Genomic DNA, 288358 nt, shown 5'->3' on the forward strand with positions numbered 1-288358 from the left:
AGGCTGATGTGCTTCTTTTCATTATTACTAATCTTTATTGTTAACCATATTAATGAGAAATGTGATATATATGTAAAATCCATAGGCTTATTTAATTCAGTTTTGTTCTATAATGTTGTAATTGTTTTTTTCTACACACACACACACACACTACATGTACACATGGACGCTCTTTTCAAACAGAAGCTTGTAACACACATGATATCTGCCACATCATATAATGACTACTACAAATGACAAATTATATATAATTTTATTTCAAATAAAGGGAAAATGAAAAGTGAGTTTAATCCAAGCAGCTCTAATTTCGCGGTGTTGCCATTTAAACATGTTAATTACAAAAACAAAACGTTCCTTGTACTGTCTCTGGAAAAATCAACAGTGATTGATCAGCCTTTATTTATATACAGTATTGTAGACGTTATTACCTAGGCGAAATATAGGCTACAGTATAGCCCCTGCATGGTTGTCCATCAGATGCCTGTCAAAGTTGAGTTCGTTACTATAGCAACAGTAAAACTGTCATGTTGTTATAATGAGAAAACAAACTTTCGTTATGTCGAGATAACGAGAAAAATAAGTCGTTATAACGAGAAAACGAACTTCATTATGTCGAGATAACGAGAAAAATAAGTCGTTATAACGAGAAAATGACTTTCGTTATGTCGAGATAATGAGAAAATTAAGTCGTTATAACAAGAAAACAAAAAGAAAAGAAAAATTATAATGCATGGCCGCTTAGAACTTCCGTAATTTTTAGTAAATTAAACCATTAATTTCTGTTAACAAAGCCTTTTGAATATCTTTGATATTTTGTTAAATAATATATATAATTATTGCCGCACCCAATTGTGCTGCAATGCTGATTTTTTTTTATATATAATGAAAATAACTGTGAAATTAGAATATTATTGTAAAAATTATATTGTATGAATCTTTTAACAATCACCATATTATTTAAATGTTTTGAATAACTTTTAAACAATACTTTTTTATTTCTAGAATGTGCATCAGGATCTCTGGTATGAAGCGTATACACAGAAAAGTTTATTTTTACTACTTTTGAAATTATTTTTATGTAAAGGTGTTTCTTTAACATTTTGTGATTCATTAAAAATAATCAAGCATAATTTTCTTATGTTTCTCTTGACATCACAAAAACATGCATGCTGTTTATTATTTTTATTAATACTTTAATTATTATACTACATGATGAACAAGATCAAAATGGGACTCAAACATCTATGAAGTATATCAAAAAATAAAACTTTAAAAAAACTATTTAAACAATGCCATTCTCATCACAAAAATGATGCATTTGAAACAGGTTCATGTAAATTCGTTTTTTTTGCACATCCCTATCATCTAACAAAGATAAACAGCGTAGCCCTTTGTGTAATAAGTTACAGAAAACAGACCAACTTAAATAATAAAATACACTTACTGGTTGTGGTCCATAAACAACGCCTTCTCCAGACAAAGAGGGAACTGCTCCATCTTTCAAGAATAATCTTTGTGCAAATCCGGCATTAAACTGATTGAGATTGAGGAAGCTGTTCTCAGCAAAATGTGATGCACAGTTTTACATGTGGATTATAATTTTCGGGAACAGAGTTAAACATAAATTGTAACCATTGATCTCTAAGTACAGGGTCCCTGGGAAGGTGTTACAGTCAGCTCAAAACTGCAACAAAAATGACGAAAACCAAACCAAAAACGTATAATGAAGAATATTTTTTATTACATAATTCTAGGGGTTTACATTTAAAACTAACACAATTTAATTTCTGACGACAGATCCACAAACAACGCGCGATCAAGCGGCAGCATGGGATGATGTCACTTCCCACGTGCCTCGACCCACGTCTCAGAGGCACTTTTATTCATACGTCCCGATCTATAACAGGTGTTGTTCATTACGCCATCACCTAGAAGAAATCACAAGAGAAAACAAAAAACCCACACACCCTTACACCATAACACCTCCCCCTTTAAGATAGAGGATCCTTGTAAAGGACCTATATTAAATCAGAAAAAATAAGGGTTACAATGCACCAGATGTTCTCAAAATGGCCTCACTTGTAACTGGAACCACGGCAACTCTCGGCACCTACAAAAACAAGTCAGTCACAGTCATACAAGTTTTTAAATCAGGGTATCCAGATTCTCACATGGAGCCCGAGACAAGGCATCAGCCAACACATTCTCGACACCCCTTATGTGTCGAATCTCTAATGGATAAGGCTGCAGAAAAAGAGACCAGCGTATAAGGCGCTGATTTGGGCTCTGCAAAGAATGTAAAAAGGTAAGTGGATTGTGGTCTGAAAACACCACAATCGGAAAAGTGCCACTTGTCAAATAAACTTAAAAAAACTGCAAAGCCCAGATCAATGCCAATGCCTCCTTTTCAATAGTAGAATAATGCAACTGGTGAGCCTTAAACTTCCTGGAGAAATAACAAACTGGTCTTTCTATTCCATGTTCATCAGTTTGTAATAAGACAGCTCCGGCCCCAACTTGACTGGCATCAACCTGAATCTGGAATGGGTATCCAATCCGAGGCGCAGCCAAAACAGGTGCCGTACTAAGCAACAGTTTGACATTGTCAAATGCTTGTTTACATTGCAAGGACCACTCAAATTTCACACTCTTCTTCAATAAATCGGTCAGGGGGGCTACCACTGAAGAAAAATTTGAACAAAAACTCCTGTAATAGCCCACCATTCCCAAAAACCGCATAAGCTCTCGTTTTGTATTTGGTGGCGGAAAATTATCTATTGCCAGTACCTTAGCTCGCACAGGACGTACATTTCCCTGCCCAACTACTTTCCCCAAATAAGTCACAGTCGCCTTGGCCAACTCACACTTGGCCAAGTTGACTGTGAGCTTAGCTTCAGCTAATCGCTCAAAAAGTGCTCGAATACGTACAATGTGTTGTTCCCATGAATCACTATACACAACCACATCATCTAAGTAAACAGCACATCCATCCAAACCAGAAGTTACACGGTTCATTAAGCGTTGGAAAGTAGCTGGTGCATTTCGAAGGCCAAAACTCATTACTGAATAAGAATATAGTCCAGAAGGAGTAATAAATGAAGCAATCTCCTGTGCATGAGTGGTTAAAGGCACTTGCCAATATCCTTTGAGTAAATCAAATTTACTAACATACAGAGCAGAGCCAACCGCATCTACACAATCTTCCATCCTGGGCAAAGGGAACGAATCTGGTTTTGTAATATTGTTAAGCTTCCGATAGTCAGTACAGAATCGGTACGTACCATCTGGCTTTCCCACCAATAAACAAGGTGATGCCCAACTTGAAAAGGAAGGTTTAGCGATGTTATTCTCAATCATGTATTTTATTTCAGACTCAAGATGGCACTGTTTTTCCAAAGAAACCCGATAAAAATGCTGGCGTATTGGCTTGGCGTCACCAACATCTATATCATGTTCTATCACATTAGTACGCGAAGGAGAATCTGAAAATAACATAGGAAAATCTGAAATTAAAGAAGACAATTCATCTCTCTGCTTAAAAGGCAAGTGTTTAACAAACTCATCCAGTTTCTTTAAGGTTTCAGAATTGTTAAGCCGAGGCTGTAAAATACCATCCTCGGGTACCTTAACATCCTCAGCCATTTCAGTCACAGAAGATGCTATGGCCACAGCAGCTGGAGCCCTCTCGGACTCACTAAAACGAGAGTAAAAAGGTTTTAACAATTTTACATGGCACAGCTGTGAATGTCGCTTCCGCTCAGGAGTTGAAATCAAATAATTCTGCTCTGAAACTTGACGTACAACTGTATAGGGACCCAAAAACTTTGCACAAAATGGAGAGGTAGGAAGAGGCAACACAGCTAACACCTGGTCACCTGGACAAAACACACGAGACTCTGTGTTCCTATCAAACAACCGCTTCATCTTCTTTTGCTTATTCAGCAAATTTTCTTTAGCCATTTGACCAGCCAAAAATAACCGACGCCTGAAACCCTCTACATATTGTAGCAAACCCTGAGGTGGGTCAGATACTTCCTTTAATCCATCATGAAGTAAAGCCAATGGTCCACGCACTTTATGACCAAAGACTAACTGGTTGGGACTAAAACCCAAACTATCCTGAACCACCTCACGAGCTGCCAACATTAACCAGGGCAACCCCTCCTCCCAATCACCCTTTAACTCCACACAATAAGCCCGCAGCAACGACTTCAAAGTTTGGTGGAAGCGTTCCAAAGCCCCTTGACTTTGTGGATGGTAAGCACTAGACTGATTTTGCTTCACACCAAGTTGCTGCAACACTTCCTTAAACATATGCGAAGTAAAATTGGATCCCTGGTCACTTTGAATAACTCTTGGAATCCCAAACACAGAAATAAACTGTGTCATAGCTTTAACAATAGCACGGGTAGTGATTGAACGAAGCGGATAGGCAGCTGGATATCTAGTGTTCTGGCACATTACAGTAAGAAGATATACACTTCCTGACTTAGATGGAGATAATGGACCCACACAGTCTATAATCAGATGTTGAAACGGTGTATCAATTACAGGTATGGGATATAACGGTGCCGGTTTAAGGCACTGATTTGGCTTCCCCGTAAGCTGACAGGTTGAACAGGTTTTAATAAACCTCCTTACATCTTTCTTTAACTGTGGCCAATAAAAATAACGCAACAAATGATTGTACGTTTTATTAACCCCAAGATGCCCCACAACATCTCCATGTGCCCAACGCAACACAGTATCTCGAAGAGACATTGGCACAACAACCTGTTCATAAGGCTCGCCTATGGGTACTTCCCTACCAGATAGCCATTTTCTTAACAGAAGATCATCCTCAACAAAACAACCACTCATTGCACTCTCTACCTCTTCCGGAGCTAGCACTTCAGAAAACATTTCTTTCAGACTGGGGTCCTCCCTTTGTGCCACCACCAACTCCTGACGAGAGACTGTAGGGAAAAGAAGAGAAAGATTCGGAAACACTTTCCTTCTATCCCTAATCTGTCTAGGTTCCTTATCCTGATTTTCAACAACAATTTTACTCATTGCCCGAGTAACAGCACACGTTACGAACACATCAGGAAACTGTTTATCAACATCCACCTGTTCAAGTGAAGGAGAATCTGTTACAATAGGTGGGGGTGGTACATCCCTCCATACTCGACCTCCAGCCAAATTATTTCCCAAGATTACAGCAATGCCCTCCACTGGTAAAGAGGGTCGCACACCTACTACAACTTGACCAGTAATCAATTCAGATTCAAGTACCATAGTGTGCAAAGGTACAGACAACACTTGTAAACCAATTCCTTTTATCAATACCTCACTCCCAGTACTGGAACTCTCTGAAAATGGTAATACGGACTCCAAAATAAAGGTCTCTGAAGCACCAGTATCCCTAAGGATTTTAACTGGAATTTTCTCATCACTCCCAACCAGAGACACAGAACCATCAGTAATAAAAGGAGCATAACTCAACTTTTCATCACTACACAACACCAAATTACCTTGAGCAGTATTTACATCAACCCCCTCAACTACCTTAGTAACCGAGGAAGCAGCAAGAGCAGGTTTTAGATCAGATTTAGTACGGTTCATTTTTGCCTTAAGGGCTGGACAATCTTTTTTCCAATGTCCCTTATTTAAGCAATAAGCACACTGATCACTCTTGTCACCAAAAGCTCTTAACTTTTTCTCAGCTTTTACATTAGCAGGCAAAGGTGGAACCTCCACTGAAACATTGTCCACAGAGCTATTTGGACGACGCCAATTAGCTCTTTTTACATCTTTATGGGTCAACACATATTCATCGGCTAACACAGCAGCAGCCTCTGCACTCTGAACGTTTCGCTCTGTTAAATAAACAGACAAATTTTCTGGCAAAGTATTTCTAAACTGTTCCAACAACAACAATTCAAAGAGAATCAAAATCCTCTACCTGTGAGCCTGAGCGCCAACGATCAAATTGAATCCTTAGCTCCCTTGCAAATTCAGTAAATGTTTGTTGTGCCCCTTTTCTTAAAGCTCGAAATCGTTGCCTATAGGCCTCTGGAACCAACTCATAGGCTTTTAGCACGGTTTCTTTCACTTTACTATAAATCTGACTGTCCCTAACATTAAGAGTGGAATACGCTCTTTGGGCTTTACCATAAAACACACATTGTAACAGAAGCGTCTGCTCAGAATCCTCCCACCCCATAAGACCTGCCAACCGCTCAAATAAATTAAAGTATCCAAATCATCATCATCGAATTTTGGCATCAATTTAAGAGCACGAGCCACATCAAAAGCTTTTGGAGTTGAACCGTGGTTTCCCAATCTACCCTCTCTAATCAGAGCAAACCTCTGAGCCTCCACATCCAACCTACGCAATTCAACTTCCTGACTCATTTTATTTTTTTCCATCTCCAAGAGCAACAACTGTTTCTGTTGTTCAAATGTAAGTGATGTAACGGTCCCTTCAGGAAATTTCTTTTTAGTCTGTTCCTGATCACCTATAAGAGGTAAAGGGCTTCCTAATTCACAAGTCAAAATGCCTAATTTTACCAGAGCAGCCTTAATGATCAGCCCCAGTCCTTCCTTTAGACTTTTGTCTTTAGTGGTAAGGGGAATTTTAAACTTGTCTGCGACCTCTAATAGCTGTTTTATATAAAGCTGACTAAAGCTCTCCTCAGAAGGATGTTCAAAAAACTCCGTCAATTCTAAACTCATTGTGAGACAAAAAAAAAAACAATATTTACAAACTCAAACTTCTCACATTTAGTGACGTTTCCCACCTACCTAACAATACTACCTCAACCCTAGACTTCGTACTTCAGCCAAGAGCTAAGTGACTTTAAGAACTAGTTAATTATAGACCAATCTCGAATCTCCCTTTTCTGTCCAAGATACTAGAAAAGGTGGTATCCTCACAATTATATTCCTTCTTAGAGAAAAATGGTATATGTGAGGATTTCCAGTCAGGATTTAGACCGTATCATAGTACTGAAACTGCTCTCCTTAGAGTTACAAATGATCTGCTCTTATCATCTGATCGTGGGTGTATCTCTCTATTAGTTTTATTGGATCTTAGTGCTGCGTTTGACACAATTGACCACAACATTCTTTTGCATAGACTTGAACACTTTGTTGGCATCAGTGGAAGTGCATTAGCATGGTTTAAATCGTACTTATATGACCGCCATCAGTTCGTAGCAGTGAATGAAGATGTATCATATCGATCACAAGTGCAGTATGGAGTACCTCAAGGCTCAGTTCTAGGGCCGCTACTCTTCACGCTTTATATGTTACCCTTGGGAGATATCATCAGGAAACATGGTGTTAGCTTTCACTGTTATGCTGATGATACGCAGCTCTATATTTCCTCGCAGCCCGGTGAAACACACCAATTTGAAAAACTAATGGAATGCATAGTCGATATAAAAAATTGGATGACGAGTAATTTCTTACTGCTAAATTCAGAAAAAACAGAGGTGTTAATCATAGGGCCTAAAAACTCTACTTGTAATAACCTAGAACACTGTCTAAGACTTGATGGTTGCTCTGTCAATTCTTCGTCATCAGTTAGGAACCTAGGTGTGCTACTTGATCGCAATATTTCCTTAGAAAGCCACGTTTCTAGCATTTGTAAAACTGCATTTTTCCATCTCAAAAATATATCTAAATTACGGCCTATGCTCTCAATGTCAAATGCAGAAATGTTAATCCATGCATTTATGACTTCAAGGTTAGACTACTGTAATGCTTTATTGGGTGGTTGTTCTGCACGCTTGGTAAACAAACTACAGCTAGTCCAAAATGCAGCAGCAAGAGTTCTTACTAGAACCAGGAAGTATGACCATATTAGCCCGGTCCTGTCCACACTGCACTGGCTCCCTATCAAACATCGTATAGATTTTAAAATATTGCTTATTACTTATAAAGCCCTGAATGGTTTAGCACCTCAGTATTTGAATGAGCTCCTTTTACATTATACTCCTCTACGTCCGCTACGTTCTCAAAACTCAGGCAATTTGATAATACCTAGAATATCAAAATCAACTGCGGGCGGCAGATCCTTTTCCTATTTGGCGCCTAAACTCTGGAATAACCTACCTAACATTGTTCGGGAGGCAGACACACTCTTGCAGTTTAAATCTAGATTAAAGACCCATCTCTTTAACCTGGCATACACATAACATACTAATATGCTTTTAATATCCAAATCCGTTAAAGGATTTTTAGGCTGCATTAATTAGATAAACTGGAACCGGAACACTTCACATAACACCGTACTTTCTACATCATTAGAAGAATGGCATCTACGCTAATATTTGTCTGTTTCTCTCTTGTTCCGAGGTCACCGTGGCCACGAGATCCAGTCTGTGTCCAGATCAGAGGGTCACTGCAGTCACCCGGATCCAGTACGTATCCAGACCAGATGGTGGATCAGCACCTAGAAAGGACCTCTACTGCCCTGAAAGACAGCGGAGACCAGGACAACTAGAGCCCCAGATACAGATCCCCTGTAAAGACCTTGTCTCAGAGGAGCACCAGGACAAGACCACAGGAAACAGATGATTCTTCTGCACAATCTGACTTTGCTGCAGCCTGGAATTGAACTACTGGTTTCGTCTGGTCAGAGGAGAACTGGCCCCCCAACTGAGCCTGGTTTCTCCCAAGGTTTTTTTCTCCATTCTGTCACCGATGGAGTTTCGGTTCCTTGCCGCTGTCGCCTCTGGCTTGCTTAGTTGGGGTCACTTCATCTACAGCGATATCGTTGACTTGATTGCAAATTAAAACAGACACTATTTCAACTGAACAGAGATGACATCAATGAATTCAATGATGAACTGCCTTTAACTATCATTTTGCATTATTGAGACACTGTTTTCCAAATGAATGTTGTTCAGTGCTTTGGCGCAATGTATTTTGTTTAAAGCACTATATAAATAAAGGTGATTGATTTAAGCACTCTAATACCGTCAGCGCCGACCTCTCTCGGACAAACCAAAGAGAGACAACATCTGCGGCAGTGCCCTCAGCCCAGCGTCAGCACAAAAATAACAAACTAAAATAATAAAGGGTCAACGCAAGCGTTGCTTCAGCCTAACCAGGAAAAGTCACAAATGTGAGAAGTAAACTAACACCTAACCTTGCGCTTTTCACAAAGTCCTCGTGGAACTTACAATTATCAACTGCTGATACCAGACTACACAAAAACGCTTGAGCAAAACACCTCAACCGCATAAATCAGTTTCCAAACAAATGTTAAAGTGTTTACTCACCCATCGCCATATCCTTTTCCTTTAAAAGTGGGAAAAAAAACAAAAAAACTCACAAACTGGCAAAAGCATCAAACTACACAAAGATCTGTCGGCAGCTTCGCGTGCAAACAGCTTAACTGCTGATAACGCAAAACAGGTGTTTCCAATTACTAACTGCTTTACAACACAAATCCAAACAAACGCACAGCTGATTTAACTCATCTATGCGAATGCGAATGCAAATTAATATAATAATATTTTCCTCTTAAAAAAAAAACAGAAAAGGATGAGTCCCCATTTTGTTACGGTCAGCTCAAAACTGCAACAAAAATGACGAAAACCAAACCAAAAACGTATAATGAAGAATATTTTTTATTACATAATTCTAGGGGTTTACATTTAAAACTAACACATCAATTTAATTTCTGACGACAGATCCACAAACAACGCGCGATCAAGCGGCAGCATGGGATGATGTCACTTCCCACGTGCCTCGACCCACGTCTCAGAGGCACTTTTATTCATACGTCCCGATCTATAACAGGTGTTGTTCATTACGCCATCACCTAGAAGAAATCACAAGAGAAAACAAAAGACCCACACACCCTTACACCATAACAGAAGGCCAAACAAAGGTAATTGGACTCCGAGATGAAAATAAAAGCGTTTTGACGACATCGCCACAAACACAAACGCAACTCTTCTTCTTCTCCGTCAGAGCGCAACAAAACCACGCCCCCTTTTTTGTGTATTGCTATGGGCTGAGGTTAGTCAAAAAACTGTTTTAGTGACGTTATTAATGCAGGAACTAGAGGGATGTAGTCCAAACGGGTCGTTCGTTGTAGGCGAATTCTGTTAAATAAAATATCTCGCTTGGCATTGAACTTCGAGCTTTAGAATTTTACAGATATTATTTATCCTCTAACAACAACATTACACACTAACTAAAGTTTAAAACATGGGATCACGAAGAACGGGACCTTTAATAGTTAGTAAGGTAGTTGTTAATTTAGGTATGGGGTAGGATTAACCCTTGTGCATTGTTCAAATTCACAACCCTTTCATTATGTTCGGGATGAAAACATCCACTCAATTAAACTGCTATAAAAATGTGTCAGATTCATATTTTTTCTCTTTTTTTTTGCATAAATATGTTAATGAACTTCAGTCCTGATCAAAACTACCAAATGTTTTTTTAAAAATCTTTAAAATTGCCAAGTTCATAAATGATGTCACTGATTTGGGGGAAAAACACAAAATGACTTATTTTCAATATAAAAGTAATTGTGGCTGGATTTTTTTACTTTATATAAGAGTCTTGGGCATGTCAAAGATTAGTAGCAACATTGGCTTTGATGCATTTTTAGTCTTTGTGCAGCATTAGATTTACATTTTTTCTACCTAATTTGTTGTTGGTGGCTGTTTTTGCCCCATTGACTTCCATTATAATGACATTTTTGAATTGCAAAGCCATGACACCATATAATCATGCATTATTGATTTCTTGTGGTTTTCCCTTTTGGGAAGAGGTAAAATTTGTTATTTTTTACAGTTGATCACTAGTTGGGACAATTAATCCTTTAGATGGGCCTGTGCAAAAAAAAAAAAAAAAAAAAAAAAGCTTAGTTTCTGACTTGTATATGAAGCTATACAGAGTATAACTGCAAATTATATATTGTGTGTATATACAAAGCATTTTCCCAAAATATTGGTCAAAATAAGATTTGTCACCAAAAATCATTCCATTAACTCAAACACAAAGAAAGTTGTGGCCAAAATAAGACCCAACTTTACCCCCTAGTGGACGAAAACGTCCCCAACAACGCATAAAGGGTTCAGAGATCTAAAATACCGTCATGCAGATTAAGTCATGTGTATGTACTTTATAAGTACTTATAAACAGCCAATATGCTAGTAATATGCATGCAAAAAATTAATAGTCAGAATTGGTCCTTAAAATAAAGTGTTACCATAGATTAAAATTTTTAAATGAATGTGATTAAAACAACATTCTGAATTTATGTGATGAACTACAGCTGTTTATTGGTGAACTTGAACTTGAGCAGAAATTACTTCATACATCCTGTAAAAATCACTGTGTCATTTGATTAAATGTAGCTAACTGAAAACAGCTTACAAATGACACTTGGTCTGATATCTTTTATTTATTTTTTATAATTATTATATATCTTTGAGGCCAGAATTACTTTAGGAAGGGCCTTAGGAATCCCTTATCTTTATCTCCCTAACTCTCTATCTTACACACTCAATTAGATTTTCTTTTAAAGAAACCAATTGGTAAAGACCTATAATCTTCATAGTCACACCCTAGCAAAAAGATCCTTCGGATGAGACGTTAAACCGAGGTCCTGACTCTCTGTGGTCATTAAAAATCCCAGGATGTCTTTCGAAAAGAGTAGAGGTGTGACCTCGGCATCCTGGCTAAATTCGCCCATTGGCCTCTGACCATCATGGCCTCCTAACAATCCCAATATCTGCTGATTGGCTTCATCACTCTGTCTCCTCTCCACCAGTAAGCTGGTGTGTGGTGGGCGTTCTGGCGCAATATGGCTGCCGTCGCATCATCCAGGTGGATGCTGCACACTGGTGGTGGATGAGGAGATACCCCCTGTCTATGTAAAGCGCTTTGAGTGCCTAGAAAAGCGCTATATAAATGTAAGGAATTATTATTATTATTATGAAAGGAATATCTTTAGATTAGAGGGTGACACAGGAGTGGATTTTCAAACTTCTCCCATCTCGTCATTAACTTCTTCATCTGAAGCTTGTGTCCGGAGCATGGCAGGCAGCTAGAGGATGCAGTGTCTCGTTCCCTACTCAGTGAATCATGGTTACATTCGTAACCTGAGACGCTCCCTTTAAAGGGAACTTCGAACTGCGTCCCCTAGGGGTCGCTATGGGGAACAATATACCCATGCCGCCATGCTGAGGGGAGTGCAGGTCAGAATCACGGTGAACACTAAAGTACCAACTATACTATTTCCATGGGAGTTGCCCCTGGGACATTTAGATGGCTGTCTGTGACAGTACCCCTTACAGCCAAAGGCCTAAGCTACATACCCAACTTAATCATTAGGGCCTCTGCCCAGGGTAGAGCTGAAGGCTTGGAATCAGGAAAGATTCATTTAAAGGGATACGGCTAAGAACCTAGCATTTTATACCAAGTCTTGCCTGTCACACAGGGGCTACCGCTTGCTTTCTCCTAAGCTTGCTGAAGGAGCTGTCTCAACAGATCCCTAGTAATAACACCCTGTTTAGATGGGTATTCAAGGATACATAGGTGGAGTGGAGCCCAAGATGAACGGGGCTTTTACCAACTCAAGAAAGAGCACGAAGCAACCAAGCGAAGCCCTCGCCATATAGGATTTTAGAAAGAACGCAGGATACTAGCATGCGAACTTACCACGGTGTGCATTTCAGAAAGTGTGCAAAGACTTCACGTGCACACTTACCAAAGAATGAATTTTCAAATATTGTTCTAAGGAGGGGCTCTCGTGGCACTCTGATAGAGCAGCTCATAGATGAAATGGCGCATCTCAAAACAGTATGTTTGAGAGTCATCAACTCGATCTGTGTAAATAATACTGGAGCGCTCTGAGGAAAAAACAAAGAACTCAGTCTCATCCTCTATCCAGCTCTCTTAGCAGATCAGTTTGATATGCTTGAAGTCCCACCATCGTGTATAATAAAGCCACAGTCTGACCTGTATATATACATTATATATGTAAATTATTAAAAGACTGGTTACTGTTCAATCTCTTCTAAGGTGTTCTGGATCCAGACTGGAGCTTGTGTATATCCTAGGGATGTAATTCCCGTGGCAAAACAGAGAAACAAATACAGACATAATTAGCATAGCTGCTGTTCCAACAAAGTAAAATTAATTAGTTTAACCCAAGCTAAAGAATAAAAATGTGCATTTGATCTGATGCAACTGCAGTCACAATTTAAGAGAAGCATTATGCAAATGCTTGGCGAAAGAGATGGGTTTTTAATCTATTTAATCTATTCCAGGGTTTGGGAGCCAAATGTGAGAAAGTTCTACCTCCTTTAGAGGACTTTGCTAGGAACTACCAAAAGTCCAGTGTTTTGAGACCTTAGGGTGCGTGATGGATTTTAACGTGGTATAAGGCTAATTAGGTATGCAGGAGCTAAACCATTTAGGGCCTTATAGGTAAGTAATGATAATTTGTAACTGATACGGAACTTAATAGGTAGCCAGTGCAGAGACTGTAGAAATGGGGTAATATGATCATATTTTCTTGACCTTGTCAGGACTCTAGTATAGAATTACATTTGTTTCAATAATAATGAACCAAACTTTATAAAACTGAACGTAACTTTTTCAGAAACTATCAAAAATATGCCATTACAAAAGAAGAAAAACACTATGAAAATGAAAAAAATGAACTCAGTCGCACAAATTTAACATGCTCTTCAAATATGTTTCATTTTTTGTTAAGGTTTTTCAAAGATTCGTTTTCGCTAATGATGGATTCTAAATTAATTGCCACAGATTCACAGTGGCACGCATATTGGAAAGCTCTCGCAGTGATTGAATCTGGTCTCGACCGCAAAACAAAGTTTTTCACAGACAAAGTGAAAGACATTCATTTTAAGCTCATACACAGGTTCTACCCTGTAAAGAAGTGTATACAAATATGACATTGATCTTTCAAGCTCTTTTTGTTTGAGTTCTGAAGAAACTGTACACTTATTTTTGTCACTACACTCTTTGGGATGATACTTGTGTGTTTGTCAAGTATAAGATTTTGCCTGGCTTCTCAGTACATATGAAAAACATTATATTTGGGTATTATGACTCTGACCCCACAAACAAAAATAATAGTTTTGTTATTAATTAAAAAAAATCCTAAACAAATTTCACACATTCACAAATGCAAAATTATCCAACTGTAAACCTGTCTTCTCTGTTTTCCTAAAAGTAATGAAAAACTATTTGAATGTATAATCTCAGTGTCTAATAAGAAAGCTATAAGGACTGTCAGGAAAAGTGATCTTAAGGGTTGGTGTACAATGTTCTCCATTACCAGACAAAGATTTTTCAGTAGCCTAACATGTTAATGGGGCACAGCTGTATTTCACTGGAGCTTGTGCCTCAGTAAAAAGGGTCTAGCCAAAATTCTGACGTTGAAAGCACTGCTCTACCCACGGTCTTAGGGGAAAGAGAAGTTTGAGAACACAGAGGTAGATTCGAGTACGGTGTCACGGCACAACAGCAGTGGTCAGAGGATGGTCAAACTGTGGTAACCAATGTAAAGACCTTACCCACTGAGACACCATCACATGTGAGTCACCCAGTTGAGTCACTGTACAGGAGGAAATGAAAAATGATAACCTCATACTTCAAGGAAAGGTCACTGTGAACTGTGTTCTAATTTAAAGCTTATATAAAACTAACTACTACCATTCCTTTTCAACTAACACATTTCTTAAGGGATTATTGCAAGCAGTGGGACCTTTATACACACACACACATAAACATATACATGCAAATCCCCCCCCTCCCCCCAATTACCAACATTTACCATTTCAGAGACTTTTGTCCACACATTCTCTAAGCCAAACTTTCTCTAATACTCACTTTCATGCTTCATCTCCCTTTAGCTCCTATACTTATATCACCAGTGACCTATTTTCAAACCCTTTTAATGTCTGAAACCTCAGAGACATTTAAACATTTTAAACAATGCAGATATACAGATCTTACCCTTTTTTAATCTGTATGGAGAATTAAGTTGATATCTTCTAAAAATTCAATGTTATTCATTTTACATTTGTTAACATTAGCTTCTGTGTAGTCGTTAGTCTCATGTAGCCAGATCTTCTGACTGACAGCTGAAGGTCTGGAATTTACGGCAGCTTTCACTGGCCAAAGCCCAACCATGAGGCCATTTGACCGACATGTCAAACAACCAATCAGAGTTCGTTTCGTTCAGCATCACGTTTCGAGGCGTGGAAATGTCGCCGCATTAACAGACCAGTGTGTAAAACTCTCTGAAAGTATGTTAAAGATTCTATACCGCAAACCTTAAATATTTCACTTACTTTTGAAACTTTAGTTAATCCTGATAAGCGCTCGTCGTCACAGTTGTAAACACAGCGGCTTTCTTCCTTCATGAGTGGGTTTGGTGGCACAGCATCTTTGTTTACAGGCAGAATGTTAAAGAAGGCGACACACACGTCTCCTAGAAATCCTGTAGAATTCAACCAATCTGATGACGACTTGGACACTCCTGAAGTGTTTCCACTTTTGTTTCCCATATGCATAAGATGTTTAGCCAACAATCCGTAGGCATGATGTCTGAGGCTGAGACTAGGTAGTCTTCTCTGTCGTCTCTTTGTGGTGAGCGTGTGTTAGAATAATGAATGTCATCCAGGAGAATAACCTTTGCAAGATCATTTAGAAGCCAAATGTTGTAGCTGACATTTGTACAGAATGGACATCCCGACAAAATTATAATACAAGTAGGGAAAAATGAGGGCAATTTTCATTTAATGAAATCTTTCTTTGTGGCTTGCATGTGGGTCAGGAAGAATAGTGTGTTAGACAAAAACAGATATTACAAGCATAAGGGTGATTCATAACCTGGATAGCAGCTTTTACAGTTCTTCTCTTCTGTAGTGGAAGATAAATCTCAAAAAATAAATTGATGTGCTAAATAGAAGGTCTAAAGTTTGCTACTTTGATTGCTAGACATATACAGTGAATATCCCGAAAACTTGTGAGAATACATCCACTGTGACTGTCACTTTCATCTCATCTGAGTTTCCCCTCAGCAGTTTCACTTTTTAGAGCAGCATTTTGTGACTTTCACTCAAGCAGACATAATTACTCTGACAGCACAAACAACTGCTTCATTAGTCCATGGTACGTGTTTCAAAAGTGACTAAATAAAAAATCTTCTGTACAAACTTTGCCTGTATGTGATTATTTGCTCAGTTTATTTACAGTACTGCTCAGATGGAAGCTTGATTCAGATAAAGGGATCAGTAAACATAAATAAATAGTTTATTTCTGAGTTATGAACTACAGTAAATAATGATTCGTAATAACTCAGTATTGGTTTTATCAATGTTTATTCAATATATTTTTTTTATTATTATTTTATCTGATGTGATGTGTAGTTATAATGTAAGCCTCAGATGAAAACTTATTAGATGACAATTTGAGAGCTTTAACCAAATTAAATGAATATGTAGTTCACCCAAAAACATAAGTTTGCTCATGTCTTTCTGAACTTTAGCTTCTTTCTTTTGTAGAACACAAACACAGTTATTTATGAAAAGCAATATTTTCTAGAGAAGATTTGTTTTTTTGTTGTTGTTTTTTTTTAATAATGTAATTTGATTCTGGTCCTCGCTCACATAAGTATACAGTTTCAGAAATCTTTGTCTTAGAGCAGGACACCTAAACCTTGCTTAGCCTGGAGAGACCTGCTATTACTGTACTGGAAAAGGTTTCAGATGAAATGAAAAATCACTAATAATAATAATAATAGCATGCTGCTGTATTGTTGTTGAATACGCAGTTCAGTAAATCACATAAAGGCTCACTCTAACAATGCACTCATCCATAATTGTTGTCAGATTGTTAATGCATTAGTCACTATTTGAATGCACAGTAATCAAGGATAAAATTACAGATGCCCTTTCTAAAATAACCGCAGTGACTCGACACGTGTCTGGTTTGTGCTGCCAGACATTATTCATTTTTGTAAGCAAATCATGTGCACAGCTAAACAGCAATAACTTACAAGATATCAATAAAACGCAGGAAGGGCTCTAAACAGAAATGAATGCGGTTTAGTAATGATGGCCATTGACTTTGCATTACATGTATTGGTTTAGCAAACCTTTTTATATAAAGTGACATGAGTGGACTGCAAAATAAGCTAGATCTACATACATAGCCCTCCTGTTCTCTTGCATTTTAACAGCTGAACATATTTTAATTGAGTATGTAGTGACTTCAAAGTGTAGTGGGATGAGAAAGCCTCCTGCTTACATTAACAACTACCAAGCTAATCTTGGCATTTAATCACCTTTTTTCAAATCACACACACACATACATACAGTACTGTGCAAATGTCTTAGGCCACTAGTATTTTCACCAAACAAATGGTTTTAAGTCAGTTATTTCTTTGTTTTGCTATAGTGTGTCAGTAGGAAATATCAGGTTACATTTCCAAACATTATTTTTGCCATTAAATGTAATAATCCAGTAATTTTTGTTTGCACAAGGAGTCTGACAATCATCCAGTCTGTCTAGAATGACATGAAGAAACAGAACAAACTGAGACAGACTAAATCCAGAAGAACTGTGACAATGCTCCAAGACCCTTCGAGAACCTGCAAAGCTACAGTACTGTGCAAAGTTTTAGGCATTTGTGTCAAAATGCTTTAAAGTGAGGATGCTGTCGAAATTAGTTTATTAGTTTAACTAAAATAAATCAACATTGGGTGTGACCACACTATGCTTTAAAAAAAAGCTTTTGTCCTAGGTGCACTTGGACAGTGTTATTTTCAGGTAGCTTTGCAGGTAGGTGTCTTGAAGTGTCTTGGACTCCATGTGCAATAAAAAAAAAAAAAAAAAAAAAAAACCTCTGTCGAGCAGAGCTATTATATATGGCAAACATGTACATGGCACTTCTTGACCGATTTCTATTTTACCTAATGAAAACTGGTGTTTACCTACCAACACACAAACAGTACTCAAGTTGTATTCACTCACGTTTTATCAAGGGGAAATTCAGAGCTGCGGGAAAGCCACAATGATTGAAATATATTCTGAATGCATATTCCTACTAGGGCCGGGACTCGATTAAAAAAATTAATCTAATTAATTAGAGGCTTTGTAATTAATTAATCGAAATTAATCGCATTTTAATCGCATATAAATATTTGACCTGAGAACAGTGAGAAGTAATTTTTTTTTCACATGGATTTATAGTATACATTGAATAATGACTGAATACATAAGCTTAGCAACAAAATATTGTTTATTTTTGTTCAACCAAGTCTAGCAGACCAGTGCAATTTTTGCCATGAAGTGTAGCAATAGCATATTTAGAAACAATTTAGAAATAGTACATTTCAGAAATTCAGGAAGCTTATAGGTGCTGGAACCTTCTGTAAAGTGTTTTTTAAGTAAAACACAATACTGTCAATTACATTCAGAACACTGGAAACACTGACTATTAGAAAACATCTCTCTGTTGCTTCAGAGGCCATAACATACTCCAATAACATAAGTCCAACTCTCAATAACCTTGGCCAAAACAATAAAGAGTTCAACATAAACTGTTGCAGCAACAAAATAATACATAGTTCAACATAAAGTGTAAAGTCCACGCTAGCTGCTATATGTTTTGCGTTGAGGTGATACTTGAGGTTCGATGTGCTCATTGAAAGTAAAAGAAAGGATGTGCTGTGGTGATATGCGAACGCTAGTTGGTGCTTCAGTATATTCGGTCCGCCGAAACTCATCCAGTGAGAAACGTTCCGCGGTGCAAAAATAAGTTATTAAAAATGCGGGAATTTGTTTTTCTGTAATTAATTAATCTTAGTTAACGCGTTATTTTTTGTGTAATTAATTAATCTCAATTAACGCGTTAAAGTCCCGGCCCTAATTCCTACATTACCACATGCGGCCTTTTTATAGATTGACACACTTCCAAGCATCCTCTGTGTACTGCAGTCAACCATCAAAGAAAATGAATAATTCATGAAAGCCACTGTAATGGTAGAGATTCACCTGAAGTCAAAAGCTTGTCAAAGTGTTTCCTCAGCAATCCTATTGGAGAATATTCGATGAGGACTCATTACTGTCAGTGGTTAGTCATTCATTGCTCAACTTGTCTGATGAGGTCTGAATTTTAATTTGCATTCGGTAGGTTAATGTGCATGGTCTTATATAAATGAGAGATTCACATGGATCAGGAAATCTCTTTAACATCCGCTCCCTAGTATCTTTTTTTTTTTTTTGTGCTTATTAACTTCCTCTGAAAACAACACTTTCAACACAGGTTTTAATACCAACCAAACAATCCATTTTTATTCATTATATCATACTTTTAAGTATTCATTGACTTTCAGACAGTTTTGTTTCGTCCTCTTCCCCTGCATGAAAATGAACAATAGAACAGGTACATGTCAACTGGTCATGGATCTCAGGTCACTTGGGTGACTTTATTTGATGGATGTGTTTATCACCCTGCTGGGTCACTAATGTCTCACCCTCTGGATCAGTGTGCTTTTATAAAAGGGGTTTTGTTTATAGCTGGAGAATATTTCAAAGGCAACTTACCACAGTGCTTTAGAGCAAACCAAATCAATAAGTTTAAACAACAAAAATAGATTCTTGGTTTTCCATTTTCACATGTCAGAAAAATTTACAGATGTGTACCACAGGATCTTCAGAGGACAAGTTTGTTCTTGAGACTCAGTGCTGGAGGATTATTCCATAACACGTTTCATGAGGTGACTCACTCTTTTTCCATTTTGCATTTTCTCCTGTCATTGACCTGAGGTTAGTGCATTAGCAGAAGGGAAATAGAAGCAAGTCCCATTTTGAAATGGTGGAGAATATTTTCTATTATTATATATAATATTTTTTTTCTCATATATATTTAAAATAGCTATGAAATATTGGTAACACTTTATTTCAAGGACCAGTTCTTATTAGCTAGTTGCTTAGTAGCATGCATATGATTCGCATATTTGGCTGTTTGTTAGTACGTATAAAGCACATTTTAATGCCTTATTCTGCTTGACCATAATTTATACCCCATACCTACACTAAACAACTACCTTACGAACTAATAAGCAGCAAGTTGGGGCTTTGTGCAGGGAAAACTGTCACCAATTTTTTTTTATTTTTATTTTTTTATTTTTATTAAAACACTTTAGACGTGAAGATAAAGATATTTATTAGATGCCTTCAAAATCAACTTGTTATGTGCACCATAACTTTAAATGGGTATGATTCCTCTCCTCTTGCTCTTGCTTTTATCTTACCTTACTTAGATGAGAGAAACAAAGAACAAAAAGGCTGCATCCTCCTGGGGGCCAGCAGAAGACCATTTGGTGATGTGAAGCGCTGCAGGTGAAGGAGCTCAATAAAGAAAGAGAGGGAAGCAGGGGATTGAGTTAGCGAGTTAACATGTCGTGTCTACGCACTCCTGTCTGTTTTTGTGCGGGGAGCACTACTTGCTCAAAGGGCAGAAAAGCTTCAGAGGAGAGCTGAGCAACCTGCTGCCAAGACCCAGAGGCTTCAGATCAATGAGCACACAGCTTCTGGCAGTCTCACTCAACAACAGGATATGAGCAGAGCCTTGAAGAATTAACCACAGGCAGTCGAAGAACAAAGAGGGAAATGCATTCTAGGAGAGTTATGACTCACCACGTGTTAATAATATGGATATGTAAATGAAAGGAAAACTTTCTGTAGAATGCATTGACTTTATGTATTGTGTTTACAGCTGTATGTGTACGGAAGGTATTTGCATATACTGCATGCAATGCACATTTGAGGGACATGTGCTACTGAATAGGTTGTATGCTTCTTAAAGAGAAATCAATGGGGTTATGTTTACAGACTTTTTAGTAAAAGCACATATAGCCCTGGAGATGGACTGAAAGAAAGTGCTTCCAAAAACACTTTATGTGATGTTTTACAGCGCTCTCACTTCTGCAGAGGGTTTAAAATCTCTTACAGCCTTTCAAATGAAGGCAAATGTCAGAGAAGTGTCTGTAAATTCAGTTCTTCTTCAAACCAATTTTTGAATGTAAAATCGATCAAGCTCCCTGCAGAGATCCTGTGCATATTTTTTTTTTTGTCAGTGGCATGTGAACAAAGATTTGTATTCCAACAATATGGTTTTAGTTTAATTAAATAAAGTTGTTGTGTGTTCATACACTGTGAGAAGAAAGTCTGTAATAAAACAGATCATAGAAGTAAATTTTCCATTAAGTTTATGAAAATTTCCTTCAACCTTATACACGTGTGTAATTCAAAATATGGGTAAAATACCTGTGAAAAATCAATGCAAAAAAATCATATTATCACTGTACACTGAGCTGACATTTCTTAGAATAGAGAAAATAGAATATAGACAATGCTTATCGTGATTTCTCACAAATTACAACTGGATATATGTAATTAGTGTTCTGAATAGAATAGTACATGTTCACCTGTTTCAGTGTCTCTAGAAAGACTTCTACTCATAATTCATAACTGTGAGATGCAAGTTGCCCAACTGAAAATTGTAATGCGGCTTGGCATCTGTGTCTGCTGTAAGGCGGAAAATTTATAAAGGAATGAAAGAGTGGTCATCCATCACTGGAGACCGGTGAGATGGAACAGCTCAACAAAAAACAAGTGAAAATCAAAAACTGTAGAGAAGTTATGAATTTTTTTAATCAGACAGAGAAAGGTGGAGGGCTGTTTGCGAAAAGAAAACAATTTAGTCTTTTCTTTGATGATGGACTCTTTCGGAATATTACCGAAATACAAATATCAAAAAAGATCTCATGAGGCAGTTGAACAACCTAAAAATGTTTTACACTTGATATGTGTGTCTAGGTGTTATGTCTTTGAATAAATGAAGTGAAATGTGTTATTATGTTTGTTATTATTCTTATTTTATCTACAGTATTTCAAACTGGCCTATGTGGGATTTTTTTTTGTGTGTGATTATTATCAAAATTCTCCACCTGTAACCACTTTGGTTGTTAAGGTTTTTTTTTTTTTTAATTAGTTGATAGATTGGCTGCAATAAAGTTTAATCAAGACATGTTGGATGACATGTTTATCTTTATAGAAATGTCTTGGCAATTTCCGCCAGTTGTCCACTTATGATTCTCTGACTGCTCTTTTTCACGGAAATAGACTCTTATTTATTATTTGGCATTTATTGAGGAGGTTTGTTGACTGTCATCAGTGGAATGGCTGCCAGCTGGGATGGTGTGAGCACAGAAGGGGTTTGCAAACTGGCCAAGATCTTGAAATATTAGTTAATTCATTAAAAAATGAAATGGCTAAAATGTTTGATTGACATCCTGTGAAAGAGTTACAAGTAAGGGAAAGAGAAAGGACAACAGACAGGCCCCACAGACACCCTTAAGCATGGCTCAAAATCACAGAACCGCAGCTGTGACAGGCTTTTTTAATTGCTCAGTTCAGTTGTCATAGATGAAGCAATTATAATCATGATGAAAAACAGGAATATTGCAAAACAATTTGTTGACTTGCTTGGTCCCTGTGAGTTTTTAACAAGATTTTTTTTTTTTTTTTTTAATTTTAAACTGTCACACCTTAATATATATATATATATATATATATATATATATATATATATATATATATATATATATGTGTGTGTGTGTGTGTGTGTGTGTATATATACGTATATATATATATATATATATACATTTTTTTTTTATTTATTTATTTATTTTTTTTTATAATGATATCCCCACTCTTTTACAACAGAGATAGATTTCATTTATAGCCATTTCATTTCTTTGTATTTGCAGATTTCCTCTTTGCATATGTATGAGATTTGGATAACTAGTCTTTTGTGTTCCTGTCACATCAGTTTTATAACATGCCTGCTGATTTCCCCTCTCAATTTTTAGAATTAAACTTGGAGGTATTATTCACTATATAAGGTGTGTATTGTACATTTTTCAAAGAGGAGACAGTCAGTGCATCTTCAAGTCTTAGAGCACCCCATTTTTACATATTATTAACAGACAAAAGGCACCTAAACATTAGCATATTTAAAGCGGACACTGTCAAAGCCTGGCTGTCTTGTTTTCATAGACTTTATTTGTAATTTTTTTTTTTTTTGTATCAGTCTGAAGTATATTTCAGATGTAAAAAAAGATTTATGATGTGACAGAAAAGATGATGCATGACACAATAGAAGAGATTCGCTGGGGATATCACTGAATAATCTGACATGGGATTATCTCTGTTAGCTGCTTGCAGTGACATTAACTAATTCACTGAGAAGTATTGAAGTTGGTTTTTGAAGAAATCATAACTGCTTTTGTCTCTTGCAGCTAGAACCTTTCCTTTAGCCATACACATTTTAACTTAAAGTAGTAGTTAATTTGCGCCTAAGATTTCAAATCTTCTGATGATTCACAGGCTGGAAAGGAACAGATTGCTGAAACAAGAGGTGTTGACTGAGACTGGGTGTTTATATTTATCCACAAGCATAAAAACACTCACAGATGATGATGATGATGGAAATGAGTGGTAAACAGAGAAAATGAGCATTATGTAAAAGCCAAACTGTTCATGTAATCTCCATTGTGGTGACTGTGATTATATTTTTGGAGCAACAATTGAAAAGAAGAAACTGAAATTTATGTCAGCTGAGTGAAGAGCCTGTCTGATTTAGTTGAGCAGTTTACTTAGAAGGAAGTTTTAAGATGATTTCCCTTTCCTTTTCTTACATGCCTGAAGAGTGAAATAGAGACTAAATGACTCAAGTCACACACACAAAAAAGTTTAGTTTACTTTCCACATTGATGCTGTATTTTTGTGTAATTTGTTTAAACAATTAACCCTTTAAGCCCTGAAAAAATATTTTTTTTTCTTTTTTTTTCTGAGTGTCATACACAAGATTCATAACCCCAAGACCATAGCAATGAGAGTCAAAAGGTTAGTATTGTTTGATAGAAAACTTTCCGTACTTTTTTTTTTTGATTTGGACATTCTCCTGCTGAGACATAGCTAATAAAAATGTAAGAAAGATTTGAGTGCACAATTTTTTTTTTTCTTATCCGTATTATTTGATATTCAATATCTCAGGACAGAAATAAGGTTGGAGAAACATTCTTATTTGATGATGTTCTCCAGCATTTAAACTGTATCTGTTTCAAAATGTGCCGTGATAGAATAAAGTATTCAAAATATACAGACTCCCTGAAGGAATTTTAAAAACTGTTGTTGTTTTTCTGAGTGCCATACACAAAAATAATGACTCTTAATTTCAAGACCATACCGTCATAAGGTAGGTATTGTCTGATATAGATCTTTCTATATATTTTTTTTTTGTTCCCCAACATACTTTTGGGGAACAAAAGTTATTCACACTTTTATGTGAATAAAATTTTGTGGTGATATCATGAAGTAACCAAAAGTTACAGCGTTTGGAACCAAGGTAGCCCTTTTTTGAAATGGTTGTTTTAAATTTGAAGTAATGCCTCACTCAAGTTTAGTCAAAGCCCCAAACTATTATACTTGTTTTATTCTACTCGATTAGACCTTTCAAATGGCAAATAACTCAAGCACTCCTTACGAGTTAATCAAAGTGGCTACATGCATTGTAAAGCTTAGACTCTTACTGTATTCTGTATACTGTACTTCATTTTTTGTTGATGAATGAAGTGGTTTGAAAAATATGATTAGTAATATTTTTATGAAGGGGGCATCCCCCCCACAGTACACTCCGGTTTAGAGGCACTGCTCAGTGCTCTTTAACAGTTGTTGAAAATAATTACATTCATTAAAAATCTGATATTCTAAGCTTTAAAGGGGTCATATGATGCGATTTCAAGTTTTCCTTTCTCTTTGGATGTTACAAGCTGTTTGTGCATAGATAAGATCCCTTAAGTTGCAAAGAGTAAAGTCTCAAACCCAAAGAGATATTCGTTATCAAAGTTAAGACTCGCTCCCCCTAAAACAGCTCATTCAAACATGCCCCCACATCTATGTCACTATGTGGAAATATTAGCATTATACCACCCAAATTTTCACGTAAAGAAAGAAGGCATGGTTTCAGTAACCGCAGTTAATGTTGAAGCAGCCATGTGAGGGAGATGCTGTGTGTATCTAGGCGAAAACAAAAGCACTTTATTTGGTCTTCCGAAAATAGATGCATTTAGGAATCTTTAAGATTACTTACAACAGAACAGCAACAGGTTCCTGCCTCCTTCTTGCACACTTACGAACTGTATTACACTGGTGCCGATACCCGGGAGGAAGGAGTATGAACTGTCAAAGAACCCTCGCTGCTGTGGTGAATCCGCAGTGCCATCGAGCATGGCGGAGCAGTCTGCCGACATTGACGCTCGAGGACACCGGCCGCCTGGGATGTGGAGGGATGGCTGCCGTCTGTGAGGGAGCGGAGGAGTCGCTGCCGTTCGCCTGCCACCGGAGCCTTCTGCCATTCGTTGTGATGGGGAGGAGCAGGGAACGGGGGACACAAAGTTCAATAAAAATATGTTTATGGAACATATGTTATTTGGTTAACATGTTTATAAGTGTCATTGAGAACAGGGGAAGGTAAAGCAATAAGTCAAGGATTTGTGCATATTTTGAAATATAATTTAAATAATTATTTCAAACACAATTTCAGTCAAAATAGGAGATTATAAGAAACTATAGCCATGGTGTTACTATAACATCAACATGTATCTGCATACCTGACAAAACTTGATACTGTGGAGGACCAGGGATGTTGGTCTCTTGAAGGTCTCTTATTCACTAAACTTTCCCTAAAATAACCCAGCAGTAAAAAAAAGAAAAGAAATAATAATAATAATCAAATAAAAATAATAATCAAATATTGTGAAAAGTAGAGTTGCAGTGAAAAGTTTGAATTTTCCAGAGCGCTCTCCTACTAATCATATATATATATATATGTATATATTCATGTTCACGCTGTTAATATGCACATATTTGATAGCTAGAATGTTTTTAAATCTAGATTGTCTGGAATCTTTATATATATATATATATATATATATATATAAAGATTCCACAGTAATCTGATTGTTTTTTTGTTTTTGTTTTTTAGTAACTATAACATTACCGTAGTAAAAACATGTTTTACTGCGTTTATACTGGAAGACAATCTAGATTTAAAAACATTCTAGCTAGCAAATATGTGCATATTAACAGCATGAACATGAATTGACCATGCAACCATATGATATGATTAAATGTTAACAAATTAAGAGTATTAGCAATCATAAATCAAATAAGAAATTTCTTATGAATATATTTTACCTAGGTGATTACGATCACTCAAATGCAGTTTCTTTTTTTTTTACCTGCGAATGTGCGCAAATGTGCATTTCGTCCATCAATTAACATTTTCATCAACAGAAAGTTTGTTGTAGCTATATGGACGCTCAGTTTTTCCAGCTGTAAAATACATTATGCCAAAATTTCATTTTATTAAAGATGAATTGCAAGGTTGCTGTCTGTATGCACAGGCTATTTAAGTGTAGGCTATTGGCTATGACTAAGGCAAATGCTACCCCACTCTCCGAGCTCAAATACCTAAAATATGAGCCTTTATAGACATACTGTTTCTTGCGTAACGAAAACGCTGAACTTATTCAAACAACAAGATCTTTACCATTGCAAGACTTAATTCAGCTGCTGTGCAGGCCAGGGTTGCCAGGTTTTCACAACAAAAATCCACCCAGTTGCTACAAAAAAAAACTAACCCAATCGCGTTTCGAGGGGAGTCCCCCATTAAAACCAGGTGGTAAAAATACATGTTTTTTTGGTGGGGTTCCCATGGTAAATTTGCATTCCAGGTAAATTTTGCAATCCACGTACTTGGCAACACTTCTGCTGTGGAACTTCAGTTCATTCAGTTCAGAGCCAATTGTTGTTTTTCAATGGCTCTGATACAATCGATATAGAGGGGGTGGAGTTATGAGGTTTTAGTGACAGTTTAAGCGGATCCAACTAGATTTTAGCTGCAAGCTCTTTTTGTAAAACAGACAGATGTAAAGGGTGATTGATACCACTGATTTATTGAGAGAGAGAGAGAAAAAAAGGGGGGAAAATGCACCACAAAAAAAGGGCACTTCTGAGAGTAAGGGGAAAAAGGGTATATGGTCTGCACAGGTTGAGCCCGAGCGGCATCCTCCCGCTCTCTCTCTTGAAGCCAACAAGGCCCTTCTTAACAACTGTAAGGGAGTTGAATTTTTTAATAACTCATCCATTTATTAAATAGTGTTCCTGTAGCTCAACTGGTAGAGCATTGCGTTAACAAGCAAGCAAGGGCAAGGTTGGGGGTTCGATTCCCCGGGAACACATAAAAGCGTCTGCTAAATGCATACATTAAATTACATTTTTAAATTTAATTTAATTTAAATTAAGTCTTAAAGTTTTGCATAATTAAGAGCGTGGCCACTTGAGTGACAGGTAGATTGCCGCTGCTGACAATGCCATTAAGCTAGGTGGGCATGGCTTCAGCAACCAGCTCCCACCCTTTTGCCCATTTTCGATTGTACGGGAGAGTCGCACGGTGACGCACTGCCAAGATGGCGACGGCCCACTCTACACACTTTGAGCTTCAAAAACGCTCTTCAGGAGTCTTCAGGAGTCTACGGGTGACGTCACGGACAATACGTCCTTGTTTTCATACAGTCTATTGTTGAGTCCTACCTGTGTCCCCCATTAAAACCAGGTGGTAAAAATACATGTTTTTTTGGTGGGGTTCCCATGGTAAATTTGCATTCCAGGTAAATTTTGCAATCCACGTACTTGGCAACACTTCTGCTGTGGAACTTCAGTTCATTCAGTTCAGAGCCAATTGTTGTTTTTCAATGGCTCTGATACAATCGATATAGAGGGGGTGGAGTTATGAGGTTTTAGTGACAGTTTAAGCGGATCCAACTAGATTTTAGCTGCAAGCTCTTTTTGTAAAACAGACAGATGTAAAGGGTGATTGATACCACTGATTTATTGAGAGAGAGAGAAAAAAAAAGGGGGGGAAAATACACCACAAAAAAAGGGCACTTCTGAGAGTAAGGGGAAAAAGGGTATATGGTCTGCACAGGTTGAGCCCGAGCGGCATCCTCCCGCTCTCTCTCTTGAAGCCAACAAGGCAGGCCCGTCGTCAAGGGGGGGCATCGGGGGGCAGTGCCCCCCCAAATGACTTTTTGTGCCCCCCTAAACGTAACGCACAGAACAATTAACCAAACTTGCAGTACTGTGCATTCACACCGCCGGCGTCGAGAGCGTCAAAGTGGCCGGAAGTCATTCATTTACAATGTAAACCAGCAGCGAGGAGCGGCGCAGCGCGACTTGGCCTTTGAGAGCTTCGAGCAGAGTTGAAATCAAGGCAACTTTATGGTAATGAGCTATGACGCGGTTGGGCAGCAACCAATCGGAACGTAGAAGTCAACCGCTTGAGAGGATTCCAGAGGATGCAGCTCCGATCACATTAGTTCCCAAGCAAAATAGAGGACAGGTTGATTATTGCTGTTTCGCGTTTGCAGTAATCTATGATGTGTCCCTGTTTGCGTACAGGGACATAAAAAAATAATTAAAAGTGATACGTGGACCAAGGTGTCTGAGATCGTTCATTTTAAGTAAAGGATCTTAATATTTAATTCGTACACAATAATATTTAATGAGATTACCTTATAACGTTAACCTCCTTGTGGTTAGTCTGCATAAGATCAACAAGTCTGTTTGCGCCACTTTTAATACAAAACAAGCATTCGATCTACGTCAGAGCTTCTGAGCGCTCACAAATCTTTCTGCGTCGTCGTAAGCAGAGCGGAAATAGCGATTTTTGATGCGCCCGACGCAGCTGGTGTGAACGCGCAGTTTGACGTTTGATATTGAAAGTTATTGATTTAGATCATTACACTTATATCGTTGTTTCAGCAGAACTTGGCTCACAGGAACAGTAATCACTACAACGGTAACACTAGAAATGCATAACACATTACCTTCAGAAATGATTCAGATGATTCATTATTCAACGCATTATTACACAGAACATAATTTTAAATATAATTATATTCATAAATGACTGTTAAAACATCCCAAAACAGCACCCAAACCTTGCAAAGACCTACTTTATTAATTATTCAAATACAACAGCCAATGGAAAGTCTCCAGCAGCAGACCTTTCAAGATGTTATTTTTGTGTTAGTAGTTTTATTAATTCAAATTACAATATGCAGTTTGTGTGTATAAGTATATGTATATGTATATATAAATCATGCAATTCATTTAGTTAAGCATACAGTATTGTATTGTTTATACGCAATTCCTTTGCGCAGCTGAGCTGCGCGTTGCATGCGATCTCAGAATAAATTTTTGGCGGTTTTGGAAATGTTAAGAGACAATAAACAGAGACGTTGAGGACAAACGGTGAAGTATTTTATTTGAATAATTGAACAAAACAAGACTATTGTGGTCTATTTTAGTTATAGCCTAATATGGGTTTATGTTATGGTCTGTCTCAGATAAAAAAAAAAAGTGTGCCCCCCTATGAAAATTAAATGCCCCCCCATTTGGTTTGTTCTGGCGACGGCCCTGCAACAAGGCCCTTCTTAACAACTGTAAGGGAGTTGAATTTTTTAATAACTCATCCATTTATTAAATAGTGTTCCTGTAGCTCAACTGGTAGAGCATTGCGTTAACAAGCAAGCAAGGGCAAGGTTGGGGGTTCGATTTTTGGCCAATCACAATGCACTGGATCAGTTGGCCAATCAGAGCAGACTGCGCATGTCGGAAGGAGGAACGCCGTGTTTGAGAGAGGCGGGGCATAGAGGACCTACAATAATGTAGGTAACACTTTAGAATAAGGTTCCATTAGTTAATGTTAGTTAACTATGTTCGTTAACATGAACTAAGCAAGAACAATCCTTCTACAGCATTTATAAGTCTTAGTTCATGTTAATTTCAACATTTACTAATGCATTATTTAAATCAAAAGTTGTGCTTGTTAACATGAGTTAATGCACTGTGAATTACCATGAACTAACAATGAATAACTGTATTTTCATTAACTAACATGAACCAAGATGAATAAATACAGTAATAAATGTATTATTCATTGTTTGTTCATGTTAATTAATACATTAACTAACATTAACTAATGGAACCTTATTCTAAAGTGTTACCATAATGTACAGTATTTGAAAAATATTTTTTTTAAACATTAAAGCATGTCAACATATTCTGTTACACATAATAAGCATCATATGACCCCTTTAAAATGATATCTATTTTATCTAATTTTATCTAATGAGTTATTCCATTCAGGGGTTGCTTAGTAATTTGATTATTTATTTTTTTCATGCAGGGACGGGACATCTTGGGCCTAAAGGGCTAAGAACCAGAAATAAACAGCATTTTATTTTATTTCTATTTTATTCCCTGCATTGTCTATATCAAACTTGATAATCTCGTGTTTGAGTGGACCTGGAAGTTAAAGACATTTACTTTATCTGTGTTATTGATAGACAAAACAAATTACAGGAAATCTGTGCTCCTATGTACAGCTTTAAAAGTTGCCTTTATAATGTATTTTGAACCATTATTCAAATTGGATTGTGTTTTTGGAAAGTGGTGTGGGACTGCAGCATTAGTCTTCAAGCCAAGGGCAACAAAGGATTATTTATGCTTCATTCATACATAATTTCTAAATAATTTTCATACTTGTCTCAGAGTGGCCAGTCTGCTCAAGCAATTTATATAGAGCATGGAAAACATATTTATATGTTAATCAAATATTTACATTTTTCAGTTTGTTTTCTTTCTTTTTCTTTCTCTTGTTCTTCTGTTTGTGTCGATAGCCTATTGGCCTTTGCAGTCTGTTTGTTCTTATCCGCTCGAGCAGATATATAGTTAGAGCTGAGAAATGAGGCAAGAAAAGCATGAGGGTGAAAATATGATGTTAATATTTGAACAACTTATTCATTACTGCACCTCGGCAACTTTCATTTGTGCTGCTAATGAACCGAGTAGAATGAATACTGGAGGTGTTCTGCTATAGTGCTGAGATAATTATATTCAAATATTTCCATCAATTAAATGTTCAAGTACAGAACTGAACCCAAGGCGTCATCATGGATGACCACCAATAGACTCTTTGGTGCATTAGAGCAAAATATTTGTAACAAAATATTTCTAGTTCCCTTTCATTGGTTCACTTCTATGCTTCTATGCGGTCGCTATGGGAACTGAAGCAGTTATATCATCACGCCATTTTATTGGCCAGTAGCACCTAGCCTGGCCCCGAGAACATGTCACTTATGCTCATTTCAGCATACCATGCGCAATTTCATAAATTATCTGTTGCCTATATGAAAGCATTTTTGTAAGAGAAGTTTCACTCCTCTCAAACGGACAAGATGATCTACTGAGAATGCATTGAGAAAAAGCCCTTAGGTAATGGGCGCATGGCTCGTTTCTGAAGGCATTCAAAGCCCCCACTATCTCCAAAAAGGGATTGTTCCCATGACGGTGCATGCTTGGGAGGTGTCAGCTTTGAGTCAGAAGATTTTGTCAATCCTAGAGAAAGGGACTATAGAAGTCAGGTTTCTATTTTGTTCACTTCAGTCTCTTTCTGTTTTTGTTTGTTGACGTTATTTTGTTGTACCCAAGAAGTATAGGGGTTTACATCCGATTTTGGACTTTCGGCAGCTACAGTAAATCTTGAACTCATAGTGAGCAAATTCAAGATGCTGATGTTAAAATCCATTTAGTCTCATATACGAACTTGAGATTGGTTTGTGACTAATGGATGCATACTTTTACATACAGATCATCAAGAAACACAGGAAGTTCTTCAGGTAAACTTTGAGGCAAAGCTTACCAATACAGTGTTCTTCCCTTTGGACTGGCTCTGGCTCTGAATTTTCACAAAGTGTATGGACACGAATCTGTGCCCGTTGCAGTTCCAGGGTGTCCAGATTTTGAACTACCTCAATGATTTGCTGATATAAGCTCAATCACAGGATTTGGCGATAGCGCATAGAGACTTGGTGCTCGAACATTTGAGGTGCATAGGATTGTGCTTAAACCTGCAAAATATTGTTCTGCAGCCATATCAAACAACTTTTCTGGGCGTGGACTTGAATTCTCGGACAATGCGGGCACATCTATCTCCTGCATGTGTTCAGTTATTGCGAACCTGTCTGAGTCAGTTCAGAACAGAGAGTCTAGCCCATGTAGGTTTATGCATTGTCCTCTCTGGTTGTTCCTGTCTCCTCCATCCCCTCTGGGTGTGGACGCTCTGGCCCAGAAATGGCACAGGACCAGACTTTATGCCCTCCTGCTGATCCATTCGAGATCACTCAGATGTGGTTCTTGGACTTATCACTTGCTAGCCAGCCCTCCTTGGGAGGTTCCCCTTAAACATGACCTGCTGACTCAGGTTTAGGGTATGATTTGGCATCCTCATCCGGATTTATGGAGATTATGGGAGTGGCTGCTGAGCGGAGTGCATAAATGTGTTTTGGTCTCTTGAGATTACAACATTACTCTTAACTCTAGGGCTCCCTCCATGAGCTGTCTGTATGCCCCTAAGTGGAAGCTTTTTGCCTCTTGGTGTAGGCAGTGCAACCTAGATCCAGTTCACTGCCCTGTATGTTCAATACTAAGTTTCTGCAGAGTCAATTTTCAATGGAGTATACCCCTGCCACCTTTTATGTGGCAGCCATATCGGCTGAAAATGTGCACTTTTGTAGGTGTTACTGGTGGACATCACCCTTTAGTTTCCACTTTCATGCAGGGGTCAAGACTGCTTAGGCTTTTCTGCTAAGCAATAAATCCTTAATGGGATTTATCTATAGTGTTGGAAGGTCTGGCAGGTAATCCAGCTGAGCTATTGGAGTTTTTGACCATTAATATGGTCCTTTTGCTGGCTCCTAAGAGAATTGGGGGATCTGGAAGCTCTTTCTTTCTCCAGGCTCTTTTCAGCCCTTTTTATATGGATTTTGCCCCAGTGCTGGTTAAAGTCTTACTGTGACCTAGGCTTGAGTACATTCCGGAGGTTGCTTTGACTCTGATTTGCTTCCAACCAGTGGTCTTGGAGGCTTTTTCTCAGGCTGATGCGAGGTGTGATAGTGATGTGTGACTTCTTAATCTTCCTAGTGATGGCATTGAGGATCTATGTTAACCACACATCCAGTGGCATGGATATGACCAACTGTTTGAATGTTAAAAACAAGGGAGCTGCCGTAACCAAACAGAGAATGTCTCATTGGGTAGTTGATGCTTTTTCAGTGGCCTACGAGGCACGTGGATTAGCTTCGCCTCTGGGTGTGCGGCTCACTCAACAAGAGGAGTGGCTTCTTCTCAGGCTCTTTTTATGGGATCTTCGTTGGAAAATATTTATGCTACGGCAGGTTGGTCCTCTTCAAGTAAGTTCTACAGTCTGGACATGAGGATGGCTCTTGGATCCCAGGTTTCACCCATTTGATCAGATGCTTTCCTCTGTCCTCCAGCTATTCTAAGGTATGGGAAGGTGTTATGGTATATTGTTCTCATAGCAACCGATTTGCAGCGTAGAAGTGAACCTATTAAAGAAAATGTCTAATTTATGTATGTAACCTTAATTCTCTGGCTTTTCCCAAAACTTCAATAACTGCTTCCTTCATTTTTGGAAATTTTATGAAATTGCATGTAACATGCTGATATGACCATATGTCATGTATTCTCTGTGCAGTGCTAGGCGCTACTGACCAAAATGGCACTGTCTCGGTTATGTTATGTAATCAAGATGTTACAGTCACTTTCTGCCTCCACATCTAAGTGAATCTTAGTAGCTGTTTGATGTATTTATTTATTTTTGCATGCGAGCATCCCTCTTCTATATGAATAATTTAATTTTTCCAATCAATCTTTTTGTTTTTTAAAGTACCAACTTGCATTTGTGGCTCTTCTGTAAAGATTAAATGTATAAATCTCTGAGCAGTGTTCATTAGAAGGTGACATCTAATTGGCAGTGAACTATTGATACTCAACATCTGACAAGCTAATTTATTATCAGTCTCATGTCTATAGTCAATAAAAACACCTCTACATGCCCGGCACAGTTCAGTTCCATTTAACACTGCATGCACACATTCGCATGTAAACATTTATTCTACAAGACATAACTGCCAGGTTAGATGTACAATGAAAAGGAAGATAAGTGGTACAGTGCTGGGGGTAATGAGACAGTTCAAACGTAAATGGAAAAGTGGGAGGAGAGAGAGAGATCTCAGTGAAATACATAGCATGACTGATGTGCTTATGTAGAGGACAGATGGATGGACTGATAGAGGGACAGTTAAGACCTTTACATATATAGATAGATATATGGATGGATAGATAAATATGGATGGATAGAAGGATTTACTTCAAATAGTAAGTTTGTGTATTCATGTTTTTGTCTAAATGCTTTCCTATTATTGGCTATTTTTATCAATTACATTTTCTTTGGACCTCAAGCAAGTGGAGTGTGTAGTAGTAGTAGTAGTAGTAGTAGTAGTAGTAGAAAACTTTAATGTCCTCAAAGAGGCAATTTTTTATGCAGTACAGACATATTGACACATAATCCACAACACAAACATTATCCACATGCACAATATCATAAATAAAAAATACAAATAAAAACTACTTCACATATGTTCTCCAGTCATACCCCTCCCCATACCTTATTTGATTGGGTTATTGCCATTGGAATGAATGAGTTTTTTGCTCGGTTGGTTCTAACCTTAGGGTATCTATATCTGCGACCAGAAGGGAGAGGCTTGAACTCCACTGAAAGTGGATGGGTTGTATCCATGCAAACCTTGTCTGCCTTCTGTGCCAATCTCATCAGATATAGTTGGTACAAGTCTACCTGGTGTTTACCAATGATTCTTCCACAGGTTTTAACAGTCTTACCCAATTTGTTCCTGTGGGTGATTTTTGAATGTCCATACCAGCATACAATACAGTAGGAGAGAATACTCTCAATAAAAGACTTATAAAAAAGAGACAACATTTTGTTATCAACATTAAAATAATTAAGTTTTCTAAGAAAATATAAACGTTGTTGGCCCTTTTTAAAAACGGCATCAGCACACTGATCCCAGGATAACTTATGGTCAATGATAAGACTGAGATATTTATACTCCGTCACCATCTCTATCTCCTCTCCTTTTATCAGAGTTGGAGTGGGTGAGGGAGCCCGATGTCTAAAATCAAAGACCAACTCTTTGGTCTTGGACGTATTCAATTGCAACTGGGAGGCTTCACACCAGTCAACAAATTCATGCAACACTGGACCGTGTTCAGTTTCATCTCGCTCCAGTAAACTAATCACAGCAGTATCATCTGCAAATTTAATTATGTAACGTCCAGGATAACTACTGCGACAACAGTCAGTGTACAATATATACAATAGTGGTGACAAAACGCTACCCTGTGGTGTCCCAATTGAAGTGAAGCGGACCCCAGATAATGTGTTCCCCACCCTTACTCTCTGTGGCCGCCCACTCAGGAAGGCCAAGATCCATTTAATTAGTGTTGTGTTTCGTTGGAAATTGTCTCTAAGTCTGTTTGCTAAAATTTGTGGGTGGATTGTATTGAATGCTGATGAAAAGTCTGCTAATAAAATGCGAGCATGTGTTTTGAAACCCTCCAAGTGTGTATACAGATAATTTAAAAGCACCACAATGGCATCGTCCGTCCCCCTCCCAAGTCTATAAGCAAACTGTAGAGGGTCAAGAGCATGTCTACAGGAATTCATGATGTGTGTTTTAATGATCTGCTCAAGTGAATTAACTAAAGTGTGTGTATGTGTGCCACCTGTCACATTAAATAAGCTCCCCGATTCGTCTTGGTAGTTGCAGACATAGATGCCGAATAAAGAGATTCACCTAAGGAACTTAAGTCACTAAACCCCTGACTCACACTTCAGTCTCTCTCTCTCCTCTCTCTCTCAGCACAGCTGGATTGAACAGAATGATCACTGGCTTGAGGAGGACCAGAATCTGCTAGCACCGCACACTGTCAGAGAGAGCAGAGAGAGGGAGTGCGAGTGAGCGCACGCTCAACTATCAGGTCACCTAGCTCGTAAAATCTGTGGTGTTCTAACATTGAGAACAGAGAGGAGCAAGAAGACTTCACTTAACAGATGCAACACACACTGCGCTTTCAGAAATACATGGATTATGGGAACAACATTGCGTGTTTACACCTTACATTTTCAATTTGTCAGGCTTTTTGGTGACAGTAAAAGAGTAGCAGGAAGACTTCAGGAGTGTTTTCAAAGAGGACAAAATGAAGCAAACCTCTGGACTGAATGGCTGGATGAAGGATGCAATGAAACAAAGAAGGATACATGACCTTTAACCGAACTTGGGAGGTAACAAACTTTTGTCTTTGAGAGTCTGTCAACATTAATAAGGGGCATTATGAACTTGCATGCCAACATTTCAAAACCTGCACCTAAAAGCATCTTCCCCTCTTCAAACCTGATGCCCTTTGACCCTGACACATCTGACACATGGACACAGAGTCCGGACATCATGCTGGGCAATGTGGTGCGCAACATTTCGTTTGGCTGTAACAAAAGTTGGGCTGATGCATCTCTCTTTCCCAATTTATCCATAAGTGGTACTTCCAGTGAAAAAACAGAACTGCTGTCATGGCAAAGGTGCAACGGTGAGATGAGTACAGAGGAGTTAGTTCGGAAAAACTGGGCTGCGCTGCTAATTTTGGTTGTGGTCATTATTACGGTTACCGGGAACATTTTGGTAATCTTGGCTGTCAATCTGGAACGAAAACTGCAAAATGCCACCAATTACTTTCTCATGTCATTGGCAGTGGCAGATATGCTTCTGGGACTTCTGGTCATGCCTGTCTCCATGGTGACCATTGTGTATGGTGAGTCTGCTTCGATTTTGACAGCAGTTATTGATTAGACAGTGACGTTTGTATGTAAGATTTCAGTGTTGAATGTTGATTCTGAATGACTGTAATGTGCCATACGCTTGTAGTAATGTTACCGTCAAAAGACATGGTGTGTATATCTGTCAGATTGCAGTAGATTCCAACCTGGAAAAGTTGGAAGCACAGATGTGGTTGATTTTGATATAATAATTTTCCCACCACAAACTTTGAGAAAATAATGACTGGAATGGTGCTCTAAATCGGACATGTATTAGATTAGGTTGATCAACCTTGACCTCAGCAAGGAGCATCATTTGATATCATTTCAAAGATGGCGGCTACTGACAATCATGGCACAACATTACGTTTATAATGTAGTATTACGATATTAATATATATGATAATTTTCTTTTTTTGGTCTGCTGTTTTTAAAGCGAATGTGAGCTTTTCACTTTTGTTTTTGCCATAATTGGCATAAAAATATTACGTTACGTTACGTTACATTACGCTATGTTATGTGGCACCATCTTGTGGTGTGTTCTGGTATTCCACATTCAAAATCAACATAATTGGAGCAGTGAAGGTGCGATGTCTAGGTATCTGAGAGATTAGTTGACTGCGCTTGTATATATATTTTTGCAGAAAAAAATATAATTTTTTTTATTTTTCTAATTTTCCATGTATTTTTTTTTTTTATTAATTTATTTTATCATTATCTTTATTATTATAATTATTATTATTACAAAGGCTATTCAAACTCATGCCATGGTAATTTTACATTTTAAAAATAAAATATTAGTTTCAAAAGTGAATATTGCAATAGGCTCAGAGAAATGAGCAAGTTGTGGGAGTTTTTGTTTCGGAGAACCTAAATAGCAAATAGTTCTCGACTAATCGGTTACATCATTTCCATTGAATTAGTCCTAGCACAGTTCCCTGTTGATGTCACAACCTTGAGACGGATGTGATTGGCCTAGACAACTTATACACTTCAGTGACACTTTAAATTATGATATACTGTATAATATGTTAATAAAAACTAATGTTTGTATAATATGTCAAGAAAACAAATGATGCTTTTTTTATAATTATATGTCTGAGGCATTTAATATCTAAACCAATAATATACCCATTTTATTCTTGAAAAACTGCTTGCGTAAAGTGAGTGTATTAGCGTACACATAGTTTGAAGTGACTTCTGCAGCATACCGTATTTGTGGTATTTCAAGGTAATTTTCTAACCTGGCACATTTCTGACTGCATTTAAAAAAAAAAAAAAATGTTCACTGTTTTCACTGTTCTATTTACTTTTCAAGTTTTTTCACCAAGTTTGTTTATCATTCATTGTATTGTTCATTTTGTTTTCATTCATTATCTGTCATGTTTCATCAGGGAAATGTTAATTTCTGTGTAATTTGTTATTTGTATACTTAAAGTGGATGTGTTAATTGATCATTAGCGGTCTTGTATACATTGAGGGTATTTTCATGCAAACTGTTTGCTGGATGACATTGTGGATTATTTTATTTACCTCTATATATTATAGTAAAAATGCATGATTTAGTACAACAGATTGTATTTGTAGTTTGAAGATCTTTTTACAATTCGAGTAGGAATAAGAAATGTGTTTTTCTGATGGAACTTGATAGTGTCATTGTCATGCTGTATTTTAGGCTGTTTTTTCTGTATGCCGAGGCTGCGGCTTTTAAGAACTAAGAGACAGAAAGGTTAAGATTGCACAAGAGTATGCATGAGAGAAACATGCCACCCTCTTCACCATTTCCATCCCTCTCTGTGTCTCTCTTCTTTTCATCTGTCCCCACTGTATTTGCTGTGGGAAGTATTAGTACCATTAGTCAGACTGTGGATGTGAATAAATGTCATGTCACTGTTTCCGGACAGAGTCACATGTTACAGCTAAAACCTTGTTAACATTTCAAGGTGAGTGTTAGTGGAATGACCTCTTCTGCGTACTAAATCTGTCTGTTAAATGGTCAGACAAAAGAACCCAGTAAACTACACTTTTGTTGAGCATTTTCTTGAGCACTTTTTGCACCTTTATTCTTCCTAATTAATTGGCTTGATTAAACTCTTTTGTCCTTGTGTTTGATGGTTGGGTCTCATTCAGTCTGTTCCATTCTCTCCTTTTCTCTCTCACTGTCCTACAAGCATGCATGTGAATACACAAACACAGGGATTCCAGAGAATGTTGCTGTAAAAATCATAAATTCATTCATTCTTTCTGAAGCATGACATTTGGACCATGAGTATATGGGTTTTCATTTTCTTTTAAGAATAAACTGAAGGCCAATTATAATGAATGCAGCTCATATTTATAGGAATAATCTTGTTTAACTGCTTAAGCTTTGGTGTGTAACCCATGGCAGTAGAGATATTACAATTATGGCTGATACCAATAAGCAAGCCCATAATAATTTACTATAATATATAATTTTTTTGATAATACATTTATTTAAATATTTCAATTGTAATATTTTCATATGAAAATATATGATGTTTTATCTAAGTAAATAAAGGGGGGGGGGGTTAAATGGAGAATCAAAATGCTCTTGATTTTTACACATACAGTATAAGAGGTTAATTGTGATAAAAATAAATCATACTGAACATTTCAGAACTCCCCAGTTTCAAATATGAATGACTATTTCTACCCTTCTTAAGTGACAGGATTTAAAATGAGGAGAATAGTTACGTCACAATTATCCTTGTCATGCCCCTTTACATGAGTCATATTCATATGTAATCAAGGAGGTTTGTTCTGAACAACTCATGTTTGTGACTCTCAGAGCCATTCTGGAGATGAAGTGGAATGTCCTCATATATTGAGCTGACAGAGAGCTTGTGTGCTGAAAACACAGCGAGTGTCATGTGTGTTTGAGTTTGTGTATTGGACAAAACCGCGCCATTCATTCGAGACGTGCATAACATTCAAACATACAGTGACTGGCTGTTGTCACGTTTTTTTTTTTCTGTTTGACTGGCACAATTATTTTTACTTAATATTAATCCACATTAAGTAAAAATAATTGTGCCACATGTGTGTGTGTATATTTATGATAGCAGTAACTGTAAGTGAGGGTAAAGGATAATCAAAATAAAATGCAATTAGTCTGTGCATTTGTTTTTTAAGGTTAAAAAACACATTATTTTCCACATACTGTACATTATTGTTTCTCCTCTATGCCCCTCCTTTCTGACACACGTTGATTATTTATTACAAAGCTTATTGTTCTGAAAAGCGAGGTGTACGCTGATTGGTCAGCTATCCAGTGCGTTGTGATTAGCTGAATGCATCAAACGTGTGTTGGAAATGTTATACCCCTTAATATACTGTTATTCCGTGTGTCCCGGCGCGACGAGACAAAACCAATAAAACCCATTACAAACGAGGCATTTGTTGCAACCAGTGGGGACATAATTATGGATTATAATGACATATACTATCTTTTTACATGTAGCGTTGCATAACGCACTGCTTAATCATAAAACCATGTCTGCATTTGTGATCAGAGAAACGACAAACAACAAACGCTACTTTACACTGCTCAGAACTCGCATTTGAGTTGGAATTGCCACACTTTATAGAAACAGATATCGGCATTGATATTTATGAATGCGCTGCACACATCTAAATATTTGGGTTGAACTGTTCCGGAACAGTGTTGTAAATACTTGATTTTTTTGAACACTTGAAATCCACTGATTTCTAGTTGTGTCCTCTTTTAAAAGACCAAACACAGTAGCTTCGTTTTCACAACAAAACACAGCATTTCCAAAACATGGAGCCAGTGGCAGAACCGAGAATAAAAGTCTAAAAGCCTTCTTTCTTTGCATGAAAATTTGGGCTGCATTATGCAAATCTTCCCACATCGTGATGTAGAGATGTGGGGGTGTGTTAGAATGAACCATTTTAGGAGGGTGTGGTTGACTCTTTTTACAAAGAATATCTCATTGTATTTGAGGCTTTAGTCTTTGCAACTTTACAGATCACCAAGAACTTGTAACTCTCCAAAGAGAAAGATTAATTTTAAATCACATCATATGACCCCTTTAATTTTAATTTGTAGTTTTGTGAATTTAAGTTCTGCTTTTAAAAAGAACATTATTTTTTGTTTTTAATTTCTAATTTTACAATGTTAGACTGCACAGTGCAATGAAGTAAGTCAATCATAGCAGTGGGCATTTACTTCCATTTCTGCATAACGCCTCTTGAAATTGATTGAGTTTCACAGACAGTGAAAATTTACATTTTTACAAATATTGGTCAGTTTTTGGTTTTAAAAACTTTGCAAACTTGAGAAAACTGCATTTAATAATGCTCCAAAAATAAAAATGCTCCAAGTCAATATAGATATCACAATTTTATAATGTACAATATTAATAATACATGTTTTTTTTTTTTTTTTTTTTTTCAGAAAAAAATAAATAGACCCACAACATTAGCTCTGATTGCAATTTGCACACCACATTTTCTTATCTTGGGCACAGTAAAGTATCTCTCCAACACTGCAATCCAGCTACCAGAATTGGCTCTTTAAAATGCAACAGGTCCACATGTATGATTAGTTATCCTCATTTGATCATAATTTTGTAATGATGTTTAATAGAAATGTATACAAATATGTAAGCCACCGTCACATTATCATTTGAGGGAATGTCTTCCTAAACATTTCTGAGAACCATAATGAGGATCAGCGAAACACCCTGAAACTTCCACTGAATCACTTGTAAACACAGACAGATTCCACTCGTCTTAGAGGAGAGCAGAGAGGCTGAAATGCTCTCAGAAGAGTGGAGATGACAGAGAGACTGAGAAACAGACACATCGGAGAGAGATCTTTATAAAGTCCATGAGAGAGGGATCGCATCTGAAGCAGCAGGGGTGATAAAATCAGAGAGGAACTCCCATTGAGTTTCAGAGATGACGTACTAGAGCAGTGACGAAGCCCACACTGAGTAATCCAATGGTAAACACAGGCGTTTTATAAATAGCAGCGCATGTTTCTTACCTATTATCCAAACAGGTAAGAATAGCCCTGTGTGTGTCCATTATCAAATAAAATAAAATAAAATAAAATAAAATAAAATTTTGGATGAATTTTCCTATTAGAAGTTGCCTATGAATATCCAACCAAAAGTTACTAGTAATTATATTATATTATATTATATTATATTATATTATATTATATTATATTATATTATATTATATTATATTATATTATATTATATTATATTATATTATATTATATTATTGTAGTTTTATTTTTTAAGCAACTGAATAAAGTTAAAACTGCATAAACTTGATGTGACTTGGTTCTAATGAATGTGAATGAAAGGAATAAAGAAATAAGCCACGAGAGGCCATGCGCTAGGTACTTTACCATGGTTAGTGATAATTAAAAGTGATAAAGGCACTAGTGTATAATTAATAGCTACATTTATTATATAATATAATTTATAAGTCTGACTGCAGGCTGTTAGCAATTAATTTATGTTAATATAGAATATCCTGTAATAAATGTGCCTTAGCTGTGTCAGATTTTCAGATATAGTCTTTCTTGTATGCTGGTATATTTTTGGTCTTCGCTGTTCCTCGTTTGTTTGTGTTTGTTTTCCATAGATCCGGATGGAGTGACAGCCACGGAAGCCAAAATATATGGGATCAGAATGCACACAAGACACTAATTTCCCCCAGATTCTCTAAAACCTCTCAATCTCCCAAACGGATCCATAGAAGAGCTCTGGCATAATCCCCTGCCACGTCATGTCACCATGACGATAGAGTGTTCCAGAACAACACTCGAAGCTCAATAGCTGCTGTTAATGCAGCATTGATGGTTCTCTGGCACAGGTGGTCTCTAGGTTGCCACGGCACTCACCGACTAAAAAGAGAGGAGGGACTTAATGAGCAGCCTGAAGGGCTAATGACGAGCATCTGCGTAGACACTAAAATATATGTTTCATTCTCATTAGGGTCATGGCTGCTTTAAGCACTTGACACCTGTGACACATCAGTAATGGCTGTTTAACTATTCTCTTTTGAACATCCACCTGCATTATAGATCTGGGGTGGGTTGTTATCTCTTCTGGATGTATATGTATAGCCATCTTCAAGTTCCTAAATGCTATTACAGCATACAAACAGTCTGTGTCTTATTCACTAACCACCAGCAGTTGTTTAATCAGGTGCTAACTATGCTGGAATAGCACATTCAAATTGCATTCAGATTCAAATGTATATTTAAATTAAGTCATTGGCATTCTTTTCAGCACAAATACACCTCCTTTCTATGTAAATTAGGATTACAGATTGCACTTTATTAAATATAATTCACCTCTATTTGTCTACCGCTGGTAGCGTTGCCAAAGAAAAGATTTTCTATAGATCATGGAAGCAGTTATTCATTAAACGAAGAACATTCAATGGCGTTATAAGCAGAAATATATCCAGATGTGTGGTGTTGTTGACATTTTCTCATTTTAAAGATAGTAAATGAGTAAATAAGAGTGGAACTAAACCAGCACAAACAGCATGTGCAAATAAAAAAATTGCTATCAGTATGCGTAATTCATTCACCCCTAAATGATTCAAGGAAATAATAATAAAAGCAGATTGATTGGAAAAATGTGCCTTTACCTACATTTTTGTAAAACTCCAAAAACGTGCATATGCTAGTGCCAGTAAAACCATGTTATTCCTTTTAACATAAATTATAATTACAGCGACAGATATCAAATAATAAAGAGTTACTTTCACATGATTCCTTACTTAATACTATATGTCATGACCTCAAAAGATTTATAACATTATGCATGATTTGTAAACTAATACATTTTCATGTTTGTATCACATAACCAGCTCCATATGTGTGCCTTTCAGTAAAGTTGCCTGCCAGTAAAATGCACAAGAAGCAGCAGAATGTAACTTTGCAGAAATGTCGCCAAAGGGACTTTTTTTCATCTAAGCTTAGGTTGAATAACAAATTGATCAAAACTAGTAAATAAAATACATTTTCAAAAATTACAATTTCATCATGTTTACCATTGGTTCTCATCTTTCCTGTATCCCATTGTGACTCACCGTGTTTGAATATGTGCAAGTACAAATTACATTTTTGCTTCAGAAGACATAGTACGAGATTTAATAGGACATTTTTCTTAAAAATAAAAAAAAAAAACTGAAAAAAAAAATGTACAGGTCATTTCACTGATTTACGGGGAAGACTCTTTAAAACATGCGTCCATTTAGAAGGGTTTGGAAGAAAGATGATTAGGAAAGCATTCTATTTGTGTATGAACTCATCATCATTTTGAGTTATTTGCAGGACAAACAAGAGGTAAAGAGACAGAGTGAAGTGGTGAGAAAGGTGTGTGGGTGTGTGGACAGGAAGGGGTGATTAATTAGTCTGATAGTTTCGGGGTTGCTTAACGAGGCAGAGGATGAGTTCAGGAAGGGTCGGAGAAAAGGGGGTGAGCCAGCGGTATTGTAATTATGCTTCCACCGACACAAATGCACACAGACACACTCATGACATTACAAGGAGATATCTTCCTGTTTTAGGCAAATATATATATACTGATTCAGCTTGTTGAAATCTTGGGCTTGTGGAAAGGCAAAGCTTTAAAAGGCGGCAGTGCGTATGTGTGTGTGTGTACTCATAGTTAATGTTTCCAGAGAGGCTGTATGGTTAAATTCACTGTAATTGCATAAACAGCACTGCAAATGGGCACTTTCCATAGACTGATTGTTTTTGCTTCCATTAAATTCCATTATATCTTTTTTCTCAGTGGGAACAGAAACAGTTTAGCTATCAACATTCTACAAAATATAATCTTTTGTGATCTACAAAAAAACGACAGGTTTTGAATGATTTGAGGATGAATGGCTCTCCCTTTAATTTACTACATTTTAATTACCGTTTATCTTTTAATACATTTTAATTAACAAATGAGGACAAATATACATTTGTCCCCAATATATGGCATACTCACACATACAGCACACACTTACTGCTTTTTAAAGTGTCCTTCAACAAAATCAGGCTATTATCCTGCTTGGCCAGATAACATTTGACTTTCCTCTGAGGCACAGATACAAAGACTCTACAGATTTGAGGGAATTTGTCAGGCTGTTGTTGGGTCTGAGTATTAAATGAGGGGTGATTATCCCTTCAGTAATTAGGGTGTCCCCTAAAGCCTGTACTTATGAGCTACTCCAATTAGACAAACTCTCTGAAGGGGTTTTAATTGAGTCTTAGCCCTGTATTTGTTTCCCTTACCCTTTCAGTCACAAGCACATACACACATAAATGTATGGCATTTTGTTTTAATGGATTATTAATTAGCCTCTGGTTTTGATGCGGCATCTCTTGTTTGAGCTTTATTGAATAAAGCCACAGCTGGCAGAATCCTCAGAGCAGAGAAATGGATGACGTCCTTCATCTCTCATAGTCTATTCATAAGCACCTCTTCTGCCAGTGATTGACCTTTCATTTTTTTACTTCTGTTTTCCTGTTTGTGCTTCTTTCATCAAGACTTTGATTTTTATTTGTGCCATGATGCATACCGCTACATCAAACAGTCCCCCCATCTTAATATTCTCTAAAAAGACCTTCATCTCTTCATATCATAAGCCCTGATCCTCTTTCAACTCATGCTGTAGGCAGTTTCCACGAAATGGGGTATAAATTAGGCCTGAAACTCTTGTTTATATTTCAGTAAATAGTAATTTAAATGAGTGCTTAACCTTCTGAATATGTTAATCAACGGGCTGAGAAGACCAACCTAATTATTATATATATATATATATATATATATATATATATATATATATATATATATATATATATATATATATATTTTTTACTGTTTATTTTCGGTGTGCTTTGATGTAATACCATAAATCACATAAATACAGTTTAATACTGTCTTTATACAATTTTGGTAATTTAAATCTTCCAAAATGAATTGCATTTTATATTAAGTAAAATATTTAATAAAAATATGGGAATAAAATTATAATAAATTAGTGATAACTATTTTAAGTACGATGAGTTTGATAGCAGTTCAAATTATGATTTTAATATTAAATAAATATTTTAAATTTTGATTTTAATTGTTGGATTTGTGAGTGAGAGGATAACAGGAAGAAAAAGTGCAGGAAATGAGATGAAACCGAATTGTGCTTTAAAAATGCTATTTACCCCTTTCTTTCCAAAATCCTCAACAAAAAATAGTTGCTTCTCAACTTCACTCTTATTTAACTTGCAATAATCTATATTAACAATTACAGTGTGGTTTCCATCCTTTTCATAGAACACAAATTACACTTGACTTAATGACCTTCTTATGGCAGCTGATTCTGGTTTAGTCACTATTCTTGTCCTCCTTGTTAAGTGCAGCCTTTGACACCATTTCTCACACCATCCTTCTCAATAAAATAATATCCACTGGCATCACTCACACCCCTCTGGATTGGTTTAAATTTTATCTTTCAGGGCACACTCAGTTAGTCCAGCTACAATCTTTTAGTTCATAACATTTTTATCATTAATACTGGTGTGCTTCAGGGTTCTGTCCTGGGACCCCTTCTTTTCATCATTTATCTTCTTCCTCTTGGCAATATCTTTTGGGAATACAACATCCTATTCCACTGTTATACGGATGACACCCAACTCGATCTCTCCAGGAAACCTAATTCCACTCTCACTGACTGTCTCAACAATCTTAAATCCTGATTTCTTCAAATTTTCTCAAACTAAACAGTGACAAAACTGAATTTCTTTGAATTGCCACTGAATCAACTTTATCCAAAAGTTTGATCATTCAAAAAACATCTGAAAACACTTTTTCACCAGCACTTGACAAACTAATACTAGCACTTACCATTTCTTTTCTTTTCAACAACAACAAAAACATAGCTATTTGTACTGCACTAGACTTGTCATGGCACTTATACTATATACTGTTAAGGTACTTTTGTTGGTCTGATTGCTTCCATTGTTCACATTTGTAAATCATTTTGGATAAAAGCATCTGCTAAATGAATAAATGTTAATGTATAATTCCTCGGTCTTCCCTTCTCTTCAGGATAAGAGCTTGGGTGTCCTCCTGGACAGTACACTGTCATTTCAATCGCATATTAATAAAAACACCCGGTCCACCTATATTCATCTACGTAATATTAACCGCCTTTGCTTTTCCCTTACCCCTCATACTACTGCTATTGTTGTTTTGTCATTATTGTAATTCTATTCTCTTTGGTCTTCCTTACAAATCCCTCTATAAGCTTCAATTGGTTCAAAACTCAGCAGCAAGTATTATCACCAGAATCTCCCTCCTTTTACCACATCACCCCTGATTTATAGCAGCTTCACTGTCTTCTCATTGACTTTAAGATTCTCTTGTTCACCTTTAAGGTCATCCATAATCTTGCCCCTTCAGATCTGTCGACCTCCTCCATATCCACATTTCCTCTCGCTCACTTTGATCTGCTTCTTCTGTTCATCTTACTGTTCCTTTTGCTTGCCTCTCCACCATGGTTCTGGAATTCACTACCACCCGACATCAGAAATATTGACTCTCTATCTCTTTTTAAATCCAGACTTCTTGAGTGTTGAGAAATGTGCCTATAGATAAAGTGGGTAACACTTTAGAATAAGGTTCCATTAGTTAATGTTAGTTAACTACTTTCGTTAACATGAACTAAGCAAGAACAATCCTTCTACAGCATTTATAAGTCTAAGTTCATGTTAATTTCAACATTTACTAATGCATTATTTAAATCAAAAGTTGTGCTTGTTAACATTAGTTAATGCACTGTGAATTAACATGAACTCACAATGAATAACTGTATTTTCATTAACTAACATTAACGAAGATGAATAAATACAGTAATAAATGTATTATTCATTGTTTGTTCATGTTAATTAACACATTAACTAACATTAACTAATGGAACCTTATTCTAAAGTGTTACCATAAAGTGTATTGTTATTATTATTATTAAAATGTACTAAAAATGCATACCATTTTCACAGAGTGCCAGTCGTTTCAGTTTGTGTACTGTCACATGGCTAACACCAAATATGTTTATGTTTGAGCCCTGATGATGGCAATCTGCATCTCATGTTCATAGTAAAATGCATCTATCTTTAGTGTGCCACACAGAGAGAATTCTAGTGAAGGCAGGAGAGCGTGGGAGCTTTTCTAAGCTAAGATAATGATATTTTCTCACAGTTTATCTCCTGTGCTGCTGCATGCATTTATCAAACCACAGACTGAATTTTAGCTGAAGCCCAAACTGATTTTCTTCTGCAGAGAAATTCACAGCATCTGTTTTCGAGCATTTAATTCAACTGGATGGAAGCAACATGTTCTCTGAAAGAACACAGTAAGCACACACAAAGGGAAACTAAAATAATACTGTGCTGAGGTAAAAATCCAATAGCAAACCTGAGTGAATTCCGATGAGGAATGATGTTTCTTAAACTCTGGTGTGAGATTGTGTGATCTTTGTTTTGGTGATTGATGGTCTTTGTCATATTTTTGCACACAAGCTCTGCACAGTCATCCATCCACATATGACCATTCTTCTCTTCACTTCCTCTGTCTGCATGTAACCCATTTCCTACAACTCCTCCTCCTGTTATCCTCTCAACCATTTCTTTTTCTATATTTTTCTACCTCATTTCCTCTTCCCTTGAAAGACTATTTTCTATGTGGCGCTTCATTTGTTTTGGCTCTTTTGGCTTAGTCTTTGTGCTTCATTTCAATCTTTTGCCAGTAAAAAAAGAAAAGAAAAAAAAATCCAGTGAAAGAGCTCCTTTCACAAGAAAGTACCTGGCAATAACTGAAAATTGCTGTAAATATATTATTAATTGAGCATTTCTCCCCTTCAAAGCTTGTGTCTGTGTGTGTTCTGTACAAAATGGCAGGATGTGTTAAGGCTGAAATGTACAGTTTCACTGATGAGTCTTTGGTGGATGGTCATTTTCTGCCTGACTGCCCAGAGTGTAGTAAGCTAATGCTGTTACACTTACAAAACTGAACGAACTTTTCACCAGTAGCTTCAGTGTGCTTGGATGGATACACAGACAGGCTGACACTGTGAGTATAAAGACAGAGAGATAGATATAGACAATCAAGTAAATCGATGCATATATAAATTAGAGAAGACAGTGTATCATTCTATCTGCTTGTAAACTGTGCAGTGCTTTTTGGATAGGTTGTATTGTGAGAATGTCTGCTCTCACATCAACACAACATGTACAGGGTGTGTTGCGGTGCACTCATGAACATATGAAGAGTTTGGTTCCAAAACGCAATAAATCCGTTTTGATTAATTTGAGTAAAAATATGTTTTCTTTACCAAAGATAAACCTAAAAAAACACTATATTCTGTTTCAAATTTTTAGGTTATAATAACATTAAAAATTTAAATCCAGGTTTTGATTTTCAAAGATTTATTATAAAATTTTATATTTTTTTCCCCAAAATGCAATTAATCCATGATACTTTTTTTCTTTCTCAAAATGCAGTAAATCAATTGAATCAATATGAATGTTATTTTTCATATTGACACTGATGAAAATACACAACATAGTAAGTTGATCCACATATAACAGCCTCTGAACTTGGTACTACTAATCTTATTAAAAAACACATTCATCAGTCAACGCTTCCAAAATGAATTCAGTGGGTCATCTTGTTTATGCTATAAATTAATTACAGCAATAAAATTAAAATTTCATCATGTCCGAGAACAATATCACATTAGACACAGAAATTCCAAAATGACATTTCCCTTACATTCAACTTCCAAAAGTGCATTAATCTCTGCCATGTTACATTCATTTAGTTGACTATGTGACTATTTAGTGCTATGTGCTGTATTAACAAAAACATAATTGGCATTTATAAAACACTAACACTGACAAGTTACGCAATATTGCATTCATAATCAAATGGGATTAATCTAATGAATGCGATATAGCATAGCTTGTCAGTGATCTACAGCTCTGTATATTAAAAGCATCTGAATAATTTCCACCTGAAAGCACATGATGGAGATTTTCCGGTACTATTAATCACAGAACTGGCTTTACTGTCGAGATGTGCATGACAATCACATGTGATTTATCATGCTACCCTTGTTTGTTGATCACAAAGTACAAACTAGATGAGAAAATTAGATGCCAGTGCATTCAGAGCGCCGTCATTACTGTCTAGAGTGCATGGAATGATGCGCTGTAATTGGTTGTTACAGTTTACAGTGTATGGAATGGTGTGCTGTGATTGGTTGAGTGGATAAATCGAATTCTGGAAAAAAAGGGTGAACACATGACCTAATAACTCTGCAAATATCGCATTTTGCGTAAAATTAAAAATTGACTTTTTCAATAACGACCAGATGCAATACTGATTTTTGCGACAACTCTTTTTTTTTTTTTTTTTTTTTTTTAATGGCGTTTATCGCATTTTGGAACCAGACTCTTCATATGTATATATTGTGGAATTTTTATTTGTTCATTTTTTTTCACAAAGCATTTGTGTCACTTCATAAAATTGCTGTTTAGACACTGGAGTCACATACTTGATGATGATGTCTTTATACCTTTCTGGACCCTGAAAGGGGTAGTTGCATAGGCTGTCAATTGAGAAACAGAAAGCGCTCAAGTTTCATAGAAAATTATCTTCATTTGTGTTTCAAAGGCGAATAAAAGTCTTATGGGTTTGGAACTGTATGTGGGTGAGCAACTGATGACAGAATTAACTTTTTTTGGTGAACTTTCCATTTAAAGAATATTGTGTTCGCTTATAAGAAAATGGCATCATCACTGCAACATTTCCTTTGACTATTGACCGTAAGTCTAATTATTATTAATGATAGCCCTGCCCTGTATTCCTTTTTTATTTATTTTTTTTTGCCATATATTTGACAATGTTTAGAATTTGGTACAACACCAATATTATATTAGTACCTGCTCATGCTTTCTTTTGAGTTTGTGTATCAGATGAAACCATGCAAGTCACTCACAGACATACAGAGCATGCATACTTTTTAGCTACATTCACTGACTATTGCAAATTTTATTACATAAACAGAAACACTGTTAAACATTAAATTTAATGCGCTGAGTGCTGAGTTCTTCACACTGTGTTTGGTATTAAAATCAGTGCGACACTTTGCAAAAGGCGGGGGCATTGTTGAAATGGCTTTGAGATATGAAATTAAATTCTTCAATCCAGCTGTTGTTAAATTTACATGTATATTTTGCACCACCTGAGTCTTCTCCTCCTATTTCTACCAGTAATGCTTGAATCAACTTCTTACATCTACTACCTGTGCAGATATTAACAGCACAAATGGGTTGTAGGTTGCCAGGTTGAGATCCCAAATGGGTAAAAAAAAATGATGATGTGTCGATTGTGTAAGTAAGATGTGTTTCATACAAGATCTGGCAACTGGACATCCTTGAAATAATATTTTGATGTGATTATTCATATTACAAGGTTTGGACCATACAAATTATGGGAGTTTACCAGGAGAAATAACAAAAGGGAATGGGGTAGGAGATGGATGTGAAAGACTCCAGGCAAAAACAAGAGGTATGACAGGTATGATGGATGGATAGAAAGAGTACTACACCCTAACAACAATACCACACAATAACTGTTTTTTTTTCTCACTGATATACAGATAGATAATAGATAGATAGATGATAGATAGATAGATAGATAGATAGATAGATAGATAGATAGATAGATAGATAGATAGATAGATAGATAGATAGATAGATAGATAGATAGATAGATAGATGTAGTGTTTTAGAAAATAAACTGCTTTTTATCAGGGTGTCAACTGAAAACACTGTCAGTGATCATTAAGCTCTTTTGCTGTCCTCAAGAGCTCATCACAATCATGCCTTGCAGTAAAATCACTTAGTTGAGCTAAGTGGACAAAGCCCATTAAATTATCTCACAGGGTCAATTAGCATGTTAAAGGAAAGCCAATATTTCAAAGCCTTTTGTTGTCAGTTTTATTACTCGGGGCTGATTCTCTGAATGTCCGTGTCTTCTTCAGGTTACTCCTGGCCCCTCCCTGCATCACTGTGTCCCATGTGGATCTATCTGGATGTTCTCTTTTCCACCGCCTCCATCATGCATCTGTGTGCTATTTCCCTGGACCGTTATGTGGCCATCCGTAACCCCATCCGACACAATCGGTCAAACTCACGCTCCCGTGCCCGGGCCAAGATCACGGCCGTCTGGACCATCTCAGCAGGTACACCTGAAGTCATCAACATGTACACATGACACTGTGCTGCAGTGTGATGTGAAGCCATTATTTTGAGACTGTCGTGAACAGGATGTCATTCTGTCTTGATGAGTCATGACTCTGATCTAATGTATATACTTGATAACAGTATTAACCACTGACTCTGCTTTCAGAAAATCCTACTACTATTCCTTATTGGTTTTAACATGACCTTGGCTATTTAGAGCTGCTACTATAACAAAGAGCATTCCAAAGAGGGTCTTTAAACCTTTATGTTTATGTGTACTTAAATTGCTTTTGGGACCAGAGAAATCATTGGCTAATAAACCTATTTTGTCATTCACCAGAGGAAAGGCTATTGAACATATAAGTGTGGGAGAGAGCTGGGTATCAGTAAATGAGAAGTAAAATTGGAGCAATATTCAGTTATATTATAGATTGGAGCTGAAAGGCAACAATAAGACCTGCAGTAGATGTGTGCAGCTTCATCAGTATCCTGCTGATCATGTCTATGGAGCACCACAAGGAAGAAATAATTGAGAAGAGAAAAAAATAGCGTAATGGAAAGCTAAAAAGTAATGAATTTTACATGCCCGGGTCATTGAATGCTGAAGTCATTAATATTTCCTGCACGCACAGTGTTATTTCCACCATATCTCAAATCATGTGTGTTTAATAGCATACTCTGGTGGAAATAACATTTTAAACATTTGTGAAATAAAATTGCTCAATCTTTCTCGGAAATGACTCTTCATAAAAATATTATGATATGTGATATTTACTTTATCGTGTCACATTTATGTCACAAGTATACTCAATTTTGATAAAAGAAAAAAATATATTAATTTACTTTTGAAAGTATAATCATCTGAAAATATATATATATTTTTTAAAAAAGCAATAAAAAAACCAAGGCATTGAAAATTTTTTTCCAAGATAGTTTTAGTGTGACCTTCATATAAAAGAAGAAAAATAAATCTGTTAATTTTAATAAATAAATAATCAACCTCTATTTTAAGTGTGTGTTCACAGTGTGTACGTGTTTGTTCACTACTCACTGCTGTGTGTGCACTTGGATGGGTTAAATGCAGAGCACAAATTCCAAGTTTAGGACACCATACTTAGACACACGTCATGTCATGTGAACGCCACAATGCCATAAATCACAGTAATGCAAAAAGAGAAACAAAACTGTCTAATAAAATTATTATAATAAAATTATTATAATATAAAATTATCTAATAAAATTTATAATGCAAAGAAATATAACTTAAGTCAATAGAGATCGATCTAGAACTAAAATATCTGCAGTATAAAGTGGTAAACTGTGCAGGGAACACTTTCGGATCCAGCGTCAGCTCCCAGTACAACAGTGAGCTTCAGAGTGGTCAAAGAGCTGAGAACTAGCGCTGCTTTAAAGTGAAGAAGACTTTCTGATGGCAATTATGTGTTGTTTGGGGATCAAAGTACTGTAGATCTGCTAACATTTCAGAGATTAGGGGTTTTTACTGAGCATGAGTCAGATGCTTTTTAAAAGACAGCAAGTCTGGTTGTTAAGACAAAAAAAGTGGTATTGTAATTATCAGTTGAGAAGCCTCTTAGCACCAAGATAGAAAACATGCAGAATTAGTTTTTTCGTACCATACTGGATTATATGTTCTTTTTCCAGCATAAGAGAATGCATCCATCCATCTACTCAAGTATTTATAATGCAAACGAAACAGATCAGCTGTCACCCTTCCTCTTGATGCTAAACAGCTTTCAGTCTGCTTTAAGGCAAGACACTTCAGACATAACAATTGTTTTTTTTTTTTTTTCAAACACTGGTCAATTTGAAAGATTTCAGGCAGTTATGCTTCCATAGCATATATGTCAACAACATAAAACAAGTATTTTCATCCTGGGTTAATTCAATGTTCAGATTCCCGTTTTGGAAATATATGCAAATTAGTGCTAATTTAATACAATTATGCATTATCTACATCTTTAAACATAACATTTCAGAAAAATTGTAATGCTTATCGGTTGTCTTAATGTATGTGATTAACCGACTAAGAATTATGGAGAGATCTGTCAAAATCTGTACCCTTTCTTAAATGTCAGACAGCACATCATGTCTATAACTGAGATGATTATGAATAAATCCATTGTGAAGATGCAGCCCTTAGAGGTTGAGAGCTGTCAGTGGATCTGAGCAAAGCACTGTAACATCTTACATTATAATGCTGCTTTTCAAACTTTAAACTCTGTTTACTCTGATGCCAGAGTGATGCAAAAGGAGGTTGAGGTGAGCAAGATAAAGTAACCCCACTTAGTTTTGAAGGAGAAACCTGACTGATATATATTTTTAATCTCTCCATCTTCCTCTCAGATTTTGACACACGGCGACACCCATTTTTTTACACTCTGTGGTTCTTATCATAGTCATCCAAGGCCTGCAGTTATCTGTAGATGCACTAATGCCATCACCCCCCTTACCAGCTCGGTTTCCCCCCAACAAACCCCAGAGATCAGACACGATTTGCAGAGATTTACTGTTGCCATGGAGATCTTTTATCACCATGCCAGTTTCACTGAAAGTTTGTCCTTGAGTGATACAAGATTTCCATTTGCAAGATGCTAGTGGAAATGAGAAGTATATCATATACAACATTATACAGGCTGAACTGAATGCTAATGGTCGTAAATAGCTGTGTTATTGAGGTTACGCCTCTAAAGAAAAAAAGTCCCATCAATTACTGTGAAGTAACCCAAAGGCATGTGACAAAGACGGATATTTTTGCTGCCTAAGCATAAGCAATGTGTCTAAGTAAGTCGAATAATATGAACCTGTCCTTGAACAAGAGATCCATCAATCACAGCGAATCCCATTGAGCAGCCCAGCATGTTTTTCACAAATATACGCCACCTGCGCTCTCAGTTTGAAACAGTTTAATGATTTGTAAATAAATGATGGATCAGTGTTTGAAACAATTAATGGAAAGTGTTTACACATGATAACGAGCCAGGAGCTATTTAAAGAATATCATTATCATTAAAGCAAGATGTGATTTCAGACAGAATGTGTGCTCTTGAACTGATGTTTGTGAACAGCTGTGTGTGTTTCCTTAGAGATAAGAGATGGTTTGTAGACTAATACATTCCTTATCAGCATTAGTCAGCTGCTTAAGTGATATTCCTTTATATGAGCAAACTTTTTCAAGTCCAAATGAATTGTAGAGCTTGTTATCTTCAAAATGACATGTAACCCACACTTTCCCATCTTTTAAAAGAAAGAAAAATCATAGATTAGGATTAAATGCCAAACTTTCAAAATACATTAACAGAATTAAAAACAAACAAATGAATTGCAAGTTGATATGTCATCTATGAAAACATTATTACAGCAATTCTATTATTTACTAGGCTGTTAATAAATGACAATATTGATGATGATGATGATGATGATGATGGTTAATAACAATAAATCCCATTTGTCCGTAGTTTTGTGGTAAAGTTCTTTCTCGTGTTTAATTTATAACAAATCTAAATTACAATGATCTATTTTCATAACTGACTGATAAAAGTATAACAGAACAAAATAAACTATGTCAGATTTTCTAAATGCATTGCAGCCATAAAAAAAAAAAAAAAAATGAATTGCATGTTAAAATGTTATCTATGCAAACAATATTAAATATATAACAAAATTATAAACCCATCTTATTAAAACAACTTTATTGTTCATTTATTAGGGCTGTAAATTAATTTTTATATTGGTTTATTATTATGAACCTCATTTTGATTGTGAACAAATTCTCAATTAAGAGGGTCTTCCTTTTCATAATTTAGTGCTAAAAAAAAAAAAAAAAAAAATATTACACAGACCAGAATGAAACGGTCGGATTTTCTTTTCCATTAAAAGGAGTAATGAATTTGATGTTAACGTGTTATCTATAAAAGCAGTGTTATTTCTAGCACTATATAAACTATTATTTATTTATGTTTGCTTGTACAAATGGAGTGTGAAGAGGACATAAATAGAACATGTAATGGACAAACTGCAGGTCACACAACTCTACTGGTTTTGTGTTTTGTGTGAAATAAGCAACTGTCATCATTTCTTCTCTGTTGTTTGGTTTCTTAGCCACCTTTACACAATTTCTGCAGACTTAACTAAACTTCAAATGCACTTTCTTCCCCTGTCTTTCTGCAGGCATCTCCATGCCTATCCCAGTGCTGGGTCTGCGCGATCACACCAAAGTTTTCAAGGATGGCAGCTGCCTATTGACTGACAACTCTTTTGTGTTGGTCGGGTCCTTTGTGGCCTTCTTTGTACCATTGACCATTATGGTGGTGACCTACTTCCTGACTATCAGCGCTCTGCAGAGTGAGGCCACGCTCTGCCTTGACCAACTGGTGCCCAGACCCAAATGGAGCACAGGATTCACACTCAACTTCCTTCCCGGACCCTCGTTCTTACCCTCAGAGAAAAAACTATTCTTGCGGCGCTCGTTGAGCCGCGAGGCGGGGACAGAATCGGGGGTTGTGACGCCACCTTTCGGACGGCATACAGTGCAGGCCATTAGCAATGAGCAAAAAGCCTCCAAAGTTCTGGGCATTGTCTTCTTCCTGTTCGTGGTCATGTGGTGTCCATTTTTCATCACCAACGTTTTAGCGGTGGTTTGCGAGCCAGCAGCATGTGACGCCGATGTGATGAACAGACTGTTGAATGTGTTTGTGTGGGTCGGTTACCTCTCATCCGCTGTTAACCCGCTGGTTTACACTCTCTTCAACAAGACTTACCGCTCTGCCTTCACTAGATACATCCGATGCCAGTTTCATGAGGAGAAGAAACCGTTACAACTTATCCTGGTCAACACCATTCCACCACTGGCCTATCAGTCCACACACATGCCGCTCACTGGATCAATAGGCAATGGGGATTTCTCTCTGCCCCTTCCCAATAAAAAACACCATCTGTCCAAAAGCAGCAAAAATGAGCGTGTCAGCTGCTTGTAAATTCACTACGTGAACTCAGAAAAATGCCAAGTGTAACCCTGGATTTTCTTCTGGGTTTCATGTTTGGCATTCTCTCAGTCTTACCTCTACAGAAATCAGCTCCGATTGGTCTGAAGTACTAGTTTTCAAAGCCCAGCTGCATCTATGGATGAACGGCTTCACAGTAATGACTTTATCACAGGGTACATCAAAAGACCTTCGTCTGATCAAGATGTGTCCTGACCATAAATGTCAGTTGAATCACTGGGGTAAATCTTCTCTGGTTATAAAAACTGTATATAAGTGTTAAGTCAGAGTTTTGACTTGACAGAGAGTGAAGTCTAAATTCATGTTTTGTTTCCAGTGTCTGATTTTTGAAAACAGGTGTGGATTAAAGTTGTGATGTGAGTTTTTATACTGCGTCAAACAGTTTGTATAAGCTGATGTTTGTGCTGCTGGTTTGTCATTTTAGCAGACATTTTAGTTCTCTTGAAGGACAAAATACCGTTTTGGTTTTTGGACCGGCACTTTACCTTTAAAAGTACAGAACAAACTGAAGTGTCTATGGTCAAAAAATAAGGACCACTTTTAGTTCATTATTAAAAGGCATTTTTCAATGATGGCATTTTTCGCGAACTAAAATAACCTTATAGAAGCCTGTTTCCACTTCAGAAGATAATAATAAATAAATAAATAAATAAATAAATAAATAAAAGTTGTTATTTTGAGATTAATCATATATTTAATGTTTTTGAGAGAATTATCTTTGTGATCACTAAGGCTGCATTTATTTGATCCACAAATACAGTAAAAAATAGTAATATCAAATATTATTACAGTTTAAAGCTGAAGTCGGTAACTTTTGACGCTCTAGCGATTAATAAACAGAACTGCTTGCGTCTTGAGGAAGAACATTGTAGCCAGAACTACTTCTCTCTGTTTATGTCTATGAAGAATCACAAAGGTACTGGGTTACTCCGCTGCGGTACCCCCGAAGCAATCTAAAATAGTCCGAATATAAACACTTATTATAGGTGCACCCTAGTGATTCAGGAAAAGCTAAAAACACGGTTTGGAAAATGGATTCATGGTGAACTCGCTTATTATATAAATTTTTCTACATTTTGAACACAAACAAAGTTACGGACCGCAGCTCTGATTGGTTGTTTCTTACCGGGAGCGATGGAGTTTCTGCAAATGGCAATAGGACCACTGGGAGGAGCCAGAGGAACTTGATTTTTTCACAGATTATCTGTCTCATATTCTACTGTCAGGACATGATGACAGGTTTAACAAATATGTAAAAAAATATATTTTTACAAAAGTTACCTACTGCAGCTTTAAAGTAACTGTGTAATGTCTCTTAAAATGTAATTTATTCCTGTGGTGGCAAAGCTGGACATTACTTTAACCTTCAGTGTCACATGATCTTTCAGAAATTGTTCTAATATGAGGATTTGGTGCAAGAAATATTTTCTATTGTTATCAATGTTAAAACAGTTGAAACGGCATAATATTGCTGTGGAAACCTTGCTGAATAAGTTCCAAAGTTGTTGCAAAATCACATTGTGAGAAATAGTCACAATTACTCTCTTATTTTACTCTGAGGTGGAAATGGGCTTTCATTGAAACCTTCTCAGATATTTCTTTTGAAAAGACTACAATCCCGCTCAGAAAGCATGCTGTTTGACCAGTAGATATTTTCCTAGTGGTAAACATCATAGCTATTTTGGTTTACCAGCTGGACCAGCCCCATAGAGGAAACCAGCATAAACCAGCCTGGCGCAGGATGAAAAGTCTTACATGTTCATTTTAAAAGGTATCCACTTATCACCTTGTCTTTGAACCTATCAAAAACAATTTCTGAGACATTTTGGAGTTGCACACATTGTTCAGGTGGTGGCAGTATTCAAACCCAACACTTACCTTTGTCAGATTTTAAGTTCTTTGTAAACATGCTTTTAAGATCACCTGTAAGTGTTTGGTTTTGAAAATGTACCTCTGGATTCAGGGATCCATGGCAGCACAGACGGCGATCTCAGGACCGTTCTGGGATCGGCCGAGAGAGCGACGGGTTCAGATCTCACCAACTTGTGAAAACCTGTGATCTGTTTTCTGATTCTATTTCCAGTGTGTCTGAATTGTCAGCGGTGTTGTTGTTGTTGTTGTCATGGTGACGGTCATAAACTTGTTTGCAGACATTCAATGAGTCATCTTTGTTTCATCTTTCTGAGTGGATAATTATGCCAGGTATGTGTATCTGTGTAGTATTAGCCACCCTCATTCCAGTATATCAAAGATATATTAGGCAGCCTGACAGCTAGAGCTGTATATAAACATGTAACTCAATGTTCCTGAGAACATTGTTTTTCTTGGGTTTCCTGCCAGCCTCTATATTTATCAAGTCCGCTGCTTGACCAGAATGGTCATAATTTACCACTGTTTTGGGTGGCCATTACAGTAAGAGCATGAAGTTACATTAAGCCACACTGCACACAAATAACTCAAAGTGACTGAATGAAAGAATGTAGAAGCTGCACATTTTGGGGGAAGTCGTAGCCTATTGGTTAGAGAGTTTGACTCCTAACACTAAGATTGCGGGTTCGAGTCTCGGGCCGGCAATACCATGACTGAGGTGCTCTTGAGCAAGGCACCGAACCCCCAACTGCTGAATAATGAATTTTGCACAAAAAAAAAATCTGAAGACAATGGAGTGGTTCATTTTGTTGTCCTAAAATGCAGGAATTTGCATTTTCATAAAACCATTGTAGATAAACATGACTCGAAAACAAAAAATGCTATTCTAAAACCCCAAATGAAAAAATCCTGAGAGAACACATTGTAAATTAGCCTTCACCTAGACAGAGTAAAACAAAGTGTCCTGTCCTTTCAACATAACTATCCTGTACTTCTGATGGTGAAAACAAAATAGGAAGAGCTGAATATATGTCAGAGATTCCATTAAACGTCACAACATCAAATTGAAGAGCACAGACTCTATCACCACTGTTCTACACAAGGTTTTGGACATTCCACTGAGCGGACAGAAGTGGACACAGAATGTATTTCCATTATGCCGGGTCTCCCCTGAGTCACTAGAAGTCGTTATGAATACGAATGGATATTTTTGTAAACTGTAAAACAATCAGTTGTGAGAAAAAGTCATGTTCCATCAGCCACAGGGTCATTTGAAATTACCCGCAGGCTCAGAGTAGCTGCCTGAATCATCACAATGTGTTTGCAGTTGCATGAGAAAACTGTGTAACGGAAAAAAATGGTTCATTAAAAAAAAAAAAAAAAAAATATATATATATATATATATATCATATATCATTCTCAAAAAAATAATTTAATGTGAGGGCCCACCTCATTTTTATAATTATCACAACACTGCTTGTTTATATATAACCCTATATATTGAATAATTAATTATTTTTATATTAATAACTGGAAGTTTTCTGAGGTTCCATGGTTGAGAATCACTATCGTAAAACGGCTCAGAAGAGCCATATATATTATATATATATATATATATATATATATATCAAACACTCAATGCAACTTCATATATAGGCCTATATATAAATATATAATGTCAAGTTGAGTGTTTGTGTGCATCTGGAGTGTGTCTTAACCTGTGTGTGGGTTGTTTTAAAATGGCATTGGTGATATGACTGGCACCTGCGTGATTCCTAATCAGCATGGTGCAGCCGTGGCTGCTGGGAATCAGAAGACGTGTGGGTGACATTTTCCTCAAAATTAAATAACCTTATGATGATTTTTATTTCATTTTTTCCATTTACTGACACAAAAAATATGCACACGTACCAAAACACACCTACACATGGAATCACACACGCGCACACACACACACACACACAGTGATTTAAATCAATTAAAGAACGCTTTGTAAACAGTTAAGTCTTCTTGCTGGCGGGCTTCATCTAACCCAGAACTAACTAATACGCCCACCTTGACAATTGTGAGTACCAATCCTCCAGGGCTAGAGATATATGTGAGAGTGAAAGAGAAAAATATAGATGGGAAAGTCAGGCTCAATGCAAAGTTCTTTGAACTTTAAGTATGAAATGCCAACTGTCACAGCTGCTCAAAAATGAGAGTGTGTGAAAAAGAGAAGGAGGGAGAAAGAGAGAGAGAGAAAGCTGGCATAAAAGAAGCACGCACGTGTAAAGAATGAACCCTGTTTGACACTCCTTTCGTGTATTTTCTGGGGTTCTCCTAAACCCTCGTCTGAGCTGATGCTAAATTATTCACATGTGTCACATCGTGCCCTGTAATCCTAATTAAAGGGGGGGTGAAATGCTATTTCATGCATACTGAGTTTTTTACAGTGTTAAAGAGTTGGATTCCCATGCTAAACATGGACAAAGTTTCAAAAATTAAGTTGTACGTTTGAAGGAGTATTTTTGTTCCAAAAAAACTCTTCCGGTTTGTCACAAGTTTCGGAAAGTTTTTTTCGAGTATGGCTCTGTGTGACGTTAGATGGAGCGGAATTTCCTTATATGGGTCCTAAGGGCACTTCTGCCGGAAGAGCGCGCTCGCTCCCGTATAGCAGAGCACTGAGAGGCTGAGCACAGACTGATCAGAGCGAGAGCGTCGCGAAAAGTCACAAAAGAAGTGTGTTTTTGGTTGCCAGGGCAAGACAACCCTGCACAGATTACCAAAAGAGAAACAGCATTAAGGGACCATTGGATGGAGTTTATTTTTACAGAGCATCAACGGAGTTGTGCAAGTGTTTTTGTTTGTTCCTTCCATTTCGGATTGCACGTCGTTTATTTCTTAAGGATAATGCAGTCCCAACGGAAAAGGGTCACGATTGTGTGTTGGAACCACATGCGGTGAGTAAAACTGCTTCAAATATCTCTGTGTTGTTAACTTAGCTATCCGCGCGTAAGCACATCAAGTAAACAACATGCGATGTTGTCATCAAACTGCACTTTCCACATGTACAGCTTAAAAAACATTTTTTTTTAAAAGACGACATAAAGTGGAACTTAGTCATTTTCCAAAACCGCTAAGCAAATATATACAGTTTCAGTACATACCACATGGCATACCGCCTTTGCTGATGCTGCTCTTGTTAAATTTCAGCCTCTGGATCTGTTTCACAGCTTCCACATGCTCTCAACTCAAAAGCCTACTGGCGCTCGTGATTCTTTAGCTCCGCCCACACGTCACGCCTCTAGGCGCTCGTGTTTTTCCGGGAAAAATCGGTACAGACTATCTTTCTCTTATAAATATAATAAAACTAAAGACTTTTTGGAGTTATGAAGGATGCAGTACTACTCTATAGGTACTCAAGATTAACAGGATATTGAGTGAAAACGAGCATTTCACCCCCCCTTTAACGAATCACCTCCGGGATACAATGGGCTAGTTGCATATCTCCGCCATCTTGGATTTCCGGTCTTGCGAGTGTGTGCAGTAGATATTTCCGGTTTTGCTTAAAGTCAGTGCAGAGATCCGGAGAAGTCCAAATATCACCTTCTATATGTTTACAGGATTTATAATATCACTTCATGTGCAAATAAGATATACACTGCTATTATCACTATACTACCAATGTTAACTGAGCCAGTGGATTTGAAACTTGTGTATGTTTGGGTCCGGTGAATGAATTAAATACACTACTGTTCACGAAATGAAAGTTGAACTCATGGTGTGTATACACAGCTATATAATGTATTTTATCTTACCAAATATGTAAATGTACAAATTACTTATTTTTCGAAAATGTTTGCATTATTATTATTTTTTTTTAATATTAAATATTTTCCTCGTGAGACGTGAGCTGCGATTTATCCTCAGAAGTATCCATTTCTCAATTGTACACATACATCAGTCTGTTTCATCGTTATTTTCACAACATATTTTATTATTTTACACAGTAAAAAATACGTGACTAATTTTAATATCTGTTTAATCTGATAATTAATGCAAAACAATAACAATATACATGGCTGCTCATAGACAGATAATGATTTATGCTGCAGATCTTTCACAAAACAAATAAACAGATAAAAACACACATGAATGAAAACAGCGATCTTTTATTTAAGGCCAACCTACCATAATTATATTACGTTTAATTGTACAGTTAGTTTTAAATTATGTTTAATCTCTGTGCGTCTTTGATAGTCAGAAACATTTATCTTACATAACAGAACAAAACCAGCTCTTCGAAAATGAAAAGTATTGCATATTTGAGTGGTTTGTGTTTGAAAGAAGAAATCCCTGTGGACCTAACCTGAGGCTGATCCGCATAATCAACAGAAGAATAAAGAAATCTCTGCGTTGTATCTTGATGAATTTCCACACAGAGGTTCTCAAAATATAGGGAGGATGTTTCCCCATGTTTTTGATATACCACTATCGGCTGTTAAATTTGAAAATCATTAATTATATACATCTAGCCAAGTTTCGTATGTAAGTTTCCCTTTACAGTCAATGCATGCGTCGCAAGACCGGAAATAAGTATACACACACTCGCGTCGCTGAAGCTCACCGGCGCCATCTTGTGCACCTAGCCGATTGGAAGCTCTTTAAAAAAGGGCAGGACCGAGTCTAGGAACAAAGACGAAAAAGATTTTAAAAGAATTTAAAGTCCAAAATAAGCATATACAAACAAATTCCCTGTTTTTTTTTATTTTCTACCTTCCTTTTCTCCACCCTTTCCCTTTCTTAGTATGTTAAATTGCTTTTAGACTGACAGGTAGTATATGAAATGTGTCGCGTGGCTCTGATCCAGCTAGAAACTGAACTGTAAAATCAGCTGAGCTTTTCACTGACCACAGCCGTGATGAAGCATTTGCCATGGCAGCTTGCTGTTGACTATGAATGCCTGACCCACGTAGATTTTTTTAAGCTGTTATAGCTTCATGGGATGATTATCTAGTCAGCTGGCTTATCGACCACCAGTGCACGTGTATTTTTCACTAATAAGCACGTGTGACATTTAATTTGAGTAATACGGTCTGCAGGCACATAAATATATTGGTTATAATAGCTGAAGACACTCAGCATGTTAAAGCTATTGTGATACAGGACTGATCTAAAGCAGTTCTCACCACTTAAAGATGTCATAAGAACATTCAAAGAAATGTATTGTGTTTCTCATACTAGGTAAATTATTATTATTTTTTTCATAGCACAAGACGTGTGAGATATATACTCTCTCAGGGTGAATGTAGGCACCCACAGAGCTTTTCTGCCCTTCTGCCCTTTTTCCTGCTAAGGGTACTGTTTCTAAGTACTTTATTGGTTTTTACAGCTGTAATCTAAACCGCACCATAAAAGCTTCATAATTCTAGAGCGTGTTCTTAAAATCAAAGATCTGCGGAAGATTAATGTGCAGTCAAGGCCAGTTGGCTAGTTTCTTTCTTTGGAGAGTGCCAAGAAAATAACACGCTTTCAGTTTCAAAAACAGATCATTTGGAAATTGCTGGAGTGCAGGCAATCGCTCCGTGTGAAATAAATCTATTGAAATGGTTTATCATTGGAAAAGTCCCTTGCCGGTTCTGATCTTCACAGTTTTGGCAAGAACGGTGAATCATGTGACCATGTCATTTCCTTTTTTCGGTTGTGCTCTTATCCTCAGGTGATCAGTAAAGACTCAGGGCAGAGAAAGATGAGATGGATGGTGGTATTACCAGGCCAAGAAAATATGATCATATTTCCCCAATTTTACAGTCTCTGCACTGGGTACCTTTTAAGTTCTGTCTCATCATAATTGTGTGTAAAAGTGTTCATCGTCTGGTTGACTACGTATTGTATTTATTTTTCTGAACATTTCTGTCACTGACAGTCACCACTTATAAGCTACTACTAAACTGAATTTTCTGTAAAGTTGCTTTGCAATGATTTGTATCATAAAAAGCACTATACAAATAAAATTTAATTGAATTGGCTATTGCTAAAAATATATCCCAGCGACTTAAGACTGGTTTTGTGGTCCAGGGTCACATATTTGAAATTAATGTTCTAAAATTTATAATAAACAGTATTTTTTAATTCATAAAAACAAAACAAAAAAAAGCTGTGATATGTTAAAAATAAATAAAAATAATCAATAAAATAATCGATACATATGAATTGCAATAAATAATTTTATAAAACAAAAAAAAAATAAAAAAATACATCTGCTAACAAGATGTAACAGTATGAGTGTAGTTATAAATCCTTAATCTTAACTACAGATTTAAATGGAAGCAATAAATAAAAGAAATATACAATTAAAAATAAATAAAACTGTCAAAATTATTTAATTTATCACAGTATGATTGTATCCTAAATCCTAAATCTGCAAAATTCAACAGAATATCTGAAATATAATTCAAAAAAATATTTTTTAATCTAATCTTACTGAAAAATAAAATGCAATAAAATAAATACAAATAAATAATGTTCAATAAAAATAACATTATTCAATAAAAACAATAACAAATTAATCTAATAATATTTAATGTAAAAAAAAAAGAGAGAATATCCATTTAGCAACAGTGAAAGAAAGCTTCAGACATGATTTAGTGTTAGGCAGGACAAGGGCATCCACCTTAACCATCACAAGGTCAAACTATATTCTTCTGCACTCTATACAAATCACAAGCCTTGTTCTTGATGTGTAACTGTAAATCAAATCAGCTTGCAAGTGTGTGTCACCTTGGCTGTAAATCTCACTATTGTCATGCTTCATTGGTATGTGCATGCTAAATTTGTAACAATTGAGTTCAAATCACTTGGTTAAAAAAAAAAAAAAGTAATTTCGTATCAAAGGGTGATTACAGCTCACTTCCTCTTAATATTGGAGGTTAGCCTTTTGTTGAGAGTATTATTAAGCCTTTCAAATCAGTAAGACATTCAGACCTTAGTGATTATTCATACCGGTGGACGTGTGATCAAGTTCCCTTTCAGCTAGACAGATTAGGTGTTCATATATTATGTGTGAGTCATTCGACAGACTAAGTTCCTTTGGAAAAACCAAAGACTGTGGCTCTTGACTGATGCTGCATGTGTGAAGCCTAATTAACAACATAGAAGTTTTACTACAGATAACGGCCCTTAAAGGGTGTTATAGAGTGTCCAGATAAAGAGAATTATAGTGTGGTACCACTGAAAATATAGTTGTGTCCCAAATTACTTACTAACTATGTACTCCACTCTTCAGTGTATGAGTTGTTTAAGCTTCTTTTGTTACTAAGCATTGGAGTCTACAGGAAAGTTTGACAGTGAAGTGCATGAATTACATTTTTGTGGATAAATATGTGGATAAATAAGTGAATCGTATGAGTATTTGAAGTGCACTTTGTCTTTTTGGAATTTGACCAAAACTGTGATGGGCATCGGTTATGCTCATCTTTGGTTGTTCCTTTGAGGCATCTTGAGTAAAACAGTTTTAATCTTTAACAAAGCTTGACCTGAACCAGACGTATGGAAGCTTGTTTCCGCAACAGAATAAAAAAAATAAAGTTAATTGCGATTTGGTTTTTATTTTTTTACTCACAATACAAACTTTTATTCTTAGAACTGCAAGACAACAAGTCAGAATTGTGGGATGAAAAGTCTCAGTTTTTTTTTATTTTATCCAATAGCAGAAACAAGCTTAAACACACTCAACAGGAAAATGTGTAAATATTAGAACACTGGAGAATTATAATTGTTCAAATGATTACTCTAGTTGCTACCATATAAGGCAACATACTTCTCTCTTAAATATTTAGTGGTCTTTGTTAAGGAAAAAATAACAAATGTAGAAGGTAAAATGCCTTTACAGATAGCTGATGGAGAGAGATTGATTGTGTTCTTCAGTACGCTGTGTTTTCGCAGTTAAATTAAGTAAGCATTACGTTCTGTGCTCGAGTAATTGTCTGGACAGCCTGTGATTCGTCTTTAACAAGGGGCCAGCCGGGCCACTAATATATTTTCTGCCTTATGTGGCCATTACTGTTTATTTCGTTTTTAGAAAGGACGTGCTTATTGGTTTGCGCTGCTCATCGTGACATGTTTCCGTGGAGTTTGTGATTCACCCTGATCACATTTAGCATGCAGTGCAGTGGAAGTAGGTTCTGAATCACACGGAGTGGTTTATAAATTATGGCAGTAATTAAGGTGACTGAAACAGAAGAGAAGAACAACAAAAGAATAAAGTTCATTTACAGCCCATGAGGATAAAAGCCGATACGTCCAGGGCATTTGATGATAAATAATTTGATTTCATGGGGAAATTAAATGGTGTCATATGAAAGATTTTAGTAGAGCCAAAAAAAGGAAGCGTTATTGAAACTGATGTAATGTTATTTGCTATACACTGTTAGACAGGACACTGATTATCTGCAGCTACACATCCTGCTCTATGAATGAAAGAGTAATATTGACTCTTAATATTGACTCGTTAGTATGCGCCAGGGTACAACATAACCATCAAGTTATAATTTAATCTTGACTATCTAGAAATAACCAAGACTGCTTGTTTTGACCTCTGTTGATAATCCCCTTCACAAAGCTCATCCTTGTGTTATGTCATAATTAACAAAGTACAGTCATGCAAGATACATTTTTAATGGCAATACAGAAAGAGAGAGAGAGAGAGAAGGATAGAGAGAGAGGGAGACAGAGAAAGAGAATTATTATTCATATCCATTTTTCCAACTAAATTATGTGATCTAAGGAGCAGATGTGCTGCAAAAATGACTATTTTTATGTGTCTGTATTATTGCAGTAAATGCAACCCCGAGGAACAACTTTCTCTCTACCAACTTAAAAATGATCATTCGGCTCACTGTGCTCTGACTTTCTTTTCATCAACTTTTCAGATGTGATGGGTTAAAGAAGTGTCCACTGACTGCACACTTCAAAACCTTAGCAGATGCACTGTTCGCTTACTGAAATGTGTGCATTAAGACATCCTACTCAACTGACATACTGTTAGCCTTTGTTTAGATGTGAGATGCGTTTTAGAGCTTTCATCCTATATATATATATATATATATATATATATGTTACTTTTCAAAAAATTCTGAATGACTTTCCAATAAATTTGACCTTTACATTTAATGAATTAAGTAAAACTGATTAAAACAAACCGGCTAATTTCATGATCACAATTATATAGTTCATGAACTGCAAGTATAAGTTTTGAAATGTCATTTCATATTGGCGCACACTGTTCAGTAAACACACTTTCAGAAAAAAATAAAAAAATAAAAGAAATAAAGCAAAATACATTAAACAAACATATCTCTCGAGCGCCTCTATTTGGCCAAAACGTAGAAGCACAGACTTTAGGAGAAAAACGTAAGGGGGCGTGACTTTACGTCTTACGCTGACCTCGACGTCACACTGAACTCTGGATCATTTAGCTGCAACGGTAAGTGCTACAAAATAATAGCCTATCCAGGCCATTAACTTGCATGATGAGGAGTGTTACAAGGGGCCAAATAAAGCATAACTTTATTTAGCGCAAGGTTTGCCATTACTTCAATCTTCGCGAGGCGCTTCTTTTGGGGGTTTTCTGCAGATCCTGCTGTGAGTTTGGCAGGCCAGTTACTGCAGTGCGCATGCGCAGACTCCATGAGTCCAGAGTGTTAAATATGAATCGTTTAACAAAATTATTTGATAAGTCTCAAATCGTGTTAAGAAACATTAACAGTGAACTAAAATGTCACTCTTTATACATGTATGTCAGATCACGAAGTTATGTTTGTGCATATGTATGAAATATGATCTCATAACTCGAACTTTTATTTTTCTCAGCACAGTTAACAGTGCAATGGCATTAACGCAAGTTTCTTCTAATAAGTGCTGCGATGGATATCAGAAAGTGTTCGAGCATGACAGGTGAGAGACTGTGCGTTTTGTTTAAACGCCTGAATAAACATTTCACCTAACGGCTCTTTGCGTAAACTCTCATTTTTCAGCTCCGAGTTAAAATGCAAAATGAAGTTCGCCATTTACCTTCCTCCCAAAGCTGAGAGCTCCAAATGCCCGGTGTTGTATTGGCTTTCAGGTGCTTGATTCCATTTCATTTCTCTTCTCTAGGCCTGTTTGAGTGAATGAGTCTTGCCACTTTCTTTATACTGCATACTGACGTTTAGGTGGTTATAAATTGGACAAATGTTATTTGTTATTTACATTTATGCATTTAACTGACACTTTTATTCAGATGAATAAAATCAATTTGTCAACAATAGCAAACAATATGCATTATGTACACAGCCAGTAATGTCCATAAAAATGTATTTAACCATCCACTGTTTTTTGTTTTGTTTTTTAGGTTTGACATGCACAGAGCAAAACTTCATCACTAAGGCAGGGAGCCAGCAGGCAGCTTCTGAACATGGGATCATCATCGTAGCTCCAGACACCAGTCCACGTAAACATCTGAACATTTACAGTTTACAGTCTTGCTGGTCCATCTCTAGAGGGATTAAACCCTATAACTGGCTTCTGCTCATCCCTATAATCCTAGAGATGCATAGGCCAAAATAGAATAATTATGGAAACTGAGGTCCTTTGGGAGGTCAGTGCATTACTGCAACATAAAGATGAACAAGTTTCCTCTAAGGATCAGATAGCACTGGGACTTCCCAGTTCAGGTCAGGGGCTAGAGTTTCCCACCAGGCAGTCATTCCACAGCTTGGAAAAATGCCAATTAAAGCATAAATCAAATGGTAATGATTATTATAGAAGTCTGTACTGTTGAGGTAAGAAAGTGTTAAACCTCTGGTTGTTGTTATCTCGTGATCAGAAATATTTTAGCCAACCAATGCTAATATATAACCTCATTAACACTTAAGCTTATGCTCAGAAAATGATGATTCTGCTCTGGTCAGGTGGCTGTAACATTGAAGGAGAGGATGAGAGCTGGGACTTCGGGACAGGTGCAGGATTCTACGTCAATGCCACCCAGGAGCCCTGGAAGACCAACTACCGCATGTACTCGTATGTCACCGAAGAGGTGTGTGTACTTTATATGTTCCAGAGACATGTTAGTCACTAGGATAACAAAGTGATACTCTAGTAAGCAATTAAATGAAGAGTTTTACAGTTAAATATTAAACACTGGCTTTTGCACTCAATGGCTTCATCACCTTTCTCTTGTTCCCAGCTCCCACGACTGATTAATTCTAATTTCCCTGCTGATCCGGAGAAGATGTCCATCTCTGGTCACTCCATGGGGGGCCACGGTGCTCTCATTTGTGCACTTAAGAATCCTGGGAAATATAAGGCATGCCTCTTTTTTTTTTTACATCCCATATACTGCTTCATAATTTAGTTGATTGATATTTAAATATTCAGTCTGATTTTTTTTTTTCATATTTTATACATGTGCCTGTTTCAGTCAGTGTCAGCGTTTGCACCCATCTGTAACCCTATACAATGTGCATGGGGACAGAAAGCTTTTTCTGGCTATCTTGGACCGGACAAGTCCATCTGGGAGGTGAGAGATGGTTATATGTGTAAACACGACCGTTCGTAAATTTCTGGTCATGTATGAACGGTTATTTTTTGTTTTGAATGAACTTTATACTTTTATTAATCAAGGATGCACTGAATTCATCAAAAGTGACCGCAAAGTAAAAAAAAAAAAAAGTGTTATGGTACATAAAAACTTGTCTTTCTAATAAATGCTGTTCTTTTGAATTTTGTTCATCAAAGAATCCTGAAAAAGTATTATGGTTTCCACAAAAATATTTGTAAGACTTTTTTTGAGCAAATCAGTATATTAGGATGATTTCTGAAGGATCAAGTCACACTGAAGACTGGAGTGATGTCTGCTGGCATTCAGTTTTGCCTTTTACAAGAATAAATGACATTTTACAATGTATTCAAATAGAAAGCTGTTATTTATTTTATGCTTTTAAATATCTCACAATATTACTGCTTTTTGATTAAATAACTGCAGTCTTAGTGAGCAAAAGATACTTTTTTCAAAAACATTTGAAAGTGTATGTAGCAGTGTGCAATATTCTGTTTCTTAATCATTGATTTAACATAAAAAAACACATTGTCCAACATCAGAAATCGCTTTATCTTAACTGTCTTCCTCCGTCATCTCCACAGTCGTATGATGCTACTGTATTGGCTGAATCATATTCTGGGCCTGAGCTTGATATTCTGATTGATCAAGGCCGTGATGATCAGTTCTTATCTGCCAGTCAGCTGCTTCCTGACAATCTGATCGCTGCCTGTTCCAAGAAGAAAATTCCTGTGGTTTTCCGCCTTCAGCAGGTCAGTACAGAATCTACATGTAGGGAAGTCTAGTTCCCATTAATGCAACATATCTTACTAGAACAATTCCGGGCTCATGATTACACAAATTTGTTAAATCCTTTACAATGGTGTATATATTTTAAATTGGCACTCTTTTTGTTTCATTTGCTCTAACAGGGTTATGATCACAGCTACTATTTCATCTTCTCCTTTATCAACGACCACATCAAGCACCATGCCAAATATCTGAATGCCTGAAACTGTGCGTCATCATGAGTATGGAAACATCCCTTGTTGCCTTTCAGATCTTAACAACACCTACAGTATCTACACAGCTGGAAATGACTATTGACTAGTCACTTTCCCTCAAACTGCAGTCCAACTCTGTATTTTCCTCATGGAAAAATTCATAGGGTGATGTTTGGCTATAGACATTTCTTTAAATAAAGGCATTTGGTTGTGATTTTTGTATTTGTTGTTCTGCAGTACTTTCTGGGTTTGTGTCCGTTCATTTTGTGAACGACTCCTTTGCACACAATAACTCTGCGTGCTATTAACAAGTCCTCATTTCACATTAAATAAAGCAGGATAAATTGCTGGATCAATGTAGTTTGGCAAACAACAGGACAGTTATTGTCATTTGATTATTGAATGTTTAAGAAACAAACTAGTCTCTGAAGGTGAATGTATTTACTGGTAGAAGTTGGTAAAAATATACCTTTTTTTCAGAGGTTAAGGCAAAAGGTGGAGTGACATGCATGCCCCCCCCCCCCCCCCCCCCCCCCCCCCCCCACACACACAATAAACATTACTGTACATGCATTTAATTTTCACAGAATTACAAAGGTGTAAAATCCCGAACACTGAAAAGACATGGAAAAATAATTCCTATTTATAAAATTAAAGTACAAAAATGTTAAGTACAAGCCTTTTCTCCTTTATACATCAAAGTAGATAAAATAGCCACATGACATTCAGCAGTTAAAGATTTGTATCCCATTTTAAAGTGAGTTATCAAACACATTAGTGATCTGATCAGCTGATATTTTCTCCAAATACTGTAATATAATACCATGCATAAAACTATTTGCCAGTTGCCAAAAAGACAATCCCAAATACGTAAAGTGCAAAAAACTCATTTAAAATCAACTCTGCATTTAAACCTCTATCTAGTTTGTGTGAAACAGTGTCACTACTTTTTCTGTGAAGTGGTGGGGAATGTTGACAGTACAGTAAAGATGCACAACCTGCCCACACTGTAGCAGAGATTTTAATAATGTACTGGAATGAATATAAACAATAAACCTCAAATCAGTGTTTTTAATGTCTGAGGACAACCCTAAGAACACAATTTCTTAAAAGATACAGCAGTGAATTTATGAAGTGACTACTGTCTAAACTAGGCATGAATAATAATAATAATAAAATGCAACATTAAAGGTTTGTAAAATACCATGTAAATCTACCACCAAAGACCAAAATCTAAGTGCTTTCCGTTCAAATGTCTCTAAAATTACTTTCTAATCAACACTTTCATTTTTTTCCTATTTGTTTTAATCAGTTATGACAGGTTTATGGTGTAAAAAATCTAGGAATTAGTATGAATATGATTAGGATAGTATTTTAACCCATGATGCCCCATGTTTTTGGTGTTCACACTTAAAGCTTCTGACCAGATTTTGTCCCTAATATTTGCTACAGTATAATAATGTGCATCAAATTTTAAGAGCAGATAATGTTTTTTGTTGCCAATTACAGTACAGAGATAATCGTTAATGCATTAGTACTGAATGCATGGAAATTATTGTCATGAATAAATAATTACAGCCTTTCTCTCTGAAATTACATATGGAAGTGTTATAACTGCTTTCATATAAGAACCTAGAAGATAATACATAGTTTTTTCCCCCCGTTAACTCACACTCATAAATTGTGCTTTAATTGAAATCAACATATTAAAATAAGCACATCAGATATAAATGTTCTGTACATTTTTACACATCCACATACCAGTATCACATTACAAATCCTTCTACAAATACAAAACTCTTATTTTAAGAACACACTGAAATCATTGTAAAAACGGTATAAAATGATTAAGTTTGTAAATCAGTTTGCTATCAGAAAATAATTTTGGCAACTGTCAAATAATCCCCAGTGAGATACCAGCTTCAAATGTTTTGGTCTGTTTCTGTGAGGAGCTGAAGCTTTGGACATCAGACCTTCCACAAGCAAACACGCACGCAAGTAAAATAACAGAAAAAAAATATATATATAAAAATGTTCTTTGACACAAAAACTTACATACAAAAGTGCCAACATGTGCTCTCGTTCTCTTACTCTCACAAAATAAATACTCTCCTCAAGATAGCGATCACACATACACAAATGAAAACAAATGTCAGGCATGTTTTCTACTGTCCACACACTCAAACATACTCTTTTAGTGAAATCATACCTGACTGACAGGTGAGCAGAGCGGAGACTGTAGGAAACTAAAGTGAGGCCACACCTCCCCTGAGACAAAACATCAACGTCTCCCAAAAACAAGCACAAATGTGGTTACAAAAAAAACAACATAGGAATCTGGGAGGACAAGTGATTTCAATCTACTTCACCAAAGGCCAAGCACAAATATCATCTAAGCTAAACATAGGTAGATGTATATATAAAATTGTGCACAATTATATATATCCTTAAATAACTGTTTAATAAATAAACATATATTAAATAAAAGGAATTTCATATCTCAAGCTAGTTTTGAGTTGCTTAAAGGGTTAGTTCGCCCAAAAATGAATGTCATTAATAACTCACCCTTATGCTGTTCCAAACATGTAAGGCCTCCTTTTATCTTCGGAACACAGTTTAAGATATTTTAGATTTAGTCCGAGAGTTCTCAGTCCCTCCATTGAAGCTGTGTGTACGGTATACTGTCCATGTCCAGAAAGGTAAGAAAAACATCATCAAAGTAGTCCATGTGACATCAGAGGGTCCGTTGGAATTTTTTGAAGCATCGAAAATACATTTTGGTCCAAAAATAGCAATAAAGACGACTTTATTCAGCATGGTCTTCTCTTCCGTGTCTGTGTGAGAGAGAGTTCAAATCAAAGCAGCTGGATTTCCGGTTCGCGAACGAATCATTTAGTTCACCAAATCGAACTGAATTGTTTTAAACGGTTCGCATCTCTAATACGCATTAACCCACAAATGACTTAAGATGTTAACTTTTTTAATGTGGCTGACACTCCCTCTGAGTTCAAACAAACCAATATCCCGGAGTAATTCATGTACTCAAACAGTACATTGACTGAACTGCTGTGATGAACACAGAGCCGAGCCAGATAACGAACAATAGACTGACTCGTTCACGAATGAAGAACCGGTTGCATCGGTGTTCGGATCACCAGTAGTTCTTTCGGACAGTTCGATTCAATAAACCGGTTTAAGAAAACGGTTCACCAGTTCTTTCGCGCTCGACGTAATGGCGTCATTGGCGATGATTGCCCTTGATTCAAGCCTTTGATTTGAACTCTCTCTCACACAGACACGGAAGAGAAGACAATGCTGAATAAAGTCGTAGTTTTTGCTATTTTTGGACCAAAATGTATTTTCGATGCTTCAAAAAATTCCAACGGACCCTTTGATGTCACATGGACTACTTACGAAGATAAAAGGAGGCCTTACATGTTTGGAACAGCATAAGGGTGAGTTATTAATGACATAATTTTCATTTTTGGGCGAACTAACCCTTTAAGCCGCGTTCAGACTGCACGATTTTAGCCCAGTTTTTGGCTCGCCGACAGGTTTTGAGAAATCGCTGACAAATGCCCGAAATCACAGGCAAATCGGTGCTCGTTCACGCGTGTAACAATCACGCAGTGTGAATGAGCAAAGATGCGATCTGAGAGAATCGCAGACAAGTCGCCGATGCCCGTGAGATATTTGGCATGCTAAATATCTGGACCTGTCGGCGATTCAAAATCATACTGTGTGAAAAGTGTTCTGACTGAAAACTACACCGGCGATGACCGACAGCCAATGAGAGAGCAAGATACAGAGCAGTGGGGAGTTCGGGGAGGAGTTATAGACCAGCAAGCATGATATAAGAACACACAATCCTTGTGCCTCGCGTCTCCCCAACCATTTCCTCCTCCATAATCTTCTTTTCTTTTTCTTGTTTTCGCTGCAAATCAGCGCACAGGGAATTCTTACTGCAAGCTTCTTGTGGGCTACCATTTTTAATAATAATCCCAGTCTCACTAGAGAACTCCAGTCTTGCACGCGTGATATCGCGTTGTTTTCTTGTCACATCTCGCGTGTGTTTGGTTGTGAAACGTAGTTTGCGTGCCAGACATAGTTGTCGGTGATTCTTCCTAGTGTAAAGTCATGGAGTGTGAAACCTTTTGTTGCTGATCCATCGTGCAGTATGAACACAGCAGCGACTGAATGCTGGCCAAGGTAGTCATGCAGTGTGTAAAGAACAGTGACCCGACTACTTTAAAAATCGTGCAGTCTGAACTCGGCTTTACATGACTATGGCCCAGGCAACAGTGATCAGATAACAGTACTAAATAATGAAGTAAAGAGAGAGTGAGGAAAACATGAGCATATACCTGCAAGCTGAGGATCACCTGTTCTAATAGAAATAAATGGACTCTGTCCAGGGAATTTCTCAAAGATCGTCTGGCGCTGGAGGTCAGCAAAAGGAATTAGTGTCAGTGAGACTGGCTTCTGTTTGTGTGACTCATGTGACGAGTGTCCCGTTGGCCGAAGTCTCATCCAGCAGAGCTTGCACAGTGATGCCAACTTTGATCAGGCCCTTCTCCTCCAAAATATGATGTGGCAGACATAACTTATCCTGGCGAGAGAGGACAAGCGAAGTGTCATGTCAGAGAGGAAAGAGACAGTCATGGAAAACAGAATTTTTCATTATATACAATTTATTAAACTGAATGCACTCGTTACTGAATACAGTTAATGAAACCGATAGAGACTCACCTCGTTTAGCAGTGAGGCCAAATACAATATGAGTTATGCAAACAATCAGTAAAATATTGCTGACCCCAGAAATGTGAACATACAACGGTGTATAAAAAAAAACTAAACAGTAAAACAAAAACTGTCTTAAAGAAACAGACCCACACAGGTGAGAAAAAACAGCCCAAACTGTACATTTATTCCTTTCATTTACAGGGTCATAAAAACAACGAAGCCTTACAAAGTCCATTAGCAGCAGCAGCACTGAACACGATTCAACACTGACAGGAGTCAAGAAGTCTAGAGCTGGACAAACAGAAGCAGACGAGCAGACGAACCTTCAGAGGAACCACGCAATCTAATTTAAGAATTTTAAGCAATTCAAACACTTTTTGCATCTTGTAGCTTTTTTTTTTACAAATGAGGAAATAAGTGGGAAATTATACCGAAACAAAAGGCCCTGAACAGTCAATATTGCCTTTATGTTTGTCAAACTGAATGATGAAAGCAATGCCAGTTATAACTGTGTAACTGTGATCACGCAGATAAGGTTCAAGCATTATGTAGTTTGAGGATTGTGATGTCATGAGGCCTCAGTGACAACACTGTCTGCTCATTTACTAACGGATTTCTTTTTTTATCTGAGATGAGATAAACAAGGTCGTTCTATAATGTGAGATGAAGATCAGAACCTAAAATAGAATCAGAGGATCCAATTAGAAGAGACCCTCCATTCCAGAGTAAATCAAATACAGCCACTTCACTGATTAGTCAATTATTAAAACTGGGTTAATCTAATATTTCATAATACAAAATCCCACCTCTATTACAGATTAAAGATACAGTATATGAATTCAATCTTATTCTGAAACCCTGTTATTCCTCATTGTTTAATTCGGATTAGTCAAATAATTGTGGAATGATGCTTATTAAATTGATAAAAAAAAAAACATTTGGTTCACTCTTGTCATATTCTGACCACTTTCATCCAATGGATGGCGTTTTGGATTAAATAGCAATGTAATAATTTACAAAGACAGTGCAGGATATTAAATAATTGTCATCGAAACAATATATCAGGCTCTTAAAAACGCCCTTAACCAAAAGTAGCTATTATTTTAATTTATTTTTAAAATCCAACAGATAAATTAGCCCTTACACAAATGATTAAATGTTTTTAATCATAGATTTGATCTCACCATACAAGATGTCTGTGCAAAGCAAAGCTATCATTTTGCTTTGATGGCATCTGAGCCTTCACTTACTCGAGCGTCCTGATATTATTATCAGCAGATTGTTTCTGTGAAGCAGGTCTTGTTTTCAGTAGATATATGCTGATGAGGCAAGACCTCCATATCCTTTTGTATTATTTATGTTTTATCATGCAGATGCTAATAAATATATATTTTTTAAGAGTACCAAAAACTAAATCAGTGTTATGACTGCTGAAATGTATCTTAAGTTTTGTACAGAGGTGGAAGTGATTGAGACCCTGGCCCTTTGCCATTCCTTATTAAAGTGCTAGCATTCTGCAAGGACAAATACCTATTTTTATTTTCTTTTCTTTTTTTGCCAACTAATTAATAATACATATCAAACATGAAAACATCTAAATCTCTTTATGGATCACATATTGTTGTCATAAAAATGTTGCATGTTTTGTGTTATGTATGGGTTTTATTATAGCCAAATCAAGATGCAAAGGTTGGTCAAACGTATGAAACTATCAAAAAAAAAAAAAAAAAAAAAAAACGAGACAAAGACACATTTTTTCAAACATGATGTGCTCATTTTAAGGAATAGATAACAAAAATAACAATTCTGTCATCCTTTACTTAGAGTTGTTGGTCCCCATTGACTTCCATAGTATGGGAAATAAAAGTGGTACCAGCAATTGCTTGGTTACCCCAGTCTTCAAAATATCTTCTTTTATGTTCCACAGAAGACAAAACTCATTCAGTTTTGGAACAACCTGAGGGTGAGTAAATGATGACAGAATTTGTATTTTTTGGGGGGACTTTCCCTTTAAGTGAGGCCATCACAAACTGTTCAATGTGCTTTCAAAAACCAGTAAATAATATAATGTGTTATTTGTGCGTTATTTAAATTCGCTCCAGCTGTAGGCCACAAACAGCATCACCAGACAGAAAACATGTAGTAGACTTGAGCCAATCAGATCCCATATTTGCCAGGAAGGGGGTGGAGTCTGAGTGGACTCGGGGATAAGCTTCTTGACCTCTGTCTCTTTCTCCCTGCCACACTCCACCTTTCCTTCCTTCTGCCTTGTTCCTGTGCTCTCCACCATGAGCAAGGCCGCAACCACGGCCCAGAGCTGACGCAGGTTAAACTGCAGAACATCATAAGCAGAGAGAGGACTGAGAGAGATTAAAAACATGGAGAGGATGACAAAGAGAACCAGGAAGAAGAAGAGGAGAAGAGAATAGAACAGAATAATGATGAAGAATGGATGGAGAGAGAAACAAAAGGAGAATAAAAGCAAATGAGAAAAAAGAGAGATCATCCGTCCGACAACAGAGAAAGATAAGGAAGGTGATTAGACAGTGATAAAGGTCAAAGGTAAAATGCTTCAAGCTCCAAAAATGGCAAGAATTCTGGATCATTCTCAGGAAACGGTTCCAGATGTGTAATAAATGTGCTCCCATGATTACTTTACTGATAATGTAGTTAATAAGACACTTAACTAAGTCACATTGTTTAATGTTTTACTTAGTTTAGTGTGTACTGCAACAAAAAAAAAAAAAAGAAAAAAAAGAAAAGAAAAAATTAATATATTTTAAAAAAGTTTTTAATCGAAATATCATTCAATCTGAATGTCCTCATTCATTACTAATACATGAGTTATATAGCATTCTGGTCAACCAGCTGCCAGTAAATGTTCCCACTTTATAAATAATTTCATTTTTCTGACATCCTAATAGCAGCGTCTTAGTTGATGAAGTCGTTCAACCAGGTGTAAGTGTTTACTAGCTCTACATTTATTTCAGTTGGCTCACACAAATTGGTATTGTCATCTCAATAGTTCAGTAATTTTGTTGAGAAAAAAAATTGTGATTTAAAAAATATATATATATTCTTGGCACAAAGGTTAATAATATTGTCTAAATAATGTGATGTGGTGCAAATACTTTTGTTTTGCTTCAGAAATCACTAATATGTTGATTTGGTGCTCAAGAAACATTTTCCCTCAGGATTCTTTGATAAATATTAAGTTCAAAACAACAGCAACATTATAAGTGTTTCCTGGCACTTTTAATTAATCGAATGATGAATATGGTTGTCTAATCATAATATACTGTACATGACAAATATTTTGGAAAAATAAGCCCTTATTTATTTTTTCCATTAAATCATAATTTTCCCCCTCAAATAATCTTTTTATTTTTTAAACCTTGTAAAATATTCAAGCACAAATGGCTCCATTTCTCCAGAATGACCCTCTTACTGCCTTCTGAAAAAGGGTTTTGTGACAGTGAGGTTGAAGGTTGTCAGTCAGTGTCTCTCTTTCAGGAGGCAGCTGTGGCTGCTGTGAGGTGTGCTGGGGCAGATGCTGTTAGCAGGCGCACAGGGGACATGGTGGTTAGCGGAGCATGTGCATTAATGAGCGTATGCAGGCACAAGTCAAGCTACAGTGTTAAAAAACAACACAAAGCAAGAGAACTGCAAAAGCCAGTAAAGCGCAGATAACTCAACAACTCCACTAAGCTGATAAACAAGGCAATGATATATAAACTTTACCATGACCAGACGTTACCGAACAAACAAGGCCTGCCACATTAGCTCTAAACACGCTAATAGAATAAACTAGCTTGATAAACATCAGCTATCAGGATAGCAAACACAAAAAGCACATGGTGACAAGGCTAGCTGTCATGCAAACTCGTAGTAGCTACAGACACAAGCTACGACAGCTAAAAGCTTCCTGTATGACACGCTATTTAGAACAGCTTGTTATGAATTGCTTGGACCAAGCTTGATTCATGAAGCAGAAGACAACATCTGGGTTCCTTCTGGAAAGGCTAGTGATAGGGTATTATAATACTTTTTTTATTGGTAGGATGGCAAAACCAATAGAAACTAAAAAAGACCAAATAGAAAAAAAAAGACCAAAATTGACCAACAACCCTCACTTGATTCCTGTTCACAATTAGAGATACACCACATCAACAACAAACATTTTGTCCACGTTTCAAGGGAACATGGACATTGTGTTCGCTGTGGCTAGTTAAGACAAAGACTAATGGAAGTGATAGCTGTAATTGCTACTAACTTTATCAGGATAATACATTACGCTAATTGAATTGATGACACTGAATTGATTAACAAAAGGCTTTTATAATCAATTTACACAAAAAGTTGTTCCACTCATGTGTCATGGTCTGTTTATCAGTTCACTGCAATTCTCTCTGTCAGAGCTCAAGGAAACATTATCATTTAACAACATTTATCAGAGAGCAGGTCAGAGCCATTAACAGGATGGAATGGAGCGCTAGAAACGGATGTAGCCTTAAGCCATGATGATAACTTCTTAATACAATGGCATGTTGCAGCTCTAGTAGGGTGATATTAAGAAAGTGACTTCAAATGCTGTTCTATGATCAGTTTTCCACAACATCTATTGACCAGAGAAGGTCCAGAATTTTCTTTAAGCTGATAAATACAAGAGAGAAATGACTCCAAAATGTTTTCAAGGGCGTGACTGATCACAGACCAGTGTAAAGCAATCTCAGCTGCTTCAACCAATCAGATTAGGGGTGGCTAATGATCAAAATCACACAAGTAATAACATGTATTTTACCAGGATTTGTTTTCAAGGAGCCCTGTGTGTACAGGTTCATTGTCAGAAATGCATCTGAACTAACCATACAGGTTTCTCAGACTGAGACTTAGATTCGGTGGCAATCCCCATCAGTGGTCCACTACACTGAAGGATTAGTTATAGTCTGTAAAGTGTATAGAATCGGCTTTACAGTTAATCCTTTACTAGAAAAGAATAAGACAAAATTCCCTTGAATGCCAAACAGCTCAGTTGGCGGAAATACCCCAAGGCAGATATTACTCTATGTAGGAAATATTGGGAAAAACTGAAACTGTCAAGACAATGTTTGTCAAGGTTACATTTTTATAATATATTTAAAATTAATAATAAAATCAGACAACGGTAGTATGATTGTTGAAAATTGTTGACCACCGATTCCAGTAAATGAATGCTTTTAATTTAGGAGTGTACGTAAGAGACAAGTACAGCAAAACCTGTACAAACAGTGCCCCTGAGAAACAGATCTAGTTCATTTGTCATTCACAAAAAAAAAAAAAAAAAAATATATATATATTATTCACCTCAGGTACTCCCATTTTCCTGCAGGCGTCCAAAAAGTTTTCAACATTTCTGCGACATTTAGCCATGCTAAGCTTGGGCTGAAGGTTTAACGTATCCACATACAGATGTCGAGAGAGAGAGAGAGAGAGAGAGAGAGAGAGAGAGAGAGAGAGAGAGAGAGAGAAAACACAGGTTAACAAACTTCAGGCTATCAAACACTATCATTCAAAGGTTTGGGGTCAGTATGTGTGTGTGTGTTTTTTTTTTTAAAGTAATTAATACTTTTTTATTCATTAAGTAACATCACAGTTCACAGTAAAGATATTTATAATGTTACTAAAAGATTTCCATTTTATTTCAATTGTGTTCTTTTTAAACTTTCTTTTCAACAAATGACAATAAAAAATATTTCTTGAGCACCAAATCAGCATATTAGAAAGATTTCTGAAAGATCCTGAGACAATGAAGACTTGATTAATCGCTGTATGAATAAAACACTTTAAAATGTTCCAAAAAAAAAAACAAAAAAAAACTGTTGTTTTAAATGATACAATTTACAATTACTTTAAAGTGAAAAGTGACATGACCTGTAGCCAAGCGTGGTAACCCACACTCAGAATTTGTACTCTGCATTCATCCCATCTAAGTGCACACACACAGCTGCAGGTAGTGAACACACACACCCAAAACAGTGCACCCAGGGAGCATCCAGGGAGCAGTTGGGGGTACGGTGCTCAAGGGCACTGAGGGTGGAAGAGAGTCCTGATCATTCACTTTCCCCAACTACAATTCCTGCCAGTACTGGGAATCGAACCTGCGACCTTCGGTTCACAGTATATCGGTTTTGACTGCATTTTTGATCAAATAAATGCAGTCCTGGTGAGATAAGAGACTTCTTTAAAAAATATATTTAAAAATCGTACTGACCTCAAACTATTGAATGGTAGTTTATAGTGTTTATGTAAATGTGTGGATAATTCAGAGATGCCTCACCACTGCAGGGGATGGTACATGGATACTGGCCACTGAACGCGGCCGAATGTGATTGACTAGATGACAAAGCACTACCCCATCCATGAGAGAAGAGCCCAGATCTTCAGGAAGAACTACTTTCAGTCTGCTCTCAATACTCTGACAAAGTCAACATGATTGGGTTATAAATAAAACATTTAATACCGACTAATATTGATAATGTACATACTTGGCGTCTGTGTGAGTGTGCTTGCATACTTCTCGCAGTTGCTCTGTGAGCTCCAGCTCCTCTCTGAGCTGCTCCATCTTTCTCCTCATGGTGAACTGAGGATCCACTGATTCCAGAGTCTTGTGCGTCCTGAAAAACACTGCCACACAACTGAAGCATCACTAGTCTGCACAGAGCACATTCATAATCACATGCAAAAACACTCACTCTCATATATTTGTGTTCTTTTACCATCACAGCCATCATGATATCCAGTGTCAGTTTTGACATGAAGAGGATTAAACAGTAATCAAATGTCTGTACTGTTGCTATTATGTTTCTTTTTAAATGACTAGCTGTCTTTATTGCCTATTTACATCACAATGAGCATCCTGAATTCTGAAGGGAATTGGACACTGTCCATATTTGACTGCTGACAGCCTTTATTATATTATATTTTCCCACAAGGGGGAGCACTAGACGTGAGAGAAAGAGGCAGTTTTAAAAAGAGAAGAGCACAATGCTTCATTCCACAGGTCTGAGTGTTTCTGTAGTTACATAACTACTCATGCCGTGAAGAAATGAGAGAAAGAGGACCGAATGTAGGGAACATTAAAAGAATGTTTCTCCAGAAAATGCCTCCCTTTTTTGTTTTCTTAAAGTTTAAAGCCCTAAAGCAGTGTCTCTGGGCAGCATTAGGAAAACAAAAGTGTGTGTATGTGTGTGTGTGTCTATGTACCAATTTAAATATATTTTTGGGACAAATTTGTATACAAAAGTGAGGTAAACCTGACAAAACCTCCCTTTTGGGGATGTAAAAACAATAGTCAAAGTCTAATTAACTAACTTACGTTGCTTAGATAGTTAAATGTGTGTGTGTTTGTGTGTTTGCATCAGGGAGAAAAAAATGTCTCTTAAAAAAAAGTCACCACTCATGCTTCCGGGGAAAGTGTGTGTTTTAGGGTCCATTTGAATACTTAAAAGTGTGTAAATTTTATGTTCACATACATTCTCCTTTTTCTGCCAGCCTAGCATAGCAACACTGGCTCAACCAATGGTTTGCATTTAGGGGCGGGGCTATTTGTTTGTTCACCAATGGCAAACCAGGGTTGTGTTTGGGGAAAGCTGTTTGAAAACAGTCATTTTATGAAGCCAGTGACACAAATTAAACAATTTAGCTTTAAAGCTGTGTGTCTTTCTCTCACATTGTCTTTCAGTCTCGACATCTCTTAGCTCTAAGAGCAGCACACATTCTAATCTAACTCAGTATTGGCAAAAATGAAACTCAGTCACACATGTACTGTTTTATTGTGTGCAAGAGACAGTAAGAATACCAGAACGTTATTGACAAAAATGTCACTTACAGGCACTTTACAGACAAAAAAAAAAAAAAAAAAAAAAAAAAAACACACACAGAGGAATTTCTGATGTCCAACAGGAAGTTACAAATTCTCCAAGTTTTGCAGTAGTATATCTTTCGTGGACAGAAATAAACCTCTATAGAAGAGCATATTTGTCTAACCTGATTATGATTTGAACTACCAATAATAGTGTAGTACAGTGTAGACCTTTTGTTTTTAAAACATTTCACAGATTTATTCATTTAGATAATGTAAAATGGTGCCAGATTCCATTGGGTTCGATAAAGTTTTAATATAAAGTTCAATACTACCATTAGTACAGAATTATTCTTTAGAAAACTTGTCTCTCTTTCCATCATTCCCACTTTCCTCTTTCTTTCTCGTAAGACGATGAGTAAGTACAGATGTCTTCTGGAAGTTTTTCATCCTCTGAAAGCATTTCTTAAATGGAGGTCTGATTTTCCCTCTGGGGCCATTATCTAATTCTATAAAATAGCAGCTCTATAAATACACACAGCTCCATTTGAAGCCACTGGGCCACCCCAAATTTCATCTCAACCACATCCCCTCTCTCTCTCACGTTCACTCGACCATTTAACGCTGTACCACTAACCTCAGAAACATTTTTTTACATTCAGACATAAAAAAATCTGCAGCCATCTTGCTGGGTACTGTGGGTGATTGCCAACATTTTGCTATGCAGCAAGGACTTGCAAAGCAGTTGCTAGGGTTATTAGGCATTGCCAGTGGTTGCTAGGGTGTTCTGGATGGTTGCTTACCAGCCCAAGTCAAAGGAGTCCAAACCGAAGAAGTCTTTGTTATTATTTTTTTCTTACGGTAGCAAAAATGGTGGAACATGAGTTATATATTTTAATATAGAATTTTTAGAATTAAAGCTTTATTTAGATCTCTATGATAGTTAACCACAACCTTAGCAACCACCGCAAAAAAAAAAAGAAAAAGAAAAAAGAATCTTCTGACAAGAAAAATTGCAACGCATTTGACTGCACAGGATGATACATTGAGCAGACCTACCACTGCTTGGCATGTCTCCTTCAGCTGGGCTAGGGGGCGTGTCTCTATTGGTGGGCGGGGCCTGTGTAAGGGAGCGGGGACAGGGCGGAGTCGAGCATGGCAAAGAGGGTGAAGCTAGATGTAGGTATCAACATAAAGTGTAGTGCCAGTAGGAGGTGCCAAGCAAATGATTTTCATTGGAAAACCACAGGAAACAGGCAGGAGTTTCAGGTTTCGGAAAACAGGAGGGTGCCAAGCAACAGCAGTGTGTGTAATAAAAGCAGATAAGCAAGCAGGCAAGCAAGCAGCGGTTTAGCGAAACATAAATAAAAGGGAAGAAAAGGAAACGGGAAGATATGCAAAGCAAAATGACAAGGAAATACAGCACAACACAAAAGAGAAAATATTAAAAACAAAAACACATTATTAAGCAGCATTTCAGTACCAGTTTGTTGGCAAGCTGTTAATGCGCCAAGTACAAATCACTATTCTTTATGTTAACTGTCAGATTCAGGGCATGATGATGCTGTCTTTGTTAGACATAATAACAGATCCTAGATAATAATGCAAATGCTAGATTAGATGTTATAGGGGGAAGCAACAAGAAGCCTCTATGCAGATAAACAAACAGCTACATCAATTAAACTGCATCCGGATGAAGCACGCGGTTTGATGTATTTATTGAACTGTATACATTAATAATGAATGGTATTTGTGAAAATATCTCTATGTAAATGAAAATGAAATACAGGACATATTCTGTTACTATGTACTTTAAAACTAAACCTCTCCAGATGCAATTTAACCCCTGAAGCCAAGGGAGTAATGTTAAACAGCAATATGAAGGGATAAAAAGCCTGACTTTGATTGTACGGCTGTTCTGAGCTTGACAGGATAACAGGTGTTGGACACAGGCAAAAGGATCTTTACATACAAACACTTCCTCCCTCTTACTACTGAAATGTGATGATAATGAGAGAGCCCAGAATGTGCACCATCCTCTAAAGTGCAACCCCACCCATTCCAACTTCACCATCAAAATGCCAACCAGCACATGTTGCACACTTTTCTCACCTGATCTGGGCTTCAGACCAAAGGGAGGTGAGCTCAGTGTAGGGCTGGAAACTGGGGTTATGTCTTCACTCTGGTATATGACAAACACATTCATCATAAGTGCACTGAATCGTTTTTAAAAGTAAAAATCAGATTTATAAGCATAAAGTGTTACTGTAATGTTACCATGGTGTAAAGCCATAGTAATATTAATCTTTTGAGTCAGCAAAAAGATTTACCTTGGTAAGTTGGTTCTCACAACTATCACCTGATCCTTCCTGGCCAATCACGTCACCCTAAGAGTGAGAAAAAAAAACAGGATGCAGGATTCTTGAGATGATGTAAGACGTTAACAGACCAGCTCTTTATACACTGTCAAACAATGCATCACTGTTCTCTGCTTCGATATGACTGTCTTTCTTTCAAATTGGTTTGTTTGTTTTTCCCCTTTTATTAGATTAGAAAGAGAATTACATGATTCTCAATCCCCATGTGATGTGAGTACATTTACTTTAAATACATAATTTCTATTCAATCTATAATGATGATTTATGAAGTCATGCAGGCTACATCATGGACTAAAAGCACATGGAGTGCAATGTTAATAAGCACACTTAAAAGCACACACACAAATGCATCCAGCACCACACACACACACATTTCAAATGCTGTATGCTGAGTGAAAAAGGGCCTAGATGCAATCTAAAAACTGGAAGGAAATCTGCATAATTTTGCAGAATGAATTTAAATGGATTGGTAAAATGTTTAACAGTCCTTCACTCTTTGTGGTAGATGACAGCACAATCAAATTCTATTGTTATTGTGTGATTCACCAGTGCACATTATTCCAAGTAAATAATATTTTTGTCTTTGTTATCTTTAATCAAAATGTAATTACATTTCCCTTAAAACAACATTAAAGGGATCATTTACATTCAGTCATCATTCTCTCACTTTCACCTCATGAAAAAAAAAAATGTATGATTTGATTTCTTCTGTAAAATATATAACAACATATAAAAAAAAGAAAGAAAAAAAAAAGGCAAATTCCTAGCCAAATACAAGTTTCTAAATATTTTATTTTATGTCCCACATAAGAAAGCAAGCCATACAGTTTTGGAATGCCACGAGGGGTGAGAAAATAATATTTTGGAGAACTCTCTCTCAACTATAGACTATAATGCTAACCATATGTAAAAAAAAAAAAAAAAAAAACCTTTCAGCAAACTTGTATCTTGCATTATTATATGGAACACCCTCTTTTTATGATTCAGTCACATAAAATCAAGCCCAGTCCATGTTTTTCTTGCTAAATATTGTTTCACTTAGAAATGCATCATATTACAAAAGTAAAATGAGTTGTGAGTATGAGAATTCAAACAAGTGGGTGCGGCAGAGGATCTGAAGAACTTGGCAGTTTTTCCAACTGCGTGGAATTTTGCGGAGATTTCTATGGAGTTCTGCACACACAGATTCCACGTGGCTCTGCTGGGAATGAGCTGCACGTTTACAATAGCACAACTACAACAAGAATGAGTTCACCACAGCACAAACAAAAAGCTCATATGTGGCAGCTACATCTGGACCACTTGTTTGGGTAATTCTGTACAAAGTGCACTGCACACGAATGACAAACACATTTGCACTGAATGATGAATCATTTCTGAAAGACCAGCTGCATTTTTTATAACAATGTCCCCACTTGACTCGTACAAGTTGCTCAAGTGTTCACTGGTCAAACAGGATGCATCTATAGGCTGGATGGCAGGACTAGTTTGTCAGATTACCTGTTGTGCCATGTGCAGGGCATAATGTTGACATGCGAGCTGAGCCTCGAGCCGGGCCCGTTCTAGAATGTACTGTCGCTTCCTCTGGAACTCCCAGCATTCTCCAGGAGCCGCCTTCAATGATAATCACTGCTCTTAAGACCATCACACTACGACACTAACCACAGCACACATCACGCTGGTAAAAACAGCCCTGGAGTTAAACTAGATGGACCTATAACACACAAGCTGCAAGGCTAACCAGAACTACAGTGTGGCTACAGTCAATTACGGTTTTAACAACTTTAATAAAAGGAAATGCTTTCTTATCAGCCAAATAATCACATCACAACACAGCAAAGACATCTAATAGTACATACACAAACGACAACACAAAAAACTACCACAACAGATCACTACACATCCAATGTATAACATACACTACCAATCAAAAGTTTGGGTCCATAGGATATGGTTTTTTTTTAAGGAATTAATACTTTTATTCAGTTAGTTTTTCAGTTTATTTTCAACATTGATGATAAGAAGAAATGTTTTTGAGCACCAAATCAGCATATTAGAATCATTTCTGAAGGATCATGTGAAACTGAAGACTAATGTAACATTTTGTAAGATGTAAATTCTACTTTGCCATCAGCGAAATAATTGAAATCGGTGTAAAGGCAATTTAGAGAATTGTTTCAAAACAGATTATACTGTAAATGTTAGGAATGTGTTGCTGGAAATACGTTACAAAGACTGTAAACTAGTTTTTCACTATTTTTTGTTCAGGATTTTTTGGGTGGGCCTCGATGACGCATTGGAGCCACTGAGAAAGACCCCTCCCCTAACACTATAATAACTATCAATACCTTAACTCAGTCGCAAGTTAAGGCTGGAATATAATACACAACTTTTAAAATACGAAGAGGTTTTAAAACTCTATAGGCATCTTACATTTACCGACTTGTATAAACTGGGCATTATACACTAAACGGATCACACACTACTAGACTTTAAAGTCGTTCCGTAGAACGTGCGCCTCGTTGTTAGGAGACGCATGACAAAATAAAACAATATACGGACTGTACAACGGACTTAATAATCAATATATTACAATAAAAAGAGGGATTTTAAATTGTAATAATATTTCACAATATTACTGTTTTTACCATATTTTTATCAAATTAATGCAGCCTTGGTGATTTTTAAAAACGTATCAACCCCAAACTTTTGTAGTGTAAGTACTTCACAACAAACAGTGCATGTAATCAGAGAGGCTACTGAGAGTGAAGAACTTCATCACTTTCTTTAATTTTAAGCAGTTTAGGCGAAAGGAATGGATTTTTGCGACTACTCTTGAATGAATGAAAAACTAGCACCTTTTTAAATGATAAACTTCATGTAAAAAATGATGTCACATAACTGACATCACACAAGCAGTCTAAAAGGCGTGAGAAAGTCTGAGAAACTGGTCTACCCTTCAACAATAGCCCACTGATCTCAGAGGAACACTAGAGAAACACCGCACTATAAAGAAGGAAATCAACAGGATGCTTAGAGGAACCAGCAAGGTCCTTTTGTACATGTGTCAGATGTTAATTTAGACACATGTATCTGTGGTTTACCTTAGGCGTTGCCTGACAATCGACACTCTCTTGGCCACTACAGGAAGACAAAAACAAGAATGGGGTGTTGGTGAAAACCTTAACATGCAAAGCAGCATTTGAGTGTATTAGTATTACTACTATTTTGTATTAACTGTAAAACATTTAAGCTGTGAGGTTGTAACTTACTTGAGCGAATCATCTACTGTAACCATTTCCACAGGGTAGAGCTTAATACTGGAGAGATCAGCAGAGTTCATGTTAACCCTATATATATATACACACACAAAACAAGTCAAATCAGTTTAATTTGCATAGTACTTTTCACAACAAGCATTGTTTCAAAGCGGCTTTACAGAAAACCCTTATGTTAATGTTTAATATTATATTTAGTAGGTCTGGACAATAATATAGTTTAAATTTTGTGATGACACAGCATTAACATTGGCTTGCGTTAAAGAACAGCACATGCAAATCATTTGTTTTTATCTCTATGTTGTGGTAGGCCACATGTTACGGATTGTTAGCAATGCTGAATAACCAACTCAAAGAAATGCATCTAATATTAGCAGTGATTTGCAAGTTGTCAAAGGAGGAAAACAACAGATACCTGTTAGGATCCTGTAGCATCTCCACAGCTTCCTTTAGCTGATTAATCATATTGACCTTTGATCTGTTGGACCCAGTAGCATGGTATATATGAATATATATGGTTTAACTAGTGACCAAATTCAGAGAATGCAAAAGTCAGTGAGAAAAGATAGAAACAGAGATACACAGACAAAACAACAGAAAGAAAAGTACTTGATAAATATCCTTATATAAACATACGTTTGTTCTGAAACCCAGTTGGTGTCTTCCTCTATCCTGAGGGGCTCATCGAAGTCAACACCTCGACCCTTCAAACACACACACACACACACACACACACATCAACATGCAAAATCTGTCAAGTGACTACAGCCTAGAGGCCTAATTGGTTAGAATTAAAAATCAGATACACCACCGCCAGTTGGAGAGGATGACGCACACGCAGATGGGAATACACGCACCCCCTTTATACGCACAATGTCCCTCTAGACGTGGATTACTTCACTAGGGAACTGCTAATGCACAAATAAACACTGTCTGCGCCAATCCAATGATGCAATGAGACGCTATCAGATAAACTAACAGTTACTGGAACATGAAGCCCTGTGCCAAGAGAGACAGATGAAAAATATGACAAGAAAAGAATGGAATGAAGGGAATAGGGTACTTAAAGACAGGAAAGAGAGGACCACTGTACTGAACAAAAATGATAATATAAAATACCCCAGCTGGAGCTCTACTAGAACTAGAACATTACAATTATAATGAGAAACTGTCAACATTACAGTATGAAGAAACAAACAAACAAACAAATAAATAAATATAACAAAAAAAGATCAAACCAGTTTCAAGCCAGATCTGCCCACAATATTCTTTAAAATGCGATGATTTCTGTCTAACCTTTCAGAACAAGAAAATCCCTTTATGAATGTTAAGTTTCACATGAATTATTTAAGATTAGATAAAATGTGACCCTGCAGCACAAAACCTGACAAAAACACAAAAAGGTCTTAAGTCACTAATTTAAGTCAGTAATTTTTGATTAGTGATATGCATTGCTAAGAACTCATTTGGCCAATTTCAAAGGCGATTTTCTCAGTATTTAGATTTTTTTGCACCCTCAGATTGCAGATTTTTCAAATAGTTGTATCTCAACCAAATATTGTCCTATTCTATTAAACCATACATCAATGGGAAGCATATTTATTCAGCTTTCAGATCTGCATCAATCTTAATTTCGAAAAACTGTTCATGGTCCAGGGTCACAAATAAGAATTAAATGAAGCTAAATAAAAACAAAATGGAATTCAACAACTATGCTTGGTCTCTGAAGAACAAAGATTCCCCCAGTCCTGAAAAACCTGGATATATGAAACAGTTTAATTTAATGTGACCTTCTGGAAAAGTAAAAAATTATTAAAATATTTATAGAACTCCATGAGCACGTTCATACAATTTACAAATACACATATTTAATATGCCAAGCTCTAAAATATTTTATATATATATTTTTAAATATTTTTCCTTATCCATTAAGTCACAACCAACTGGAAAAGTCACAATCTACGACTGATTCTCACAATTTAAGCAAAAAATGTTGCACTGAGTTGGCACCCAAAAATCTGCTGGTCTTAAAACAGAAACTGCTAACATCAGAGTTCAGGGCAGGATGATGTGCTCAGCTAGTTTAGTTTTCAAAACAACAACAACAACTTAATCTGGCTTCTGCACAGCACCGCTTAAAGTGGCAAAAGGATAACAGTATAATGAAAGAGAGGAAGAAAGCAAGACTGGAAAATCTGCTTAAAACTGATCGAAACTAGTCTGGGCAGTGTGAAACCTCCTGATCCTTAAATTCCAGCTTTCAATACAAACACACTTCTGACAGACCATGAAAAGAAGCAGTCTCACACTCACTTTGATGTAGTTGACAAACGGTGAGCTGAGGGTAGAGTCTCGATAGCCCAGATGGTCCTTGAGAGATTCTGATGAACTTCTGTCTGCTACCAGATACAACCACACACATAAACATAAACTCAATTATTATACTGACTAAAATATGTTTTCACTGACACTAAATGTAAATAAAAGCAGATTAGAATGACCTAATGACTAACGTAAGTGCCTAACTTTAATGCAATGTCTGACATTATGCCATAACTTCTGTAAATAAAACTTAATTTGAACCCTGGAACTTTCCTCTAAATGAAAAACAAACAGAAACCTAAAGAAGTTAAAATGCTGACGTGTTCTTTGCACACATTTACACGTTCATTCATCCATGCAGACACACAGTTGATGTGTCCAGTAAATCTTGTTGAAAGCTTAAAGACTAAAGGACCCTCCCAATCAGCTTAGCAGTCACACACTCTTTTGCAGAACACACACAAACAGTTTTCCTTTCTTCCTGCAAAGTTCTCGGTTCTCATCTCCTCCTCCCTTAATTCACCTTATGTGCTGACACTGACTTCCCAGCCAGTATCCACACTTCCTGTCCGGGACCCTCCCCCGGGCTTAACCTGGGTCTCAAACACACCGTCTACAGTATCACTGTTATGTTGTGTCAGCCCAGTAAGAGGATGTTTTTCTTCACAGGCTTTTAATATCCTGTCCACACATGTGAGGGCGTGTTTGTGCGTGTGAGCAGCACCTGTCAGAGCGCTGATGTGTTCACTGGAGTCGTCTTTGCTCAAGCCCTCCTCCTCTGTGATGTTGGTCATGGGCACATTCAAGCTGAGACTGTCTTCATCTGATGGCTGGAACACACAAACTCACAATCTAAAACATCACCTAAACAAGCACTAAAAAATACACTAGACACTGTTGAGAAGCAACCCTTAGGCTTTATATTATTAGTATTTATTATTATATAAATAAAATCCTGTGGCTCAAGTGGTAGAGCATTGCCTTAACTGCGCAAGGTTGTGGGTTCGATTCCCAGGGAACACATTAGGTAAAAACTGTTAGCCTGAATGCACTGTAAGTCACTTTGGATAAAAGCATCTGCTAAATGCACAAATTAATATTTTTTTTTAATTTAATTTAAATTTAATATCTTCAGTGTTGTTGTGTCTTTACTAAGCACATAACAATACATTTCCAATGTGAAGTAATTTATCTGTTCACACAGAAAGTCGATGTGCTCTGCAAAACGCCGCAATAGCAGCCAATCAGAGTTATTTGATGTTTAACACAGCTATTTTTTATGGGATTTTGGACCAATACAAATTCACTATGGGCGGAGCTTCCCAGCATAACACTACAGAGACACCAAACCACTGATATACTGTGCTTTCCCGATGTTAAGACGTAACAGAAACACTGTATGCCACTGTAGATTATAACTGCCAGATAGCAGCAACAAGACCTTTGTCCCCAAAGTATATGATCTCAGTTCTGCTAGAGTTTTATTGCAGCTCAGCCATAAGCAAACTAACACAATAACATGTGTCTTTAATAGTGGCAGTGCTATAAATTTGCAACACTGATGAAAACACATAGCAGATACTCAGACAGACACTTACACTCACACACACAGACTGACCTCTGTAGCAGAAAGGCGTTTGTCTCCGTTGTCACTGCCCACCCCAGAGTCACTGTCAAGTTTCTTGTGCTGATCGATGTCCTCAATGCTGAGACAAAAGAAGAAGGGGTTAGAAGTTAACAAGCGTCGTGCAGGACAGAAAGAAAGAGAGAAGCCGCCTATGTCTCTCAGATGAGAAAGGGAAAGAAATCTTTCAGTCTCTCTCGCTCCCTCTGAAGTCTATTAAAAGGATTCTCCTGAGAGAAGGATGATAATGACAGCCAACACACATACACACGCGACCTGGATTTGTTTTAGATTCCAAATTGTATTCTACATTCAGATCTTTTTATACACCCATTTAGAGGTGCACGACTTGGTTAAAAAATATATATGTTGATTACTTTGACAAATATTCATATTATGTAAAGATTAAATATAGAAGACCGAAAGAATAAAAGGACACTGGTTTTGACAGTAATTCAAATCTCTTTTCAGTCCACTTCTCACTTTTATAAAATATAACTATTAACATTTATATTAGGGCCGGGACTTTAACGCGTTAATTGAGATTAATTAATTACACAAAAAATAACGCGTTAACTAAGATTAATTAATTACAGAAAAAAAATTCCCGTATTTTTAATAACTTATTTTTGCACCGCGGAACGTTTCTCACTGGATGAGTTTCGGCGGGACCGATTATACTGAAGCACCAACTAGCGTTCGCAAACTTCGCATATCACCGCCGCACATTGAGCCTCAAGGATCACCTAAACGCAAAACATATAGCAGCTAGCGTGGACTTTACATTTTATGTTGAACTATGTATTATTTTGTTGGTGCAACAGTTTATGTTGAACTCTTTATTGTTTTGGCCAAGGTTATTGAGAGTTGGACTTAGTATGTTATGGCCTCTGAAGCAACAGAGAGATGTTTTCTAATAGTCAGTGTTTCCAATGTTCTGAATGTAATTGACAGTATTGTGTTTTACTTAAAAAAAAAAAAAAAAAAAAACCTTTACAGAAGGTTCCAGCACCTATAAGCTACCTGAATTTCTGAAATGTACTATTTCTAAATTGTTTCTAAATATGCTATTGATACACAGTCTGCTAGACTTGGTTGAACAAAAAGAAACTTATGTATTCAGTCATTATTCAATGGTATACTATAAATCCATGTGAAAAAAAAATACTTCTCACTGTTCTCAGGTCAAATATTTATATGCGATTAATTTAGATTAATTAATTACAAAGCCTCTAATTAATTAGATTAATTTTTTTAATCGAGTCCCGGCCCTAATTTATATATATATATATATATATATATATATATATATATATTTTACACCTTTTAGCAATTTAAATTCACCATATCACGATTTCATGAATTCTACTGAATTCAATCTACTTGATATACTCCTTTATAATCATGAGGACTGACCTCCCATTCGTGGGTCGTGTCAAGCTGAGGCGGTCTGAGACAGGAAGGTACATGGCATCGGCCATCTTGTCACTTCGGCATGCCTCCATGGCGAGGTATTTAAATATATGAATCATGCCCTTCATGCAGATCTGAAAGCAGTGAAAATAATGTCAATTATAATGGCAATTGTGAGAGAACTGAAGAATGAATTGCGTGAGTGTGTGTGTGTTACCTGCGCAGGAGGACTCTGAAGTGGATTGTTCTCCAGCTGTAGTGATTGGAGCTGGGCCATTTTTCGATAGCAGACAGGAATAGTAGAAACCTTATTACAGGAGAAATCAAACTTGACCAGGGGTAAATCTGCCAAATCTGAAACACACATACAGAGAATTATTAAGTCACATTAGAAGTTAATATATTTTGCAATAAGGGGGCAGAGGGGACTGCCAAAATGTAAAAAAAAAACAACAACAACAGGGAAACAATAAAACATGCACACGACAGCTCTTGAAATGCTAATAGGAGACATTCAGCATTTGGAAGGTCGATACTCAAAATCTTACATCAGTCTACCTCATCTTAAATCCAGAAAAACATATCAGCTACAAAAAAAAAAATAAATAAATAAATAAATATACATATATATATATATATATACATATACATATATATACATATACATATATATATATATATATATATATATATATATATATATATATATATATATATATATATATATATATAATAAAATTAAGTAAAATAAAATTCAATAAATTAATAAATAAATAAATTAATTAATTAGTTAATAAATTAATTAATTAATTAATTAATTATTATTTCAAATATGGTACTTGCTGGTATTTATACATGTTTTTTACTGGTCCTGGTGACTAAAACACAGCAATTAATAAATTTTAAAAAACCAAATTATCAGCTGATCTCTCAGGCAATCTATATTAATGCTTTAGCTCCATGAGGTCATTTTGGCACAGTGTGCTTGAAGAGACCACTACAAATCCTATTTTTATTTATAATCTGCCAGCATAATTTAGCTGAATATTAGCTGAGCTGCAAAATCTCGGTTACAGAATGTTTCAGATAATGCTTGGCTCACACAATCATTTCAGCACTATCAACACTAAACACTTTCTCACTGTTATCTAAAGAAACACTCACACTTACTGTTCTCGGCAGTCAGCTTTTACTCAGAACAACTTACAAGAGTGTTGTGTCAATGTTAGTTTATATGTTTATACAAGTACAACATGAGGTTGAGGGTTTTTTGGCTTTGTTCAAATATGTAGTGAATGTTGTTCCAAAATGATTGCTCACTGAATTACACAGATGAAGGAAGGATGAAGTGGCCTGACTGAGCAATAGAGTTTGATACTACTTATTCGCTTGTTAAGTCTGACGTCACGTAGCAGCGCTTCCGTGTCCAAACGCTCTATCAGTTACCACGAGAAAACAACAAAAGGTGCTAATATAAACTCACAATGTGATAGAATACTAGCGAAAAAAGTTATAATCTTAACCTTTAACTCCATACTGAAGTCCCAGATAGCCAGAAAATGAAAATATAAATATAAAAAATATATATATATTTTTTAAAAATTATTTGTGTTTGGGAAGCTGTGAGCACGGAGACTGTAGTGTATACCGTAAGTTTGAAAGCGTTTAGCTTAAATGATTAATATGAATAAACAGTGCTCATAAACGGCTGCTGAGGTAGCATTCTCAAGTGAAGCAAGTTGAGGCTTGGACCTGGAAGCAGCGCTTCTTACGTCATCACTTAACAACCGAATAGCAAAAGGATTAGATGTTCAGTTTCTTGAATTTTGATAGTGCTCAATGGGTGCCATAACAGCTATCTGCATTAATTAAAAGGATAGTTCTAACAACTACTACACCTAATGTCATTCCAAACATGTATAACTTACTTTCATCTTCCAAACACAAATGAAGATATTTTTTTTATTGAAAAATGAGGTTTCTGTGTCTCCACCAAAACTCCCATGCATTAAAAACTACAAAAATACACGGTAAAAGTAATCCATATGAAGTGAAAACAAACCTCATTGTTTCTTGTGGAAGTTCAAACATGCTTGCGTGACAAGCAAGGACAAAGCTTACTGGTGGACAGTTTTCATTAAAAGTGTCTTCATTTGTGTTTCAAAGATGGATGAACTCTTATGGGTTTAAAATGACATGAGAGAAAATGACAGAGAGGACCCGAATAAGAAGGTTGGTGGAGCAGGGGTCAAACAAAGGCTAGATTTCCTGTAGCTCTGGAGCAACAGGAGGAAGTTTTTATTGGTAATGTGATGAGTAGTTATAAAGGTGAAGTTGTCAGAGAAACTGAAACCATTCTGCAGAGATAAGGAGGATGTAGAAAGGATACAAACACACACATTCACACACACACACACACACACTGATTGCAGACTCACCCTCTGGCAGGACACAGAGAAGGTTTCGGTGCACATTGAGTTCCCTCAGAGCTCTGAGTTGGCCAATGTGACGTGGAAGAGCTGTGATTTCATTACAGCTTACATCCTGATGGGAAAAAAAGATAGAGGAAGAGTTTAGAGTTACATATTTACCTTCTTCTCAAACACAAGCTTCTGCAAAAACCTTTCATTACACTCACTCTAACTAAGTGCCTGTTGTACTATATTATATGAGATCCCAACTGGCATCAACCTAGAAAACCTGCTCTGTGTATGTTCTATCTATGGTTACAAAACAGAGCAGGAGAAAAAAGACAGGGAGAAGAACTACAAGGAAAAAAAAAAAAAACACTGGAAAGATAGAAATGCAGTATATTCACTACAAGCAGATATGAGCCAAATTGAGAATTGAGGGTGAGTCAGCGTGGCAATATAGTCATAAAACACAGAGCAAATATCACAAACATCTCTTTTATACGCAGACATCAGAGGTACAGCACACATGCTCACACTTACCAGCTCCATGAGATTGGTGAGCTGGCCAATGCTTTCTGGAAGTGCGTTGAGTTTGTTATTGCTGGCGTTGAGCACTCGCAGAGGAAGACCACACACACACGCTGGCAGCACCGACAGCTGGTTCCGGCTACAGAACCACGACATTCAAACAAAACATGTTACAGCATCTTCCTTCATGCTACTCAAGCAGAATCATTCATCTGGAAAACTTCAATCACAGCATTCATTTATTTGATTTAATAAGTGGGGAAAATGTAGGAAACAAAATATAATTTGAACCTAGAAATAAAAAGGTTTTAGGATTGTGGGGGGCACAATAAACATCAAATATGTTAAATAAATAAGAAAATATATCTTATTTCTTAAATTCATGATCATTTTTCTTTTCTATAAATTTGTGACTTGTTTTTCTCTTTTAATGCATCTGTGCTGTAACCGATGTGATATTTTGCTTTGTCCTTTATGAGGGACATTTGTCTGACATTTCTGTACTGTACATGTACTGTACTTTCTCTTTGTTTGTAACTCATGGGGGTTGAAGTGCATTTAATTATCTAAATGATTGCAATTTCCAACTTTTAGTTATATCAATAAAATACATAACAAGAAAATATACAAAATAAAAACAAAGCATTATCACACGTACGCGTATTTGTATTTTTGTATATATATATATATATATATATATATAAAATTACAAGAATGAACTTGTTACACAACAGTTCAACTGTGGCACTGAAGAGAGGAGAATGTGCATTATTAACTCATAAAAGACTGATATTCAAATATAAATAAAACATCATTCTGTTTTTCTTGGTCATGTGTGTGCCGTAGCCTTCCTGTAACACTTCATCATTTCCGTCTGTATGATAATAAACAGGAAAAAGACTGACTTCACGGAACTGTTCATGAGTTCAAGGGAAGTAATAGCTAGACACACTTTGCCTGTTATGACTAGAGGATGAAAGACAAATATACAGTTGTTCAACTCTGTGCATGTGTGTGCAGAACTAGAGGAAAAACATGTTTTTTTTGTTTTCTTTTGGCGATTCCATATTCTTGTGATCTTTCATGCATTTTTCATGATCTCACTTGTTTTTTCTGCTTGATTTTCCATCTCCAGTTTATGTTCACTCTTCTCAACCGTTAAGAGTTTAGTGCTTCATTAGCTTCTTACAAAACAAATTCCATCGCTAATGAACACAGTGTGAATATCAGGCCTTCTGCAGGAGACATTTGGCTGGAGAGAGAAAACCAGAGGGAGAGTCTGTGTGTGTGGGGGTCTATTTACATTTAACAGAAGCAGGAAGGACAACCAGAGGGAAAAGTATGTTTATTTGGTTCACTTCACTGTTGTATGTTATGTAGTGCACTTTGATTTTACTCTTTGGGCTGTATATGTATCTAAAACCTAATTATAACAATACCATTCAGGTATTTTAATGACCATAAATATTTAACCACACATCTTTAGAAACAACCTAAAGACCACATTTCAAATGAAGTCCATTTGAAAAATATAATTCAAAAAACATATTCAAATAAAATATTTTAATACCACATTAGGTTTGGTCCGCTGATGCACAAACATGCAATCATATATGTTATGTTTGGAAAAGAATACTAGCATAATAATAACAGTACCGTTCACAACTTTGGGGAAAGTAATTTATTTTTATTTTTTTCTGGAAGAAGTATCTTATGCTAATCAAAGAAGCATTTATTTGATTAAAATATTTGATTATTATCAATGTTTAAAACAGTTGTGCTGCTTGATATTTTTCAGAATTCTTCAATAAATAAAAAGGTCAAGATAGAACAGCATTTATTTGGACTACAAATATTTTTTTAGTATTACACATGTAAGTTTTCACTTTTGATGAGTTTAATTCATATCTTAAAAAAAGCATATTGACTGATTTTTTTTTTTAACTGTTCTATACCACATAACTTGTGACACACAACTTTTGTGTTTAATTAAAATTTTTTATTTTGTATTAAGCTTAATTGTGAGAGTGGTGTTAAACTTTTTTTTACATTTTCACCTTGGTAATATATGTGGTTATTTAGCATTTTTTAATCGAATATGTGAAACGTGTTCATTTTTGTTAGTTTTGTCAGGGAGATTGTAAACATTGCAGAGGTTTAATCACAGTTCATTTATCAAACTGGAAATCAAAGTTCAAATTAATCATACAGTTCTGAGTTAAGAAAACAGAGACATAACACAATGTCATTTATGTATGTATGTGTATGTGTTAAGGTTGGAATAGCTACACTACATGACTTTTAAAATCTGAAATTATTTTTAAAACACTAGGCATCATACACTTAGCGACTTTGTAAAAAGTGACAAAGGGAAAGCGACCATCATACACTACACGACTAAGGATCATACACTGCCCAACTTTAAAGTGGTTCCAGCAACAAAAAAAATCATGCAGAAAGGTGCACCTGAAAATACTAAACTGAAAATATCAAACAACTGGATGGAGTCTGTGACCAGCATACTATACACTTTATGATTTTCTATGGAATCTGTCAACTCAAATCTGTAGTCTGGCTCGGACATTCTGCAACTAGCGTCAACTTCTCCTGACTGTAAATCAGCAGAAAATCAGGGCAAACATCGTGTTGTGTATTCCAGGCTTTAGTGTGACGCTCACCTGATGTTTAAGCAGGTCAGGGATTGAAGGCTGATGATGGAATCAGGAATGCTTCTGATGCAGTTGTGATAAAGGTTCAGCGTTTCCAGGGAGACCAGATGACACACCTCTGACGGGATGTCAATCAAGCGATTCTTTGACAGATCTAAGAGAGAAAGAGTTCAGTTAACACGAATGCTTTAAAAAAGAAGCTAGAGCCTTTATTTTGCAACCAGCATGACTTTATGTTACACTCAATGCCACATTTGTTGTTGTAGTACCACAGCTAGACACAGGGAGGTGCATTCACAAGTGCATATAACAATGATGAGAACATTAGCAAAAACATCTGTGAGTGTGTGAAGGAGGGGATCCCAAGGTTAGGTTCCCTTCCTGAACACATACACACACACACCTCATTTCAAAAGCCATAATTGGTAGTGCCCAAACGCATTTAGTATTTCACATGCTTAAAAGTGAGGTCATTGTTTAAATGATGACATTTAACAAATGTGCAAGGGTTTACCGACCAGATTGTTTCATCAACGTGAACAATGTTTTGCTAATGTTTCAGGCCATGTTTTTATAGTAATATTTATGATACTCTGTAGCAGTTGACTTTACTGTGAGAGTATGTGACTAAACTTACTACTTGCTCACTGTACACATTATGACAACTGTACCACACTGACCTATACCCCCTTGTCACTACGCATCAGTGTTTTCCATGGAAACCATACACACAGCCCTGTGAGAGACTGTATGAGTGCTAATAGCACAGGACAGTCCCAAAGACACACACACACATACACACAAAACAATTGTTTTCATGCATTAGACAAGCTTGCAAAGAACCAGGCACCCATAATACTCTACAGTATACATGCATTCAAAATAAATACATCCAGTTTACTGAGACAAGACCTAGATATTTAGTCCTACAAACCATTAACCCTAATAAGTTCAAAGGTTCAAAAAACATAATACCCAAACCATAAATCACTAAGAAAAAGCAGAAATAACAACGGGAGATCTCTAACTTTGAAACTCTGAACCAGAGATGCAATGATGATCAAATTCTGTCTGATTCTGATAAGATGATAATTATTATTGCACAAAATCATGTTATTATGACAATATACGTTTACTTTTTTAAAGCACAACAAAAATGTATTAAAACATTGATTTAAAAATGCATTATTATAAAGTGCTTTTTCAAAGACGCTACTTATGTGTGTTAAAAAACATATAAAAATGTGTACTCTCTTCAAGTATTATTTCATTAATATTATTATTATTATTTATTTTTTTATTTTACTTTTAGGATACAATACAATTAGCACACTTCTTTTTACAAAGACCTAACTCTATACTACAATGAATTTATAACATTATACCGTAAAGCATAAAAATATTTTTTTATATATATATATATATATATATATATATATATATATATATATAATAATAATTTATAATATAAATATTATATTATTAACTAAATTTATAATCACCAATGTAACAAAAAAAGACATACATGCAACGCGGTCACAGATGCATCATGTATGCATAATCTATACTCTAATATATAGAGTAATGTTGACTAGATTCTGAATTATCTTATGTCAGGATGTGTGGATACTGACAGATCACAAAGGTCAAAAAATATTTGGCCAATCAAAGATGTGCATGTGTTAGCAATTTCATTTCAAGTGCTGTTAAAACAGAAAAAGCTCTTCACCTCAAAACCTGAGTAAACATGCCAGATAACCTAGATGTGTCTTCAGTATGTCTGAATGAACAGCTCATGTGATGGGCAACCACCAGTGCATATTAATATTAAACAGAGTATTACTTTCATATAAGGAACATATGAATGGACAGCTTATAAAGTTATGTGTGCTATCACACTGCACCGTTGGCTCACCCCAGTCTCAGCTATATGGGGAAAGATCAAAACACAAAGGGATGAATAATTATTTAAGAAACGGGTCTTTAGGCCCGTAGACAAAGTCTACAGCTTGTACAAATATGATCAACAAAACAAAATGATGTTGGTAAATTGTCATCACGTAAGATTGTTTTACTGAACGACATTATATTAAACACACATACTGCAGGCAATAGTGTCCCACCAATATGAACAAAGTCAGCTACAGCCAAGAAATAGAGAGACAGCAGATAAAACACAGACCCGGAAACTCAAGAAAACATGCCCGCATGATGTGCTGCAGGACGGAGGCTGAATAAAAACTCTTCTGATCCCTGATCTTTTTTCTAGTGTAGACTCCTGATGATCTTAATCGTACAGACGTCGCTATAACGTCTCTCGTCTTGCTGAGCTGTAACAGCGGTCTGTGTTGAGGCTGTTTGTTCTGTTCAGAGCACACAATGGGCATCGAGATGGCACAGATGGCATGGATTATCAGACAAGCCCCTGATGAAAAGCACGCACACACATACATCCCTAAGAACTGTAGGTTTAAGGACAAAATGCTTGTAGATAAGGGATGTAACGTTTAACCGCGAGTTATATGTGACGATTCAAATTGGTTGAGATGCTAAACAAATCGCGATACATGTAAGGGTAGGAGCTTTTATAAATGAACGTCTGAGGGGAACTTACCGTCTTCAGAAAAGTTTAGGTGGTATTTTTTCTTTTCATCTTGCCCCTGAATAATGCATATTAAAGTTCATAAGTGCAGCACTGCTTCGTTTACAGCACAAACCAAGGAAACACTTTAAGCGCCACCTACTGGCAGAGAGTGAATCTGTGTCTCATTTAGTTTGTCTGCTGTTTTATGCAGATATATTTATGATTAGTTTCTCAAAACTGAAATCAAACCATTCTGTTTTTGCTTCAAAATGATTAGTTTCTCAAAACTGAAATCAAACCATTCTGTTTTTGCTTCAAAATTCCGAAAGTATACAATCTAATTTCAATTAAAGGGGGGGGTGAAATGCTATTTCATGCATACTGAATTTTTTACATTGTTAAAGAGTTGGATTCCCATGCTAAACATGGACAAAGTTTCAAAAATTAAGTTGTACGTTTGAAGGAGTATTTTTGTTCCAAAAAAACCTCTTCCGGTTTGTCACAAGTTTCGGAAAGTTATTTTCGAGTATGGCTCTGTGTGACGTTAGATGGAGCGGAATTTCCTTATATGGGTCCTGAGTGCGCGCTCTTCTGCCGGAAGAGCGTGCGCTCCCATATAGCAGAGCAGAGAGGCTGAGCACAGCCTGATCAGAGCGAGAGCGTCGCGAAAAGTCACAAAAGAAGTGTGTTTTTGGTTGCCAGGGCAAGACAACCCTGCACAGATTACCAAAAGAGAAACAGCATTAAAGGACCAGTGGATGGAGTTTATTTTTACAGAGCATCAACGGGAGTTGTGCAAGTGTTTTTGTTTGTTCCCTGTAAACAACATGCGATGTTGTCATCAAACTGCACTTTCCACATGTACAGCTTAAAAAAAAAAAAAAAAAAAAAAGACGACATAAAGTGGAACTTAATCATTTTCCAAAACCGCTAAGCAAATATATACAGTTTCAGTACATACCACATAGCATACCGCCTTTGCTGATGCTGCTCTTGTTAAATTTCAGCCTCTGGATCTGTTTCACAGCTTCCACATGCTCTCAACGCAAAAGCCTACTGGCGCTCGTGATTCTTTAGCTCCGCCCACACGTGACGCCTCTAGGCGCTCGTGTTTTTCCAGGAAAAATCGGTACAGACTATTTTCTCTTATGAATATAATAAAACTAAAGACTTTTTGGAGTTATGAAGGATGCAGTACTACTCTATAGGTACTCAAGATTAACAGGATATTGAGTGAAAACGAGCATTTCACCCCCCCTTTAAAAACCACTCATGTTGCGCGTATGCAGCATCTTTGTTTGGATCATGATTAAAATAGAGTGGCTGCCACTAATTTTAAATGGAAATAAAACAGAAAAAGTTTTTTTTGTTTATATGAAGAGATTTATTTAATTTGGGTTACTTATTTATTTGATTTGGGGCACGCTTTAAAATGTAAATTTAGTGTTGTTATTTACATTTACATTCTATTAAAATTTTGCAGATGCTTTTATCCAAAGCCACTTACAAATGAGGACAACAGAAGCAATTAAAATCAACAAAAGATCAATAATATGCAAGTGCAATTTTAGCATATTATTATAGTGTTATATTTCAATTTCACAAAGAAAGAGCATTTCGTCCAAGAAATATTAAAAGGACACATTTAATTCTTAATTTGTCTTAAATATAATTTTGTGTAAAAAACATACACACAAAAAACTGTGTATTGAATCATAAATTGAATTGAATCGAATTGTGAGTTGATTGAATTGTTACATCCCTATTATAGACACATGAGAGAGAGAAGAGGAGAGAAGGATAGAAGAGATTTGAAGTTGAATGTGAGGTCTGACAACACATGGGCTGTCAAGGGAGCAAACTCGTGAAATGATAAAATGTTAATTTAACAACCAAAATCAGTTTTTTACCTTAAAATGTACTGATAACCTCCATAATAATACAGGTGGTAAAACAGAAGGCCACATGATGAATCTGAGTTATCGTAAGTGTTCTGTCTTGTGGATATAGTGCAATATAAACAGTATAGCAGAATGAAGAGCCGCAAAAGGACAGCAGAATTTGATACACAGACACACACACACTTCTGACTGGGTGAGTGAAGTTTTCATTAAGTTAATTACATCTCTCATTCCTTTATTTGAGCTCTAATTGTTCATTCTTCCACTCAAACACTCTTGTCCTCTCTTTACAGTGTCTCTGAAGTGGGAAAAGGCCAGAAACACAGTCTGTCATTATGTTGCACTGGGTGCGGCCTCATCTCGTGGCTTATAGCTGGAATAATCAGCTGAGTATGTGTGTGTGTGTGTGTGTGTGTGTGTGTGTGTGTATGTGTGTGTGTGTGCGCGTACTTATTTACAGTAAAACAGATGGTTCTGATTTAGATATATACCAAGTGTGAAAAAACAGTTAAATGCACATGCAAGTGGAGTGCTGCATTTGTGCTCGTGTTTCTGCCACTCAGCATTCCTCTGTGTGTCCACTCGCAGTGTGATGCTGAGTGCGTAATTGTGCTCTTTGAGTTTTGTTGGATAAGCAAACTGTTTCTCTCTGACAGACAGTGGCACACTGATTCACACCGGACGAGAGGAGTGTGTGTTTGTCCATCAATGCTTAAATTTGAGTTTTTGACCTGCGGGTAATCCAGAATGGAAATCACAGCACTGCTTTCATTTTGATAATCATGGATTTAGAGAGAAAATCTCTGTTAATCTGAATTAATTAATAATAATAATAATAATAATAATAATAATAATAATAAAAACGGGTGAATCTAATTAAATATTAACAATTTTACCAAATATTTGTGAGCCATATGTATTTTTAGGTTTACTGGTGATTTCAGAAAGGTTAACAAACAAAAATGTCTGATTTCATTTGCTTTACGACAACCTATTCTTTTTTTTTCAAATGCTGTGCGTCTGACAGGCTAATCGACTTCTTAGCATCATGCTAACATAACATTTTATTGGAAACAATTGTGAGTCTCATGGCAGAGCGCTGCTGGTGAGCCACATTTGCTCTGATAGTGATTTAACTTGTTTATAATTCTTTACGATGCATTTAGAAATGTTTAATTTCTGTTTGATTTGTTTCAGTCACATTTTGGTTTGTTTCGATTTGCTCATACAATTAAAAAAACATTATATGATGGAGACAAAATTGCAACTGCTGAGAAAATTTAAAACTGATTTGTGCGTGTTAAAATTGTATTTTGGGTTAGGAATGAAATTGCATAATTGTCTATTATTATAGTCATTGATTTCTAATGTATGAATGTATATGTTACATCCAGAAATTATATAAGCAAATGTATAGCAAGGCCATAATAACATATTCCAAGATCAAAAAATGGTCCATTAATAACATATTCTTATACTACAAGCATATCACCTTCACCTTCATCAATACACAAACACACTGACCCTCTTTTTGGTGTCTGGGTGGAGCTCATGTCTCAGAATGCATGTAGGGCAGATGAATCTGGGTAATATTACAGTCTCAAGGACACAAACAGCTGGTGTCTGTGCATAGTTCTTTATATTACAATGGATCACTGATCAGAAGGTCACCATTTACCATGCAAATACAATGTGGATCTTACAAGATATATATTTACTGTACCTACACACCTGTACCGGGGTGTCTCCAGTTTTTTTATTATTATTTTTTTTATATCAAATTCTTTAAGACCTGCACAAATGACGGACATATTGATGTTAAGCTCACATCGTGATCCCAACCCTACTGTACAGACCAGAATTTAAACAACTTTACAGTTCAAACTCAGGTTTTGGAAAAAAAAGAAATAGAAAAGAAAATGTATAAAATGATAAAGCTCACATTTTAAACTTTGATTATATGATTATATGTGACATGATACAGTATGTGTGATCTAAACATAATAAGTTGTGCTTATTAAAATGGCAAATTCATCGGAAAGGCGATGGATTTGCAAGTTATATAAGGTAAATAATGTCAAAATTCATAAACAGTAGAAAATTAGCAATTAGCATTCACTTGGCATAAATCTGTGATATTCATTGATTGCAAACTGCTCTGAAACCATGAGTCTGTAGCACGCACACAAGCACCATGCAATCATGCAGCGCTCACATTAATTCAATAAAATCATTGCTTTTTGAAGTTTCATATTCAATCACATTATGCCATATCATGGTTCCTGTTTTTCTGTGCCCCAATTTAAGATGCCTTGAAATGATTATTATGACTTTTCTTATACAATTTAAGATATTTTAAGACTTTTTATGGCTTTAAATTTGATAAAAACTGAATTTAAGACTTTTTGAGACTTTAATGACCCTCAGGGACCCCATGTTAAAATGTTAAGCAAGCTTGTATTAAGACATTCATAATGTGTAAAAAAAAAACAAAAAAAAAAAAAAAAAACACACTATTTCAAATAAATGCTGTTCTTTTGAACTTCCTATTCTTCAAAGAATCCTGAAAATAATGCATCTCTTTTTCCACAAAAATATTAAGCAGCACCACTGTTTCCAAGATTGATAATGATCTCTTTCAATAATAATAAACATTAAACTCAGCTTTGCCATTACATAAAATACATTTTAACATGCAGTATGTTAAACTAGAAACATGGTTATTTTAAATTATAATAATATTTCACAGTATTACTGCTTGTAATGCGTTTTTTATTTTTAAAAATACAGCATAAAAATCTTACCAACTCAAAATTTGAAACCAGAAGTGTATGCAGTTCTAGGTGGTAGGAAGTTATTTACTGGCTCAGTTTAAGGGCCGTTACATAGTCAACGCGAGAAACGCGAGCAAGCAACGTGAGCGACGCGCTCCCTTTCATAGTCTAAACAGTGGACGCAAGCGTCACGGGCGATGCGTGTATGCAATACACCGCTCACGCAACAGGGGGTAGTAGAGTCGGGTGATATTAGTAGAGTCGGGTCGCGTGATATTCAGATCACAATGGCAACTGAAGAGGAGTTTATTCTGTTGCTGATGAACTATCGTATAAATGTGGGTGAATACGTATAAGTTTGCATAATTTTTCCTCTTCGCCCGCCATTGTATTCAAACCTTCTTCTTCTTTAAACACAATATAATTGAATTAATGTACAATACTTGTAATGTCGCCCCCACCGACAACGCATAGTATTGCGTGCATCGGCGCATCACGTATCAAAAACTAGGACGACACATTTGGCGGCCGAAGCGTAACGATGCGTAGCCTCGGGGATGCGTATGCGTACAGATGCGTTGACTATGAAACGGCCCTAAACATTAAAAGAGCAATGTATTACACTGATATACTTCATTTCATTTGTATATCTTTCTAACTGTATACCAGCATAAAACACACAGGTTTGTTCTGTAAGACAGAGACAGGATGTTGTCTCCTCCTTGGTTCATTGTATGATAACATGTGCAGAAAAGGCCATTTCCTCCTGGAGAAACATGGGAAACACACACACACACACACATTTACACACCACTTCCCAAACACATGAAAACCTGTTTGGGCATTGCCTGCCTAATCTCACAAAACTTTATTTGGACTTTTAATTGATCCTAAAATGCATTATAACTAAGAAGTATATGGAGAATCTAGACACATTTGTAGCAATTACTCACGCAGGTTGATAAAGATGCACACAAAGGGGCATTTCATGACTTGACCTGCACTTCAGTCACTTCCAATAGAGCTACAGGACAGCCTAGTATACCAGATTATCAATTATCTATTAATTTAGATATTATAGTACCATGCAATATTTTTTTTAAGAAGAAACCAATCCGACTGACATTTGAGGCTTGATAAAAAAAGCAATGAAAGTTTTTCAGTTTTTCAGCTTGTTTATTTTCATATAAAACTATGCCATGCAGTTGTTTCAATTGTGCTTTTTGTCATAATCGTGCAGCCCTAGTACCAATGCAAGTGCAAATTAATTTATAAACAATAGAGGTCTAATGAAGGCCAATACATTTGATATCTGTCCCTTTCCTGCTATACTTTTCCGAGAATACGTGTTTCCCAACAGTTCGTTTAAGGACTGTCACACAGCACCAGATTTTACAGCAATCGAAGCCATTCAGAATCGTCATGCAATGCTGTGACACTCTTACAAACCCACAGAAACAAGGCGTAGGTTGGAAATCCCTTCAAGGTTACTGAGCCAAAACCCTTCAGGACACAGATGCCCCCATTAAGTCACACACACACATACCAGTACTTTTTATTGAAAGAAACTAATTATGTTAATCCATTCTAATTCTGTATGTTTTTTTATAAAAAATAAAACAAGTGAGGGGAAAAAAGAAATAATACCTTTTGTAACAAATTAGATTCTTATATGTAATAATGTTAATGTAACATTAAAATAAACAGCAACATAAATGCATTTCTTATATCTTCCTGGCCTTGTTTTCAGGTTCTGTCAGTGAATGCCTGGGCTTGGTTGTTTCCATGGTGCATTAGCAAACACTCTGAAAGGTGTTGATGTGATGCATCTTTAATGCATAATGTTTATCCAAAGTAGTGTTGCCCAGCGATAACACGCACTCCTACACATACCCAGTATTTGGATGTTGGAGTATTTGTGTGTACATGTGTGTGGGTGTTATCCCATAATTCTTTTAACCACGCATTAAATACCCCTGCATCCACCCACCCAAGCAATGAAAACATAAAGGAATAAAGTTGGACATTAGATTATTTGCAAGAATGCCAAAAGACTACTTAACACTCAACGGTCCTATTAGCAGTTGTCGCACTGAAATTAAACCCCGAACATCCACAAAAACAAAACTTGGCTCAGGGAGCTTATCATGGAGGATTTGTGCTTGCATGCCCATATTTATGAAAACGCTATCATGTGGATGAGGGTTTGTGTCGTGAGCAGTGTGTGTGTACAATTTGTGTTTTTATGTGTGTCCTAATTCAAAGACTGGAAACCAAACTGTGTACATTGTGTAACACGTTTTGTGTGCATGGCGTGTGAGCTCATGTGCAACGTGCTTGTGTGGGTTGACAGCAGACAGAAGTAGGAGGTGAGAGAGAGGATACTTCATCATTACATGATCATCTCGCATCTATGTCAGAGTTGAGCACAGGTCACAAGTAATACATGCGAGTGTAAGCATGTGAAGTGTGTGTGGATCACACATACTGCATGGCTCTAAAAACCGCATGACTTTACTGTCACTTATGGTCAATTTACTGCACCCTTACTGTATAAAATAATACATTTCTTCCAAAAATCATACAAATATTACAGATCCCAAACTTTTCGGGGGGTTTACAATGCTGTTTCATGTATTCAGAGTTGTTCACAGTGTTAAAGAGACGGATTCTCATGCTAAACGTTAGCCTGACTACGTCAGACTTCCTACTTCCGCTCAATTTCATTTCGCTTCTGTACTCAGTCAGATACAGCGTCAGAGCTTTCTGTTTGCCACCGGTCTGGAAACAGCCGGGCCAATCAACGAACAGAGGGCGGGCTGAGAGCCGTGAAGTAGATGCGTAGATTAACTTCGCATAATCTGAAAAAGCCGTTTACAGCCATGTTCACTCCGGTATTTCGCTCGCATCATCATGTGTTTACAACAGGTTTACAGTGGAAGTTCAATCATAGATTTGAGTTCGATGCATGATGTCTGTGCTTCGATGCTGCTGTACAGGCGCATAACACACGTCATAACTAAATGTATCTGATTTGCTTACGGTAACCAATGATTTTAAACTTCAGACAAGCGCCCCCTAGCGAGAGAGAAAACACTTCTCTATTATGCCATTCCAGACTCTGTCTACGAAGCAAAGTGAAGTAGCAGAGTCTGGTATTACCAGGCTAGCTAAACGTGGCAAAAGTTTAAAAAAATAATTTAGAAGAATGACAGAGAATTTCTGTGCTGAAAGTCTTACTTCCGGGTTGGTACAAGTTTCAGCTGTTTTTTTTTTTTTTTTTTTTTTTGATCCAAAAGTTACAGGTACCACAACATTATAAAGTACATTATGACAATGGATATTTATTTTGAGATTTGCTGAATATTATGTTTATTATGGTGTTATTAAATTATTAGCGTTCTAAAGATGAACTTAAGAATAGGGAAAATGAAAATGCACAATTAAACATACTACCACACAGAACTGTGTCATTAAAGCAGCTATTAAACTTGGAGCTTTCACTTCCAGTTGTGTTGGAACTTGGAATTTTAAAGAAATTCCTGAAAATCAAAAACTCCCTAGTTCCCTAGTAAAGTTTTGCTACATGTGAGATATTTCTGCTAATTATGACTCTTTATTATAACAGTGTTGATGTATATGGTAATTACATCCTTGAAGCAAAAAAGGACAGAGCTCAAGGCCATGAAAAATACACTACAGACTGGGTTTATTAGCATTGAAAAATACCTAACACCAGCTGTGAAACTCTGTTACATTTTCTTCCTGTGAAAATGGTAAAGTGCGCAACAAAGACAGTGTGTTTGTGAGGACAACATGTCCCAGCTTGAAATATCAAGTTGGTTTAAAAAAAAAAAAGACACTGACAACTTCTGAGGAACCCAAGGCTACTGTAGGGAGAAATATGAGCTGAAATAAGCTGTGGAACAGGCACAGAACACCTGAACAAGTCGTAAACAACTCCTACTGAAGTCTCAAGTCTTCTTAAGGCCCTATGAATTATATTTAAAATAACCATAATGCTGACAATGCGGAGATGAGAACATATATCTTGTGGTAACTTTATTCATGGCAAGGATGACTTCATCTGTGTCAGCTGTGACACCATGAACAGCTAAAATAGTTAATCTTTAGTCACTTAATAACACTTACGTTCCAAATATCACATTGGACTGGATATGTGATTTTCTGCATTAAAGTACTTCAGAAGACCATTTAAGAATTCTAGGAATTTGCAATTTCCATGGTCTGCCCTTTCCTGTTTCCTTTTTTAGCTGCTCTCCTGGCTCTGAGCTGAGGGGAGTGCGGAGGAATTCACGGGGAACGGAAGCAGATCTACCGCCAACTGAACATTTCCCAACTGTCATCTTGGCTTTTCCCGCAGCCGTTCATTTTGACGACTACTGGACCGAATCTTTTCAGTGAGTGAATCATTCTTGTTCATTACCATCCACACTGAATCGTTAACCGTTTCTTTTGAAACATGTGGACTGCAAGTCCACCAAAATGTCACTCAAGAAAAGTCTGTCATTTTCACAGGAGGGTGCAGTTAAGACCTATCGATTAAAAATCAAGGACAAAAATTAAACAAAAACGATCTCTTCCTCTGGAAAGCATCTGCTGTGTACAAACATCAGACAGATGTTGGTAAGATGTCAGTTATATATAAATTCTAAATCATACACATCTTAAAGACATTTTCTAAATGTCTGTTTGACATCTGATATAGGAAATGTCCTATAGACGTATTGCAGAAGAGCAAACACTTCTTGCAGATGTCATATAGACATCTCTGTGATGTACATGTGCTATCAGGGTCACTGGTGAATGTACAGAAAAATATACTGAATTAGTCATTTTGACTCACTGTGAGATCCCTACCACTACTGACGTCACACGCCTCGCAGAAATACACGTCTCAAGTTGTCATTATCATAACAAGCAGTGCACATAAAAGCAGCAAATCATTCTATGCAGGGTTTAATTGCAGATCCCATGATCATCAGCCCTCAGAGTTCTGGTTTCAAGACATAACCCACAAGTGCATTCGTTTTCATTTCATAGGCATTGGTGTGTTCTGTTGATCTCCAAAGATGGAAATGAAATCCCCTGTCAGAAGTGTAAGGGGATTTCCAGTACTCAGTATGTGGACAAGCTTCTCACATAGGAAGTCTTATATGGACAGTCCCGCGCTAAAATAACAGTATCCACTAACGTTACTTTCGTCCCACTCATCCTCGAAGCTCCGTGCTGGGAGTTTGTAATGCTTCTGGACACAACTGAAGTAGCCCACATCTCTTTATCCCGCCCCAGGACAATGTCCCGTCTGCAATAGCCTAACATGTAGTGTAACATTCATGGAAATGCTGACGCAGATGTTTCATCTGCTTTCTGTTGAGTTAGAGGTCTACAGTAAAAGTTTTAAAAAGCCTAAACATATTTAAGTGGTCAAAACACGAGAAAACACGTTTTAAGCAGCACTGCCGTTTGAAACTCTTCCAAGCGCAATCCGACCGATCAGGTGCGCGCACGCGCACGTACACACAAACAACGTGCTAAACATAAACACAGAATCACTTCACTTTAACGTACCTGCTTCAACCGTATCCGTTAGGTCATAATTAGATGCTGTCCGAGGGAATTCTTTCAGTTTTCTTGTGCTGAGGTACAGGAATCCGGAGCTCGCCGCATCCTCCAGAGCTCTCTCCAAGCCCCGGTTGAAAGGCAGGTTCGTGCTGGAGCCCAGTCCGCTCAGGTTCGTCTGTACTGCGGCAGACGGCAGCTGGGAATGAGGACGGGGCTCCGGTCCCAGCGTCGCCATGTTTGCCCCGTCGGGAAAAAAAGCTTGTCGAAAGGCTTTGTGATCAGTATATCCCAAAGAAAATATGCTGGTCTCAATAGCGGTGGCTGAATTTCCTCCTAGTGCGCTATCTGACTGTCCATAACGCGTCTGCGTCTGCGCATATTATTTTATGAACCTGAGCTCGTGCCAATAACGGGTCTTGAGGCCTTTACCGTGGCGCCATCTGCTGTACGATCACAGCAAAAGTGAACAGATGGTGATGTTATACAGAATGTTGTTAGGAAAGTTTACTGAATGGATAACCTTATCAAATATTAAACTCTCAAACCTCGGGAATTCACGGTTGTTATACGAAATGGTATTATGCACACGCATGCTTTCTGTTTATTATCATAATTATTTTTTAAGTAGTAATTAGAAAAAAAAATATTATGTCTGAAAGTAAATAGACAGTAACACAAGAGTAAAATAGAAAGATATTATATAATAAAATATAATTTTATCATACAGAACACAACTTATAAGCCTATGTGTGCTGTGCTACAATAGATTTCAAACTAAGTTTTAGATTCCAGACTAAATTTTAATCACAAATGTTACTCCTAGGCCTACATTTAAATTAATTAACGTTTATATGAATTGGACAGATTTGAAGAGACCAATGCCATTCTGAAAGTGTTTGTACCATTCTGAACATTCTAAAATTATTTGTTAAAAATAATAATTGATTATGATCAAGGTTTAAAATATGTGTCTGACTTTGTGTAATTACAGTAAGTGTGTGTAATGACTTCAATTACTTTTAGATTGGTCATATAAGCAAGCAAGTTAGACACCGTGAAAGTCAAAGGGGTTCAGTGTTGTTTTGGATGTAAGAAAGCAATACAGGTTTAGAATAACAAGTATATGATAATTTCTGGTTGAAATATTACTTTAAGGGATTTGTCGTTTCTCTCAGCGACTGTACTTAGGATGATGGTCAAAAAAATAAAAATTAACTAGACTGTTCTGTCCTCTCTCATCCCTCAGACTAACACAGGTAATAGCTCTAGCTTTGTTAGCTGGTTAGTGAATTTTAAGTTAAATGATAATCACTTTGACGGCACTGATGATGATGATGATGATGATGATGATGATGGCATTGATGAAAGTGGAATGAACACTTGCAAATATAATTTCCCAGTCTCTGAATGGGATTCAGGCTTGTTCGAGCCTGAGGAAGAGTACCATCTACCCCGGAGCAGCCCTTTCATATCCCGCAAGAGAAAGAGACACAAAGAGACAGAGAAACAGTCTGGTCAGTCTTTGACACCTCCAATATGGGAACTATCTATCTCTCCAACTGTTAAATCCAACTATTCAAGTCCGCATAGACTGGCAGAGTTCAGTTGCTCAGAATAAGAGAGAAACATTGATCACTGTGATTCACCCAAAGGCTCTTCAGCTATTCCGCTAACATCTACAGGTGCCCGGCAAACTCTCATGGATTCACACCAGTATCACAAAAAACAGGATAACCAAAACGAGGGCCAAAGGCTTGGCAAAGTATTTGTGAACTGTCTGCTATCATAGGCAGCCATCATATATGGAGGAGACGCTGTTTTTTTATACCCATAACATCTGAGTGTTATTCTTAATATTGTAAATTGGTCCATGATCTTGTACATGTATTTAACTGCATCTATAATATTCATGTCCTTGTAAGTTACTTTTTTCAAGTGGACTTAAATAAATTGTTAAAATGTTCACTGCTGTGTGTGTGCACTTTGGATGGGTTAAATGCAGAGCACGAATTCCGAGTATGGGTCACTATACTTGGTTGTATGTCACATTACTTGCATTTTCACTTTCACTTTCATGCCTTAACATTTGAGATTCCCTGTCAACATTATTCTTAAAATTCTACTACTGATGTCAACTAACAAACTGAAGTTTGTTAACCCTAAAAAAATCTATGTTTACATACTGTGTCTATGGATTCAAATCTTTTAAATTATTTTATTAAAGGGGTATATTATGGTTTTTAACTTTTGGAATTTTGGTCAGTGTGTAGTGTGTATTTTTGAAAAAAAAAAAAAAATAAAAAGATCTACTAAGTTACAAATCTCAAAGTCCACTCCAAAGGGAGATATTGTTCATGTACTTTTTACACTGATTTAATCTTAAATTAAAATTACTTAAAAGAAATGACAACTAAAAGTTGTATTGGTAACATATGTAAAGATGAATGAATAACTGATTATTAACACCTTCCAGAGGATCCTTTTTTTTTTTTTTTTTTGCTGACAATTTGGGAAATCCAGCTTCTGTTTTACATGTCTCATATTATAAAATTGGCAAACATTGTTTTGTTGTTTATGTGCAGGGAAATTCTCATTTTGTGGTTGTGGATATGGGCTATGAAATGGGTTGTTTGTTTGCAGCATTTAAAAAACACATCCTCATCAAGACAGATATGAAACAAAATCGGATTGTGTTGCAACAAAGTCCTGTGTCTTCTGCCAGCCTTCTGCATGTGATGTGAGATCAGATATTGTAAACTTTAAAACTAACAGGTCATCATTAATAAGTATAACTTCTGCAGCATTTTACTTTTCTAAAATGTTTTTGGCAAGTATTTGCTGAAATCCACTTTAGTACAGTAATGTTCAAATGTTAACATTAGATAATGCATATAATTACCTTACAAATATATTGTTGTTTATAGTTAAATAATATTTGGTCAAAATTAGATATTCTCTAATTTTCAGTGTCATCCATGGCAACTCTGACTCTCAAGAAGATCAAGCCCTTTCTTTCGGAACATGCTGCACAACTCCTTGTTCGAGCTCTTGTTCTGTCCAGGCTGGACTATTGCAATGCCCTCTTGGCAGGTCTTCCAGCAGTTCTATCAAACCTTTACAATAAATCCAGAACGCGGCAGCAAGATTAATTTTTAATGAGTCGAAAAGAATACATGCCACACCTCTGTTTATCATTTGCACTGGCTTCCAATAGCTGCTCGCATAAAATTCAAGGCATTGATGTTTGCGTACAAAACCACCACTAGCTCTGCACCTGTTTACCTAAATTCATTACCTCAGACTTATGTGCCCTCTAGAAGCTTGCGTTCTGCAAGTGAATGTTGCTTGATTGTGCCATCCAAAAGAATGACAAAGTCACTTTTAAGGACTTTTAAATTAAATGTTCCCTCCTTGTGGAATGACCTCCCCAACTCAATTACAGCAGCTGAGTCCTCAGCCATCTTCAAGAATCGTCTTAAAACACATCTCTTCCATCTTCATTTGACCCTCTATCTATTCTATACTAATCTAATTCTATTCTTAAAATAAATAAATACATAAAATAACTAGCTTTCTAATCTTGTTTTATTTATATCTGTTTTTTCCCATTTATTATACAATTAACAAAAGCAAAAAAAGAAGAAAAAAAGACCTCTAACACTAGCTTGCTCTATTCTTTTTTCAATTCTGTTTTCTTTTTATTTATTATATCATTTAAAAGCCCTTGCTATGTGTACGGCGTTAAGCTAACTGAGACTTGTTATGCTTATATATCATTGCTTCTTTTGTTGATTTTTGATTGCTTCCATTGTCCATTTATAAGTCGCTTTGGATAAAAGTGTCTGCTAAATAACTAAATGCAAATAGTGCCACCTTACTGTATGTCTCAATTATCAAATGTAGTGAAAATGAACTCAGAAGACCTCATTTTAATAGAAGTAATATAAAAATATTAATATTACTGTAATACTACTGGATTGTTCGTCCTGTTGGTAGTCTGATTCTTTTGAACATTGTCCTATTTTTTTTTTTTTAGAAAGAAACATTAGTAACATGTTAAAGTATAAACCTTCTTTTAAGCTGCTGCCTAAACTACCTAATGATAAACATTTTATTTAGTCATAATACATAATAATACACCCTCACCCCCATTTTTGGTGCTTTTACACATTGAAAAGAAAATATATTCATATTCTGAAGCAAATTCAAAGAAAAATGGTATTGTTCACATGAAGTGTATTTGTTTCTCTTTTTATCTCTGCTAGATGACAGCACCCCCAAACTATCTGCAAACAGATACTCCCTGGCTTCTTTTCAGGTGTGCAGTAAATTCTGCACCTTCAAAGTCATGTCATTGTGTTTTAGGCTAATTTCCAGATAGGACTGTTTTATTTACGGCTGTCTGTAGAGCTCCAGAATGCAGTGCTCTGCTGAAAATGTGAAAATGCAGCCCACCATTTGGTGTCAGAGTTCAGGAAGCAGTGGTTCCCCTCGGAGCTACTGCAAAACCCTGACAACCTCAACTCGGCTCTGCAGGAAGTGAGAATGGTTATGCACACACATTAATGTAATGAGCGCACACAGGTGCAGCCACAAAAACAGACACATGTCTCCTTTTATTTGCGACACACTGTACACACATTAAAAATTAAACATTTTTAAGGGCATTCATTTTTACAATATTTATTTTATCACTTCCAATGAATGAAAAACACTGTCCCTTTTATGGGAGAGAACAGGATAAGTCTAACTGAAGAGATTGTGCAGAAGACCAGAATGAGAGAAACTCCATGGGCTCTGGGCTCCACCCAAATTTCAAATCAACTTGTACTTTTTTTTTTAGACTGCAGAGCCTGTTTTCACATTTCATGCTTCCGTGATGAATCATGTCTCAAATGTGCCAGACTAGAGAAACAAAAGAAACTCCATCAAGACAAATACATTTCTGAAAAGTCCTCCATTTCCTTCGCCGCATTCTAAAAAACGTTCTGGTGTTCAGAGCTCTTGAACTGTTCTTACTGAGATGCTTTACATGCTGTTATTTTGTAAAGCAAATGAATGTAGTTTTGTATATTGTTCGATGTTGTACATTGTATTTCCATTAAGTAACATGCATTACAATGTGTGAACACAGAAACCTGCCAAACTATATTATCTTCATATTTTGAACACAGGAATAATTCCGGTGTCAGAAAATGTGATCACACACTTGAAAACACACAGCTGAAATTTTTCAAAAAAACTTAACGTTAAGCTTTTAGCAATTATTTAAAATGCATCTGATCACTCTACACAATAATCTAGAAACAATGTGAATGAACACCTCAAAAGCTTAAGCAGCAAACTTTGCAAAACACAAAATCTATGTCACTGCCAAAACATTTGGCCATGACTGTATCACAGATCACTTCGGGTCATCTGTAGTACAACTGCTTAGTTTACACGTTTTGAGCACCAGGTGGTAGTGTGAGCAAATGAAGCCTCGAGAAATTAACCCTTTTGTGAACCACTTGGCTGAAAAGCTTAGTGCTTCATGAGGCTTCGTCTCGCCATCATTAGTGTTTGGAAGTTATTGTTAAGATGAGTTGAAAAGGTTTAGTTTGTTACGTTACCTGTGTTTGTTTAGTGACCGCTTGTGAAAGTGTTGTTGCTAGCCCGGTAACCAAGGAAGCGCGATGACGCCGATGTCCACCGGAATGGGCTCTGATTGGTCTACATTTGAAGTAATGCAAGTGCCCGCCCCATGCACGCGCACACTGCGTTCAGAGGAGTTGTGTGAATTTGCTGTTTAATCTAATAGACTGTAAAAAAAAAAAAAGAAAAAAAAGAAATACTGTATTTCGTTCGTTTCTTAACAGCTAAAACATTTGAAATAGGCAATGCTGCTTTGACCTAGATTTATACAAGTACAAACAGTTTTAATTAGAGAGACAGTCACGAAAGATTTAGTGATTTTAGTGAGACAAATGACGTATGTCAGGATGGCCGAGCGGTCTAAGGCGCCAGACTCAAGGTTTAAACCTTCCTATGAAACGGGGTTTCTGGTCTCCGAATGGAGGCGTGGGTTCGAATCCCACTTCTGACAGCTCTTTTATGTCGATCCAATAATCCTTTAAACATTAGGATTCTCATTCTGTTTGAGCTTTCCTATGTTCCAGAGGTTATATTTCAACAAATTTAAATATAACTTTTATTATTATTATTAACTCAAAACTTGACTTGACTCAAACTTACATCTTAAACAAGTTTTGAATCCTAAACCAAATGTAATTATTAAATAACAATAAATAAAATATTAAATAATAATAATATTTTTCTTTAATATTAAATAATATAAAACATATATATAAATTCGATCAGAGAATGCTATTAAAAAGTTGAGAATGTGGTAGACATTGTTAATGACTTTCAATCAATCAATGAATAAAAAATTCAAAAGTGAATTTTAGCAAAAGGTTATTTTCTAAACGTCCACAAGAACAAAACAAATAATTTCTTCAGGCCCAGAAAAGAATGAGAAACCAGCTTCACTCAGGCAATCCCCTGTGGAAAGTGTCTTTCAAGTCAGTGTCAGATGACCATGAAGACACTGTGGGACTGGACGGTTTCAGAACACTGAATGTGTTGAACTGCATTGTAGCAATAAGCCCCTTGTGGAACGGAAACTTTGACATCACACAGAAACTGGTTATTCATAATTTGCAGTGTGATCAAGAGTTCAAGGCTCTGACAAATTTCCAAAACATGTAGTAAGTAACCTGTTACTGACTAAAAAAAAGCTTTTGTTACAGTAATAATGTACTTTAAAAGTGCAAACTGAATGAAATATTTTACAGACACTTTATTGCACTCAATTATTAAAATGTAATGGTTTCAAATTTAATTGAAAGTAAAACAAATTTTACATTATTACAACGTTTACTTAACATCACGAAATAGTTGTGAAAGTGTGAAAGTGGAGGTCTTCCACAACGAGCAGGCATCTGTGGAGTTGTCTGCCTTTTCAGCAGTTAGTCAGCAAACACATTAAATGCTCCATAGGCATTCTTCTCAAAAAGTAAGCACTCTCTTGTTTCCATGTACTTGTCAATTCATCAGCGACCGCATTAATTGATCATCCATTCCAGCCTCCATTGAATTTTTCATGGATGAGGACAATAACTTGAGAATGAAAGATTTTGCTTACTACTCAATATTTCAGTATGCAATACAAGTTATCGACAGCTGAACAAAATCCAAATAATTTCCTTAATCTTAGCAGAGTGTACCCTACAAAAACAATGACACTTTGCTTGTTTTCTTTTCTTTTCTTTTATTTTCTCCAACAGTTGGATAACAGAAGCAAATCTGTTGTCTTAGTAGCAAGCACAAGCTGATCCCTAGCAACATAGTTTCTACAACTGTCTGTCCCTGCTCATGACCCCCCAGCTCCGAAACCCTGGCACTGGAGTCTGTTCATCTCTACACACACCTCATCGCCCAGGACCCTGTAAAACCTGTAGTGCTGCAATCTCTGAACTTTTTTTTTCTTTGATCAGATTAAATGTGATATCACCATGGAATCTTTTTTGCTTCGGTGTATCTTTTATTATTTACATTTTGACAACCTTTATAAATCCCCATGGCTTATGAAGTAAGCCTATGAGCATTTGAGCATCCAGGGTTTGTTTTAAAGCTGGTGCTGAATCAAAATACTATCAAATTCCAACCTGATTTCAAAGACTTTTTAAGTCACCCTGCTAAATGACTTGATGTTGAAATCCTTAAGACTGATCCCTCGAGTAGAGACGAAGATATACCCAGAATGGGTAAACATATGTTTTTTTAATTTTATGTTACATCTCACTTGTGCTGTGTGGTTTGGTAGCTATATTAATATTCAAGGGAACATTTCATGAGGAATCAAATTTCCCTTGATGTTTTGAGATAAAAGAGCTCAGTGTACTTGAAAACAAAATATATGTTCAGAATTCAAAACATCTTCCCCAGTGAAAACAGACCATTTAATGAAACTGAATCACATAGATTGTTCATTCTGAAACAGATCTTGGTTAACTGTGTTGACATCTATATATATTTCTATATATTTTTTTGTTTTGGGCACAAAAAAAAGTTTACATTATCTTCAGGGAGAAAGAGAGAACACAGTGTGATATCACTTCTTTAACACTGTACAAAGATTACCTTTAGGTTGCATAATCTAAATATTATCAGTTGCTTTAACCAAACACAGTTGCCATTCCTTTAAAAAGCAGTCTTTACTCTGATTATTGTCATTTCTGTCATGTATTTACAGATTTATACTGGCTCAGAAACACACCGTATTCTGAAGCCCATCATCTTGCAGAGATCCTGGAGGCCCAGCAGGAGAAGGTCAGATGTGTCATACACATAGAAAGTGCAGAGACTTTGAGCATGTCTGTCTCTATGATAAGTATGCTCCACTGGTGTCCCAGCAAGCTGAGGAGGATAATACCGTTCCTGCAGAAGCAGCTCTCCTTCAAGTAGCTGATGATGGAGGTGACACGCTAACAGCAGCTGACAGGGGAGATCCAATACAATACCCTGATGGTTAATGGTTATTTAAATGATTTGAACCAGTTCATATTCTGGCAGTCTTATGACCACAATCTTAATACCTTTGGGCATGTCTGAAGTGCATTCTCATGATCTGGTCCATGCCCTTGTAAAGCTAGCAGAGGGTCTCCTGCAGAAAGTGGTCACTCACATGTTACATGGGCACCAAGAGTTCAATAACAAGTGAGTGACTGACAAATCTCCAAAACATGTTGTTTAATAAAGAACATGCAATGAGCTGAAATCTGCTGTGTTTCTGGGGAGTTATGAGAGTGCAGATTCTATGGGCTGTTCATTAATTATGGAGAAGATTTGTTTTGGCAGGTGCTTTGTAACCCCGGTCTCTGTGAGCGCCATTAGGAGGCCTTGTGTCCTTTTCTCCTCAAGGCCTCAGAGGAGGATGTCTGTGTTGGCCAGGTTCTTCCACTGCATCTGGAAGCTCACCTCTCTGAAAAGGCCATGGAGCGCTTGGAGAAAAATGTATAGGGCATAGCAAAACCTTACTGGGGTTTATACCTCATTAGAAAGGGTCTATGCCCATGCTTCTACTAAATTTGCATGTGAAACAAGCTATTTTTTTCCAACTATCGGGCTGAAAGTAACAGTGACATTAGCTTTTACATTAGAACATGATTTAGTATCGCATGATAACAAAATCTTGCATGCACTAATTTGACCATGAACCATGTAGATTTAATAGCTCCAATGGCTTAAAATTGATCCCATACTTTTTAATCCTGATTTTGAAGCACCAAAATTATAAAAAATTCTATAAGAGTGAGCCCAAATTGTTACAGAAAAGTGCTGTTTTTAGCTATTTGTGTAGATTGTATTCACTGCGTATCTGTATGCATGTATTTCAGGGACTGGGAGAGTATAAGCTGCTTTTGTTGCAGGAAATTATGGAGAAGTGATTAAAGGTTCAGGGCACCTGGCTCTACCTTGAGCACATCTCCAGTTTCCCAGACATCATGGCAGATGCCTGAAGAGGGACGTTGCTTTTCTGCTGTGGTCTGGATAAAACCTAGAGGGACACTATGAAACAAGTCAGCTTGGCGAGACAGAAAGCCTTACGCAACAAAATATCAACATGAATTTGGGTTTGTTTATTTCTAGATCAGAATATCACTTTGAAGAAACTTCTGACATATCTTTTGTGTGAAACTATAGTGTGTTCATGACAAATGAGATGACTATCAGACACACACCCAAACACAATCACTCATCTAGAGACTCTTCAGCAAGTAATTGGCAAGCCCAGTCACAGTGCTTTGAGATACATCAATATCTGTTGTCCTCCTCTACAAGGAAAACAAAAGGTTGCCTGGTTCTGCCTTCAAAAAGGAATTATGGATTTTGTCTGGAGGGAATCAAATGTGAGAATGTGCAGAAAACAAGGTCTTCGAGCAGCACGAGGCATGCTGCCTCCCTCCACAATGTTTGAGATCATTTGTGTCCAAACTGTGCATAGGTTCAGAAAACCTCAGCACTATACTAATTTATCTCTTTAGAGACTATTTTCTGACAGTTGACAAACATTCTCTGTAATGGAAATTTAATATAGTCACATATTTAGTTCTACATGTATCTAAAGTGATTATGCTGGTAAGCATGTTGTTGAAAAACAGCTTTGTGCTTAAGCTGTAATCTTATACTACTGACGGCGATATCGGAATGTCCACTAGGTGTCTCTCTTCATCTGTGGTACCCATAAAGCTGTTGGACACCTCCAGATTTTATTTACTCTTTTCTAATGTGTTTCACACTTTCCCCAATTGACAGAAACAGAGATAAACATTCTGTAATTGATTTCAAAATTCAGGGTTTCTTTAAGGATGTTTTCTTTTTGAATAAGTCCTACTGCACTCCACCGTTTTCACATAATGGCTTTTCTTGGAGAAGCAAACACTTATTATTTCAGCTGGAAGGCAGGTGTTTTTGCCTGTTGCTGCTTTACAGGAAAGCTTCTTTCATGCAACAGTACAGCAGTACATAAAGAACGGCTTGCTTATAATATCAGTGGGGTGCTTGGGGGAAACATCAGCATATTACATGCAGATCTGAGCCCAGTTTTTATTTTGCTAAAGACACAATGAGGCACATATGAAGCTATTCTGAATCCAGAGGCATAATGCTACTGTAGATGAAAGGGAATGCATTCATGAAGGAAAAGCGATCAGTAACTGTGAATATCTGGCACTGTTGGGCAGCCCACCTGCATGTTTCAGCACCCCGTGAAAGGAAGCGGATGATTCTCAGCATCCTTTCATTCAGAAGCATTCTGGCAGCACTCACCCTCTCACTCTAATGTAATTCAGTGTGACGGAGAGGGAGGGAGAGTAATTAAAAGAGTAATTGGCATAAAACATCCGCTCTCTCTTTCATTAGAGTCACCCAGTGATGTCTTTTCATGTTTTAAAAGGGTTATTTTGTGGAGGCTTTGGTTATTAACAACCCCTCATTACATCCTCTCAGTCCCTGTCAAGCAACTCAGGCCTTTTTGTCATCCAAAAGTGATCGTTAAACTTCAATCTCTCTGTCAACGTGATATCTAGTCACCGTATGTAATAGAAAATCAATAGCAATCCGAAAAGGGGAAAAAGCAATTATTATCTCTTTACAGGTGAGCAGCATTTGTGAGGGGTGGAAAGGGAGGGGGGCAGGAGATCCAGTTGTTTCCTTCTTTTTTTAATGAAGGACATGGCCTTCATACAACTTTTGGAGAAACGTTTGAAAATCAGACAGCAAAAGATGAGTTTTCCTAGAGGGAGACACTTTTAATAAATTAACTCTTTTGTGAAAGCTATCATCTTTTCATCATTGGATTTGTCTGAACAACCTCTGACAGTGTTTCATTGCTCATGATTTCTGTGCTTTTTAAGTTTCTGAACTACAGTCGGACTTGAAAACTTCACACACGGTCCAGAGGATTCCTTTAGAGGTCAGTCCTGTTACGGTCAAATATGCACTTTAATGATCTACTAAATTGTTAGCGGTGCTTGATATAGAAGATAATTCACACACATATGGTAAGGAATTCAAACAAACCCCTAAGAATTAAAGTTCAGGGTGTAACTTGCACTGGCTGACAGGGAAAATACTAAGGGGAATGTTGAGGAGAAATGTTGAAAATGTTTGAATCCCATAGATATCCTATTTTATATTTAATCTGCATATATCTGTATTTTTATGATCTACTGTCTTAGAGTATCACAGTGTTAATTAGCTTTACGTATTTGCTGTACATGTGGAAGAATTAACAATAAAGCAGACTTGACTTGACTTGAGACTTACTGTACTGTATATTGAAAGAAGAACCCAAACCATATCAAAAGACATGTTGTAAAGACTTGTTGATGGTCTCTCTTGGCTGTAAGCAACCACCCAGAACACCCTTTCAACCATTTAGAGCACCTAAGAACTATAAATAAATATATATATATATATATATATATATATATATATATATATATATATATATATATATATATAAATAAATATATATTGTGTGTGTGTGTGTGTGTGTGTGTGTGTGTGTGTGTGTGTGTGTGTGTGTGTGTGTGTGTGTGAATTTTGAGAAACTATTGTGTAAATTAATTTTTCTTTTCATTTTAATAATGTTGTGGCATCTTGCGCAATCACCGAGTCGTTACATCCAATAATGTTCAAAAGCTTGGGGTTGATTTTAATGAAAGAAGTCTCAAACCAGTCGGTTACCAAGGCTTCATTTATTTATACACTAAAAAAACTACATATAATATTGTGAAATAATATTACAATTTAAAATAACTGTTTTCTTTTTCAATATAGTTTTCAGCCACCATTATTCAAGTCTTCACTGTCACATGATCCTTTATAAATAATTTTAATATGTTGATTTGATGATCACAAAATATTTCTTCTTATTATCAATGTTGGAAACAGTTGTGCTGCTTAATTTATTTTTTTTATTTATTTGTGGAAACGCTAATACATTATTTTCAAGTGTTATTTTATGTTTAATTAGGTTAAAATATTTATTTATCTGAAATTGAAGTATTTCTTTAAACAACAACAACAAAATTCTGACCCTAATCTTTTGAACGGTATACAATATATTGGCATTATAACTTTCTTCTGTGAACATGCTTTCTGTTAAGTAAAAGCACTGACCATTGAAAAACCCATTTTGGTGAACTACTAGTGATCATTCTGTTGGATCCATATCCACTGGTGCAGTTACAAATGTTCCTGAAGCTAATGTTCCTGTTCCTGAATCCTGAAGAGTCAGGATTTCTGTGGGTTCACACTTTTAGTGTGGTGTGAGTTACAGTAATCTCACACTTTCTCCATATCCTCAAAGGAAAAGAGGCTTAAACAACATGATTTATAGGTTTGAGGAATATTGTTTGTCAGCCGATAAGGGGATCTGATTTTGAAGATTTCTGTCTTCAATATTCTTGCTGTCTGGGATCACTTTGTTGATTGATTGCTTTACAATAAGGCCAGACTGTTTAACTGAATGTTGGAAAGAACTATAGAGCAATCTGTGCTATATCAATAATTAAAAAAAACCTTAAGATGACGCAAGTTTGGGTCAGTTTTTGATGTGATTTCTTTTTCTGAATTTTCATGAAGAATAACAGGGAGTGAAACTGTATCGCTGCAACTCATCATCTGAAATATAATTTGAACATGGTCTTTTTTTTATCATATCCTATCTGTGAAACAAATGACTAGTAAGAATTTATTGGATATCAGTGTCTTCAAGCTGCTGCGAATTCCCAAGATTTCTGAGGGTTTAGCATATGCAAGAATTTTCACCTTGATGTAGAATGTAGGCTGGATGTAATTTTCTGTAACATGAAATAAGAAACACAGCATTCACTCTGCAGAGCTTTAATCTCAAGCCTGTGATATTTATGAATGTATCTTATGTTTTCACATAGCCTACTTTGGCATGTCTCCCAGGGCACATCCAACTGATGTTATACCGCCTACCAAACCACTGCTTCCTACAAGAACATTTAGTATTTGAGGCCTCAAAAAGAACAGGGAAGGACAAATGAAAAGCAATTTAGCTTCACCTCAGCCTCAGAAAACCCAATTTGAACCCCTTAAAACCCAGTATTTACTGAGGGAATTTAATTATAAGTGCTTTTTTCTTTCTTCCTGTGACACTCTGGCCTAGTTTTTCTGCTGTGGCTCCCCTGTGCAGGCATCTATACGCAAATCTTGTTATACTTCACCCCGGGTTTTTGTTTCATGATGAATAATGATGCCTCAAATGCAAGTTCAAACTGAACTACTAAAGCTTTTGGTTTCATAAACTCGGAAGCTTTGCCTTGGCTGGCCTTGCTTTTCTTAACAGTTCTGACCACTTCTCTATTGCTTTATTTCTCTTTCTTTCCCTGTGTCATTCTCTTTCATCTTTTGTGTCTCCCGCATTTCTATTACATCTGAGAGGAAATTCTAACTTTACAGAAACAACAAATCCAAACTGCAGCAGATGTTTTGCAGAAGTGTGTGTCCCAAAGGTGTTCCTTAAATGTAATTCTGGTGTAACTGGTTTTGCATGTCACCTCGAATGAAATATCGAACTTGCGTTGGAAACGGGCAACAGTTCACCGCCGGCTTTATGTTCCAGGGTGCAGCCCCACCTGAAAAAGTGTTTTGAGGGTACTGCTAACGTCGTGTTCACTGATGTTTTGGACATCACTCATATGAGAAGCAGTGAAGGAGAAGTGGTGGAACTGCTAGATATCATTTGTACATCTAAAGCTCATGGGCAGGTGGAGAAATGGCTCCTGGAGCTGGAGAATAGCATGCTCCGCTCCATACACAAGGTATAGAAATGACTGAGTCAGTGGATTTCTGAATAGCAGAAATGGAAACAATTTTCTTGTATTTGATTAAGTTTAGCCTGGCTTGTTCATTGATTCAAACAGGTGATTGCTTGTGTCTGAACAATGATAGTTTTGGGGATTTGAGAGAGTTAATAATAAAGTGATTTACTGTATGGTGCCTCTAAAAAGCATTCGCCCACTTTGGCCTTTTTTCATATTTTTGGAAGCACTTTGAAGCATTAGGGCTATATAATATATATATATATCTACTTATAAATAAAAAATCTTTATAATATCAGTGTGAAATGCAAATGTACTTACAACCTTCTTTTCACAAACTTAAATTTCCTCTTCACACCGCAGAATTATTTAATTAGATGTCAAATTGAAAAACACAAATATCTCAACTTTGTTTACCTTAAACATTATGGAACTCTAAAGGAGTAAAATTTCAATTTGGGATCATGACCCGAAAACCGGAAAATTTAGTGTGCATTTCAATATCAGTCTTCATATTCATGTCTTTGCCATTCTTAGAAATGTCAAATATTGCAAACTGATCCTTGACTCCTGACTGTAAAGTGATCGGAGAGGCATTTACAGCATATCCCAGAGACCTAAGGATCAGTTGGGTCACGGTCTGGCCGTGTCAGACAGTGCTATGTGTGTCTCAGGTTTACTGGAACCACTATGACTTTTGCCTCATTAAACCCCTTATTTTCCTGCTTATTAATAGTTAGTAAGGAAGTTGTTAAGTTTAGGTATTGGGGACAGATTAAGGATGTAAAATATAAGAAATGCATAATACGTCCTTTATAAGTAATTCACAACCAATATGCTAATAATAAGCAACTGGTAAATAGTCTCTATTGGTCTCTATACTAAAGTGTTACTGTTATTTTCATCTCTCAAAATTAAACATTCTGAATTATCTGTTAATATTATTAAATTCATTAAATGTTTTTATTATTATTATTATTATTATTATATATATATATTTTTTTTACATAATCCCTTGATGCACCTTTTTAAAATGTCTTCTTTACCAGAACTCTATTCAGAGCTTTACTCTTACATCTTGTCGGAGCCCCAGAGGGTCCTGCAGGTACAGGCAAGACCGAAACCATCAAAGATTTGGCTCAAGCCATAGCTACGGTAAGTACTAAGCATTGTGTGGTCTTTAACTGCGCTGATGGCCTGGACTACATTGCACTGGGCAAATTCTTTAAGGTTAGTGTTACGGAGTCTGTAATTATGATGCATGTCGTGAATAGTTAGCCCAGTTATATGTAAATCTGAATTATTCAGATCACAGTTCAGTTCAGTTAAACATTACTCTGGGGGAGATACAGTGGGGGAGTCCACAAGGCCACAATGATCTAAGATTTTTACTGTATTTAAACCTGGAAAAATTAAAAGTTTTATTATTTTGAAATATATATTTTTTCTAGCTCATTATGAGAGTACATCATGTTAATTATCTGTATGTACAAATAAATAAGTTTGGGGATCATGTCAGCTTTAGTTCTGCTGACAGTAAATAATAATAAAAAAAGGATCATAACAAATACTACATTTTAAAATGAATGTTAAGCTAAAATATTGTATTAGAACATTTTAAATAAAAGCACAGCATAATTATTTTCTTTAGTGGAATTAGACTTTTAGACCACACTATATCTAATATTTAACAGGCATGCTAGTTTTCCTTTCAGTTTGGTTTGCTAGCGAAGATTGCAATGCTTTTGCCATACAGCATCGGTACTATCAGGGAACCACAGCTGTATCTTAATCAGAGAGCTTAGAATTGCAAAGGGTTTGCATTTAATGTCATACTGCTCACCCTTTGTCAGTTATCTTGCAGCACAGGACTTTTCAGACTACATTTGCTTTAAGTCATGGTAAAGATACTTGGTCTCTTCCGGGGATTGTTGTCGTCCGGTGCCTAGGCCTGCTTTGACGAGTTCAACTGTATTGATCTGAGAGTGCTTTCAGTGCATGGTGGCTCAGCAAATTCTAACCATCCAGAGAGGTGTGTGTTTGTGTGCACATTTTGAGTTAAAATATCAACTGTGTTTTCAATGGATTTTAAGGTTAAATCAATGGCCCTGCAGATCCCCCCTCCACTCCCCATCTCCCATATGCTATCAAACTTAACAGACGTCTACATCTGAACATGATGAGTCTAGTCAAATCAAGTGTTATGATGCTTCAATTGCACAAATCTATCAATCTAATGAAATTTCTTTAGTTTAGGTTTGGATGCATACATTATTTTTTTATTTTCTCCGTGCAGGTATTTCTGCCCATGCTGAGATGCTCCAATTTGAGGGCACAGAGCTGAAACTGAACCCTACTTGTGCTGTCTTTATCGCATGAACTCTGGATATACAGGACACTCTGAACCTGACAGCCTAAAGCAATGTACTTTAGAGAACCAAGTTCTATGATTTTCTGTGTTCACGGTATGTGCAAATGTTTTTGAGTGTGTCATACTTCAGCCATCACATGCCCAACTGTAAATGTGATTTATGTATTATTAAAAACATGATTTTAAATATGCAGAATTAAGGGTAATATATATAACGTAACAATTAAGTAATGCAAAGTTGAATATCTTATGATTATTGTTTTCACTGTTAATTAATTATTTATCGTTAAAGTGATTAAATGCTTTCTGCTAATATTGTGTATTGATAGTGTTCATATAATGTTTCTTTATTTCTATGGAATTACATTTACTTCAATAAAAATTTACGAAACTTTATGAACTTTTTCAGAAAAATATGCCATTACAAAAGAAGAAAAACACAATGAAAATGAAAAAAACAAACAAACAAAAAAAATTAACAGGCTCTTCAAATATGCTTCATTCTTTGTTAAAGGTACAATTTGTAAGATATTTGCAGTAATATATCCAAAAGCCAATAGGCTAGTGTTATATATTTTCTCCAGCTGATTACTAACAATATCGCTAATGTTTTCAACTACTTGTAAATTATGAGAAAATTCCCATTCTAAACAGTGACATGGGGCAGTGCAGTCGACCATCGATGACGTTAGTTACCCTTTAGGCTATTACCGCCTTTACTGACGTAGAAACCACATGACAACAGTGTCCTGGACAAATGCGGAAGTAGTGTCTAGCATCCAGCAAACCACTAGCTTGCTTCAAGAAGTTCATTATTTACTTCTTCGTGCACGTTTTATGGTGGATTGTGTTACTTAATTATGGAACATAATTACTGTTTACCATCTGCTGCTGGTTCTGTCGACAAGGACAGCTCCCATAAACGTAACTGTACGGGCCAAGAGTTTGGGACAAGATGAGAGCGAGGATCAATATCGGTGTTGCATTTTATAGATGGAGAGAGCTTCGTGACAAACTTCAACTAGAAAGAGATGCCGATCTTGCATGTGTTTTACTCTAGAGGTGAGTTTTTTGATTCGTATCTTTACAGAAAACATATGCTATTATAACTATCAACAATATTATTATTATGGGGCATACACGCCAAACGCGGGGCATCGCGTCTCTAGACCCGCGCGAAGACGCGTCTGATCCATAGTCTTATCGCGTCATTGCATTCATTAAATCCATGATTTATCTTTCCGTCTGATTGATGGCCGTCAGCGTTTGGGTAGAAGACAAAAAAAACCCATCATTCCACGCTACTTCCTAGCGTCATCATTAGTGTTTTGGTAGTTTTTTCATTTTCATTGTGTTTTTATTCTTTTGTAAAGGCATATTTTTGATAGTTTCTGAAAAAGTTACGTTCAGTTTTATAAAGTTATCTTATTTTTTTTTAACCAAAAGTAATTCCATATATTTCTTGCTATCACTGTTCACTGTGTGTTTCTGCCCTGTTTTATTGGAGCATATAGTGCTTGTTCTGTGATTATGAATGTTTTGTGATTGTCTCCTGCAGGCTCTCTTCCGGACGGTAGCTATTATGGTGCCAGACTATGCTCAGATAGCTGAGATTGTGCTGTATGCCTGTGGATTTGTCAGAGCACGATCGCTCTCAGTGAAGATTGTAGCAGCTCTCTTCCCAGCACCACTATGATTATGGCAACAGGGCTGTCAAATGTGTTCTGACTGCCACAGGGAACCTGAAGGTAGGACCTGTATCTGAAAAAAAAAAAAAAAAAAAATGGCCTGAATCTTTAGTGACATGATTTGAAGATTCAAATTTCTGTTGGTCTTTGATTGTGTGAATGTGAAGACCTTTGTTGTTTTGATTTAATATCTCATTACATTTAGCTAGATGTTTTGGCTCCTTCTGCTGAGCCACTGTTTCTGCGCTCTTCATAAACCTTGTTAAAGCAATTCTGAATGACTCCCAACTGCAGTTATCTCGGATCCTTTTTGCCTGCCATTGTTATCAGCACAGACTTACCAAGGGTCGGAGGAGTGAAACATTTCCACTCCATCTCAGTTCCCATTGCATGTTCCTTCTCCTCTCCCCCTCTCACCACTTTTCATCTGTGGATCAAAGCCAAATGAATCTGACAATGAATAGAGTTCACACTCAATTCAGCAGCCTGGTGAATTGCAGATCTGTGAAAATCCTGAACTATTGAAACTGAGAAGTTTGCTAAAATTTGTGTGACCCTAAAGAATTCTGGGCTCCAATCAGTACAACCAATCTCTCTCTCACTCTTCATCTCTAATGCCTAAAGAACAGAACACGATAAAGCATGATTTCAAACACCATGCTTTTCAGATTTAAATGTCATTAGAAAACTGCAGTTGTCATGCGTTATACTATAATTTTATTTGACTGGTAGACAGAAAGTCAAGGTTTGCCATAGACACCATAGAGAATGCTCATTTCAGCATGAGCACTGATCAGATCCCCTGAAGCGGTGAATTTCATGTGGCCCTACCTTAGCTAATTTCTTGATCACTGATTTATAAATATTGCACTGATTTTACCTAAAACCACATTTAGTATGGAGAGAGAATATCCTCATACAGATATTATTTACTGACACTCAGACATTGAGAACAGAGTTGAAGGATGCCATAGGCCATCAGAGAAGACAGGTCAAAGGAACATCTGCAGTACATACACAATGTGCCTCAAGCAAGAAGAATGCTGTTTTTCCATTAACTCTACTGTTCTGATAAACCTCAACATCTGAATAAAAGCCATTTCACCTGTCAGAGTCACACAGGCCACCCACCCCCTACAAAGTTTTTAGAGTGGCAACTGCATTTATTTGGAGGAGTGAATCCCATTATTCTGTATTTGTGCAGAACAAAATAATCACTTCTGCTGAGCTCACAATGGTTGACATAGTGACCAAGGCTGCAGTTTGGCATCTTGTGGCTGCAAACAAGAATGATGCTAGCAGCTACTGACCAAACAAAAAAATGTTTTAAAGGTGCCATATGCAGAAATTGAGGTAAAAATATCCATAACATAACCTAACGCATCAAAAGAATGAGAAGAAATAAGGGCGATGATGTCACTAAAAAAATGTCAAGTTATAGTGCTGCAGAGATATCAACCTTAATTAGCATTAGCATTACTAGCCCTGGCCTGACAGGTGTTGTAATACCAGTTTCGGCTGTGGGAGGCGGTATGCGGGCAACATAACCACCAGCCAACCTGCAATACACGAATAACTCGCAGGGCGTACCTGAACCTGATGTCAATCGTGTGGAAAGTACAGCCCACTACTTTCAGTTCAGTTCAGAGAGCGGAAGGATAGCTGAAGCCCTTGGCAAGAGACCAACACCCGCTACAGGGAAACAACTGTGCTCGGAATCACAAATCAAATCCGATAAGAATACCAGAGTAAACATTGACACTGCTTTTAATCGCTGGAGACAACTGATGGACATGAAAGACATGAGGTTCGACTCTGCTGTTAGTATTTCGCTAGAAGTTTGTTTTATATGTTTGTGTATTTGTTTTCGGGAAGTTATTACATAGAAATGTATCGAAGGCTGTTTGATAAACGTGCTAATGTTAGCGATGGCTAACCGTAGCTGCGTTTGATAATTAGCTAGCTATAACTTAACGTTACCCATTTTATTATATAGGGCTGTGCATGTCTTTACTCATGTACATCTCATCAGTAAAGACGCTCCTGTAATTAGGAGTATATCTCCAGCACGTGTGTTCAGATCAGGATTGACAGGTTTTCACAACAAATCCTGCCCAGTTGCTTCTCAAAACTAGCCCAATCTCGCTTCCGGAAGGTTCCCTGATAAAACATTGCTTCCCGGGGTTAAAATATAGTTTTTTTTAGCAGGGTTGCCTTGGTATAATTCACATTTTAGGGGCTAAATATCACGTTATTTGTATTGGGGTCGCTGTGACCAGCAGACATGAAAAACAACCACCACAGACTTGGCAACACTGGTTGGCATTTACTACACAGAGCCGTAATTCACTGACAATCTACACAACATCGATGTTAAAATCGCGAGTGATTCTTTGTCGATTTTGAAAGCGATTTTGTGTTAGTTGTCGGTAGACTAAGGCTCTGTGCAGTAACTGCCGCTCCACCTGAACCAGTGTTGCCAAGTCTGCGGTTGTTTTTCATGTCCGCGGTTTGAAGCAATCCCAATACCAATAACGTGATATTTAGCCCCTAAAATGCTAATTTTACCAGGGAAACCCTTCCCAAAAATTTATATTTTAACCCCGGGAAGCAATTTTTATCGGGGAACCTCCCGGAAATGTGATTGGGCTGGTTTTTGAACTAGTTTTAAGAAGCAACTGGGCAGGATTTGTTGTGAAAACCTGGCAACCCTGATCTGAATGCACATGCTGGAGATATACTTCTAATTACAGGAGCGTCTTTACTGATGAGAGGTGCATGAAAATCGCATTCGATTTTTTGCACAGCATTATGTATCATAACTAACCTGCTCTGTCTAGCCTGTTGGTCTCCGTGTCCTCTTTGCTTCGTGGTTTTTCTGTGCGTGAAAAAATTGATGTGTGGCGTGAAAGCATGTGAAAAGAGTCAACTGCGTGTGTCTCACGCTGAATGCTTGAGAGTTGGCATATTATTTCCCAAGCAGAATAAAGGACAGGTTGATTATTGCTGTTTAGCGTTTGTATTAATCTATGATGTGTCCCTGTTTGCCTACAGGGACATGAAAAATAAATTAAAAGTGATACGTGGACCAAGGTGAGATTGTTCATTTTAAGTAAAGGATCCTAATATTTCGTCCACAACAATATTTAATGAGGCTATAACTCCTTGTGGTTAGTCTGCACGAGATCAACAAGCTTGTTTGCTTTGCGGCCGCTTTAAATACAAAATAAGCATTCAACCTACGTTAGAGCGTCTGAGCGCTCACAAATCTTTCTGCAGCCTCGTGAGCAGAGCGGCAAGAACGATTTTTGACGCTCTAGACGCCGGCGCACAGTTAGGCTTCGGCTATGGCTGTAATGTTGTTGTGAAAGTAGGGGTGGAGCATAGAGGCCGTTTCTCGTTTGTTACTCTAGAGTAGACCAATTCACTTTATTGAGGCATACTGCCCCCATCTGTTATGGAATGTGGAGTATGACTTGATTTTTTTTTTGCCAAACATTACAGATGGCATCTTTAATGTCCAACAATTTTTAGTAAAGAGGGAACCGCAAATGCACTGTCTGGTGTTTCTAGACACATTGCTGCATTAATTCTATTTTGAAAGAAATTTGTACTTTTATTCAGAAAGGACACATTTAATTGACCAAAATTGACTATAAAGACATTTATAATGTTACAACAGATTTTTTTTTTTTTTTAAATAAAAGCTATTCTTTAGAACTTTCTATTCAAAATGTCAACATTTACACAAAAAAATACATATTTCTGTTATTTAATGTTTTTTTATTATAATTTACATTTTTCCAGTGTTGCCTTCTCAAACTTATCTATGCATTAGTAAAACTGAACTATACAAATATATTTCTAATGAAAATTATATATATATATTCTTGTTGACTTTATAATTTTAAAGCTGTTTATGTTAATAGTTTTAGATTTTAGATGTGTCAGTAAGACCATATTTTACTTCACAGCTGTCACAAATATGGACTTTTTAGTTCTAGCCCTCTCACCCACAAAGACCTTTCCCTATTGGAGTATACGGTTGAGTTCACTGTTCTGGATTGGGGGAAGACTTACTATCATCCCGTCGACCTCCCAGACACATCTGGACTGAGCTGGAGGGAAGCTATTATCTGGAGTCTGGAGAGCATCTATTCCTGATCCAGAGCACAGCCAGACCCAGAGTCAAGCCCACCATCTCCCTGCTGCATGGAGCGCAAGCCTGAGCCCACCACTGATGGAGAGCCAGAGCCTGTCGTGACCGACGAGCCATCACCAAGGAGTGCGACAGAGCTGAGGACAGCCACAGAGCCAGAGCCTCTCAGATCGTCAGATCAGGTGCGAGAGCTGGCTAGAATGCCTGCTGCAAGGGAGAAAGCATGGACTGTAAAAGCATGGGGAGGAGCTCCTCTCACCTGTATGCGTCCTCATTATCTGCCCTATTTGAGTTCTAGCCTGTTCCATTCTCCCTTGTCCAGTATTAAACGTCAGCTCTGTGCTACGTGTGTGTCTCCTGACTACCCTGAGTTCCCCTTATTGGAATATTAAAGACTGTTTTTTGGTGTTAACTCCTCGTCTCCTCGCTCCTCACTCCAGCACAGTAGGCGATTGGAACAACAGCATATGTCCAAATGTGCAAAAATGTACACTTCAACATATATATTAAATTCTATATGAACACTAATGAGAACAGGCTAATATTTCAACCCTCCCTCGAACCCTTAAGAATTAAAATTAGCTGGTTGTGCAAGAAACGGCACTTTGGTTCACTGATTCTTTATTTACATTTATTAATAGCAACATCCTTCGGTAACAAAGGATTCATTATATTTTGACAGATTAAATGTACATTGTGCTGCTGAAAATAGAACCTTAAGCCATGTTTCTAACATTGGGATTACTCACTGTCCTAAATAACTAAATATTGTGTGTAAAGAATAGGACAAGCAAGAAAGGAGTGACAACTTGTATTTTACTGGAATGAATGCATGAAGACTTTTACACTTCTGAATGTGTTTATAGTGTGACTGAAATATTAAAGCCACAAAAATAAATCTCACAGAGCTGAAATAGGCAGAGGAGGAACCTGACCTTGCAGCTCTCACTCGCTTTTCTCGTTGTGCCAAATTTGAATAGCGCCTGCTTGTGTCATCTCTACTGTTCTCAGAAATGAATACGCCTGTGTCATTTTCACAGCAATCTTTGCACCATCACACCCGAGAGTGCACTCTTTTGCCATCTTGAAATTACTTTTGGAGACAAAGCCATGCTCTAAACCCCTGAGGTCTGAGTTGCAAATGACTGTGATGGTAAAGAATGAGCAAAGACAATGGGCTGAATGCCACTCTCCCCCTGGAGACCCTGGAAAAGTGACAGCACAAGCAAATCTTTTATTGAGTGTCAAGGCTCTTTCTCTCCCTGTGTTTAACATGTCACAGCTAAAGTTTCCAGAGGAGAATGAAGATATTCTGTAGCTGAGATCTATTATTGATGTTAAACTCACAGAATTTCTGGCTCATGACCTTCCATTATTTGAGGAAAACATCTTGATCAGTATTTTCTACATATACCACAAATAGTTCAGTCATAAAATGTATGTGTAGTTTTCCAATTAATATTCTGTAACTTATCAGTCATTGTGAATCTGCCCAGGACATCACTTCTGATCTATTCCCTGGAGTCAAACTTCCAAAACCAGACTACAGTGTGTTGCTTGAGGCTATTAGGGAAAACAACTCTAAGATGAACCTGCAGGTCAGTGACTTCTTTGCCGAGAAGATCCTGCAAATCTGTGAAATGATGATTGTGCGTCCCGGCTTCATGTTTGTGCGCAGCTCTGCATGACATCTGTGAGAAGGTGCTGTAAATGGACAACTAAAAACTAAACCAAAAACTAGTGCTGCTCAAATATTCACAGTGGGAGTATTGTCTGTTACATAAGATTCAAACTTTTCTTCTTTTATCCTACTTATTGACCGTTTTTGAGTGCTTTTTTTCTGGTACCCAGGATGTGAACTCCCAAAGACTCAAAGACTCCCACATTTCTCAAGCAGTTCCAACTGGGTGTGAATTTGTATCACAATACCACAATACCAACTGTTATTTTTGCATAATAGCTTCACTTCAACACTTTAAAGGAAATGTGATTTATTGTGTTTTCAGAGAACAGTCAACACATTTAGTGATGGTATTGCTATAAATCACTGCACTGAAGTGCATTCATACAAATGCTAATATGATGTAATTTAAAACAGTGCTTCAAAAAGTTGCGGAAATGTTGGGTTATAGTCTCAGTCAAAACTTAACCTTATTCGAATGCAGAAACTGATGGAGGAGAACAGGAGATATCACTGTTTTCAACCCAATGTCTGTCAGCTATAGAGCATTTTACCACTTCCCTGGTGCATTTACCATTCCAGGCATCTATTTGTCCATCCATTTATCTATGCATCTATACCTCTATCCATCCATCCATCCATCCATCCATCCATTGATTAATCTCTCCCTCCCTCCCTTCATCCATCTATACCTCTGTCCCTTCATACATCCATCCCTACGTTTATCCATTTCTCTTTACATCTGTTTCTACATTACTTTAATCCCTCCCTTCCTTTCATCCATCCATCCTTTCATTTTTTAGCCACCCATACATTTATCCCTTCATGCATCCCTCCCTCCTTCTATGCATCAGTTATGTTGTTTAATTCTCTATGACCATCTGTTTATCTATCCATCCAACATCCCTCGCTCCATAACATTTATTGCTTCTCAGCATGTGCACATTGTGTAAGAGTAAGACATTGAAAAGTTTAAATGTCTCTCCATGTACAGAAAAATTTGTTCAAGTCACTACTAGATACATACATAACAATGAACATCAAATTCACTGCCATCAATTTAAAGCCATATATATATATAAAAAAAAATAACATCAACAGTGCCATCTGCTTGAAATATGCAGCTCTTATATTTCTTTCACCATAGTAACACTAAGCCTAAATCTTTTCACTAAGCCATCTTTTACCCACTGACTTTGATGTTGTTCAAAATGCAGTCACATACCCGCAATCTCAAAGGATTACAGTTTGAAGCTTTGTTTCACTGGCTTATAATAGAAATGTTTATGTTAAAACAGTTGTTGGCAGAAGACACCGTAGAGAATAGTCTTTGACACAGCAAGACATTGGGGAACAAACCTAGATCTTCTAATAGGTGTAATTGAGGACTAAAAAGGAAAATAATAATCAAGATGGGTATCAAATGTTTGCTTCACACTTAGTTTCATATTTGATAGCTGCTGTTTTTGCTCGAGGCTATGACGGCATGTTACAAAATTGGGGTTGTTATAGAGGGAAAAAAACTTTCATTGGAAAGAACTAGTTTAAAACATTGCAAGCATTTTAAGTGTAAACTAATGTCACAGTGTTTAAATTTTTGTATAAATAGTTTTTTCTCTGACTGGGGAAATGTTAGTTAACCTAATTATTTTCTCTTCAAACATCCAAGATTATCCAGATGTCTTCAAAGATGAGCCTTATCTTTAAACCCATGGACCTGCAGGTGGCACCAGCCACGGTAAGATTACCATTGAGTGTGCAGAATTCCTTCAGATACTGCAGCAGTCCAGATATGATACATCATAATCTGTGGCATCTTTTTTTTTTTTCTAAAACAAAGTAAAATACGACAAATAATAATAAATACAAAATATAAAAAATATACTCTCTGCTGCATTTCCTCACAATGGAGCAAACTTGTGGCTTAAAACAAGTTTGTGTTTTTTAATTTAGCTATGGGGTCACTCCACGACATGTCGTCATTCTTCTTTGTTTATACAAATTCAAATGTCAGAGTTTGTTTGAACTTTGGAACACAGTGAAATTCAAACGAGTTTGCGTTTCCAGTGTCTTACCTTTGCAAGCCTTTGAATGGAAGTCAACAGAAAGAAAAGTGTGACCTCCCCTTTAGATTGTTGAGTTACTTTAATATGAAAACCATATGATTAAAGTGATATTCAAAAGTGAATTTTTATTTACTTTTACATTTTACTAAATATATAAATTTCATTGGACACACATAAAAAAATAAAAATAAAAATAATAATAAATGATTTGCTCTTGTTTCAACACTTTGTGTACAATTTAGTTAATAACAGCCTCAACCTTAAAAAAAAACTCCATTACATGCCATTAGAAATACCGTGACAGGCTCACAGTACAAGTAAGATAGAAACACTGTAACGATCACAAATCTTATTGAAAAACTTAATCCACTTGTTTCTAACTTCATTTCAGTAGGCATTTACAAAATATTTCAAAAACATATGCCTTTAATATATTCCACCTACAAAGGCAAACAGTGCACATATTTATTTATTTTAAATACAGTACAGTCTAAAAAGGATGAAAATATATCCTCACATTTCCCAGCACATTTTGTTGTATGTTTATCAGACTAGACATCTCTGAGGCTGCCTTTGATGTTTTGGGTTGCAAAAAAAAAATCAAAATTGGCCATCAAATGGTATTGTTGTTGTCATTTAGCAAACCTGTCAAAAGGGACTTTCCAATTCACTGGCAATAACACACCCACATCACGCTTCCCCCCTCTCTCAGCCTACTCAAGAATGGCATAATGGCATTTTGCTATTGGCTTTCTTTCTTTCAGGAACACCAACGCGATTTCCTCCCCTTATTTATCTCAGCGTCTTCTCCTAAGATGGCTTTGTATCTGACATAGCTTCTGCTTCACACATCCCGGCCTGAGGAAAACCTCTTATAGTTGTGGATCGCAGCTTTTTCTGGCCCAGTGTGGGCAGAAGGCTCAGATTCAAAAGAATGGGTGATGATGACAGAGATTAAACCAGCTCCATGTTATGGAGAAGGAAAGAGCGTGAAAATGTCAAAGTGTGTGATTTTGTGTTGTTGTCGACCATCACCAGATCAGATCAAAGTAGACACCAGAGCCAGAGGGAAAGAAGGAGGCAGAGATCACATTTGTGTGAATATCTTGTCTTGCTTTGACACAAAACAAAAGAGGTCTGGCTCTAGCATAAATCTTCCTTTGGCTTATATATGTCTCTCGCAATTTCTGTCTTGTTCTCCTCCATTTTATATATTAATGCTTAACTCATGTGGCTGCAAACTAGACCAAAGTTCAACGAGAATCCAGTTGAACAAGCTAACATGGTCTTGAGGTCATGCTTGTTCCAGATGTCTCCTCCGGCTTAACACCTGTGCATAAGCACCCAGTTTGCAATTCACTTACACCTCTACCATTCACATGGGCCTACTGTTGGAGCCGACAGCTGTTTCCATCACGCAACCTTGATGATGTGCAATTCATCAAACCATTAAGCACAGAAGACCTTTATCTTTTTAGTAACCCAGTGCAGCTGCCATACAGATGAATAAAATGCAATTTGTTTGAACTATGCACCATTCCAGATGGCTAAGTAATATATACAAAGTTTGAATGTCCACATCCTTTAGAAAGGACTACTGCGGCAATGAGTGCTGTTTGTTTGCATCTTTGTGATAGTGAATTTTATATATTTACGAAAGTCACATTTTTTCTCAACCTTGTTTGTAATTTTCCGTCTAGCCATTGTTAAGCTGTTATTTATTATCTCACATTGAAAACCAATATCAAAGCATGTCTTGCGTACTTTTAAGATAACTTTGCCCAGTATAATGGCATATCACTAATCATCTAGCCATGGGTTTTTGGTCTGGATTAATGGTGTGTGTTTTGTGTGGCCATTCAGGAATTATCTCCTACATCCAACACGAGCCGGGTGAGGTCTCTGATGAATCTGATGGACTGCATGATGGAAGAGTTTAGAGAGGAGAGCTAGAAGAAGGGGATGAATGAGAGAGCTGTCTTCTCCTGGCTTGAGGTGAGCAGATACAAAGTAAAAATGTTGAATTGTGGAATGTTGTATACTTAAGGTGTTGTATGCTTAAGCTTTCACTATGTAGCAGAAATTGATCCACACTTCTGCTGAGAACACACTGAGGCAGTTCACTAACAACCAAACAAAATGTCTTAGCAAACACATAGCAATGTCCTAGCAACCACACACAGCACATAAGCTTTCATTTTGATCTCATGGCTAATGAATTAAAATGTATCTTGTTTAGCTTTACTTAGTCCTCACAAGCAGTTTAGTTTGTGATGTCCACTGCAAATTAGTCTTTTAAATTGTTACTTGCTTTAGTGCCCTGAAAGGCCAAACTTAAGGCAATTTTTGCAATTGTTGTACTGTCTACATTTCTCCTTCTTCCACCTGCTCCTTTGAGACAGAGATCATATCAGAAGATCAAAAAGTGTCAACAGACAGCGAGTCTTATTGATTCATTAATTACTGTAGCTGGTGCAGGACCAATGCTTAAATCTCCCTCCTCCCAAATAGAAATGATTTTATTCGCTTCATCAGGGTATTGCACTTAAAAGTTTTTTTATGCCGAAAGAGCACAAACCATTTTGTCTCAAATCAATGGAGGCAGTGTTTGTATAGATTGTCATTGCTGCTGCAGATTGATCTAAAGGTGCAATTAAGTTTATAAAGGAATAATTATGAATAATTGATTGGATTAGTAGTTCTGGGAAGGTCAGCAATGTGTTGTAGTGATTAAACACAGCAATTCTTTAATAATTACCATACATTCATCTTCTAAGTCCTTATATGATTTCAGTATATGGATTATTAGTCATTTAAAAAAATAAAGGACCATTTAAAATAAAGCATGGTTAATTGTTCTATATATAGTCAAAATATAGTTACCGGTTACAGGACCTAATGTATACACTGCCTCTTATCGGTTCACATACATTTAAAACTAAAGTCTAATTTACTAATTTACATGTAATATCACATATCCATTTGATGAAAAGTAAAGGTGCAGATTTACGTTTTTATTCTATGTAATGAAAAATGGGCAAATTGAAATCATTTTAAAGAATTCATAATAAACCATAGATTCCAAAATTGACACAATTTAAAGCATTATTAAATAAAGTATCTATATTATCCATATTGAGTACAATTGCATTATAGAAAAGAATTACCCCCCTTTAAAGAATCACATTTGGTTGCTTTGCAGCCTGAAAGGAAGACTGACAGTTTTTGTTTTATCCAGCTGTACACAGTGTAAATCTGTGGAATGAGTAAACACAGCTGGATAAAACAAAAACTGTGTCTGCAAAGCAACACAATTATTTTAAAGGGGGTGATTCTTTTCTATGCCCAGTGTATCTCCACTTTCCTGCAGCTTTTCATTTCTTCTCAAATGTTTCCCAGTCTGGCGTTCTAGAAAGCAATTGTGCAATTCTGATATCCAGCCCGGTTTAACCTGGTCTAATTTGCCAATTTCATGCCTCATTAAATGCTGAAAATGTAATTTAATAGAGAAAAAATGGATTACCCCTTGCTTACATTTTTCTGCTCTAGATAAAAGCCTTTTCTGAACAGACAGGACCATGAACAAGCCCAAAATTCTTTTGTGGTGTATATAAAGCTTCTACAAAGAGAGCACCAAAGATCACAGGGTGTCACGATGGTGGAATTGAAAACAATGCAGAGTTAATATACTCTGCAACCATAAATAAAATGGTTTAGAATGAACAAATGATGAAGACATTAACAGGATCCAGTCAGTCATGAGTAAGGGGCATGAGTTGAAATGTTAATTTTTTACACTTTTTTCAATTTTTTTTTAAATAATAAATTGTTGTATGGAATTAACACATTAACTTGACTCTCCTAGTTTAGAATATTTTGTGCATTCTGTGATATATTTTGTAGTTACTGCATTATTCTGATTGTAGCATGAGGAGGGTTTACTGAACCAAGACGTCAAATTTAAACGCTGCTGAGTTCTATAGAAGTCTATCGGACTAATCTGCACGTTGAAAAATAACGCCAAAGGTATACCCAGTGCGTCAAAAAAGTGACGCCAGATCCCTTGACCATGCGTCAGACATTTGACGAGTAGGGATTGAGACTGTGTTGTTTACTGCAATTCAGAGCAATGTAATGATTAAAACTCAGTTCAGTATTAATCATCAACATATGCACAAAATTACCCTGTGGCTCTTTTTCATAAATAATGAGTTTCGCCAGGCAAAACACAATAGCAAACGTTGTTACCTTGCTTTCGGATGCTTGATGTTTGGGAATGCAGTCATGTGTTAAAATTATGGAAGGTGATTATACCAAATTATTTTGATGATGGACTTTGATTAAGACATTTCACAATTAATAAAATAACATCTATGATTGTGTGAGATGAGATTGGTGGGCTGGTTAAGTTATCCAGTCACATGATCTGTTGAGGCGAAATTACATGACTTCACACTGAGGAATTAATTTGTGTTTTTCCATCATAGTTTATGCGTCTTTTATTTATTTATTTTACATTTTTACATTTTATGTGCATCTTGGTGTTTCCATCCAGTGTATTTTATGCAATATCCTAAAATGTGTATAAAAATAGGTGGATGAAAAAAATACTATAAGTCTTACACAGTTTATGAACTGTGACAATATACTCGTATGTTTAAAAAAGTGTTTATCTAAGATGTTGTGGGAGAAATCACCCCTTTCACACTTTCAACAGATCATTTGCTTTGAACAGAATGTTCTGTCATCATCTTCCCATCTCATGCAGCTCGAAACTCATTGGGACATGCTGCTTGAGACTTTTTTGGAATATAAAAGAAGTTTACTAGTATTACATATTTAGTTAGGTATTGAACTTTTGTCCCTTGCCCACTGAATGAGAAGCGTACCACTAGACAAAAATCACCTACATAAAGGTGTGTCTTTTGATCTTTGTTATGGCCTAAATTAACAAAATTTATACTAAACTAAATGTATAGCTTGTTAAATCGAACAAAACAAACAATGGATATGAGCCGAACATATGAATGTGTCACAGAAACTCGATGTCATTTCCAAGATAAAAATCCATGCCTTTACTTACTCCAATAACAAAGAAAACAACTTAAACAACCAGATATTAAAGGGGTCAAATGATGCAATTTCAAGTTTTCCTTTTTCTTTGGAATGTTACAAGATCTTGGTGCATAAAGAAGTTATGTAAAGTTGCAAAGACTAAAGTCTGAAATCCAAAGAGATATTCTTTATCAAGCTCCCACAAGTAGGGAATTCCCTCTTAAGGCCACTTAGGGACTCAGAATAAAAGTTACAATCTTGTATAAGCTCACCTATGGCACCAAATGAAACAGGACTGCCACAGGTGCCCCTGTTCAAAATTAAATGGGTGCATGACGCAGCTGTCTCTACTTCCACACCACATTGTCCAGCTGAGCATGAATCCTCTTACATGATCTTATACGTGTATGCATTGAAGGATGACATGTCATCAGATCGTGATAAATTAGTCAATGGTTCGAGACCAACTGTGGCCCACTGCAGATCCCTGCACACTTTTCCACAAAAGATGAACATACTCAGTGCTCTTGTTTGGGTTGGTGAAATGGTTAGAATGTCAGTCGACTGGAGATCCATCAGTCAAACAGCTTCACCTATTACTGGAATCATTAGGTTTTCTAGGTTTAAATACACGTGTGACACAAAAAACTCAAAATCTTTTGCGTCACAATGGTGATGTGTGCCGGACCATATAGTTTGGAGTTTAGACATAAGCTCTTGTGATTTGAAAAGACTGTAGAGACTGAGTAATGTTCAAAAATGTGTACTCACTTCGTAGGACCCTCTGCATCCTCTTTCCATTTCATTTCTTCACAATTTCCCACTTGTGATTCTTTAGCCAAATTTTAAAGGGCTCTACATCTTTAAAGGATTCTACATCTAGCGAGTGTGAAATGTCTGCAGGTGCCGATGACTTCATCACTCTCATTTAGAACATGAATATTAAATCATCGTTTTTCACATTCTGCCACATGGCTCTTTTAGAGAGTTTTAATGAATGAAAGAGATTGTATGTGTCAGGCTTAAGTGGAGCAACTCACAGGCTCCTCAAACTATAATAAATGAGGCCACTCTGAAATGTGCATATATTTACATCAATTAGTTGACACATGGCTGTTTCCTAATAAGAGCTTTTATGTTGGTTATCCATGTTGGTGATTTTCATCCTTTAAGTAAACTGTTAAACTATAAAGAGAGATAACTCATCCATAGTGCAGAGGGCAGGTTTTTTTTTTCTTTTTTTCTTTTCTTTTTTTTTTTTTTACCACACATTCAGTTTGCTTGCTGCCCAGTTATTTTGAATTGAAAGCATAATTATGTCAGGTGCAAAGGGTTAAATAAACCATTTTATGGACTATGTACTATTTATAGCATCCTTTATAATGGCAGTGCCTGGCTCAGAGTAGAAACAGTTTTGCAACACTCAACACAGTTGGAAGTGTTGATAAAAAAAAAAAGAAAATATTTTGATGCAACATCTGTGCTGACTAGAGCTAATTAAGTGTCTCTAAATCCCCCACAGAACTTTTTTTTTTTTTTTTTTTTTTTTTCAGAATCATCTGGAGAAGGATGTGTACAGTCAAACAACAGCAGCACAGACCCAAAACTTTATTACGTCTAAACTTGTTAAGAAAAGGAAAGGAGTATTTGGCCCTCCTCTGTTAAAGAAATTGTAAAACTCATTTTTAAATACATGTCACATTTTTACCTGCTTATAGATTTCCATTTCCCAAACCGTTCGCCAGCATCACGTCTCAGATCATTAGTGCCACGTCTGTGTACCAGGCCACTAAGAACCTCCTACCAACCCCAACCAAGTCCCACTACCTCTTCAACCATCGGGATATTTCCAGTGTCATCCAGGGAATCTGCTTATCACAACCAGAGACTGCAGATGACCCTACATAAAACATAAAACACCTATGGTTGCATGAGGTAACTGCAAGCATAGCTTTATAGGTCATATCATAAGTAAGAACGAAAAACTAATGTAGAACACACCTCTGATGCAGGTCCTGGGTTTATTATGAGTGCTTAGTGCACCCGTCTGATTGTGCATGGATGGTGGACTTCCTGCAGGAAGTTTCCAAGTCTCACCTGAAAGAAGACTTCCATCAGTTTTTCAAGCATCTGGACAGTGACGCAGATGGTCATGTAACTAAAGATGACCTTCGGGCCTCATGTTCTGTGATTTACATGACCCCAAGGGTGGTGAAAACCCATCTTGAAGAGTACAGAAAAAAATAAAATATAATAATACATACACATTTACACACCTCGGTTCTCTAGCCAACCCTTCACACTTTTTACAAAAAAATCAGAAATCAGGCATTGTTTTATATTTTACTTTTTTTTCTTCCCTGTATTTTTTTATAATGAATAGATTGAGGAATACTAAGAAAGTGTATGTCTAATTTTTACAAAAATGAAGGGGGAGAGGGTAGAGAATGATGCCCCGGGTCGCTAAAGACCCGAGGTATGCATTTATGGGTAAACATGTTTTTAGAGTATGTGGTACTGGCCATGATACATATTGGCCACACATTCAGAAGCCGCCTGAAACATTTCCCTGCTCTCATTAACTGCTGCACGATTGACTGGTTTCAGGTTTGTGTCAATGTGAACGGTTTTAGTATCATTGATTAACTATTTAGTTTGTATTCAAAATTTTGGTAACACTTTATATATATATATATATATATATATATATATATATAAATCTAATGCTCAAAAATAAGTTTGAATATGCTTGAAAATCCTCAATTTGCAGCATACGCCACATTGCTTTTCATTCATTATTTTCGCAAACAAAACCTGATTCAATCTCCTTCATTTCTCCTGAAGCATTTGAAGGAAAATTGTCATACCGGAAACAGGTTGATACACAATAAAAAAAAGCCCATTCAGAGGGCTCAATGTGAAATAATGCTCACATGTTCACCAGGCTCCTCTGATTTTAGGTGAAAATCACATGTAGAAACCCTGCATACAGTCAGATCACAGATCACTCCCATTCTCCCTCACTGTTGAAAATTAGAGCAGAATGGATTGTTCCTCACAGCCCCTACTGAGAGTGCTTTGTTTAAAGAGTTAAATGATCATCCCATTACCCAGAGCCTTGGGTAGCCCCTGTCTCTCAGACAGTGATGAAGGTCCTACAGCACACATCAGCTCTCCATAACGTGAAGTAAATGTACACAACTTAAAACAAAACATCACGCAATGTAAATAAATTGTCACAGAATAAGAATATGTGAATAACTCAATTTTGACAAAAATGTCAGATAGAACCTTATAATTCCAAGGGGACGTAATGTAGTTATTTTAGTAGGCTACTTCATTATATTATATTATATTATATTATATTATATTATATTATATTATATTATATTATATTATATTATATTATATTATATTATATTATATTATATTATATTATATCATTTAACATTTTTTTGTAAGTAAGCAATTTTTTATGGCTTTAGTTTCAGTTGATTTTGTGTTGATTTTACCTTTTCAAAGCATAATATAAATGTTAAATAAATAAACTACAGTTGTTTTGAAGGATTCAAGAATGATTTAATGTTTAATTTTGCATTGTTACAGTGAAATATTAAAAGCATAATGAATTATTATATTCCAAAAGAGCTGGCCAGGAGATGCGCTGCATGCTGTGGTGTCTCGTTTCTTTGAAATGACAGACCCTGCTCGTGAAGGCTGCATCAGCATGTGCAAGAGCTTCCACATATCCACCATCAATCTCTCTGCATGTTTCCTTTCTGAGCTGCAATGTTGTAACTATATGTCTCATCTCAGCTCATCTCTATGTTTAAGCATCTACTCCACTGATAAAGAACAGAAGTCATCCTGCTCTTAGAGGCTTTGCATTAGAATCACTGACTGATTAGATTTGAATAATTAGGTTGTGTTCACATTTTGGGATGTGAAGTCTTTGTATAAGCCTTATTTTTCCCAGTGATGATGATGTTGTTAGTGGAAGCAGTGTGAGGTCATGAAGCTAAAGAGTCAGAAGTTGCAGTCGGCTGCCACTCAGGTGTCCACAATGCAGGTAGAGCTGGAGGCCCTTTAGCCTCGTCTGCGTGTTGCCAGTAAAGAGGTAGAAGAGATGGTGGTGGTCATCCAGCCAGAGTCTGTGGAGGTGTCCAAGACAGAGTAGGTGGTCCGTGTGGATGAAGCGGAGGCTAATGAGCAGGCAATGGCTGCCAAAGCCATTAAAGATGAATGTGATACCGATCTGGCAATTGCGTTGGCTGCTTTGGACATGCTCACCCCACAGGTCGAAGGAAACTATGATTGACTAATTATTATTTATGTTGCATACAAAATGTTTATAGCAACAAAGAGCTCTCAGATTGTTTTTGGCCAAAGAAACACATTCTAGCAGGAGTTAAAGATTTAAATTCATTTACTCAGTTTAATGTAATTAAAAAAACTTTATGACTTTATTCTAGCTGTGGGAGACAAAATAATATGTTTTGTGACCATTGACCACTGGATGTACAAAAAATAAAAAAAATATATATATATATTAATTCAGAATATCTTCATTTGTGTTTCACAAAAGAAATATGTCTCTTGGCGACTTCATGAAAATTCTAAATATGTACTTTTTAAACTATTGCATACCACCAATATCCAATAAATTAATCTGTCACCATCTGTAGGATATAACTCTAGTTAAATCCACGAAAAATCCTCCAGCTGGTGTCAAGCTGGTGATGGAAGCCATCTGCATCCTAAAAGGTATAAAACCAAACCGTATCCCAGACCTCTCAGGCTCTGGCAAGATGGTGGAAGATTTCTGGGGCCCGGCAAAAAAACTGCTAGGAGATATGAAATTTCTCTTCATGAGTACAACACAGACAGTATTCCAGCCAACTACATGAGCGTCATCTGCAACAAATGCATCACCAACCCAGACTTTGTGCTGGAGAAGATCCGCACAGCCTCTGCTGTGGCTGAGGGGTTTCGTAAATGGGTTTGTGCCATGGACTCCTAACATAAGTGATTTATAGCTGAACAAACTAAAGGTGTAGCAAAGGTAGTGGCCCCTAAAAAGGAGAAGTGGGCACATGCAGAAGAGAAGCTGAAGGTACCCATGGAGAGCCTCCAGAAGAAACAGGCTGCTTTGAAGGAGGTCCAGGACAAAATTGGCCAAACTACAGGAGACCCTGGAAGCCAACAAGAACAAAAAGGCTGACCTTGAAAGTCAGGTAAGCAGAGGACAGTAGTCAAAAAAGAGGCTATATAAGATTCTGACATTCAACAAACGCTTCACTACTGTTCCTGAAAGCTTGCATATTACACTATGTTCAACTATTTTTTGTTGACATTCTCTGTAACCTCCTCCAGTGCAGCCCAACTCTGTTAAAATGTCCGTTCTTTGCTGGAAGTTTTTTTTTTTGTTTTTTTTTGTAGGAATTTAGTTTGTGTTTTTACATCAAGAGAAGTTGAGGGAATGTTTTCCCTTTCTTCTTTGTTTACTTTCCTTCAGATCATTTTTTATGTTCGAACTTTGAAGTTGTAAGAGTGATTTGTTTCTAAACCCACAGAGAAAATACACACACGCACGCACACACACACACACACACACACACACACACATACACACGCACGCACACACACACACACACACACACACACACACACACACACACACACACACACAATGTTCTCATTTGTCTGTAGATTCTGCCTGTCAGTTTAACATGTGTTTGTGTTAGTGTTTGGGTAAACCAAGCATCACCAAGGCCCTTCTGCCATTTTCTGCCCTATTTCACTTGCTTTCATGTTCCTTCTATTCTCCACCAGACCCCATCTCCCCCCCCCCCCACCCGCGTGTTTGTAATTCAGGTTGTCTGTTTTCCCTATTGGAGGGCAGAAATTGTTTATGCCATGCTCTCTCAAGCATGGCCAGAATCAAGGCACTTGAATTCACTAAGGCAAATCTGTTATGCGGTCCCTGAAGCCTCACTGGAACGGTCTCTTTTAAATTGTTTTCTCACTTTGGGATGTGAGTTAAAAAGCACAGAAATTATGGAGGAATCCATCCCAGAGGGCATAAAGTGTCATGATGCCAGATGCAGCAGTGTCACAAAGAATTAGTGAAGTACCATCACAGGGAGTGAGTAAGATGTTTGGATTGTTCAGTGATTGTGCTGTCAGCTTCCAGTCCAAGGCGCTGAGCTCCCATCACTCTCTGCAGTAGCTCTGCAGGCTCACTCTGTCATTTCAAACAAAGACTACGTTCCTCTGGTGCCAAACTGGGGTTTAAAGGATCCATTTTTCAGTGATGATGAAAGAGGGCCTGCACTAGTGGATCAGACATTCAGTTAGATTCTTTATTTAGAAGGATGCTTGTGTGGTAAACATTCATTTATGGCCACAAATGTTTTATATAAATGCAGTCATATCTGATCATGCTTTTTCTAAACCATGTGAATAGCTGATTATCTCTAAATACAGGTGACTGCCACACTTAACCTGCTGTATCTTTGATGCCAGTATCTGTTTCAGTATGTTTTTAAATTATGTTAAATGTGCGGATGCTGTTTTATCTCATTAAATGGTCATATAATTAGAACTGGCCTTTAGCCAATACTGCACACATCAGGGAATATGTTTAAATGTATGTTATGTGTACACTATGATTAAAAAATGCAAAGATTTGAAAGCAGTCTTATACTCAACAAGGCTGAATTAAATAACTGGATTCTTTTTAAATATATTTTCAAGTGCAATTTCTTTCTGTTTTGGCAAAGATGAATTTCTCGCTCTTCAGTGTCACATGATCCTTCAAAATCATTTAATATGCTGATTTACTGCTCAAGAAACAGTTCAAGTGAGCAAACTAATCACTATTCACCATAATGGTGACACTATTTACAGTATCTACGTATCCTTAAGTACCCAATTAATTTATTTTTATTTTTTATATATATTTTCCATTTTTGAGATCGCACAATGCAAAACATGGTTGTGCATTGTAAGCGATAAAAATTATTTCTTATTGATTTCCTAGTAAAATTTTAAATAGAGTGTACAAATATATTGTCCAAAGATATAGCAAATGTTGCAAAATGTTGCAGTATTTTACAGTGTAGAAGAAAGTCTATACTTTACATTGAAATATATCTGTGAGAAGATTTGTCTGGCAGAAGTGCATTTATTTAACACATATCCTTGAGCCTTGTTGGGTTTTCCATTACATTTGCGTCTAAGCACTGTAACATGAGTGAAATTCATATTTATATGCAGTACAGTTTATGAGTCTCAGATGGAGCAATATTACTGTGTTTTTGATATTCTTCTATAGCCATTATTTGTGCACATTTGCCCCTGTCAGCTGGTTACTCTTAACAACAGAGCAGGGTCCATAATAATAAATAAATAAATAAATAAATAAAAATGAATGAACTCAGTGAAAACACTTTGTACAATTCCAGGTATTGCTATGGTGAGTTTGAAATAGCACTCAGGGAACAGGGAGTAGTTTAACTTTAATATTTCCCCCCTCTGTGAAAGCAATATCTTTTCTCCCAGAAGAGATTCTTTTTATATAAGGTACATGACACACAGCTTATTACCTTTGTGTGCTGTAAGTCTTTATTAGATTTAAACTGAAAACAAAGATTTCAGAGCGATAATAGTACTGTCCACAATACCAGTACTAAATTGGAACTAACAGATGAGGATGAATAGGATAAAAACGTATTATATTTCTCTGTAGGCCCATCAGTGGTTGTTTCTAGATTAAAATATCTAAAGCAGCTGTGATCATATTGTCTTTCTTGAGCCGTGCAGGTTTCTATTATTAGAAATTTTGAATGATGGAGATGATTTGCCATGGCCAGGAATATCTTGTTTGTGAAGGATTCTTGTTGTCTGCAGTAATGCGAGGAGGTGGCCCCTAATAATCGATTTTGAATTTGAATTTTAAACTTGTGATGACAGAAGTTTTTGGATATACAAGAAAGAAGAAACAACAACAACAACAATTTCTTCAAAGTGCAATACCAGTATTTCTCCCCAGGGGTCCCCCTCCTCCATGAAAAACATGAACACCTCACAGATCCAAACTAGTAAATGTTACCTGTTGATAAATGCACACATTGTCTCTCTTCCCCTGGAGCAGCAGTTGCCTCTTGTACATTACACATTAAGCCTGAAAGCACAATTTCCGTCTAATTTTACACATTCAAAAGAAGGCCCAGGGGTGGACCCAAAATGAGCCGAGTAATCTGGCTTTAGGTGCCTGTGTCTTCCATCCTCGGCTCCTCCTCATCAGTGTTGCTCTGGGATGAAAGGCAGCTTGTGTAGTCAGGCCAGTGCTTAGCTGTTTATGTGGATTGTTTTGTTACAGTTCTCCTCTAGGAGTTGCATTCGGTTTATTTATTAATTTATTTGTTGTTGTTTTCCTGAAGTACTCCTTCAAGTTCCCACTTCAACTACCTGACTTTTTTTGTGAATAGTCAAGTCAATTCAAGTCACCTTTATCTAATTAGCGCTTTAAACAAAATACATTTCTTCAAAGCAACTGAACAACATTCATTAGGAAAACAGTGTGTCAATAATGCAAAATGATAGTTAAAGGCAGTTCATCATTGAATTGAGTGATGTCATCTTTGTTCAGTTTAAATAGTGTCTGTGCATTTATTTGCAATCAAGTCAACGGTATCGCTGTAGATGAAGTGACCCCAACTAAGCAAGCCAGAGGCGACAGCAGCAAGGAACCGAAACTCCATCGGTGAGAGAATGGAGAAAAAAACCTTGGGAGAAACCAGGCTCAGTTGGGGGGCCAGTTCTCCTCTGACCAGACGAAACCAGTAGTTCAATTCCAGGCTGCAGCAAAGTCAGATTGTGCTGAAGAATCATCTGTTTCCTGAGGTCTTGTCCTGGTGGTCCTCTGAGACAAGGTCTTTACAGGGGATCTGTATCTGGGGCTCTAGTTGTCCTGGTCTCCGCTGTCTTTCAGGGCTGTAGAGGTCCTTTCTAGGTGCTGATCCACCATCTGGTCTGGATACGTACTGGATCCGGGTGACTGCAGTTACCCTCTGATCTGGATACAGTCTGGATCTGGTGGCTCGGAATAAGAGAGAAACAGACAAATATTAGCGTAGATGCCATTCTTCTAATGATGTAGAAAGTACGGTATTATGGGAAGTGTTCCCGGTTCCGGTCTACCTAATTAATGCAGCCTTAAAATCCTTTAACGGATTTGGATATTAAAAGCATATTAGTATGTTATGTGTAAGCCAGGTTAAAGAGATGGGTCTTTAATCTAGATTTAAACTGCAAGAGTGTGTCTGCCTCCCGAACAATGTTAGGAAGGTTATTCCAGAGTTTAGGCGCCATATAGGAAAAGGATCTGCCGCCTGCAGTTGATTTTGACATTTGACATTGAGTTTTGAGAACGTAGCGGACTTAGAGGATTATAATGTAAAAAGAGCTCAATAAAATACTGAGGTGCTAAACCATTCAGGGCTTTATTAGTAATAAGCAATATTTTAAAATCCATACGATGTTTGATAGGGAGACAGTGCAGTGTGGACAGGACCGGGCTAATATGGTCATACTTCCTGGTTCTAGTAAGAACTCTTGCTGCTGCATTTTGGACTAGCTGTAGTTTGTTTACCAAGCGTGCAGAACAACCACCCAATAAAGCATTACAGTAGTCTAACCTTGAAGTCATAAATGCATGGATTAACATTTCTGCATTTGACATTGAGAGCATAGGCCGTAATTTAGATATATTTTTGAGATGGAAAAATGCAGTTTTACAAATGCTAGAAACGTGGCTTTCTAAGGAAAGATTGCGATCAAATAGCACACCTAGGTTACTAACAGATGACGAAGAATTGACAGAGCAACCATCAAGTTTTAGACAGTGTTCTAGGTTATTTCATGCAGAGTTTTTAGGTCCTAAAATTAACACTGTTTTTTCAGAATTTGGCAGTAAGAAATTACTCGTCATCACGTTTTTTATATCGACAATGCATTCCAGAATCAGAATCAGAATCAGAATCAGAAAGAGCTTTATTGCCAAGTATGTTTGCGCATACAAGGAATTTTTTTTAGTGACATAAGCTTCCAGTACACAGAGACACCAACACACAGACAAAAAAAAAAAAAAAAATATGTAGTCAAATAAATAAGTGTATAAACAATTGTGCTATAAATGATAATGGGATAGGATTGAAAAAAGATGCAGGGATGTACTAGGATGGAGGGGTAACAAATAAATATAAGGATGTTGCACTTTTGTTTGCATAAGCATAAGTGGGGAACATTTAACTGTTCATTTAACATTTAACTTCCATTAGTTTTTAAAATTGCTGTGTTTCACCGGGCCGCGAAGAAATATAGAGCTGAGTATCATCAGCATAACAGTGAAAGCTAACAACATGTTTCCTGATGATATCTCCCAGGGGTAACATATAATGCGTGAAGAGTAGAGGCCCTAGTACTGAGCCTCGTGGTACTCCATACTGCACTTGTAATCGATATGATACATAGTTCAAATAAAAGTTTCTGCAACTGCATGTATGTTTTTTCATCAGTTTGGTTTAACTGTAATCATTCATCCCCTGTGTATTATGTTGCTGGACAATGTTGTGAAAGAACTGGACCCCATACTTGAGCCCCTGCTTCTGAAAATAAATTAGTATTAAATCCTCAAGTGTTAAATCTATTCATTTAAAAAAGTATTTTGTTAATTGTTCACCCTTTAAATGTATTTAAATAACAGGGCTGACAGTCTATTTCAAAGAAGCTAAGAATTAAGCAATCTTTTACATAAAATGTGCTTTATGTAGTTTTTTCATTACACTTAAAGCCGCAGTAGGTAACTTTTGTAAATATATATTTTTTACATATTTGTTAAACCTGTCATTATGTCCGGACAGTAGAATATGAGACAGATAATCTGTGAAAAAAATCAAGCTCCTCTGGCTCCTCCCAGTGGTCCTATTGCCATTTGCAGTTACAGACCGCTCCCGGTAAGAAATGAACCAATCAGAGCTGCGGTCCGTAACTTTGTTTGTGTTCAAAATGTAGAAAAATGGATATAATAAGCGAGTACACCATGAATCCATTTTCCAAACCGTGTTTTTAGCTTGTCCTGAATCACTAGGGTGCACCTATAATAAGTGTTTATATCCGGACTATTTTCGATTGCTTCGGGGGTACCGCGGCGGAGTAACCCAGTACCTTTGTGATTCTTCACAGACATAAACAGAGAGAAGTAGTTCCGGCTACAATGTTCTTCCGCAAGATGCAAGCAGTTCTGTTTATTAACCGCTAGAGCGTCAAAAGTTCCCTACTGCAGCTTTAAAAAGAATAGAAAACAAGTTGAACTTTGTCTTAAAGTGTTACAGGCAGTCTACATGACCAGTGGTTAAAATTAAAGGGGAGGTGTGTTTAAAAATTAAATATATTTTCCCTCTTAGGATGAGCATGTGGTTTTCACAACACAATAAAAAATTATACTGTTGTGAAAGATCAGTTTTAGCATTCTTCATACCACAAAATATGTTGCCAAAGACTCACATGTCTCAGTCAGTAATCAAAGAAATATTAGGTCTGATATTAGCGAGCTGTCACAAAATCTTGGAGGATATCATTTAAGTTAGTTCTGTGGTTGGTTATGCCATATCCACAAAATGTATCTGTGAGCTTGAAAAAAGAGCCCTTTGATGCTCTTGCAAATAATAAACAGAAGGGTCCTTTCTTATTAAAAATAGGATTCTAAGAACAGCTGCCGCCAGCACTGTCATAGTTTTGCCCCTGTTCTGCTCATGTGACCCTGCTGAACTTCATGATCACCCGAAAAGGGATGCAAGACCAGCTGCTGGGCATCGTGGTGGCCAGAGAGAGACCTGACCTTGAGGAGGAGAAACAAGCCCTCATCGTACAGGGGGCTGAGAACAAGAGGTGTCACCCAGAAACACAATTAACCTGACAGTTTAGTCCTACAGTTGCTCACTTAAAATACGTTAATAAGTTGAATCCTTCAGTAAATAATTATCTCCTTATGAAGTGAGGGCAAAGAGCAGCACACTCTCCTGTTTCAGTAATGTAAAAAACAAACAAAAAAAAACTGAAAAGGTATCATGCATCTGTGTGTGTTTAGCCGTGTACTTTCACACTCTCTTTTCTGTGTAGACAACTGAAAGAAATAGAGGATAAAATCTTAGAAGTGCTCTCTGCCTCAGAGGAGAACATTTTAGAAGATGAGACTGCTGTTCAGATCTTCTCATCTTCTAAGGTTCTGGCCAATGAGATCTCTGAGAAACAGGCCATTGCCGAGGTTACTGAGCTGAAGATTGATCAGACATGCTTGGGCTACATCCCCACTGCTGTCCACTCTGACCTGGCCAACATTGAGCCCATGTATCAGTACTCGCTAACCTGGTTCATCAACCTCTTCATCATTTCCATTTTTAATTCCCCACCAAAAAAGTGATTCTCAAACAAAGATACTACAGGACACTACAGATATTATATCTGAATTGTGTCTGTAATATAACTGGTAATTTCATTGCAATTATGGCATGCTTTAAAAAAGTCAAAGTTGCAGCTATAAGGCACTTTAAATATCTAGCTCACATTATCGCTTAAAAGTAGCCTATGGTTCACTTAAATTAAATGTCTATCATAATTAACACACTCTTATGTCTTGTGACTTTCTCTCTTTTGTGGAACACAGAATGCATTTTTGTTTTGATTTTTTTGTCCATACAGTGACATTCAGTGGGGGTCTAACATTGTTTTGGATGCCACTGATTTTCAATGAATGAACAAAAAACTGTTGAAACATTCTTTAAACTATCTTCTCTTGTGAAAAAAAAACAAAAACAAGGTCATACAGGTTTTGGAATGATATGAGCCTATAGCAAATGATGACAGACCATTCATTTGAGTGAAATATCCATTTAAAGCCACCACATTTTCTACAGAGACATGGGTTCTATGGTATTCAGGATATCTAGTGTGGGGAGGCTTTTTTTTTTTTTTTCAAAATAATGTGAAGACATTGTTTCCCTGCATGACTATTTACCAGCAGCACTGTCTTACTAGGGCAGTATGGTGTTCTTTTGATAAATAAGATGTGATTTTGATAGCTGAGAGCTGTGGGAATACTAGGACACATCAGCCCAGGGCAGAATCTGCTGGTTAAAAGAATACTGCCAATTCTCTAGAGGACAGAGACACCAAAACCAGATCTCAAAACTTTAAGAGAGTGCCTTATAAAATGCTTCTACAGTGTTCATTCACTCCCTCCCATCTACAACTCCTGCCAGCACTGAGACTCGAACCGGCAACCTAACTAGTCCGGCTCTCTAACCATTAGGCCACAGCTGCCCCTGTGACAATCACAAAACTAGACATTTTTTGTAAATGTCACTTTAAATACACACATTTATTTTATACTTTAACACAGTAAAGTATTAAATAAACACCTGTTGCTATCTTCCACCTTCAATACCCATGGCTGAAGTGCCCTTGAGCAAGGATTGAACCCCCTGTTGCTCCCCGGGTGCTGGATCTATAGCTGCCCCCTGCTCCGGGTGTATGTTCATGGTGTGTTCACTTCTCACTGCTGTGTGTGTGAACTTGGATGGGTTAAATGCAGAGCACCAATTCTGAGTATGGATTACCATACTTGGCAAATGTCATGACTTTCACTTTCACTTGGTGGCTGGGACCCACTGGGGAAGTTCTTCCTTTTTTTTTTTTTACTCCAGGGCACCCCACTGTCCACAGTAATATTCAAAGGACCCATATAAAGCAATAGGAAAACTTTTATAGCAGGCATGAACATACCACTCGAGGTTGTCTTATAAACAAAGCTAAAGTAACTTTTTAGACGTACGTGTATAACAGGTTCAGTGTACATCAGATCACTCAAACTATTTTTTCTTTAGTGTTTTCTTTAGATGCTTTCAAAATGCTTCTCAATGAACTGATTTCTGCCACAACGTTTTCTCTGTGTATGTAGACTGCAGATTCTGAAGGACTATTTCACAAACTCGCTTTACGTCAATGTATGTCGCTTTTTTGAGAAGGACAAACTCCTTCTACCTCAGTGTCAACCTGATCAAACACAACAAGCTTGTGAGTAACTGCCTTCACTCGCACACTGCTGTGATTTATTGAATCAATAAGCTATGGCAAGACAGTAATTCATCTGATAAATAATAGTAAAAATTAAGAGGTTACTCTTACACAAGGCCTCATAAGGCTAATGACTTGCATGCATCAGTCTGACAATATTTATATCATCCCTGTTTCAAATGATCCTGCAACATTCGTCCGCATAAACACAAGTTTAACCAATTTAATCAAAGTTTAAGTGATTTATAATCTGTTCTTTATGCTGATCCTCCATGCCTGAGCTGTTACTCGAGCTGCTGCAAGTGTCTATCATCCATTTATTGTGCTGTCAGCAGTTTGTCAGCTACTGAATCAAGTGGGGTGGGGGCGATGCACCAGTAAATTTATTTTCATGGACTGCGACTTTTTTGATGGCAACTTTAAGACTCATTCACCATTGCTCTGTTCTTTTGAGTTGGATATTTAATCAAGCACAGCTGCTGAAGAACAAACTGTGTCTAAACTTTAAAATTTTCATTGCAGATATAACTGAATAAAGTTATGCATACACAACTTTCTCTTACATCTTATTTTTCATGTGGATGAAAAGGAATGGCATTTTCTCCTGACAGGCAGTGTGGATCTGGAAAACCCTCATTCGAACCCCTGCACCTGATTGCCTAAGACATCGATGAGGATGAGATCTGTCGATTGGATGAGATGGAGCGTTTTAAGGTCTGCAGAAAGACCTGGCTTGATACCGAGAGGTCTGGAAAGAGGTTTACGATTGCAAGGTGCCATTGATATTAAGTGAAATGGATAGGTGAAGTATGAAAGGAACACCAGATTTCTTCTATGACACCAGATTTTTTCACCAGATTATTTCTATGACATAAAACAAAGTCCACCAGTAGACTTTCTGCAGGAGCTGAATCCAGATACAGCTCATCCAGATTTCCACTTGTGGCTGAACAAATACCCCTCTCCTGTGATGTAAAACTTTTATGTAAAAGTATACTTATAAGTATACTTTAAGTATAACAGTAGCAAACTTTGAGTACAAAACTACCTCTATGTTTGAAGTTTGTACTGCAATTATACTAAAAGTGAACTTATAGGTATACTGATAGTTTACTAATTAAATACTTATTACACTTTGAAGTATAGTCTCAGTAAACTACTAGTATTTTTATACTGCAAGTATACTCATAAGTTTTCTTTAAGTGAACTTTACATCATACTTTAAGTATACTACTAAGTCCCTGTTTAGGTTAGAATTTGTATATATTTTGTTGTATGAATATCTACATACAAAACATCCAAAGAAAGGACAGGGTATCTGCTTGTGAACAAAAACATTATATTCTAGTTTCATGCATTCATTTTTTAAAAACGTTAATGTGATTAGGTTTCGTAAAAAATAAAGAAATAACATTTTGGAACAAAAATCTGTAAATAAAGGCTATGAATTCGATTCAGAATGATAATCAAAACGTAGATGGAGTCCATCAACACCCCAAAACTTGACTGTAATTATTACCTCTTCATCGATCTGCATTCTATTCCATAACGTTCGTTTTGATGCTGTTTCATGTCAGATGGTCGTGTTAGATTACATCTGTTAATTTCTGTTGTTTTTTTTTTTTTTTTTATAAATTTTTGTAAGTATAAGTCAAGTATACTTAAATTTCATTTTAAGTATACATAAAGTACATTAAAGTACATAAAGCCAATTTTGAGAAGTACATAAAAAGTAAACTAAAAGCATACTTTCCTATTTTTTAGTTTAAAATAAGTATACTAATAGCACACTTGAATAAAATTATTTTTCGTAAGGGTACACATGATCTTGGGACAGTACGAGGTGAGGTCGCATGTGTACCTGTCTCGTCTTTGTATACACACAAAATCAAATGTTCTTTTACTGTTCTTGAAACACACACACATAGTAATCACGTCACCCTCTTTCTTTTCATGCTTGCCAGCACCCCTTAATCCACCCCTAAAAAAAGAGTGTTCTTGACATTTTCCCAAATTCAGAGAAGCACTCCTCATAATTCCCTTCCTCTTTTCAAAACAAGCTGATTTCACAAACTGATCAAGCGCCTATGTGAATGCTCTGACATTTCTCCAGTGCTACCGAGTGCCACCCACCACATTAGCAAGGGAAATTTCAACAGGAAATGTCACAATCAATTCGCCCCTCTGTCCATCTTTTCATATCCCACCTGAAGATGTCACCTGACATGCACCTTCATTTAATAAAAAAAAAGAGCCTTTGTTGAGCGGCCGTGCTCTTAAGAAACCACTGAATGAAAAGGGTCATTTCCGGACTGTGTGCGGCAGTTTTCCAGTCTGCTAACTAACGCGATAAACTCTTAGACATGGACGGAAATGTTCACTCACTCACCGGTAAATCCATGTATAGCCTACATTCCTGTACATGACAAGTAGTCTCCACAAAATCCAGTGTACAAACAGTTAAATCAACATTAACTGCCACTCATGTCTCGTAAACGTTTATAAATTACTGTACACTTAATATGTTTTAAAAACACATTAGTCCAAAAAGCTTGTCTAGTTCTAGAGGGGTTATGTCAGACAAAATTTCCACAGCATGACATTAAAGCTCGTTCAATGTTTCTTTCATTTACAATTCAAAGAGAATGTTATATTTAAACTCTACAGAGATACGGCTGGAAACCAAACTGAACTAAGGCTTTATTTCCCTTCCTTCATCATATTTCCTTTAAAGGAAGACCATACGCAACTCTGCAAGCCAAGTTTTCTCATTCAAAAGCCTAAGAGAAAGCAATTATAAGAGAAAACAACAATTCTGGTCTTTGTGCTAGCTCAGTCGAGGTGTTTGTCAGCTCCTGGCTCAGAATCCCTCCCACATTATACAGCTGTGTTTAAAATGCCTACAGATATAATTGACTTTGGTAAACAAAAAACACGCATCTTTTGGAGAGGCATGGGTTCGCCTCTTTATGAAAGTTCTGAAAAGGAATTATGAGCTATAAGTTCAATAACTAAACACAGCAGGTTGCTGCCGGTGGTTATTTATTCGCGAGCACATGTTTAATCTATACCCAATTTTATTTGGCATTTTCTCTCAAAATCTTTTATTCATGAATGTTTCCATAGCCATTATTATAAATGTCAGCGATCTCAAAAGCAGCCTGTTTCAAGTGCATGCCATTATTTAGCATCGCCTTCCTGAAATTCAGTGTTGCATTAATATGCTGATTGTTTCCTTTTCAGTATAACAGCTCCACTGAGTTCACCAAGGCACTTCATCTAAATTCCCTCACCTGAAGTCTTTGGCAATGAATGGCAATACTGATATCACTAAGGACCAAGTGGAAATGCAACTGCTGTTTGATAGCGTTCTTCTCACTCATGTGCATAAACATTGAGCTCCAATGGGAATTTGCAGGCTACTGGAAGCATTGTTGCTCAGCTGTTAGCAAGAGGATTTTTCCTCTCCATTTGCATTAGCATGATTCGGATAGGCACATTCATTTGGCTTTCAGGAGTATATGGTTGCATTTGTCACGCTAATGCATAATGAGTATTCATTATTTTCTAAATAATTAAATTATTCACAAATACAAATGGCTCAAAAAAGGTAATTGAATAAGGTTGAACAATAACAGAATTTTGATTTAAGGCAAGTGATTTGACAAAATGTAGACATCTGTATATTTACGTATTTTTAATTAAAAAAATTACAAAATTGTGTTATTATAAAAAAAAAAATCTGTTTTTCTTTCGGAAAGCTGCTTTTAAAAATGGTTATTCTAAAAGTACTAATGTTCAAGTTTGCACTGATCAGTTTGCAAAAGTTTTTTTTTTTTATCATACTCTTTCCTCACAAACCTTTAAGTAGAAAAATGTTTTTGGACATTCACTCCCTGCTGAAAGATACGAGGAAAATTCATGTGCCCCAGGACATGTTCTTATGCGGTGCACTCCAGCTGAGGCTCCTTGTCCCTTAGTTTGATTGACAGCCCTAATCCCAGTTAGCATTACTGCCCCACAGGGTGAGGTGGATGCATATAGATCTGATAACAACCCTGGCTTTCATTTACACATTGTGAACCATTATCCTATCTAACCCTAAAATAATCCCGTTATCTTTTCTGACTACAGCTTGATTTCTGCTCTGATGAACCTCTCTCCTTTACCCTTTCATTATCATTCATGATCATATATCTCTGTACCACAACAAATACAAACCTTTGAAACCATTAGAAAAACATAAAGAAAGGGATGACGTAGCTTTTTTTTTAAATCCAGTTGATTTTGAGTGATACTTTAAATACATATTTGGATTCCACAAACAAAGCTCTGTAATAATAATTATGTAACCACGATACATCACAATAATTTATACTGATTAATTCAAAGCCTTCAAATCGATCGTTTTCCAGTGAGTTGTTGGGATACTCAAACGCACATTCATACATAAAGCAGTTGAAGTAGAAAGCATTCTAGAGTGCATTGCGGGCCATGGGAAAATCACATGAAATGCAACTGACTTAGACTGTCTCATTCAGTGAGCTAAGATTACAACACTGCTTCTGTACTCTTCTTTTCAATAAAACAAGGAACTTTGAGCTTCTATTTGGCCTTCAAGTTATGCCTTTAGAATTAGTTGTGATCACTGATGTTAGGTTTTTTGTTTTTGGTTTTTAATATCAGTATCATCTGTGCCACGTGGCATGTGGATGGCATGCCTACAGTGTTTTGGATGTCCGGTTTCTTTTTCACTCAGGTCTACCTCACTGGAAGCCCCAAAATACACCATGCCCATTGACCTGCTCAGCTTTGACTGAAGTCATGGAGGACAAGGAATACAAAAAAGGATGTTGAGAAAGACAAAGAGGGAGTCTTGACAAGCATAGATTGTAGAATATATGGGAAGGAAATGGGTAACACTCACAGTTTCATTAACCCCTCGCCGCGGCTGAGTGCCATCAATCAGAGTCAACATTACAGTGCTCTGACATCAGAGCCCTGCTGTTCTTCCATCAGTATGAGCATCTCTCCAGAGGAAACCCATCTCTCTGATGCCATCACACACTCCATGAGGCTGTTTATGTGTGTCTTTGACATTAACAGACACTTTGTTGTGTCTACTTCATTTTTATAGTTATAGTTATACTATATAAATTTGTTTTGCAGATCATAATGTCTTACATTTTAAAACTTAAGTCAAACTGCACTCCCAGCTAAACTTTAACCAGCGACATTCATTTAAACCTGTGTCCTTGTGAAGAGACATCGCATCAGTCACCACAACACAGTGTTTGGCCTAAAGTATTTTTTATACAAGAAGTATTTTTTTCTCATTTTACAACAACGTGCAAAAAGGGATGATAATGCCAAAGAAAGAAAAGAAAAAAGTATTGATTCAAATGAGAAAACTTTCTGGTTCCTCTCTTAAGTCTTCAGATTAGTCAAGCTATTAAAGCATGAGATGCTTGTTTGTCATCAAGTGCTAAAAGACATCTCAGAATAAAATTCTACTGGATCAACTGGAAGCATTTAAAGTCAACATGAACAGTATTTCCAACTCAAAATGTAACATTTCGGTGTGAAACCGGATGTAAAAAAAAAAAAAAATGACTATGAAAATTGTAGAGTCACACTGAAGGCATTAAGGGCTTGACCAAGATGGAGAGTGATTGGGTGCTGCACCAGATGACCTGGCCTCCACAGTCACCGGACCTGAACCCAATCGAAATGGTTTAGGGGTGAGCTGGACCGCAGACAGAAGGCAAAATGGTTTAGGGGTGAGCTGGACCGCAGACAGAAGGCAAAATGGTTTAGGGGTGAGCTGGACCGCAGACAGAAGGCAAAATGGTTTAGGGGTGAGCTGGACCGCAGACAGAAGGCAAAATGGTTTAGGGGTGAGCTGGACCGCAGACAGAAGGCGCAAGGGCCAACAAGTGCTAAGCATCTCTCGGGGAACTCCTTCAAGACTGTTGGAAGACCATTTCAGGGGACTACCTCTTGAAGCTCATCAAGAGAATGCCAAGAGTTTGCAAAGCAGTAATCAAAGCAAAAGGTGGTTACTTTGAAGAACCTACAATATGACATATTTTCAGTTGTTTCACATTTTTTTATGTATATATTTAAAAAAGTGGCTATAAAAGTGAAATAACTGATCATAAATATAGGAGTCTGATAAAAATCCTAATTTTAGATGAAAATTTCAAATGGCACTTAGAGCTTTTGCATCTGAACTCTTCAAATATATAAACAGTAAGGGGATGGAATTCTAGTTATTTCTATGTACAACATGAATATCATAACAGGTGAGATTTTCAAATAGATTGTTAAATATTCTTAAAAGAACAGAAAGAGAAAACAAAGATTTATATTAACCCTGCCCTCTTCTGTATAGTGCACATTGCCACAATAAATAATGCATTCACTCCTGTTTAATATTCAGGCATTTCAGGACAACGCATTACCAAAATAACTTTTTGACAAGAGCTGAACTTAATTAAACATGCATTCAGTACTTACGGTAAAACTTTGAAATGCAATTTTTTTCAAAGGCCATTTTTAATTTCAGCTTAAAGTATTTCATCTAAGACACTGAAAATAAAAGCATGCATAAGTCTTATTAAAACCACCAAGTTTTAATGTACCTGTTTGTTTTGGAGGAGGTATATTAAGTGCTTCAAATAAAGGTGTTCGGGGGCTTTGAATTTATTTTTGTCGGACTTCTTTGTTTTAAAGTAAGGAAAATGGGTTAGTTTATCAACGAGGGCAAACTGAATGTTGATTAAGCAACATATCCTTGGTGACTCTGCAACTTTGTTTTTTAGATCTTAACAAAACTTCTGCTTCTCTCATTCTCTGTTAGAAATGTTGAAACAACTAACTGCATCCTATTCATATTTGTGTAGTATTCTCATCTAGAAATCATACTGTCTGCAGATCTGGCTGAAGTCCATGAAGAAGCAGGACACTATGAGCGTCAGTGCTACATTTCTCCTGACTACGAAACCAGTGAGAGACCACTGGAAACTCCACCAACTGCGTCATTGCAATTACCCTGAATTCAGACGTGCCTCTGGAGAACTGGATCCATTGTGGCATGGCTTTTATTGTGTCACCTTATAGATGTGCTTCTCTGCCTGTGACTAAATTTCTTAGATTTAGAAATACCATCAAAATAGCATCTGTCTAAAAATAAAAATGATACAATTTAATAAATTAATAAAAGGTTTCCTATCTTCTGAAATTAATATATATATATATATATATATATATATATATATATATATATATAATAGCAATAATAAATATATAAAATTAATAGATGTATAGAATTAATAAGCTGAAACTCTCAAAGTAGACTTTGCAAACTTTATTTTTCACTTCTGACAAAGAAATGCACAATCAGCAAGAATGCCAAATGTACTGAAGACACTTTAACATCCAAGCGGAGTAAACAAGAGGACTAAAAAAATAAATGTGTTCCCCAAAACTGGCAATACTAAAAGAGAAGTAAATAGCTGGATGGTCTATTCTTGGAATACACAGTAAAGCATAAAAAAAAACAATAAAGGAAAACAAAACAAAAAAAAAAAAAATTGGTGTGCGTCATTTTTATTTAATATCAAGTTTATTTCTTTGCACCACTTAACCAATGCTCTAGAGCTCTTTTACTCAAATATTTTGTTTAAACAAAATGGACAACTTCATTTCACATACACAGGATTTAGACCTAATCTCTGAAGACCCTGATTAGGTTTGCTCACATGACCCCGAACTCATTGACTTTACATTCAAGTTGTGAAAATTAAATCCTTGAGGGAAAGAGGAAATCAACAGTAAGTGTTCTCATCTCTCCATTTCAAACCAGAAATAAAAACTATTTACTTTAACTTGTCTCATGCATGTTTCCATCCAATCAAGTACATTTGATGAATGCAATTAATAATGATTCACATCCACAAGAATTAAGAAATGGATGTCACATGGTGACAGGATAAGCATGAATCACATAACATGCCTCACCAACTCATGACGGTAGAGGATTCAAGCAGCAAACAGCCAGTGGAATGTGTTGAGGCGACTGCAGGCACGATCAGTGCACCGAATTTGGCACAATCAAAATGTTTCACACTCATTAACAAGAATCATATCAACAGGGACAGATTAACAGATGTTCTACAGTTTTGATTGCAGTCAGACTTTCATACAAGTGCACAAAAGGCCAATAATTGAAATGTGTGCATTAATTTCAATAATGGGAGGGTGTCAACAATGAGAGCAATTAAGATTGTCAAAAGAACATTTCTTAATGGCGAACTCAATTTTCTAGGTAAGACAAAAAAAAAAAAAAGAAAAAGAAAAAGGAATGTTTCTCCCAAACTTTTGTCTGAAAAGTAGGTTTTTAGATGATCAGTGTATAAAAGGTGCTGATGTCTCACAAAATAACATTATGAATTTTGCAAAAATTATCCAGTAATAACAAACATCAAATAATTAAAATAAAGTAACGCGTTTCAAAATGCCAACTTGTTCAATAAAAATAGTCTTCAGTAGCAAATCTCCTTTGGGGAACATAATTATTTCATGAACTTCTTCACCTGTGACAAGATCATTATTTACAACAACTCGACTTGGATATCAAAAATCAACTTGAATTTATTTTGTGAAAGTAGTCTAGTTCATGATAATTTCTATTTTATCAATGAACAAATAGACTTCCCAAAGAAAACTGTTGCATTCCTTGATGGACAGATAATGCGTAGCCAGGTGTTCTTCATTTAAAATCACAGTGTTTTAGCATTAGCTTTGATCCTGGACTTGTTCAGTCACTATTCAGCTGACCTCATGAATGCAATCGGTCTTTTGGCAGCACCGTGTCAGCAGTTATTCAAAACACAGGTGCATACCTATTTCTTCAATACTCAGAGTTGGTCATAACACTAGTACAATCTTAGCCAATAATAAAAGAAAAAAAAAAAACACATTAAATTCTAAGGCTGAGGACAGGCTCCCATCCCTATGAACATTAAATATAGTGTAAGAAACAAACAAGTAGTCAATGCTGACAGCAAAGCGCAAACCAGTCAATAAAAGTGTGTTGTTTTCCTCGATCCTGGCCAAATAATACTGACCAGAACTTCTAAAAAAGAAAAAGAAAAAAACCTTGATGCCAGTTTTGCAACATACTAGCACAGTTCTGTACCTGAAAATGAGATGGTGTGACACATTACACATACACAGCACAACACACCAGTTACGATTGAATGGCTGTGAGCTACCATACAGATGAATGAAAGAGCTAAACACGACACTGAATGAGTGACTGATGAATAGCTGCTTCTCTTTTTAGAACACATAAATACTACAATATTAAAGGGATAACCCAAATAGCTGGGCAGCGCATCGTACTATGGATATGTTTGATTAGACACATACTCAAAAAAAAAAAAAAGAAAGAAAAAAAATAAAAAGAAAGAAAGAAAAAAGAAATGATTAAAACGGGAGAAATGTCTAGGGAGCTAGATCTACAAAATACCTTGAAGACAACAAGCAACCGGTTTGAGTAGCCTAGAGAGGAAGAGATGATGAAATGTAAACATGTTTTTTTTCATGTCCATGTCCACTGTAAGCTACTGATGCTGTCTTTTGAGACATGCCTGCACGACTGTACCGACACAAAACAAAGCCACTTTAAGGCAAAGCACGCGTGTGAATGTAGCTGATGAATGACGCAACCCGTGATCTCGGGCTCCGGCTAGAAGCCAAAGTCAAGCACAATGTGTTCCTCGAAGATGGCGATCAGCAACATGATTCCAAACCCCGTGAGCATACCCAAGTTCTGCAGGACAAAGTGACCCATGTCACAGCGCTTGTGATCCTCGCTGTCTCCATGAAGCATCTCTGGCAACTGAAGAACAGGAAGAGGAATTTTATATGGTTAAACATCAAAAGCTCACAACAAACAATAAGCAAACACAAAGAAACAAGGTTTGCTTAAACATATCTTGATTGGAGAATGCAATTTACGGATTTGGTTTTATTTGTTACACCTGTTAGCAATGGCACATTAAAATGTGTATTGCAGTGTATAACGTCATAAAAAAAGAAAAAAAAGGTTAGAACCAAAAGCATAAACATTTGTGCGTCTTCTGGAATCCCGCTTGTTCACAATGTTCTCATTCCAATACACACATGCAAGTGTTGGGAGTGGGACAAAAATAAAACGCTGCTATTTTAACCAGCAAGTCGACAACAGTGTACATAAGAAATTTATTGTGCAGTGTAGGCAGCTTTGTTGATTGCAATCATTTAATTGTTCACAGGAGTGCAGAACTCAATGAGCTTGTGCTGAATTGCAGGGTTCAGACATCGTGAATATGCAGACCGCTTTGGTGATTATGATGGGAGCAGTCTAATATTTTCAATAATATTGTGTATAATTTATTTGAAATGAGAAAAGTTGTGCTTTTATCAATAGTAGTCACCTTGAATGAATGTATGAGAGGCCATTTACTTAACTATTTATTCACAAGAAAAAAAAAGAAAGAAAAATAAATAGAAGTAGTTCTACTACTTTTAATTTAAACACTGGCATCTATGAGACACTACAAAAGACATGAGATGTGAGCATAATGCTCAAACATCCATCGAGAACATGTCAACACAGAAAAACAGTGGACAAGCAGCACAGTGGAATGTTCTGTGTGAATGGTCCTTAAGATGGCAGGTAATGAATCACTTCAAGTAATCAATAATTATAACATATTTATGCAGCCTTACTGGCAAGCAAATAAATCCACATTCCGGTTTTCTTACCATATCCACTAATGCCACGTAGAGAAACATGCCAGCAGTAACGGCAAAGATCCAGCCGGTGACGTTGTGCGTGTACTGTCCCACAGCCGTGCCGATCACCATGCCAGCATAAGCCATAAGGGCAGAGAGGACGTTATATGCAATGGCTTGCTTCACTGACATCCCAGCCTTCAATAAAACAGCAAAGTCACCTGGAGGCAAATACAAATGTGAGTAGGGTTAGTTTTGGCTATGCTAAACCTGACATTAACTGCAGTGAGATCAGGTTGTCCTTCTGAATAAAAGTGTGTGTGTGTGTGTGTGTGTTCTAGCAATTCTTTGCTGCTGCTCCTTTGTTCCTAATTACTGAATATATATGTGAGGAGCCTTTACGGCCATTGGTCCTCTCTAAACTGCACTCTGGACCTTTGCTCTGTGTCACCTGGCCCAATCAAATCAGTTGTCAAAAGCAATTAACAGCACTGCAGGGCAATAAAACTCTTTATTGTAGCCGTCTTTCCCCAGCCACAACATGGGCATATAGATCATTAGACAAAAAAGAGAGCTGCGCTATCAAACATTATTAGTGTCTCAAGTCCCATCACCTCCACTGGATGGCAGACGGTAAAGGTAAACAACATCAAATGCAAAATATTGTTGTTACATCAAAGGCATACTCTGTTTGTTCCTTCTTCTCTGGTGTTGTTTTGTCTGGTTTTTTTGTTTAAACAAAAAGGGTAATTTAAAACGAACGACCCTCTAGACAGCAAACTCAAAACTTCATAAAAAACTTTGCTGTCTTTTAAAAGCTGTATGTTCAGCTGAGTTGTATTTGTGTTTTACTCATTCAAACATGAAGAGCTCAGAAACAGATGGAAATTTTCACCTTGATGTTGATGTCAATCGTTAAAATATTCCATGTGACGTCAGTGGTTTAACCTTTATTTTATAAAGCTATGAGAATACGGTTTGTGTACAAATAAAACACAACCTCATCTTACACTTCTATGTCAGTCTTCGATATACGTTCTCGAGAGTATTACGGACGCATGCATCGCTTGAAAACAAGGCACAGCGGATCCAGGTTCTATGTCAGAATAAAGTCACTATTTTTGTTTTCTTGGCGCATAAATAGTATTTTCATAGCCTCATAAAATTAGGGTTGAACCTCTGATGTCACATGGACTGTTTTAACGATGTCCCTGAACGTGGTAGTTCTGTTGCGGTCTATACAGGGTCAGAAAACTCTTGAATTTCATCTAAAATATCTAAAAAACATTTCTGAAGATAAAAAAGGTCTTATGGGTCTCCTTACTATTTCCCCTGATATACTTTTGCTAATTACTTTTTAATTTCTTTTGCCAGTGCTTTGCGGCAAACTTTAGCCTATTGCGTGTGCTGGAACGCTGAATAGGCTTTAGCTAGCATAAATATCAAAGGCATATTATTATATAAAAAAGGCACATTATGGTTAAGTAATTACTACCACTAGTCGACTAGAAAAATCTTTGGCTTTAATCCAGTCCTCTTTTTTTCTCGCTGCTGCCGGCAGGTCACAAACACTGTGCGATCTGGACTTGACCGTCACGGATGGTAGCATGGTATTGTGTTGTTTACACCAGCACAGTACATCTTTTCAATCACCTTAACTGATGAAAGTCTAAAATATTAAAATAAGGAGAAGCCTAAAACAGGCCCGTTACCCAGCCATATGGCCATAAATAAGTTGGGGCCCTATCGGGCTTGGGTTAATCTAGTTTTTGCTATGATATCAAGAACCATTAAATTTTATTATTGGTACAGTCAACTGAAATTTTGTATTGTTACAACAATATCTGTAGTACTGTGAGAGCATCAAATTGTGAATTTGAACCTTTACGCAAAATCATTTATTTATTTTTTTCACTATTAAATATGGTTTGAAAAATCTACAGATGAGTCTGGAAAAGTATGGAATTATTAAATAGAAAATTTGTAGGAACCCTGTTTTTAACTTTTACTGGATAAGCAACTGTAAGAAAGTGAATCTGCTATTCTCACTTTTTTTTTTTTGACAAACCGCAAATAGTTAAGCAACTTACCTAGTTCATGGGGCAGTTCGTGACAGAACACAGCGACTGAAGTACTAATGCCACCTGTAATATTAGCACTGAAAGCAGCACCTGTAGGTGACAAACAAAGTTCCTCAGATACAGAAACCCTTCTGAAGACATACTAATCTGCTAATGGTTTCAGTGTACACAAACTGACCTATAGCAAGTCCATCACTAAAGTTATGCATGCCATCTCCCATGATGACCATCCATGCTATACTGGCAATCCCGGCATCCTTCATTTCTTGGTCAGAGTGACAATGTCCATGATGGGAGTGACCATGGCCGTGTCCATGCCCATGTCCATGCTTTTTTGACTTTTCTTTCTGCCCTCTGTCCTCCTCTGTTTTTTCAGCACCCTTGAGAGGGTGATCTGAATCGGAGATGGCCAGTGGCATCTTGCTGGGTGAATCCAGAGGCTGCAACTCCGTCATCTGGGTGTCATTGTGTCCGGCTTCACACGTTGTACCTTCTCCTGCATGCAGAAGGGAAGGTGTTACTTCAGTGTTGTGGAATACGGACAAAGTTGGAATGATTCTTTAGGGTCTTCATGAAATGTCTGCAACAAACTTTGGTAAAAATTTCTCAAGGGTTGTGTAAAACAACACCCTTTTGACCTTGTCAAAATCAACTCTGTTCACAGTGACCGGTTTCAGTGAATGTCTCTTGAAATTATAATGAGCTACTGCTCACCCCGCTCCTCTCTTCCATTTTTTTTTTTTTACATTTGGTGGAGCGTTACCATCGAAATTTAAATAATAATAAACTCACTGCATCCTTAGTGGCTCAGATGTCAGGATAAAATGAGGAGTCTTATATTTACTTTTAAATCCAACTACAAATCACCTGCACTGCTTACAAGACCTTGTCGCTACAGCTGCTTGAGCTTGGAGACCGTGGATGACAGCATACAACTGACTGAAGATGCTAATACAGGACAGTGTGCCAGCAATTGTGGGCGGGGCTGAAAATCTAAATGCACTATGCACAAAATTAATTCCCATTGAATGGGATGAATGGATTTTTATCATTGCAATGTGGTTGTGTCCACACACTGCTGAGACACATTTATATGCAAACACCATGTAAAAAATTAATTTTGCATCCGATGTCCCATTTAAAAGCCAAATAAACTGTGCTGGGATTTTATGACAAAATGAAGGCCCACCCTCTGTTAGAGGCTTCAGATGGAGCCACTCGGCATCGGAACGCCTGTTGAGTTTGTGGTCTGACAATTTCCTCCCAATCTTTGCCTGCTCTCCTTTCTTCTTCTTCTGGCAGATTTTTCCCTGTGGAAAGCATGAACAGACAAGTGTTAATAAGCACTATTTTCTGAGAATAAAATTCAAGGTTGTTTTGCTATGCACTAAAATCTGCAGCAATTATGGATATTAAGTCTGCCATAGCTCTCAGCTCTGTCGATCCTGAAAATGCATGTGCGAAGTAAGAAGCAGCTTATTTGCCACTTTGCAAGATTTTTTTAACACCTCTTTCTTGTGATAAAGGTATTGTGGTGCCTCTCACCCTTTGGTCGCTGTAGTGTTTGAACATGCCAATGCAATGTTCAATGATGAAGAGGAGGTAGATTCCTGCTAATGCAGTCAGTCCTTTCCAAACTCCATCAAACTTGGTCAGAAAAGCCTCTTCAGGTTTTTCCCCAGCATTTCCTCCATTGCTGTGATCATGGTCACTCTGAGACTGTAGGGTATAAAAAAGGTTTGATTTATTGCGCTATGTAGTTTGGACTTTTGCAATGGGTAAATTTAGATCGCCCACAAAAAGTGAACTCACATGAGGGAGTAGATGCAGTAAGGCATCGCCGCTGAGGGTTCCCACTGCCAGCGCCACCAGGAAGGTCAAGAGAAACTTGAAGCAGGACTGGTTGAGGATGGGCACCAGAACAACGCCCAGCAGAGACAGCAGGCTGATGATGGTGATCGACACGAAGCCCCACATCCAGACCCACACTGCAGCAACACAACCAGCAGCAGTGGATTAGACCGGGGCTCTCATTTCAAAATGGTTTAGCAATGATTCTCAACTGGTTGTTACAACTAAACAATTTACTAAGTCCGTTTAGCCTCTTTATTAACTAGCAAATGACACAGGTAGAGAGAATTATAGTGAATATACTTTAATATGCTTGTCAAACAAATAAAATTATACTAAAGGTTCACTTGTACCTGATGATGCTGCATCTTGTACTTCAGTATCAACGTGGTGATAATGAAGGATGCAGAAGCGTCTATCTATCTGGTAGAGCAGTGCAGGACATAAATAGGTGAACTGCTCTGGAGATATGAGAGAATCCGAGCTCAGTCCGTATTGGTGTAGCAGCTGCGTTAAATTCAGACACTGAGGGAGAGAAAGATTTTACAGTCAGTTTTACTTGGATTCCCTCCTTGATTCTCCTTTATTCATTTCTGAACAATACAAGGAATATAAATCACTTATTAAATATATATAATGTTAGTACCAGGGATGTGTGAAATCCACTAGTTAATGAAGTGTGTTGGCTGGTTTAAGGTCAACTCCTAATTATGTTTATTAACCAAATAACCTTTAATTCCCAGTGGTGGATGAAGTACACAAAGCAAGCATTTGAGTAAATGTACAGACATCTTAATCAAATATTAAACATAAGTACTCATTTTCAATTTTACTTAAGGGAAAGTACAAATATATTGATTAATGAACTGAATTATTAAAAGTATTTAAATATTAAAGGGTACTGTTTGATGAACAATACTTAAGTATATTTTATTTAAATATACTTCATCCTACAAAACACGCATATCAATAGTTATACATACAAAAATCCTGCATATCAAAATATTAAACTTCAATGTACTAAAATTTCAGTTTAAGCTACTACTATTTTGTTGCTTTGCAGCCTGAAATGAAGACCGACAAAGTTTTCATTTAATCCAGCTCTATTTACCCAGTGCAACGTATAACATCCAATTGAAAGATATAACATGTCCAACATGTCAATAATAATAATAATAATAATAATAATAATAATAATAAGGATGAAGAAAAAAAAAGGATCACCCCCTCCTAAAGATGACTTGTAAACTCAATCAGTTGTAGCTAATCACCTTCTCTGACACACCAAGCCATTTGACTTTCAACTGTGATCTGCTGTGGTCATTTTGATCAACTCAGCATGGAAAGAGCTTTACTGGAGAATTTCAGTCCTTGGTAGAGTAACTGAAGCATACAGTCAACTATGGGAGGCAAGGCATAGTCAAAAGAGCTCCAGGAAAAAGCTGTGGACAGGCACACGTCAGGAGAAAAAAAAAAAAAAAAAAAGTGTCAAAAGGCTTTAACAATGCTTAGAAGCACAGTGAAGTCTATTAGTAACAAGTGGAAGGTATCTGTTACAACACAGACCACCCTTGACGTTGCTTCAAACTGGATGAAAGAGCCAGAAGAAAACTGGTCAGAGAGGCAACCAAGAGATCTTCAGCAACTCTGAAGCAGACGCAGGAATTTATGACAAGCAGCAGTCATTGTGTGCATGTGACAACAATATCACAAATTCTCCACAGATGTGGCTTGTATGGGAGGGTTGTAAGTTAAATGCCACTGCTAAAGAAAGGCTACATGCGGTTCACAAAGTCAAGATTCTGAGGCAGATGAGAACTAATTATTTGGCTTCAACATCAAACGATATCTCTGGCAGAAATCCAGTACAGCTCACCATCCAAATAATAGCATTCCTCCAGTAAAGCATGGAGGTTGTAATGTCCGGTTATGAGGCGTTTCTCTGCAGCAGGGACTGGAGCACTTGTCATGATAGAAGGAAAAATGGATGGGGCAAAATACCGTCAAATTTAAGAAAATATGCCGCCATCTGCCAGAAAGTTGTCAATGGGAGGAAGGTTTACCTTCCAACAGGACAATGACCAAAAGCACACAGCAAAACTGAGCACACTGTGTTTGAAGGAGAAAAATGTGAATGTCCTTGCAGACAATCTGTGGAATGACTTGAAGAATGCAGTCCACAAATGCTCATCATTGAACCGAATTGAACTGAACTTGAGTAGTTCTGCAGAGAATAGTAGGCAAATATTGCAAAATCTAGATGTGCAAAGTTAGTAGAGACATATCCCAAAAGACTAAAGGCTGACAAGGGGGTGAACCTTTCTCCAACTCCGTGATTGTTGATTTTATTTATTTATATTTTTTTTTTGACATGTTGGTTGGTTTTATATCTTTCACTTGTATTTTATAAGTTGCACTGAAAATCCAGCTGGATAAAACAAAAACTATGTCAATCTTCATTTCAGGCTGCAAAGCAAAAAAATTATAATTCTTGACTATGCCCACTGTAGATACCTTGCTTGAAGCAAGTCACCTGAAGTCTAACAACTATTTTGTTTGTTACGAAGGAAGTGCTTTGACACCACTTTAGTATTTAACTCATCCCTAAATAGACCAAATAAGAGAAACCATTTAAAATAACTCTTGAGTCACATCTGAAGAGCACTACCATTTATAATCAACCACATAGGACAGACAGTGAGCTGTACCTCCTCATGTTGGTGAGGAACATGTTCATGTAATTTCAAAGACCGCTCTTCTCCTGGCACCTCTCTCCTGCTCCTCTGTGGCTGAGTAGGGCTCTGAACTTGGCCGTTGCGCTCATGGTCATCTCCGCTTGTCTCCAGCTCGACAGCCTGAGTAACAGTGATGCTGGTCTTGTTTCGGCCTCGATGAGTTCTGGCTTTAGTCGGTCTCCTGTTTCTTCTGGGTTGTGTGGTGGGTAGCTCAGTTGTGGCAGAAGGCTGTATTCTGGGTGTGAGATGAGGGGATGCGGTGTTGTGCTCCACACTGTCTGAACCATGGAGATGAGGGTGGGGATGCTTGTGGTGATGGTGGTCATGATGATGGTGGTTTTGGTCACTGTGAGCATTATTTTCTTGTGCACGTTCACTACTCCTTTGGTGGTCGTGGTCATCTTGAGTGTGAGGACTGTCTGTGACATGTCTGTGGATGTGTTTCTGATCACTGTCTTTCTCATGTTCATGTTCATGTTCATGTTCATGGTCATGGTAATGATCGTGTCCTTCAGACCCACTGTTAGTGGTGCTCTCAGCTCCTGTGCCTAGTGTTCTGCTGCATGGTAGCTCCTCGGCAGGATTGTGTTGTTCATTCTCGTTGTGGGAATGTTTATTGGTCTCGTGTGAGATGTGGGGATTCTGATGAAGATTTGGATGGCCAGCTGAATGCGAGTGCCGACCTTCCTGAACCTCGAGAATATCTAAGTGTGCCACATGATCATGGCCCAGATCTTCATGCTCCAGCCCAACCACACGCACCTCGCCCAGCCCTAAATTCAACAGAAGACTCTGGAAGCCTTTAAAATCCAGACGATCCTTTTGGCCGTACCGACAGAACAATTGATGAATGTAGAAACTTTGCTCGCTCTCTGCCGGTTCACCATGGCTGCTGTGCATAAACTGGTCGGATAAACCATCGCAGGACAATTCTGAAATCTGCAGGTCACTGTGGACATGGTCATGGTCACCATGGCTGTGCCCATGGTGATGGTGGGACCCTCCTTCGTGGCAGTGACTGCACTGATGGTACAGGAGGGTCAGCACGCAGAGGAAGCAGAATCTTGTGTGTGTGTGAACTCTCATTATCTCCTCACTCAGAAACCTCTGTGAAGAAACAGAAATTCACAATGAACATACATATTGGTCTCATCCTATCTGCTAATGAGAAAAGTTTCAACAGCAGTATGAACTAATGGTGAAAGCTGTGGACTTTTAGGGTAAACAGCTAACGTAGTTTATTGTTGGTATTTTATTAGATTTTTATACCCAAATGTTGGTAGAAAAAACAAATATATAAAAATAAAACCTGCATATGAGATGGACATCAATTATGCCAAAGATTATAGAATACCCAAAGACATTGTATAGTTTTAAATGGGGGAGGGGGTATGCAATGCTCAATATGGTAGCTGTATAGAGCGAAGCCCCGCCTTCTGAGTTAAATAGCCAATCGCTAATCAGTAAAGTCAGCGTGTCGTTGCATCCTGGTTGCTATAGGAACAGTCAGCATTCTGAGACGTGCACTCAGGACTGCACATACGCACTTGCTGGTCTAGTCTGAAAAATAGGCTTTTTTTTAATGCTATTTGAGCAAAAGAAACAGCATTTATGAGACAATTATTGTCGATTTCATTGGTGACTTCAAATATGCTCATCTTTAGTAACTCCTCTGAATGCATATAGAGTAAAACAGTCCAATATTTAATGTAGCATGTACAACAGAACAGAACTGAACCGTAACCTGTTTTATGGAACACAGCAGTTGGTTTCACATAACCTGCATTAATCCCTTATTTGATTAATAAAAATGTATGGGTTTTCATCTTGAGAGCAATGTCATTATAGGGGGAAACATTTCAGGGGGCTGATTTATACCTAGCTGGAAAAGTACTAAAGAGCATTAATGGTCCCCCTACAGCAACTACTGTGAGCCTGTACTAAACCAAACAGAGATCTCAGCATGAGAAAGAGACTTTTTCTTCAATCTGCATACTAGAGCCACAAATAAGAAAAATGTCTGTGAAATGGATCTGGGTGTGAGTGTTACCAAAAGTTTTATTCCAAAAGCATAGCCATTTTCTCTGTAACCTGTACTATGTAGTATATTCAGGTTATAGCAGACTAAGCTAACATCCCATTTGCTAGAAATCTGGTATATTAAAAATATGCAAACAGAACAACAGGCTTCAGCTTTTGCAGCGGTCTAGTTTCTTTCACTTATAACCTATTTTCCTGGGTTTATCATGTTGGGGAAACATGACATCTACAAATTATGTTTACGGAAAAAAAATACCTACACTCATGATAAAATACATTTATATGCCACAGAGTGTAAAACATGATGAATATATTGCAGTCAGATAATCATTTATCAAACATAACTTCCCTATTGGAAGGACGCGTGAGTCAGCCCAAGTCAAAGCAAGGTTGAAAGTACATGAAGATCGCAGCACTGGTGCTTCGTTACATTGGATCAAAAAAATTATATTTGCAAAAACAATTAGCTCTCACAGATTTGTCATCTTTTAAAGCTTGCACTTAATTTGCAGGAAAATAAATAAATAAATACAAATAAAAAGCCAACTGCATTTGAACAATGTAAATCAACCACAAACTATAGACAAAAATGAGCCATGCATATCATACAAAATAATCAAATTCATTAAATGGCTCTTTAAGTCAAAACATCATGCAAGCAGTACTTACGATAGCCTGCACTCCAGCCTGTTAAAGTGAGTGAACCTGAAGCATGAAGATGGTTAAAACAGACTATAAAACATAACTATGATCGTTCCTCTCGACAGCACAGTGTTTATAAACATGAGAGTGGAGTGACCTCTGAACCCTTCAGGAGATAGGATGGGGCAAGAGTGCTGATGATCTGCTGTGCTGGCTCAATATGCTCTTTGTTGGTTATATGTCATTCCAAAAATGGCTGAACATTTTGTATTATAAAAAAAACACATAAAAAACAAACAAACAAAAAAAAAAAAAACCTTAAACCCAGCAGAGTCATGTGCTGCAGAGATATCATGAGACAAATGCTAAAGTTGGAAAACATTTGTGTTCCAGCTAATAAAAGGCAGAGGGGCTCTTCAATTGATCATTTAATTGACTCCACTGATAAATTAATTTTTGTTTGAAATATGCCTATTACATTCTGTAGTATCCTCATACCATGACAAGGAGTGGTAAAGAAATGATCTCATATTTTTGTTGTTCAAGTGACAAATCCAAATTTCCAGATTATCTGAAATAATCAATCGAGTTAATGAAATGAGTTAAAAAAATGAGTTAACCCTAACCCTTATATGATGTCTTTAAAATGTAATAGTCAATCTGCATTGAGATAGAAAATATAGGACATTTCAGAACCGTTTAGTGTTGAACCACCAATCTTTGCAGAAAATTTAATGCAGTTCAGAACAAATGCATGGTGTGTCACAACAGATGATACTCTAGACATCATCTGTTTTTGTCCGCAGAGCCACTGTCTGGACGGAGAGCCACGTTTTCTGCATACGGTGTTCTGTTTGAACAGTAACAGGGAAGGATAAACTGAATGCATTTTTCCATGGTCTCCTGTTCCACTCAGCTATGAATGAGAAGAGCAGTGTGCCATTTACTGAGGTGTGTTTATATAGTGTCCTCACACACAGAGGCTATGATCAGCACAGCCTCAGAGATTCAGAGATTGTCTCTGAGATTCATGTTATAACTGTGTGTCTGTAATGACCTTATCTAAAAACCTTCCAAAGACGCCAAACTAAATTCTACCAAACAATATTTACAAGTGTACACACATACATACAAAAAAATTTAGGGATACACAATATTGTATTTTTGCAATATTTTTCAACTCATTTTGACCGATAGCCAATGCCGATATATTTCCTTTTGTTTGAAAACAACACCAAGTCTCTCCTGTGCAGAGATGATAAACAAATAATTTTTAATTTTTCGCTAGTTTTCGACTAAAACTTACTTGTTAGAATTAAATAAACAACATTTATGTTATGTTACAATGAGAATACATCGAAAGCTTTGAAAATAACTATAAATCAATTGGTACCTTTTTTTTTTTTTTTTTTACAGACTGATGTAGTGGTAACAAACATTTTATTTTAAGATTTAACATTTGTACATGGTCTACAGCAAAAGCAAACATCTTTTAGATGTTTTCATAATCCATATATATATATATATATATATATATATATATATATATATATATATATATATATATATATATATATATATATATGGTGGGCATAGATTAATTTCACTGTGATCTTGAAATTAATGTAGATAAAAATGGCTGATTCGACTATGGCTCATAGTTATTTATTTTTCATTGGCGCAAGTAAAAAAAAAATATAGATGTGAATCATTAACGAAATTTCTAATATTTGGATGAATGAAAGAGTTCAGTGTGATACAGGTGATTTTTAAATCAAATTAAGTAAAAATACTTGGCATCTTTGTTTTATTTAACATTATTTGTTTTAACATTTTGGAATAATTTATTAATATAGCATACTTTTATTTAGTCTCACTGGTAAATACCTTTTTTATAATTTAAAACCAAATGCTGATTAAGAAACACCTTATTGGATGTGTGTCGATTTTGTTGTTTGGATTGTTGAACTATGCAGTTGTTGCCTTTAATTTCACATGGTTCTTTTCATTTAAGGCCAGTTCTATGTGGTTTCAACCCAATTCAAAAATATAAGCTAAAGGCTGATGTCTGTACCATCTATGTTTGTATTAAATGTAGGCTACTTACTTTGCAGTTACTGCCGTTAATTTCAGATGGTTATGGTTATTGTTTTCAATTGCCAAAAGCCAGTTTGGCCTATTAAATACCAAATAAACATCTTGTTTATGCACACTTTCCTTCTTTCTTGTTTGTTGCTTGAAGATAGAAAAAAAATCGTAAATCGTTATCGGAATCGGCCAGTTTGCTTGTAAAAAAATAAAAAGTTTGGAATCGGCCATGAAAAATCATGATTCTGCATCGCTAGTATCATACAACACAGAATCCATTTCTGGAATGAGCTGACTGGTTAGCCAAAGAACTGTTATTAGAGAGAGAGAGACGGAGAGAGATCCCTTAAGATGCATCATATGACTCTCACAAGGCTTCTGCCTAGACGGAGCATCTCTCACAAGTCACGCGTGAGTCCACCTCCGGTGAATTACAGTTTACTATCTAGATTATTCCAATCAGACGCTGGGCTAAACAGGGTTATAGTGGGACTTGTTTGGATCAAATAAACCAGTTATTACAACACAGCAACCAAATTTGTGGCGACCCAGCTAATAATCCTCTCCGATTCACGCCTGAGCCAACTCATATTGTGGTCAATGTAATTTTAGCAGGCTACAGAATAATTCTATGATCTGCAGTTTAGCCAAGCAAGATGGAAGCACATCTCTTCAACCAATATATCTAGATATATGATCTGTCCTTGGTGAATCTACACATTAAATCAGTCATATTTTACATGCAACACAGAAAAAAATGAAAATTTGTTTGTCAGAAGAAGCCTTAAGGCTTGAGAGATGAGCAGATGCCACATAACAGATGGGAACTACATGTTTGCCAGCACAAGGAATTCTGGGAAATGACAGAAATGTATAGCTGCACAAGCACCAATCTCAGTCCAGTGGATATAAAATACTTAAAGACATGTAAAAAGGTATTTCAAGTAGAATCTAGACCAAATAAGACAGTCCAGCACTGGATAAACGGGCCTGAGTATGTGTCTGGGTGGAGTCAAGAATCAAAGACTTCGAAAAGCATGACCTCTTGACTCCAAACACACACACACCTCTAAAATAAACACACTCAGAAGGATCAGATCGGGTGGAGGACCTGCACTCCGATATACAGTAGCAACATGGTAAATGTTTGTTGAGACCAAATGTAACATTACCTAATTATATTTTCAGCCTAATTGCAAGAACTTAAACTGCAACTAGGCAATAAACCTGCTTATTTTGATCATAAACTGGTTAACACCCCATAAAATCATTCAGAACTGGTCTGATCACATGAAGAGAGCAAACAAAACAGCAAACTATCAGCCAAGTAACCTAGATTAACCTAAAAATATGTAGAGTGGGGGTTAGGCTAATTTTAACAACGTTACCAAGTCATATACTTGCGGAGCAATCAATCCAAAATACTGTAAGCAAAACAGGTGGCAACTTTCAAAACCACCAAGCTAGTCACCTTGTTCAACTGCTGATCCTCACACAACTTTACACAAGTGTGTAAAGTGTGTGAGTGTGTGAGTGAAAATGTGCCAAACAGACCAGCTTAGGATCTTCAGATCTGCCTGCAGGTGCATCCGACAGCTTACCTCTTTCTGTCTCAACCGGAGGTGGAGGAACAGGTCATACGCTCTCAACTATGCAGGGAACTCTCGTCTACAGCAATATGGAACAAGATCTGATGTTTTGAACTCTTCAAGTGTGGTGATTTAATGAAGAGGGGAGGGTGTACTGGCCATGTGTGTTTGTAAGTGTTGGTTGGTGGGTGTGTAGTGGGTGGAGGGAGAGATTTGAGCTAATCAGGCCTTAAATAGCCATCAAATCCAATAAATAAATAGATAAAAAGGCTTTTTTGAGCATCTTGAAGTCCATATGTCCAGGAAAACGCACCGCTTATGATGTCTTTCTGGTCACGTTAATCAAATATTCCAACAAAGAATCAACTATCAAACTGTTTCTCACAGGAAGTCTATCGGAACTCCATGTTTCACAAGATGTACTAAATACATGCAATTTGTTCTCAAGGCTTTCAGATGACACAGAGACAAATTACAGCCAACTTGGTGTGATTCAGCACAACAGCTTCTGTAAATTGGCTTCAAAGGTCAGCAGCAGAGCTTAAATATCAGACGGAAGAAGCCAGAACCATAAGTAATGGTCCAGCGTTTTAATGGACAATGTAGGAGAGAATACTTTGATGGCTGTAGTTTTTGCCTGTGAGACTTCAGTCTGTAAAGTCCATCAGACACCAGAGGGCTATTATCCAGACCATTTGAAAAGGAGGGAAGTGATTATCAAAGAGAAGGCCAGATCCTAATCAAAGGGATTTTTAACGCTTGTCAGGTCAATTTTAACAATGGTGTGGGGGTTACAGGGCAGACTCGTTGGCGAGGAACTACTGAGAGTAGGATTCTTTATAGGAATGTAGCGATACAGAAACTTTGACTGCTAGGATGATTCTTTGTATGCTTCAATTTGCACAAAAAAAAAAATGTACATGTAAATAATAATAATAATAATAATAAATAGATAGATTAATTTCACACATTTTAACAAATTCAGGCCTAATATGAACAATTGGAATGAAGAAATCCTATGCTAATTGCCAACTTTTTTAAAATAGAAAATATAACTTTCAGTTATAACAAAACATAAATGAATAAAATATTACAAGCCTTTAGTAAACATTTCACTTTGTCTTTAATATCTAGAAATTATGTTAGTCATGTGGCTGTGATTCATCATCTTAAATATATGTGGCAGAAACTAATATATCTGCCAATATATAGTTCATCTCTTGATTGCACTGAGAATCCCAGAAACATTCAGAGACCTTCCTGTTATAAATCATCACACCAAACTCCTACGGCAATGGCTTAAGAATAGCACATTCCTTAAGAACGGGACATTACATCAATTGGGGAGTAAAGCATCTTTAGTAGACTATGTACTGTTAAGGGCAAGATATAAGCAAACTCTGCATAAGTTTTTTTTTTATTTTTTGGATTGTTGGTCTAATCCCTGAAAGTCTAGTATGACTAAAAAGAAGCTTAAACAATTCTTTCCAAAATTAAGGAAGGAAGTTCATTTGAGACTCAAGTTTTGTGCTGTGTGTGTGCATGTGTTGTAAAACAATCGTATTACTGACTGTGCTTTAGAAACCCTATATTAAATACACATGTCCTCTGAATGCACAAAGCTGGTTATATAAACCCTACATACCTGACCTGATTTTTTTTTGGTCTTGACCATGGGAATAGTCACTAAAGAGTCACCTGGAATAAACCACAGGCTGTTTTTCTGCATAAACCACCACATATTGTGCCTTAAAACCCATCAACTCAGAGCGTTTAATGAGACATTATAAAACACAGATTTAAAGATACCTGCTAAGGCCTCTGAACTCGTAAGAAAAGACTGTAACTAAATGTCTTATGCTTAACGAGACCTCACCCACAGAGCTCATGTTCATTTAATCTCTCTGTTCAAGACTCAGCTCAGTATGAGCAGGCACCTATAGAGGATCATGTGAACAACCTTTTGGGCTGTTATTACCAAATGTGAAGTCTCAACTCTCGTATGATTAAGACTAGGCAAGTCACATGATGAAATGCCAACCTATATTTGACAAATTCTTGTTTAATGCTGGGCTAAGACCATTCATAGAAAAACAAATATTCAACTTTCATGAATCAAGTTGACAATTTCACAACTTAGAAAGGATGTAGCTCACCATCAGTTCCGCAATCAATTGCGTTTAAACTATATCATCTTTTATGTTTAACAAAAGAAATAAACTCATACAGGTGTGGAACAACATGAGGGTGAGAAAATGAAATAATGTTTGAGAATTATTCCTTTGAAGAAGAAAGAAAACTGTGTTAGCATGAATCACTATTATCTTATGGGACACCTGGGTTGACTTGTACCACACACTATCAGTGTTTAGGAATGTGTCTCTGTTGCGATCAGTCTATGAGGACAGAACTAGAAATGCAGCCTTTTCTGGTTAAGCCTGACAGCAACAGACACATTCTGACCAGCATCTCCACTTACGTAGGCACCAGTTTATCCTCTATGGTACAGTAAATGTTCTTTAATTATCATCAATAAGAATATTATTGTAGCAAATGCCTATTCACCTCAATGGCAGTTACTCAGCTGACACAGTGAGAGGACGCAATCTGCCATTTTGGCTAATGAGTGCTCATTTCTGCTGCAAGGTTGGTTTGCGCACCTTAATATCACTACAGCCATCACGGCAACATTAATGAACACCTCAAGAATACTCACAGTCCCAAGCCTTTAAGCTCATATTAAACGCCAAACACCTCACCTCGAAAGTAGACAAAAGTCAGTACCAGCAGTCAAGGGTGGAGTGAAAAAAGGAGCAGTCAAATCAGACAACGCCTACTTCTCACACTGTGCCATTCTAAGCCATGCCATGGTAAAGTGGACTGAGTGGATTTGAAATACTGATGTTTTAAGAAGATGTTAAAGTAATCCACAACATCTATTATTAAATTTCACTTTCACTGATATATATATATTTTTATATTTTACTTTTAACTTTTTTAATGACCATTAATCGAGACAGATGCTACATTGCATCATCACAATCTCCACTTGGAATAGACACTAGTTTTGTGTAAGAGAAAAATAACAAAACAACTAGAATTTATGAATGTTTTTTGGCTTTTTCGCATGATCAAACAGCTATAATATATTTGAGTAAAAAAAAAAAAAAAATCTCCACAATCTGCCTCTGTTTTCGTTACTACAGTGGCCTTGCACCAGGGTTCTGATGCATCCATTACAACATACTGCATGACACGACATGTTTGGCGATTGCAATGGAGGTGAATACAGAGTGCCCCTGACAAATGAACACATTTAATAAAGTAGCTTGGATTTAAAGGTCTTAGATTTTCCTTTTCACATAAACACCGGTCTCTCATAGGTAGAGGCTATGCAGGTCCATGAACACCAGTAGCTGTGGTTAGACACATGGTTAACAGAGGAATGCTTCTGCACGTGTGCAACTGCTTAACAGGAAGACCGCATCATCACACCACAGCAGAACCATCATTTGTCCAGTTATTGGCATACTTTCGGTATTAAATAGTAAAGACTAGTATCTTACCCATGCCTATCCTACATCAAACTAGATTTAAATTACCAGATGCATTTATTAAAGCAATGACCGTCTGATGTATTATTGCAAAACAAACAGTGTTCGACTTGATTTAAATGTAAAGATTTTTTTTTTTTTTTTTTTGAAGAAAAACTGGTTTTTAAATTTTGTTTCAGTTTAGCCAGGCTGGTTTTACTAGAGATCTGGATACCTTTTAGCTGGCCAGGTAGCAATACCATTAAGCCAGCTAAAATGTGGATCAGCCAAATGTTAATTGGGCCTGGAAACCGTGGAACAAAAACCGACATGAAGCATAAACTGCATTATTACAAAATTCAAACAACACAACCCACGTTTAATTGCCACTTTAATTATAAGTTACATGATAAACAGCGGAATTAAGATATGCATTGTGAGAATTGTGAATAGAAGAAACCTCAAAGGAAAGACATAAAACAGATTTATCTTTCAATCTAAAGAACACCAGCAAATCAGGAACTTTTGGTTTTACAAAATACGAGCTAGAGACAATCTTCAAGACTAACTTACAACAACCTTAACTTCATCACATGACTTATCCTGAAGCCCAAACAAGCGGTTAAACCCCAAACTTCCCCTTCCACGACGCATTAAATCTTGATCAATGCCTACGTGAACAAATGTCTAACGTTAGATTTTATTAACACGATTCGCAATACACAAGTTCATCTACAACAGACAAACGCCGCTAGTCGAGGAGCTGCATGGAAAGGCGCAAACGGCGGAACGATGATAAATCTAAACAGCAGCAGCTAACGCTGCTAGCGCTGAAAGCTATAAAAACAATAACAATTCACAACATCGCACGGTTATATCGTAAATCCCTGCTTTCATTGACCCATCTGAAGCTGCTCGGGTCCATGTTGTGGGAGTGTGTGAAAACAAAGCGGGTTTTATATAGTTTACCTCACTCGAGTGCCGTGTGCATCCCCTCTCCGCTCGGTACTAAAACACTCATCACGCTGCGCACCGCACAAAAGTCCGGGCCCACTGCGGAAACGCCATTCTCAAAGCCACTTACGTACTTACTTGTTACGTTCTTACATCCGTCTCCACATTTTGAGTAATGTGCAACGCACTTTACGCAACGTGGGACGATGTGTGCGACGTGTGCTTCCGCCGCCAGACAGCCCGAGGCCAGTCTTGAGCTCTTGGCGGAAGCGTACGTCACACAAGTCACTAGTATGGATAAAATAATTGTGACAAAACCGCTGTACATTTTCATATTGTGAAAAACGTTCTTTGATGATGTCGCATATAATTATGGCTGTCTGAGTAACATCCACGAGATGCGATATGGTTGCCCTTAGGCGATGTCCACTCAAAAATAGTTAGGCCTATTCTTTTTTAGCACCAATGTCTGCAATTAAATATTTATAGTTCATAATTTATTTTTAGTTCAAAGCGATGACACATTTTGTATTTATTAATTTATTTATTTTGCTTCTGCTGTAACAGTTCTGTTTAGCACGACTTGGAAAAATACAAATTATTTTCATTACCATTTCGCACATTATGTGCTTCAACCATAAAAAGCATTTTATTTTTGTAAAATGTTTTCTCTCAGATGAAACTGAGCAGTAAATAGCAAGCTGTAATTTTGCAGATGTATTTATCCATAGAGATTACAGTTCTAAGTCAATTGTAGGCTTACCTTGTCAGGCACTTTAAAATGTGATTGATTTCAATCAATCTAAAGCAACAATTCAACTTTCAATGTTTACGTGAAACATATTAAGAGAAAGATTAAGCAAAACTGTTTTTAACAATTATAATAATAAGAAGTGTTTTCGTAAAACACCAAATTAGGATATTAGTATGATTTCTGAAGGATTATGCGACACTGAAGACTGAAGTAATAAATTAAAATAGAAAACAATTACACCATAATAATTCTGAAATATATTGCTGTTATATATTGCTGTACAGTATTTTGATTACATAAATGCAGCTTTAGTAAATCTCAAAATACTGAAAAATCTTAAAAAAAAAAAATGTAAGTGGTCATCTACAGTAAATAGTTACATATCATATAATTAATGTAATTCTTTTTGTTGTTGTTGTAGATTAGTGATACATTTTTTATATTTTCAGCTTGTAAAAACATGTTATCATAAATAAAGACACCACAATTCTGAACTTTGGGGACAGTATTAAAACAGTAATACTAATATAATAGTACAAACCCGATTCCAAAAAAGTTGGGACACTGTACAAATTGTGAATAAAAACAGAATGCAATGATGGGGAAGTTTCAAATTTCAATGTTTTATTCAGAATACAACATAGATGACATATCAAATGTTTAAACTGAGAAAATGTATCATTTTAAGGGAAAAATAAGTTGATTTTAAATTTCATAAAAAAAAAAAAAAATCCCATTCTTGTCTAATACAGGCTTCTAGTTGCTCAACTGTCTCAGTCCTTCTTTGTCACATCTTCCTCTTTATGATGCGCAAAATGTTTTCTATGGGTGAAAGATCTGGACTGCAGGCTGGCCATTTCAGTACCCATATCCTTCTTCTATGCACCCATGATGTTGTAACTGATGCAGTATGTGGTATGGCATAGTCATGTTGGAAAATGCAAGGTCTTCCCTGAAAGAGACGACGTCTGGATGGAAGCATTTGTTGTTCTAGAACTTGGATATACCAATTCAGCATTGATGGAGCCTTTCCAGATGTGTAAGCTGCCCATGCCACACGCACTCATGCAACCCCAAACCATTAGATATGCAGGCTTCTGAACTGAGGGGCTGATAACAACTTGGGTTGTTCTTGTCCTCTTTAGTCCAGATGACATGGCATCCCAATTTTCCAAAAATAACTTAAAACCACAGAACAGTTTTCCACTTTGCCACAGTCCATTTTAAATGAGCCAGAGAAAACACCTGTGCTTCTGGATCACGTTAAGATATGGCTGCTTTCTGGAAAACAGCAAATGGCACGGTGGATTGTGTTTACCAACAATGTTTTCTGGAAGTGTTCCTTAGCCCATGTTCTTATTTTTTATTACAGTAGCATTCCTGTATGTGATGCAGTGCTGTCTAAGGGCCCGAAGTTCACAGGCATCCAGTATGTTTTTTTGGCCTTGACCCTTACGCACAGAGATTGTTCCAGATTCTCTGAATCTTTGGATGATATTATGCACTGTAGATGATGATAACTTCAAACTCGTTGCAATTTTTCTCTGAGAAACTCCTTTCTGATATTGCTCCACTATTTTTCGCCGCAGCATTGGGGGAATTGGTGATCCTCTGCCCATTTTGACTTCTGAGAGACACTGCCACTCTGCCAATTGACCATTTAACTTTTCCAGCCTCTTATTGTTACTTGTCCCAACTATTTTGGAATGTGTGGCTCTCATGAAATCCAAAATGAGCCAATATTTGGCATGACATTTCAAAATGTCTCACTTTTAACATTTGATATGTTATCTATATTCTATTGTGAATAAAATATAAGTTTATGAGATTTGTAAATTATTCCATAACTTTTTTACTCACAATTTTTACAGTGTCCTATCTTTTTGGAATTGGGTTTGTAGATTATTATTGCTCTTATGATAATATAACAGCTTTTTACAGCCTCAGATCAAATGGAGCATTCAGTAAACTCTTAACACAAATGATAATTTCCCGTTAAAGCCCTGAAGTGTTGGAGTTGTGCATCAACAGAAATCAGCCCCAGAGGTGCAGTCTTCACATGCTGAAATATAATTAACAAGAAGTGCTGGAAGAGCATAGAGATATTCTGAAAAAATTTGATCCTATTCTGAAATGTGGCATTGTTCTTGAAACTATTAGATAGTTTTCAGTTTTAGTGGTTGTTGCTTGTCATAAAAATAAGCTTTCTTTAGAATAATCTAATTAAATAATAAATTATATTTTTTAAAAGATATCTTTAATTTATTTTTAGATTTTTATCTTTATCTTGAAATGCCATTCAAAATCCCAGATGACAAAACAGACGTCCATTTACTGTACAATAAGATATTAAATATATTTATTTATTTATTCATGCAGAAGGTGTAATGGTGCTGTTGGATTCTCATGTTGAATTCATAACTCTCATGGGGATTTTCATCCTTGTGAGTTAGACGCAAGTCCTAAAATACATAGAGGCGCAATAGCTTTAGCATCCCTTTGAAGAATAGACAGAATTGTGTTTTTGTGATCAGCCAGGTCTATGACAGTGAACAATCTATCTATATCCTGCAAATCCAGCATAGTGTATCATTCCCGTGAACAGATTCAGCAGATGTAAAGAGAGGAACACCAAGATGGGTGCTGCTACAAAACAAAAAAAAAAAAACAAAAAAAAAACGTGTATTCTTAACCTTGGTGAATCCCCTGCCTATACATTTGAACCATGGCAGCTAAGCTGTATCTGGCTTTTGAATCCTGAGGGACTTGTCAGCAGTTATATTCTGAGAATACATTTTGCAATAGAGATCTAAGCTCTGGTCTAACACAGTGTTGTCAAATCCAATGTTTATCTGAAATCCTTACAAAAAATAAAAAAATATACACTATATGTTAAAGAGACCCTGCTGAGAAGTAACATCTGAAATGGTGGAACAGGTTTGAAGTCGGTGACACTATATGAGGCTGAGGAAAGTTTTAGGGAAAACTTTTTGGTGTTGCAAATAAACACCTGTGTTTCAATCAGTCATGAATAAATGTGTTGTCAACTCTCATTAATCCAGGTCATCTCAGAGAGTCAGGTGACATGACTGCTCACATAGCAATGGAGAGTTGGCATCAGGATGACACCTGTCACATATTAAACACCTGTCAGTCCTGGACTGTCTTTGACAAGCAAGAGTCATCTGAGAAATATGAAATAGTTTCTTCACTTTACTGTAAGACGCCTGCAACACACTCTTTCCCTCTGGAGATCACATAGAATTATTGATGAGAACTGCAACTCAGCTGCAGTATGTGTCCCAGGTGTCATTTTTCATTTCTCTTCCTGTTTGCTTCACATACACATACATTCAGCAAAACAAACCACAGACCTTGAATTTTTTTCTACTGAAAATCTCATTAACTTTGTTTTGAAAATACAAGGAAATGGATATAGATTTAACTTGTTTATAACCTCCAATAATGGATTTTAGCTTTCAGATTTTAGCTTTCGAAGATTAATTTAGGCATTTGACGCTGTTTGAATGAAATCTTCTGTAGATAATACTTGAAATGTTTGATCATGTCAGCATGCCCTGGGGGTTTTAAACTGGGACCTGGGCTGCATTTATTTAATCAAACAGTAATATTTTTTTAGTGATTTTTTGTTTGTTTTTTTGTTAAGTTGAAAACAGTTGTGCTGCTTAATAATTTGGTGGAAACCTTTTTTTTCAGGAATGATGACTAAAAAGTTCAAAAGTGCACCATTTATCTGACATAGAGTACAGATCAAAAGTTTAGACACACCTTCTCATTCAAAGAGTTTTCTTTATTTTCATGACTATGAAAATTGTAGATTCACACTGAAGGCATCAAAACTATGAATTAAAACATGTGGAATTATATATGGAATTATATACATAACAAAAAAGTGTGGAACAACTAAAAATATGTAATATTCTAGGTTCTCCAAAGCGGTCCAGCTCACCCCTAAACCATCTCGATTGGGTTCAGGTCCGGTGACTGTGGAGGCCAGGTCTTCTGGCGCAGCACCCCATCACTCTCCTTCTTGGTCAAATAGCCCTTGATGTTCTAATAAGTACCCCTCACTGTTGAGTTATTGCTGCACTTTTGTATATTTAGATTTATATTGTTTATTTACAGTTTTGCATGGGCTACCCAATTTAATTGAGTGTCTGGACATTTCAATATACTTCTGCAGTCTACTAATAACTGTCATTGAATTACAATACAGTAATTCACAGTTAAAAACCTAATGCATTATCCACATTGATTCAGTACCTGCTCTAGCTTGAAGCAGTGCCCTAATGTTCAAAATGTTCTAATCTACTCTTAAGTCAATGCTTTACATGCTGAGCCTGCAGCTCAACCTTATCATTAAGGAAAAAACACAGTAATTTTGCTAACAGAATTACCTCCGCATTGTTCTCTAATTGAGCATGTTCATCTCACCACATATGGCGAATCCCACATCCTCAGTTCAAAACCTCTCCTCGGGTTCTTCTGGGAATCATGCAGCCCTGAGCACAGCAGCTTCATAGTTTGATGGATACAGATTCTATTACCTCAAGTCATTACCATAATTTTCCCCAGCCATCCACGCCATTTGTTATCAAAACCACATTTCAGACAATTGCAAGGGATTTCTCACACCTAGCAAATCTGTTTTGCCACATGTAGTCATGATCCATCAATGTAATTTGAAAGAGCACATAAGTGCACTTTGCTATGAGCGACAGGCAGTTATTGAATTAGAAGAGCACGGCTCATCTTCACCTGTCAACACAGTTGCTAATGGCGTTAAATCTGAGCAAAACCATGCCAGGTTTTCTATTAAGTCTGTGTATTCCTTTCTGACACCTGTAACGATACCCCACAATCTACTTTATGCTTGTGTATGCTTCACACACAGGTAACTTGGATGGACCATTACTTCCAATACTGATCGCGTATAAAAATATGGGGTTCTTTAATGCTACGATTATTATTTATTCAGCATTATAGTAAGTATAGCATACCATATGCTTCAATATAGAAACAATCACTTGGTTAGAAAGACACATAATATGATTTAATCTTATACACAGATTAAAGTTATATGTGCATGCAATGATTTTGTTGCATTTATCCTATTGTCTGGATTCCAAATAATTACATCTTTAAAGGGGGGGGGGGGGGTGAAATGCTCGTTTTCACTCAATATCCTGTTAATCTTGAGTACCTATAGAGTAGTACTGCATCCTTCATAACTCCAAAAAGTCTTTAGTTTTATTATATTTATAAGAGAAAGATAGTCTGTACCGTTTTTTCCCGGGAAAACACGACCGGCTGGAGGCGTGACGTGTGGGCGGAGCTAAAGAATCACGAGCGCGAGTAGGCTTTTGCGTTGAGAGCGTTTGGAAGCTGTGACATTACCGTGAGGAAAAAAAAAACATCATCCAAAACAAACCATAGCTAACAGTCAGATTCAGCCGTATATTTATGATCCAGAATTAGATCCAGAGGCTGAAATTTAACAAGAGCAGCATCAGCAACGACGTCTCTATGTGGTATGTATTGAAACTGTATATATTTGCTTAGCGGTTTTGGAAAATAACTAAGTTCCACTTTATGTCGTCTTTTTTTATTTTATTTATTTTTTTAAGCTGTACATGTGCAGTTTGATGACAATGGTGTTGTTTACTTGATGTGCTTACGCGCCGATAGTTAAGTTAACAACACAGAGATATTTGAAGCAGTTTTACTCACCGCCTGCGGTTCCAACACACGATCGTGACCCTTTTTCGTTGGGACTGCATTATCCTTAAGAAATAAACGATATGCAAATCTGTCGTCAAACTGGGCCTTGTTTGTAAAACAAGCATCTTCGAAATGCAGGGAACAAACACAAACACTTGCACAACTCCGTTGATGCTCTGTAAAAATAAACTCCATCCACTGGTCCCTTAATGCTGTTTTTTTTTTTTTTTTTTTGGTAATCTGTGCAGGGTTGTCTTGCCCTGGCAACCAAAAAAACACTTCTTTTGTGACATTTCGGTCTCTCGCTCTGATCAGTGAATGTCTCTGCTCTGCGCGCGCTCTTCTGGGAGAAGTGCACTTAGCACCCATATAAGGAAATTCTGCTCCATTTAACGTCACACAGACCCATACTCGAAAAAAAACTTTCCGAAACTTGTGACAAACCGGAAGAGGTATTTTTGGAACAAAAATACTCCTTCAAACGTACAGCTTAATTTTTAAAACTTTGTCCATGTTTAGCATGGGAATCCAACTCTTTAACAGTGTAAAAAACTCAGTATGCATGAAATAGCATTTCACCCCCCCCCCCCTTTAAATAAACAAGCATTGAAAGCAACTGATTAGATTTTTTCAGTTTAAATACTCAGACTCCAAAACTCAATTGCTCAAAAAATAACAAAAACCAGATTAAAACAAAATTAAATATGTGAATGCCGACAGTCATATACAGTGACTTTTTCTTTGAATTGTTTAAAAGCCTAACTAGGGACAAAGGCTACAAAAAAAAAAAGAAAAAAAAAAAGAACAGATATTCTGCTGCATAACATTTGATGTAACACTGTTGTTCTGTATTGTTGCTGTTAAATAAACAATAATAAAAACTTCAGAACCTCCTGCTGTTATTATTTCAGTATAAAATGGTTGTGCTTCTCATAGATCATAGATCTTCTCATGAGATGAGGAGTGAGTATAGCCATCAAAAGGCCAATAGTTCAGCACACATCACTAGGCCTTTGTTTGTTGTGCCATGGAGAGCTTTCAGATTTCTTTGAACTCTTAGATAAATGAGTTGTAGACCTTCTCAAGCACACACGCGCACACACACACAATGCACAGGAGTGTGTTTATGCTGTCGTGTTTCTGTATTCCCTGTGCATGACAGGCCTTTATTCTTCTCTGATGAATTTTTGGCAGACTGCAGCAGGCAGGATAAGTGGTCGGTCAGCAGAGCAGTACTCCTGCAGTATCCATTGGGACTGACTGCTGATAGGCAATGGGTCAGCGCTTGCTTCTTTACCAGTATCTGCTCTCTCTACCTAGAGAGGCTACAAAAATTTGTCACAGGAATTATTTATTGTCCTAATAAAAACTCAACCTGCAACAACAGAACTTACTAATGATGGTCACAAGCGATCTGAACCCAGCACCTATTCTGCATTTTAATTCAGTAAGCATTAAAGCCATGACTCTCCATATTCTGTGTGATTGTGCCATTATCACAGGTAATCAAAGCAGTGCTAATTTTCTGACCATAAGCCCCATTGTGTATGTGAGTCATCAATTAACTTTAATTTTAGACACAATTGCAAATTAATTTATATAGTTTTGTTCTGCCAAAAAGTTTAATAGTAAATCCAAACTAAGGCAAACAAAGCAGAGTCAGCCAAAACACAGATCTTCCTGAATATATCTGTGTTTTTTAACAAACTGATTGAATAAATCAGATTCTCCCTTGCTTCATTCCTGAGTGAATCAGTGTTTTTGAAAGAAGTGAGTGAATGAATCAATCAGTGATACTCATGCTGTGTCCCAATGTGCCTACTTCTACTATGTCCTTAAAGTATATGCTCTTTTGGTGAAGAAAAAGTACACATTTTTGAGAGTGTAGTTGTTGTGTTGGTGTAGTAGAAGAGTAGACAAGCTTTGGGACATACTATCACGTCATACAACTACATGCTTAATGGACTGCTCTGCTGCATATTTACATAGCCTGTCAATCATCTTGTCACAGTTAACATCCTCCAAATTTAATTTCATATAAATTCCTACTATATTGGAGAGAAATAAAGTAGCACGTCTTTATGCGGAGATCACTGCTCATAGTTTTTGCATAATGATGGATTTAAAAGTTATTGGTCAAATGGATGTTGTTTTTTGCTGATGAAATATAACACAGTTAACATTCATTAAATATTTTTACCAGGTTAAATGTTGATTATAAGTAACTCAAACCACTTTATCTAAACCTCGCTACTATCGTTCATGGTTTATTAATGTTTGTAGTTCTGAACCCATAGGTATGTATGAATCTTTCACAATAGCGCAATTAGAGTGTGCATGGATCCACACTTCAAAAATGTATCTGAAATACTAGACCATCCGGGGACTTTTGGCATATTCTCTTCAACATGCCATGCTCAAGCACACACTCATTCTAATATACTATTTAGGATGGATAGTATGAACATTGGGACACAGGGCAAAACTTGCTTTATTCCTGAATGAATCTGTGTTTTTGAACAAATCGGTAGAATAGATGATTCATTAGCTTATAACTACAGTAATTCTGAGCCAAATTCACATCACATTTAAAGGGTTAGTTCACCTGTCGCAAAGGACTGTCTTTGAGACTGTCCAAAGCCAGGTGCTGTAGCCCGAGAATTAGAGAGGAGTTAGGAAGGTATGGCATGACAAGATGGTTTTCGGTGTAAAATAGATAATTTATTAATTAGCCAAGGATAATCCGTGCAAAGTACAAATTAATAAATGAAGAGAGAGAGAAAAAAAAAACATGATGAATACTAATGAAGCAGCGCTAAAACCTTTGCATATTAAACACAAAGAAAAATTGCTGAAACTTCTCTCTATCAACAACAGAACATAATGTTGTACTCTAGTAACAGAGCAAACCACCAAAACCCCCCTTCAATAAAGGAACACTCTGCTTAAATACACAAACTTCCCGCCAAACACTTGCACAGGGTAACCTTTGTTTCAATAATGTCTATTACAACAATGACATTAAAACAACTTCATCTTACTCAACCGAATAAATACTTTTAGTGCAGCTTAAGCAAAATAATGTTACAAACATACATTAAACATCAAACAAAACAAACATCACAATCCCTACCTAAGTTGCCTCCCCCAAGTTGTGTAAAATGGTATGACCGCTGCTATTATAAGCGATTTCCGGTTACACGCGCTACAGGAATGAGCAGAGCGGAAATCAACGGGTAAGTACAAACAATACCACAGAGCTGTATCTTTTAAATTACCAATAAACTGTCTGTAAAAACCATTAGCCTCCTTGTGATTTATTACACTTCAGCAAGTACTAACAGTAAACAAAGAAATTGAATTTGCATGATGTTACTGAATGTATGAATTATGAATTATGAGTTGCAAACGTCCATAGCTAATTATAAGTTATGAAGAAATAAAATGTAAACAAAGCGCTTAAACAATGTACTTGACAGACTAAATATAACAACATTTAACACTCACATCTGGGCTCAGTAAGACTCGAGCACTACACAAACAGTCCTTCAAGTTTCGAAAAGCTTGTTCAAACTTTGGAGTCCAAACTACTTTTTGGGGGCTATTTTTCTTTGTCAGGTCAGTACCGCGGCTCTACTGGAGAAGTTGGGAATAAACCTCCTGTACTTTCCAGTCATGCCCAGGAATGAGCGAACCATTTTCTTGGATGATGGTAAAGGACAAGACAAGATGGCTTGAACCTTGTCTTGGCTACCAAACCAGCACCTTGAAGTCTGTTGAACACCTCCGCTAAATGTTCCAAATGCTCTTTCTGGGTTGTACTAAAGACCACAATGTCGTCCAGATAAGCTGCCGCCACATTGCCCAAACCTCTCAGGACTTGGTCTACCAGCTGTTGAAAGGTTGCTGTGGCACCGTGCAAACCGAAAGGCATAACGTTAAAATGGTAGAGCCCTCTAGGGACACAAAAAGCTGTTAATTCTTTAGCTGTCTCAGTCAAGGGGACTTGCCAGTAACCTTTGCACAAGTCAAGAGATGTCAGGTACTTGGCCTTGACCAACTGTTCGATTAACTTGTCCTCTCTTGGCATGGGGTATGGATCAAATGCAGGCACAGAGTTGAGTTTTGAAAAGTCTACACAAAATCTTAGTGTGCCATCTTTATTTGGTACCAGTACCACTGGACTGCACCATTCACTGGAAGAAGTCTCAGTGACTCCTAGATCGACCATCATCCTTACCTCATCCTTCAATGGATATTGTGTTGTATCAGCTTTGTCTTTCCTGGGTTGTCCCTGAAAAGTCCTTCTGGTATAAGTTTTTCTAGTTCTTTCTGTTGCTTGGGTGTGAGATGGTCCACGTCTGCTCTTCCGGGTCTGTTGTGAGCGCGTTCACAACACTGCAGTGACACTGCTGATGTACGACGCAGCTGACGTGTTATCTTTGTTATTGGGCGCATCAGAAAACACGTCAGCAGTATCCTACGTCAGCAGTGTCGTGAACGTGAATTCTAAGAGTGGGTTTATTTGCAAACTCTTTATTAGTCCAAAGTAGAGCATCCATATAATTACAAACCTCATCCATGCTTCACATAATGAGGCCTGTCATCGATATTTATTTGGAGAGAAATGGGGTCCTACTTAATATGCTTAACATGGAATCAGAATAAGTTTATACATTCTCTGAGCTGGAGACACTAATGGTTTGCTGTAGTCTAATGAATGATACATTGAACCATAGCACAACCTCAGAGATAAAGAGAGAGAGAGAGAGAGAGAGACGCACAAAAAAAGAGGGAAATAATCAGGGGAAGACAAAAAAATGTCCTTGAACACTCTTTCATTTCTGTAAAGACAGGGAGAGGACATGACCTTTTTTGCAGAATCTGCAGCAAACTGTATTTTGAAAGAGCTTCTTCCTCTCTATCTCTCTTTATTTTTTTCTATTGAGCCCATTCTTTCATTAGTGTCTTGTAATTAGAATTTGTTTACTGATCAGTCATGCATTATGTGACATCATAGTTCTGGAATGAAGCTGAAGATTGCATGAATAGCACATAATATAAAGCTAAACAACAAAATCCTAATTCTATGCTATAAACACATTTGGTTTCTCACTCAAACGAGATAATGTTTCTCTTTGCTTCCCTAAAATGTTATATTCACCTAGCAACCATGATCATATTGAACTGATGCTCATAATTCCACACTCTCCCTCTAATTTAGCCACTATCAGGTTGGGGTCGTCAGATTATTGGCTTCATTAGGCCACAAATTGCCACCGTGGGTTGTAAAGGCACGCCAATTACAATTTTTCGTCATTTGCTAGATAAGCCATTGAAAATACTGCCAAAGTAATTCTAGTAAATCGATTTATCTTTTTTTTTAAGCGACAAAGATCTCACAAGTATATATATATATATATATATATATATATATATATATATATATATATATATATATATATATATAATTTAAAAAAAAATTGTACAGACAAAATGTACAGACTACTTTCATATGTGCCACTTTTGTTGTAAGAGTAGCTTAGCTCTGCAATGATGACAGATATCTGTGGTCCAACCTGGAAGTTTACATCCCCTCACATCACATTTGTCCATTGGCTTTTGGATCATTGAAGAAAATAAGTTCTGTGACTAACAAAAGTTTATGATTCTTACACGTCTTGTTATTTGTGCTACTCTTCACAAATGAACACAACTTTTATGAATTTTAAAGCCTAAATGCAATTGCCACCATTACAAACCCTAACCGTAGGCTACAAAAGCCGCGTTTCCACTGCAGGAACTTTACCCAGGAACTAGGGACTTTGGCCTGGTACTCGGTGTGTTTCCACCGCAGGAACCAGGAACTACATAAAGTTCCGGGTAAAAAAATGCCCCTCAGAAAGTCCCTGCTGGCGAGGTGGTACTTTTTCAAAGTTCCGGAGCTTTCGGTGGCGGGACTTTGGCGCTAAACATTCTGATTGGTTGAGTTCACGCAGCATTGGTTGAGTTCAACCACCATTTATTTGGATCAACATTTTCAAAATATTACTGTTATTGTGTCATGAAATTTAATTTTAAAAGTATTTCAGGCGAGAATGTAGTTGTTTAAAACTCAAATCTGTTGTTTATTTATAAAGACAGCGCCTATTTAAAAATGTGTTTTGCCGATCTCTGAGTCGGTGAGCTCCACTCAATCAGCGGGAGCTCAGTCCTCATGTATCCGCCGAGAAGCAGCCTCACTTGGGATAGACCTTCTGATATGGGATAGACCTTCTGATATCTCGAATGCACAAAGTCTGTAATAACTACCGATGATGCACGTCCAAAATCAGCGTACTTTTTTTTTTTTTTTTTTTTATCAGCGTACTTTGTATTGAGAAATGCGCGCGGACCTACGTCACCAGTCATTTGCCTAATCTTCCCGGTACTTTACACCGCGGTGGAAACACATAAAGCAACAGGTCTGGGGGGAAAAAAGTTCCTGGGAAAAAAAGTTCCTGGTAAAAATGTTCCGGGTAATTTTGGTGGAAACGCGGCAAAACATACTCCATCAAGCTTCTGAGCTCTTTCAGGCTTTATGTAAAAAACATTTTTCACTGATACATTAAATTACAGATTTCTAATTATCTCAAACCATTTTTATTAATCCCGCTGACAGTAGCAAAGAACACAGAACACATTGGAAAAACACAACAAAACAAAACTCTCTTTTACTAGTACACTCAAACCGCATGCCGCATAGTGGTTTGTGATTGTAGTTCCATGTAGCTTCACTTTTCTTGAAGTGAACTTTGGGGGCTATTTTTTTAAACTTAATTCCCACCATATATGCGGTATTAACTATCAAAGTACTTTGACTAATCTGACCATTCGACTTAAATGTTAAATTGTGAGTGTAGCACGCCTACAGTGCGTTAACATTTGTTAGCCGGTGAGCTTGACATTCACGCTGCCATCCACGTTTCTTTTTATGTCTATTACTGTTTTCTTTTTTCTTTTGCCTTGTTTCTTTTTTCTCTTACACTGTTTTTCACGAGTTCATCAAATAACAGTGTTAAGTCAGAATCATTCTTCAATCACGGTGAGTAATGGCTTGTTCTCCCACTATTGTTGTTTGCAAGGCTTGCCACATGCACAGTTTATCTCTCTCTGTTGGCGACGAGGGATTCACATGTGATAAATGCAGGGAAATAGTTAGGCTGACAGAGAAGGTTTCAGAATGGGAGACACTCATCCAAACTTTAATTGAGAACAGTGTTAATATGTGGGCTGTAGAAACAGCTTTGGATGCGACTAGCTCAGGTAACACCTTTACATTGTTCGGTTCCGGTTACAGTGCCTCTGCTGCACGGCAACTGGGAGACTGTAAAGCAGCATATTCACGGGTCAAAACACCACTCTTCTGTTCCGATTAAAACATTAAACAGGTTCTCCCCACTCAGTGATGCACCTATTGAGACCTGATGAAAGTGCTCTAGTTACTGGCGATTCTATTGTACGGAACATGAAAATAGACACACCAGCTACCATAGTTCACTGTTTACAGGGAGCCAGAGCGCCTGAAATCTTGGCAAATTTAAAAGTGATTGCTAATGTTAAAAGTAAATTCTGTGAAATTTGTATTTAGGCTGGCGCTAATGATGTTCAACTTGTTCACCAGTTGGAGATCACTAAAAATAACATTAAAGAGGTGTGTGAACTTGCAAGTGCGATGTAAGACACTGTATTATGCTCTGGTCTCCTCCCTGCTTACTGAAATACATAGCAGACTTTCATCACTCAATGGCTATAAGTCTAAGTGGTGCCCACAGAATAACACAGGTTTCATAGACAATTGGATGAGTTTTTGGGGGCAGACCTGACCTGTTGAAAAGAGATGGTCTTCATCCCTTTTAGGGTGGTGCCGCTCTTCTTTCTGTATAGAAAAAAAAAAAAAAAAAAAAAACAGATGTAATATGGATGAACAAATGATAAAGCATGGCTTATTAAATATCAGTTCCCTTTCTACGAAAGCACTTTTTTGTAAATCATATGATCACTGATCATTACCTAGATGTGCTCTGTTTGACAGAAACCTGGCTAAAACAAGATGATCCCATTATTTTAAATGAGCCCCCCCACCCCAAGATTACTTTTATAAACACGAGAACCGTCCAAAAGTTTGCTGATTTTATATCTGAGTTAGTTCTGGCTGCAGATCAAGTTTTAATTGTTGGTGATTTTAATATTGATATTTTAATATTTTAATATTGATGTTGATAATGAAAAAGATGCATTGGGATCAGCATTCATTTATATTTTGAACTCTATTGGAGTTAGCCAACACATGTCAGATGTCGAAATCATACTCTAGATTTAATACTGTCTCATGGAATTGAAGTTGATGGTGTTGAAATTATGCAGCTAAGCAATGATAACACAGATCATTATCTAGTCTTGTGTAAACCTCACATAGCTAAAACTGTAAATTCTTCTTCTTTTTACAAGTGTGGTAGAACCATCTCTTCTACCACAAAAGACTGCTTTGTAAGTAATCTTCCTGATTTATCTAAATTCCAGAGCATATCCAAAAAACTCCAAATAACTTAATGATGTAACAGAAACTATGGACTCTCTCTTTTGTATCTATCCTTTACGTTTAAAGAAGATTAAGGCAAAATAAATTATCATATATCCTCTTCTGACTAGTATTAATTTGTCATTGTCATTAGGATATTTCCCCAAAACCTTCAAACTGGCTATTGAGACTCTCATCAAAAAACCAAAACTAGACCCCAAAGAACTAGTTAATTACAGACCAATCTCGAATCTTCATTTTCTGTCCAAGATAATAGAAAGGTAGTATCCTCACAATTATATTCTATCTTAGAGAAAAAAAAATGGTATCTGTAAGGTTTTTCTTTCAGGATTTAGAACGTATCTTAGTACTGAGACTGCTTTGATTAGAATTACAAATGACCTGCTCTTATCATCTGATCGTGGTTATATCTCTCTTTTAGTGCTATTGAATTTTAGTGCTGCATTCAACACTAATGACCAAAACATTCTCTTGAATATAGAAGAAAACTTTGGTGACATTAATGGAAGTGCATTAACATGGTTCAAATCATACTTATTTGACCACCATCAATTCATTGCAGTGAACGAAGAGTTATCATTTCGATCACAAGTGCAGTAAGGAGTACTTCAAGGTTCAGTACTAGGGCCATTTATTTTCACGCTTTACATGCTACCCTTGGTAGATATCATCAGGAAGCATGGTGTTAAATTTCACTGTTATGCTGATGATACTCAGCTCTGTATTTCTTTGAGGCCCTGAGAAAAATACCAGTATGAAAAACGAACAAAATGCATAGTCTATTTAAAAACCTGAATTAGGAGTAATTTCTTATTGCTAAATTCTGAAGAAAAAAAAAAACAGAGGTGTTAACTCTTTGCTCACCATAAATGAGTTATCTCGTCATTCAGAAGACAACACCTCCATGCCATTGACTAGCTTTTACGGCTTTTTCATGTTTTTACTGTTATACACTCGAGGGGGCTTTTACACATTTTCTGAATGAGTACAAAACCTCCCGAACAAAAACACATGTGAACATTATGGAGAAACAAGCTATCTCTTATTTAAACAGATGCATATTAAAAAATAATGCGATCGTCAGCAATAGACAGCATATAAATGAAAATTGCATAATGTTACAGAGTAAAATGTTGATCCAGAAAGTAGTATATGTCTGTGAAAGCTTTTGGAGTTTTTGACAAAAATGCGATTTTCTCAGCTTTTTGCTCAGAATTATGCATTTATATGAATTTTTTATATTTAAGTGTTGATACAAAAAAAAGAATGCTTTAAGAATTCTTTTTTTTTTTTTTTAACTAGAGGCTCTGATCTTTATTTTTGTGTATTGCATATTCAAATATTCATACAGCAAAATATGCTGGAGTTCATCAAATTTGAGTGAAAATCATCAAAATCGCTGGCGGTGGCTGGAAACTTGCTGGTGGGAAAGAGTTAATTATAAGACCTAAAAACTCTGCATGTAATAACCTAGAACCCTGTCTAAGACTTCATGGCTGCTCTGTCAATTCTGCGTCATATTCTTCACCAAAAGCATGTGGTGATGAGAAAGTCATGTGATGAAACAAAGCCCATCACAAGCAGCTTTTAATTAATAAGATACATAGAAGGTGCACACTGTCATTGACACAAGCACTAAACACCATCATAAACATTAATTTAACAACATTATATGTAACATACAACCCTAGTAAACATACCAGATAAGAAAATAAAAATAAAAAGAAACATCAAATTGAAACAAAATTTTAAATGCAAGGAAATTGCCATTAACCATTTAACAGTTTTTTTTTACTGTATAATTTTAACAGTGTTTTACCGGTAAATTCACAGTCATTTTTTTCAGTGTGGGTTTGCTACTTGACAGTCTTTTCTTTGAAAGTGTCAGTTCGGGTAATGATACAAAATTTCCCCCTCCCAATCAGATCTCATTTGGGAGCTGTGACAATGAACAAGATAAAATATTAATTTATTTAAATGATTTTCTTGTCCAATGGATCCAGAGGAATTGAAGCCGTAAAACAAAAGAATAAAGAACAATGCAAACGAAAGAAACAGGATGAAGGACCAACAGCTGGAACACCAGGAGATTACCTTTAGAAAAAGGAAAATAATTTGTTTGATCAGCAGGATGCTTTGATTAAGAAAATTATGAGAATGTTAAAAGAAAATTATTGATTTGACTAATTTTAATTTGGAGTTACAATCATTAGCAAATGGTCTTAAAACTTTGAGATTACAGACTTATGCTCTCAAAGCTGAAATGTCTTAGGATGAACAACCTTTAAGAATTTAAACAGGTGTTGCAGCTGTAAACAGCTAAAACTACAACTCCTGTACAGTATATGATGTAAAACAGTTCTGCAAGGAGTTGCATTGTGCAACATATTGTTGCAGAATGGACTGTTACAATTTGTTTTATTTTATCGCAAGAAATGTTGCTATTCAATTGAGAAATTGCCATTTTTTTCTGACCTATACCATGAAAATGTTGTAATTGCTAAGATTAAAAGTAGAGATAGATTAGCTTGCTTCTCTTAAAAGATGCTGCAATTAGTTCTGTTGAATTTATGATACTATCAATTTGATAACTGTGTTAAAGGTTACATCCTGTCTTGAGCAACCATAGCAACTGATGTTTCTTTTCATGCAGACTGTTCGGTGGGTGTGTGTGGTTGTGTTCACTGAAGTACGAAGAAAAGTTCTAACGTTTTAAGGTTTATACATGACTATAAAATGCTATGTTTGGAACACATCGACAAAAACTTATTTTTAAACAAGTCTCTGAGTATTTTTATTTTTAAAAAAATTATCTGACCTAGAGTTAGCAGGACATTGGGGAGAGCTTCCTTGAAACGTGTGGCTGCACTATATTCATCCACATTGGCTTCATTCTCAAAACTTTGGCAATATGATAATACCTAGAATATCAAAATCAACTGCAGGAGGCAGATCCTTTTCCTAGTTAGCACAAGAATTCTGGAATAACCTCTGGCTTACACATAAAACACTAACACATTTCTAATATTCAAATCCATTAAAGGATTTTTAGGCTGCATTGATTAGGAAAACTGGAACCGGGAACACTTCCTAACACAGAATGTACATGCTACATCGTTAGAAGAATGGCATCTACGCTAATATTAGTCTGTCTCTCTCTTATTTCGAGGTCACTGTAGCCACCAGATCCAGTCAGGATCCAGATCAGAGGTCACTGCAGTCACCTGGATCCAGTATTTATCCAGACCAGATGGTGGATCAGCACCGAGAGGGGACCTCTACAGCCCTGAATGTCATTTGAGACATTCTCATCCAATGTGCCAGTTTTTTGTATTGTTTCAAAATGTTTTGTCCTGCTTTTGAATAATAATGATATAATAATAATAAAAATAATAATAATGATAATAATAAACATTTTCCCTGAAAGTTTGTTTGTAAGAGCATAATTGTAAACCCAGTAAGACTGTAAAAGCAGAATAGTGAGATGACATTACCTGTTCAGCATTATGGACCACTGACTTCAGGACGATGGAACTGGAAATGCTAACATTTATAGGTTTTGGCATACAAAAATACATCATCCATGGATTTCATATCTCCTCGTGTGCTGAACATTGGTTTTGAATCACATAAGGTTGTAGATAAATTATGACAATTTTAATTTTGTGGTTAGCAAACCTTTTAATAGAATCTTCGGTGATCTGTTGTTAATGGCACATGAGGAAACATTTGGAAACAAGCATGAGTTGGCTCAAAGGTGACGCAGAGTGCAGGCACAAAATCTGGTAGAGGCGAGGTTTCCTTGCTTGAAAATGGACCATTATTGCCAGTGCAGTGCATACAACTCAAATAATTCGAATGGGACGCTTAAGAGATTCTCATGGTTACAGAGAACATTCTCACTGAATTGGCATATTAATCATGCATAATATTCAGATGCCCTTCTAAATATCTCTTTCTGATTATAAAGAGCACATTATACAACATTGTGAAATTTCAGCTGATAAAATCCTTCATAATTCTCATATGTTCAAATACTGATGCTTTGTAGTCTGTCACTACCATCTAAAGACCTGTGGAGAATTTAGGGAAAGCATGCTGAGTTTATTCTAGGCCGCAGGCACAAGGGATCCAGGAGAGAAACTCTAATGACCAAAGCAAGCTCCAACTCTTCAAATGCATTTTCTCCAAAAATGACTTTAGCAGCATCTCCTGAATGAGCTCTTTTATCATTACAGCCTCAAACTATGGAATATAATATTACTGACTTCATCATCATATGTCTTCATAACTGGATTTTATTGCCTTTGTGTTCTCTTATTTTAAAGCTGCGCTGGGATGCCAAAACAGCATGCACTGTGGGTAATGACTGGCATCAATAGTACTGTAATGTTATTGGGGGATATGTGGCAATCATTAAAGGGCACGGTCAAAAAGGGTTCTTTTTTGTAACCTACTTGTGTGAGCAGAGATGCCGCAGCAACAATCTATGCATGCATCTCTCTCTTTATACTTATACAACAGTTCTCAAGTTTGTGTGCTATATTATTGTCAGTCTGTGCATTATTGATGGGGATTTATTCTGGAGTGTACATATACTGTACACCAGTAGGTGAGTAGTGAGTCACTGACTCATTTGTTCAACTGATTCTTTCAAAAACACTGACCTTACATCCCAATGTTCATACTATTCATACTGAACAGTGTTTGAGGTTTCAATAAGCGTGTCCCAAAGCATAGTATGTTAAAAAAGAACATGCCAAAAGTCCCCGGATGGTCTACTATTTCAGGTATGTGGAGGATGTTAACTGTGACAAGATTACTGACAGGCCAGTTTACAGTGACAGGGTGTGTGTAACTATGGGGCAGAGCGGTCCATTAAAGACCCAGTTTTATGACATGATAGTATGTCCGAAAGCTCGCCTACTCTTCTACTACACTTTTGATACTCCAAAAAGATTTGGATGCCCATATTCCCCAATTTTATTTATTTATTTTATTTATTTTAGCCTCAGATAGTATGCTGTCCACTTTGGTTAGTCATGATTTATCTGTGAAAAAATAAAATGTATTTGGGAAAACTTTAGAAATCGGTCAGCTAGCAAATGACATCACATTATTTTTTACAAAACAAAGGCCAAATTCCTCTGGCTATCGCTCTAATTAATTCCTTCTATAAAGCCTCAGGCCTCCATCTACATTTGAACAAATGTGAACTAATGGCCCTACACCCCAATCTAGTTTCATCCTTGTAACATCCTAGTTGAAGAAACAATGAAATATCAAGGCATTTTAATTTTTTCTACAGATTTGAAGATAAGTATGAAGAAAAATAAATAAAAAATAAAATAATAATAATAATAATAATAAATAATAAAAAATAAATAAATAAAGGCCAATGGCATCTTGAATTGCTGGCTGCAGAGAGATATATCTATTTTTGGCACTTATCCAGAATGATTTATCCAGCTCTTGCTTTGACTTCCTCATCAGCTATCATAAAAACAACTAGTCAAAAAGTCTATGACTTTATTTTTTGGCACAAAACTAATTCTATTTGAAAATCTGATATTATCAAATCTTACGAAGAAGGTGCTGAATGTATTTGAATTTGAGCGTATGAATAATTTAAAACTTAAGTGGCTTTAAATGTTTTAGGTAATATTGAGAGCTTGGTATGCAGTGCCTTGAGCTTGGTTTAGAAATTAGGTGGTATTCACTTTATTCTTATTTGTGATTTTGTTTTACCCAGACTTCTAGTGAAGCTATCAGCATTCCACCAACAAGTCTTATTTATTATGTTGGAAATTGGCACGCATGCATGCACGCACACACACATACACACACACACACACAATTTTACACCCCATAATATCTGAACTACCAAATATATTCTTTATAGAAACAAATCCCTGTTTTATGAGGACTGGGTAAAAGGAAATATTTGGTCAGAGATGGATCTAATGGATGAGAGTGATAATATGTTAGATTACAACTCTTGTAAAACACAGATTTGACTGTCATCCAAAGCAGTTCTTTACTATTGTTAATGCAATACCCTCAGGTATAAAATGTTACTAAGATGTTCCCTTTCTTACTCCAAAATAACTGTAGTCCTTCCCTCATAACATGTTGGTCATATTGAAATAGAGAGTAAACTTTGCAATAACAAATACAGTATATAAGACAAATCATCATCCAATCATGCTACCCCTGTCAAATATCAAGAAATAAATCAGATCGTACATTTAATAAAAATACTGTTAAATATTTCAGAACAGAATTTAAGATTCCTTCTTCCCAAAGTTAAAGAAACACACTTTAAAATACTAAATGAATATGCTTCCAGCTAATATCTTCATTTGAAATTTAATTTCTAAAACATGCCTATGTAAACATCCGTGTAAACATCTCTTTGAAAATACAGAACATATATATATATATATATATATATATATATATATATATATATATATATATATATATATATATATATATATATATATATATATATATATATATCTTTCTCAGTCATTTTGGAATGCATTATAGGACTGGCTGGTAGAGAGGGATGTGTTTGCTCGTGGTTCACTTTCACCTTACAAGGTGTAATGTTCGGAATAACTGAAGAGTGCTCTGTTTCGTACGATTTGATTAATTATATTATTTTCTTAGCTAAATAATATTCTTAGCTTTATACATAAATATAGATGTTTTAATTCTCCTCCTTTGTTTATTGTATTTAGAAACAATCCACTAAGTATAATGAAAAAGCAAAGGCATTGAAATGATTTAGTCTGTTCTAATTATATTTTCTTTATATTATTATTATTTAATTTTATGTTTCTTAGAATGTTCTGTTTTATCTGGAATTAATATGGGTCTATGAGCCTTCCATGTCAGAATCATTTATTTACATATTGTATGGTAAATAATGCCATTTTGTTAGATTTTGTACTCAATCCATCCATCCATCTATCCATCCATCCATCCATCCATCCATCTTCTACCACACACTAAGATATGTGTACTTTTTCTTCACCACAGGAAATACATAATTTAAGGATGTAATGTAAGTAGGCACATCAGGATGCAGTATGATTCATTCAGGAACAAAATAAGTGACCATTTCATGAGAGAAGACCCATGCTTCTTTTTTCATGTTCCACTGCATCTTGTGCACAGCTGTGCACAGCTTTCAAGGAATACTTAATGAATGGATAAATTTGACACATGCAGTATCACCCTCATTGTGTTTTAACATTGACCTCATGCTTGTGTTGTGTGCATGAGTCGTCGCATATCTGATGATGAAAATGATGTCAGGGGGACAGTGCACAAGCTGCGGCAGAACGTGGACAGCCAAAGTATAATTTAGGCTTAAGTCAATAAAATAATGTATTCAACAGATTTGTTCAATAACATTGATTCTTTGGCTTGTTTGGAACTGCTTTATTACTCCAGTACTCTTTTCTTGTGTCGAGACTGGCTCATTCTGCATATTCTGAAAACAAAATTCATTTTTACCCTATCAAAAAATTATTTAGTTTTAAAGTACTCATTGAACCTAAAGACCAGTATAGTAATCCATCAAAAAAAAATTCATGATCAGATAAAAAAAAAATAATAATCCCCCACTCACTAACATACCTTGGCCCAAGTCAAGTTCAGCAAGTAGGCTATTTAAGTCTGCACGCTTAATGACCCCTCACCTTCAGATTTTTTTATACATGGCAACACACCAGTTGCCAAGACTGAAACTAGATACAGATCATTAGGGCCCACGTTTCTTAGTGTTGTTTACTACATATAAATGTAGTAAACAACTTTTAAGGGCTCAGCAGATTTCCATCATGCTGCGGTCCTCAATGTCCTAATGAGCCACCTGTCAATACACCTGCTATTTTATGTTATCAGTCCTGACACAAGCAGCAGGCCAAGCACGGGGAGAACTGGAAGATGTGAAAAAGGGAGTGAGGGTTTGGGATTGTCACGTGTGGGACAGAAAGTGACACATCAAAACCAGTACATTTGAAAACCACCTCAGAGTGACTTTCTGATTCTACTTCAACTGGAAATCAAAAGGTGAGACTCTGTGACTCACTCCAGCGTCTCTTTGTCTCTTTATCTTCAATTCCCCTGTGGAGGAGCCCGAGGAAGGAGAACAGGTGCGCCCCCATTCACAGTGATGCAAATGTGAACTTTACAGCGGCATTGTGGCTCCTCAACTACGCTATGTAAAATCACCTCATTGGTGTCTCGCTGTCTTTAATGAGCTGCTTATCATCCTTGAGAAAAATAATGAGGTTCCGTTAAATATCGCCACCTGTCCATCTCCAGCAGATAAACAGGGCAGAACCTCATGCTGTGGGCTGGTGCAACAAACAACCACTTTTGAAGTTTTGAATTGTAAATCGCTCTTTGAACACACATAGCAAATGATCTGAATAAAAATGGAAAGGTAATTGTATGTAAATAGACCATGTGTGTTTCCATTTGATTCAAATGCTACGAGAGAAGTGTGCATACACTTAAAGGGACAGTTTGATGTTTATCTGCTTACCCCCAGGGCATCCAAGATGTAGGTGACTTTGTTTCTTCAGTAGAACATAAACTGAGATTTTTAATGGCGAACCGTTGCAGTTTATCACTCTTATAATGTAAGTGGATGGGAATCAAGACTAAAAAGTAAAAAAAAAAAAAAAATAAATAAATGAATAAATAAATAAAATACACAAACAAAACCAAATTAAATCCTGTGGCTCGTGATGGTACAATGATGTGTAAAGACACAAAACGATCTGTACAAGAAACTGAACAGTATATATATATATATATATATATATATATATATATATATATATATATATATATATATATATATATATATATATATATATATCTCTGATTCACAAAATATCCGAACTGTTAGAGCTCTCCATAGGCTTCTAAATTTTAGCCTTTAGAGCAGGTCTACCTGCACGTTTTTGTGCGAACCAACACTTCTGACATGTTGCCGATACTCAGTGTAAGCGTCAGGGTCTGGGTGATTTTATGATTCCATATATGCTTAGAAAAGACAATATATAAATCACACTACCCAGATGGGATCACTTCTCAGCTCAACCAATAAACTGAATGAATGCAAGAGCATGTCAGGAGAGGTGTGCAGAGTAGTAGAATAATAATTAACTGATTAATAATTAATTAATAAATAATTAATTAAACTCCTGGAAAGTCCAAAGATCCAGTAAACAGATTTAAACATTGAGTTCTCAATGCTAATGCAGAGAAAACACGTCCGACATCAGTGATTGCGGAGAGAATAGTGACTTATGCCCAGATGTCAATAAAATAATTATTTTCAGCATGTATGTGGCTTAAAAGCAAGAGTGTTTTATAGTGAACGCTGATTATGTGGTGGTATGAGATTTGGTGAGCGTGATTTCACCAAGTACACCATGTTACTGGATCATCATCCTCGTTGATCCTGGAACAACATTCCAGTCATCCAATCAGAATTGAGGGATAACTTTTCAGGAAATATCTGTTTTAGGCTTAGAATCAGGGTCAGAAGCTTCTACACCCTTGTTAACCAGCTATCATGTCAAATTGTTGGTAGGGTTAGGTTTAGGGATAGGGATTGGGCTAAGTCTATATTTTTGGACAATACTGATCCAGGATCATCAGAAGATGGATATTTCATATATATATATATATTTCTTCTACAAAAAGGGTGTCCGGCAGAAAAAGTTCGGTAACCACTGCCATAAATGAATGTCTTGTGAAATGAAAAGCTGTGTTGGTAAACATTCAAACCATTGCTAAAATAAAATAATAAAATCTGAATATGCACCGATCAGACACTGTTCATAAGCAAGAGGATAACATGGACTTTTTCACTGGAGGTAGCGTTATAGATTATCGAGTATTATTTTGGCCATACAATTGTTTTAAAGTTAACATGCCTTGAAGGATTTGTTTCTTACAAACAGTTTTTTCACTTCACAAGATGGTAATTGATGGACTGGAGTCATGAGGATTATTGCGATGTTTTTATCTGCTGTTTTAACTCTCCTGACGGCACCCATTCACTACAGAGGCACATGATGTAATGTTGCATTTCTCAATAACTCTTCTGATAAAGAAACAAACTCATCTGAGGGTGAATACATTTTCAAAAAGTTTCTTTTTTGGGTGAACTATTCCTTTAATAATGATCTTTTCTAATCAAATATTGACTTAGGCTATGCGATTATTAGTGATTAATTTGACTAATTAATCAGCACATCATGTCATTAATTTAATTAAAATCTCTAATTTATTGACAGACCTAATTACATTATATTAAATTTATTCAAATTCTGTGCACAAAGCAAGATCTAGAGGTGTTTGTACCTAATTAACTTTGTGACTTGAGATAATTCTAACAAACGGTGAAAGGCAAATAGAGGGAACTTCACACATTTTTCTTTGCCAAAGGCAATAATCAGCATATGTTCACTTCCAATGATGCTGGATGAGATGCACAAATATCTCATTAACTTTCCAATGTGTTTATGAGAATGTTGTTTTTGTATAGAGAAAAACTATTTTGGACTAGGATTACTGATTTCCAAACTGGCAGCCTTTCTTTGAATGCTGCTTTAATCAGTCAATACAAATGAAAGAGATTAACTCCGTTTCAGAGTAATAACTACAGTATGACATGCCAAATAAATCTAGCAAGAAAACATCATTAAATCTGTTTCCTTTATGGATGTTTTTTTTTTTTTTTTTTTTTTTGTAATAGATGAGATCATTGAGATTACTGAGATCCCAAAATGTGACCCTGGACCACAAAAACAGTCATAAGTCGCTGGGGTATACTTTTTAGCAATAGCCAAAAATGCCCAAAACATTTAGGATATTAAGTAAAGATCTTGTTCCATTAAGATATTTAGCAAATTTCCTACTTCAAATATATTAAAACGTAATTTTTGATTAGTAATATTTATTGCTAAGAACTTCATCTGGACAACTTAAAAGGCAATATTCTCAGTATTTATCTTGTTGTATCTTGGCCAAATATTGTCCTATCCTATCAAACCATTCATCAATCAAAATCTTATTTATTCAGCTTTCAGATTATGTATATATCTCAATTTTGATAAATTGACACTTAAGACTTGTTTTGTGGTCCAAGGTCACAAATGAGAAATAATGGGATATGACACAATTGACCACAATGATCTATTGTCTTAAAATCTGTTGACCACAACCAAGCACACTGCCGTTTGACAATCTGATTCATTTGAAAGAAATTAACAAAAATCTGCAAATATAAACAAAACTATCAATTTATTTATGTTTATTTAAAATAATAATAATAAGTTCATAAACATGATGCAGCGATGCAAACAAACTCTAGCCTTGAGAGGCCAAATCAGAGTATTTCTTTAAAGATAGTGATAGGCTGTATCACAGTCAGAGGTGCTTTTGAGGGTCTCGTCATGAGTGTGGACAAATGGATGCCATCTATACCTTCTGTGGCCTGACTGTTTGGGAAGCAACATCCTGAATGTGAGAATGTAAAGTGAGACCGAGATGGAGGAATCACCCCTCCAAACACAGACGGAAACATAAAACACTAAGTCATGGGGTGAAGGCCACCATCCTGCCCTCTCATTGATCAGATAATGACATGAGACAGACAGAGAAGAAAATGGTATGTATGAAGAATGGGGAAGCAGAGAAGAGAGTTATTTCCGTTTGTAAAGATCTGAAAGAGTTCTTTTTGTGAACAGTGCAGAATATTACCAGGCTATTAATCTTTTATGGATGTGATCAATCCTCCAAGCTTTACAGTCTAGAACAATAGATTAACACCAAACTGAATAATTTGGCATGAAAAAACCTAATTAAGATTATAATTTTTATAGACACTTTGGTTTGTGTGCGTGGTTCAAGTTTTGACTTCATTATGGGGATCGTAAATTCACCTGCATTTTGGGGAGCAGCCAACAATTTCCTCTGGGAAAATTGCTCAATAAATACACTAAATAATGTTTTCCCAGCTAATTAAATATGTTCTCAGAATTGTTTTTCTAATGTTTTTGCTAAACATTATTTCTGAATGTTTAGCAAAAAAGTTCCAAAAAAGTTAAAGTTTTGAGAGCAAAATTAAAGACTAGATATATGTGAAGAACAAAACAACAAAACGTTATAGCAGACTTTACCTGTTGAGGCATTACTAAGCTTATACAGCTTATGGTTTTCGAGTCCTCTTTAAATCAAAACTGAAGTGAATCGATGTGTTTGTGTAAGAAGAATATTAATATTTAAAACTTTATTACCTGTAATCTCTAGAAGCTTTGACCACCCTGAGCCATGTGGAGACAGTGGAGTACTTTTTATGATGGATGGGATTTTACTTAAAAATCTTGACCATCATTTCCTGTCATTATAAAGCTTGGAATTTATAAAAATTATAAAGCTTAATCTTTGTTTACTGTTTCATCTGACTAAACAACTGGCTCTTCCCTGTGTATCTGTGTGAAAAGAAACATCTTGCTGTCCGTGTATGGAAATGTGGACGACACATATCCACATATATCATCATCTTTCTTCCTCGTGAGTCATATTAACATTGTATTCTCCATCTTGATCAGATTTATTTCCTTCTTCCATGATCCTAACTAAAAAATGAGTCTGGATCTGAGATGCTAATCGGTACCCTCTAGCGTGTTTGTTGTATTCTTGCCTACAGAGGGCGATATTGTACCTTTAAAATTGCTCTCTCTCTCTCTCTCTCTCTCTCTCTCTCTCTCTCTCTCTCACACACACACACACACACACACACACACGGTGGGCTTCCCAGTCTGCTCTTCCACCATTTTTCTCTGACATTGATGACCAAATGGCTGTGAGCAGGCATAGTAGGGCTGCATTTTTGTGGAAGACACAGTTTTGCAGATAACAGTGAGATTATGTTTGCCATCTGAAGCATGCTTTCTGCAAACCTTGAGGTGACTACAGGCTGAAAATTAGTCAAACAGCTCCGGAGACTCGGTGCTGTCATTCTGTTTTCTTTTGCTGCATTGCCTTTCTGTATCTGAAGTCTCTTTGGCTGCGTCTTGATGTGAATTCTAAAATCTTTAGCAAACAAGCAGAGTGCAGGCACTTAAATTAGTGTCAAGTCTTTAGATTACTCTGAATCAGATCAGAAAAGCAATATGCATATGCAGCAGTGCCACGCAGGGCACCTGTCATGAAGGTTAGTTATCTCTTCTAGCTTCTACTCCAACACAGAGCAGCAGGTAGCCTACATGAACCCAGCAGAGATCTGAGGAACAGTATGTGTGTAAGATAGATGGCAGAGGAGGATAGAGGTGGATTAAGGAGTTATATAGAAAGATGAGAAGAAAGTAGATAGATCTGAAAGTCAGTTCTAGGTTTGCTAGCTATTCCTCCTCTATAAAGCTAAAGTTTGTTCTTGCATTCGGCAAAATAAGGATAATGCAGAAGTTGTAGCAGCTGTGTTTGTGTGGTTGAGCAAAGAAAAAATAAGTCAGCTTCTGTCTCTTTAATTTGCTCATACAGAGTACTCGTTCTGTGAGCTATTCTGTTTAGATGATAATGAGGTTTAATTTATGTTGAATGTGATCATGGTTACCATGATATCAGAAACTTACATGCATTATTTTGTGTTGATAATTCATTTTGCCAGAGATTTTTTTTTTTTTTCCACTTTAACAATTTTGTCATCCATTGTACCTTGTTTTACAGTCAAAATAACCCATTAATTTACACTAGAAATTTCATCTTGAAATAAGTTTACATATGACCCCACATGTTTTTTTTTTCTTTCTTTTATTTATTTGTAGGGGTCAGTAAGATTTTTATCTTATCCAATACTACTACTACTACTACTACTACTAAATAATAATAATAATAAAAATACCACAACTATTTTAAAGGTTGTTAATAATAATAATAATAATAATAATAATAATAATAATTTTTTCTTTAGCACCAAATCTGCATATTAGAATGATTTCTAAAGGATAATGTGACATTGAAGACTGGAGTAATAGCTGTCTAAAAGGAATAAATTACAAGTTAAAATGTATTAAATAGAAAACAGTTGTTTAAAATTTTAATATTTTACAATATTTATGTTTTTTTTTTTTTTTTTTTTTTTTTTTACAAATGCTTAAACACAGCATGACAGAAATTAATATCTAATGTTCCAGACTGTAAATATAGTGTAAAGCCGCTACTTCTGCAACAACAGCAGCAAAGTGAAAGTCGTGACATTTGACAAGTATGGTAACCCATAGTCAGAATTGGTGCTCTGCATTTAACCCATCCAAGTACACACACACAACAGTGAGAAGTAAACACACCCCTGGAGCAGTGGGCAGCTATATCCAGCACCTGGGGAGCAACTGGGTCTTCAGTGCCTTGCTCAAGGGCACTTCAGCCACGGGTATTGAGGGTGGAAGAGAGCTCTGTTCATTCACTCCCCACCACCTACAACTCCTGCCAGCTCCGAGACTCAAACCAGCAACCTTCTGGTAACTAGTCTGGCCCTCTAACCATTAGGCCACAGCTGCCCATACCAAATATTGTAACAGGTGATAAGCATCATAGAAATAGTTGATAACAGTCTCAGTTGGAAAAATAGTCAGGAGATGATGCCCTTTCCTTTACATCAACATAGACTAAAAAATACCTCTTTGAAATGGTTTTGTGAATGCAGTACAACTCAAGGAATCAGAGAGAGAAAAATAATGCTCGGGGAGGAATAGTTGTAAAAGAGACAGGAGTAGTTGGATCAGAAAAAGGGAGAAGAAGAAACACAAAGAAGCAGTAAACATAGACTTGGTTTATAGCAAAATGGCCTCTGATTTCCTCTGATCTGCCTGTGGATGTTAAGAAGGGCAAGTGAAGGTGGCAGAGAGGATTATGGGCCACAGTTGTGGCCCCATGGTGGCCCATAAAGAGGAGTTAATGGCTTGGTGTGGGGTGAAAGAACTCCTGTGCCACCAAGGCTGTGAAAAGCGATGACTTTTACAGCGTGCTGATCCACAGCCTGTCACACATTCCCCTTGTCTTCCATGGCAGGGATTAGCAGGACTTTCTTTAGGATTAATGGCAAATTAACCACTCTTAATGACCCTACAGTAGTCATCTCACATGCACTGTTGTGCAGTTAGTGTCACATACTCTGTGTGAAGCCCAGGCCACACGTGTGGCTCTGAAACTCCCTCGGCAGGAGCAACGTTTCTGTGGTGTGAAGAAAGATTGCTGCAGAGAGTGCTGGTCTCTGGCAAAGAGAATAGGCTGCTCAATGTCACACTGGGGAGGAGGAGGAATACAAGATGGCTAAAAGTGGGTGTATGTGTTTATGCAGGCTGATGACTGGATAGGATGAGTGTGATGACCTGGGTAGAGTGAGCAAACTGAAAGAAAGGATGCAGCAACAGGGTCCAAAATGCATTCAGCCCCCTGTTGAACACAGAGTCTGAGAGCAGGTGTTGATGTTTCAAATAATGAGTCAGACAGCAAAAATATTGGCGTTGTATGTTACTCAATGATTTCTGTTCTGATCAATGCGCATATGATCATGTCCTTTCATTCATCCTCTGAGAAATATGGTTCCCTTTCAGTCAGTCACATTCAACATTGCATCGACACTGACTTTAGGGGTATTAGGGGTATTATTTGGGAGTCCCAATCACCTCTGAGTAGTAAAAAACAGGCTAATGAACATTGGCGAGTTGGGATTTAATGATAAACACTGAGCTGGTTGAAAACCGATAAAAATATGTGATGAAATGTTAAACAAATAGTGATACAGTTGGTTGGTACGAATGTTTCTCTGATGGGAATTGACTGTCTTTAGATAATAGATGTCTAGATGCCTCTGTATGATGCATATTAAAGTAGTGTTCATAAGCACAGCACTGCTGTGTTCACAGTGATAACGAAGGAGATGCTGAATTGCTGCTGTTCCATAAGCACCACCTGCTGTCAGAGAGTGTATTTGCATCTCATTCAGTCCGTCTGCTGATTTTGTCTCGTTCAGATGTTTTATGCTTTATAGTTTCACAAAGCTAAGGTTTAAATTTCAAAGTTATACAATCTAATTTAAATAAAAAACTACCAATTCTGCATGTACTGTATGCTGCACCTTTGTTTGGATGGTAATTTAAAGTGATTGGAAACAGAAAGAGCATGATTTTTTATATAAAAAAACTTATCTTTGTAAAGAGGCACAGATTTTATATTATTTTGATATTATTATAATCAAGCATTAGCTTATTTTATGATAGAACTTTAGTAGTTAGAATTAAAACTTAGTAACCATGTATGAATGCATATTTGCCATTTTAATTGAACACATAATATGCATTAAGGATTGAAGAGCTGATAGGTTAATGAATATTAATTGTGTTGTCTGCGTTTGCTTGAACTTATTTGCTGAAATCAAAATAGGGATGATAATAGGTGAGCGTCGGCCAATGAGATTTCAGTTTGTGTATTAGTGTTGCCCACTACCGGAGAAAACGAGTTGTGCGCCTTCACACTAGAGTTTACAGTATGTCAAATACAGGTATGGTGCGGATCCATTGAGATGAATTGGAAAATAATACAAATTGCTTGACAGACAGTGAAACACCATGAAGCACTCAGTGTGTTCGGCAAGTGAAAATATATCTGTGCTAAACTTATACTTAGCCTCCAACTCACATTGGCACTAAAATTTAAGAATTTGTCAGCCAATGGCTAATGTTAGACATCATTTAGTCACTAGTGATTCTGAGCTGATGGTTGCCCATGTTTGAGCAATCACTCTCCTATTCATCTCTAAAAGAGTAGAAGTGAAGCGAGAACTTTCTTGCTGCTGGTATTTCTGGTGTTTGGCATAGATGAGTGCTGCAGTGCACACTTCGGAGCATATTTGAGGCTAAACGTATCCTATCATTCCTCATGTTATATATATATATCCTGTATTTTTCCGAAATCAAAACATTCTCATTAGTCTAAAAACAGCTTATAATGAAGCTAATCTGCCAAAACAGCAGGTTGTGAAATGTGCCACTTTATGTGTGGCTAAACACTGCCTCCGCAGAAGAAGATCAACACCTGCCTCTACACTGTTGCCTCTTTAGCCCCGCCCACCCATTCGCACATGTAGTGTAAATAACGAGAGAGGCGAACACAGGTCTACACAGAGACCAAATTATAAAAATGGCTCCAAAGAAAAGATGACACTGTGCAGTGCCAAGTAGTGGAAAAACAAAGTCTTCCTATTGCCTTTTCATTGAGTGGTCACTATTGCTTTGTCTGTTATGATGCCTCTGATGTTTTATATGTTCTGACTTTTTACATTTTTTACTTAAATCACAGTAGCCGTCTATTAAGGATGTAGGCTGTCAAACACACACAACTGTTAGCCAATCATACCACTAGGCGTTTACTTTAGAGTCTACAATCATGCTTATTCAAACAGAGCGTTGCGAATGACACCGTGTCTACACCGGATGTGACAGTTGTCATGCCGAATTGTACCGCTCTGAAATGGCTAAAGTCTGTCTGTACTGGACATGACAAAACAACCTTTGCAAATTATTTGGATTTTGTGTCAGTACGTCATAAATAGAACAAGGCAGCAGTTTACTGTCAGGGATTTGTCGTGTCAAGCCACGCCTCATCCAGTGTAGACAGCATCACTCATTATAATGGCTGTATAGCATGTGTTTCATGACATATCATGAAAAGCAGATATTCAATATATCTGAGATGGCATAAGGGTGAGTAAATTATGAGAGAATTAAAAAAAATAATAATTGGGGTGGAGTATCCCTTCAAGTTCCATGTGATAAGACCTTTTTACTCGGCACAGCTGGCATGCAGATGACAGCAGAATAGCAGCAAAGCCTTTGTGATAAAATGACCAGCCTGTTATGCTTTCTAAGCCCAGAGCTTCGATGATATGGACACCCGGTGAAAGTGAAGCCTTGGATTACTCTGAAAGCCAAAGCCCTGTCATCTCACCTGTCATGCATGGCCAGTCACAAAATATTGAGCGGCTAGTGCTTCGACACTTTCTAAAGGGTGACACAAGGAGAAGGACTTGTATTAAAGTTTCAGATTTACAGAATCAGTACTGCATGCAAACATCTGTGCTGCTTAAAAGGTGAAGGGAGGTCAGAGATATGACTTATTATCTTAAAATTCAGTTTGTTACCAAAATTAGAGTTATATAATGTAACACAATTGCTGTAATAATGTAACGCTGTTAAATGTAAATCTCAAAATTAATATCTATATTTTTTAGTTATGTATTAAGACAAATAATATAGAATTTATCTTTTATCAGTCATAACATTTATATTATGGTATGGTTCAGCATTTTCTGCTTTTAATGTTGGTTAAATCTAGTTTTCGAAACCCTTTATGCTAGTGGACCATACATTGTAAGGTTTATTTCGAACCTGTTTAATTAGGCTATATACATCTGGCTGTCAGATCTCTGGATGTCAGTTGCTTTTTATTAAATGCCACGAATATAGGACATAACATTTCAAAATATCAAAGAAGCATAAACTTAAAAAGATAGTTATAGTTACTGAAACATGCTAAACTAATTAGAGTGACAGTCGTGGCAGGTACGGTATTACCATGACATCTCATCAGCATTCCCCTCACAACCTGTTGCCATAACAGCCATCTGTGCTGCACATCAACGCCCGACAGACTTCAGGAACATAATCTCAAATGATCAAGACCTATCCTAAATAAAAAAAGATTTCCTTCATTTAAAGCAACTTTTGCTTAGTACTGCCAAAAACAAACGTCAGACATAATGCATGCTATAATGAATGAATACAAAGATATGCTATGCATATTTTGTTTCTGCTGCAGCAGTCTTCAGGTATTAAAAATGTGGAGCACTGTCCTCCTTCTGCCACCAAATGAGTCCTAATTTGAAGTTATTAATGTTCCTCAGAACAAGGTATTATGGTATTATCACGTGACCTTTGGTATATTGCATTATCTACAATATCAACTGAAAACGAAAGCTTTTGAATGGCTTAATCTTTGTCATGTTATTAAGGTAATGCTGTTCACTGAATTCACTATTATTCTGGTTGCACTTTATTTTACAGTACGTGTACTAACATGTACTTATAGTGTACTTACAGTGTATTTATCTAAGAAAGTTCTGGTAACACAAAGTAACTACATGGGTTAGGGTTAGGTTTAATGGTAGGTTCAGGGTTAGTACCTAGTTACTACATAGTTATTGTAATTACTATAATAAGTAAATAGTATGTACATGAGGAACAGGACTGTAAAATAAAGTGCTACCATTATTCTTTATTACCAAAGCCTGGAAATACAGCCTAGAAACAGCTATTTTCTCAAATATCTTCTTCGCTTTCTAGTTTCACAGTGCATTCTCTTTTAATCAGTGACAAAAGTTTCCTACAAGGAAGAGTAAAACAAGTTCATTATTATTAAAAGGCCGTTCAAAACCGGCCAGGATTTGCTCAAGGCTTATCAGATTCTACTGCTGATGTCTGGATTGACTAATTCTTGATCTGAGCTGGTGAAATGACATTTTTGTATGGGCAGACACTGGGTAGCTGTTCCCTCTGGAAGCAGACTGTGCATGCATATTTAATGTTGCCGATACACATCGACTTTTATGCCTTGCTTTGAAAAGAGTAAGAACTTTTCCTGCTCCTCAAGAAAAGGGATGTACATCCTCCTGACATCTAGAAGCTTCCCCTGTGCAATTATTGGAAATGTGGGTCAATGCATCACAGTTTCCAAATATGGAGAACTTAGTTTAGATAATAAATAATAATATCAGTAAAACATTTGATATGGCTAACAAAAATGTTTTTAAGAAAATATTTATTTATAATTTATTTTTAGATTCTGCTTGTTTTGATGCATGATGTAATGGTTCAATGCGATGTATTTATCTGCTGTTTGGACTCTCATTCTGATGGCACCCATTCATTGCAGAGAATCCATTTGTAAGCAAATGATGTAATGCTAAATTTAATCAAATCTGTTCCGATGAAAAAACAGTTGTGCATCTCAGATGTGCCGAGGGTGACTAAGGGTGACATTTTTTGGTGAACTAGGCCTATCCCTTTAAACTTTTTGATTTGACTAATGCATGTATCTCACAAAAGTAATATGACATCGTATTACATTGCATTTCCATTGTTATAACTTATTGTGCAATGAAGCAACCAGCGTGGCTGTGTTTTTTTGGTTGGGAAATTTTAGCAAGTTTTATTTTTTTTGTGTGTCCTGAGAGGACAGGGAGAGGATAATCCTATAATGTCAAGGTGACTGAGAGGAAATTATTGGATGGTCCAACGCTAAAGCCATCGATTAGGAGTTTTGCTGTCACTGTTATGGCCTGTGTCTGTCAGTGGTGACAAATTAGGCCGCTGTGGTAAATATACTGCCCTTGTGGATATCCAGAGGCAACGTTTGTAAAGATCAGAGGAATTTTTAGCTATGCTAACTGATTCTCATTCAATATATAACATACAGGGGTGTGAAAAACCCAATACCAAGCAGACCAGAGAAAAAACTGCTTTGCCCTTTATGAATCAATATATGCTGCTTTTCTTCTGTCTGTCATCCTAAATACCTGCCAGTCTAAACATCTCTCTCACTTCTTCTTCTTACTTGATGAATTTATCGGCCATTGATGGATTTTGCATCATTAATACTAGGGCTGTCACAATTTCAGACTTTCACTACATGACTGTTTCTTTGACAATGCTGCATCCATGTTTTAGTAGCATATGCCTTGTGTATGGTAGAGCTCTTGTGACAGGAGTTGTCCGACAGCAGCTGCCCCGACAGGCTGTCACAGAGCAGAGATGAGGAGCAGCAGTTTGGTAAATGATTAAATGCTTCTTGCTGTACTGAATACATAACGGGCTCTCTCTTCATATCATCAACACTTAATATCAGAGAAATTATTGCAGTTTAAGCTGTTTTATAAATGTATATATAATTTACATACTTTGTATGCTGTTTTATTCTTCTTCTTATCATTATTATTATATGCCCACTGATCCAGGTGTGTTCACAGTGTTTGTGTGTTCACTATTTTATGTTTACCCTTGGATGGGTTAAATGCAGACCACAAATTCCGAGTATGGGTCACCACCTGGCCACGTGATTTCATTTTTTATTGTTTATTTTTCATTATTTTAAGTACGTACTGTGTTACGATTGTATGGATGAGTATGGTTATGTAAGCATGGATAAAGATTTGATTCAGGTTCACAAGCTCTCAATTCAGTTCCAATTCCAATTTCAATTTGAATGTATTTCAGTTACAATATTCTATTAAAGTGATTCTTTCTCTGTCAATACTATAAATTATACAGGGCAATATTAAAGACTGTTTCAGTATCTCAACTTTTTGGACTATCATTTGTTATTTTAGTATTATATTTATACTGTTATAGAATCTGTTAATATTTTGAATAAACTTTTATTTTTATATTTTCAGCATTTTGATTTTAAAGTTTAAGTTTTAGTAATTTTGTTACGTCTTTGTCATTTGTAAGTTAACGTAAAATTCAGTTAGTTGTCAGGGCAACATGTCAAACTTTCAGTTTATCCAAAATTTATATTTTATTTCATTTTATTAAAATTAATTTAAAACGGCTTTAAATATGTTTTTTCCCCCCATCAAATATGATAAAGGCTCAAAAGCTTAAATATTTTAAACAAACAAACAAAAAAGGCTTAAGACTTTTTAAAAACTTTTAGCTTGTATCACATTGGCCCTGTCCTTGTTTTAAACATCAGGACATATCTTGGACAGACTTGGAGAATTTTTGAGCTTCCCAAATTCAATTTCTTTAATGGAAGGTCATTTAAAAAGTTGTTAGAGCTACAATAAGATATATTGGAGTTCAGGTGGGTCTTTTCAACTTGTGAAATTGAATTTTACAATACTAATGAATTAGTAACAAGTCATTTATCAACCATTTACATAGTGGCTTATGCAATATTAAAACCTCCTGAATAAGTTATTAACAGGAACTTGTAAAAATGGTTCTGGGAGGCTCACTGTCATTGTTAAATATTAAGGAAAAGCAGGGGCAATGACAAAACTTCTGTGCAGTGTGAAAGGTGGGTGTTAACTCTGTAATCTCATAAGTGTCTCCAGATACCAAATGAGAGCAAAAATGCAAGTGTAGACAGAGGAGAGAGAGAGAGAGAACAAAATTGAACCACGTACATTATATGAACATTTCCTCAGGCCATTTGTCATACCAATGATATTACCTCCTACTTCAAAAAAGACCATGAGCCAGACCTGGTGCTTGAGTCTCGAGAGGAAGACTTGGCAGAAACACTCCTACAGGAGAAAGCGGAGCGAGAAAAGTGAGTTCTTGAAGAACAAACTTGCTCGTCTCTCACTCAGAGACACCTAATCTAACCTTATCCACCACAACTCTTCTCTTAATACATGGGAGACTGTCATTTAGTCAGCCAGATCAGGGCTGTCAGGCTGTCTGGAGATTCCAGTCCTTCTTTCTGAGGGTGGGGATTCAGGTTTAATGTGATTGGGATGTCAGTGATGGCATCTCTGGCTTATCACCTGGACGTCTGCTGCAGGTGACACGGCCGACAGTAATGAAGGTCTCACTCTGGCAGAGATGAGGCCATCAGAGCTTAGAGTCAGACTTCTATCTGATATAGAAGAGAGCTGTGAAAATAAATACATAAATAAAACCTCAATGATAAAAATACAGGACAGGAGTGCATTCTGCATCTGGGTTTGCAGTTTCTACAAGAATATTTTCACTGGTTATCTAGACAACTTATGATTGTAAGCAATTAAAACCTGTTTACAGTTCTTATTATTATTATTATTATTACTACTACAATTTGTCTCGATTTAGTCACTTTTGCACATCATATAAAGTTTTGATCTTTTGAACAAGTTGCGATTGCTTATTCATGCTAAACTGATTATGTAAATTTGTTGGTGGTTTCCTACATTATCAGTTGCTATTGTTATATTGCTCAAAATGTATTATATAGCTCTCTGAAATAGTTCAAAGGTACTTCTCATGAACCTTCAATTGGATGTATATAGACAGAGGACAATAAAAGAGTTACAGATTCTGACAGAGAACGTTCTAATTTTTATTTTCGCCTTTGTGCACACATTTCTTTTTTTTTTCCTTTTTTCTTTTTTTTTTCACAATGACATTGTAATATGTGTGTGTGTGTGTTTGGGGAGGGGGGTTAGGGGTGATGGGGGACGGAACACTAGTAAAAGTGTAATTGTGAATCATATCCAGTCTTTTTCAATCAAAGTAATGTGTACATTTGTACTTTTGAAATGAATATTTGGCATACATAAGAAGTGCACTCTTCTGCATTTCAGTACAGTAACTGTCATCCAAACTGAGTTATATTGTCATGACTAAGCATTTTGCTGTTTGAGAACAATGACAAAGGGACATCAGGCATGTGAGTGTCCCACACTTATTACTGGTTTTTGTAGTATTGTTTTGAACTGATCTCATCAGTATGTAAAACTGTGTTGAAGTGTGTGTGTTTTTGACTGTTTGTCTGTCATATCTGAGAGCAAAGTTTGTTTTTCAAGATTAAGTTGTTTTGAGTGGAGAGCTTAATTTTGAACTGAATATATGAAGTTTGGGGAACTGAGTTAGGAGTTATGGATCTGTGTTTACTGTTTTGAGAATACGAAACATAGTTTTTAGGAATGTGTTTAAGCAATCAAGAAAAACGTCTCAGGTTACGAATGTAACCATGGTTCCCTGAGTAGGGAACGAGACACTGCGTCCTCTAGGGGTCACTATGGGAAACACCTCGTTGTGACCCGTGTCTGAAGCATACATTGAAAAAACACCAACGAGTTGGCCCGTGACAGCCCCTGACGTCACTACCTTCGTGGAATGAAGGATTTGAAGGCAGATGAGTGCGCCTACGCCTCCCTGAACTTCTCGACTACCGTCTCGACAGAGGTACCGAAAAGTATGGAGAGCAAAACCGGAGCATCGAGAAGAAAGCCCTTTATATTTAATTTATATATAAGAAAGTTTCATCAAGCCTGAATTTATTTGATCAAAAATACAGAAAAAAAAAACAGTAATATTGTGAAATATTATTACAGCTTAAAATAATATTTTTCTATTTGAATATACTTAAAAAAATAATTTATTCCTGTGACGCAAAGCTGAATATTCAGCATCATTACTCCAGCCTTCAGAGTCACATGTAACATCCAGTCTATCACATGATCATTTAGAAATCATTCTAATATTCTGATTTATTATGAGTGTTGGAAACAGTTCTGCTGTCTAATATATTTGATGAATAAAAGGTTAAAAAGAATTGCATTTATAAAAAAAAAAAAAAAAAAAAAAAATCTAATAATATATAAAGTATTCTAATAATATATTTTATTTGCTATCAATTTAACACTTGCTGAATAAAAGTATTGATTTTATTTAAAAAAAGAAAAAGAAAATACTGACCCCAAATTACTGACCAGTAGTGTATATTGTTATTACAAAATAGTAATATTTTAAAAACATAGCTTCTTTTTTTTTTTTTTTTTTTACTTTTTATTCATCAAAGTATCCTAAAAAACATCCTATCACATGTTCTGAAAAAATATTAAGCAGCAGAACTGTTTCCAACTTTGATAATGAATCATCATATTAGAATGATTTCGAAAGGATCATGTGATAATGATCTTAAAAATTCAGCTTTGCCTCACAGAAATAAATGATCATTTATTTTCCATTATTTTACATTGTAATAATATTTCACAATATTACATTTTTCTGTATTTTTGATCAAATAAATGCAGGCTTTATGAGCAGAAGAAAGTTCTTTGAAAAACATTAAAAATAGTAATGTTTCCAAACTTTTGGTCTGTGTGTATATATATATATATATATATATATATATATATATATATATATATATATATATATATATATATATATATATATATACATTTTTAATTTGAGACGGAGACGAGAAAGAAGAGAGATGGAAGACCTTCCCCTCTGTTGATGCCTGATTCTGACACTGGGTAAGATGTAGGTGAGAAGAGTGGAGGTATGTTTGCTGTCCTCACCTCTCTCCCACTGTGTGTGGGCAGCCAGCCATCTCATTGCCACACACAGACCACAAGTTTCTCCTCCTTTCTTCTATTTTTGTCATCTTTTTCTTACTAGTCTCCAGTTTCTGCCTCTCCACTCGCCATCACTGTTAGTATGTTTACTTTCAGGTGATCACAATGATCTAGAACCTTCTTTATACGAACACATGATGAAAACATACACAACACTTTGTCTAGTTAGGTTTGAAGTCACTGGGAACAGGATGCTGAAAGTTTCCTTTTTCGTTCAACTATAGAGCAGACAATTAATTTGGTTAATTTGTGCGTGGATGGTGTAAGGTTTATTTGCTTCAGGGTACTTCCTCTGGTGGAGCTTTGTCCTCCAGAGAAGTCCTTGCTTTCAACTTGTTCCTTTCTTATTTTGCATGGCAATTATTAACATTTGTTACTCCACTGTATTATTATTTACCCTTTATTGTTTAATCCCTGGTCATGGCAATTTCTTTGTAACTTCTCATTTTCGTTTGTTAATATACACAATTTTGTTATTCAAATATTTAGTGTGTGTGTGTATGTGTGTGTGTGTGTGTGTGTGTGTGTGTGTGTGTGTATGTGATCCTCTTTACTCTATGTGATGTCTGGGAATGAGCGGGCCGTGACAATGGATATACCACTGTTTTTGTTGGTCCTGATGTAATATCTTGCATTTAATTTATGACACATTTATTTCACGTTAAATGTCACATTACATCTCACATAATCCTTCAGAAGTCATTCTAATATTCTAACATGCTAAAATAATAGAAATAAAAGAAGTTCTCTTTAGTTTCCACTCATTTGCTGGTCAGTGATGAAGTTACTGTTAACTTGTAAAAATATATTTAGATTAGTTACAATGAAAATAAATTAAACTGAAATCATCTGTAGCTCACAGTTACATTAACGCTACACAGGCATGCTGCTTGAAGCTGCCAGACCTGAACCCTTTGGTCGTATTATTGCATGTCCTTGAAACACCCTAGAAAATAACAGTACACTCACTTGATAGAGAGCCTGTGCCCCAGAACTGATGAAGGCCTGGAAACACCCCTGAGTGTAACTGCAGAGTGAAATCCTTTAAAAACACTCGGCTACCTCAGAACAGGACAACAGTGAGGTCTAAAAGATGGTTATGATTATAAAGTATCTTAAAGTTATTTTAGTTGCTTTAAGGCAGTTTGAATATTAATGCTTATAACCAGTTGTGTTTTTGCAGGGCCTCTGATGCAGTCATGTTTCTGCCTGGATGTGTTTGCATAACATCAATCTGGACCTGACATGACACGGTTCCTGGTGTGGAGAACACTAAATTTACTTTCTAAAACACAGGCCTATATATTTATAATAACTTGCTTGGTTTATTTTGTAACCCATAAAATGACATGCTCTCATTTAACATGCAGCAAGGAATAAACTACACCTCTTTAGTTAAATAGTTTATTTTCGAGTTTATACAATGAAAGCCCTACATCATGCAGTTCCTGCTGCATGTTGAAGTAATGCCTTGTCAGGTGTATTTTAACTTTCTATTACATGTTGTGTAATAGACTCCCAGTTTGCCACAAGTCAGGCCAATTTTCAAACCTGCCACTTCAAAAAGCTTCATATGATTCCATAATCCCTACATGTGATGGGTGCAGTGGCGACTTTAACACTTCTTGTGGTTTGGCCTGCACTGTACCACACTTTCTGCACATCTACGATAGGGTTTAAAAAAAGGAGCTCAAATCTTCCTTGAATAATAAGCAGTGTTTTTCGGCATTAGCCTGTGACTACTCTACCTGCACTAATGAATGTACTTTGAAAAAAAAAGGGCATGTGGTTCAGGATTATATTATAGACTGGAATTACGATATAGGTAAAATATCTTTAACCTTTACTGAAGATAACACTGAGTTGCTTTTAAGTTAAAAACTGATAAATGTAATAGTATGAAGTCAAAAGCTTTAAAGCTGTATGCTATGAACTGCTAAAAGAATGAAGTAGACTATTATGAGAGAGATCAAATGAGTGAGTGCAACTGTCTGCATCTGATCTGCATTCATTCTTTAGCTTATAAAAAAATACATTGAAAATCCTCTGAGGAAAGCGATATCTGTCATAATATAATTAAATGAAAATGAATTTTACAACTTAGGATGCAAAGTTACTTTCAAGGAAAGTCTGTTCACTTGGTGGCCAGATTTGCAATGCCTTGGGTGACTATTTCAGACATGCAAGACCAAGTCCTATATCTTCAGTGGGTAAATCCTGGAATCTCAGCTGCTTGCCTCAGTCACATTTAAATGACATATTTCAAATCAGCAAAATCAGCAACAAAATCTGACGTGAACTGTCTCATTAATGTTGTTTCTGCTCGAAATTCTATTTCAGACTGGATAGAGATTTCACTGACTGTGTGTCTCTGAATGCTGAATGCTCCCAACAGCAGTGCTTCTTAAAAAATGGTGATTGGCTCTTTTATTTAAAAAACTTTTATAACTTTTATCTCAGTACTTCTTTGATAATATGACTGATTGTAAGTCAGAAATAATACTGTCGTTATTATTGTATCTTTGTGAAGCTGTTGAAGCTGCACTTGACTGATCCAAAAAAAAAAAAAAAAAAAAAAACCACTAAGAAGAGGCATAGTTATTAAAAAAAAAAAAAAAAAAAAAAAAAAAAACTATATAAATAAAAAAAAAAAAAAATTCTGTTGTCAGTTTACACTTGTTGCTGTTGCTACTTAAAGGTCCCCCGGTTAATGGACCCCCGGTTTTCATATTTGGACTGCTGCAGCTACTCTGTAATAAAAACACTGATTACAGACGTCATTTGTGTCAATAGAGTGTGATTTTTAGTCCTTCACTATTACATTTAAAAAAAAACGTCTGATCTTTACAACAAATCCAGATCATCTCTGTAACTGCTACATGCCTAATCAGAAAGTAATTGTAGTTCTCATCAGGTATCCTTAATCCTCAACTCCCAAAAAATCTGAAACAACTATTTAACAGTACAAATTACATTGTATACAGTATATTTAAAACTGGAGATAAAACCCTTTGTTTGTTGTTGTGTTAAACTGTTTCCTGAGAGCTCTTCATGGCTTGTGTCCCCGAGGATTTGAGGTTATCACCCTTGTTTTTGACTACATACCGGAACAATGAAAATATTTATGGCAAGAAATCTCTTTCTTTTTACATTCCAGCTTTTGTCTAGTGGATAGGCTATGAAGAAACTGTCATGCATCTGTCACTAATATAATGCCATTTGTTTCATTCTTCACAGCTGGAAACCAGGTTGTTACAAACATGTTTAGCACAGTGGTTTTCCCAATTAATGTCAGGCATGACATACGCTACCAGAACCCTTCGTTCTCGTCTGCGAGGTTTTCATCTAGACGTTTACGGATCTTTGAGTGTTCATCAAGACATTTACAGACTTGTGCACAGCAGATATGAGGAATGTGCATGAATTCATAATTAAAGATTACAGTTGAGAGCTTTTTTCAAACATCTGTTCCGAACGAGGCTTCACAGTCAAAGTTAATTAATCTTCTTGTTTCTCAGGTGATCATGGTAGCATGTTAAAATTCTGTCATCTCACTGTGTCAGTCGCCTCCGGATAATGAAAGAAATTTAAGAAACTCCTCAATCAAAGTTATAACTTAAAGCGAGTGACAAGAGCCTCCGGAATCCCGTTTTGAGTTGAAAGTCTTCAGACTTCAAGGTTTATGGTTTTCAATTTACTAGTGTTATGTGCCAGTTCTCTGCATCAAAAAAATAAAATAAAAAAATAAACCTTAAACTGTAACGCAGAGAGTCATGCTGTGACAAAAGCTTAAAAACTACTTTGATACGGGACAGAAATGTTCTCAGTGCAGTTTGAATTTGAACAAAAAGCAGTGTAGTTGTAGGATATGATATCCTACATCATCTCTCTGCATGTTTCCCATGAGCTGTGCTTTATTGTATTAAGTACAATTTTAATCAAATTAACCTGACAGCAACATTGCTATACTTTCTTTTAATGACTTATACTTATAGAGTTATATCTACATTATTCATTTCACATTGGCAATTGCAAATCATACCTGTGGAGATTTTCAAGTTTCAGCCTGAAAAGTGAGAGCTGATAGCCTTGGGGTTAGTGAGTTGACATATAGCACAACTGCGCTCTCGGCGAGCTGAGTACGATTCCTGCCTTGAGGTCCTTTACTGATCCCACTTTCCTGTCAGCTCTCCACTGTCCTCTCATAAAAGAGCAGATACATAAAAAAGTTTCATCCTGAAAAGACTGACATTTAATTGCAGTAAATCATAGTCTAAAAACTATCCATAGTCCCAAAATGTCCCATGACAGAACTGAAACTCTAGAGCAGGGGTTCTCAACTCTGACCCTTGAGGTTTTGGTTAAACTCACCTGCCTTCTAGTAAACCTGAAGACTTTGGTTTGGATGTTGCGGTCAAAGTTTAACCGCTTAGACATTTGCTCACTTCATTCATTCTGTTTGTCTCTTCAATAGCATGTCTCTGTTTGCAGTTGCCTCATTTTTTCTGACCCTGCATTCTATCACAAGATATCGACAGAAATAGCTTTTTACACTAACACTAAACTCTAAAGTCTAAATTTAGAGGCTGTCTGGCAAGTTTCACAATGTGCCTGAGATACATACAGGGCTAAAGCTTTGATCATCACACTCATCATGACCTCTTGCACTGACCTTTGTGACCTCGATAACCATATCTTTTCCAGACTGCCTTTTTTCAACAAATGTCTCTTTTATGTTTGCCCTGAATTGGGGTCAAGGCCATATTCACTCGCTTAATGTTTTCTGCTCTGTTAGAACTAACACATTTCGTTTGAAGACAAGAGCCATCAAGAACTTAAAAAAAAAAAGAAAAAAAAAAGCTGTTATTTTAGGTCATGTTGCCATCCGTTGTGCAAGGCTTTTTTTTTTCAGATTCTGATTCTGCATGCATGTATTTTTGACAGAGTGGTCGCTTGGTTTATTTTTTCAAAAAAAAAAAAAAAAAAAAAAAAAAGGTTTTGCCTGTCAAGTGCACAGACTTTGTGACTCTGCATGTTGTCACAGCTGACTTCTCATTCATCCAGCATACTGGAATTTAAAATGACACATGATGCTTTTCACACAACATCTTTACACAGGCTCTGAGGGCTTCAAAATTTGTGCCAATTCTAAAGCTTTTCCTTCTGTATAAATTACGTGCCAGAAAAGTTGTTCACATGAACTTTGTGTTAATTTGTTTTTTTTTTATTTATTCATAATTTGATTTCATATTTTTACAACTATTTACATACATATGTAAAGTATATTTATAAAATACACTAAAATGCAAATGAAATATTAGTTATGACTGTGGCTCTTTTAAATTCTGTGCCAGTTCTGATACTTTTATTTCTGTATAAATTCAATGCAGCATCAGTGCAGACTCAAACATATGTGTTTTTATTTCATAATTGTATTTATTTATTTTAAATGCAGTATTTATTTATGTATTATTTATTTATTTTACTTGTTAATTTATCATTTTTTTTTTCTTGCAAGTTAATTAAATAATATAATACAACATAATTATTCCAGTATAATTATAAAATACAATATAAATAAAATACAATAATTATATAGAAATTCTAGTTTTAAATAGGAATTACAGATTTTCATGAAAAACAACAACAACAACAATACTTCTGGTATCCTAATTTCTGTCTGAATGGATTTTTGCAGATTCTTCCATCTTAGCAGTGTAAAGACATTTGCAAGAGGCAAATCCTGTGGTGAGCTGTTGTTAAGGGATGCTGATTAATGGGTCTCTGATATAGCTATACTGCAGTGATTCATGGTGGACAGTATTTGCTCAAAGCTGACAATGACATGAGCCATGCTGGTGCCCAGGGCACAGAGGTCACAAAGAGTGAGCAACATGAGCAGAAGGCTCTTTGGTGTCCCTCTGACTGATGTGTTTGTTGTGTCTGTGTGTGTCACTTATATTTTAGATCTTAGCCTACTGTTTTTGGAAGTGTTTTCTTTTTTTTTTGCCATATGGGGATGTAAATTTAGCTTAGAAATTTATTTTCAAATTCCCAATAAACCTGTCACAACATATGCATAACGAACGCACGTACAAGGTGAGTGAAGTAAATAAAGAAGCAAAACTGAGTACAAAACTGAGTAAATTATTCTACAGTGCCAAGCTGCATACACCGGAAAATATTATCTTCTACTATATGTACACGCTCAGAATCAGTGAGTCTGTCTGTCATTTGTAATGAACATTCAATTTTGCAAGCCAGGTCTACCTTCTGAAATGCTTTTCAGTAGCACAGGCCTAAAAAATAGTTACATTTTCAGCAATTTTAGCAACTACCTAAAATGTTTATAGCTATCAATAAGGTTAGACAGCCACTTTCTACATCTTTTCATAAGTAGATGTCAGGTCTGTCCAACAAGTGTGAGCAAAACTACCAGCTTCCTGTCACTCACCTTCAGGTCATTACAGAGCAGCCCGCAAAGTTTTTACCAATAAAACGACAGCAATTATTACCTGCTGTTGCACAACCCTGAATTCCTCAGACAACAGGATTAATTAAACGAAGGACAAAAGAGAAGCTTATCCGTTCTTGCTTACTCGCAAATGTCAGTGCTTGACAGTAACTGAAGGAGCTGCTGAAAAAATCTGTTGATGGCTTTTGTAGATATATACAATTTTTCATGGGCCATATATATAGATCTGGTATGTGTGTAAATACATTGTACTAAATTAATGAAAATGTGTTGGAAAACGTAAAAAAAAAAAGAGTAAAAAGAATGATCAAGACTCAAGATCACAAACCGTAAAATAGTCATGCCAAGCAGTCAAATTCATCTGCAGCTCCATCAGACAGAAGATCGCTCAAGTCCAATTGAAAAGCATTGCAGTTAAAGGTGCTGTAGGGAACGTTTGTAAAAAACTATTTTTTACATATTTATTAAACTTATCATTATGTCCTGACAGTAGAATATGAGACAGATAATCTGTGAAAAAATCAAGTTCCTCTGGCTCCTCCCAGTGGTCCTATTGCCATTTGCAGAAACTCCATCGCTCCCGGTAAAAAATAACCAATCAGAGCTGCGGTCCGTAACTTTGTTTGTGTTCAAAATGTAGAAAAATGTATATAATAAGCGAGTACACCATGAATCCATTTTCCAAACCGTGTTTATGGCTTGTCCTGAATCACTAGGGTGCACCTAATAAGTGTTTATATTCGGACTATTTTAGATTGCTTCGGGGTACCGCGGCGGAGTAACCCAGTACTTTTGTGATTCTTCATAGACATGAACAGAGAGAAGTAGTTCCGGCTACGATGTTCTTCCGCAAGACGCAAGCAGTTCTGTTTATTAACCGCTAGAGCGTCAAAAGTTCCCTACCAGAGCTTTAAAGTCAAGATTCTGTTATTTTCCAGTGGTGTTATTTTGCTACATTATATCTAAATGATGTTAGATATGTTTAGTAGACTTTTGACTTGTGGAATAAATTCTGGTCCATGCTGCAGTTTATTCTGACCAATATATTTGACCAGTTGAGACCCGAGAGGGTTAAAATCATGAAATTGACCTTTTTCCTTATTAACAACTTTACAACTCTGAATTGTCATTAGTGAACCCTAATATTTTTATTGACTTATTTTTAGAAAATTATGCTCACTTGGAATGTCTTCATTAACCTATGTTTTTATGTAAAATCAGTTACCTTGATATAACATGAAATTGAAAGAATAATTAATCTAAATTCATCATCATAATCTGAATCTAAATTTATAGATGAAAGGCTGCCATACGCTGTGCTGTAAAATGCCACAGTTATTGAGGTTCAATGAATAATGAACAAAGCCCTTGTTATACAGTACAGATCATCAAATAGACTAAAACTGAAGGATTGAAGGATGCCATTCACATTTTCATTAGAATTTTTGAGGAAGCATCTTAAATTGGAGTGTTAAGGTCCGCTGACATCAGCGATCTTGACAGATGTCATGTTTTATGAAAATACACTCTCAGCTAAGCATTCAAAGATAAAAGCATGCATCATGTCATTTCAGCTTCTGCCCATTTGTGCTGCTAAGCTCTAAATGACATTGAGTTCCATTAGCTCATCAGAGGAGAAACAGCGTGCATTTCATTCAGTAAGATAATGAAGCACACTACTCATTAGCATTTCACATGTCAGATGCATCTCTTGAAATGATTTCATTGTTTTTAAGTAATTTGACAATGTGACCCATGACGAGATGCTTGCTCATGTAGATAAAGCAAAACTTCAAAGAAATTATGTGGAACGGATAAACAAAGGGGAAAATGAAGATATGGATGGAAGCCTACTGATAGAAATTTATAGAGGAAATAATCACACTGTTCATGCCAGTGAAAATGTATCAAGGTTGTTTTGTGTTATAAAGGAAAAGGTTACAAATTACTGCAGAGGCATGTTGTCACAATGGGACTTGTGTTCTCAGGGCCATAACGCTAAAAATTAAATGGAAAAAATATAAAATTTAAATAAAAAAAAAAGGAAAATAAAAACTATAATAATAATAATTTCAGTGATAAAGGAAAAAAAAAAAACATTTATTTTAGACTTTAATCGAGTTTCAATACTTTATAGTAGTCTTTAACCCTGGTAACATCTTCCTTGTGTGAAATCTAGACCATATCAATTCCATTTGGCCTTTCTACAGTATGACAAATACTTGATTTCATATGTCTATAAGCTGCATGTCTGTTTGAAACTATTTGCCTAATTATGCTGGTTGACAGAAGGGCACTTCTAACACCAAATTACACTGGCATTGAGACCAATTATCCTGCTTAAAACTGCTTATACTAACTGACTGCTTGCTTAGCAGTCAACGCCAGTCATTAGAGCCTCAATATTGATTAAGTCAGTGGCACTCCAGTGTTTGAAATCCATGACACTACATTTCAACTTTGAATCTACGAAGTAAGCAGCATAGTTTGGTGAACCGCTACTTTTAAAGGGGTCATATGATGCTTTTTTAAAGATCATTATTTTGTGTATTTGATGTAACAGAATATGTTGACATGCTTTTCTAAAAACACATAATTTTTAAAATACTGTACATTATTGTAGTTCTTCTATGCCCGATTGGCCGATCACGCAAGCATTCGGTGGAAATGTAACGTCCCTTTCCATAATTGCTAGCTTCATCTCTCAAAGTAAATGTAAAGACAGTTAATAATGGCCTTAATTTTATCATCAGTTCAAGCTTGAAAGGGGAACAGAGTCATGTGACAGACACAGTGATGAAGCTCCTATGTGTTTGCAGTACACGAGCCATGGATGGTTAAGACAGCTGACTACACTGTGTGACCGTCTCTCTCTCACACACACACACACATGCATGCAAAACTCCACATTTGAACATTCAATAGCAAATACTTAAACTAATAAGAAAACATACGTACAGGAGCTGATTCAGAAGCGCCAGATTGTCGTAGCAAAGTCAGAATTACCTCCTCTCCTAGGTTCACAAAACGGTCGTCCTTAAAATGTGTTGCTGTTCTGTTGTAAGTAATCTTAAAGATTCCTAAATGCATCTACTTTCGGAAGACCAAATAAAGGGCTTTTGCTTTTGCCTAGATACACACAGCATCTCCCAGACATGGCTGCTTCAACATTAACTGTGGTTACGAAAACCACACCTTCTTTCTTAGCGTGAACATTTGTGTGGCATTATGCATATATTTCCACATAGTGATGTAGATGTGGGGGCGTGTTTGAATGAGCTGTTTTAGGGGGAGCGTGGCAGAGTCTTAACTTTGATAAAGAGTAACTCTTTGGATTTGAGACTTTAGTCTTTGCAACTTTACAGATCTTCTTTATGCACCAAGAGCTTGTAACACTCTAAACAGAAAGGAAGAATTGACATCACATCAGATGACCCCTTTAATGAAGGGAAAAATTACGATTCATCACCCTGTGACACAGAAATACTGATTGATAATATTTTGACACAATCTTTCTCTCTATCTCTCTCTCTCTCTCTCTCTCTCTCTCTTCTCTCTAACTCAGGGTTTGGCTTTAATCTTTTACAAGCAAGCTGGGTCCTCTTTCAGCTGCTTCAGCCTGTCTTTATCTCACAGCTAGGAGACCAAGCTCTTCTGTTCGCTGCGATCTGTGGACCTCCAGGGGTCTTGGTGGCATAAATCAGTGAGTAAAAAAAGCAGACATTCAGCCTGTCAGTCACAAATAAGCACTGCATGGACACGGCTTTGCGAATGTTGTATTTTTTTTTTTGTGTGTGTGTGTGACAAAGTAAGGTCGGCAGGTGTCACTATGCATTTTTGAGCAAGCCATCGTTAATCCGTCTCGGTGACATTACAGTCTTTCCTTTCACCTTCACTTTAATTGGGTGCAGCTCTTGTCAGTCTCTTATAAGAGAAAACGGACCATGGTTTTCAGATGGATGCAGAGAGTAGGAGGAATTTGGAGAGGAAAAGGGTTTGAAATGAGACAGTGATGAAAGAGGTAATGACTGGACTGTAGTGTGGAAATGGGCTTTAGTACAGATGCAGCTAATTTTTTTTTATTTTATTTTATTTAAGAATAAGGCTATTTTATTTTAATTTGTACAGTTATTTTATGTACCTGCTGAAAAAAAGGTATATGTTTATAAAATAAAATAAGTAGGCCATTTTATTTTTATTTGATATTTCATTTACTTTCTGGAAAATATATAATGCTTTGTGGTTATTATAAAAGTAGGGCTATTCTTTTGAATAATAATCCTGTCTAATCAGCAAAATTAACAGCAACTATAACATTGTGATACTCTAGAACAAAGACATTTAATAAACCAGGGATTTATTATAAATCTTCATAAAGCAGTATAGTAATAAAGAAAATGTCACAGTAATAATAACTAAACTTGACGAATGAGAATGGTCACAGGTGTTAAACTGAAAAACAACTATTTTATTCAGTTAGATCATATTTTTTCCTTTTCCCGTTGTTGTAAAACAATCGTTGCTTGGCCTTTGTGTGCTTCCTCTAACTATATGCTGCCAAACATTTGGATCCTAGGGAGAAGGATAACTTTCCAAACAGGCTTTATTTAAACAACAGCATCAATAAGGCAATGGGTGAGCAGATAAGCATATTAGATGGAGCAAGAGGAAGATCAGACAGGTGAGGAGCCACACACACATTTACAGGACTTGATGAAGAGGTAAACCCTTTCCTTTCCTTTCCTTTCCTTTCCTTTCCTTTCCTTTCCTTTCCTTTCCTTTCCTTTCCTTTCCTTTCCTTTCCTTTCCTGTCCTGTCCTGTCCTGTCCTGTCCTGTCCTGTCCTGTCCTGTGCTGTCCTGTCCTGTCCTGTCCTGTCCTGTAGAAAGAGCAGACAAAACAATTGGAGATGGAGACACAGAGCTGATGACACTGGAGATCGGAGACTTGGGGGTGCAAAAAAACAACAGGTAAGTGGACTTCAGGTGAATAACAATCCAAGGTGAATATCTGGAAGGTCTTAGAGAAGACTAGACAAATTGTGTGTTCGTGGTGAGTCCTTTTAACCAGTGCAGGTGCAATCAGAGATAGCTACAGTAGTGATCGTGATTAGATGATTGGTGATGATGAGCAGGTGAGAAGAAATGATGGGAAATGAAGTTCAAACTAGCTGACAGAACTGGTGACCATGACAGTTATTCTTTATTTAGCTGTAGTGACCATCTCTTAATATTTCATAGCATTGAATTTTTGTTAATTAAATTCTTTCCAGGGAATTCAAAGACATTAAGTGAAGTATTCCAAACAAAAACTGAACCTTTTAATTAATTTGATTAATTTTTTTTTTTCTGTGCAAGAACAACATTGTCGGAATTTAATGTGTTAACAAAAATATAAATATATATTTTTCTCAAATTGATTCTTGTCAAGAACTCCCATCCTGTAAAAATAACAACAAAGCTGTGTTAATGTTTATCTCTTATGTTTATACAGAGCGAGACAGGATGTTGCACATTTTTTTTGTAACTGTCTTCAAGATGATGTGTTAATGCAGTTTGCACATGTACAGTTTACATGTACTTATTCTAAATTATTTTCACAGTAGCTGTTATATCTGGTCATATGTATGCGCTTTAGCTTAGTCAGAAAAAGTGAAGCTAAGAAACAACCATAAACCTGCTGTCATTACATGAGAGTTTGACATTCACTGGTGTAAGGCCATATTTCATGGTCTCAAAAGCTCTATTCATATAAATAATAAAGGTAGATATAATGTTCAGTCTTCATTCATGCTTAGAGAGCCTTGTATGCATGTTCCAGGCTTTTGCATTTATGTAGAGCATGAGCAGAGAATAGAAAAGCCATACATCATGTGAGATGTGTGTTAGAAATGCTGTCAATATTCATTGACCCCATATTTGAATAGAGTGAAAAGCCTTTCAGATTTGAACGTAACAAGCGCTCATCTAAACCTAAATGATTTTTTGGCGTACACAAAGGCATGAGTGCTGAATTGTTTTCATATTCAAATTTCAAGTAACTGTGAGGGTGAATGGCAACCTGTTATGGATGTGAATGACCTTCAGCATTGCATTAGCTCACATGGATCTGTGTAGTGAGCAAAGGCCTGCCCTCTGCAACTTAATTAATAGAATGTCACACTGATGGGAGAAAATTTGGTTCGGGCTGAATCTTCTGCACCATTTAACCGTATAATGGGATGGTTTCTTCAGCGTCTACCCCAAAAGCTGACCTTGCTAGCACCTTTGAAAGCCTGCTTTCAGTTTTTACTGAATGAAAGTATTGATGAAGGAGACAGAAATGCCCAGGGGAGCATATTTGCTGTCAGTGAGACTGAAAGTGAAAGTGAACAGTTTATGGTAATGATCTGATTGGTGCAGGTTTGCATATGTATTTGACCTGTGTAAGTGCATGGCAATTTTATTATGTCCTGTAGAGATTTACATGAGCTAAGCTGAGCTTGAGAAAGGAACAGAGTGAGAGAAAGAAATAGAAAGAAGAGATAGCAGGAAAAAGAACAGCAAAGAAAGCTTATGTTACCTCTATAATAGTTCAAAAGTTCAAAAAAAAAAAAAAAAAAACCCTGTGCTGTTATTTTTCCTACAATTTTGAAAAGGTCTTCACACAGTTATTGACAGACAGTTCAAGGTGACACATGTTTGTCAAGCTCCAAAAAGAAGGGAAAAAAATATGACGTAATGTGTTCCCAGTGTTTTTGAGACCATATGATACGTTTATGTCAGGAACAGGAAATTCGTTATCATGATTCATAGATATAATCATGCCATCCCCAAATTTGTTTTGCATTTAGAATGTTTGGTTACTAATCATAAGAGGAATGGTGCTATTTTGGCCTTGATGGACGGAGCTTTGGTAGAGCACAAGATCAAATTTGTAATATGAATAAAGTTGGTTAATGTTTGTTAATGTTCAAGAATGTTTGCTTCTGTGTAAATAATACTAATACGTAATAAATGAATATTGGTTTGGAACAACAAGAGTGTGAGAATGTAAGTTTTAGATGAACTATGCTTCATTGATTCTACATTTATGTACATTCAAATTTAAATGTTAGGAGGTCTATTTGATTGTTAAATGTTTTTGAAGTCTCATATGCTCAACCAAGGCTGTATTTATTTGATCAAAAATACAGTAAAACAGCAAAAATGTAAAATATTAATACATTTTTAAAATAAACTATTTTCTATGTTTATTAAGATATACATTTGTAATGCTTAAGAAACATTTCTTTTTTAGTATCAGTGTTGAGCTGCTTTGTGTTCTATTAAGTTATTCTGCTTTTTGGGGGTGGGAGCGGATGGGTACTGTGATGTTTTTCCAGAACTCTTTGATGAATAGACAGATTTAAAATATAAATATTTTGTAATACATTTCTTTACTGTTGGTTCCGATTAATTTAATGCATCCTAACTGAATAAAAGACAAGCATTACAAAAAATCTAATTGTGACCAAACATTTAAAATGTAATGTACATTAAATCTCAAAATTTGAAGGAGAATAGTCAAACTCCTAGAAGGATCCTTTCATTTTTCACCAGTGGGCCGAGGCAGAAGGATCCATCCTAAAGGGAGAGCTAAAGATTAACTTTGCTGGTGAAGAGAGAGGAAGAAGACAAGATTCCAGGCCATCACACACAAATTAAAAGCAGAGTGTGGATGAGAGGATGTGCGTTTTTGTGTGGCAGGCAGACTCAGATAGCACAGGCATTCAGCTTCTGACTGCCTCTGAGATTCGAATGACAGCTGAGGGTCCCAGAGGAGCCCACTATGAGGGCTGAGTGAAGTTCTCAGAAACTGGGGTTGAAAGGACGGGAAGCACAAAGATGAAGCAGGGACCGCAAAGCCAGCACTACAGCACTCTCGCTCATCACTTTGCATTGTCTTTTGGATGATAATTTCACACATACTTTGTGTTCTGGACCACTAACATCTATAGTGCAGTATTTTTAGAACACGTAAAGAATCATGATTGCTTAATTGTATTTTCTGGGTTTGTTTTAAACAAAAATCTAATACAAAATATACCCCCAGTTGTCCTCACATAATTTCAAGACAAATGAATGTCAATCTTATTACTGCTTTTATTAAATTCCAATTTCCAAAGACATAGACATAAGAAAATGGCTTCTGTTTCCAATCTGAAGGCTGCAGCTAAAGCGTGTTCTCATGTGTATGCAGCCCTAGTATCTTCCCCGCGACTGGCCCGCTGAGATGCTTCAGCTGGCATGATTCCTTGAGTGGCAGTGACAGCCTGTCACTGTAGTCAGCTGCTCCTAGAGCACCTGAAAATCAATTGCACAAACTTAGACTGTGGTTCACTTTCTGACATAATAGGTAACGATGTCTTGTTGTGCTCTGTGTCTTCATAGCAGTATGTCTGTTCAGGAGAAGGATGGGTCGCAGTTAATGTCACTGACCCAACAAATAATGATCCAAAGTACCTGTGCATTTGCAGCTAAAAACAGTGGCAATGCATTCACATGCAGATAAGAATATACATTTACAAACAGCATTCACATATTTCATAATGTGTGTGACACCTGAGGAAAAGGGTATAAAACAGATCCCAGTAAGGTTTTTTTTTTCTTCCCACAGGCCCAAGAAAGTGCTTGATCTTCAGCAAATGCTGATTGTCAGCCTCAAGTGGTCAAACTAAATATAAACATTAAACAGACAATTAAAAAAAAAAAAAAAAAAAAAAAAAAAAAAAAAAAAAAAAAATTGGCAGAATATCATTAGCTATGTTTCCATCCAAAGATGCAAATTTAACCAATGCGCAAAACTGGAACATCGCATAAAACATTTGCGAATAAAGCCATCCAACGAGTCAAAAAGAACAAAAACGTCACTTCCTGATAAACTGGCTATTAATATCTAAAAGAAAGAAACCTAGGAGAAGCCACTGAATATAATATTTTCATATGTGATAATTTACTTTTGCTTTAGAGAGAGCAAACATAACACAATAAATGTGGTCATTGCTTTTAGAGGTGGATGCCTGGTGTTTGAGAATACAGTCATGTAAGACAATAATTATACAGAAATACTTTGACAGACTTTGCTCAGGCATTTCAGAATGACCAAAACAACATAAAGATGCTGTGAACAAGATCGGTCCGCTGGTAAGTCAAGCTATCCCGTTTCATAGCGCAAAGTCATGTCTTTTTCAATGCGCATGGTGGAATAAAATTTTTGTTTAAATGTTCGCAGGAAACTGCCTCCTTCTCGACTTATGAACGTTGTTACAATCATAGTTAACATGGTTGCAAATAAAATAATCTCTAATGTATTGTAAGTGTATATGCAAATAAAAAATATGCATTACACTGATAAAAAAAAAAAAAAAAAGTATCACAGTTTCACAGTGATTTCAGAAAGATCATGTGACTGGAGTGATGGCTGCTGAAAATTCAGCTGTGCCATAACAGGAATAAACAACATTTTAAAATACATTATTCATATACAGTGTTGTGGGTAACGCGTTACAAAGTAACGCGTTAGAGTACTCTAATTACTTTTTTCCTGAAATGTGTAACTTAACGCGTTAGTTTCGTGCGGAAGTAATCAGTAACTTCGTTATTTTTTAAAAAAAGTAATCCGTTATTTTAAGGAAAGGAAAATCCCGACTGCAGCCTGCTTTTTGTCAGACAGTAGGCCTAGGTCTACTGTGCCACCTGCGGATGTATCAGCGGAGCCGAAGCTCTGTGATCGTAAAGTCAATGGCTGTGATGCGTCTGTGCCCTGCGCCTGACCCTGTGTGTGTGGGTTTTTTTTTCGAACTCCTCTAGATGGCAGAGAGGACAGCGTTTGGTTTATGGAAGTACGCACATTATTTTCAATTTGTCAACGAAAAAGAAAAGAACATAACGGTAAAATGCACACTCTGTGAGTGACACTTTAATAATAATTAGTTCGGCTATTAAGCGATTTGTCATTTGCCTGTGTGGCAGTGAAGGATTTAATTCGGTCGGTTTGTTATCATTTTTGTTTGACAGGCAGCTGTTAATTTCTGTTAGATCGTTGGCTGGCTGGTTGTTCATCATTTCTAAATGGATTTAAATCTGCAAGCCTGTTTAAGGGAGTGTTTACAAGTAAGCATACTTGTACTTTGATAACTGCATTATTTAAAGTTAAAGAAAAATCAGGAGTTATCTTGTGGTCCTCATAATATACAGTAGCCTAGGCTACCCGGGCTGGGTAGGTGCGAATTTTGATTAATAATATGTTCTGTGATAATAAATAAATAAAACGCCATGTGGAATAGCCTATTGCTGACTGTCTTTCCTGTTATTGTTATCCTGCAGTGTTAATTTAGTCGGATGACTGACGTTATTCACTGTCGGGAGTCACGACTTCTAGGTGCATTTAAAGGGGCCGGGGGCTGTTTCTGTCATGTGTGAGCCGCTGCAAACGGCTTTTAATTTTTGGTAACGCATGAGTACTCTAACGCGTTACTTTTATGAATAGGTAACGCTGTATCATAACTGATTACTTTTAATTGATGGTAACGTTGTAACCTAACTAACTACTTTCCAAAGTAACTATACCCAACACTGTTCATATAGAAAACCTATTTAAAACTTTGAAAATATCACAATATTACTGTATTTACTCTAATTTATAAATATGTGCAGCCTTGGTGAGCATAAGATACTCCTTTCAAAAACCTTTGAATAATAGTGTATTTTTCATACATTTTGTTAGAGAACTTGTTTGATTGGTTGAGTTTGGTGTATTTGTAAAAACTGTATTACACTACGCTTTAGAAAAAGTCCAAATGTTTTTACTTCCTAAAAGTCACAATTTCAAACACTTTAACAAATGGGTAGCAAGGTTGCGAACAAAATGACAGAATAGTGCGGTTATTAAAATTAGTTAATAGTTAAAGTTTTAGTGAATTATTGCATACTGCCAAAAAATCTCAGACCTCTGAGGTCATCAAAATCACCATTTTAGGGATACTTTTTGACTTTTATCTTAAAAGATAGTTTATCTAACATACATATTCATTTTCATCATAAAAACATTGTCCTCTAATACTTTTTATATTATTTTTTATTTTATTTTTTGAGATACAAGTATGCACCATTTCTGTGGAAGTGTCATGCATTCCCTCACTATCTGACTCGCTCTCTTCCTCTGTCAATCCTCCTATCAAACTCAAGCCTATGACATTCCATACAGCTAACTGCATCCTCATTCGTGGAGTCTGAGGCAGAATCTTAGTCCCCATTAAGTATTCACCAAGGCCCATGTCTGCTGCTTGGCAGGTACACCTCCATTAGCAGAAGCATTTGGAGCCATTAACATTGATAATTTATAATTAGGATTCAGCTGTGACAGACAGGCTAATTGGTGGCTCTCCCTAAAACACACTGGTAATGGCTGCTCATATTAATTACATGCAAGAGAACATGTTTTTGGATGGCAACTGCAGTGAAAAAAATAAATAAATAAATAAAATAGAGTGCTAAAGGGGGCTGATGAGAGGGTTTGAGGCATGAAGCATGAGCTCAGTGCATGTGGATTTTATAAAGTAGGCATTTAAAAGTCACTTCCATTGTCCATACACAATTTTTGAAACAAAATACATTTTAGCACTAATATGATTCGGCTGTGGTAGCTTGTATTCAAAGATTGAGAATGCATTTGCTTGTTTCCAGGACATCATCAAAGCTCAAGGAGAAGAGCAATTAAATCCTCATTAGGTTTTTATATCTGGCTAATAACCCCAATGTTGTTTTGCTGAGCCTCAGGCATTGCCTTAGAGCTCGGTCAAGTATTTTCTCAGTATAACTTTGAGGCTCAACAAGACATGGCCTTTTTTTCTACCATAATGTGATAACTGTTCCATAGTAGCTGACCTGCAGGTCACACATGTAATTATCTGATACACTGTAGTTAATATGGTGACATAACTGAAAGGCCAAGCCATACTAAATGGCCTGTTCACAAGGCCAGCGATAATGTTGTTTTGCAATATTAATAATAAAAGTGCACCATTTAACATGATGGTTTGTATTTATTCATGCTTGTGATAAAAGAACACATTAAAGGTCAGTGTCAGTGCTATTCAGGTAAAGATTGTAAAGAATCATTATTTTAAATAACTATACCTTCCTGTTTCTGTACAATCACTTGAAGTCTCTGACTGGGGTATTTAATGGTGTAATCTGTCCAGATGCCATTTTTACACACAGTTACTGAGTACTAATGCACCTAATCAGTGAGGACCTGCATGTTCTCCTGTCAGCTTTACCACTACAGGAGTACATTGCATTTAAAATGATATACTAGACATTACATTTATCATTTTAATCATATTTAAGAATATTACTGTTTTTGTGTATTTTTGATCAAATAATTGCAACCTTGATGAGGCTTTCAAAAACATTAAAATAATGTACAAATCCCAAACTTATAAAAAGTATTGGTAACACTTTAGTATAGGGTCCAATTCCACTAATAACTAGTTGCTTATTAGCATGCCTATTATTAACGTATTGGCTGTTTATTAGTGCTTATAAAGAACATATTATGCATGACATCCATAATCCTACCCAATACCCTAAACTTAACAACTACCTTATAAACTATTAATAAGCAGCAAATAAGGAGATAATTGAGGCAAAAGTCATAGTCAATGGTTAGTTAATTGTGAGAATTGGACCCTAAAATAAAGTGTGACCAAAGTATTGTATACGTTTTAAGGGAGCTGAGATGAAAAAATGCTGGAAGCCTTCATCAGAAATAAAAATGAGAAATTTGCATGATGCAATATGCACATTTCCCCAAGCAGAGAGAGATCTTTAGTGATCCTATGCAAAATTAATTTTAACACTCTTGCTTGTTTGTGAACTGAACAAATTTGCAGTGTTTAAGAAAACTGCGGTTTCCCAATGAACAACCAGACACTTACATTAAAGAATTGTTTAAAAGCACCAGCTTTTAGGAATGCTTTGAATTCCCACTGCTTGAAAAATGAGGGACAGATATTTTCTTGCATTTCCATTGCTAACTCATGAAAAACACTTCTCTACCTTTCACTCTCTTCAGTATATATCGCTACTCCTTCACCTCTTTCTTCTCCTTAAAGCAAAGCTGTAGTGTTATTCACTGCTAATCTCACAGGCAAGCTTCTTTCATTATCATCTCTCTGTTTCAGAGTATCTTCAGCCATCTCATTCATACTTGTCATCTAGATCGAATGAACCTGTTGAACAGTGGCTGTTTCATTTTAAGAAGTTCTCTATCACAGTCAAAATCTTTGCTTTCTCTGAAAAATATTTCAACACTGATGGCTCCTCATCACTAGAAGCATGATACATCTAGATGAGACCAAGCTTTATCTCACTGGTACAGTTATTCTCCATCTCTGGCAAGATTTCAAAGATGAACACATTGACCATTTTAAATTGGATACATTTTTTTTTTCTATCTCTGTTTGAGCATGTGATGTGTATCATTTCAGACACTCTTGCACAATATCTTTTTTTTTTTTCCTGAGGTTTTAGACCTGCTTTCCTGTTTCCTGAGACCTGCCGTGTATCTCAGGCGATTAAATGTGTCTGACATAGGATTGCACCAGCTCACTCGTTAGTCACTGACACCAAACAAAGCCTCAATAGCCTTGTCTCTTGCCTCAGCCATGTCTCCGTGACAACGGCACCTTAGATGTACTGCTGGAAAGTCTTACAAACAAACTAGGATAAATAAAACATAGCATCACGAGGTAAAGCATTACTTTGGCAAGTGATTTGTATAAATAAATACCCTTTACTGTTTAACATTACTGACAACAGCTGCCATCCAGCTGAATTATTATAATTATTTTTTTTTGGATCCCCTTATTGTTTTAAAACAAAATATATCTCAAACCTTGAGTGACTAGTTTATTGCTGACTACTGTAGATATTGGAATATGTAATGACTCCGGTTCCATAGTGTTTCCATATTTTTTAGTACTTTAAGAAATTATAATTTGGAAGAAAAGCAAATGTAATTCCATTGTCAATTGATGAGATTTAAATAATAGATAAAAAAGATTTCTCACAAAAGCTGTCAATGAGGAGTTTACACAGATTACTATATATATATATATATATATATATATATATATATATATATATATATATATATATATATATATATATATATATATATATATATATATATGTATATATATATGGTAAAATGCCATTTAGTCTTTTTTAATGTCAGATTTTTTTTATTTTTATCTTTTATAAATGCTAGAGACAAAATTATAACAGTGTTGTGTGCCCTTGAATAAATATTTCAGGAAACTGTTAAAGGGATAGTTCACCCAAAACAGAAAACTCTAAATAATGACGATATATTTTTATCTGAAATATCTTTTTAACTGGACCAAATTTGTACGAATGTATGTATAGTGTGTGCGTGTGTGTGTGTGTGTGTGTGTGTGTATGCGTGTGTGTGTGTGTTTATTTACTAATTTAATTTAATTGTATTTAATTATCCAAGATGTCTTATAAATAAACACTAATCTCTAAACTCTAAAAACCTCCCATCACCTTGCTACTGTATTCGTGCAGTATATGGGCAAGTCACATGAAAACAGAAACATATAAAATATTTACTTGTTTTAAGAGGACAGACACTTTTGGATAAGTTATAACCAACATAATCCATTGTACTTTGCATTCTACTGTGCTCATCTCTACCATTCGGTTGAACTCTATTTGCACGTTTATCTCCTCTTTCAAATGTGTTCCGTGAGGGTCTCAACCCAAAGCCCCAGTAATTAAACACCTTGGGAAAGTGTTTTCCCTGTGCTCTTTTCCATCTGAGAGGATGTTGTGTGCCTGACCCACTGTCTGTGCTGACCTCCTTTATCCCGACAAACCAGCGATTGTGTGGCTGTTTGACTATTCCAGGCAGCTCTTTTGCTGTGGGCCTGGTGCCTTCAGAATGTGTTCGTTTTCACAAATTGTCTGAGGGTGATAATAATGTAATCAAGAATCCACTATCTATACCAGCACTTTGCTGCACCACCGTCTCTGCCTGATTTAAAACTGCATAGGTTGGTTTCTGCGTGATTCATTGTTTTAGTTTCCCCTTGCATTTTGCATGGTGGCAGTGTCTATTCTGTGGTTGTTGTCCTCTGTTCCTTTTTAATGTTGACCTCACGTCTGGACTGTCCTGTTTCACAATCATCCTTATTAATCCATTGGTTTGGAAACATGGTGTAGCAAAAAATTTAATCTCTTTGGCAAAAAGGCAGGCTGCATTCTGGATTCCAAAAAAAAGAAAGTAAAAAGCTTGGGCTTTTTACATGACTTTAATGTTACAGTTTGACTCAGTGAGCCCCTGATTCCATCTGAACCCCTTTGAACCCTGTCCTGTGCGTTGCACGACTAATTTCACCAGCATCATTTTATTAATGCGGCTGTTAAATAGCAACCTTTGACTGTGTATTTTTTTCTTCTACTATAGTCAGTTTTCTTTCTCCACTAAAATATTGTGGGCAGCCGGCTTGTAATAAAACATGGATGAGTGAAAATTGTTGCAGTGCAGGATCCTAGTATATTGTCTTCATATCTAATTGTAATATTTACATACCCTGACTGTGTTAATGTGTTTATCATATCACTATGTTTTTCATATCACAGTAACTTGACTTGTACCAGATAGCACCTTCTGATTTGTTTGTTTGATGTGCCATTTTAACCACTGGGAGAGAGATAAGCATCTCAAACCATTCAGTAAGTGCACAGACATAATCTCATGCTTAATCACATTTTCAGAGCATAATCTCTCCCATCAACATAGGTTTAGGCTTGTCAGGGAAGATGAGCGCCTTGATTCTATTCCATATAAAGCATTTAACCAGTACCTGCATGTACAGAGACAAATCTGAGCCCAAATTCCTGATTTTTCCTCATGACAGAGTGCTTGTAATATACTTGTTTTGATCTGGATTGTGGCATACCTTGGGTTTTCAATTCTAAGGATGATGATCAGTATGATTAATATGACCCCAAATATGTAAGTAATAAAAAAATAGGACAGATACAATAATACAAAGGAAATAAATGGTGTGGTGTGTTTACGTACAGTAGGTGTATTTAGCATGCAAAAAAGTGATGATACAGAAACTGAATAAAGTAATAAAAATGTAAAAGTAAAGCACTGCATAATTAAACATTCATACATGTATCCTTATTAAAGCTAGTAAAGTTAGTCAAGAATAGTCAAGATGTTCTTCTTGATTTACATTGTAGAGACAGACAGCAGCAGGAATATTAGTCACATAAAAAGTTGCACGAACACAATTTATTGATACACACGCATTTTCTTTCTCAGCTGTTTATGTTAATTTCAGTCATAAACCAAGACGGGCATTTAAACATGATTGTGTTTCATTCATGCATGTTTCTTATTCACTCCTGAACTGTCGATATCTTTAGAAAGCAGACATGTTATGAAATGCGGTAAATGTAAACAATAAAAATAAAAGAATAATAATAATTAATTTATTAAGTACAAATCTTTTTTTTTTTTTTTTTTATGACAACACCCCCTCCCCCTTTTTTTCTCTCTCAGGTCAGTTTTAAAAGCCCTTTAGAGAGCTGCAGAAAACCTTTTCTACTAGCGCTTTGTATTGCTGAGCATTCCAATCTTTTCTTAGCTTGTGTTTGAGAGGAAAACCTCAGGGTCATTGCTGGGCATACGCTCACCACATGCTACCTCCTTTCCAGTAGCTCAGTTGGTGGAGAATGAAATAGCAACACCAGTAATGTTTCACTTCCAAAGGGACTTCACATTCAGAATGAATATATACCTTGAATGCACTTTAAGTCACTTTTGATAAAAGTATCAATCTGCTAAATGTGTAAATGCAATGACAGTTCATAATAAAAAGTATACTCATAAGCATAAGTCTGATTTGTGTACAATAAATAGGCCTTCACATATGGTATTCAGTCTTAATAGTAATTATAATTACAGTAAAAATAATGATAAGTATAACCTACTTTCTTTTTTTTTTTTTTTCTCCTGGAGGTACGGCTTAAAGCAGGGCTATTCAATTAGTTTAATTTGAGGGCCAGATGTCGAATTGGAAATTTGAAGGGGGCCGGGGTGGGGCGGTCATCCCTAAGTCTTTTGGGGTGTGGGAGGCTATAAAATAAGAAATTAAATTGAAAGGCACATTCAGCGGTTCACATTAGTGCTTTCAATCAATAAAAAAAAAACTTAAAAAAAAAAAAAAACTAATAAATAACACATTTTTTTCACATGTGATTAATTGCATATTATCATATTTATGTTTTCAAAATTTCACATTGAACCTCCAAATTAATGAGAAAATAACAAATATGGTACAATACTGTATTTATTAAATATGGTTTAATGGCATATTTTTACCAAGAAGCCACTGTTAATGAAGGCCAGTTTCATTGATACCAGTAATGTTACTGATATCTCTATTGAATTCATTTTCCTTCAATCTTAGCCAATAATTACAATAATTATAGCCTTTCAACATTACAGTATAATTGAAAGCCATTATTTTTTAACACTCAAGAGGCTCTGAAAACTGACAACTTTAAATCTTCACATAAACTAAATTGTATATGTATAAACTATACAATTTATATAAATTAACAAAACTTAATTAGCGACTAGAGCAGTGGAGTGATTTCTCATTTTCTTTTGTTCTTTGATTTACATCAATGACAGACTTCATCAGGTTTCACTTTAAAGCAGCGCTATCTCTTTAAAAACTCGTATCTTTTAAATACGAGGTAACTCGCCATAACTGCACATTTTAACATAATTGTGTGCGATTTGCTGAAGCAACGTATGTAGAAATTCGAACACGCAGCCTTTCAAACTCCATTTGACAATCAACTTTTTCCAGTCTCTGTGCTATTTCTCGCTAGAAGATACAACCGATAGCACGGTCATTATACTCGTTTAAAGTTGTGGATATCTCATTATCCCGTCACACTTGTCGGTGACCGTCTTTTATTTTCTTTTTCGTCCGTGAAACAATCAGGGTCAGTGTTGCCACCATGCCAAACTAATTAGAGCAAAAACTATTCAAGACATGTGTGTGTGACTCTTCTCCCGGGCCAGATGAAGATGATTGGAATCAGAATAGGCCCGCAGGCCGCCAATTGAATAGCCCTGGGTTAAAGTATTCAATTTCATGTTATTGGAGCTTGGTGGTTTTCAGTTAAGGTTCATTACTGGTCTAGTCACAAACCTCCTGGTTGTCATCCAAAATATCTTAAACTGTGTTCCGAATTTTAACAAAGCTTTTACAGGGTTTGGAACGACATGGGAGTACGTGATAAATGACAAAAAATTTCATTTTGGGGTGAAGTATCCCTTTAAGCACATTCATGTTGTGACATAGATTTTGGTGTAATTGAACATTTCCTCTCATAACAGCACCTGTATTATTGTTTTGATCATTATTTAATGACTGTAAAAAGCACTCCGATGTCATTATGTCAAACAAATTTCAGAAAAATGTTCTAATGAAAATGATAAAATATATCTCTGATATGATACAAGAAGTTATTTAAGTGTTCTACATTAATGCTTGTAAATAATGTTATATTCAATATGGTCCTCCGATGACTATGCAGCTGACTGCACATTGATATTGGTCAATCATGTTATCAGTAAGGGTATCTCTCAGACTTTCTTTTAAACTGACCAGACTACCTGTAATACCCAGCTTTTGCAATGCTTTGTGATCCTATGGCAACTGTAATTTGTCATTAAAAGGCACCATAGGGTCTCCCAGTCAAACTCAGGTGCTTGAACACAGTATGCTTCATTGCTTGGCTGTGCTAAATTTAGTTAAGAGTTCTTGAGTTCCTGCCAGGCTGGTTATTCATGATAATATTTCAGATAAAAATAAATAATTAAATAAATAAATTATATATTTATATAATCCCAGCAGGATTTACATTAATGCAGACAGTGTCCTACTGTGACAGACAAACACAGTGGGCTTCACAGTGAGCAGTAAGCACTGGGAAACTAGGTAGGTTGAAAGATAAAGAAAAAAGATATATTCAGTCAGGGAATCAAGGCAAGTGAGAGAGAGAGTGTGTGTGTCTGTTGGTGGGGTGTAGGTGTAGAAGAAAATGGAGAACTGCTCAGTCACAGCGGTTAGTGAAGTAAATAAAAAGAAATGGGAAAAAAGAGGTGAGCAGAGAGAATAAGATACTGTAGCTTAGACGGGATTATAGAGTAGGAGAACAACAACAAAATAAATATTGATACAGAATTCCTATATATATATATATATATATATATATATATATATATATATATATATATTCAATAATATTAATATTTATTCTCTTTTAGTAACATGGTAACAGACATAGACTCAATGGCCTCCGAGTAAAAATAGACTGAGGTTATCTCTGCATGTTTTATCAGAAAAATGCTCAGAGACTTTGATGTTCATCACTCTCTGTAAATGTTGATGTGCAGGTATTAAAATAAATAAATAAACAATAATAATAATAAAAAAACTATATATATATATATATATATATATATATATATATATATATATATATATATATATATATATATATATATATATATATATATATTCTTTAACATACATTTTTAGTTTAGATTAGAAATGGGTTCATGGGTTCCTTTCCAATTCCAAGTAAAATATGTTCTAGGGTTAGCCAATTTATGAAGAGACTTTCACATTTGAATTACAACATATGTTACACACAGCAAAACCTCAAACATGTACGTATTTTTAAGCTGTTTTGTTCTTAAATGTTCCTTACAAGTTTTTACATGAGCATTACTGTAGTCGTCTGATTGGTCAGACATATTCCTCCTTAGAAGTTGTGATGTTGAAAAGCTGTTTTTACCCACATACTGTTGTAATTTTACATTTTCCGGCAGAGACTAACTGGACCTGCTAACCAGATATACATTGACATCTAAGAGAGAACTCGCAGAGAATCTGATTGAATGTAACGGCTTTCCAAAGCCTCTCCCACCTTACACAGACAGACAGAGCTGACCTGTGTTTGAGTGTTATTCATAAAGTCACATAACCTCCAGGCCATGTCTTCACTCGACAAGTTCCTCACTGGGTATCGCACTGCAATGCACTGTCAATAGTAACATTCTGCCATCCTTTGTTAATAAAAAAAATCTCTAAATTCTTTCAATCAAAAAAAAATCACAAAATTAAAACCTATTATTATTTGAAATAGAGCCCGACCGATATAACGGCCGGCCGATATTATTGGCCGATATGAGCTAATTGCATTTAAATCGGCATCGGTGTTTATAACGGCCGATGAAACATGAGAAACTGAGTCTCATGCTTCACTCATGTTATGAGTGTTGCATAGTTTGCCCACCAGAGGGAGGTCTTCAACTCCAGAGTTCACAACAGCGCCAGAAATTCACTACAGAAGAAAGTGATCAGCAAGCCACGGAGATGTACTGTTTTGACGGTGAGTCTGTCGTTCGTCATGTGAAATGATTGTAGATTTAGTTAATACACTGTATATAAAAATGGTGTGGTAGTTCTAGCTAACGGTCCTATCATTATCACTTCTAAATATTCTGTAACATCACTTACAGCCGCTAATACATTGCTATATTAGATTAGCCACAAAGCTAATACCATGTTTATCAGTGGAAGAGCGCAAACGTTAATAAGAGGTCAAACTATAATGTTAGCGTTTAACTTATTCTTATTCTATTGCGGTGTGTTTCCCACATAATGACCGCGTAATGGGCCTTTCACACAGGACGTGGTATGCACGGCGCTTGCCGCTGGGTTCAGCATTGCCCTTCAGATACAACGCGATTTGCGCTGCACTGCGCTATGGCATAGGCGGAGTTTTAAAAACTTTTAATGGGAGCTCTTTCCTAGTCTGTTGTTCCTCGTTTCGGTCAGCAGCAAACATGTATATGTCCCGTTGTAAGAAGATAGCGCTAGTCCTGCTGATGAGAATTAAGAGAGAAGCAAGGAAGAAGAGGCTACCCTCAGGTCCAGAGAACAATTTGGTGAATTCAGTCTGGTTACGTTACTCTAACGCTAATATAGCTTCCTTTTTAGCAGGCCCCTTAAATGCTTGCTATTAACTTGTTTGAAGGTGGTTCTTCTCAAAATTGACAGCGGTGTGTTCATGACACTAATGTTAACCATTCAACTTCGAATTGATTCCGTAATCTTCCGCTAACAGTAGGCTAACTTTACGTTTGCCAGCACATGACGATGTTTTGATTCAGACTGCACAAAGAGAAGAGGAGAAGATATACGGGTCCGTTGTGAATGTGTCTGTGAGAGCAAATATAGTGTAGTTACAGTAGTACAGTAGGTGCGTCAGAAATGATTAAACCAGAGGGGACATGTAAATAAATGTGAGCTGAACAAGCGCTTTTTTTCTTTCTTTCTTTTTTTTTACATATTGTTTCAAAGCAGCTTTACAGACATAACAGGAAAATGTTGAAATAATATTGTTAATTATAAGTAGGTAATACCTATTACTTGACAAATAAATATATATATATATATATATATATATATATATTTCTCATTTTTGCCTATGTAGGAGATCCCTGTTTATTATTATTATAATTCTAATGATGACATGAGTAATGATACATGGTGATATTATTAATACACATGCTTATTCTTTCTCTGTCTCTCTTTCTGCCCTACAGATGGCTGAAAAAGGTGAATGCTGTAGCAGCAAAGTGTGGGACTACTTCTGCAAATACTTAAACTTTAGTATTATAATTTATTTACAGTACACACACAATTTTTCTACAGTCTACAGGACCCAATGAAACATATTTGGCAGTAGTTTCCACGCTGTTAAATAGTCTACTGAGTGAACCGGTCTCTCGAGACTGGTCTCTGGTGTACTTGGAGCTGCTAGCTCGGTGCCCTGAAAGGTAGGAATGACAGGAAATTAGCGAACTAACCGTTCTAGAGGCACCCCCCGAAGGGGTGGTGAGCATCTCAGTTCTGCTATGTTTATGGGGAACTCAGAGCTTTTATCTTGGGGAAAGGACATTGTAATAATTGGGTGCCAATAACTGTTTTACTTCAATGATAGTTTAGAATTTAGTGAATGTATGATCAAAAGGAAAGGATAAATGATGCAGATTTATTTTCACAGTCATCTTTGCTCATATCTACCAAGGGAGACAAACTGGTGTGCACTATATATATATTATCACTTTTGAGGCATAGGTTGTGAAAGACTTAAGGGGATAAAAAGATATGGAAAAGTATTTGCAAAACATAAAGTCTACCAGATTGTGTCCTCTTGACTGCAGAAGTTAGACATGAGTGAAAAGATGCTGATCGGTTGGGGCTATAGAGGAATGAAACTGTCAGCAAAAAAGTGCATTTGGCTTTTGCCTTGTCCTTTGGTTTAGATCTTCATTATATTTCAGTTTGATTTAGGAACTATCACAGGGGGCACTTCAGATCTGTGCTAAATGCTCAGCTGTCAATATAACCACCTTTTGAGAGACTCATTTGGTGGAGGAAAGCCTGCATTAGTACCAAATTAACCTTTCCCCATCAATCAGCAGTTAACAACAGCAATTTCTCTCTCGGTCACACACACGCACACATGCGCACACACTCACTGAGTGCTCATTGATCTCGCACTGACATTGAACTGTTTCCATCAAGAAACAATTAAATGGAAAACTCCTGTGGATACGTGGCCAGCAACACATGGCCAGAGCACATGTGTGTGTGTGTGTGTGTGTGTGTCTTTGTGTCTGTGTGTGTTTGGTTTACAGCTTCTGACACACATGAAATAAATCAATCCCCTCTCTGTGTACAAACAAAGCGCAGAATAATAACGGGGTGCAAGGGAATGTGGGAGATGTGCTGAATTGCCCTCTCATAGGGATTCAACCACTACAAGCGGATTAAAGATATTTACTTTGTTTCTGATGAGCATATTTCAGGGATTATCCAATTCCCATCTATTGTTTGATTGAAACATTACATTGAGTAAACGGTTTGCTAAGTGTTTCTCTTGAAAAATTATTAAACTCTTTTATGACCATATGCTCTGGATGCAGGTTTAGTGGCCTGATTTTTATTTATTTTTTTCAGGGTAAATTGTGTGGATGAAATTTTCCCGTTTTTGCCACCTAAACTTCATATCACTGAATACTAATACTTGGTTTGATGACCAAGTGAGGGCAGTGTTCTAAGCTTTTATTCTAACTAATACTATAGTTAAATAATGGTGTAGAATAGATATTGAGATGATCCTGTTTTCAAAGGATCAGGTACAAAAGCTCAAAGGAATGATCCAGGAGTTGGAGATCACAGTTTCAGCCAACCTTGATGTGTGTCTGGAAATATCTGTTTTAGGCTTAAAATCAGGATTAGGTGCTTCAACACCCTTGTTAATCAACTATCATTTGCCACTGATTTTAGGAATAAAGTATAGGTAAGTTTAGGTTTAGGGGTAGGGCTTGAGTTAAATCTACATTTTTGGACAATAATGTTGATCAATGATCATCAAAAGCTGTTGATCCAGGAACATGTCTTGGCAAAATCACAGTGACCATTACATTCAGACAATTCTGTGATATTTTTTACATCTTTTTTTTCCCCTTAATTTATTTAAACCAATATTCAACGAACACAATTTTCATCATAGCATCACAGTGCAGACATGTAAATAATATATTCACTGTGGAGACGGTGCCATTGATTGTAATGGGAGTTTTGGCATAAGTGCTGAATTGAAGTGATTGACAGCTCCATCAGGGAGTGTTTTTTTGCTCCTTTTTCTATATATAATCTAATCACTGTTTAAATAAATGCTTTCATGCAACTATAAGAGGACCTATTCAGTCAACTTTGTTGACCGTTCAGTCAGTGGTTTGATTTACTGAGTGGTTTAAGGTGGGTCAAAGAGACGATGAAGTAGGTGTTGATCTGTCTGTGCAAGTAGTCTTGCACTGATGTATTCATCTTTATTGCATAATAAATAGGAATAAGTGCAATACAAGTCATTTTGCAGTTTTATTTCAATAAAAGCTGTTTTTGCTCTATTAAGAAAGTTTTGAACTCTGAAACTTTCAATATGTTTTTTATAGTACAATGAACTGTTATACGTAAAGAGATCAATGTAATTTTGATTTAAAGGTCCACAAATTACTCTCAAATGTGTTGTTGCTTAATTAAGCTGAATATTGTCTCCAGTTACGTATGTAACCATGGTTCCTCCAGAAAACGAGACACCTTGTGTCGGAGAATGCTCTGGGAACGGCTCCAGTGTGACCGGCTCTGAATCATGTGTGTAATCAGACCAATGGATGAGCAAGACATCATAGGAGGGGTCCACGGAGAGGCCCTGTAGGTCTCCAACTCTCTTAACCTGTTAGCCAGCAATCCCTATTATGGGACTCAGAGCTGAAAGTGCCCTACCTAACTTAAATTTTTTACAGTTCCTTACCAGTGTGTTACACACATAATTTTGGTGTCTTTGGAAAGAAGACCCTTTGGACTTTACTTTTTATAAACCAGATTTGATAATGCTATTTTTTTTTTTTTTTACCACACAGAAATAGTTTTTTATTTGATATAAAAATACATGAAATCAGTCCTGGAGCAATCTAGAAAAGTTATTGGTTCAAAGTCACATGTCTCATGAGTTTCTATTTCAAATCTGAAGAAGATACCATGAAAAATACGATTCCTGAACATATTTTTCTGAGACTATGTCTAGCCCCCCACCCCCCAAATATAAAAATATGTATTATTTAGAGGTATAATAATATTAAGTTATTTAGTAATTAAACATACCGCTGCATATTTTTCAATTATAAAACACTAGACAGAAACTTAGACATCATATAAGTGACAGACAAGTCCCGCAAGTTACCACCTCCATACTGGGGTGAATGAGGGGGCAAATCCTCATCAACGCCTACCACATCAACCTCCTCGGAGGAAGACAGATGAAGCATCGAGCCCGCTCCCTGGGGGAAGTAGCGCCTGAGCATGCTTACGATCCCTGAGAACAGGCACTGGATCTGGCGGGTGAGGAAGAAGAAGGAATCCCGTCTCCATTCCCTCCGCCAAATCAACTGCGAACCCCACGAGTGAGACCACCTTGACGGAAGCAGGACCAGTGCCACGGGGAATATTAGCGAAGTCTCCCTCGGCAAAGAGAACCTTTCCTGGAGCAGAGAACATGCCTTGAGAGCCGACTCCACGCTCCGCTCCAAGGCAGACAATGCACAAACTGTGTGTATCCCCACCCGTAATGCAATGTGGGCAGGGAGGAACACACAGCTTGAAATGCTACCTGCCCTCTACGTTTAATTTGTGCTTGGTCTTTGAGGGTGCTTTTGACATGTTGGGAGTGACAAACAACACTAAATAAGACTTACAAACAAATTGGTACAGACATACTGTTCACAGAGCACTTGCTGAAAGAGAGAAGGCTAAATACCGGCTTTACCGCATGTGCTTTTAATCTTCCTGGTCTCTGACGTCACCTGCCTATGACGTCTTGACCATCCATTGGTCTGATTACACACATAACTGCAGGTAACAAGTATGGTAGCCATCCTAACCTGTGCAGCAGAAACAATATTGACTTACTGTAATTTACATCAGGGAGTACTGAACCCATTTCAGCTTGTAAAGTTACAAACAAACAACCAAAGTACACAAAGAGGATCAAACGTCACACATTTGAGAAAAGAAAGAAGCAAGTGGGATTGGATTATTATTTTTTTTATTATTATTATTTTTTTTACAAATCCTGTTATTTTGTGATTGTAAAAACAATTAAATTTTAATTATTCTTCACTGACTTGGTAATTTCCTCATTCCATCCTTTAAAGAGCCACTGGTTTGAGATCGTTTTAAAGGAGCTTTTACATATCATGTAACCTCTGTCTTTGCTTTGATTTGAAATGTTCCCAAGTGAAAGGTATAATACACTGGCAAATGCTGTGATTCATTATGAATCTGGATCAAATGAGTTTGTGCTCTTGGTTGTTGTATTTTTCATAAAGGGCACAGTGGTCTGTTGTGACTAGCTTCAGTGTAGTTCATCGTGCTCCCATTAATGAGTTATTTACTGGGTAAATGCCAGACCTGTACGTCACTCAATTGTGACTCACTGGCTTCCCTGGCCTCATTTTCCACTCTGATTTGTTTACGCATGTTGCTGCTTACACTGTTTAGTATTACAGATACAGTACATGGGATTACTCTGTACTAAAAATATTTATTTCAAAGAGAACGAGTAAGTAACTTTAATTTGCTTTTTGGGTTACAAATTTATATGAAATCCAAATGACAGTTAGAGATTAGACTGTACAGACATCTAAAGGTAACGCTAATATACACAATACAGATTTTTGAGAATCACCCTCCGATCTTTTGGTTTCTTTGTTGGATATAGCAAATTATGACCAAATGAAGATAGATAGTGTATACTTAATTTCATGAAGTGTGCGATTATTCATGATCAAAAAAGGGTGTAATTGATGCAGTTAAAAAGTTTAATCTATTGACGGCCCAAGTTTTTTCTATTTCCCTTTTTTATAATTGGTGCAAAAAACTATGCAATACTTTTCTTGCTCATTTCTCATTGTAAAATGCATTTGATTATTCGCTTACACTTCACAATTTTTTTTTAAATCTCTCTCTTTTTTAAATGAACTAACATCACTGACATAATATACTAATTTGTTTATAAAAAGGGGTTATCATTTTGTTTTCATGTTTTTTCATGAAGTCCACCAAAAAAAAAAAAAAAAAAAAAAAAAAAATCTTAGTATTAGTAAACGTTCAAAGATTAATAAAAGGTGTAGAAGTATTGCACATTCGAGTAACTGACTGTTAAACAAACCTTATTGTAAATTGTTTAATATTATTATGACACATTATACATTGTTTCAGCATCAGTCATTTCTTAGCTACTTTTGAGAATGGCACATAAAACCACAGGATAAGGAATAGATACCATGATAAATTATGATAAAGGATTTACAACAGTCTTAACAAAACTCTCTCATCTCTTCAGTTTTGATATGCTCTGTAAACCAATGCACATTACATTTTATGAACAGCCATTATAACAATCTTCTATTTACAGACTGTTAATTGACCCCTTTATTGAATTCCCCAGTCTCCCTCGGCAACAATGACTCATAGAAACGTGCTCAATGATTCATCTAATGGCACCATGCTTCCCAAAAGTAGCTGCACAAACAAACACGATGAAATCACAGCAGCAGATTATCAAGACGGGTGAAGTCAAGCAACCCGAGGCTGTTGTTAAAGTGGCCAATCACCCAAGTCATGTGCTGTGTGCAATTTGCTCTTGTGGGATTATTATAATTGACCTCTAATAGCATGGTGTTTGCCATTAGTCTTGGTACGTAAAGGTCTTTGCTCATTTCAGCTCTGGATAAATTAAGCTGATTATTGTCCATATTTATCCCACATTCTGCATTTGTTGGCATGTAAATCAAAATGTAAATGAGGTTGGGTGGATTGGTTGGCATGCAGTAAATATTAAAACTGTGAGAGTGTCAGGTTGTAATCAGTGGTAAATTGTAAGCAGAGAAGAGAGGAGGTTTGGAATTATTCAATTGCATCTCTAAATTCTGAAATTACAAATGTGCATTGCTGTGTGCCACATGAAATTTACTTTATTTGTCTGTTATCCGATTCACATTCTAATGAAATCGAAACGAGGGCAGCTGTGACAGCGAAAAATTGAGGTAATTATTATCCATGTTTGTGGGTTTGACTATGTGATAGGTGCTCAGTGTGACGTGACATATAACAAGATCCACAAATGATCAAATGGGAACCAGAAATTGTAGCACAAGACACTTTATAATGCGCTCTTTTTGTTTGATATTTATAACTAAACAAATAAATAAAATAGAGTGGTCTTCAGTCGGACAATATATATAGTAATTACACACACACACACACACACACACACACACACATATATATATATATATATATATATATATATATATATATACACAGTATATAGCTTATCTAAGTAGTGAAGTAATGTGTGTCCATATAAAAACATTGCATAAAGTCAGTCTCTAAACCCAAAGGGCCCAATTGTTATGCCCATGGCCAACTGATTTGTCCCGGATTTCTCAGAGGGAACAGAGGGGTGACTGAAAGCAGACAGGCGTGACAGCCACAGCCAGCTGTGACCCGAAGGTGCCGTTTGTTCCTGCAGGGCTGACAGTAGCCTGGCAGACTACCATACTATAAGAACAGGGGCAGACAGAGTGACCCACCACCCCACCTGCAGGAGTCCGCAGAGTCCACAGGCCACCTGAAGCTTCTGCGTGTTTGGATCCACTCCAGCCACCTGTCAGGTGCACCAGCTGCCTGCCCCCCTTAAGCTGGGTAGTCCATCTGTGCCCAGGACTGGATTTGATATATTACTCAAAATCATTAGGGATAATGCTGTAATGTCTCTAAATTGTGTTAGCGGTGTCATATTTTTCTTTTGCTGGCGTAATAAATGGCAGTGGAGAGTAAAGACTGTAGATACTGGTAGCATTGTATGGGAGACCGTATATACTGCTTTCTCATTTTTTTTATATTAGACTCTGATGATATTTATGTCTAATGTTTAATTCAGTAGAAGGCATAATTTAATGAACATAAAAATACTGTGGTGTTTTGCAGTGAAAGGAATGCTAAAATGCACATTTGCAAGTTTGATCAACAATTGTTTGTATATTCTGTGTGTGTGTGTGCTCTTGTTTTTGGGACATATCAGGACACAACTCTGTATAATGACATGGGTATGACACAGGTATTACAAGGTGAGGGTGACTTACAGTATGAGGACATAACCCATGTCCCCATTTTTCAAAACACTTATAAATCATACAGAATGAGTTTTTTTTTTTTTTTTTTTTTTTGAGAGAAAGTAAAAAGAAACAAAGTTTCCTTTGAGGGTTAGGGTAAGGTGTAGGGTTGGTGTAGGGCCATATAATATACAGTTTGTACAGTATAAAAACCATTACGCCTATGGGATATCCCCCACTTTTCACTTTTGTTTTTGTGTGTGTGTGAGCAAGAGTCATGTTTTGGCTAAATTATAGGACTACCTAGAAATGAAATGTAATTTACAGCTTTTCTTCTTTATTGTTTTGTATATCTGAGTGAAACGAAGGGATGTTATTTATTTATTAGTTTGTTTATTTAATAGTTTATTTGATAGAGGACATCTGACAGTCCATGACTGTCCCAGAATTATTTACAGAATTTCATCTGCAGTTCAACAATAACATAATATACTATTCCTTACCTAGCAATTAAAATGCATTCCATATGGTAAAATAGAATCACAAATAACACTATAATGAATGTTAAATCTTACATAATTGTGTAGGGCTAATTACTAAAACACAAGATGGAGAATGATCATGTGTTTGACCTTTCTTAAACATCCATTGTTTTGTTTAAAGATTATGGGCTCACATTTTATATAATAAATACAGCAAGATTTTATAATTTAATTACTGTCAATTTTGAGTTCATGCATGGGACTTAATAAACACACTTAAAGGAATAGTTTTCCCAGAAATGAAAATTAGCTAATGATGTACTCACCCTCAGGCCACACAAACTGTAGATGATTATTTCTTCATTGGAACTGATTTGGTGTGTTTGTAAGAAACAAATGTGGTAATACTTTAGAGTTAACTTCCATTCCATAGCATTAGTTAATGACATTTTTACAGGATGTAATGTTACATTTAAAAATTACATTGTTTATATATTATTTATATATTAAATTATATTTATTTATACAGCTTGAAATGTTAAAAATCTTTTAACAGTAGTAAATATATAATTTAATGTTTACAGCATGTACAATACATCCAGCTGGTTGTTATTGCCAAATAAACCCCAACAGTGTGATCTTGTATCACCCTGAAGGGGTTCATGGCTACTTGCAACATAAATAAGTAATTATACACAAAATATTGATATGGGTTGAAATATTTAATGCAATGCTTCTGCAAAGTAAAACAGTTCCTAACAAACAGATGTGAGCCAAAACAAAGTTCAGATGGACATTTAAGGTGTCTTCCAATTTCATTTCTACAGTAAGTAGTCAATAACTGAGGCACAAGAGGATAGCAGTTGCATTTGAATGAAACGAGAGAGCGCGACAGTATAATATTAGAAATGTGAAATAAACAACCGCCTCAAATACCCTTATGACCATTTATTATTCCTTGTTGATAATGATGACAGTTGTTATTAGGGAATAACATACCCGGAATGTTACAAATGACCAATCAGAATTGAGTATTCCAGGGAGCCATGTAATGATCTACAGTAGATTAAAGTATTGTTTTTTGTAAAATTTTGAAACCCGATGCATTAACTATACATGAACTTACTGAGACTGAACCAGAAATGTCTTGCATGATGTTCTAAAATGTACACTGGATTCTGTGAGGGTTTGATTTAGGATTGGAGGATAAGAAATATCATTACTTCAGTATAAAAACAAAAGAAGAACATGGCAGAAACACAAGAGTATACATGTGTTTTGTGTGTGTGTGTGTGTGTGTGCTCCTCAGTTTTGCTCCTCCATTGAAGTTTCTTTCCCATACTGCCCTGGGATCTTGCCCTCCATCTCTTTCACTAATGGGCTCACGTTGCTGCAGTAATGCCAATTAAAAATTGAGTACAAAGATTTCCGGAGAGTCTGAAGCTGCCTGAAATAGAGCCAGCAAGCCAAATCAACAACGCTGATAAAAGGAACACAATGCTTATGCGCTGTCAAAATGCAGCCTCCGTCCTTGCATCTTCATTAAGACGAAATGCAAAATATAAAATCATCATTTATTCTTAATTACTTCATGCAGGAACAGAGTACGAACATGAGCCAAGCATGGTCAGGATATAATTCTTCTCTATACTGTAGATGAAAAATATATTAGTATCAGTCATTTTTGCATAAGGTCATCCGTTGGCTTCCTGATTCAAGACTACAGTATGACACAGCCAACAGTCTGACCCCATTACAAGTGATCCAAACACTTACTTTAGCTCAGCTCAGCTCCTGCAGTCTGCTACATCTGTTTTATTAGTTCTGTCTTCTGTCATAGAGCACTAACTCGGCATGTTACAAATTATTTCTCAAAGATCATGTGAAACTGAAGACTGGAGTAATGGCTGCTGAAAATTCAATTTTGCCATCACAAGAATAAAGTACATTTTAAAAAGTATTAAAATACAAAACAGTAATTTTAAATTAAAATAATATTTCACAATAGTACTGTTTTTTTAGTGTTTTTACACTTGATCCAATAATGCAGATGATGAGCATAAGATACTACTTTCGAAAGAATTAACAAATCTTCAATATTCCGGACTTTTGACTGCTAGTGTTTATGTATATAATATTTATGTATTTATTTATTCGTCTTTGCTAAGCTGACAAATGTTCCTCATTGCAGACAGTAGAGAATATCTGTCTGTTCAGTAAATGTGATAAAACCTGCCGAACACAACAGGACAATCTATTAAGACACAACATGTTGTTGCAGTGAGCATCAGGCATGCACATACATCTGTTCTCCATCCTGTAGCTGTTATTGTATGTGATAACGGATTTAATTCCAACATAGATTAAAGAGTCCCTTGTGCCACATGGCTGCCAGTACACCATGATGATGAAAAGCATTCCTCCTCGTCCTCTCATACATCTATTTTAACAGATCAAACAGCTCCTCATCCTTACTGGTAGCAGGTGCACAATAACCTCCTTTATGCTTAAAACTTATTGGGATGCAGATGAGGATGCAACCTTGAAATAAAATTGAAGGGAGTATCCTAGGGAACTAGTGACTAGTGCAAAAGGGCAAACGGCTCAGCTGTCTCAAGGGGAGACACAGCCAAGCTGATTGTCCGTTCCCACCCTCAGTGGAGGAGGAGCGCCGCACACACATTAAGACATCCTTCAGGCTGGTGTGGAGGCTTGATTATTGATGGAGAGAGGAAGACCTTGGGAGATGGATGTGGCTTGCGGGGGTGTACAGTATGTGTGTTAGACGAGGCTGATTATTAGTCATAGAAGCAAAAGCCTTTTCACTGTCAGTCTGTTCAAAAACAAATGTTCAATATTAGACAGCACTTGTGGAGGTTACACTCTTAAAAATAAAGGTGCTTCAAAAGGTTCTCCAAGCAATCCCATAGAAGAACCATTTTTGGTTACACAAAGAACTGTTCAGTCAAAGGTTCTTTAAAGAAACATTTCTTTCTTACCTTTTTATAATCTCAAGAACCTTCTTTTGAAACAAAGATGTTAAAGGTTCTGCATTGGAAATGAAGAGCTGATTTTCTCCTACAGCTCCAGAACTGACAGCATATTCTTACAAACTTTGCATTGATTTGCTCAAAGTATATGGGTTAATTAACTCATTTTTAACTACTCATTATAGTAACATGGGAAATTCCCACACAGATGTATGAACGAAGAATCTCCAGGAAAGGTTAAAATCCAGCAGTGAAGCTGCTTATTTCTGTTTTATGGCCTTTTAACGTTTCAATCACATGCATTTATATTAATGAAACTCTTATGGGAGCCCAATATTGGTCATGAGCTCATATGCACCACATATTCTGCTGCAAGTCCTGTATTTGTTCTCCCGGGTATAGTACTACAAAGTGCATAGAAAAGTAGATAAGCCAAAGCAAACAGAATCTGCATGAACAGCAACTCTGTTTTTTTTTTTTTTTTTTTTGTCTGGGAATTCAGTCCAGTTCTCTCTTGTTGGTCTGCTTTGCAAAGCAACTCTAAATCATAAAATGTTCTATTAAAGTTACCACAAACAAGTTAGATGTTGACATTTGAGACATGAGACATCAAAACCAACAGCTTCTTAGTGCTAAGACAGAATAGAACTTAACTACAAATCATATTAGTTTAACACAGTTTAAAGACATTACCGTAGACAGAGAATTGTCAGGCCAGGTTTTATGCTGCTGCTGCATGCCAGTTTTGTGATCACCACAACAAGGCCATCTGTTTATTCACCAAGCAAAACTTAATGGAAAGCCTATTTTGCCCTAAATCTTGAAATATTACATTTGAAATTAGTAGATTTTTGAACACAGTTATTGCATTGAACAATCAGGCCTAACGTTATGCTGGATACATGGAAGCATGGTGTTTAAGCTGCTGTAACCAAAATAAATGACTCTGATTGGCAGTACCTAATCAGCAAATTGCAGCTTTAAAAGGTTGTTTGATATAAACCCATTACACCACGTAGGAAAAGGAGGAAATAGCTGAAATGATTACTGAGAGGCTAACAATTTATGGTTTTAAACCTACGATATTCCAGGCTAAAACACAATATGAAGAATCATATATCCCAGGTGGTGTGAGCACAACCCTTCAAACCTTGGCAGAATATGTTTCTGCAATGTATGCCAAAAAATGTAGATTGAGTTATGGCAGATATACAAAAAATAAAAAAAATAAAAAATATTCTGATCCTTGTAATCATGCTATTTTATTGTTGATGCCAGAGTCTAACCAGCTCATTTATTTTTGGCATGATGAGACAAAGAGAGAATAAAAGAACACAATGTGAGGCGTGAAACTGAGCTGAGCACATTCATTAAGGCTGATGTGAATCAAGAGTAAAATGGCTTTTACTGGAGGACTTTCATGTAATCCAATAATTGGTTGCATCAGAAGTCATTTTTAAACCGCTGTAAAAATTACTGAATGTAAAATAGAAACGGTAAAATCATCTGAGAACCAAGTTATTGTCAGTTCATAATGCCCGTGTTGTGACCATATTTTATTACAAAAGTAAAGCTTTAAGCTGACAGATGACTTAAAGGAACACTCCGACTTTTTGGGACTTTAGCTTATTCACAGTATCCCCCAGAGTTAGATAAGTCCATACATACCTTTTTCATTTCTGTGCGTTCTGTTAGTGTTATTTGATGCACCCACCGCTAGCCTAGCTTAGCACAAAGACTGGATGTAAATGGATAATGGTAGCAGTAATCCCAATAAGTGATAAAATAATGCAAACATTTTCCTATTTACATGTTTTGATCTGTATAGTCACATCGTGTACAAATAGCAAGGCTTTATGAGACAGAGACCATTTTTATTCATATAAATAATGGGAACTATATTCGCACTAGAGTAAAAAAAAAACAAAAAACAGATGATTTTCCTGCACAATCTGACTTTGCTGCAGCTTGGAATTGATATTATTGACCCCAAATGTGTAAATGGTTGTGTGTGTGTATGTGTGTGTGTGTGTGTGTGTGTGCGTGTGTGTGTGTGTGTGTGTGTGTGTGTGTGTGTGTGTGTGTGTGTGTGTTTTATGTATATATTGAGATTATGTATATATTGAGAAAAAAAAAATATTTTGTGCTTTTTTGCTTTAAAAACATATAGACAGTGAAGCTTTTATAGTTCAGGGTATATAAAATGAGATTATTTAGTTAAACTGTTGGTACTTTATAAAGCTGTTACCACATAAAGAATTTAGGTTGGAGGTTTCAGTTTAAGAATATGCCATTCTATATCTGTTGACGACTAATATAAATTTCTTGGGGGATTAATTCCCCTGCAATGGTCCATATTGCCATCAATCTTTGAGCCTGGGGTAGTAAAATAGGATTTCTTGCATTATATTTAATGCAACTGGCAGATGATTTTATCCAAAAAGGCGTATTGCATTGAACATATAAATGGAGCAGTGGAGCAACCATGTATCGAACTCTACAAAAAGAACACTCTGAGTTAGCTATAAGATGACCTTTACTATTTATTTGTGATCAATCTAGTATCACCTGATAGTCCATTCTGTCAGTGTTTGTTCAATAGCATTAGCTTGAGGGATTGAGAGCATTTGTTCATCCAGCAGAAGGTCTGCTCACAGTGAAAAATGAAAGGAATGAGTGCCTGTTACAAGGGGCAGTTTTTCAGCCGCTGTGACATTTGTCTCCTCTGCATGGTGAATGTTAGATTCCCTGAGAACACAGACTACATCCACATCCATAGACACAGATATGGCCACCTGTGAGATTTGTCTGTTTGTAAACCATATTCAGTGTAATATTCAAATGTGGAATATTTCAGTACTATATATTTACTGAAAAATATGAATAACTGTAATCTTTTCAGCCATGTTTTTTTTTTTTTTTTTTTTCGATGATGATGATGCTGATAAAGGTTTCTGAGAGTCTGAGCTAAACAGTTTCCATTCCTGCTGGACAGCAGTTATTACCTTGAACAAGAGTTAGTCCATCAAAAATCTAGCCATTAGACTGTTTTATATGTACAAAAAAGATCATGTGTGTATTAAATCACACACAGTTGAAGAAAAAAATAGAACGATGTTCTGCTCAAAATATATTATACCAGAGATATCTATCTAAAATGAGATTGAACTTAAAATGCAGGCCTCCCTGGAAAACAGAATTCACTATGACCAGATATTGACCTTTAAAAATTAAAGCCCAGGGCCAATCTTGAGAGGAGGATGGAATTCAGATTCAACCATAAGAAGAGCAGTGAGCGAATAATGATTACTATGGCATTCAGACCCGCATGGGACTCATTGTGAAGGACATGACTGGAGAAAAAAAAAAAAAAAAAAAAAAAGATACTGCTGGGATGATTGGGACTTGGCTCAAAAAGCAGCCAATAGCAACTGCTGCTCCTGTAGACTCTTCATGTCTTTGACCTCTGTCTCGAATTCACCCAACACACAACATTATGATGAGACCTTTTAATGGCTAATGTTAACATTTCTTAAAAAAAAAAAGAAAAAACAAAGAAAAAAAAAAGGTTATAATAATATTCTGATGTATAGGGTTCACTTAAAAGTGCACAGTTATTTATATTACCTTTTTCCCTCTTTCCTCTCAACATTATTTTTGTTTAATTATTTATTTATTTTTTATTGGGGGTGGGGTGGGTGGTCTTAAGGGCTCTTAAGTGATAATTTCTGTAAATTACTGCAATTGTTTCTGCTGTTATTTTGCTGTCCGAACTCAAATTTGTGAGGATTTCATGGTCATATAGCACATTTTCACATTTTTTTTTTTTTATTGCATTATGCACAGACCTTTAAGAGTATGTAAAGACTTTACATAGAGTATGCAGTCTTTAACTTTGACTGCCTGTTGGTAGATGGTCTAAACCATCTGGATACAAAAATGATCATTCTCCATTGACAAACCTTAAAAAAAAAAAAAAAAAAAAAAAAATATATATATATATATATATATATATATATATATATATATATATATATATATATATATATATATATATATATATATATATATATATATATATATATAATTTGATTCCATATTACAAGTCAGATTTACTGGGTTCGGTGACAGGATTGCAAACTTTATTGCAATGATAAAATTTACAGCGCTCCATGGATAGCCAGCTTTGATTTCTACCTTAAGTGGTATTGGTCTGGTGAGGTCTTTTTCCACAGATCAACTGCAGGAAGGAGTCACTAGATATATATGTATATACATATATATATATATATATATATATATATATACATTTATTATGTCTACATAGATCTTAGGGAGCTGTATCTCTTCCGATGCATCAATCATGACTTTATGAGGCAATGTGCCAAAGGTGAATTTATCAGCCATTACTCCAGTCTCCAGTGTCACATTATTCAAAAATCATTCTAATTTGCTGATTTGATGCTCAAGTAGCATTTATTTTTACCGTCAATGTTTAAAATGGATGTACTGCTTGATATTGTTGAAAAACAAATGTAATGTTTTTTCTTTTCTTTTTTTTCAGAATTCTATGATACAGGATTTATTGTTCATAACTTAATCAAGTTCCAGTGAGTGAACATCTAGGCCATGTCAGTGCAAAAGCGCTTATAACTATTGAGAATTAAACCGAGGAGGACACCATCAATGAAAAATGTTGGTCTTGGTTTTCTTGGCCTTGTTAACGATGGAAATTTGCTAGCAACACAACTGAGACTCTTGAATCAGCAGCAGAAAAAGGAAAGAAATAGGTTACTTTCATGTCAGGTTTCTTGATAATCAAAATTGTTTTTGAGATATACAAATATGTGAGGGACTTTTATTATAGTTTTTTTTTTTTGTGGTTTTGATTTGTTCTGTTAAATTTGGTATTATGTACATGATATATGATCAGGTAAAGAGGAAAACATATAATTTAAGTACATGCAGGAAGAGCATCATAGACACATATTCTCAAAGCAGGATTTATATTTTGTTTAGATGCATAGTTTATTTTTTTCCGGTTTTCTGGATATTTCCTTTGGGACATTTTACAGTCCTATATGTATGACTTATAAATCCATGTTCCTGGGGCATTCCAGGTGAAAATATGGGATAACAAGCATTTTTGGTAAGATGTGGTAAGTCTAAATGGCAGTACTCCAGCATACAGCTGTTTGATTTTTCAATGGAGAAAGCAAGAAAAAATATGTCTAGAGAAAAAAATACTTACTTACTCAGTGGAGAGCAATCACACCAACAGTGCAGTCAATCGGGGTCTAAATGGGAGTTTCATTTACCAGCACCATTGACTTTGTGCTGATTGTAAAGCCATTTGTTTGGACCTCTTTGCAAGAGAAACTTATTTTTCTGTGGTTGTTCAAGCCATTACACTGCATTAGTAAGCAATTTTGTTTGAAAACAGATTTCTACTTGAAATGTTGTTGCAGCTTGTCTGCTTGAAAATAGTTAAACAAATGCAACAACATCAACAACAAAACTTAATATTCATTATAAATAATTGTACTACTTTTATAGTAATTTTTGGTTAAGTCATTTACACTGAGACGTCAGTGTGATCAGCATCTGCATCAGCAAAAAAATAAAAAAAAACGTTGTCATTCATAAGATGCCAGAGATGCATTACAATATTGTTTGAGATCTGCTCTGTGAAGACATCAATCAGGAGCTGTGATATGGGTTTTATTTAGCAGCTACTCTGAGCAGTGTACGATTTGATACCATGAAAAGCATGCAGCATCCGGTACGGCTGCCTCAGGTGTCTGTCCATGCACAAACACACACCGCAAAAGGAAGTAAAAGAAAGAGAATAGTGTCAAGACAGGGGACTCTTATTAGTGAGTGTAGAGCAGGGATAGGCAACTCTGGTCCTGGAGGGCCACTATCCAGCAGAGTTTAGCTTCAGCCCTCATAAAAACTCACCTGCCTGTATCTAGCTAGTAATCCAGAAAACACTGATTGCCTTGTTCAGGTGTGTTTAATTAGGGTTGGAGCTAAACTCTGCCTTATAGTGGCCCTCCAGGACAGGAGTTGTCTATCCCTGGTGTAGAGAGACAGTTCAGAGAGGCTGAGGCCTAACAGCATGTATAGGCCCCCTGTTTTTAATGGCCATGATTTGGCTGACAGCCAGTCAGACTCTTTCACTCTTGTTTACTCTCACTATTTCAGGTGAAAATGAAATTTTGTTTCACCGTCCCTTTTTTCGTCTTGTGTGTTTCTGTGTTTTGGATTGCTTAGGTGTTGCTCTGTAATACCAAAGGCAGTTCTGCAACAAAGAAAATATACCCTATGGAAATGTACTGTAGTATAGTGCAGAGCTTCTCAATTCCAGTCCTCACGACCCTGCTTCGCACGTTTTGTATGTCTCTTTAATCGCTTCAGACATTTGTTCTATTTGAACGTAAGTGCCCTGCAAAGTGGATGTCACAGCCTATTCAGCCATGATTCCAGTTCGAAGAGACGTGAATTTAAGTTGTATTTATTTACCGAGGTATATGATGTCACACTTGTCTGTGTATGAAGACGTTCCCCCAGTGCAAATATGGAATGAATGTTCCGAAGTGAAGTAAACGTCAACAGATTTCCCCTGCTCAGGGAGTAGGGAGCAATGAACACTGTGTAGGGACCATGTCAATGGAAAATGGAGCTCACTTCTAACGAGCTAATTATCCGAATCAGGTGTGTTAACAAAGAGAGAAATGCAAAATATGCAGAGCAGGGGCAGCGAGGACCAGAATTGAGAGCCACTGGTATAGTGGATTGTCATTTTAACACAGTGATCCTCAAATCTGGCTCGCGAGATCCAGTTTCCTGCAGAGTTTAGCTCCGACTCTAATTAAACACACCTGCCTGTGATTTTCTAATGATCCTGAAGACACTGATTAGCAAGCTCATGCATGTTTGATTAGGGTTAGAGCTAAACTTTGAAGGAAAGTGGATCTCGCGAGCCAGATTTGAGGATCACTGTTTTAACAGGATTAATAGATTGAGGTGGCGAAAGTCAGTCCTGGAGAGCCACAGCCCTGCAGATTTTTGCTTCAACCCTAATCGAAAACACGTGAACAAACTCATCAAGGTCTGAAGGATTACTAGAAAGCTGCAGGCAGGTGAGATTTAATTAGGAGTCGGAGCTGATCTCTGCAGAGCAGTTTGCCTTTCCTGTGATATAGTAGATAAAGGTCAAGAAACAGATCTTATTCTAGTTAAAATTTTGTGGTGGGCCATAAGTGCAAGAAACACATCAAGTCGTACAGTTAAAGAAACAGAGGAATAATAAAAAAAATAAAGTCAGTGATCTTGATCAACAGTTACATGAAATGTAGACTTGAGGTTGTTTCTTCCAAAAAAAAAAAAAAAAAGATTCTTAATGTAGGAATTAAAAAGTAGAAATGTGGAGAAAAAAAAAATCCAAAGAGCTAGTGTCAGATACATGTATTTAACTTTGCATTTCACTCTTAGAGACTTAATACATAACACACAGATCTATTTTCACAATCAGTATTATTTAATTTTTTTTTCTTCATGTATTGCTATGTCAATCATTGCAGTTTCATATTCAGTCTAGTTGTCAATCCATAAGCTTTGCAGAGATTTCATCCCAGATTATGAATTTTAACTAATTTAACATTTTATTATTTTTGCTGAGAAAGACTAATATTGTTAATTGTAAAATGATCACTTTTAGCCATCAATGTAATTCAGTGCTCACATGTTGAAAAATGAGAAATATTTTAGGGTGGTTTTTTTCTGTTATTATAGTCATTAATGAATATGGGAAAAATTACATTATAAAGTCCCAATGAAAAAAATTATTTCCCAGAGACAATTTTTCTTATCACTATTCAGCTTTATGCAAAGCTATCTTGATTTTTCAATATTAGTTCTTTTCTTGCTGGCATTGTATAACATCCATTCAGTCGAGGCATACTTGCATATCTACAAAAATCCATTATGAACTAGTTTACAAACGTCTATTCCTGCATTGTCAGCAAGACTGAACATTTGCTGATGCCCATCATTTCCCAAAATGAAGCAGAGCTGGAAAGTCCTACCGTAAATATTTGATCCATTTAGTTACAGTGAACATGAGCATGTGTGTTCTGGTGATAGTGTAGAACGAAACCCCTCGAAATCATTCAAAAGAGGTCAGAAAATTGTTTTAGATCTGAGGCAATTTGCTCTGCTTTTGCTTGTTTGCTTGTTGTGACTCCATATTTATTTGCATTATAAATATTTTTCTTTTCTGAGGTTACATTTACAGTGCACTGCTCTATTTAGCATAACTATTTCTCAAAAAACATGTCTCTACATACTCTTATCTAGACATTCTGGGTTACTCAGTAATAACACTTTATATTGCTAAATGTTTGATTTATGGCAGAAATCACTGAAACTAGCCCTTTCTCATATGGTTTTCCTAGAAGATGGACTGGAAGAAATGGAATGTGGAATATGACTGTGTATAAACCATGTTAGTTTAGTTCATTCTTCCTTGAATGTTTTAACATTTTGGTGAATCCACAAGGTCATAATGTTAGGGAAAATCATGGATTAAATTGCAGGTTCAACTCAAATACTTATTAAAGTCTCAAAAACCACAAAGTACAGCAGGAGCGGAAGGCTGGAAGCCGTAATCCTGGTCCTGGAGGGCCACTGTCCTGCAGAGTTTAGCTCTAGTCCTAATTAAACACACCTAGCTTTAGCTTTTCGTGATCTTGACTGATTAGCTTGTCAGGTGTGTTTGATTAGGGTTGGACCTAAGGTCTGCAGGACAGTAGCCCTCCAGGACCGAAGTTACTACAACAGTCTGACACAAGGGATGCTAAAATAGAGGGAGAAATGATGGACTAACTAACCACAGGTGTGATGGTAGCCAAAGTAGTTAATATGATAATAACAGGGAGGGGAAAAGCACAAAGTCATCAAACACATGGTGAGCTGTCAAAATGGAGACAATGGAAGAAAACAACTTGTAGGGGTTCCAAACCCATGCTGGTCATCAGAAAAGACACCAAATGTCTTTATTTTATTGTAAAAGCTTCTTAATGCACCTGCAATGTCTTGAGTGGCCTTCATCTCACAGCCCACACAGCTCTCAGAATGTTGCTTCAGAAATATAATGACGAAAGTACGGTATGTGGCCAAAAACACGTGGACACATCCTTCTAACAAACAGATTTGGCTGTTACTGTTTCTGTGAGGACAGATGGTTTTGCTACACCATAAAAATCATTCTAGAGAATTGCCTTTCCAACTTTTGTTGTAGCAGTGTGTGAGGGCCTTTTCTAGGCCCTTTTTTATTCTATCATAAATAGAAATAGAATATAAATGATTTACTGAGTCTGGTGTGGAAGAACTTGACTGGCCTGCATAAAGACCAGATCTGAACCTAACTGGACACCATCAAATATATTGATTACAAGGGGGTGTCAGAATGCTTTTGGTCATACAGTGTAACTTAAGGAATTGCTGACAATGATCCATGAATGTTTTTTGACCTGCAAGCATGAAATGTTTTCTTTATCAGGTTTGCCCTGAAAACTGTAGTTTTTCTTCATCTCTACCAAAGCCTTTACCGTAAATAGCCAGAGAGCAGCTGTTTGTTTACCTGACCTGATTTTGATACGCACTCCAGATACTCTTCAAATGGTCTGTTGTACAACTGCAGCCAAATTCAGCCATGCACCGATATAAACCATGTTCCAATTTTGCATAACTGCACTCAAACTAATAACACTATCACTTCAATTAGTATGAAATATACAACATTTACTGACCCAAAAGGTTCTCTCTGAAGTTTCTTAAAATGAGAGCCATATATTTCCAGTGACAGTTGGACAGATAGTCTTGCCAAGTAACACAAAAATAAGGGCCCATCTTGGGGCCAATTACTGCAATGCAAGTTTCAAGTTGTATTTTTACCACTTAAAATTAGAATTGTATGGTCATAATTCATAGAAAAAAAATGCAATATATCAATTGCAGAAAGTTTCAGATGTTTTACTTTTGTCAATTAAATACCATCTGGACATTTGCTAAAATGCTCAATTGTCAGACACACTGGAATCATTTTACTGCCTGATCTTGAATAGTTTCAGTTCATAGATTTTTACACATCCTTCTTGGTGCATTAATATTGCATGCATACATGTTGTAATGTAAGCAAACAGTAGATCTAAAGCCCGAAGTGTACTTCAACTGTATCTGTTCTGTGCAATTTTTTTTCATCACCAAAAGTGTCTGCGGAGGTCCATGCACACTGTCCACATGCAGCCCTGATTTTGTGGTGGCTCAGATGCTCTGTGTAGAGCAGCGCAGGCTGGAGGTGAATGTTGAGACAGAACGAGTCAAATAGGAGATACTGTGAAGTAGGTAGAAAGTATACACCGGCCTTACAGCTCTAAAACAAAGTCTGATCAAAGGATCATGGAGACCAAAGGCACAAGTGTAACCAGAAAGTTCAAAAGGTCAATAAAGGTCTAAACCAAACAGCTCTTAATATATAAAATTTGAAATACCAAATGCTTAATGTACATACAGATTGTGATTTAATGTATGAAGTATTAGCTATAGTTTTTATCTTAATATGAAGCATCTTTCTTTAATTACACATCAAAATCAGCATTGGATCAATGTATAGTTTATTGGCTTAATTCAAACAGTCAAATTTTATGATTCTGTGTTATGTTAGGCAGCAAAGGAAACATCTACACTGCTGGAGTTCACATGGTATGTTCAATCTAAATTCAGCAGAACGAGCTGTGGGGATCCAGGCAGGTACAATAGGAAGTAAATGAGATTTGATGTAAAGTCTGGGTAAAGTTGGATCTATATTGTATTTAAAAGTCAGTTACATTCGGGCAAATAGAAGCAGAATCTGATACTGGTGGCAGGAATAAATGGGATTTATAGAATAATGCTCCGGAAGATTGGAAACTTAAAACCTAAAGTTGAGTTAACAAATGTATGCTTTGATAAATCAAAGATTACTTCAATAAAGATGACAAGGCAAATGTGACAGCAGAGAAAGATTCAGAGTGGAAGTGTACAATCCCTAATCAATAATACTAATGATAAGCTGAATAACCTAAACAAATTCTCATCAGACTCAGAACTTATCTACCTCACCAATTCAGTAACAGTTTTTCAGACAACATCTCACTGAGACACAATATACCAAAGTGATTAAACACCATTTCAGCAAACAAGCTGCAACTGATGGAGAGAGGAACTACATAAATAATGCCTTCACAGCACACTTTGAAAGGAGAACAATCATAGGAACCATGTTGTTGTGTCATTCCAAACAGAAGTGCGAAAAATAACCACTTCAAAGGGCTCTTTGAACGTTTTCGTTGAGTTCATCAGATGGACACTTTGCTCCCAAGGTACTTTGATCACAACCTCTCACTAGGGATCAATCAGCATAAATCTGCACAAGGTTCATCAGCGTAAATTAAACCAGCTGCAGCTGCAAACACGCTCTGTAAACAAAAAGCTGTGAAAAGCCTCTCATTTCTGTAGATTCAAATGTCTTACATTTACAAACATTATGATTTGCTTAAAACTGTTAGTCCTTGGATCTTTGTTGTTTTTGAAGGTGGTTATTTGTATAATTACTGTGAATACTTCATGACATAGTGATGTTTTATTTATTTGAAAACTGAAAACGATGATGCAGTATACAGTATATCATTTATATACTGTATGATCACTTCTGAATGTACCACCCAGAGAGACAACGGGATAAAGAATAGAATGACAGAATAATAGTGAGTAAGAAAGGGAGGGTGGGGGTGGGGTCAAGTTTTCAGTTTAGCCACAATCCATCTAATCAGGCTATTGGTATTCAGGTCTTCTGTCCAGCTGCAGGCCATCTATTACTGCAATATTGTAACATTTAACGGCCGAGTGGTTCTTGGCTATGGCTACAGGTGCATCATATCAACAGACTCCAGTTGAGTCTTGATCAATATTCTCAGGATCAGAGCAAACTGCTTTAGAGGTATTGCCACGATTACATCTTTCATAGAGTTTAGCTCTTTATTATTGAATATAACATTTTATATTCATCATTAGCAATAATAATAATAATAATAATAATAATAATAATAATAACTCAACACATTAAAACATGTGTCTATCTGATTTTTTTTTTCTTCCACTGTGAATTTTCCCCTTTGAAATTATAACTAGTATGTGTGCATTTCAAATTACACACAAATGCCTACAAGGGAACAAGAGACAAATGCTTTAAAAAAAAAAAAAAAAATAACACAACAAATTCACAAATTGATATTATTTGTAAATACACTGAATCATATCCAGTAATGCATACAACAAACTATTTCTGCTAAATTCCATTTTGGAAAATGACAGTGTTGCTGTGTCCGAAATGACACCGTGTTGCTGTGTCATTCCCTACATTTGTCCACTACTTTTTACCCACAATTCATTCTGATTTCAAGTGTACAACCGATGTACACTCGCTGAAGCAATCCAATGTGGATTTGAATGAGAGATGACATTCAAATCTTTATTATTTCTGTTTTAACGTTTTTCCTACATTATATTAACATATGTTATGTAGGCAATAACTCAGTTTAATATTTGACTAATTTACTGAGGTGGCATCATTGTTAACTTACAAAAATGATGATAATTTGGTAGATAATTATTATTTTTTCTTCGTTAAACAGGTCATGTATTTTGATGTAAAATTAACGGGCGTCTGAGGACGCTCTACAACCATCTGAGCTCAAAACACTGCTTGAGCAAGTGTCAAGTTACTAAAAATAATAATTATGAATGTGTTTATGTGTGTTTATTTTTGTTCTCAGTACGTTATTTTAATAGCAAGCATTAAAAAAAAAATTATATACTATCGATGAAACCACAAAGCTGACGCTGAGGTACGTATAACTGCAATATAAAGTGATTTTGAGTATTATTGCTATTAATATTATTTTCTAAAATTACGTACATGAAATATAAAAGTACATATGGCAATGTTTTTGCAACAGCTCCAAGACTCATGCGCAGTGTAGGCTATACGTCACTGTTGTAAAAGAAACGAGTCGAACCAGACAAATTAAAGAGTCTATCAAAGCTGTGTTTGGAACACGAGCCGAATTCCTCAGGAAGTCATAAAACATTCTGTGCCACAAGTCCCAAGGAAGATAACCAACCAACCAACTTGTTCACGCAACAGCTTTCAACATTAACACCACTAGAACAATTATTGACAATTTTAATTCGCAGAAGAGATTGTCAAATTTGTTGTTCGTAATTGAAATGCAATGCTGGACATCACATGGAAACCCATGAGTTAAACACTTCCATTGACTTCCCCCCACCTTGCAGAACCAGACTGAAATTCCTAAGGGGGGAGGGGCTTTAAACCTCTATCTTCACAGAACATCCCTATGTCAGAGAATGACAAAGAAACTGTCTTTTGTACATATATATGGACCAAAATGAACTCCAAAATGACTTCTAAATGAATATCATTCCATCGCTTAACTCCATATTCATTTATATGTAACCCACACATTCGACTATCATGTTATAATCACTTATTGTGTATGTCTTTTGATAACTATAGGATACATAGACATGTCTAGTATCGATATAATCTAATCTGCTTGCTTGAATTAGTTCAGACAATCATTTATTTGTCAAATATATCATAACCTGGTTATAGGAATCATGTCCAAAATTAGACCCTGCAAGAGAGGGAAAATTCGGACCACATGCTTGGTAAGATAAACATATGATTTATGATACCCCGAGCCAAGACAATATCTGATTGGTCAAGACAACATTTGAGGTGTGGCCAACAGGCCAGTTTAATACTTAGAACACCATAAAATCTTGCTTTTAGTCTCTAGCTATGCTGCTGCTATTAGTCATGTTGCTTTTAGTCTCTAGCTATGCTTCTGCTATCAGTCATGCCTGCTTTTTAGCTTTTAGCTTGTAGCTTTGCTACCTAGCTTTAGCTTTTAGCCATGCTCTTAGTCATCACTGTTAGCTGTTCTTTGAGTGCGGTTCCAGCGTGCTTCGGCCTGCAAGCCTGCTGCTACTTAGCCATGATGAGAAGGAACACAACATAGTCTCGTCAAACTTTATTTATTTTCTTTTCCGTTTGAGAGTTTAGTGTTCTGAGTTAAGTTTTGTAACGCCGAGCCTCCGACGCCTGACCTCGGGTGCCCATTCAACTTCAACCAGCCACACAACTTCATCTTCAGCCAACGTCCAACCACGGGCTTCCCAGGACGTCACTTCAGCGACTACTGAACTTCCAGCCAATCAGCGACAGCAAAGGGACACCTTTAGGCAATGTAACCTCCAGACTGTGACCTTTACTGGTGTATCTGATATAATTTTAACCTCATTGAGGAACTCAATGCGAGGGCTTATTATGTGATTGATGGTTGTTCATGTCTATGCAATTTAATTTATTGCTGTGAACTTGGGATTCCACATTTCCATTCTCTTAAACTCATCTTTCCCTAACTTTCGATCTTCTTGCAACTTGTGTGAATGTGTGTGTGCATGCGTTTATGTGTTAGATTAGTTTATTTGTCTTAGATTTATCTAATAAAGCCTTATTCATATTGAAAAGAGAAGTATCTTGTGTTTGTGCTTACAAGTTAATGTCTTAAACTGCTGATCTTGTTACTGTGCTAATTGATAGTGTTTCCACTATAGTTTGGATTTTAGTATCAAGCGCAGATTTGATGTTAAACGGCTCGTTCAGTGAATCGCAGGGCATCTCAGTGATCAGCCATGAAACAGTGATTCTGTTCAAATTCCCTTTAAAGTGGGGGTGAAATGCTCGTTTTCACTCAATATCATGTTAATCTTGAGTACCTATAGAATAGTACTGCATCCTTCATAACTCCAAAAAGTATTTAGTTTTATTATATTCATAAGAGAAAGATAGTCTGTACCGAATTTTCCCGGAAAAACACGAGCGCCTGGAGGCGTGACGTGTGGGCGGAGCTAAAGAATCACTAGCGCCAGTTCCGTTGACAGCGTTTGGAAGCTGTGACAGCTGTGAAGGCTGAAACTGAACGAGAGCAGCAGCAGCAAGGACTCGCTCCGAGCGGGGCTCGAACCCGGGTCTCCGATGGGAGGCGGACGCACTAACAAGGAGGCAGATATATTTTAAGCAGTTTTACTCACCGCCTGTGGTTCCAACACACAATCGTGACCCTTTTTCGTTGGGATTGCATCATCCTTAAGAAATAAACGATACGCAAATCCGTCGTCAAACTGGGCTTTGTTTTTAAAACAAGCATTTTAGAAATGCAGGGAACAAACACTTGCACAACTCCGTTGATGCTCTGTAAAAATAAACTCCATCCACTGGTCCCTTAATGCTGTTTTTTCTTTGGTAATCTGTGCAGGGTTGTCTTGCCCTGGCAACCAAAAACACACTCCTTTTGTGACATTTCGCAACGCTCTCGCTCTGATCAGTGATTGTCTGTGCACAGCCTCTCTCTGTCTGCTCTGCTATACGGGAGCGCGCGCTCTTCCGGCAGAAGTGCCTCAGGACCCATATAAGGAAATTCCGCTCCATCTAACGTCACACAGAGCCATACTCGAAAAAAAAACTTTCCGAAACAGAAACAGAAATACTCCTTCAAACGTACAGCTTAATTTTTGAAACTTTGTCCATGTTTAGCATGGGAATCCAACTCTTTAACAGTGTAAAAAACTCAGTATGCATGAAATAGCATTTCACCCCCCCTTTAAATTATTAAATGATTCCCTTTGAGCTAAATTGACCTGTTTCCGTTACACTGTCCAAATCCGTTCACTTATTTATTGGTTCACTCTAGAGTTGGGTCCGAGTCCACCTTTGTCGAGTACGAGTCAAGACCAAGTCCACAAACATCGAGTCCAAGTCCGAGTCCGAGTCCAAAAGGGGCCGAGTTGGACTCAAGTCCGAGTTCTTAAAGGCCGAGTCTAAGTCAAGTCCAGAAAGTAATTAAATTTAAAAAGATTATAAATTGTTATTTACATTCTATTAGTATTTTAACCTTTCAACCCATTAAACCAATGGCAATATAAAAATGTAATAAAAAAATACCACTGTTACATCTAGTCATTGCCATTGAACATTTTTATTTTATGTCAACAGAACTAGTTTCCTATCAAAAAAGGTTTCAAAAGTTTTATTGTATTACAAGTGCATGAAAATACTAATGAACCTGTTTTATTATTGTATCACACTATATTGTCATCCAGTTATATTTATATTTATTATAAATATAATATATTTATTTGTTAACCCTCCATCCTACAACATCTCACTCAATCCTATTCCATTATCATGTATAGCACAATTGTTTATACACTTTGTAAATCTCTTTTCTTTTCTTTTTTGTCTGTGTTGTTGTTGTCTCTGTGTACTTTATGTCACTAAAACAATTTCATTGTATGCGTAAGCATACTTGCCAATAAAGCTCTTTTTGTTTCTGATTCTGATTCTGAGTTAAAGCATTTCAGTTATTTAATGCCTCTCCCCCACATTTGACAGAGGTAAAGTGCATCCAATGAGGAGATCCTTAATGATGGCATTATGAATGTCCTGTTGTCTTGGGAGAACTTGCATCATAAAGTAGCACTGCTTGTTTGGCCAATTCTAGTCTTGCAAATCCTGCAATGCTGAGCTGTGCAGCATCTGTTGGTTGCTGCTGCTGTCTTTGGTACTTGGTTGCATCGGTTTTCGGTTCATCAGTACACTGAACCTAAACCGTTTCTATCGGACGCATCCGATTTGAGAACCGATGAACTGATTATACTGTGCATGCGTGTAATTTTTCAAGTACTTTGTTAAACATCGGAAAGTGTGCTAAAATAACTATATATATATATATATATATATATATATATATATATATATATATATATATATATATATATATATATATATATATATATATAATTTCTTTTTTAAGATGTTTATAATGTATCATGTTTCTAATCTGTATATTGTAGATTATGTGTGGGCCAAAGGGGTTTTCAGGGAAGTTGGACAACAATTAAGACTCTTAATACTCCATGTTTAATAGGAATAAGGGATGATTTATGAAATATCTGTACTGTATTTATAGTTAATGATGACACAATCACAAATTGAGTTTGTAGTAAACAGAACATGAACACCAGTAGAGCAGCTGATGATAGCTACTGAACTGCAGCACGTGCTGGTTTGAGCGATTCTAGTTTTCGAGTCAAGAATTGGTTGCATCGGTTTTCGGATCATCAGTAAACTGAACCGAAAACCGTTTTTTTCGGAGGCGTCCGATTCGAGAACCGAGGAGCTGATGATACTGTGCATGCGTGATTCAGCGTGAAGCCGACTGACTCACAGCGCGTCTGAACCGAACTGATTCTTTTGGTGATTGATTCTGAACTGATTCTCTGCTAATGTTATGAGTGCGGGTAAACCGAGGGCTTGAATGAAGGGCAATCTGACGAAATGTAAGTTCATTTAATAACAAATACATCGCAATGAATTATGTTTAGTAAGTGGATCATGGTTTCTGCGCTGATGACACCTAATTTACTTTATATCTTCAAGACTTAAATCCTCGTATGCACATTATTGCAGTTACTATTTGGGTGTGTTGTTGCAAAACTTTTTTAACTTTTTTGAGGTTTTTAACTGACTGAAGTAATGATTACTGACTTAATATATTTGAATGTTTGATCAACATCGCCAATGCCAGTCATTACGTCGAGCGTAAAAGAACCAGTGAACCGTTTTTTTTCAACAGGTTTATTGAATCAAACCGTCCGAAAGAACCGGTTCGCGGAAAAGAATCGAACTTCCCATCACTAATCAACATTGATATCCAGTGAGTGATGCGTGTGTTTCGCCTGCAAGCATGAAATGATATGCTACTGCTGCCTGCCGTGGTGCAGTAAAATGACATAAGGGGAGACATTCATTAATTTATCATCTCAATTTTATGCTGGTTTTATTGTTACATACGCAGACTCGACTGTACTCGGAATATTTTCAGAGTCCAAATTGTTCAAGTCTGTGTCAAATCCGAGTACAAATTCACCCGAGTGCGTGACAAGTCCGAGTTTATTCAAAATTGGACTCGAGTCCGGACTCGAGTCCGAGTCCAAGTTGGAGTACCCCAACTCTAGTTCACTCCTTCCTAAAATATACTCAAATTCACTATATGGGATTAGTAAATGAGTGAATGAGTGAGCGATTTCAGACACAGCATGAAATGATTGTGTGGCTGGGAAGGAATCTGAATGTGCATTTATTTAAGGCTGCTAAGATTAATATTCATTTAATATTTTTCTCAATCAGATCTTTGAACGACTTGGCAGGCTGTTTGATTCCTCTGTTCAGAGAACATTCGACACCCCACCTCCACCACCAGCATATCATCGTCTGGATGTAACTATGATAATTAGAAATCTGTCAGTCGTCGTAATAATTCCAGCCCTGATAGGACATCAATCTTTGTTTTCCTTCAACCTTCTCTCCAAATATGTCACACATGGTTTGTCATTATCGTGACAGTGTATGCATATTTGTTCTAAGCTGTCTAAAATGATTACATGCATAGACGTGTGGAAATGAAAGTTAGGTGACTGTACGTCCTCTTTTTCTTGGACATGTCCTGAACAGGATTTCTAAACTGCCTAAAATATCTGGATTTCAGCTTTGCTTTCCTGCTGACTTGCCCTCTAAAGTTATAGTTAAAGTTATATAAAATTATACAGTATGTATACATATTTGCATTGCTTTGACCGTTCTCTATAGATTGGTCGATTATGGACAATGCCTGTGTACTATTGGTCAAACTACTTTTCAGTCATTACCTTCAGCAAAAGCTTACCAGTACTAAGAGAACAAAGCCAAAACCCAGACATTTTAGGCAATTTAGAAATCCTGTCCAGCATGTGATGATTCATGGTCACCATAATGGAAAATACAGCGAAAACAGCTCTAAAAGTAGTGTTAATTTTCATTGTGTATTAGCTGTAAATAGATTTAAATAGGTAATGATTTTATCAAGTCTGTTGTAAATGATCTGTTTACCACAAACACAATTCCCAATGCTTCGTTTCATTCATGGCAGAGGTCAAAATAACAAGGAAGTAGTTGTTTATTAAATGTTTTAAATGCATGCATCATTAATTTGCACACAAAATGAGCATCTTCAGAAGCACGAACCACCAGAGGCCTTAAATGACTCATTATCACCTTTGTACTTGTTCTGAATAACACCACATGGGACACCAAGTTGTCCTGATCAGGAAGCTGAATGAGATCTTGGCGTGCTCTGGCAGATGGAGCTAGCTCAAGATAAAATATCTTCGGGTGTTTGTTAATCAGAAAACATTCCCGCTCACAGCTGCATCACCCACTCTGCAGCTGCATTAGCATGGAGGCCCCTGAGGATGTGTGGACGATCACAGACTCCGAGGGCCTTTTAGAAATCACTTTGCTTGGATTCAGGTCTGGCTGCTGAGCCAGCAGCTCTTTCGGCTTAAAAAGATTCTACTCTTCTGTGTCCTGAGGAAGCTGCTGCTGGGATGCTGTAGTGAGCCATTGAAGAGGAAGGAAGACGAGTCACTCTGTTCTGTGCTCAATTTGAAATGCTGCTGTTTGTTTATTTATTTATTGTCCCTCACTGCTCTGATGGGCTGTTTGGGTTGAGTGGTGGGGCAGAAAATTGTTTTTGTGTTCCCATAGGTCTCTGTGGACGGCAAGGCTGCATCTGGTGGAACATTAAAAATAATGTGGAAGAAATTAAAACAGATTATCCATAATGAATTGGTAGTTTTAATATCATGGCGAGTGTACAACATAAAAAATAAAAAAAATATATTGTTATTTAAAGGGTACCTTGCTCAAAAATGAAAAACTGTATGACTTTTGTCTTCTGTGGAACATGTTGAACTGTTTTTTGGCCTTACAATGAATGTCAATAGGGTCCAGTGGGGTCAATAGCTAAGTTTGCACGCTATTTTATAATTATAGCAAAGCCTGTTCCAAACTAGCATGCACATATCAAGTACAAATGAAGTGCAGGACCAAACTTGATCAAATTTTCACCAGTGTGTCTATGAGTTTGTTAGACATGGAAATTGTATGCCATCTTAAGGCACTGAAAGTTATTAAACCCTCTGAATTTAATAAAAGTAGTAATATTGGATTTAGTAATATGTGTTTCAGAAATATTCTTGTTTAACTTTACAGAGATTTATGAAAGGAGCTCGAGATAAAAGCAAGTAATGTGATTGCAAGCAAAATGGGTCATTATAAAAGGCTCTGCACTTTCCATTTAGTTTATGTTGTGTTCCTTTGGTTGGAAACTTTTAACAGAAAAGGATTACAATGACGAATGTGAGCGAGATACTGAACTACTCCATAGGACTGCATATCTCAAGATATAGAGACACTTGTACTTATCTGGTTTCAGGTCTAAACGGCAAAGTTAAGGCTGGTTCACACGGCAGGATAATTGGGCCGATTTTAGCCCCGATTCAGCCCTTCCGACAATCTTAGGATGCTCCGATTATCGTAAAATAATCTGATCAAATATTCCTGCCGTGTGTGGTGTGTTAAGACTAATCTCCTCTGCTCGGAAGAATGTCGGGACCGCTCCGATCTCAAATCGGGGATATCCAACATGTTGGATTTATTTTGCCCGATTTCTTCTCGTGTGTGGTGTCCCCCGAGGACAAACAATCACGCAGCCTGTGGACTGTGGCGTGTAGCCAATCAGAAAGCGAGGTGACGAGGCAGTGATAGTACCGGGAAACAAAATCAAAACAGCCGGCGTATATAATATAACAAATACAAATAAAGTCGATGGGCATAACTACATCCACAACTGCAGTCCACCAGAGTACATGGAAACTAATATATGAACGTTTATTTCAACGGTTATTAATCTGTGTAGTACGTAACAACATTTCTATGAGATAAAACAACAACTTATCTCCATATCATGATATAGCAAGTATAGTCCATGCTCGCGTCGTCTCCACCTCTTTGACCATCGCCTTTTCTTATTTTTCTTATGTTTTTTTCCCCGTTAAAAACAAAGCACAAACAATGGCCACTGCATCCTCTTTGTCCGCCATGATTGTTTACTCTAAAGTCACGTTTGATCTCGAGGGATTTTGCGAGATTTCCCGTCTGACCTGGGAATGCTCGGGAGTCAAATCGGTTGTGTGTGATGTGTTGATATTGCCGTGTGGCTGCACACCACACACGGAGCGACCAAAACTGTTAGACCCGTGATTTTTTATCGCCGTGTGTGGGGTCTCTCAGGTTTGGAAAATCTGCCGACAATTTTAAAATCGTCCCGTGTGAACCAGGCCTTATTTCTTAATTTCTGAAATTACTTCTGAAAACCATATGACATGTATATTCCATTTAGGATGAAAATATTTAGGTAATTTGAAGAAATATGAAATAAAAAATACATTCAACAGATTTTACAAGCCAGCCAAACCGCTTCTTTGTAGAAGAAATGCCAAAGGCACAGTTTGGTAATT

The 288358-nt window shown here is 36.6% G+C and overlaps 4 protein-coding genes, 1 non-coding gene and 1 pseudogene across 13 annotated transcripts; 4 read left to right on the plus strand and 2 right to left on the minus strand.

The window, feature by feature from the left end:
- Window positions 1-36062: 36062 nt before the first annotated feature.
- LOC113053260 (5-hydroxytryptamine receptor 2A-like) lies at window positions 36063-57747 on the plus strand. Its single transcript, XM_026218131.1, has 3 exons — window positions 36063-36939; window positions 52052-52252; window positions 56442-57747. The coding sequence occupies exons 1-3, from the start codon at window positions 36468-36470 to the stop codon at window positions 57245-57247; spliced, it is 1479 nt and encodes a 492-aa protein (XP_026073916.1). The 5' UTR covers window positions 36063-36467; the 3' UTR covers window positions 57248-57747.
- A 10770-nt stretch (window positions 57748-68517) lies between these two features.
- LOC113053261 (S-formylglutathione hydrolase-like) lies at window positions 68518-71926 on the plus strand. 4 transcript variants are annotated; one of them, XM_026218133.1, is made up of 9 exons: window positions 68518-68609; window positions 68996-69079; window positions 69160-69248; window positions 69516-69614; window positions 70075-70199; window positions 70350-70469; window positions 70584-70682; window positions 71306-71473; window positions 71633-71926. In XM_026218133.1, the coding sequence occupies exons 2-9, from the start codon at window positions 69012-69014 to the stop codon at window positions 71711-71713; spliced, it is 849 nt and encodes a 282-aa protein (XP_026073918.1). In that variant the 5' UTR covers window positions 68518-68609; window positions 68996-69011; the 3' UTR covers window positions 71714-71926. The 4 variants fall into 4 exon arrangements, with proteins under 4 accessions (XP_026073918.1, XP_026073919.1, XP_026073920.1 ...); XM_026218134.1 differs by having other exon boundaries at window positions 68544-68609; window positions 69001-69079; XM_026218135.1 differs by lacking the exon at window positions 68518-68609 and adding an exon at window positions 68660-68767 and having other exon boundaries at window positions 69001-69079.
- Window positions 71927-75138: 3212 nt separating this feature from the next.
- LOC113053263 (leucine-rich repeat and calponin homology domain-containing protein 1-like) lies at window positions 75139-114187 on the minus strand. Of its 4 annotated transcripts, none has more exons than XM_026218138.1 (21): window positions 113765-114178; window positions 100923-101067; window positions 98257-98383; window positions 97741-97846; window positions 95520-95656; window positions 95306-95436; window positions 93884-93971; window positions 92990-93095; window positions 92257-92342; window positions 90580-90647; window positions 90359-90421; window positions 89938-90015; window positions 89770-89806; window positions 88166-88279; window positions 86618-86674; window positions 86400-86469; window positions 85347-85460; window positions 83001-83110; window positions 82764-82901; window positions 81791-81868; window positions 75139-76313 (listed from the first exon to the last, which is right to left on the minus strand). In XM_026218138.1, the coding sequence occupies exons 1-21, from the start codon at window positions 113991-113993 to the stop codon at window positions 76200-76202; spliced, it is 2196 nt and encodes a 731-aa protein (XP_026073923.1). In that variant the 5' UTR covers window positions 113994-114178; the 3' UTR covers window positions 75139-76199. The 4 variants fall into 4 exon arrangements, 3 of the variants coding, with proteins under 3 accessions (XP_026073923.1, XP_026073924.1, XP_026073921.1); XM_026218136.1 differs by lacking the exon at window positions 75139-76313 and adding an exon at window positions 76603-78779 and having other exon boundaries at window positions 113765-114187; XM_026218139.1 differs by lacking the exon at window positions 85347-85460 and having other exon boundaries at window positions 113765-114173.
- Window positions 114188-119733: 5546 nt separating this feature from the next.
- trnal-caa (transfer RNA leucine (anticodon CAA)) lies at window positions 119734-119843 on the plus strand. The gene is made up of 2 exons: window positions 119734-119771; window positions 119798-119843. It is a non-coding gene; the product is annotated as a tRNA-Leu (tRNA).
- On the plus strand, window positions 119740-166374 carry LOC113053818 (dynein heavy chain 7, axonemal-like; annotated as a pseudogene).
- A 296-nt stretch (window positions 166375-166670) lies between these two features.
- Window positions 166671-187817, minus strand: LOC113053264 (zinc transporter ZIP10-like). Of its 3 annotated transcripts, none has more exons than XM_026218140.1 (10): window positions 187630-187817; window positions 176742-177875; window positions 174387-174558; window positions 173995-174170; window positions 173728-173901; window positions 173372-173492; window positions 172361-172678; window positions 172192-172272; window positions 170132-170322; window positions 166671-169223 (listed from the first exon to the last, which is right to left on the minus strand). In XM_026218140.1, the coding sequence occupies exons 2-10, from the start codon at window positions 177852-177854 to the stop codon at window positions 169071-169073; spliced, it is 2499 nt and encodes an 832-aa protein (XP_026073925.1). In that variant the 5' UTR covers window positions 177855-177875; window positions 187630-187817; the 3' UTR covers window positions 166671-169070. The 3 variants fall into 3 exon arrangements, with proteins under 3 accessions (XP_026073925.1, XP_026073926.1, XP_026073927.1); XM_026218141.1 differs by lacking the exon at window positions 187630-187817 and adding an exon at window positions 183140-183582; XM_026218142.1 differs by lacking the exon at window positions 187630-187817 and adding an exon at window positions 179478-179676.
- Between the last annotated feature and the right edge of the window lie 100541 nt (window positions 187818-288358).

This window comes from Carassius auratus, chromosome 34 (genome assembly GCF_003368295.1).
Source record: "Carassius auratus strain Wakin chromosome 34, ASM336829v1, whole genome shotgun sequence".
NCBI classification, from domain to species: domain Eukaryota; kingdom Metazoa; phylum Chordata; class Actinopteri; order Cypriniformes; family Cyprinidae; genus Carassius; species Carassius auratus.

Coding starts and splice junctions, on each gene's coding strand:
- LOC113053260 (XM_026218131.1), top strand. CDS start 36,468: ATGAACTTGCATGCCAACATTTCAAAACCTGCACCTAAAAGCATCTTC. Junction 36,940..52,051: donor CATGGTGACCATTGTGTATG/GTGAGTCTGCTT, acceptor TGTCTTCTTCAG/GTTACTCCTGGCCCCTCCCT. Junction 52,253..56,441: donor CGTCTGGACCATCTCAGCAG/GTACACCTGAAG, acceptor GTCTTTCTGCAG/GCATCTCCATGCCTATCCCA.
- LOC113053261 (XM_026218132.1), top strand. CDS start 68,833: ATGAATCGTTTAACAAAATTATTTGATAAGTCTCAAATCGTGTTAAGA. Junction 69,080..69,159: donor AAAGTGTTCGAGCATGACAG/GTGAGAGACTGT, acceptor CTCATTTTTCAG/CTCCGAGTTAAAATGCAAAA. Junction 70,683..71,305: donor CGGACAAGTCCATCTGGGAG/GTGAGAGATGGT, acceptor TCATCTCCACAG/TCGTATGATGCTACTGTATT.
- LOC113053263 (XM_026218136.1), bottom strand. CDS start 113,993: ATGGCGACGCTGGGACCGGAGCCCCGTCCTCATTCCCAGCTGCCGTCT. Junction 97,847..98,256: donor TCACCAATCTCATGGAGCTG/GTAAGTGTGAGC, acceptor TTTTCCCATCAG/GATGTAAGCTGTAATGAAAT. Junction 85,461..86,399: donor TGGTCTGAAGCCCAGATCAG/GTGAGAAAAGTG, acceptor ACCTACATCTAG/CTTCACCCTCTTTGCCATGC.
- LOC113053264 (XM_026218140.1), bottom strand. CDS start 177,854: ATGAGAGTTCACACACACACAAGATTCTGCTTCCTCTGCGTGCTGACC. Junction 174,559..176,741: donor TTCCTCACCAACATGAGGAG/GTACAGCTCACT, acceptor TCTCTCCCTCAG/TGTCTGAATTTAACGCAGCT. Junction 173,902..173,994: donor TACTGCATCTACTCCCTCAT/GTGAGTTCACTT, acceptor TATACCCTACAG/TCTCAGAGTGACCATGATCA.